Source organism: Dendropsophus ebraccatus, chromosome 5 (assembly GCF_027789765.1).
Source record: "Dendropsophus ebraccatus isolate aDenEbr1 chromosome 5, aDenEbr1.pat, whole genome shotgun sequence".
In the NCBI taxonomy this organism is placed as follows: Eukaryota; Metazoa; Chordata; class Amphibia; order Anura; family Hylidae; genus Dendropsophus; species Dendropsophus ebraccatus.
The window spans coordinates 8,817,201-9,105,558 of record NC_091458.1 but is presented as its reverse complement, the minus strand read 5'-3'; the positions used below and the strand labels follow the sequence as shown (position 1 = coordinate 9,105,558).

Here is a 288,358-nt window from a genome sequence, read left to right as displayed (position 1 = left end):
ATACAGAGCAGGAGAAGTGGTACTGTGCAGTGTACACATACAGAGCAGGAGAAGTGGTACTGTGCAGTGTACACATACAGAGCAGGAGAAGTGGTACTGTGCAGTGTACATACAGAGCAGGAGAAGTGGTACTGTGCAGTGCAGTGTACATATACAGAGCAAGAAAAGTGGTACTGTGCAATGTACATATACAGAGCAGGAGAAGTGGTACTGTGCAGTGTACATATACAGAGCAGGAGAAGTGGTACTGTGCAGTGTACATATACAGAGCAGGAGAAGTGGTACTGTGCAGTGTACATATACAGAGCAGGAGAAGTGGTACTGTGCAGTGTACATATACAGAGCAGGAGAAGTGGTACTGCGCAGTGCAGTGTACATATACAGAGCAGGAGAAGTTGTACTGTGCAGTGTACATATACAGAGCAGGAGAAGTGGTACTGTGCAGTGTACATATACAGAGCAGGAGAAGCGGTACTGTGTAGTGTACATATACAAAGCAGGAGAAGTGGTACTGTGCAGTGTACATACAGAGCAGGAGAAGTGGTACTGTGCAGTGTACACATACAGAGCAGGAGAAGTGGTACTGTGTAGTGTACATATACAGAGCAGGAGAAGTGGTACTGTGCAGTGTACATACAGAGCAGGAGAAGTGGTACTGTGCAGTGTACATATACAAAGCAGAAGAAGTGGTGCTGTGCAGTGTCCATATACAGAGCAGGAGAAGTGGTACTGTGCAGTGTACATATACAGAGCAGGAGAAGTGGTACTGTGCAGTGTACATATACAGAGCAGGAGAAGTGGTACTGTGCAGTGTACACATACAGAGCAGGAGAAGTTGTACTATGCAGTGTACATATACAGAGCAGGAGAAGTGGTACTGTGCAGTGTACATACAGAGCAGGAGAAGTGGTACTGTGCAGTGTACATACAGCGCAAGATGCCTGGTACTGTGCAATGTATATAAAAGCAGAAGTGGTACTGTGCAGTGTACATGCATTATCACAAGAACAGCTGTACTGTGCACTGCCCATACATAACAGGAGAAGTAATACTGTGTACTGCCCATACATAACAGGAGAAGTAATACTGTGTACTGCCCATACATAACAGGAGAAGTAATACTGTGTACTGCCCATACATAACAGGAGAAGTAATACTGTGTACTGCCCATACATAACAGGAGAAGTAATACTGTGTACTGCCCATACATAACAGGAGAAGTAATACTGTGCACTGCCCATACATAACAGGAGAAGTAATACTGTGCATACATATTTATAGGGGTTGCAGGGCCATTCCGTGGCCCCCCTTCTCTGCTTGTGCACGTCTTATGGGGATTGTGGTCGCTGACCGGCACAGTGATGTTTTTTGGTTAGGGACTCGTGTATCAGAAGACCTGCACGTGGTACATGAGGCAATATGGTTTGCCCAAATGATATACTAACTTCTGATGTTGGTTTTAAATGTAGCTGAATAAGCTGTCGTGTCGGCCATGGGTGCGATGTGCAGCCATTTCTGTCTTTTTGGCTTGTGCATATTTATAGGAGAGGTGCTGTGCACTGTCCAAAGATATTCACAAGAGCAGTAGTACTGTGCGCAGTCCATACATATGTTTTAAGATGAGTTATACTGTGTGCTGTCTGTACAACACAAGAGGAGTTGTACTGTGCATTGCCCATTCATACACTATAAGAGAAGTCGTACTGTGTGTAGTCCATACTTACACAGTAAGAACCTATGGTGAATATTACCTCCAGGACACACAACACTAGAAGTTGTACTGTGCCCTGCTGTGGTGGGTGTGAAGCTGTCCCGGTATCACCCCCCCAGGACTGGACCCCGATACTCTCCGGCCCCGGCTCCCCGCCACCCGTCCTGTGGTTGTACTGAGGTTACCCGCTTCCTGTTTCATTACAAATGACTGAGATATTAAAGAGCCGACACCTTAGAACAACAAGTCCCCCGATGGCCGAGGACTTAAAGGGACAGGAGCCTAATACAGTCCTTTCAGCCAACAGCTGGAACTACAACTCCCAGCAACACTGCAAAAAATACACACATAACAGGCCTAGGAGCCAGACGTGATGGGAGGGGAAATCTGCACATCGTTGAGACCAGGAGAGGGGAGGGGGTCATGGAGAGGTGAAACATGGCTGCTGCTCTGTCTGTCCTCCATGCTTTACACTGCAGCTCTACCTGTCAGACTGGCTGCTGCTCTGTCTCTCCTCCATGCTTTACACTGCAGCTCTACCTGTCAGACTGGCTGCTGCTGTCTCTCCTCCATGCTTTACACTGCAGCTCTACCTGTCAGACTGGCTGCTGCTCTGTCTCCTCCATGCTTTACACTGCAGCTCTACCTGTCAGACTGGCTGCTGCTCTGTCTGTCCTCCATGCTTTACACTGCAGCTCTACCTGTCAGACCGGCTGCTGCTCTGTCTGTCCTCCATGCTTTACACTGCAGCTCTACCTGTCAGACTGGCTGCTGCTGTCTCTCCTCCATGCTTTACACTGCAGCTCTACCTGTCAGACTGGCTGCTGCTCTGTCTCCTCCATGCTTTACACTGCAGCTCTACCTGTCAGACTGGCTGCTGCTCTGTCTCCTCCATGCTTTACACTGCAGCTCTACCTGTCAGAACGGCTGCTGCTCTGTCTCTCCTCCATGCTTTACACTGCAGCTCTACCTGTCAGACCGGTTGCTGCTCTGTCTCCTCCATGCTTTACACTGCAGCTCTACCTGTCAGACTGGCTGCTGCTGTCTCTCCTCCATGCTTTACACTGCAGCTCTACCTGTCAGATCGGCTGCTGCTCTGTCTCCTCCATGCTTTACACTGCAGCTCTACCTGTCCAGAGTGGCTGCTGAGTCACCTGATATCTGAGACAACCAACATGGCCGCCATCACACTTCTCACAGGGACAATCACATTATCTAGCATTAATACAGTAAGAAATCCGCCCTGAACTGTTCATTTGCCGCCTCTATCCTCCACCCTCTGGGGACTTTAACATCCGCCAGCGTCCAACAATTCAGCAGAGCGTCACCCACAATCATCCCACGTACAGGGCCTGTGTGATCGCCACGTTCACCCCTGACTAAACCCTCGGTATGACTGCGCCTTCCTGCGCCTTCCACAGAAAAACCACCGCTCCCAATGTTCATCATAAACTGGTGACAAAGTGTATGACCGGCGCAGGGGGCCAGAGCAGGAGAGGAGCCGTCCCTTTAAGAGAAAAGAGCAGAGAAAGAGGGAAAACCCAGTACACAGTGTATGTGGCGGCGGTGTCTGGGGTCTGCAGAGCATCGCTTCCCCGCAGCACATCACACAGCACATTCACCCAGCACTCAATGTCACAGCGTTCAGGAAATGTGATAAGAAGAAATGTGATGACAAACCAGGAAGAGGAATCCCCGGGCCAGCAGAGGGGGTATCACTTATACACAGCTTAGATACACTGGTGCAGCAGGCAGTATCACACATTGTATCACATGTGACAGGATTAGATACAGGTCAGCAGAAAGCATCACATGCCATAATATCAGTAGCTGATGATGAGTAATGGACACTATGTGTGATGATATAAGATACTGATGATGGGTCATGGACGCTATGTGTGATGATATAAGATACTGATGATGGGTCATGGACGCCATGTGTGATGATATAAGATACTGATGATGAGTAATGGACACCATGTGTGATGATATAAGATACCGATGATGGGTCAGGGACGCTATGTGTGATAATATAAGATACTGATGATGGGTCAGGGACGCTATGTGCGATGATGGGTCATGGAGGCCATGTGTGATGATGGGTCATGGACGCTATGTGCAATGATATAAGATACCGATGATGGGTCATGGAGGCCATGTGTGATGATATAAGATACCGATGATGGGTCATGGACGCTATGTGTGATAATATAAGATACTGATGATGGGTCATGGACGCTATGTGCAATGATATAAGATACTGATGATGAGTAATGGACACCATGTGTGATGATATAAGATACCGATGATGGGTCATGGACGCTATGTGTGATAATATAAGATACTGATGATGGGTCAGGGACGCTATGTGCGATGATGGGTCATGGACGCTATGTGCGATGATGGGTCATGGAGGCCATGTGTGATGATGGGTCATGGACGCTATGTGCAATGATGGGTCATGGAGGCCATGTGTGATGATGGGTCATGGACGCTATGTGCAATGATATAAGATACCGATGATGGGTCATGGAGGCCATGTGTGATGATATAAGATACCGAAGATGGGTCATGGAGGCCATGTGTGATGATATAAGATACCGAAGATGGGTCATGGAGGCCATGTGTCATGATATAAGATACCGATGATGGGTCAGGGACGCCATGTGCGATGATGGGTCAGGGACGCCATGTGTGATGATGGGTCAGGGACGCCACGTGTGATGATGGGTCAGGGACGCCACGTGTGATGATGGGTCAGGGACGCCACGTGTGATGATGGGTCAGGGACGCCACGTGTGATGATGGGTCAGGGACGCCACGTGTGATGATGGGTCAGGGACGCCATGTGTGATGATGGGTCAGGGACGCCATGTGTGATGATGGGTCAGGGACGCCATGTGTGATGAAGAAGTAACACATCAGGTTCTACACTGCACTGTAACTATTACACTTGTATACTATGCATAGTGATAGTAACCACCAAGTGTGTGTTGCCTCTGTGGGATGTATTCCCATGTTCCAGCATGTAGTTCCGGCAGCTTCTCCCCCTGGTTCCCCCACAGCTCAGCACATCCGTCACTATGCGGCTTCTGGCCAAACACGGAAGTTAAAAGCAGCGGCCACGGAGGGAGGAGATCACATGTGATAGAGGTGACAGGACCAGCAGGAAATCATCTACTGCACTGCTGCAAAATATAACAGGCTGATATCTTATTACAGTACAGCAGTGATATAAGAGAAGAGGCTGATACCTTATTACAGTACAGCAGTGATATAAGAGGAGAGGCTGATATAATATTACAGTACAGCAGTGATATAAGAGGAGAGGCTGATATCTTATTACAGTACAGCAGTGATATAAGAGGAGAAGCTGATATCTTATTACAGTACAGCAGTGATATAAGAGGAGAGGCTGATATCTTATTACAGTACAGCAGTGATATAAGAGGAGAAGCTGATATCTTATTACAGTACAGCCGTGATATAAGAGGAGAGGCCGATATCTCATTACAGTACAGCAGTGATATAAGAGGAGAGGCTGATATCTTATTACAGTACAGCAGTGATATAAGAGGAGAGGCTGATATCATCTTATTATAGTACAGCAGGGATATAAGAGGAGAGGCTGATATCTTATTACAGTACAGCAGTGATATAAGAGGAGGGGCTGATATCTTATTACAGTACAGTGATATAAGAAGAGGCTGATATCTTATTACAGTACAGCAGTGATATAAGAGGAGAGGCTGATACCTTATTACAGTACAGCAGTGATATAAGAGAGGCTGATATCTTATTACAGTACAGCAGTGATATAAGAGGAGGGGCTGATATCTTATTACAGTACAGTGATATAAGAAGAGGCTGATATCTTATTACAGTACAGCAGTGATATAAGAGGAGAGGCTGATATCTTATTACAGTACAGCAGTGATATAAGAGGAGAGGCCGATATCTTATTACAGTACAGCAGTGATATAAGAGAAGAGGCTGATATAATATTACAGTACAGCAGTGATATAAGAGGAGAGGCTGATATCATCTTATTACAGTACAGCAATGATATAAGAGGAGAGGCTGATACCTTATTACAGTACAGCAATGATATAAGAGGAGAGGCTGATATCTTATTACAGTACAGCAGTGATATAAGAGGAGAGGCTGATATCATCTTATTACAGTACAGCAGTGATATAAGAGGAGAGGCTGATATCTTATTACAGTACAGCAGTGATATAAGAGGAGAGGCTGATACCTTATTACAGTACAGCAGTGATATAAGAGGAGAGGCTGATATCTTATTACAGTACAGCAGTGATATAAGAGGAGAGGCCGATATCTTATTACAGTACAGCAGTGATATAAGAGGAGAGGCTGATATAATATTACAGTACAGCAGTAATATAAGAGGAGAGGCTGATATCTTATTACAGTACAGCAGTGATATAAGAGGAGAGGCTGATATCTTATTACAGTACAGCAGTGATATAAGGAGAGGCTGATATCTTATTACAGTACAGCAGGGATATAAGAGGCGAGGCTGATATCTTATTACAGTACAGCAGTGATATAAGAGAGGCTGATATCTTATTACAGTACAGCAGTGATATAAGAGGAGAGTACGATATAATCTTATTACAGTACAGCAGTGATATAAGAGGAGAGTCCGATATAATCTTATTACAGTACAGGAGTGTTATAGCCTGCAGCTACACAATAAGTGGAGGAGGACTGTAGGTGCCATTCCCCTGTGGGTCTCCTCTGCCCCATATTACAGCTCCCCCAGAGGTACCTGACATGGAGCGGCTGTCCGGCTGGCGGTGGCAGCTCCAGGTGTCTTGCTCGCCCATACACACCCGCTCGCTGTCACAATGGCCTTTCCCTTACACAAGGACTTCCTCATTGCTGAAGCAGCAGATCAGGAAGCACAAGAAGAAGAGGAGACTGTGTCTGTGCCAGAAAGTCCGACCCACGGTCACATGACCGACCATTATACATCATCCGTCCATCCTGAGCCTCCTGGTTCACGGACACAATGTCAGGATGGAGGAGCAATAAGTAGGAGGGCTGTGCAAATTCCTATAACATTCAGAGCCATCAGAAAGCTGGGTGACATCCCTGAGAGCAGAGACGGCCATTACTATTATCTATATCTCCAGTAATGGCGGAGGAGACGCTGATATCTGATCCCGGGAAAGCTGGGTGACATCCCTGAGAGCAGAGGCGGCCATTACTATTATCTATGTATCCAGTAATAGAGGAGGAGACGCTGATATCTGATCCCGGGAAAGCTGGGTGACATCCCTGAGAGCAAAGGCGGCCATTACTATTATCTATATTTCCAGTAATAGAGGAGGAGACGCTGATATCTGATCCCGGGAAAGCTGGGTGACATCCCTGAAAGCAGAGGCGGCCATTACTATTATCTATGTATCCAGTAATAGAGGAGGAGACGCTGATATCTGATCCCGGGAAAGCTGGGTGACATCCCTGAGAGCAGAGGCGGCCATTACTATTATCTATGTATCCAGTAATGGCGGAGGAGACGCTGATATCTGATCCCGGGAAAGCTGGGTGACATCCCTGAGAGCAGAGGCGGCCATTACTATTATCTATATCTCCAGTAATGGCGGAGGAGACGCTGATATCTGATCCCGGGAAAGCTGGGTGACATCCCTGAGAGCAGAGGCGGCCATTACTATTATCTATCTCCAGTAATAGAGGAGGAGACGCTGATATCTGATCCCGGGAAAGCTGGGTGACATCCCTGAGAGCAGAGGCGGCCATTACTATTATCTATATTTCCAGTAATAGAGGAGGAGACGCTGATATCTGATCCCGGGAAAGCTGGGTGACATCCCTGAGAGCAGAGGCGGCCATTACTATTATCTATCTCCAGTAATAGAGGAGGAGACGCTGATATCTGATCCCGGAAAAGCTGGGTGACATCCCTGAGAGCAGAGGCGGCCATTACTATTATCTATGTATCCAGTAATAGAGGAGGAGACGCTGATATCTGATCCCGGGAAAGCTGGGTGACATCCCTGAGAGCAGAGGCGGCCATTAATATTATCTATATTTCCAGTAATAGAGGAGGAGATGCTGATATCTGATCCCGGGAAAGCTGGGTGACATCCCTGAGATCAGAGGCGGCCATTACTATTATCTATCTCCAGTAATAGAGGAGGAGACGCTGATATCTGATCCCGGGAAAGCTGGGTGACATCCCTGAGAGCAGAGGCGGCCATTACTATTATCTATGTATCCAGTAATAGAGGAGGAGACGCTGATATCTGATCCCGGGAAAGCTGGGTGACATCCCTGAGAGCAAAGGCGGCCATTACTATTATCTATATTTCCAGTAATAGAGGAGGAGACGCTGATATCTGATCCCGGGAAAGCTGGGTGACATCCCTGAGAGCAGAGGCGGCCATTACTATTATCTATATCTCCAGTAATAGAGGAGACGCTGATATCTGATCCCGGGAAAGCTGGGTGACACACACTTATAGCAGATGGTGCCCTGTGTGCCCATGCTGATCACATGGATATATATAGCTCACAGATGGAAATGTAAGCCCTGCGGCTGCCCGGGCGGGTGACAGCAAGATGATGCCGGCAGAGGAGGAGGGGCAGGTGGTGACAGCAACAAAGGAGTGCCAGGTAATAACTACCGCCACAGGGGTGCCCTGCAGGAAGGTGCGGGCACAGGAGCAAGAACAGCACATGGCAGAGGACCAAGGCTTCCAGCAGGTTTCATCCCCACTCACCTCCAGAGCTGCACTCACTATTCTGCTGTAACATCATGTTTCATCCTCCAGAGCTGCTCTCACTATTCTGCTGTTACATCATGTCTCATCCTCCAGAGCTGCACTCACTATTCTGCTGTTACATCATGCCTCATCCTCCAGAGCTGCACTCACTATTCTGCAGTTAAATCATGTCTCATTCTCCAGAGCTGCACTCACTATTCTGCTCTTACATCATGTCTCATCCTCCAGAGCTGCACTCACTATTCTGCTGTTACATCATGTCTCATCCTCCAGAGCTGCACTCACTATTCTGCTGGTACATCATGTCTCATCCTCCAGAGCTGCACTCACTATTCTGCTGGTACATCATGTCTCATCCTCCAGAGCTGCACTCACTATTCTGCTGGTACATCATGTCTCATCCTCCAGAGCTGCACTCACTATTCTGCGGTTAAATCATGTCTCATCCTCCAGAGCTGCACTCACTATTCTGCTGTTAGATCATGTCTCATCCTCCAGAGCTGCACTCACTATTCTGCTGTTAGATCATGTCTCATCCCCCAGAGCTGCACTCACTGTTCTGCTGTTACCTTAGGTCTTATCCTCCAGAGCTGCACTCACTATTCTGCTGTTAGATCACGTCTTATCCTGCATTATTGGAGATGTATAGCAGTGTACCCCCCATGACGGCCTCAGGGCCCGTGCGGAGGAGACGTCAAGGCGGTGACTTTCTTAGAGAGATGGTTCCTGGAGCGGAGTTATTGAGTAAGGCGGCCATTGCCCAAGAGACTGTGTAATAGCGGAGTTCCCTTCCTAGGAGAGTCTGGTGCTGATTCTTATAGACGTGACAGATGACGGACAGCTGCCTGCCGCCATACAGGGAGTCCAGGCCTGGGCTGCAGAGCTGACACTCTAATATCCCTCCTCAGTGACCGCTCTATACTATATAGTCCAGGCCTGGGCCGCAGAGCTGACACTCTAATATCCCTCCTCAGTGACTGCTCTATACTATATAGTCCAGGCCTGGGTCGCAGAGCTGACACTCTAATATCCCTCCTCAGTGACTGCTCTATACTATATAGTCCAGGCCTGGGCTGCAGAGCTGACACTCTAATATCACTCCTCAGTGACTGCTCTATACTATATAGTCCCGGCCTGGGCCGCAGAGCTGACACTCTAATATCCCTCCTCAGTGACCGCTCTATACTATATAGTCCCGGCCTGGGCCGCAGAGCTGACACTCTAATATCCCTCCTCAGTGACCGCTCTATACTATATAGTCCAGGCCTGGGCCGCAGAGCTGACACTCTAATATCCCTCCTCAGTGACCGCTCTATACTATATAATCATGGCCTGGGCTGCAGAGCTGACACTCTAATATCCCTCCTCAGTGACCGCTCTATACTATATAGTCCCGGCCTGGGCTGCACAGCTGACACTCTAATATCCCTCCTCAGTGACTGCTCTATACTATATAGCCCTGCCCTGTGCCGCAGAGCTGACACTCTAATATCCCTCAGTGACCGCTCTATACTATATAGTCCCGGCCTGGGCTGCACAGCTGACACTCTAACATCCTTCCTCAGTGACTGCTCTATACTATATAGTCCCGGCCTGGGCCGCAGAGCTGACACTCTAATATCCCTCAGTGACCGCTCTATACTATATAGTCCCGGCCTGGGCTGCAGAGCTGACACTCTAATATCCCTCCTCAGTGACCGCTCTATACTATATAGTCCCGGCCTGGGCTGCAGAGCTGACACTCTAATATCCCTCCTCAGTGACCGCTCTATACTATATAGTCCCGGCCTGGGCTGCAGAGCTGACACTCTAATATCACTCCTCAGTGACTGATCTATACTATATAGTCCCGGCCTGGGCTGCAGAGCTGACACTCTAATATCCTTCCTCAGTGACTGCTCTATACTATATAGTCCCGGCCTGGGCTGCAGAGCTGACACTCTAATATCCCTCCTCAGTGACTGCTCTATACTATATAGTCCCGGCCTGGGCTGCAGAGCTGACACTCTAACATCCTTCCTCAGTGACTGCTCTATACTATATAGTCCCGGCCTGGGCCGCAGAGCTGACACTCTAATATCCCTCCTCAGTGACCGCTCTATACTATATAGTCCCGGCCTGGGCTGCAGAGCTGACACTCTAATATCACTCCTCAGTGACTGCTCTATACTATATAGTCCCGGCCTGCGCCGCAGAGCTGACACTCTAATATCCCTCCTCAGTGACCGCTCTATACTATATAGTCCAGGCCTGGGCCGCAGAGCTGACACTCTAATATCCCTCCTCAGTGACCGCTCTATACTATATAGTCCCGGCCTGGGCTGCAGAGCTGACACTCTAATATCACTCCTCAGTGACTGCTCTATACTATATAGTCCCGGCCTGCGCCGCAGAGCTGACACTCTAATATCCCTCCTCAGTGACCGCTCTATACTATATAGTCCCGGCCTGGGCTGCAGAGCTGACACTCTAATATCCCTCCTCAGTAACCGCTCTATACTATATAGTCCCGGCCTGGGCCGCAGAGCTGACACTCTAATATCCCTCCTCAGTGACTGCTCTATACTATATAGTCCCGGCCTGGGCTGCAGAGCTGACACTCTAATATCACTCCTCAGTGACTGCTCTATACTATATAGTCCCGGCCTGGGCCGCAGAGCTGACACTCTAATATCCCTCCTCAGTGACTGCTCTATACTATATAGTCCCGGCCTGGGCTGCAGAGCTGACACTCTAATATCACTCCTCAGTGACCGCTCTATACTATATAGTCCAGGCCTGGGCCGCAGAGCTGACACTCTAATATCCCTCCTCAGTGACCGCTCTATACTATATAGTCCCGGCCTGGGCCGCAGAGCTGACACTCTAATATCCCTCCTCAGTGACTGCTCTATACTATATAGTCCCGGCCTGGGCTGCAGAGCTGACACTCTAATATCCCTCCTCAGTGACTGCTCTATACTATATAGTCCCGGCCTGGGCCGCAGAGCTGACACTCTAATATCACTCCTCAGTGACTGATCTATACTATATAGTCCCGGCCTGGGCCGCAGAGCTGACACTCTAATATCCCTCCTCAGTGACTGCTCTATACTATATAGTCCGGCCTGGGTCGCAGAGCTGACACTCTAGCAGTCCGCCCCCGTGTCCCGCAGAGCTCGCACTCACCCGCTCTCCCTGTCGGTGTAGCGGCGCTGTTGTTGTTGTCGTGCTCTGCTTCCTCCTCCTCCTCCTCTCCGGGTGACTGGAATTAACCTTCTCAATGAATAGAAATAGAAAAAAGTCTCTTTTTCCGGGATGCGATTGGTCATCAGACTGCAGAGAGCGACACCTAATGGCGGCAATGTGACACTGCAGCCGGCGAGCCCGCACCCACTCAGTGCACCACACGGGGGCGCCCTGGGACCACACTCAGGCTGCTGGAGGGTCCTGTGCACAGTGCGGAGTGTATCACCAGAGTACAGCAGGAAAACTGCAGAATTGATCGAAAAGGGATGGATGGATGGATAGATAGATAGATAGATAGATAGATAGATAGATAGATAGATAGATAGATAGGAGATAGATAGATAGATAGATAGATAGGAGATAGATAGGAGATAGATAGATAGATAGATAGATAGATAGATAGATAGATAGATAGATAGATAGATAGATAGATAGATAGATAGATAGGAGATAGATAGATAGGAGATAGATAGATAGGAGATAGATAGATAGGAGATAGATAGGAGATAGATAGATAGATAGATAGGAGATAGATAGATAGATAGATAGATAGATAGGAGATAGATAGATAGATAGATAGATAGATAGATAGGAGATAGATAGATAGATAGATAGGAGATAGATAGATAGATAGATAGGAGATAGATAGATAGATAGATAGATAGATAGATAGATAGATAGGAGATAGATAGATAGATAGGAGATAGATAGATAGGAGATAGATAGATAGATAGATAGATAGGAGATAGATAGATAGATAGATAGATAGATAGATAGATAGATAGATAGATAGGAGATAGATAGATAGGAGATAGATAGATAGATAGATAGATAGATAGGAGATAGATAGATAGATAGGAGATAGATAGATAGATAGATAGATAGGAGATAGATAGATAGGAGATAGATAGGAGATAGATAGATAGATAGGAGATAGATAGATAGATAGATAGGAGATAGATAGGAGATAGATAGATAGATAGATAGATAGATAGGAGATAGATAGATAGGAGATAGATAGGAGATAGATAGATAGATAGGAGATAGATAGATAGATAGATAGGAGATAGATAGGAGATAGATAGATAGATAGATAGATAGATAGATAGGAGATAGATAGATAGATAGATAGATAGATAGATAGGAGATAGATAGATAGGAGATAGATAATAGGAGATAGATAGATAGATAGGAGATAGATAGGAGATAGATAGATAGATAATAGCAAAAAAGCCGCAGCACTCGTGGTAAAATAATATGCAGGTGGGTGCACACCGCGTACCCCGATCCAGGTGTACTCCAATATAAATTCAAATATGCGGCAGCACTCCAAAAGTCCAAGAAAAAAGTGAAAATTTACTGACACTCCATGCAAAAAATACAGCGACGTTTCTGACTGCACACCGCAGTCTTTTTTCAAGCTTAAGTGAACACACTACCAATACCGGTATAAATACGTGATACAATCAGGTGATCTGAGGTGAAAAATAATCAACAGGTGTGCTAGGATTGACACATTGATCCATATGTCAAAAGATTGTATACAGTGATCATAGGAACAAAATCATAGTGTATGTTATATTAGTTACATAAGGTACAGTGTATATGTGCATAAAATAAGTATATTACAAAATATCAGACATAGAAGAAATCAGGATTGCTCGCTCACCATAAACGAACAGCAGCCGTATATAACGCTGAAGCCTGTGGAGCGCACGCCTAGATGGAACGCAAACACTGTGCGTGTACGTATAGGCTGCGCATGCGCAATAAGCATTGTATTGCGCCCACCCCTATTGTGACAGACCAGTGCATTGGGAACGCCCACATAAAGAAACCATAACAATAAGTCCAAAAACAGGTAAGAACCAGGGGTTGTTGGTGTGCCAAACCACACTGGGGGAATACTATAGATATAAACGGATCCCCAGAGGCCTACGGTCCCAGCTTAGACCGTCACTGAACACGTCTCATGATGAATTTAAGCGCATGTTTGAACATGTTTCCAATTGTTATGGTCAAGACATCTTGTTGCTTAATATTAATAACCTCTTAAGGACATAGGACGTATGCGTACGTCATATGTCCTCACTTGCACTTCAAAGCGGGGCCGCGCGGCGGCCCCGCTTTGAAGTGCCGCGATCCCGGGTGCCGCGAGTAGCCCAGGACCGCTGCTATTAGCGGGCACGGTCTGATCGCCGTGCCCGCTAATTAGCTAATCGGAGACAGCTGTCAAAGTTGACAGCTGCCTCCGATTACCGGAGGCAACGTTTCCCTGGGGTCTAGTGGGGGAGATCGCTCCTCCGGGACCTTGTCCCGGAGGAGCGATCTCCGTTACTGATGCCGGCCGGGGACGCGTCCAAGATGGCGCCGTCCTCGGCTCGGCACTCGTTCGTTTTCGGCTGCAGCAGCCGAAAGCAAACGAGTGCCGATCTCATGGATCTCTGCAGCATATCTATGCTGCAGAGATCTCAATGAGAGATCCAAGTGTATATACTAGAAGTCCCCCAGGGGGAATAACCCTAACCCCAGGGGGAATAACCCTAACCCCAGGGGGGAATAACCCTAACCCCAGGGGGGAATAACCCTAACCCCAGGGGGGAATAACCCTAACCCCAGGGGGGAATAACCCTAACCCCAGGGGGGAATAACCCTAACCCCAGGGGGGCTTCTAGTATATGTGTAAAAAAAAAAAAAAAAAGTGTTGTTAATAGTAAAAAGCCCCCTCCCCTAATAAAAGTCTGAATCACCCCCCTTTTCCCAGGTTTTAAATAAAAGTAAACAAATAAATAAATAAATAAACATGTTTGCTATCGCCGCGTGCGTAATCGCCCGAACTATTAATTAATCACATTCCTGATCTCGCATGGTAAACGGCGTCAGCGCAAAAAAATCCCAAAGTGCAAAATTGCGCATTTTTGGTCGCATCAAATCCAGAAAAAATATAATATAAAGCGATCAAAAAGTCGTATATGCGCAATCAAGGTACCGATAGAAAGATCACATCATGGCGCAAAAAATGACACCTGACACATAGACCAAAGGATAAAAGCGCTATAAGCCTGGGAATGGAGCGATTTTAAGGAACGTATATTGGTTAACAACGGTTTGAATTTTTTACAGGCCATCCGATACAATATAAGTTATACATGTAATATATCGTTTTAATCGTAACGACTTGAGGAACATGCATAACAAGTCAGTTTTACCCCAGGGCGAATGGCGTAAAAACACATTTCCCCCAAATAAAAGAAATGCGTTTTTTTTTTCAATTTCACCACACTTTGAATTTTTTTCTGGTTTCGCAGTGTACTTTATGCAAAAATTCAGCCTGTCATTGCAAAGTACAATTAGTGATGCAAAATATAAGGGCTCATGTGGGTTTCTAGGTGGAAAAATGCAAGTGCTATGGCCTTTTAAACACAAGGAGGAAAAACCGAAAACGTAAAAACGAAAATGGGCCATGTCCTTAAAGGGTTAAATTCTTACAAAAAGACTTACTAATATTGACTAATAGACATACTGAATTGGAGAGGACACTGGAGGCTGGCCTAACACCGGATGAGTATGCAGCCTATCTGCAAAGACAAAATGAATATCTTAATAAATATCGTAAAGACATAGAAGAGACCAAAAAGAGGAAATGGTTTAGGGATGAAAAGGACTTTGTATCGGGGAACCTGTATGCATGGAATAAAGATGGACAGAACCAGAAACGTAAGGATCGTCTTCAAAGTACCACTACAACCGTTCCTAATACACGAGGAAGCCTTTTTTCGAGCAGCGCCCCCTGACGGACGGAGAAAAAAACCTACCAGAAGAGGGGGCTGTCGGAGGAGGCGATACACCAAAGGCATCTACAACCACCAAGGTATCCAGAACACGCACGCAGAACAAGGGCACTCAGAAACGGAAGGACGAATCGAAAGTGAATTAACTGATCCTACTACAGTGGTAAATATATCATCATGTTTATTATCGGACAATTAAGTGACTGTGTTAAGTAAGGGTCTTTCTTTTTGCCCCGAAGTTCAGGTTAACTGGTTTAATTTGGAGTTGGATCTCTTCCAATTCTTTAGACGGTTAAAATTAAGAGTATGGGGAGAAACAATAGCGGATAACCCAGTAATACCTTGTAAAGCTGAAATGTCATTAAATGTGTTTGATTTGTTCAATCAAAGTGATTTTACACCCACACAGACGGTACATGCTATTGAAACATATTCTCACCTGGTTAAGACCGACATCGCGCGACTACGTAGAAACACTCCAGAAGGTTTTCTGAGACATCCAAACCTTAGGAGAGAGGAGGTACAGGCTTTGACTGAGCTGGCCCATAATGACAAAATCACCATCAGACCAGCCGATAAAGGTGGGGCGATTGTCATTATGGACACAGTTATGTATGACAATGAAATTAGTAGACAACTGAGCGACACATCTGTCTATAAACCATTGACTCAAGATCCAACCCCACTAATTAAGGAACAACTTAAAACCGTGTTGGACGTAGCATACACCAATCACATTATTGACAAGAAATTGAGGACTTTTTTGTGGACTGAGCATCCTAAGATTCCGAGGTTGTACACTTTGCCGAAGATCCATAAAAATCTTCAATGCCCACCAGGCAGACCTATTGTGTCTGGCCGTGATTCTCTCATGAGCCGTCCTTCCATTTTTTTGGACAAAGTGTTACAACCTAGTGTACTTCAGATGCGGTCCTACATTAAGGACACCACGGACTTTATCAATAAGATCAACAGACTCGTGATACCGGAGGGAGCAATTTTGGCCTCTCTGGATATCACGAGTTTGTATACGTCCATTAAACATGAAAAAGGGATTGCAGCAGTTAGAGGGGTCTTGGTTAGATCTGAGTGGTCGGAACAGTGTCAACAGTTCATCTTGGATTTATTATGGTTGGTACTCACTTGCAATTTTTTTACTGTGAAAGGGAATTTTTTCCTTCAGTTAATGGGATCGGCGATGGGGTCCAATGTGGCCCCATCTTACGCTAATTTGTTTGTACAAGCATCGGAGGAGGTGTTCGTCTATGGATCACACCACTCCCGATACTTATTGGGGTGGTGGAGATTCATAGACGATGTCTTCCTCGTGTGGACAAGGTCTGAGAGTGAATTGCTGGAGTTTTTGCATTTTCTCAATCATGTGGATAGTGATATCACATTCTCTATGACACATTCACGAACATCGGTGTCATTTTTGGATACGCTAGTATACATACATGAAGGCAAACTACAGACAGACATTTTTTCTAAACCCACCGATCGCAACACGTTGCTGAGATATGAATCTAGTCATCCTCCGAGTATGAAGCGTAATTTGCCGAAGAGCCAATTCTTACGGGCAAAACGCATAGTCTCGGATGAAACTAGACTGGGCAAGGCATACAATACCATGATTAATAACTTCATTGAGCGGGGTTATCCACGATCTGTGGTCAATGACCACTGTAGGAGTGTGAATACACTTGACAGGAGTAGTCTTCTATCAGCTACAACAAAAACCGCACGTCCATCACGGATACCACTGGTCACTACATACAACACATGTAGTAGGGACATTGCACAAATAGTCCATAGACATTGGGCAGTTATTAAGGATACTTTTCCTGACATCCCGGAATTCCAGCTAAAAACTCTACTTTCATACAGGAGATCCAGAAATTTAAAGGACCAGCTGGTGAAAACCGATGGCCGTATGATTACACAGGTGGATAACCGAAAGACAGGTTCTTATCCCTGCTGGAGGTGTGTGAATTGCAAATACATGTTTAAGTGTGATAAATTCACACACCCCAGAACTGGCAAAACATTTGACATTCGCAAGTATTTCACTTGCGATTCTGATTGGGTGATATACCTATTGATTTGTCCATGTCAATTATTATATGTTGGGGAGACAACGTACGATGTGCGCACAAGAATCACCCAACACAGGTATACGATTAGAAAGGGAAAACTGGATCTTCCAGTACCCAAACACTTTGTGGAGGCTGGACATACGGAGCGGGATCTGAGGTTCTTGGTGCTTGATCAGATAGCACCATTACCCCAGGGAGGTGATAGGCTCTCGAAATTGAAACGGAAAGAGTTGGAATGGATCTTTAGATTGGATACGCTGAGACCCAGGGGCCTCAATGCTGACTATAAGATCCTTCCTAAATATTGCAATTGATCAAGATAATGGTACTAATTATGGAGAGGGCGGATGTGTGTTTATTTTGGACTCTCGTGATGTGTCTTTAGTCAAGCCATCTGTGTCATAGGAGGTGAACACGGAGATTTTGACTTTTTATATCTTTCTGTTTATCACAATATACTTACCTTGTGCATGTTTTTTCATTTCTTCAGATTTGACATCAAGCTACATGTGGAAGTCAAGGATGCACGCTCGCCTATGAAGGAGAACAGACAGCCGAATATATTACTACAATCACCCAGACAGACCGTATCTGGATATTATTCACAAGTCCGGGTGACCAGCTAAGGGGGTGTGCAATACGTGTCCAGATGAGTGGTCCCTACGGGTTTGTCTGATGCCCTACCTGAAGAACGACATCGGAGCTTTGCGCTGCTGTGGAATTCTATTTGGTGGTGGCGGAAGATAGTGGCGGGAGAGCGCTGACGGGTTCACTGTCCTGCTCTCTCACCCCCCGCAATTTTGGGGATAAGCCATGAATTAAGTCTGGATAACATGTGGTTTGGCACACCAACAACCCCTGGTTCTTACCTGTTTTTGGACTTATTGTTATGGTTTCTTTATGTGGGCGTTCCCAATGCACTGGTCTGTCACAATAGGGGTGGGCGCAATACAATGCTTATTGCGCATGCGCAGCCTACACGTACACGCACAGTGTTTGCGTTCCATCTAGGCGTGCGCTCCACAGGCTTCAGCGTTATACGGCTGCTGTTCGTTTATGGTGAGCGAGCAATCCTGATTTCTTCTATGTCTGATATTTTGTAATATACTTATTTTATGCACATATACACTGTACTTTATGTAACTAATATAACATACACTATGATTTTGTTCTTATGATCACTGTATACAATCTTTTGACATATGGATCAATGTGTCAATCCTAGCACACCTGTTGATTATTTTTCACGTCAGATCACCTGATTGTATCACGTATTTATACCTGCATTGGTAGTGTGTTCACTTAAGCTTGAAAAAAGACTGCGGTGTGCAGTCAGAAACGTCGCTGTATTTTTTGCATGGAGTGTCAATAAATTTTCACTTTTTTCTTGGACTTTTGGAGTGCTGCCGCATATTTGAATTTAGATAGATAGGATATAGATAGATAGATAGATAGATAGATAGATAGATAGGAGATAGATAGATAGATAGATAGGAGATAGATAGATAGATAGATAGATAGATAGATAGATAGATAGATAGATAGGAGATAGATAGGAGATAGATAGATAGATAGATAGATAGATAGATAGATAGATAGATAGGAGATAGATAGGAGATAGATAGATAGATAGATAGATAGATAGATAGATAGATAGATAGGAGATAGATAGATAGATAGGAGATAGATAGATAGATAGGAGATAGATAGGAGATAGATAGATAGATAGATAGATAGATAGATAGATAGATAGATAGATAGATAGATAGATAGATAGATAGGAGATAGATAGATAGATAGATAGATAGATAGGAGATAGATAGATAGGAGATAGATAGATAGATAGGAGATAGATAGATAGATAGATAGATAGATAGATAGATAGATAGATAGATAGATAGGAGATAGATAGATAGATAGATAGATAGATAGGAGATAGATAGATAGGAGATAGATAGATAGATAGATAGGAGATAGGAGATAGATAGATAGGAGATAGATAGATAGATAGGAGATAGATAGATAGATAGATAGATAGATAGATAGATAGGAGATAGGAGATAGATAGATAGGAGATAGATAGATAGATAGATAGATAGATAGATAGATAGATAGATAGATAGATAGGAGATAGGAGATAGATAGATAGGAGATAGATAGATAGATAGATAGATAGATAGATAGATAGATAGGAGATAGATAGATAGATAGATAGATAGATAGATAGATAGATAGATAGATAGATAGGAGATAGATAGGAGATAGATAGATAGATAGATAGATAGATAGATAGATAGATAGGAGATAGATAGATAGATAGATAGATAGGAGATAGATAGGAGATAGATAGATAGATAGATAGATAGGAGATAGATAGATAGATAGATAGAGCCACCTAGGGACCCTGGGGCCGGTCCCACCGCTCACCGCAGGCACGGGGAGAGGTAAGTGCGGACTTGTTACTTATAACCATCCCTGATGCCACCGTTAACCCCTTCAGCCCCACCTGTGCAGATACTGTATCACCCACATATCTGTAGTGGTAATAACGCCATTTACTGACAGCAAGCAGAAACCTAGTGACTGGGGAAAACCGCAACATGGAATCCATGAGAAAGTTGTGGCCATCGTTATTATTTGTATTTGTCTGAAATCTATGATGTATGTCAAAGTTTCTGTTCTTCCATCAGGGGGCGCTCCTGTCACATAAAACCAGAAGAAGCGATGATGAGTATAGAGCGGTGTGTGTAATACTGCCTGCACTATGTGTCACATAGCTAGAGATGTGGAGGCTGCAGAGTACATGTCCCCCGAACACACACAAGATTCATATCAATATAGCATTGTCAAATAATTCCGCCAGATACTACCTGCATATTGTTACTGACCAATATCTACTATACCAAGACCCATATTGTCGCCAGATATTGCCTGCATATTGTTACTGATCAACACCTATTATACCAAGACCCATATTACCAATAATAATACTGCTAGATATTACCTGCATATTGTTACTGACCAATATCTACTATACCAAGACTCATATTACCGCCAGATATTACCTGCATATTGTTACTGACCAATATCTACAATACCAAGATCAATATTACCGCCAGATATTGCCTGCATATTGTTACTAACCAATATCTACAATACCAAGACCAATATTACCGCCAGATATTACCTGCATATTGTTACTGATCAACATCTACTACAGCAAGACCAATATTACCAATAATAATACCGCCATACAGTGCTTAAATATAAAAACCACAGATTAAAGATTAATATAACTATGGATACCACTATATAATTCATGAACAACACCGCCACACTATGACCACCAACATTACCACCACATAAATAATACCGCCATACTGTTACTGTATATCAACCGCTATATACAGCCTGGTATTAACAATGATACCTCTATAACAGAGCCATGTAATCCCGCCACACTATAACCATACTATATAATGACTAAATAACTGTTACTAAATAACAACTAAAAAGGTGCCCCTGAAAACAATAGTGCCAGGTACTGCCCTAAAAAAAAAAAAAAAGTGCCGCCTTCTGGTGCCACAACGTAACAGCGCCATCTATTGTACAGTATTACACATCTTCTCAGTTTATTCCCCTCAGAAAATAATAAAACGTATACTCATCTCACCCCAATCCCACCATCAGAGATCTCTCCTGCACTGTGAAGGTGGCGCCATACAGTAACATCATCACATACTTGTGGTGTCCCACTAGGGGTGTTACTATTAGTCACACCCTTCATAAAAGTCTGTACTTTTTGTGGTCTTATTTCAGCCAAAGTATTACTAAAGATGACCACTAGATGTCGCTGTATTGTATGTTGAAGTGTGGAAGCTGCACAGCTGAAGTATCTCAAAGGTTTACAGTATTGAGTTTGTATACCAGAATCTGCGAACCAGTAGGATCTTTACTTTCTTCTATCCTATCACCTCTTCCCTTTCCCCTCTTCTGTTGCACTCATTTCCATCCAACCACAGCGCACCTTACACGTTGGATAAGAAGTTAGTCCCTTGGGTGAGGGAGGAGTCTTATTTGAGCCTCGGTGGAGAAAGGACGCAGCTCAGATAGCTCTCCACAGTGGTTCTACCTGGGCCCTGGCTCTCTGCCAGGTCCCCCAGTAAAGTCTAGTCTTAGTCAGTGCCCCGCATGGGTAGGACGCAGGACAGTGCCCTCTTACAAACTTCTTTCTTAAAGTGCCTATACCCTGCATGATGCAGTGCTAAACCATCCAGGAGAGGACTAGCCAACAAATCATCTCAACCCACGCCGAGGACTAGGGGCAGGGCCGTTTCTAGGTAATTTTAACTACAGGGCGAATCCTGCTAAAAGCACCCCCCCCCCCCAAAAAAAAAAAAAAAAAGAAACGTTCAGTGACTCACAGGTGATATCTTCTTTGATCTGAGGTGTCACTTTCCCTTTTCCTCTCCATCTGGCCCAGACCACCATGATGATTTCTTGCAGCAACAATTCATCTCTTGTGAACCTGCCAGACAAACATCTTAGGTTCCGCAGTTTTACAACTTCTTTTGTGTCTTGTGCAGTAAAATCAGTAGGTGAGTTGCCCCCTGTATGTAGAATCCCCTGCTGTGCCCCCATATAGTAATAATCCCCCTGTGCCCCCCCCCCATAGTATCAATCCTCCCTGTGCTCCCATCTTCTCTCTTCAGCAGGCGCAGTGATATGACGTCATTGTGCCTGCTCAGGGAGAAGATGTCTGCAGAGTGCTCGGCAGGGTCCGGGCGGTCCATGGGGGTGGGGGGGGGGATCTACGTTCGGGCTACAGTCTTGCCCTGTGATGGGGCACAGAGGCAGGGGGTCACAGAGCCAGGTGATGGGGTGAGCAGGCGGGCGGCCGGGGGTGGGCGCAGCTCAGTGGAGCCACCAGCGCCCCCTAGCTGTCGGCGCCCCGTGCGGTCGCCCGGCCCGCCCGCCTCTAGAAACGGCCCTGACTAGGGGTAACCACAGGGCAGGACAGAGCTAGGCCAAAGAGCTAGGAACTGATCCGGGTGGAGCAAAGTTACTGGAAAGTCTATGAACTCCATCTCGCAGCGCGAGTGTCAGCAGGAAACCCTCAGCATTCAGCTCATCCCAGGTAACAAGGTCTGGGGCCTGTGTCACCCATTAGTACGGTTCAGCCAAAGCTAGTGGGCATAAGGTGGTGTGAAGACTATAGGAAAGTCAATACACAGGCACAGGTTGTCTTCGTCTTCTTCTTCTACAAATATTCTGTATACTCCAACATCCCGGCAGAGCACATTACTACTTGGGTTGAGACTCTCACGGCACCCTCCTCTCTACTACGCTACATCAGTACAACCTTATCAACTCTACTACATCCTACTCAGCACTTATCACACAGATCTGGTGGTTCTATGTTCAAGTATTTATTGGAACTCTATCAAGTGTATATCCGAGCCCATCTGTATCACCTGCTGCACATTTGCTGATAGTAAAACAAGACAACGTTATCCACGGAGCCTGTGATCATTCACCACCACCTGCACAGCATATACACCGCAACCTTGGGACATCTCCCCTTTCTGTGGGGGGCGGGTCCTACTATCCGGGAGGGTCATTACACCGCTGTGACCTCCTGTGACTGCAACATCTGTGACTACACTATCCCAAGGGACCCGGCAGCAACCTGACAGGACACCGACCACAGGGGAGAAGGGTACAACCGGCCTTACACTATAAAAGCAGGCGTGCCATCACACCTGTGTGCCCACCAGGCACTGGCGTCACATGGCAAAACCCTAAGGCCCGGCTGTATCTCTGCCATTCACCACAGGAGTGGCGTCACACTTCCACCTAGCAAGTGACCGGCCGTCCCACCACTACAACACCATCTGGGGGTCACCATATACTGACATCCTGTCTATGTCAGGAACTGTCCAGAGCAGCAGCAAATCCCCATAGAAAACCTCCCCTGCTCTGGATACTTCCTGACATGGACAGAGGTGGCAGCAGTGAGCACTGTGTCAGACTGGAGAGAATACATCACTTCCTGCAGGACATACGGCAGCATACACATATACCTATGAGTGATCACATGGTAGTATATATACTATGAGAAGTATACAGTGCTGGATATATGAGAGGTTTACAGTGCTGGGTATATGAAAAGTATACAGTGCTGGGTATATGAAAAGTATACAGTGCCGGGTATATGAGTGTGTGGTCCCACCACTGGTGCTGTCTAAAGCACCTTAGTAAGTCATTCCCTTAGGTTCGCAAGAGTGGGAGATGTAGTACTGTGTTTTCCCCACTAGGTGTCACTACAGCTGAAGTTACCAAAGGGTTAATTGTGTTATGCCATATGTGTTATCAACATCTCAGGTGTTTGTTCTTTCTGACCTATCTCGTCTCTCTTCTGTCTCACACACACTCAGCCCCACCACTCACCAGAGGGTTTAGTTATGGCTCCCGTAGGAGGAGTTAGTTCCTGGTGGGAGGAAGCTGGGGAGTCAGTAGTTGAAGATCCAAGCAGACGGATGTGTGAGAGACTACTTCCTTACAAAGTTTTCCTACTAGACACTAAAGCTAGTATGCAGTGCTAAGGTCAAGTTAGAGAAGAGAAGCCATATAGAAATAAGCCTTGCCCACGCTAGGAACCTCTCTAAAAAGTGCAGAGCAGTCTTCTGAAGCAAGAGGAACTGACCCCAGTAGGACAAAGACACCATGCAAGGTCTACGTATCTTCTTATCTCTTCTACTTCCACCTGTTCCAGCAGAGCACATTCACTACTTTGGGCCTGGCTCCTCTAGCAACTCCTCTCCTCTTCTCCTTCTCTCTCTACAAAGCACCTTCTACTTCCACAAGCACTGGTTACCTCTGTGTCAGCACAAACATTGTGTGTCAAGATTTGCACTACTGTTATTGTGTGTACTGTTCTACCTGAATTTTACTCCCACTCCCACACCACCTCCTCTCCTCGTCCCCCCACTGTTGGTGTTCCCCAAGGCTCTGTACTCGGGCCTCTTCTCTTCTCCATCTACACCTCTGGCCTGGGACATATCATAGAATCCCATGGCTTCAGGTACCACCCCTACGCCGATGACACCCAGATCTACCTCTCTGGTCCGGATGTCACCTCTTTGCTATCCAGGATTCCAGAGTGTCTATCGGCCATATCCTCCTTCTTCTCCTCCCGCTTTCTAAAACTCAACATGGACAAAACAGAACTAATCATCTTTCCCCCATCTCACTCCACCCCGCCTTCTAATCTGTCAATCACTATCAATGGCTGTACTCTGTCCCCTGTCCCCCAAGTCCGCTGCCTTGGGGTCACCTTTGACTCTGCCCTGTCTTTTAAACCCCATATTCAGGCCCTGACCACCTCCTGCCGCCTTCACCCCAAAAACATTTCCAGAATCCGCTCTTTTCTCACCCCTGACTCCACCAAACTGCTGGTCCATGCTCTCATTATTTCCAGCTTGGACTACTGTAACATCCTCCTCTCTGGCCTCCATCCAACTCCCTTGCCCCCATCCAGTCTATCCTGCTGCCCGACTTATCCACCTTTCCCCTCGCTTTGCCTCTGCCTCTCCCCTCTGCCAATCCCTTCACTGGCTCCCCATGTCTCCTGTCTGTTACCCCTATGGATAAATAATAATAGTAATAATACTCCAGGAAAGAATTTCATCTTTTATTAAACGCACAGGACTCTGGTCTCCTCTGTCAGCTGCACCCACACTCACCACCGTTTTCCCCCTTTTCTATGAGTGGCGGTGCCAACTACCCAGGTTAGTCTGCTGCCACTCCAGGTTACCCTGACAAGTGCCCGGGGGACCCTAAACGCTCCCAGAGGTTACCGCTCATTGGGGGCAGCCGAAGACCACCAACATCTGGTCCCACAGGCTGACCAATCACATGAGAAGTATACAGTGCTGGGTATATGATGAGAAGTATATAGTGCCAAGTATATGAGAGGTATACAGTCCTGAGTATATGAGAGGTATACAGTGCCGGATATAGTCTACAGTCCTGAGTATATGAGAAGTATACAGTGCTGGGTATATGAGAGGTATACAGTGCTGAGTATATGAGAAGTATACAGTGCTGGGTATATGATAAGAAGTATACAGTGCAGAGTATATGAGAAGTATACAGTCCTGAGTATATGAGAAGTATACAGTCAGGGCTGTATTAACTGCCCTAGGCACTAAACCTGAAAATCCCATCTACACGCACCTATTGGCGATACCAGACCTGACCAATACCACCATACCCCCCACCCCCCTGGAAAAGACACCACATTTACTGGCAAGTCTTAAAGGGAGGAGGGAAACAAAACAAAAAAAAATAGTTTTTTCTGTCCCCCTGCTCCCTGGTGCTGCCCCACTGCAAGGTGCTGCCCTAGGCACCGGACCACGGGTGCCTAGTGGTAAATACGGTCCTGTATACAGTGCCAGGTATATGAGAAGTATATAGTGCTGGGTATATGAGAGGTATACAGTGCCAGGTATATGAGAAGTATACAGTGCTGGGTATATGAGAGGTATACAGTGCCAGGTATATGAGAGGTATACAGTGCTGGGTATATGAGAGGTATACAGTGCCAGGTATATGAGAAGTATACAGTGCCGGGTATATGAGAAGTATACAGTGCCGGGTATATGAGAAGTATACAGTGGCGGGTATATGAGAGGTATACAGTGCTGGGTATATGAGAGGTATACAGTGCCAAGTATATGAGAAGTATATAGTGCTGGGTATATAAGAGGTATACAGTGCCGGGTATATGAGAAGTATACAGTGCCGGGTATATGAGAAGTATACAGTGCCGGGTATATGAGAAGTATACAGTCCTGGATATATGAGAGGTATATAGTGCTGGGTATATGAGAAATATACAGTGCTGGGTATATGAGAAGTATACAGTGCTGGGTTTATGAGAGGTATACAGTGCTGGGTATATGATAAGTATACAGTCCTGAGTATATGAGAGGTATACAGTGTCGGGTATATTAGAGGTATACAGTGCTGGGTATATGAGAGGTATACAGTGCTGGGTATATGAGAGGTATACAGTCCTGAGTATATAAGAAGTATACAGTGGCAGGTATATTAGAGGTATACAGTGCAAGGTATATGAGAGGTATACAGTGCCGGATATAGTCTACAGTCCTGAGTATATGAGAAGTATATAGTGCTGGGTATATGAGAGGTATACAGTGCCGGGTATATGAGAGGTATACAGTGCTGGGTATATGAGAGGTATATAGTGCTGGGTATATGAGAGGTATACAGTGCCAAGTATATGAGAGGTATACAGTGCTGGGTATATAAGAGGTATATAGTGCCAAGTATATGAGAAGTATATAGTGCTGGGTATATGAAAGGTATACAGTGCTGGGTATATGAGAAGTATACAGTGCTGGGTATATGAGAAATATACAGTGCTGGGTATATGAGAGGTATACAGTGCCGGGTATATGAGAGGTATATAGTGCTGGGTATATGAGAAATATACAGTGCTGGGTATATGAGAAGTATACAGTGCCAGGTATATTAGAGGTATACAGTGCTGGATATATGAGAAGTATACAGTCCAAAGTATATGAGAGGTATACAGTGCTGGGTATATGAGAGGTATATAGTCCTGAGTATATGAGAGGTATACAGTGCTGGGTATATGAGAGGTATACAGTGCTGGGTATATGAGAAGTACACAGTGCTGGGTATATGAGAAGTATACAGTGCTGGGTATATGAGAGTTATACAGTGCCGGATATAGTCTACAGTCCTGAGTATATGAGAAGTATACAGTGCTGGGTATATGAGAGGTATACAGTGCTGGGTATATGAGAGGTATACAGTGCCGAGTATATGAAAAGTATACAGTCCTGAGTATATGAGAGGTATACAGTGCTGGGTATATGAGAGGTATACAGTCCTGAGTATATGAGAGGTATACAGTGCCAGGTATATGAGAAGTATACAGTGCCAGGTATATGAGAGGTATACAGTGCCAGATATATGAGAGGTATACAGTGCTGTGTAGTGGCAGGGGCACCGTCATGGCGGCACACATCTATACATTGTGGCCTCAGGAGACCATGCGGCATACATGACATGTGACAATGGTTCTATATCTCTTCTCTGTACTGAGATCTGATCACATGACGTTATAGGCCCAAAGCCTGAGGCTGCACCACTGAGACACTGATGACATCATCTCCTCCTCTGCCAGGTGTGGTGTTGTCATGGAGACGGTGGATGACACCTTACCACACACACCATTACTGTCCATGGGTTTATGTTTGGACATTAACCCTATAATAATGGTCCTGTTCTGGTGACAGTCTGAGCGTGGCGTCTGCCCCTTCAGTACAGCTGCTGTAGAAGCCATATGTTATGTAGGAAGCTGAGCTATAAGGAGCTGTTTGCAGGGTTATGGCCTTTCTATATTCCTCACCGACCTGTCAGTTTCTATCCAGGAGATGGCGCTCCTCCTCGCTGACAGGCATCGGCCCCTCTACCAGTTGTCATGGTAACCACTTGACAGCGTTCCAGATAATGGGAGACGTTCCTCTCCCCCAAGGTCAGTATTTGGCAGCTGAATGCGTAGTAACCCCTCGTGAGCCAGAGGAACGTCACAGAACCGCCATATCAGGTGACGTATGAGGTGGCGATGCCACCTGAGCAGACAAGTGATGTCATCAGTGTCATTATATGACATCACTACAGAGGGGTTGTCTGAGAATAGATCAACATGGCTGCTTTCTACCAGAAAGAGCACCAAACTTATTTACAGGTTATATTGGGTATTGCAGTTTAGCGTCTTTCACTACAATGGAGCCGAGCTGCGATACCACATAGACGCCATATTGTTCTAATCCTGAGAACCCCTTCAATTTAATGGCCCCCGTTATGTAGTCACCCAACACATGGTCCCTCCTGTCGATGCAGCTTTGGTGGTGTCTGGAAATAGCTGGCAGAATTGTGAATGCAGCTCTGGATGTGACTAGAATGTTAAGACTCCAGAGCTGCATTCACTCAATCTATTCCCAGACATCACTATAGTTTTGAGGTCTCACAGGTCTGGACCCCCAGGAACCCTGCACCACTGGCATCCATTTTTCCAGCAGAATAGTGAGCGCTGCTCTGGAGGCAAATAAGAAGAAAGAAACCATGACTGATAAATAAGAAATTCACCACGTAATTAAATAAGAATAAACTTTTAATATTTCTATGGTGAGCAGAAGTATCAGAGGGCACCGCTGCCACTGCCCCCGATGCTAGCCGCCTGCCTGTCACGTCTACGCGGAGCACGGTTATCCTGGCGACGCTGCCGCCACCTCTGCCGTAATCTCACAATCACAGAGAAGAAACAACGGGGACATAAAATTCTGATAAAACACAGTGGACGCTGCCCGCTTCTGGGGGCTTGTTACAGTGTATCAGGGTCACTGGCACTTATTATGGCGATGACCATGTGACCAGTCCGGCATCATCCTCATCATCCTCGTCTGCTCGCCCCAGTGAAGTAGTCACTGACACAAAGGAACGAGATACAAGAAGAACCCCCCGAACCTTTGCCTCTGTATAAAAATTAATTCTTCCCCTTTAAAACCTACTAACCCCCCTCCCTCCCCCACCTGGTCCTTCTCCATTGACTCTACATCTGTAAAGCGGGGGACATGAGGGATCCCCGTCATGGTATAAGAGTCTGGTGAGGGTCTGCAGGGTCAGTTGACGCTGTCCTCGTCGCTGACGTCCCCCCGGTCGTCCTTGGTCTCAGCAACAGAACTCTCGTCGATGTTTTCCAGGGAGTCGGCGTGCTGGACGGAGACCTCAGAGAGGCTGATGGTGGGGAGGCTGCTCTGCTCGGGGTACAGCCAGGGCTTATGCTGGGGGTTGTGCTTCTTCTTCCACTCCGGATACTTCACACAGGCCTTGTACATCTTCTTCATCGCCTAGAGACAGGTGAGAGCGGTGAGTAAGGGCCCTTTTACACAGAAAGATTATCTGACAGATTATCTGCCAAAGATTTGAAGCCAAAGCCAGGAACAGACTATAAACAGAGATCAGGTCATACAGGAAAGCCTGAGATGTCTCCTCTTTTCAATTCCAGTCCTGGCCTTGGCTTCAAATCTTTGGCAGATAATCTTTCTGTGTAAAAGGGCCCTAAAACCCCAATGAGGATAGCCCAATCAGCTGAGAGCAGGACTAGCTATGTACAATGTGTCAGTCTGGAGCTCACAGAGCATTGTCTACACTGGATACAGCTGAGAGCAGGACTAGCTATGTACAATGTATCAGTCTGGAGCTCACAGAGCATTGTCTACACTGGATACAGCTAAGAGCAGGACTAGCTATGTACAATGTATCAGTCTGGAGCTCACAGAGCATTGTCTACACTGGATACAGCTGAGAGCAGGACTAGCTATGTACAATGTATCAGTCTGGAGCTCACAGAGCATTGTCTACACTGGATACAGCTGAGAGCAGAACTAGCTATGTACAATGTGTCAGTCTGGAGCTCACAGAGCATTGTCTACACTGGATACAGCTAAGAGCAGGACTAGCTATGTACAATGTATCAGTCTGGAGCTCACAGAGCATTGTCTACACTGGATACAGCTGAGAACAGGACTAGCTATGTACAATGTGTCAGTCTGGAGCTCACAGAGCATTGTCTACACTGGATACAGCTAAGAGCAGGACTAGCTATGTACAATGTATCAGTCTGGAGCTCACAGAGCATTGTCTACACTGGATACAGCTGAGAGCAGGACTAGCTATGTACAATGTATCAGTCTGGAGCTCACAGAGCATTGTCTACACTGAATACAGCTGGGAGCAGGACTAGCTATGTACAATGTATCAGTCTGGAGCTCACAGAGCATTGTCTACACTGGATACAGCTGAGAGCAGGACTAGCTATGTACAATGTATCAGTCTGGAGCTCACAGAGCATTGTCTACACTGAATACAGCTGGGAGCAGGACTAGCTATGTACAATGTATCAGTCTGGAGCTCACAGAGCATTGTCTACACTGGATATAGCTGGGAGCAGGACTAGCTATGTACAATGTATCAGTCTGGAGCTCACAGAGCATTGTCTACACTGAATACAGCTGGGAGCAGGACTAGCTATGTACAATGTATCAGTCTGGAGCTCACAGAGCATTGTCTACACTGGATATAGCTGAGGGCAGGACTAGCCATGTACAATGTATCAGTCTGGAGATTACAGAGCATTGTCTACACTGAATACAGCTGAGCGCAGGACTAGCTATGTACAATGTATCAGTCCAGGCTGTAGAGCTCACAGAGCATTGATTATGAGAATCAGAACAACATATAATAAATAACTGTTGAAGGTTTCCACACTATTATACTATACTATTATATTATACTTTTATATTACACTGTTATGCTGTTATATTACACCATTATATTATACTATTAAATTATACTGTTATATTATACTATTATATTATACCATTATATTACGCTATTATATTACACTATTATACTACACCATTATATTATACTGTTATATTACACTATTATATTATACTATTATACTACACCATTATATTATACTGTTATATTACACTATTATACACTATTAGGCTATGTACACACTATGTAACAGCCGTGGTTATTATGAAAATATACGTAATATATTGCCCCCCATGGGATCCCGGCTGGAGTGTATACACATAGTATACACTCCATCCAGGATCTCTCAGGGCGCTGCGAGCAACTGACATGTCAGTTTTCTGCGGCCGCTATTCAGTGAATAGCGGCCGCAGAAAACCCTGTCAGTGCACACTACGGAGCGAGCGGCTGCGGCTGCACGCTCCATAGTGTGCTGTGGGGAGTTCAGATGTGGGCGCACGGATGGCGCCCGCATTAGAACTCTGCGGCTGCAAAGATCATTCGATCATCCGGCCAGTCTCATACGAGGTCTGAACATAGCCTTATACTAAACCATAATATTATACTGTTATATTACACTATTATATTATACTGTTATATTATACTGTTATATTACACCATTATACTATTATATAGTGATTTACAGTCACATCACTTTATGTTTCAGGGATTCCATAGACTCGGCCCTGTCTATCACTTACTTTTGGTGCCAGAAATTGTGAAGACTTGTTCACCACCCACTTAGGCAAGGAACCTAGAGGAGAGAGAAGAGAGGTGAGGGTACAGCCCTGGTCTCCGCATCCGGCAGACTACTACTCCCATCATCCCCTGCAGTAGGTCACAGGTAGGTCACTCACCTCTGGGGTCCACCTGGGCCAAGTAGACTAGGGTGCAGCTCTTGGGGCCCCCTCCCTGGATGAGGTAGCCCGTCTGTATGGACACCGCTCTCACCAGGTCTTTTTTAGGGGGATATTTCTGTAACAGAGAAAACAAAACCTTTAGCACTTGTATAAGCAGTATACAGCAGCAGGATCAGTATATGGGACTGCGGGTGATATAAAGATATAGCTATGTAGATGGTTATATGATGTAATATATAAGGAATAACTCATATACAGAGCCGTACAGACAGGGAGAGCTGCAGAGCCTTCTCCATGGTCCTGATATGGGACTGCAGGTGATATATAGATATAGCTATGTACATGGTTATATGATGTATACAGGTAACATTATATATAAGGAATAACTCATATACAGAGCCGTACAGACAGGGAGAGCTGCAGAGCCTTCTCCATGGTCCTGATATGGGACTGCGGGTGATATATAGATATAGCTATGTAGATGGTTATATGATGTATACAGGTAACACTATAAGGAATAACTCATATACAGAGCCGTACAGACAGGGAGAGCTGCAGAGCCTTCTCCATGGTCCTGATATGGGACTGCAGGTGATATATAGATATAGCTATGTACATGGTTATATGATGTATACAGGTAACATTATATATAAGGAATAACTCATATACAGAGCCGTACAGACAGAGAGACTGCAGAGACTTCTCCATGGTCCTGATATGGGACTGCAGGTGATATATAGATATAGCTATGTACATGGTTATATGATGTATACAGGTAACACTATAAGGAATAACTCATATAGAGAGCGGTACAGACAGGGATAGCTGCAGAGCCTTCTCCATGGTCCTGATATGGGACTGCAGGTGATATATAGATATAGCTATGTACATGGTTATATGATGTATACAGGTAACATTATATATAAGGAATAACTCATATACAGAGCGGTACAGACAGGGAGACTGCAGAGCCTTCTCCATGGTCCTGATATGTGAGGCTGACGGAGGAGCCGAGACCACTAAACATCCCCCCACACAGAGAGGAGCAGCCAAGTGTAATAACCTGACCTGGAGACCTGAACCTGTATACACAATGCATAGCCTGGGGCCTGCCGCACACAATCACATCCTCCCTGTATGGAGATCAGCAAAAAGGGGTCAGAGGAGGATGGAGGACGAGACTCTGGGGGAGCAGAAATTGTGTCACTGAGCCAATTAGTTATATAGATCCAGATCTCTGTGGAGAAACATGGCCGGTAAGATGGATCCAGATCTCTGGAGAAACATGGCCGGTAAGATGGATCCAGATCTCTGTGGGGAAACATGGCCGGTCAGATGGATCCCGATCTCTGTGGAGAAACATGGCCGGTCAGATAGATCCAGATCTCTGTGGAGAAACATGGCCGGTCAGATGGATCCCGATCTCTATAGAGATACATGGCCGGTCAGATAGATCCAGATCTCTGTGGAGAAACATGGCCGGTCAGATGGATCCGGATCTCTGTGGAGAAACATGGCCGGTCAGATAGATCCAGATCTCTGTGGAGAAACATGGCCGGTCAGATAGATCCAGGTCTCTATAGAGAAACATGGCCGGTCAGATGGATCCAGATCTCTATAGAGAAACATGGCCGGTCAGATGGATCCAGATCTCTATAGAGAAACATGGCCGGTCAGATAGATCCAAATCTCTATAGAGATACATGGCCGATCAGATGGCTCCAGATCTCTGTGGAGAAACATGGCCGGTCAGATAGATCCAAATCTCTATAGAGATACATGGCCAATCAGATGGATCCAGATCTCTGTGGAGAAACATGGCCGGTCAGATAGATCCAGATCTCTGTGGAGAAATATGGTCAGTCATATGGATATAGATCTCTGTGGAGAAACATGGCTGATCAGATGGATCCAGATCTCTGTGGAGAAACATGGCCGGTCAGATGGATCCGGATCTCTGTGGAGAAATATGGCCGGTCAGATGTATCCAGATCTCTGTGGAGAAACATGGCCGGTCAGATGGATCCAGATCTCTGTGGAGAAACATGGCCGGTCAGATAGATCCAGGTCTCTATAGAGAAACATGGCCGGTCAGATGGATCCAGATCTCTATAGAGAAACATGGCCGGTCAGATGGATCCAGATCTCTATAGAGAAACATGGCCGGTCAGATGGATCCAGATCTCTATAGAGAAACATGGCCGGTCAGATAGATCCAAATCTCTATAGAGATACATGGCCGATCAGATGGCTCCAGATCTCTGTGGAGAAACATGGCCGGTCAGATAGATCCAAATCTCTATAGAGATACATGGCCAATCAGATGGATCCAGATCTCTGTGGAGAAACATGGCCGGTCAGATAGATCCAGATCTCTGTGGAGAAACATGGCCGGTCAGATGGATTCAGATCTCTATAGAGATACATGGCCGGTCATATAGATCCAAATCTCTATAGAGATACATGGCCAATCAGATGGATCGAGATCTCTGTGGAGAAACATGGCTGGTCAGATGGATCCAGATCTCTGTGGAGAAACATGTCCGGTGAGATGGATCCAGATCTCTGTGGAGAAACATGGCTGGGCAGATGGATGCAGAACTATTTTTTACTTTCTCCCCAGCCTCACAGTCCCCAGATATTGATCTAATAGACATCTCTGGGATGAGGTAGGACGGGTTCCTCAGGACCACCATCTAATGTAAGGGAGATATTAGTGCAGATCTGAAGTCTAAAGGTCCAACCCGCTATAACATAGGGGGCTCTATAAAAGTCACAAGTCAGAGGAGATAGATACATAGTGCAATATAGTGACCACATAAAGAGTGCACAAATGTGGTCCCTCTCAGTGCATATAGGACATGGATGCATTGTGCCTCAAACAGGGCCCAGCGCCATAGTGCGACACTAAGAGCGATAACACAGAATAAAGAAGAATAGCGCCATCTCAAACCGCCTGTGGAATCACCCCGTCCTATCTACTACCTTATGCTGGTGAAGCTTCTTTAGATCACCGCTACCGCTCTACTGCTCCCGTGACACAGAGCACAGCGCAGCGCAGACCCGGCACCGGCTATTCTCAGCTTAAATATATCACTCACTGGATTTTTTGTGTCAAGCTGAGATTGAACGTGACCTAGATATATAAAGAACTATGAGCCGCACCGCCGCACAGGATAATAATATCAGATGGTGACAGCGCCAAAGACATCAGACGCACTAATACAGATGGTATCCTGTGCGGGCGGAATAAAGCTCATGTTATACCAGCTGTATATATATATATATACACACACGAGATACCCGGGTTATACCAGCTGTATATATATAATTATATACAGGAGATCCCCAGGTTATACCAGCTGTACATATATAACTATATACAGTATATACCCAGGTTATACCAGCTGTACATATATAATTATATACAGGAGATACCCAGGTTATACCAGCCGTACATATATAATTATATACAGGAGATACCCATATTATACCAGCTGTACATATATAATTATATACAGTATATACCCAGGTTATACCAGCTGTACATATATCATTATATACAGGAGATAGCTGTACATATATACATTATACCAGTATGGCTCATGTTCTAGCACATTATACCAGTATGGCTCATGTTCTAGCACATTATACCAGTATGGCTCATGTTCTAGCACATTATACAAGTATGGCTCATGTTCTAGCACATTATACCAGTATGGCTTATGTTCTAGCACATTATACCAGTATGGCTCATGTTCTAGCACATTATACCAGTATGGCTCATGTTCTAGCACATTATACCAGTATGGCTCATGTTCTAGCACATTATACCAGTATGGCTCATGTTCTAGCACATTATACCAGTATGGCTCATGTTCAAGCACATTATACCAGTATGGCTCATGTTCTAGCACTGTGTATATGGCAGCACACACACTCACCGCGTGCTTCACAGAGTAGTTCATGATGATGTAATCGTTCCCCATTGGCAGCCAGGAGCGCAGGGTGATGACATCACGATTCTTCAGCGGTTTCGGACACTTCCCTGAGGAGCAGAGGACGGACATAGGGGTCAGGTTTTAGCTCCAAACATGGAGGAGACTTTGCACTTATAAACCTACAGGCGTAATATCCAATATCCGCATTGACCGTCAGTTTCCCGATATCAAAGGTCTCGATGACGTTGCTGTCCCACTTCTTACGATATTCCACATCATGCAGAACGTCATAGAGGATCTCAGCCGAGATGTCTTTACACTCCATCCGACACTGCAGAGAGAAGAGAGAGGGGGTCACTATATAGAGAGGAGAGAGAGGGGGGGCAATATACAGACAGGAGAGAGAGGGGGTAACTATACAGAGAGGAGAGAGGGGTCACTATACAGAGAGGAGAGAGAGGGGGTCACTATACAGAGAGGAGAGAGAGGGGGGGCACTATATAGAGAGGAGAGAGAGGGGGGGCACTATACAGAGAGGAGAGAGAGGGGGTAACTATACAGAGAGGAGAGAGAGGGGGTCACTATACAGAGAGGAGAGAGAGAGGGGGTCACTATACAGAGAGGAGAGAGGGGTCACTATACAGAGAGGAGAGAGAGGGGGGTCACTATACAGAGAGGAGAGAGAGGGGGTCACTATATAGAGAGGAGAGAGAGGGGGTCACTATATAGAGAGGAGAGAGAGGGGGGGCAATATACAGACAGGAGAGAGAGGGGGTAACTATACAGAGAGGAGAGAGGGGTCACTATACAGAGAGGAGAGAGAGGGGGGTCACTATACAGAGAGGAGAGAGAGAGGGGGTCACTATACAGAGAGGAGAGAGAGGGGGTCACTATACAGAGAGGAGAGAGAGGGGGGTCACTATACAGAGAAGAGAGAGAGGGGGTCACTATACAGAGAGGAGAGAGGGGGTCACTATATAGAGAGGAGAGAGAGGGGGGGCAATATACAGACAGGAGAGAGAGGGGGTAACTATACAGAGAGGAGAGAGGGGTCACTATACAGAGAGGAGAGAGAGGGGGGTCACTATACAGAGAGGAGAGAGAGAGGGGGTCACTATACAGAGAGGAGAGAGAGGGGGGTCACTATACAGAGAGGAGAGAGAGGGGGTCACTATACAGAGAGGAGAGAGGGGGTCACTATACAGAGAGGAGAGAGAGGGGGGGTCACTATACAGAGAGGAGAGAGAGAGGGGGTCACTATACAGAGAGGAGAGAGAGAGGGGGTCACTATACAGAGAGGAGAGAGAGGGGGGTCACTATACAGAGAGGAGAGAGAGGGGGGTCACTATACAGAGAAGAGAGAGAGGGGGTCACTATACAGAGAAGAGAGAGAGGGGGTCACTATACAGAGAGGAGAGGGGGGTCACTATACAGAGAGGAGAGAGGGGGTCACTATACAGAGAGAAGAGAGAGGGGGGGTCACTATATAGAGAGGAGAGAGAGGGGGTCACTATACATAGAGTCCCAGTATACAGAGAGAGGAGTCACAGTATACAGAGGCACCCCAGAGACCAGATACTGGAGAGTGAAGGCACTACATATATACTCCCCACCTGTGTCTTCCCATGGGCTGAAGAGCTTACACTCTGATCCTCTATCACCCTCACACACTGTGGCAGATTACGGCCGCACCATAACCCAACTCTATAATGTCCTGCAGACGTCCCCAGAAGAGGGATTATACAGATCAGCTAATGGGATTATCACATGATACCGAGCGCTAATCCCAGATTACACCTCCCCGATGTACAGATCTGCTGATAGAGATGGGAATCCCCGCCCCAGGGGGGTCTATCCCGGCGCTCGTCACACTGTGCTCGGAGGATCATGTTAGGATTACCAGTGTTTAATGGCGGCAACATATTCTACAGCACTGTACAATGTGTGAGCCCCCTCCCCCAGGCACAGAGGCTTATACTGAGGTCACTGGTGAGTATACGGGTCATTGGCGGAGATGGAGGTCACTACTGAGCCTGACAGTGATCCCCCCTATTCCACCGGGAGAAACCCCCACATCCCACGGGAGACACCCCTACATCCCACCGGGAGACACCCCCACATCCCACCAGGAGACACCCCCACATCCCACCAGGAGACACCCCCACATCCCACCGGGAGAAACCCCCACATCCCACCGGGAGAAACCCCCACATCCCACCGGGACACACCCCCACATCCCACCGGGAGACACCCCCACATCCCACCGGGAGACACCCCCACATCCCACCGGGAGAAACCCCCACATCCCACCGGGACACACCCCCACATCCCACCGGGAGACACCCCCACATCCCACCAGGAGACACCCCCACATCCCACCGGGAGAAACCCCCACATCCCACCGGGAGAAACCCCCACATCCCACCGAGACACCCCCACATCCCACCGGGAGACACCCCCACATCCCACCGGGAGAAACCCCCACATCCCACCGGGAGAAACCCCCACATCCCACCGGGAGAAACCCCCACATCCCACCGGGACACCCCCCCACATCACACCGGGAGACACCCCCACATCCCACCGGGAGACACCCCCACATCCCACCGGGAGACACCCCCACATCCCACCGGGACACACCCCCACATCCCACCGGGAGACACCCCCACATCCCACCGGGAGACACCCCCACATCCCACCGGGACACACCCCCACATCACACCGGGAGACACCCCCACATCCCACCAGGAGACACCCCCACATCCCACCGGTAGACGGCACCACAGAAACAAAATATTTTAGCCAGATAAAGCCCCCCTCCTCTAGTCCACCCTCTAGTACCTTCTCTAGTCCACCCTCTAGTACCTTCTCTAGTCCACCCTCTAGTATCTTCTCTAGTCCACCCTCTAGTATCTTCTCTAGTCCACCCTCTAGTATCTCCTCTAGTATCTTCTCTAGTCCACCCTCTAGTATCTTCTCTAGTCCACCCTCTAGTATCTCCTCTAGTATCTTCTCTAGTCCACCCTCTAGTATCTTCTCTAGTCCACCCTCTAGTATCTTCTCTAGTCCACCCTCTAGTATTTCCTTTCTTTTTATCTTAGGATATATATGTGGTGTCCCACCACAGGTGTTGCTATTGGTTACACCCTTCGCAAAAGTCTGTACTCATATGTGTAAGTGGTAGTGTAGCAGTACCAAAGTTTTACCACTAGATGTTATAGCAAGTATGTGTGCCTAGATATTGCATGGCTGTAGAAGTTAAAGGGTTATTGTTTTTTTTGTGTGTCACATGGATCTGTACACCAATGAGAGTTCTTTCTTCTTCTTTCCTATCACCTCTCTCCTTACATCTTACACACGCACTCCTCACCCACTCACAGCACACCTTACATGCGCTGTAGAAAGGAAGTCACATGGGTGGAGGAAGTGTAGGATCTTTTCTATTTTGGATTCTGTAGAGGAAGGACGCAAGCTAGATTGCTCCCTACAGCAGCCTAGTTGAGCCCTGGCTCCTGCCAGATCCCCCAGTCAAGGGAGTTGTGGTCCAGACGTTGAGCAGAGCACATGCACACGCTAGACCCAGACCCAGTTTCCCTCGAGCAACACTACTAAACACAACACAGTCGCTACTAGAGAGGAAAAGTCAGGGATCATTTCAACCCATGCCGAGAACAAGGAACACAGTGCAGGACACTATCCATAAAAAGTAAAGGAACTGATCAGGATAGAGCAAAGTTGCTAGAAGCCTAAGCACTTTATCTTGCAGCGCGAGTGTAAGCAGGAAACCCTCAGCATACCACTCATCCCAGGTAACAAGGTCTGGGGCTTGTGTCACCCTCTAGGACGGGTCAACCGACACTGGTGGGCAATAGGTGGTACAAAGACCAAAGAGTCAAAACACAGGCACATGTATTCTCTCTACTTTCACGTATTCTACTTCTTTTACATTGGAAGTTCTGGTAGAGCACGGTACTACTTGGGTTGGGACTCTCTCGACATCCTCCTCTCTACTTTTCTGAACTTTCTACCTCTCAGCACGCAGCTCAGCCAGCACGGCTGTATCTTCTGTTCCACTCATAGTACAGATCTAGTCTATGAAGTATAAAGTACCCTATGAAGGCAAAGCTGTATTACCTGCTTCCTACATCAAGTAAACAGATTTTATTTATTGTAACGGGACTCTGTGGTTCTTCACTAAGCACCTGCACCTGAATACACCCCCTTGGGACATCTCCCCTTTCTGTGGGTGGCAGTGCCAATAGTCTGGGCGGGTCACAACTCCACTCTGGACCACCGTGATAATTGCCCAAGGGACCCCCAAACGGCCCGGCCGGACACTGTCCACAGGGGAGAGGGTATAGCCAGCCCATTAAAATAAAAGCAGGTGTGCCAGCATACCTGTGTGCCCATCCAGCACTGGCGTCACAACAAATTACCACCAGGCAGGGCTATACCTCAGCCAACCACCACATAACCTAACCATCTGGCAAGTGACTGTCCGCGCCTGTACACCAGAGGTCACTATATATATATATATATATATATATATATATATATATATATATATATATAATATATATCTCAATCAATCAGGCAGATTTACATTCTGTTAGTGTAGATTTACCAACCACATCTGCTGGAAGTTTGTTCCAAACATCTACCTACCAACCCTTCTCCTCAGTAATCCTAATTATCTGCTCTTATTCTGTATATATGGACACTGCACAGTACCACTTCTCCTGTCCTGTATATATGGACACTGCACAGTACTACTTCTCCTGTCCTGTATATATGGAGAGTGCACAGTACCACTCCTCCTGTCCTGTATATATGGACACTGCACAGTACCACTTCTCCTGTCCTGTATATATGGACACTGCACAGTACCACTTCTCCTGTCCTGTATATATGGCCGTTGCACAGTACTACTTCTCCTGTCCTGTATATATGGACACTGCACAGTACCACTTCTTCTGTCCTGTATATATGGACACTGAACAGTACCACTTCTCCTGTCCTGTATATATGGACAGTGCACAGTACTACTTCTCCTGTCTTGTATATATGGACAGTGCACAGTACTACTTCTCCTGTCTTGTATATATGGACACTGAACAGTACCACTTCTCCTGTCCTGTATATATGAACACTGCACAGTACCACTTCTCCTGTCCTGTATATATGGCCGGTGCACAGTACCACTTCTCCTGTCCTGTATATATGGACACTGCACAGTACTACTTCTCCTGTCCTGTATATATGGCCGGTGCACAGTACCACTTCTCCTGTCCTGTATATATGGACAGTGCACAGTACTACTTCTCCTGTCCTGTATATATGGCCGGTGCACAGTACCACTTCTCTTGTCCTGTATATATGGACACTGCACAGTACCACTTCTCTTGTCCTGTACTGTATATATGGCCGGTGCACAGTACTACTTCTCCTGTCCTGTATATATGGCCGGTGCACAGTACCACTTCTCCTGTCCTGTATATATGGACACTGCACAGTACTACTTCTCCTGTCCTGTATATATGGACAGTGCACAGTACCACTTCTCCGGTCCTGTATATATGGACAGTGCACAGTACCACTTCTCCTGTCCTGTATATATGGCCGGTGCACAGTACCACTTCTCCTGTCCTGTATATATGGCCGGTGCACAGTACCACTTCTCCTGTCCTGTATATATGGACACTGCACAGTACTACTTCTCCTGTCCTGTATATATGGACACTGCACAGTACTACTTCTCCTGTCCTGTATATATGGACACTGCACAGTACCACTTCTCCTGTCCTGTATATATGGCCGGTGCACAGTACCACTTCTCCTGTCCTGTATATATGGACACTGCACAGTACTACTTCTCCTGTCCTGTATATATGGCCGGTGCACAGTACCACTTCTCTTGTCCTGTATATATGGCCGGTGCACAGTACCACTTCTCTTGTCCTGTATATATGGCCGGTGCACAGTACCACTTCTCATGTCCTGTATATATGGACACTGCACAGTACTACTTCTCCTGTCCTGTATATATGGCCGGTGCACAGTACCACTTCTCTTGTCCTGTATATATGGCCGGTGCACAGTACCACTTTTCCTGTCCTGTATATATGAACACTGCACAGTACTACTTCTCCTGTCCTGTATATATGGACACTGCACAGTACTACTTCTCCTGTCCTGTATATATGGACACTGCACAGTACCACTTCTCTTGTCCTGTATATATGGACACTGCACAGTACCACTTCTCTTGTCCTGTATATATGGCCGGTGCACAGTACCACTTCTCTTGTCCTGTATATATGGCCGGTGCACAGTACCACTTCTCCTGTCCTGTATATATGAACACTGCACAGTACTACTTCTCCTGTCCTGTATATATGGACACTGCACAGTACTACTTCTCCTGTCCTGTATATATGGACACTGCACAGTACCACTTCTCTTGTCCTGTATATATGGACACTGCACAGTACCACTTCTCTTGTCCTGTATATATGACCGGTGCACAGTACTACTTCTCCTGTCCTGTATATATGGCCGGTGCACAGTACCACTTCTCCTGTCCTGTATATATGGCCGGTGCACAGTACTACTTCTTCTGTCCTGTATATATGGCCGGTGCACAGTACCACTTCTCTTGTCCTGTATATATGGCCGATGCACAGTACTACTTCTTCTGTCCTGTATATATGGACACTGCACAGTACTACTTCTCCTGTCCTGTATATATGAACACTGCACAGTTCTACTTCTCCTGTCCTGTATATATGGACACTGCACAGTACTACTTCTCCTGTCCTGTATATATGGACACTGCACAGTACCACTTCTCCTGTCCTGTATATATGGCCGGTGCACAGTACTACTTCTCCTGTCCTGTATATATGGACAGTGCACAGTACTACTTCTCCTACCCTGTATATATGGACACTGCACAGTACCACTTCTCCTGTCCTGTATATATGGACAGTGCACAGTACCACTTCTCCTGTCCTGTATATATGGACACTGCACAGTACCACTTCTCCTGTCCAGTATATATGGCCGGTGCACAGTACTACTTCTCCTGTCCTGTATATATGGACAGTGCACAGTACTACTTCTCCTACCCTGTATATATGGACACTGCACAGTACCACTTCTCCTGTCCTGTATATATGGACAGTGCACAGTACCACTTCTCCTGTCCTATATATATGGACACTGCACAGTACCACTTCTCCTGTCCTGTATATATGGCCGGTGCACAGTACTACTTCTCTTGTCCTGTATATATGGCCGGTGCACAGTACCACTTCTCTTGTCCTGTTTATACAGCTGGTGCACAGTACCACTTCTCTTGTCCTGTATATATGGCCGGTGCACAGTACCACTTCTCTTGTCCTGTATATATGGCCGGTGCACAGTACCACTTCTCTTGTCCTGTATATATGGCCGGTGCACAGTACTACTTCTCTTGTCCTGTATATATGGCCGGTGCACAGTACCACTTCTCTTGTCCTGTTTATACAGCTGGTGCACAGTACCACTTCTCTTGTCCTGTATATATGGCCGGTGCACAGTACCACTTCTCTTGTCCTGTATATATGGCCGGTGCACAGTACCACTTCTCTTGTCCTGTATATATGGCCGGTGCACAGTACCACTTCCCCTGTCCTGTATATATGGCCGGTGCACAGTACCACTTCTCCTGTCCTGTATATATGGACAGTGCACAGTACCACTTCTCCTGTCCTGTATATATGGCCAGTGCACAGTACCACTTCTCTTGTCCTGTATATATGGCCGGTGCACAGTACCACTTCTCCTGTCCTGTATATATGGCCGGTGCACAGTACCACTTCTCTTGTCCTGTATATATGGCCGGTGCACAGTACCACTTCTCCTGTCCTGTATATATGGCCGGTGCACAGTACCACTTCTCTTGTCCTGTATATATGGCCGGTGCACAGTACCACTTCTCCTGTCCTGTATATATGGACACTGCACAGTAACACTTCTCCTGTCCTGTATATATGGACACTGCACAGTACCACTTCTCTTGTCCTGTATATATGGCCGGTGCACAGTACCACTTCCCCTGTCCTCTCTTTAGCACCGGTCGCAGCCTATTGATCAGCATCGGTTACAGTCGCCACCATCACTAATGATAAATGACTGGTCCCAGTGGCTGTGTTGCCGTGGCGACGTCTCCTTGCGCTCGGTGTAGACAGTGGGTGCCAGGGGCCACATCCTAGTGCCCTAGAAATCTCCAGGACGCAGCTCCGGAATCTTAAGTGGGACGAGACAGGGAGACCAGGGTGAGGGAGGGTGAGGGAGCAACCACAGCTCTATAGACTGCCCCTTTAAATGGTGACTACAGCACCAGCCAGCCCAACATACAGGTATACAGCACCACTGGCAATGACGGTCAAAGGGGCGGAGCCACGACAACTTCCAAAGTTATTTTCACCTCTAATGGAAAAAAGTCAGTGAGGTCGTTCAGTATTGAGCCGGATGAAGAAAACGAGAAGAGAGCGATAATGTGATATAAGAGGAAGAGGAGGAGGGGGGGGGGGCAGCGTCCTATATCCTGCGCCCCACCGGGGATCAATACAACCAGCACAGGAACCTGCCTGCCCACCGCGAAGCTCATCCTAAACTGTGCGATACACTGCTCAGCGGCTGTATCTCATCCTAAACTGTGCGATACACTCTGCCCACCGCGAATCTCATCCTAGACTGTGCGATACACTCTGCCCACAGCGAATCTCAGCCTAAACTGTGTGATACACTGCTCAGCGGCTGTATCTCATCCTAAACTGTGCGATACACTCTGCCCACCGCGAATCTCAGCCTAAACTGTGCGATACACTCTGCCCACCGCGAATCTCAGCCTAAACTGTGCGATACACTCTGCCCACCGCGAATCTCAGCCTAAACTGTGCGATACACTCTGCCCACAGCGAATCTCAGCCTAAACTGTGCGATACACTCTGCCCACAGCGAATCTCAGCCTAAACTGTGCGATACACTCTGCCCACAGCGAATCTCAGCCTAAACTGTGCGATACACTGCTCAGCGGCTGTATCTCATCCTAAACTGTGTGATACACTCTGCTCAGCGTCTGTAGCTCATCCTAAACTGTGTGATACACTCTGCTCAGCGGCTGTAGCTCATCCTAAAGTGTGTGATACACTCTGCTCAGCGTCTGTAGCTCATCCTAAACTGTGTGATACACTCTGCTCAGCGGCTGTAGCTCATCCTAAAGTGTGTGATACACTCTGCTTAGCGGCTGTAGCTCATCCTAAACTGTGTGATACACTGCTCAGCAGCTGTATCTCATCCTAAAGTGTGTGATACACTCTGCTCAGCGGCTGTAGCTCATCCTAAACTGTGTGATACACTGCTCAGCAGCTGTATCTCATCCTAAACTGTGGGATACACTCTGCTCAGCGGCTGTAGCTCATCCTAAACTGTGTGATACACTCTGCTCAGCGGCTGTAGCTCATCCTAAACTGTGTGATACACTCTGCACAGCGGCTGTAGCTCATCCTAAAGTGTGTGATACACTCTGCTCAGCGGCTGTAGCTCATCCTAAACTGTGGGATACACTCTGCTTAGCGGCTGTAGCTCATCCTAAACTGTGTTATACACTCTGCTCAGCGGCTGTAGCTCATCCTAAACTGTGTTATACACTCTGCTCAGCGGCTGTATCTCATCCTAAACTGTGGGATACACTCTGCTTAGCGGCTGTAGCTCATCCTAAACTGTGTTATACACTCTGCTCAGCGGCTGTAGCTCATCCTAAAGTGTGTGATACACTCTGCTTAGCTGCCGTATATAATCATCATGTGTCACTGTCTACCTAGCCTCTGTATCTAATCCCTCCATGTGTAACACTGTCTGCTGAGTGTAACGCCCGGAGTAGTGGATCCACTGGGCCGGCACCAGCGATGGCACAAACCTCACCAGGGAGCGGAGTCTAAGGGGCCGCTGGTTTTCACCAGAGCCCGCCGCAAGGCGGGATGGACTTGCTGCGGCAGGCGACCCCCAGGTCGCTACCCCTGGCTTGGTTGCTGGTGTCGGCAGGCGAGGCGTGGCAGGAGATGGTACAGGCAATAGTCTGCAGATGAGAGAGCACGTGACTGGCTGGACACAGGAACAGGTGGAGTGACAGGGGAACAGGAACCAGGAACAGGGACAAGGGACCAGGTAACGGACAGGACTCAGGAACAGGGACTAGGGACCAGGTAACGGACAGGACACAGGAACAACAGGGAGCTGGGCCAAACGCTATGGGAAGCATGTAGAGGCTCCAACACAGGGGACAGGGCATGCTGGGATTTATAGGGGAGTGATTGGTGCAACTACCAATTAGGAGCGCACTGCCCCTTTAAATCTGAGACAGCCGGCGCGCGCGCGCCCTAGGAGGCGGGGACGCGCGCGCCGGCCGGCACAGCGAGAGACAGGAGCGTGGAGAGGTGAGGCGCCCCCCGGGGCCGAACGTGTAGCAGCGCCGGGTCCCTGCACCGGGACCCCGGCAGCTGCATGAGATGGGGGGAGGTCGCGGCGGCGGCCCGGAGCATGGGACGCCGCCGCGGCCGTGACAGTACCCCCCCCCTTTGGCCTCCCCCTCTTTCTAACCTGCAGGAACCCTTTGATGAGATCTTGGTCCAGGATGTTAGCCTCGGGTTCCCAGAACCTCTCCTCAGGACCAAATCCTTTCCAGTCCACCAGGAAGAACCTTCTCCCTCTGACAGTCTTCATGGCCAGAATGTCCTTAACAGCGTAGACGTCGTCAGAGACGGCTTGAGGAGCAGAGAACGAAGATCTATCGGAGAACCGGTTCAGGACCACTGGTTTTAAGAGGGAAACATGGAAGGAGTTCGGAATCCGCATAGTGGGGGGTAGGCGGAGTTTGTAGGTGACAGGGTTGATGCGTCTTAGCACCGAGAAAGGACCGAGGAATCGAGGGCCCAACTTGTAGCTGGGGATCTTGAGTCTGACATATTTGGCCGAGAGCCAGACTTTGTCACCTGGGAGAAAATTCGTGGCAGGTCTCCTCTTCTTATCAGCCTGGTCCTTCATGCGTTCAGAGGCTTTGAGTAAGGACTGTCGAGTTTGTTCCCAGATCGATTGCAGGTCAGATAACAACTCCTCCACGGCTGGGACTTCAGAGGATGGAGAGAGAGGCAGAGGAGGACGAGGATGATGCCCGTAGACCACATAGAAAGGGGACTTGCCTGTGGAAGTCGAGTCCAAGTGGTTATAAGAGAATTCTGCCCATGGGAGTAGATCGGACCAGTTGTCTTGGCGGCTTGAAACAAAATGGCGTAGGTAGTTGCCCAGAATCTGATTGACTCTCTCCACTTGCCCGTTGGTTTGAGGATGATAGGCCGATGAGAAGTCCAGCTTCACTTGGAGTTGCGAGCATAGGGCACGCCAAAATTTAGAGACAAATTGAGAGCCTCGGTCGGACACAATGTGAAGAGGAAGTCCATGCAGGCGAAAGATGTGTCGGAAGAACAACTGAGCCAGACGAGGAGCAGAGGGCAGACCAGGAAGGGCCACGAAGTGAGCCATTTTAGAAAAGCGGTCCGTCACCACCCAAATAACTGTATTGCCCGCAGATGGAGGTAGGTCAGTGATGAAATCCATCCCAATGTGGTGCCAGGGATGATCCGGGACTGGCAAGGGCAATAGTAGGCCGGCAGGTCTTAGACGGGGAGATTTATTCCTGGCACAGACTGCACAGGAAGCCACAAAATCCTTGACATCCTGGAGTAGATTGGGCCACCAGTAGTGACGGGAGATCAATTGCCCGGTCTTTTGGGCTCCTGGATGCCCGGCTACCAAAGAGGAATGCCCCCACTTCAAGATGCGTTTACGGAGTGCGGGGCGCACATAAGTCTTCCCGGGAGGCAGACTCTGCAGAGCAGAAGTGGCAACTGGTACTAGGCGGTCGGGAGGTATTATGTGACGAGGAGATTCCTCTTGCCCCATGACATCGGATGCTCGGGATAATGCATCGGCCTTTAGATTCTTCTCGGCTGGACGGAAGTGGATGGTATAGTTGAACCGAGAGAAGAAGAGGGACCACCGAGCCTGCCTGGGATTGAGGCGTTGAGCCGATTGGAGGTAGAGGAGGTTCTTGTGGTCCGTGTAGATGTTAACCGGGTGTTTAGCCCCCTCTAATAGATGACGCCACTCCTCCAGTGCCAACTTAATGGCCAGGAGTTCACGGTCCCCAATGGTATAGTTCCTCTCGGCAGGGGAGAAAGTCTTAGAGAAGAACCCACAGGTTCTGGTCTTGCCTGATGTGTCCCTTTGCGAGAGAACGGCTCCTGCGCCCACAGAAGAAGCATCGACCTCGAGAGAAAACGGCCTGGAGACATCCGGGCGGACTAGGGCAGGAGCGGAGGCAAAGGCAGACTTGAGGCTATTGAAGGCTTGTTCGGCCTCTGGAGGCCAACGTCTGGGGTCCGCCTTCTTTTTAGTGAGAGCCACAATGGGTGCGACCAGGGTAGAGAAGTGAGGGATGAATTGCCGGTAATAGTTGGCGAAGCCCAGGAAACGTTGGATAGCTTTAAGTCCCACCGGGCGTGGCCATTGAAGGACAGCTGCGAGCTTGGCTGGATCCATTTGTAGGCCCTGATCGGAGACGATATAGCCAAGAAATGGAAGACTGCGCTGATGGAAAACACACTTCTCAAGCTTGGCGTATAGATGATTGGCCCGTAGTCTTCGTAGAACCTGACGCACTTGTGCCACATGAGTCTGCTGGTCCGGGGAGAAGACCAAAATGTCGTCCAAATAAACAATGACGCAGACATAGAGGAGGTCTCGGAAGATATCGTTCACGAATTCCTGGAAGACCGCTGGGGCATTGCATAGGCCGAATGGCATGACCAGATATTCGTAGTGCCCATCCCTGGTGTTGAAAGCGGTCTTCCATTCGTCTCCCTTACGAATTCGGACCAAGTTATACGCTCCCCTGAGATCCAGCTTGGAGAAGATCTTTGCTCCACGAAGACGGTCGAATAGTTCCGGAATAAGCGGAAGAGGATAGCGGTTTTTAACGGTCACCTTATTTAAACCCCGATAGTCTATGCATGGGCGGAGGGAACCGTCCTTCTTCTGAACAAAGAAAAATCCGGCGCCAGCTGGAGACGTGGATTTGCGGATGAAGCCCTTTTGTAAGTTCTCCTGGATGTAGGAGGACATGGCCTCAGTCTCGGGCACAGAGAGAGGGTATACTCGACCACGTGGAGGAGAAGCCCCAGGAAGGAGGTCTATAGGGCAATCATAGGCCCGATGAGGTGGTAGTGAGTCCGCCTCCTTGGCCGAGAAAACATCGACAAAGTCTTGGTAGTCCTCCGGTAGCCCGGATAGAGGCTTGACACAAGCAGGTGACCTTGTAGAGCACTTGGGTTGAGGAGATCTCAGACACCGGTTATGACAGTCCTGACCCCAGCTGAGAACCTCCCCAGTTCTCCAGTCCAGCTTAGGGGTATGGATTTGCAGCCAAGGAAGCCCCAGCAGGAGGTTGGAAGAGGAATGGCGCAAGACATAGAAGGAGATCTTCTCCTGATGTAAGGCTCCCACCTGGAGGACTAGGGGTGCCGTCTGGCTGTACACCGCTTCGGTAAGAACCTCCCCCGTAACCGAAGAGATAGACCGGGGTTGGGCTAGCTGGATCACGGGTAGCCGCCATCTTTGGACCAACGAAGCAGAGATGAAACTGCCAGCAGAGCCAGAGTCGATGAGGGCAGTAGTCTGGAAAACTTGCCCAGAGGGTGTCTGGATGGAGACGGGCATAGTCAACCTTGGAGAGGTGGCATTCACACCTAGGGAGGCCTCTCCCACCGGACCTAGGTGCGGGCGTTTCCCGGACGCTGAGGGCGTTGGGGACATCTCTGCCGATAGTGATCCGCGCCACCGCAATAGAGGCAGAGATTCTGGTCCAGTCGACGGTTCCTCTCATCAGTCGTCAGGCGAACACGTTCCACCTGCATAGGAACCTCTGGAAGCGACTGGGACATAGGAGCAACAGGATTCTGGAACACCGGTGCCAGCCGAGGATGGCGACGGGGCAGACTCAGACGCCGTCCTTGCCGGACCTCCTCCTCTCTCTCGGAAAACCTGGTGTAGACTCTGGTAGCCAGTAGAATAAGATCGTTCAAGGAGGTAGGCAGATCCCGGGCAGCGAGCACATCCTTCACTTGGCTGGACAGGCCCTTTTTAAAGGTGGCAATCAGCGCGGCCTCATTCCAGTCTAGTTCCGCAGCCAGGGTGCGGAACTGGATGGCGTAGTCACCAACGGAGGAAGTCCCTTGGGATAAATTGAGGAGAGCAGTCTCAGCCGAAGATGCACGGGCAGGTTCCTCAAAGACAGAGCGGAACTCGTCCAGGAAGATTCGAAAATTGGCAGCAACCGGATCATTACGGTCCCATAGTGGCGTGGCCCAGGCCAGAGCTCTTCCCTCCAATAGGCTGATAATGAAAGCCACTTTAGAGCGCTCGGTGGCAAACTGACTGCTTAAAAGTTCGATGTACATAGTGCATTGGGTCAGGAACCCTCTGCACAACTTGGGGTCACCTCCATATTTACTTGGGAGAGCCAGTCGTAGTTTTGAAGAGGCTGCCGGAGGTGATGACTGCTGAGCTGTGGTATGCTGTTGAACGGCTGCAGTCAGTTGTTGAATCAGCTGTGACTGTTGCTGAATCTGTTGAGCTTGTAGGGCGACCACTCGGGCTACCTCGCGGATATCAGGCACCTCGCCGGGATCCATGGTTGGAGCCTACTGTAACGCCCGGAGTAGTGGATCCACTGGGCCGGCACCAGCGATGGCACAAACCTCACCAGGGAGCGGAGTCTAAGGGGCCGCTGGTTTTCACCAGAGCCCGCCGCAAGGCGGGATGGACTTGCTGCGGCAGGCGACCCCCAGGTCGCTACCCCTGGCTTGGTTGCTGGTGTCGGCAGGCGAGGCGTGGCAGGAGATGGTACAGGCAATAGTCTGCAGATGAGAGAGCACGTGACTGGCTGGACACAGGAACAGGTGGAGTGACAGGGGAACAGGAACCAGGAACAGGGACAAGGGACCAGGTAACGGACAGGACTCAGGAACAGGGACTAGGGACCAGGTAACGGACAGGACACAGGAACAACAGGGAGCTGGGCCAAACGCTATGGGAAGCATGTAGAGGCTCCAACACAGGGGACAGGGCATGCTGGGATTTATAGGGGAGTGATTGGTGCAACTACCAATTAGGAGCGCACTGCCCCTTTAAATCTGAGACAGCCGGCGCGCGCGCGCCCTAGGAGGCGGGGACGCGCGCGCCGGCCGGCACAGCGAGAGACAGGAGCGTGGAGAGGTGAGGCGCCCCCCGGGGCCGAACGTGTAGCAGCGCCGGGTCCCTGCACCGGGACCCCGGCAGCTGCATGAGATGGGGGGAGGTCGCGGCGGCGGCCCGGAGCATGGGACGCCGCCGCGGCCGTGACACTGAGCTGCTGTATCTAATCCTATAATGTGAGATACTGTCTGCCGAGCTGTATATAATTTTATAACAATGTCTGTTCAGCTGCTGTATCTAATCCTGTCATGTATGATAGAATCTGCTGAGCTATTGTATCTAATCCTAATACCATGGGATACCATCTGCTGAGCTCCTGTATCTAATCCTATGCTATCTAATACGCTTTGCCGAGTATCTAATCCTATACCATGCAATACCATCTGCTGAGCTGCTGTATCTAATCCTATGCCATGTGATACTCTTTGGTGAGTATCTAATCCTATCATGTTTGATACAGTCCATGCATCCACCTAGTCCCAGCGATGTATTCGGCTGGTGGGGCGCCCCTTATCTTGGAGAAGCCCGCTGCCCCCCTCAGCGTCACGCTCGCTCTGGGTCCGGCCATCACAGCGGGGCTCAGGACAGGGGCAGTAAACCTGGGGCACACAGTGACAGCAGCGCCTGTCAGTTCAGCAATGGACAGCTCCAAATTTTTTAGTACAGTCATCTTAACTCCCTTCATATCTGTTGCCCATAGCAACCAATTACAGCACAGCTATTATAGTGGAACAGAAAGTGAAAGCTGTGCTGTCATAGGTTGCTATGGGCAACAGGAAGTGTTAGTCAATTAGGAAGGTGTAAAACTTTACAATAACAAAGCTTTATTTAAATGATACATGACAGACCCTTTGTTATGAGGCAGGGGAGGGCTGGCGCTGCCCGGGGCCCCTCTATTGGCCCTAGTGACCACACTAATGGGCCTGGCGCATACACGTCCCACCAGACGTCGTACAGATTTCCCTCCCTCAAGTAAAAATTATACAAAATTTCCCCCTTTAAGGAGTTGGTCCCACCTGTAAGCGGTACCGGCACAGTGGTGGCCCCGATGCTGCGGCACGCAGACGCCATGTCATGCTCATCATGTCCCTGTGGATGGGATGTTGCTGGGCAGGGAAAGAAATGCTCTTAGTTGCTAGGCAACAGCGATGCTGAGGACATGGAGACCCTTAACCCTGTGAGTGCTGCAGAAGTGGCGATGGAGGCGCTAGGCGTCCCTGGATGTAATGGTCTTATTATGGGGGTCTCATTATGGACCCCCAGGGCTGTGCACCATCTATGGACCCCCAGGGCTGTGCACTATCTATTTAGGACACCAATTTGGGACGGCTGAGCAGCAGGGAGGCGCTAGCTTCAATGCTGAGGATTTAAAGGGGAAGTCAGGATGGTGGCAGCCACCTGTAACAGTGAACAGATCAGTTGACTTGAGGACACACTGATGCTATTAGGAGCGCTATACTTTCCTACAATCTCTCCAGAATAGGGGAAGATCCATCAGTAATACCAGCTCACAGGACCACCATGATGGACATTTATCATCATCCTCATCATCATCTTATAGAGGAGGACACATTGATGGTATCAGGTCACATGACCACCATGATGGACATCCATCATCATCCTCCAGGTCTTATAGAGGAGGACACACTGATGGTATAAGGTCAAATGACCACCATGATGGGCATCCATCATCATCCTCTTCTTCTTCTTCCAGGTCCTTTACGGAAGAACACATCGATGGTATCAGGAGTTCTATACTTCCTTACAATCAATCCAGAATTGAATGTTGGATGTCAATGAGGCGTCAAATGACCGCCATGACGTGCGCTTATCGTCATCATCTTCCAGGTCTTAGAGGGGAGGACACATTGATGGTTTCAGGTTACATGGCCGCCATGATGGACATCAATCATCCTTTAGGTCTTAGAGGGGAGGACACATTGATGGTATCAGGTCACATGAACTCCATGATGTTCATCCATAATCATCCTCCAGGTCTTATAGAGTAGGACACATTGATGGTATCAGGTCACATGACCACCATGACGGACATCCATCATCATCATCCTCCAGGTCTTATAGGGAAGGACACATGATGGTATCAGGTCACATGACCGCCATTAAGGACGTCCATCATCATCATGCTCCAGGTCTTATAGGGGAGGACACATCAATGTTATCAGGTCACAGGACCGCAATGATAGACATCCATCATCATCATCCAGGTCTTATAGAAGATGCTGTATGGTATAAGGTCAAATGACTACCATGATGGGCATCCATCATCATCATCGTCCTCTTCTTCTTCCAGGTCCTTTACGGGAGAACACATTGATGGTATCAGGAGTTCTATACTTCCTTACAATCAATCCAGAATTGAATGTTGGATGTCAATAAGGCATCAAATGACCGCCATGACGTGCGCTTATCGTCATCATCTTTCAGGTCTTAGAGGGGAGGACACATTGATGGTTTCAGGTCACATGGCCGCCATGATGGACATCAATCATCCTTTAGGTCTTAGATGGGAGGACACATTGATGGTATCAGGTCACATGACCTCCATGATGTTCATCCATCATCATCCTCCTCCAGGTCTTATAGGTGAGGACACATCGATGGTATTAGGTCACATGACCACCATGATGTGCGCCCGCTCACCATCCTGCTCACATCCTTCTACCTTGGGCAAACAGACAAGGCATGGAGATTTTACCCTGTCCCTACTTGTCCCTGCAAGCAGACCCTGGTCCCTGCACACTATACACTGCATACCGCACACCCTACACTGCATACTGCACACTGTACACTACATACTCCACACCCCACACTGCATACCGCACACTGTGCACCCCACACTGCCATACACACACCCCACACACCACACACTGTACACCCCACACTGCCATACACACACTGTACACTCCACACTACATACTACACACCGCACACCCCACACTGCCATACACACCCCACACTGCATACTACACACTGTACACTCCACACCCCACACTGCATACCGCACACTGTGCACCCCACACTGCCATACACACCCCACACTACATACTACACACCCCACACTGCATACTACACACTGTACACTCCACACTACACACCCCACACTGCATACCGCACACTGTGCACCCCACGCTGCCATACACACCACCCACACCGCATACCGCATTCTGTACACCCCACACTGCCATACACACACTGTACACTTCACACTACATATTACACACCGCACACCCCACACTGCATACTACACACCGCACACCGCCATACACACCCCACACTGCATACTACACACTGTACACTCCACACCCCACACTGCATACTACACACCGCACACCCCACACTGCATACCGCACACTGTACACCCCACACTGCCATACACACACTGTACACTCCACACTACATACTACACACCGCACACCCCACACTGCATACTACACACACCACACTGCCATGCACACACTGTACACTCCACACTACATACTACACACCGCATACTGTACACCCCACACTGCCATACACACACACACACACACTGTACACTTCACACCACACACCCCACACTGCATACCGCACACCCCACACTGCATACTGTACACTGCACATCCCACACTGTACACCCCACACTGTACACTGCACTACATACTACACACCCCACACAGCATACTGCACTACCACACTGCATACTGCACACCCAATACTGCATATCCAATACCCTACACTGCATACCGCACACCCCACATACCACCCTGCTCAACAGCTCAAGGTATCCACGTCCCTGAGCAGTGATTAGTCCGCTCTCTATAATGCATGCAGCACATTATAAAGGATGGGGGGGGGGGGGGGGGGGGGTCCTGCATAATTCATTACTCCCATCTGATGGTAGAGAAAATATGGCATCATACACCACCAGAGATTATACTGTATACTGTTATGGGGGATGTGTAGATGACACTGTGGTATGGGGGGATGTGTAGATGACACTGTGTTATGGGGGATGTGTAGATGACACTGTGGTATGGGGGGATGTGTAGATGTGTTATGGGGGGATGTGTAGATGACACTGTGTTATGGGGGGATGTGTAGATGACACTGTGTTATGGGGGGATGTGTAGATGTGTTATGGGGGGATGTGTAGATGACACTGTGGTATGGGGGGATGTGTAGATGACACTGTGTTATGGGGGGATGTGTAGATGTGTTATGGGGGGATGTGTAGATGTGTTATGGGGGGATGTGTAGATGACACTGTGTTATGGGGGATGTGTAGATGACACTGTGTTATGGGGGGGGGGTGTAGATGACACTGTTATGGGGGGGGTGTAGATGACACTGTGTTATGGGGGATGTGTAGATGTGTTATGGGGGATGTGTAGATGACACTGTGTTATGGGGGGATGTGTAGATGACACTGTTATGGGGGGATGTGTAGATGACACTGTGTTATGGGGGGATGCGTAGATGACACTGTGTTATGGGGGGATGTGTAGATGTGTTATGGGGGGATGTGTAGATGACACTGTGTTATGGGGGGATGTGTAGATGTGTTATGGGGGGATGTGTAGATGACACTGTTATGGGGGATGTGTGGATGACACTGTGTTATGGGGGGTGTAGATGACACTGTGTTATGGGGGGATGTGTAGATGTGTTATGGGGGGATGTGTAGATGACACTGTGTTATGGGGGATGTGTAGATGACACTGTGTTATGGGGGATGTGTAGATGACACTGTGTTATGGGGGATGTGTGGATGACACTGTGTTATGGGGGATGTGTAGATGTGTTATGGGGGATGTGTAGATGACACTGTTATGGGGGGATGTGTAGATGACACTGTTATGGGGGGATGTGTAGATGACACTGTGTTATGGGGGGATGTGTAGATGTGTTATGGGGGATGTGTAGATGACACTGTTATGGGGGGATGTGTAGATGACACTGTTATGGGGGGATGTGTAGATGACACTGTGTTATGGGGGGATGTGTAGATGTGTTATGGGGGGATGTGTAGATGTGTTATGGGGGGGATGTGTAGATGACAGTGTTATGGGGGGATGTGTAGATGACACTGTTATGGGGGGATGTGTAGATGACACTGTTATGGGGGATCTGTAGATGTGTTATGGGGGGATGTGTAGATGACACTGTTATGGGGGGATGTGTAGATGACACTGTTATGGGGGGGATGTGTAGATGACACTGTTATGGGGGGATGTGTAGATGACACTGTTATGGGGGGATGTGTAGATGTGTTATGGGGGGATGTGTAGATGACACTGTTATGGGGGGATGTGTAGATGTGTTATGGGGGGATGTGTAGATGACACTGTTATGGGGGGGATGTGTAGATGACACTGTTATGGGGGGATCTGTAGATGTGTTATGGGGGGGATGTGTAGATGTGTTATGGGGGGGGATGTGTAGATGACACTGTTATGGGGGGATGAGTAGATGTGTTATGGGGGGATGTGTAGATGACACTGTTATGGGGGGATGTGTAGATGTGTTATGGGGGGATGTGTAGATGACACTGTTATGGGGGGATGTGTAGATGACACTGTTATGGGGGGATGTGTAGATGTGTTATGGGGGGATGTGTAGATGTGTATGGGGGGATGTGTAGATGACACTGTTATGGGGGGATGTGTAGATGACACTGTGTTATGGGGGGATGAGTAAGCCCCAGCGGCAGCCATGTCACACTCGTGATCCATGTGGCGGTGTAGAATGTGCGCAGTCAGAGTGTCCTCAGGTATATAGGGAGCGGCTCTGGGGTCACTGGGACACGTCGCATTATAATGAACCGGTCGTTCCAGTCTGATGGCCCCGGAGTATAATCTCCTGATCTATGTATAGAAATCCTTCTAGGGAATTATGACGGGGCGGTGCGGTGGGGGCTGGGGGGGTCTACAGGTCATTTACCAGAACAGGGAGGAATACCACTGTATCTAAGCCAACAGATTGGCTATTATGTGTGATACTCTCTGCTGGGTGCTGTATCTCATCCTCTCATGTGTGATAGCTCCCGTAGAGTTGCTGTATCCACCTCTTTAGCAGTGATGATGCAGGGGAGCTGTCTATGATGGGCAGTAGTGCTGCTGGGCTTGCTGTTACTTGCAGTCCCCCCCCAGGCACTGTGGTACCCCCTCGGCTCTCCGCGTGGCTTCTCTATGAGGACAGATTATTATTTTCCAAACATTTCAAGAAAATCCTCCCACGCCGGTGTCTCCCGGTCCAAAAATACTCCGCAATCTGCTGCCACCGTATCCCCGGAGCAGCTGCTGCAGGTCTGAGGCGGGTACGAGGCTCCGCGCAACCATAGAAACCGCCAGGAGAGCGCCCTGCACCCCCCCCCCTTACAGGTGCACACGCCTTAAAGGGGACCCTACCCTGTATACACAACCTCCATGCTTCATCTGCTGTGAGAACTCCCATCGCCTGTAAGATGAGTAAACAGCAGCTCCCTCCGGGACGTGTGTGAACAGAGGCAGAGGGAACGATCCGCAGGATATCAAACATTTACACCCTCACATGTAAGAGCTTAACCGCACACCAGCTCTTCTGGGATCTCAGAGATCAGGATCAGTGATGTCACCTCAGAGATCAGGATCAGTGATGTCACCTCAGAGATCAGGATCAGTGATGTCACCTCAGAGATGGGGGATCAGTGATGTCACCTCAGAGATGGGGGATCAGTGATGTCACCTCAGAGATGGGGGATCAGTGATGTCACCTCAGAGATGGGGGATCAGTGATGTCACCTCAGAGATGGGGGATCAGTGATGTCACCTCAGAGATGGGAGGGGGGATCAGTGATGTCACCTCAGAGATGGGGGATTAGTGATGTCACCTCAGAGATGGGGGGGGGATCAGTGATGTCACCTCAGAGATGGGGGGGGGATCAGTGATGTCACCTCAGAGATGGGGGGGGGATCAGTGATGTCACCTCAGAGATCAGGATCAGTGATGTCACCTCAGAGAACGGGATCAGTGATGTCACCTCAGAGAACAGGATCAGCGATGTCACCTCAGAGATCAGGATCAGTGATGTCACCTCAGAGATGGGGGATCAGTGATGTCACCTCAGAGATGGGGAATCAGTGATTTCACCTCAGAGATGAGGAATCAGTGATTTCACCTCAGAGATGGGGGGGGGGATCAGTGATGTCACCTTTAGAGATCAGGGGATCAGTGATGTCACCTCAGAGATGGGGGGGGATCAGTGATGTCACCTCAGAGATGGGGGGGGATCAGTGATGTCACCTCAGAGAATGGGATCAGTGATGTCACCTCAGAGAACGGGATCAGTGATGTCACCTCAGAGATGGGGAATCAGTGATTTCACCTCAGAGATGGGGGGGGGGGATCAGTGATGTCACCTTTAGAGATCAGGGGATCAGTGATGTCACCTCAGATGGGGGATCAGTGATGTCACCTCAGAGATGGGGGGGATCAGTGATGTCACCTCAGAGAATGGGATCAGTGATGTCACCTCAGAGAACGGGATCAGTGATGTCACCTCAGAGAACGGGATCAGTGATGTCACCTCAGAGATGGGGGGGGGGGATCAGTGATGTCACCTCAGAGAACGGGATCAGTGATGTCACCTCAGAGAACGGGATCAGTGATGTCACCTCAGAGAACGGGATCAGTGATGCCCTTGAGAAACCATCAGTATGTCATCTATTGACTTGTATTGGAGCCTCAGTTGACTATATAGGTGCAGGTCCTAATTTTTTGGAGATCCTTATTTAGGGACAGAAAAGGATCTATTCATTTCAATATGGCCGTCCACACGTCCGCTTTTGGCCATTAATTTATTCCTCAAAAAATATAGAACCTGCAACTATACGGTTCATTTGGCATAATGGACGCTCCAGTAGAAGTCGATGGGGGACATTTACTAAGGAGTCTAATAAGTGCAACTATTCTCATGGGGATTGGTGTGTATTTTGCTCTTATATCTTGTGACTGATTCATTAAACTGTAGCATTGCCATAGTAAATGCATCTAAATGAAAGGCACAACTATGAAAAAAATTCCGCAGTTTTATTCACCTGGTTCTGACCAGACATAAACCTGCGCCTGTTTATACAACTTTTTGAAAAGTCGCAAATGATGAATTAGGCGCTAATCCCGGATTATGCAAACTTTTGGGTGAACACTTAAAACAGGCAGATTAAAAAAAAAAGTCGCATCTAAAAATATTCACCTGTCGAATACTGGTTCATAAATAGAAATTAGACCAAAAATGGGTAAAAAAATGCAATTATTTACCCAAAAAAATTAGGCGCAAAACCCTTGATAAATGTACCCCATTGTGTCCTTTTTAAATACTGCTGGTTTCTCATCCTGATTTCTAAGGGTACAAACACACACACCGTATACGCAGCAGATCTGCAGCAGATTTGATGGTGCAGATTTGATGCTGTGTTCAGTTATTTAGATCTAATCCGCTGCGTATTTGTTGCATATTTGCTGCGTATCGCAGCAGTAAATACGCTGCTTATACGGTGTGTGTGTTTATACCCTAAGGCTGGGTTCACACTACGTATATTTCAGGCTGTATTTGGTCCTCAAGTCAGGTCCTCATAGCAACCAAAACCAGGAGTGGATTGAAAACACAGAAAGGATCTGTTCACACAAAGTTGAAATTGAGTGGATGGCCGTCATATAACGGTAAATAACTGCCATTATTTCAATATAACAGCCGTTGTTTTAAAATAACAGCAAAAATTTGCCATTAAATGACGGCCATCCACTCAATTACAACATTATGTGAACAGATCCTTTCTGTGTTTTCAATCCACTCCTGGTTTTGGTTGCTATACAGCCTCACAAATACAGCCTCAAATATACTGTGTGTGAACCCAGCCTTATAAAGGTGACATCCCTGATTGCGATTTCTGAGGTGACATCCCTGATCGCGATTTCTGAGGAGACATCACAGATCCTGATTTATGAGGTCCCAGAAGAAAAACTAAAGTGTGGATGAGGCCTAAGACCAGTCTTTATACAAAGCTGTAGCAGTCCACCATCAATATATGGACCAGTCATTGGGCCAAGCTCTAGTGGACCACCACTTATATATGGACCAGTCATTGGGCCAAGCTCTAGTGGACCACCACTTACATATGCACCAGTCCTTAGACCAACCTCCAGTAGTCCACTTTCAATACACAGACCATTTTAGGCCAAGCTCAAGTAGAACACTATTAATACATAGTCCAAATCATAGGCCAAGCTCTAAAAGTTCATAATCAATACATAAAAGAATCCTTGGTTCAAGCTCTAGTAGTCCACTATCAATACACACCCCAGTCCTTAGGCCAAGCTCTAGGGGGTTCACCATCAATACATGAAATAGTCATTAGGTCAACCTCTAGTAAAGCAGAACTAATACATAGACCAGTCCTTAGCCTAATCTCTAGCAGACTACGCCAACACATGGTCCAGTTGTTACACCGAGCTCTAGGTGTTCATCATCAAACACATGAGCCAGCCCTTAGGCCAAGTTTTAGCATACCCCCATTAGTAATTAAGTCAAGCTTTAGTATACCACCACTTATACCAGCTCCAGTACTTAGGCCACACTTTAGTATACCTGCACTTATTCAAGGCTCATTACTTAGGCCATGCTTTATTATACCCCCATTATACAAGGTCCAGTGATTAGGCCAAGCTCTAGTATACCACCACTTATACAAGGTCCAGTACTTAGGCCAAGCTTTAGTATACCACCACTTATACCAGGTCCAGTACTTAGGCCAAGCTTTAGTATATTACCACTTATACAAGGTCCATTACTTAGACCAAACTTTAGTATACCACCACTTATACAAGGTCCAGTACTTAGACCAAGCTTTAGTAAACCACCACTTATACAAGGTCCAGTACTTAGGCCAAGCTTTAGTATACCACCACTTATACAAGGTCCAGTACTTAGGCCAAGCTTTAGTATACCACCACTTATACAAGGTCCAGTACTTAGGCCAAGCTCTAGGATTCCACCACTAATACATAGACTAGTCTTTAGGCCAAGGTCTATGTGTCTCGCCTTGGGGGTTCCTCCTTGGGTCCAGCCCTAAGAGGCCATCATCCACACCCGTGCACCAGACCTGCCTCAGGGTGGGGGATAGGTTATTGGAAGTTTCACTAGTCAGAAACTTTCCTTCTTGAGAAGTAACAGAACCGGTTTGTCTCACTGTTATCCGGCTTGGCCAAAGCAAACAGGAAGCGCACTCTCTCCAAACACGGCGAGCGGTGACTAAGAGCAGAGTCACTGGAAACACACATGGAAAGAAAGAGGAACAGGTGAAGCTGTGGAGGTGCACCTGCCGGCACCACCTTGTACCAGTCACATTGTGCTGCTGGCTGAGAGCACCTTGTGACTTTAGGTCCATGAGACGTGGTCCGGAGTGGCAGCGCTCACTTTATGGCCACATTTATTCCTCTCACAGTTAAGTGCATCCAGCCGGCACACGTAATGGCTTTATATAATAGAGAAATCAGCAGAGCTGAACGTATAATCACCCCAGACCTCCCAGTGACCCGGAGCTGAGAGCCGATCATACAGCTTTACAGCCGCCTACAGACACTGTGCACTCCAAGCTGTCCCTCTATAGACATCTCACAGAGAGGGGGGGCTCCATGGCTGAGATCTGCGTCTGTCATCCGCAGGATCAGCGGGAGGTGAGCTGGAGGATTCTGACAGTCATCGTACGTCACTTCCACATCATGGAGTATGGATGTCATCTCACACAGGATGAGCAGACACGACAGCATGGCAGGAGGATGATGGGGGGAGTAGTCACTGCACCTCCAGGGGTGTAGTGTATGCAGCATGACACAGACAGCACACACACACGAGTTACGGGACATGTGCCAAGAGCCACTGCCAGGTCATGAGCAACAGGGTATAATAATAGTGATGGGCACAGCTGGTGCCATTTTTCTGCCACATACACTCACCCACATATGAGTGAACTACACGTCACAGGTACACACATCATACTGATACATACACGTCACACTGATACATACATGTCATACAGATACATAAACATACATCATACTGATACATACACGTCATACTTATATATACACGTCACACAGATACATACACGTCACACAGATACATACACGTCACACAGATACATATAAGTCATACTGATACATACACGTCACACAGATACATACACGTCATACATATACATACATACACGTCATACAGATACATACACGTCATACAGATACATACACGTCACACAGATACATACACGTCATACATATACATACACGTCATACATATACATACATACACGTCATACAGATACATACACGTCACACAGATACATACACATCATACATATACATATAAGTCATACAGATACATACACGTCACACAGATACATACACGTCACACAGATACATACACGTCACACAGATACATACACGTCACACAGATACATACACGTCACACAGATACATACACGTCACACAGATACATACACGTCACACAGATACATACACGTCACACATATACATACACGTCACACATATACGTCATACATATACATACACGTCATACATATACATACACGTCATACATATACATACACGTCATACATATACATACACGTCATACATATACATACACGTCACACATATACATACACGTCACACATATACATACACGTCATACATATACATACACGTCACACATATACATACACGTCACACAGATACATACACGTCACACAGATACATACACGTCACACAGATACATACACGTCACACATATACATACACGTCATACATATACATACACGTCATACATATACATACACGTCATACATATACATACACGTCATACATATACATACACGTCACACAGATACATACACGTCACACATATACATACACGTCACACATATACATACACGTCATACATATACATACACGTCATACATATACATACACGTCACACAGATACATACACGTCACACAGATACATACACGTCATACATATACATATACGTCATACATATACATATACGTCATACTGATACATATACGTCATACTGATACATACACGTCATATATCAGCTATACACACCTGTCAGGGTGACATAGAGGATGGAGGAGCATTCCTGCCCTGTCTCCTCCCCCTCCCCCCGACTGTCACCCTGTAACACCGAACCCCATATGAGAGGTAACAGGGGTCGGCTGCTACAGTCCATGGTGGGAACAAGGGGCGACTATCCCCCACCCCAGACTCTCCTCATTACTATACAATGTAATAGTGACCTCAGCTGATATACACAATCCTGTACAGAGTGAGGACCGGCAACAATGGAACAATCTACAGGACCTGACCTATACAGTAATATAAGAGTCAGTGATACACTGTATCCAATCAGAGCGATACACAGCATCTACAGGAGGTGACCTATACAGTAATATAGCAGTCAGTGATACCCTGTACCCGATCAGAGTGATCCCCTGTACCCGATCAGAGTGATCCCCTGTAACCGATCAGAGTGATCCCCTGTAACCGATCAGAGTGATCCCCTGTACACGATCAGAGTGATCCCCTGTACCCGATCAGAGTGATCCCCTGTCCCTGATCACAGTGATCCCCTGTCCCTGATCATAGTGATCCCCTGTATCCCGGTATATGGCGGTGGTTCCTCACCTTGATCTTGTGCAGCGCCCTCTCCTCCTCCAGGATCTGCACCCACACGGTGATCCCCTGTCCCTGATCACAGTGATCCCCTGTCCCTGATCATAGTGATCCCCTGTATCCCGGTATATGGCGGTGGTTCCTCACCTTGATCTTGTGCAGAGCCCTCTCCTCCTCCAGGATCTGCACCCACACGGTGATCCCGGACTTGTTGTAGGTCAGAGTCCAGCCGGCCTCGGAGTGACACTCCGTCCTGAAGTTCTGGAAGTCGCGGTCATCTGGGATCTGGACGCAGTCCCTGGCCATGTCGGTGGCAGCAGGCGGTGGGCAGCGGGCGGCTGGCGGACCACTCACAGAGCACTCACAGGTCTGGGGCTGTGCTCAGGCTGCACATCCATATGGCGGCAGGGTGGGGGGTGGTCGGGGCCCGGCAGGTGCTCGGCACAGTCCCCCGGAGGATGGCGGGTGATGCTGAGAGATCCAGCGCAGCCTGGGAGACAGGGATATCAGCCTCTATGCCTATGTACACACAGCGTGCCCCCTCCCACACAGCACACACCCCCCAGCCACATCTGCCTGCCTCTGGGTCCTACTGCCGGCTCCTCTCCTCATCAGCTCACTGTACTGTGCACTGGGCAGCAGAGCTGACACTTCATCCGCTCCCTCCGCACAATAACTGCTATTATACCATCCATTTACCATTCAAGGTCTCTATTGCTGTCAGTGAACGGCTTATATGTCCTGGTCACCCGGCTGCAGAGCTTAAAGGGATTGTTCACCAAACAAAAAAAATTTCTTTCAAATCAACTGGTGCCAGAAAGTGTCAGAGATTTAGAATTTACTTCTAAAAAAAAAAAAATCTCTGGTGTTCCGGTACTTATCAGCTGCTGTATGCCCTGTAGGAAGTGGTGTATTCTCTCCATTCTGCTGCCACCTCGGTCCATGACAGAAACTGTCCAGAGCAGGAGAGGTTTTCTATGGGGATTTGCTGCTACTCTGGACAGTTCCTGACATGGACAGAGGTGGCAGCAGAGAGCACTGTGTCAGACTGGGAAGAACACACCACTTCCTGCATGACCTACAGCAGCTGCTAAGTACTGGAAGACTGGAGATTTTTTTTTTAATAGAAGTAAATTATAAATCTCTGACTCTTTCTGGTGCCAGTTGATTTGAATGATTTTTTTTTTTTTGTAAACTATCCCTTTAAGGGGGTCCTCTCCCTCCAGCAGGTTATTTCCTATCTATAGGTCCGTGGGGGTCTGACTGCTAATAATAAAACAGCCTGCGCCCCCCATTCATTCTCTAGGGGGTCCGAATATTACTGAGATGGAGGGAGAATACCCCTTTATCCAGGCCATCATGGGGGTTGTAGTCTGTATCCAGGGAGACAACAACTCCTTCATCATCAGCAGGGACCCCACTACATTTAAAGGGGTTATCCAGCGCTACAAAAACATGGCCACTTTTCCCCCTACTGTTGTCTCCAGGTCAGGTGTGGTTTGCAATTAAGCTCCATTTACTTCAATGGAACTGAGTTTCCAAACCCCACCCAAACTGGAGACAACAGTAGGGGGAAAGTGGCCATGTTTTTGTAGCGCTGGATAACCCCTTTAAAGGGACAGTACACCTTTATTCCCCCTGTGTGGAGGTCAGTAGTGAGAGGAGGCCCCGGCGGATCACGTCCTATTAGTGATGTAATACAGGGATTATCTGCTACGCTATGGTATGTGGGGCGACTGGTCGGACCACCCCACCCACTGCCATCACTGGCAGCGCCCAGGATAACCCCCATCATTTCTGATCTCCTATATCAAACACCTAAACAGGTAAGAATCCATATGGCAGCCAGTGAATCCAGCGGATCCAATGTCTGATGACCAAATAGGCAAAGGATCCACATTGTATAGACCCAGTGGTTATGTGACTGGTGCTTGGTCAGCTGAGTGGGCAGCGGGCCGGACCACCGTGACCACCTGACCGGCCAATGGGGGCATACTGGGCACCGAATCCCTTCACTGGGGTCACGGGACGCCCACTGGAGATGCCAGCTCAATGCCAGGGATCAAAGTGGGAATTGTAGAAAGGAAAGGGTTAATACAGCCTGCATCTGGATATGGAGAGGGACTAAAGAATCCAGACTGCCCTGCAGGGTCAGAGGTCGGTACAGGAGCACCCCCCCCCCCCTCCGGAGCGGTGACCTCAGCTGGCATCATATAATAGGATTAGTAGTGTCAGGTAACACCCAGGACGCACCTGTCTAATCCAGATTATCCAGAGAAGGATCACTCCCATCATCCTGATCACTGGGACAGCCAAGATCAGGGCTCTGAGGGGGGTCAGTGTCAGTCAGGGGTCTGGGAAAGCTGGGTGCATTTATGCAGGACCCCTACCCAGCATCCCCCTGTCCTCACTCATGAAGCAGGGAGCTCAGGATGAGCAGGGCTGCACAGTCTCACATTGTCATCTCCTGGAGGGAGGGAGGGGAGCGGCTATGGAAAATCCCTTGAAGGAAATTTCCTGAATCTTTATGTTCTGATCTCATCCAAAACAAGAAAAACCTGCGCACTAAATGTCACCGCAATCTGTCAGCAATCCGAGGGGAGGGGGGAGTGGGAGGACTACAGATCCCAGCATGCTTCACCCTGTGTTATCTGTGCCTTTACATAGGACTGCAGGTGACTACTACATTATCTGTACTCCGAGATATCACTGTGTTATCTGTGGTGTTACATAGGACTGCAGGTGACATCTACTACATTATCTGTGCTCTGAGATATCACTGTGTTATCTGTGCTGTTACATAGGACTGCAGGTGACATCTACTACATTATCTGTACTCAGAGATATCACTGTGTTATCTGTGGTGTTACATAGGACTGCAGGTGACATCTACTACATTATCTGTGTGTATGTGCGGTGTCCTCTGCTCCTGTCCCTGTATACACGCCGTCGCCGCCATCACCAGCTTTGTGTCTTCCAGGTCACTTCACCTGAAAAGATGAGAATGGAGAAGATTCCTGCATCAGAGGAGGAAACACTCAGGAAGCCGTCACTGCTGCCCGCATGGGATATACAGTATATAGTCACTGTGTGATGTCACAACCCTCATAGACAGCAAAGTAATGGATTAGCTGGAGGATAACACATGATGCAACAGCAGAATAGTGAGTGCAGCTCTGGAGGATGAGGCATGATGTAACAGCAGAATAGTGAGTGCAGCTCTGGAGGATGAGGCATGATGTAACAGCACAGGGGCGTAGCTAGGATTCATGGGGCCCCATAGCAAAAAACTGTATGGGGCCCCCCTTCCATATATATATATATATAATATATTCGGTGATGTGGCAAAAAAAAAATTCTCTTGCAGGGCTCCAGATGGCGACCAAAATGGTCTCCAATGCGACCGACATTTTGCAACTGGCCCCGGCGGCGGCGCGCTGTCTCTTTAAGATGCGCGGCTGATGCGCGGCTGCCGGGGGTGTCCCATCCTATCCCCGACAGCGCGGCGCATCAGTAAGCTGCCTGGGGCCCTGACTTCCGGCACAGGAAGCGCACGTCAGAGACGCTTCCTGTGTCAGAAGTCACAGCCCCGGCGTACAGGAGCTCACTGACGCGCCGCGCTGCCGGGGATAGGACGGGACACCCCCGGCAGCCGCGCATCAGCCGGGGACAGCGTCCGAAGAAGAAGAGGATCGCCGGGGGAGCGGGTTGTCAGGTGAGTTTGTGTGTTTGTTTTTTTTTAAATATTGCTTAGCATAGAGGAAAGGGGGGGGGCATCTATAATGGGGGGGAGAAGAGGGGCCATCTTCAAGGGGGGGAGAGGGGGCCATCTTCAAGGGGGGGAGAGGGGGCCATCTTCAAGGGAAGGGGGGGAGAAGAGGGGGCATCTATAATGGGGGGGGAAAGGGGGCATCTATAAGGGGAGGGGGTATCTATAAGGGGGGGAGAAGAGGGGGCATCTATAATGGGGGGGGGGGAGGGGGCATCTATAATGGGGGGGGGGAGAGGGGGCATCTATAATGGGGGGGGGGGAGAGGGGGCATCTATAATGGGGGGGGAGAAGAGGGGGCATCTATAATGGGGGGGGAGAGGGGGCATCTATAATGGGGGGGAGGAGGGGGCATCTATAATTCGGGGGAGGAGGGGGTATCTATAATAGGGGTAGAGGGGGTCATCTATAAGGGGAGGGGGCCATCTATAATGGGGGGGGAGAGGGCATCTATAATGGGGGGGGAGGAGGGGGCATCTATAATGGGGGGGGGGAGAGGGGGCATCTATAATGGGGGGGGGAGAGGGGGCATCTATAATGGGGGGGGAGGAGGGGGCATCTATAATGGGGGTAGAGGGGGTCATCTATAAGGGGAGGGGGCCATCTATAAGTGTAGGGCAAACTGGCTGCAGACACTGGGAGATAGATATATGCACAATTATTATTATCAGGGCCCCTCAGGTGTCTGTATTGTAGGGGGTCACTTGCATTAGTCACTAGGTGAGAGATATATCTATCTATATACACATCTTGTGGGGGGTCACTATGGCTGCAGTCATAAGTCTAGCTCAGTATGTATAGACTGTTGCAAGCTTTTAAAGGGAACCTGTCACCCCCGGTGACGGGGTGACAGGCTCCCAACCCCCCGTTAGAACCCCCTTTACTCACTTAATCCCGCCTGGTCCAGCTTCTGAAGATGGTCGGGTCACGGAGATCTCAGCCGCTGCAGCCCGACGCGCACACTGAGAGATGAGTCCAACGCTCATAGAGAATGACAGAGCGCTGGACTCTCCTGTCATTCTCTATGAGCGTTGGACTCATCTCTCAGCGCACGCCGGGCTGCAGCGGCTGAGATCTCCGGGACCCGACCATCTTCAGAAGCGGGACCCGGCGCGATGAGGTGAGTATAGGGGGTTCTAACGGGGGGTTGGGAGCCTGTCACCCCGGCACGGGGGTCGACAGGTTCCCTTTAAGTTCAAGTTCAGAAGAGTAAGCCTCATTAAAAGGCTAGCCAAGTGCAGCTGAAGTACTGAGTCAGACTGTATATGGTTGTCAGACTGGATATGGTTGTCAGACTGGATATGGTTGTCAAGTTGCAAGTTTCCATGTTGAACGTTTTCAAACTAAGAAAAGAGAGAATCTAAAGGAGGAGGAGGCTGCTGCGGCCTCTGCACACAGTAAAGGAGGAGGAGGCTGCCGTGGCCTCTGCACACAGTAAGTCCCATAACATTAATTTTACATGGTTTCAAATGTTGGCGACCAAATATTCTATTTGGCGCCTAAATTTTTCAGGTTAGGAGCCAATGGCTCCTAGGTAAATTTTTTAGTCTGGAGCCCTGTCTTGTGGCCAGAGGCAGAATCCTGCGTGCTGCCACAACAGTGACTGGCAGAGGAGAAAGCCAATGTCTGCTTGTTCTGTCCATCCACTGTATGTAACTATAGCAGCGTATTAGGAGCCTCATGGTTATATACATAGGTGCAGGAGCAGACTACCTTCTGCTTAACCCCTCATGTACTGCAGTGTGTAAGTGACCCAGTGTTCTCTTACATGCTGCAACACAAACAAAGGGTTAATACAGAAGACAATTATCTCTCTCCTGCTACTCCTGCACTGATAACCCCTGACCTCTGCAGAAGCTCAGAGGTCAGAGGTTATCAGAGAGCTAATTGTCTTGAGCTTATATTAACCATTTGTTTGTGTTGCAGCATGTAAGAGAACATTGGGTCACTTACACACTGCAGTACATAAGGGGTTAAGCAAAAGGACACAGGAGGCTCTTATCTTCCCTGGGCCCCCTCCCTCCAGGCCCCATAGCAACCGCCTTCCCTGCCTCTATGGTAGCTACGCCACTGTAACAGCAGAATAGTGAGTGCCGCTCTGGAGGATGAGACAGGATGTAACAGCAGAATAGTGAGTGCAGATCTGGAGGATGAGACATGATGTAACAGCAGAATAGTGAGTGCAGCTCTGGAGGATGAGACATGATGTAACAGCAGAATAGTGAGTGCAGCTCTGGAGGATGAGACATGATGTAACAGCAGAATAGTGAGTGCAGCTCTGGAGGATAAGACAGGATGTAACAGCAGAATAGTGAGTGCAGCTCTGGAGGATGAGACATGATGTAACAGCAGGATAGTGAGTGCAGCTCTGGAGGATAAGACAGGATGTAACAGCAGAATAGTGAGTGCAGCTCTGGAGGATGAGACATGATGTAACAGCAGGATAGTGAGTGCAGCTCTGGAGGATAAGACAGGATGTAACAGCAGAATAGTGAGTGCAGCTCTGGAGGATGAGACATGATGTAACAGCAGGATAGTGAGTGCAGCTCTGGAGGATGAGACATGATGTAACAGCAGAATAGTGAGTGCAGCTCTGGAGAATGAGACATGATGTAAGAGCAGAATAGTGAGTGCAGCTCTGGAGGATGAAACATGATGTAAGAGCAGAATAGTGAATAGAGCAGAAAAGTGATTACATATTTGTACTATGGGTCTGTATAGGTCACCAGGGTTACGTGTATACAGTCTGGTGTCTCCTGGGTCCTATTGGGTAGCAGGGTTACGTGTATACAGTCTGGTGTCTCCTGGGTCCTATAGGTCCCCAGGGTTAGGTGTATACAGTCTGATGTCTCCTGGGTCCTACTGGGTAGCAGGGTTAGGTGTATACAGTCTGGTGTTTCCTGGGTCCTATAGGTCACCAGGGTTAGGTGTATACAGTCTGATGTCTCCTGGGTGCTATAGGTCACCAGGGTTAGGTGTATACAGTCTGGTGTCTCCTGGGTCCTACAGATCAGTTATTACCAGGTGGATTATTAGGAATATGGGGACGTCATCTCTTGTTTGCTCAGGGAGGGGACGTCCGCTGCACAGCTGCTGTATATAGCGATCACTGATCCTCTATCACCCCCCCCCCCCCCCGCACCTCCCTGGGCCCATGAAGACGACCTGTCCTCTAGGAGCGCCCTGCCTCCACCATCTATATACTGTATATACCTATATATACATGATAATCCTATGGGGGGGGTCGCTCCCTCCTATCCCCCCCTTCTGTACTGTCCCTTTAATAAGCAGAGTTTGGAGGATTCTCTGTTCCGTACAGACGCGGCTCAGTACAGCGCCAGGAACCAGTGGTGACTATTAGTAGCCGGCGGGATCAGGGCGTTCGTGCTGAGATGCCGCTAATATCCTTCTATTCAGCTCAGTGGCATCTTATTCTTCCAGCTAAATCTACATGATAATGGTGCGCGGCGGGAGGAGAGCGGCGGAGGAGAGCGATGAGTCACGGCTCCAGCTGTGCCGTACAGACACAATCACCTGAGTCACTACGGAGAGGATGGGGAGAGACGGACCATGCCGGCACCCTGCGGAGGGAGAACCGTGACCACAGCGCCGCCATATACATCACCTGACGTGTCACACAATGATGTCACACTGCAGACAAGGGTACTAAACCACTGCACACCAGGGACAAGGGTACTAAACCACTGCACACCAGGGACAAGGGTACTAAACCACTGCACACCAGGAACTGAGATACTAAACCACTGCACACCAGGGACTGAGACACTAAACCACTGCACACCAGGGACAGCGACACTAAACCACTGCACACCAGGAACTGAGATACTAAACCACTGCACACCAGGGACAAGGGTACTAAACCACTGCACACCAGGAACTGAGATACTAAACCACTGCACACCAGGGACAAGGGTACTAAACCACTGCACACCAGGGACAGCGACACTAAACCACTGCACACCAGGGACAGCGACACTAAACCACTGCACACCAGGGACTGAGACACTAAACCACTGCACACCAGGGACTGAGACACTAAACCACTGCACACCAGGGACTGAGACACTAAACCACTGGGCATCAGGGATGGTGATGCTAATCCTCGGGGACGCTGTTTCTGCTTTGCCCTTCCCCGCTATGTTATAATGTCTTTTGCTCTTTTCGCTGGGTTCTATAATCTGGGTCACCATCTTTGTCCCTGATGGGGAAGATAAAGGATTTGATGTACCGCCTGCTCCGCGTCCTCGTTATAAATCTCATCATACTAATCTCTGTAATAGAACTTGCCGGCAGATGTTCAGCACCGAGGACCAGACCACCGGTACAGCTGCCACCAGCCTTAAAGGGCCAGAGAGTCCACGGCCGACAGGTAACATAGTAACAAAGGAAATAAGGTTGAAAGAAGACAAGAGTCCATCAGGTACAACCTAGGGAAACATGACTGTGTGGATCCAGAAGAAGGCAAAACCTCCCATGAGGAAGATAACAACTGCCCCACCACAGGGAGAACCACTACAAAGATCTCTGTACTGTCCGTTCATATCTTTGTACGTTGTGATCAGATCGCCCCTAAGACGTCTTTTTTCTAGTGTAAATAACCCCAAGCGTGATAACCTGTCCTGGTCCTGTAACCCCCCCCCCCCCCCCATTCCCTTACTGACCTTTGTCGCCCTCCTCTGCACCCGATCCAGTTCAGCTGTGTCCTTCTTATATACCGGTGCCCGATGCTGTATACAGTATATACCATGTGTGGTCTGACCAGTGATTTATAAAGAGGCAAAACTATGTTCTCTTCTTTAGCATCTCGAACTCTTTTGATGCCTCCCATTGTGGTGTCCCACCACTGGTGTTGCTTATTGTTACAACCTTCGCACAAGTCTGTACTCCAAGTAAATTGTGGTAATGAAGCAGTACCTAAGTTTTACCACAAGATGTCGCTGTTGTATGTAACTGTACTTATGTTTTGCACGGCTGCAGGTAACTAAAGGGTTATTGTTTATTGTGATCTGTGCACCAATGAGGACCTTCTCTTCTTCTCCACCTATCTCTAAGCTCCTTTCTTCTATGCTTTTCTTCTCCACCACTCACAGGGGATATTACACCACCTGTAGGAGGTTGTCACATGGGAAGAGGAAGCATACACCCACTTTAGTGAGTAGTCTTAGTTTGGTCGTTGAAGAGAAGACCCAAACAAGTTGGTCCCTGCTGTGGCTATGCCAGGTCCCCACTCCAGAACTAGTCAGTAGTCTTAGTCTGGGTGTTGAGCAGAGCAGACGCACATGGGAGACGCAGACACCGGTTTCTTGAAAGCAGCACTACTCCGGTGAGAGGATAAGTCAGAGAACACCTCAACACACCAAGTCTAAAGGTGCAGGACAGTATCTGTCCACCAGTACCCCCACTCCAGCCTATAAGTGACCTCCTCATAAGAGCCAATCAGATTAGTGTGACAGGACCGATCACCATGCTGGTGCTGCGTTATAAGGAGTGCCTGCCCCATCCACGGCCAACATCAGGGATTATACACTGGTGAGGAGGAGGAGGAGGAAGGTGCTGCCTCCATCAGCTCAATATTTACCTTTCAAACAAAAGAGGATCCACAAAGGGAAACATAGAATGCCGGACAATCAATCAAATATTATTGTAATCTTTATTTAAATAATTAATACTTAATAAAATTCATTAAAACAATGAAAAAAGATGAAACAGAACCATATAATAAAGAAATTGGTATTATATGGTTCTGTTTCATCTTTTTTCATTGTTTTAATGAATTTTATTAAGTATTAATTATTTAAATAAAGATTACAATAATATTTGATTGATTGTCCGGCATTCTATGTTTCCCTTTGTGGATCCTTTTACACCTTTATTATACCTGGTGGAGAGAAGGAACGGGAACTGCTCCATGTCTGCAAGATAAAGACGGACAACAGAGTAAGGAAAGGTACCACACACCACTATGGAGAATTACCATGTCTCATCCTCTAGAGCTGCACTCACTATTCTGCTGTTACATCATGTCTCATCCTCCAGAGCTGCACTCACTATTCTGCTGTTACATCATGTCTCATCCTCCAGAGCTGCACTCACTATTCTGCTGTTACATCATGTCTCATCCTCCAGAGCTGCACTCACTATTCTGCTGTTACATCATGTCTCATCCTCCAGAGCTGCACTCACTATTCTGCTGTTACACCATGTCTCATCCTCCAGAGCTGCACTCACTATTCTGCTGTTACATCATGTCTCATCCTCCAGAGCTGCACTCACTATTCTGCTGTTACATCATGTCTCATCCTCCAGAGCTGCACTCACTATTCTGCTGTTACATCATGTCTCATCCTCCAGAGCTGCACTCACTATTCTGCTGTTACATAATGTCTTATCCTCCAGAGCTGCACTCACTATTCTGCTGTTACATCATTTCTCATCCTCCAGAGCTGCACTCACTATTCTGCTGTTACATCATGTCTCATCCTCCAGAGCTGCACTCACTATTCTGCTGTTACATCATGTCTCATCCTCCAGAGCTGCACTCACTATTCTGCTGTTACATCATGTCTCATCCTCAAGAGCTGCACTCACTATTCTGCTGTTACATGTCTCATCCTCCAGCTGCACTCACTATTCTGCTGTTACACCATGTCTCATCCTCCAGAGCTGCACTCACTATTCTGCTGTTACACCATGTCTCATCCTCCAGAGCTGCACTCACTATTCTGCTGTTACATCATGTCTCATCCTCCAGAGCTGCACTCACTATTCTGCTGTTACATCATGTCTTATCCTCCAGAGCTGCACTCACTATTCTGCTGTTACATAATTTCTCATCCTTCAGAGCTGCACTCACTATTCTGCTGTTACATCATGTCTCATCCTCCAGAGCTGCACTCACTATTCTGCTGTTACATCATGTCTCATCCTCCAGAGCTGCACTCACTATTCTGCTGTTACATCATGTCTCATCCTCCAGAGCTGCACTTACTATTCTGCTGTTACACCATGTCTCATCCTCCAGAGCTGCACTCACTATTCTGCTGTTAAATCATGTCTCATCCTCCAGAGCTGCACTCACTATTCTGCTGTTACATCATGTCTCATCCTCCAGAGCTGCACTCACTATTCTGCTGTTACACCATGTCTCATCCTCCAGCTGCACTCACTATTCTGCTGTTACACCATGTCTCATCCTCCAGAGCTGCACTCACTATTCTGCTGTTACATCATGTCTCATCCTCCAGAGCTGCACTCACTATTCTGCTGTTACATCATGTCTCATCCCCCAGAGCTGCACTCACTATTCTGCTGTTACATCCTGTCTCATCCTCCAGAGCTGCACTCACTATTCTGCGGTTACATCATGTCTCATCCTCCAGAGCTGCACTCACTATTCTCCTGTTACATCATGTCTCATCCTCCAGAGCTGCACTCACTATTCTGCTGTTACATCATGTCTCATCCCCCAGAGCTGCACTCACTATTCTGCTGTTACATCATGTCTCATCCTCCAGAGCTGCACTCACTATTCTGCTGTTACATCATGTCTCATCCCCCAGAGCTGCACTCACTATTCTGCTGTTACATCCTGTCTCATCCTCCAGAGCTGCACTCACTATTCTGCGATTACATCATGTCTCATCCTCCAGAGCTGCACTCACTATTCTCCTGTTACATCACTGTAGTAGTACAATGCAGTGAACAGTTATCATTATCCTGTTTCTCTAGTCACCGCCAGAGCTGCACTGGAGACTCTGCAGATAATAATTTATACCACTCACCAGCGCCCCCACCTGGTCAGGTTACACATAATACTCTGCATGTCGCTGCATTGCATTGTGGGATAAGTTGTGTTTTCTTCTATAACTTTGGCAAACACCTTATCTATGCACCAGTAGGGGGCATCTCATTAATCATACACTGTCCCTTTAAGGATAACCCTCTGAAATGCCTTTACCCCCAGGGGCTGGGATACTCTTCCTATACAGCAATGTTCTCTACCACGTGAATCTTCCGCTGCTGCATGCTGGGAGTTGTAGTTGTGCATCAGCTGGACAGCCACAGGTTGTGTTGTGGAGAAATGCTACCGGTCTAGTCAAGGGAGCAGAAGACTGAGATAAGTGTGCAACAGAGTGGTGTGTGCCTGCCCTCTAGTGGCCATCAGTGGTACTGCATCTCAGTAACATCTCACTACACAGGTACAACACACTGGTGTTTCGCAAGTCAAGTACCCCCATATGATGAGATGCTCCGGCCGAGTACCCCCATGTGATGAGATGCTCCAGCCGAGTACCCCCATATGATGAGATGCTCCGGCCGAGTACCCCCATGTAATGAGATGCTCCAGCCGAGTACCCCCATATGATGAGATGCTCCAGCAGAGTACCCCCATGTAATGAGATGCTCCAGCTGAGTACCCCCATGTAATGAGATGCTCCAGCCGAGTACCCCCATGTAATGAGATGCTCCAGCTGAGTACCCCCATGTGATGAGATGCTCCAGCCGAGTACCCCCATGTGATGAGATGCTCCAGCCGAGTACCCCCATATGATGAGATGGTCCAGCAGAGTACCCCCATGTGATGAGATGCTCCAGCCGAGTACCCCCATGTGATGAGATGCTCCAGCCGAGTACCCCCATGTGATGAGATGCTCCAGCCGAGTACCCCCATATGATGAGATGCTCCGACCGAGTACCCCCATGTGATGAGATGCTCCAGCCGAGTACCCCCATGTGATGAGATGCTCCAGCCGAGTACCCCCATGTGATGAGATGCTCCAGCCGAGTACCCCCCCCTTCCCAATAATAAATCCCCCTTCCTTAGTAATAAAGCCCCCTTCCCAATAATACCAGCCCCTGGTGCCCACCCTGTAGCTAGATGCAATGCTTCCTGTAGCCAGATACGCCCCTGTGGTGTGTGCCCGGCCAGTCACTGTGTGACACCACTCCTGTGGTGGGTGGTCGGACTACAGCTCAGACAGATGTTAGTTTGTTGTGACGCCAGTGCCGGTTGGGCACACAGGTATGGGGGCACACCTGCTTTTAGTTTAGAGTGGCGAGCTATAACCTTGTCCCTATAGTCGGTGACCTGCCGGGCCCCGAGGGGGTTCCTTGGGCGCTTATCCCAGTGGTCCGGAGTGGAGTTGTGACCCACCCGGACAATCGGTACCACCACCCACAGAAAGGGGAGATGACCCAAGGAGGATGTGATGGCTGTGTAGGTGTTAGAGTAATGATCACTGAGTCCAGTAATGATCACTGAGTCCAGTTATCATAAATAAACTTGTATTTTCTGCAGGAAGACTCAGTACAATAGTAGACAATAGACTTTTGCCTTAATAACACACTTTGGACTTGACTGTCAAGTAGAGTTGGACTTCTGAGAAGTAGAGTAAGTTCAGAGAGGTGGAAAGAAGGATGTCACGAGAGTCCCAACCCAAGTAGTACTGTGCTCTGCCGGAACTTTTAGAAATAGAAGAAGTAGAATACTTGAGAATAGAGAGAATACTTGTGCCCGTGTTTTGACCTTTGTCTTTGCAACCCCCTTGTGCCCACCAGTGTGGGATGACCCGTCCTCCTAGGGTGACACAAGCTAAGATATGTGGTGAAGAGAAAAGAGCTCTCATTGGTGCACAAATCACAAAGAACAATAACCCCTTGAGGCTACAGCCGTGCTACGCTTGAGTACAAGATTTACATACTAGCGACATCTAGTGGCAAAACTTAGGTACAACTTCTTTACCACTTTGACTTTGAGTTTTGGAAGGAGTGTATAAGCTCGTAACACCCGTGGTGGGACACCACACCCCTTTAGACATAAAGGTTCCATTGTAGACAGCTATGCCCCCAGTAGGCAGCTATTACACATACAACCAAGTATGCCCACTGCAGCTAGATACAGTATGCCCTTTGTTGCCAGGTATGCAGACTGCAATTACATATGCCCCATTTCAGCTAGGTATGCCCTAGCAGCCACATATGTCCCCTGCAGCCAGATGTTCACCTAGCCGGGTATTTCCCCTAAAGCCAGATATGTCAGATCAGATATGCCACCTGTAGCTGGATATGCCCCTTTCTGCTAGGTATGGCCCCTGCAATTAGATATGTCTCTTGATATTCCCCCTGCTGCCGGGTATGCCCCTAGCCGGGTATGCACCTAGCCAGGTATGCCCCCTGCTGCCGGGTATGCACCTAGCCAGGTATGCCCTCTGCTGCCGGGTATGCACCTAGCCAGGTATGCCCCCTGCTGCCGGGTATGCACCTAGCCAGGTATGCCCTCTGCTGCCGGGTATGCACCTAGCCAGGTATGCCCTCTGCTGCCGGGTATGCACCTAGCCAGGTATGCCCTCTGCTGCCGGGTATGCACCTAGCCAGGTATGCCCCCTGCTGCCGGGTTTGCCCCTAGCCAGGTATGCCCCCTGCTGCCGGGTATGCCCCTAGTCAGGTATGCCCCCTGCTGCCGGGTATGCCCCTAGTCAGGTATGCCCCCTTTTGCAGCCAGATACTTCCCCCTGTAGCCAGATACACATTGCCTGGGCTGCTGGTTCAAAGGGGGTTCTCCTCGAGAGTGGGGAGGTTGTATTGCACAATGTTGGCTTAGCTAGGGGGTGGGAGGTTGCGGTGGCAGAGGTGGAGGGGGGTTGTGCGGCAGCAGCCAGTGTCCTCAGGGGATACCTACTAAGTTTTGCTGGGAGCAAAAAGGAACATGTGTGTTGCAGCCACAATAACCACCCCCACATCTCCACATGCCTATTGCAGCTCCCAGTGCCCCCGTGTAGTATTTGGGCCCCATCTGTGCCCTCATATAATAGATCATCCCCCTTTGTGCCCCCATATTGTAGTCAGGCCCCCTCTGTACCCCCAGAAAGTAGTCAGCCCCCTTTGTGCCCCCATATTGTATTCAGGCCCCCTCTGTACCCCCAGAAAGTAGTCGGCCCCCTCTTTGCCCCCATATAATAGTCAGGCCCCCTTCTGTGCTCCCATATAGTAGTCAGGCCCTCTCTGTGACCCCATATAGTAATCAGGCTCTCCTCTGTGACCCCATATAGTAATCAGGCTCTCCTCTGTGCAACCATATGGTAGTCAGGCCCCCTCTGTGCCCCCATATAGTAGTCAGGCCATCTTCTGTGCCCCCATATAGTAGTCAGGCCATCCTCTTTTCCTTCATATAGTAGTCAAGCCTTCTCTGTGCCCCCATATAGTAGTCAGGGCATCCTCTGTGTCCCCATATAGTAGTCAGGCCATCCTCTGTGCCCCCATATAGTAGTCAAGCCATCCTCTGGCCCCCATATAGTAGTCAGGCCCTCTCTGTGCCCCCATATAGTAGTCAGGCCATCCTCGGGGCCCCTATATAGTAGTCAGGCCCTCTCTGTGCCCCTATATAGTAGTCAGGCCGTCCTCTGTTCCCCCAAACAGTAGTCAGGCCTTGCTCTGTTCCCACATACACATCTTACATGTGTGAACCCCAAGTATAAATCACAGGTGCAATATTTACACAGTAAGTATAGCGTCACACCTACTGTATTGCAGCAGATTTCATGCTACAAGTTGCACAGCAAAATCCACTGCGATTCTCACAGCAAATTTTTATTCCCCTGCAAGAATGCGGCCTAAATGTGGCTAACAGTGCAGAGCATCGCAGTGTGAAATCCGCTGCAGTATAGTATGAAGCTACTCTAAACAGGATATGCTGACCCACAGCACGTCTGACATATACAGCAAACACATTACATGATCCGTACACAGCATAGAAACAAACTGCACATGAAGAATCACATCAAGAAACAGCATGTCCAGAATATAAACAGTGCCTTATAGTCCTTATAGTGCCTTACAGTCCTTATAGTGCCTTACAGTCCTTATAGTGCCTTATAGTCCCTTATAGTCCTTATAGTCATCAGCTGGTCCTTATAGTGCCTTACAGTCCTTATAGTGCCTTATAGTCCTTATAGTCATCAGCTGGTCCTTATAGTGCCTTACAGTCCTTATAGTCATCAGCTGGTCCTTATAGTGCCTTATAGTCCTTATAGTAATCAGCTGCTCTTAAACTACTAACTACAGCTGTGGCACTGGCAGCTACCATGCTAGGAGTTGTAGTTATCAGTTTGAGGAGGAACACATGTTGCTGACGCAGGACAGAGGGTCACAGGCTGCAGCTATCAGTCAATGACGATTTAGTTCTTAGAGGACACTGAGCGGTGACCTGTGTGCCGGGGTCGCTCTGCTAAACATCACTCACTGTAATATATAGACATCAAGGGAGGCTGCAGCACTACTGACACAGACAGCTCCCCCCAGTGTAATGTCTATTCTAATGGTAACATGTATTATATAGACATCAGGGGAGGCTACAGCACTACTGACACAGACAGCTCCCCCCAGTGTTATGTCTATTCTAATAGTAACCTGCAATAGGCATTATCAGGTTCTCACACTCTGTGGCTTTGACCACGCACTAATCTCACTTCCAGCCAGCAGTGTCTTATATAGCTGCCCTACAGCACCGCCATCTAGTGGCCACAACAGTCAACACAGGAGAACAAACTATACAGGAGATACAAATGCTGCAAAGTAACATCATCCTCTTCCCCAGGGACACAAGGGGGGTGGATTTACTTACCCTGTGTAATACCCGCACTGTGATCACTGACAGCCATGGTATCCGCTATAGAGCTGGCGCAGCGATGAGGTATTACAGTGTAGAAGAGATCACATCTTCACGTCCCCCTGGAGGAGTAAATTATAGGTAAAGAACCATTTTTAAAAAAATTAACAAATCAAATCAATAAATAAATCATATTAAAGATAGTCACCCCACAAACATCAGTAACACTACAAGATAATTCATATAACAGATAGATAACTTTAAAACTCAAAAGAAAGACAAACATCTAATTATTCCCCATTATCCGCTACCTCCAGATATAAACAAGGCTGAAGTTGGTTTCTTATTCGGCCAGTTTCTTATTCGGGGCTGAAGTTGGTTTCTTATTCGGCCAGTTTCTTATTCGGGGCTGAAGTTGGTTTCTTATTCGGGGCTGAAGTTGGTTTCTTATTCAGAGGATTTTTCTTTTTCCTGTTTTAGCTATTATTCTTACAGAAAATGTATAATATTCATACCCTACTGTAAGTGAGGGGCCCTGAGAGGACTGGTGATAAAAATGGCAAAAAAGACCCCGCGGTTGGCATAAAAATGGGCATGAAAGTAAAACCACAAAATTATTATTTAAAAATAAAATTGACTTTGGGCCACTGATCTCACACTGATAATACACAGAGAGGGATGCCCCGCATTACATCCAAGAGAGTCCAGCCTGGCCCAAAGTGGTTCTGGGTATAAAAACTGGCATCAAAGTGGGCACATAGCCATTTTTCATGATTTGAATAAGTAACAGCTATTTTCAAAGGGTTAAATGAGTTTGGGCCACTGATCTCACATTGATATTACACAGAGAGGGATGCCCCGCATCACATCCAAGAGAGTCCAGCCTGGCCCAAAGTGGTTCTGGGTATAAAAACTGGCATCAAAGTGGGCAGATTGGCATTTTTCCCAATTTGAATAAGTAACAGGTATTTTCAAAGGGTTAAATGAGTTTGGGCCACTGATCTCACACTGATAATACACAGAGAGGGATCCCCCGCATCACATCCAAGAGAGTCCAGCCTGGCCCAAAGTGGTTCTGGGTATAAAAACTGGCATCAAAGTGGGCAGATTGGCATTTTTTCCTAATTTGAATAAGTAACAGCTGTTTTCAAAGGGTTAAATGAGTTTGGGCCACTGATCTCACACTGATAATACACAGAGAGGGATGCCCCGCATCACATCCAAGAGAGTCCAGCCTGGCCCAAAGTGGTTCTGGGTATAAAAACTGGCATCAAAGTGGGCAGATTGGCATTTTTCCCAATTTGAATAAGTAACAGGTATTTTCAAAGGGTTAAATGAGTTTGGGCCACTGATCTCACACTGATAATACACAGAGAGGGATCCCCCGCATCACATCCAAGAGAGTCCAGCCTGGCCCAAAGTGGTTCTGGGTATAAAAACTGGCATCAAAGTGGGCAGATTGGCATTTTTTCCTAATTTGAATAAGTAACAGCTGTTTTCAAAGGGTTAAATGAGTTTGGGCCACTGATCTCACACTGATAATACACAGAGAGGGATGCCCCGCATCACATCCAAGAGAGTCCAGCCTGGCCCAAAGTGGTTCTGGGTATAAAAACTGGCATCAAAGTGGGCACATAGCCATTTTTCATGATTTGAATAAGTAACAGCTATTTTCAAAGGGTTAAATGAGTTTGGGCCACTGATCTCACACTGATAATACACAGAGAGGGATGCCCCGCATGACATCCAAGAGAGTCCAGCCTGGCCCAAAGTGGTTCTGGGTATTTTGTGAATAAATGTTTAGCGCCGCACTTCCCCTTTAACCCTTTAAGGACATGGCCCATTTTCGTTTTTACGTTTTCGGTTTTTCCTCCTTGTGTTTAAAAGGTCATAGCACTTGCATTTTTCCACCTAGAAACCCACATGACCCCTTATTTTTTGCGTCACTAATTGTACTTTGCAATTACAGGCTGAATTTTTGCATAAAGTACACTGCGAAACCAGAAAAAAATTCAAAGTGTGGTGAAATTGAAAAAAAAAACGCATTTCTTTTATTTGGGGGAAATGTGTTTTTACGCCATTCGCCCTGGGGTAAAACTGACTTGTTATATATGTTCCTCAAGTCGTTACGATTAAAACGATATATAACATGTATAACTTATATTGTATCTGATGGCCTGTAAAAAATTCAAACCGTTGTTAACCAATATACGTTCCTTAAAATCGCTCCATTCCCAGGCTTATAGCGCTTTTATCCTTTGGTCTATGGGGCTGTGCGAGGTGTCATTTTTTGCGCCATGATTTGATCTTTCTATCGGTACCTTGATTGCCCATATACATCTTTTTGATCGCTTTTTATTACATTTTTTCTGGATTTGATGCGACCAAAAATGCGCAATTTTGCACTTTGGGATTTTTTTGCGCTGACGCCGTTTACCGTACGAGATCAGGAATGTGATTAATTAATAGTTCAGGCGATTACGCACGCGGCGATAGCAAACATGTTTATTTATTTATTTATTTGTTTACTTTTATTTAAAACCTGGGAAAAGGGGGGTGATTCAGACTTTTATTAGGGGAGGGGGCTTTTTACTATTAACAACACTTTTTTTTTTTTTTTTACACATATACTAGAAGCCCCCCTGGGGTTAGGGTTATTCCCCCTGGGGTTAGGGTTATTCCCCCTGGGGTTAGGGTTATTCCCCCCCTGGGGGACTTCTAGTATATACACTGTGATCTCTCATTGAGATCTCTGCAGCATAGATATGCTGCAGAGATCCATGAGATCGGCACTCGTTTGCTTTCGGCTGCTGCAGCCGAAAACGAACGAGTGCCGAGCCGAGGACGGCGCCATCTTGGACGCGTCCCCGGCCGGCATCAGTAACGGAGATCGCTCCTCCGGGACAAGGTCCCGGAGGAGCGATCTCCCCCACTAGACACCAGGGAAACGTTGCCTCTGGTAATCGGAGGCAGCTGTCAACTTTGACAGCTGCCTCCGATTAGCTAATTAGCGGGCACGGCGATCAGACCGTGCCCGCTAATAGCGGCGGTCCCGGGCTACACGCGGCACCCGGGATCGCGGCACTTCAAAGCGGGGCCGCCGCGCGGCCCCGCTTTGAAGTGCAAGTGAGGACATAGGACGTACCGGTACGTCCTATGTCCTTAAGAGGTTAAGCAAACAGGGCTAAAGTACTCAGGAGGCATTTGTCAGCATAACAGGATCCCAGAATTCGCTGTCCCATCTCGTCTTATTAAACATTTCTCGGCTAACCCTGAATACATTTCTATAATAACAATACCTGCAGCAATGTTTTCTGCTGACAGGTCTGCTTTAGGCTATGTTAGGCCTCATTCATCATCCATAGTTCAGCCAGTGAATACGGACCTGTAATGGTGGACCGCACTATGAATGTGCAGTAACAGTGCTACGCAGTTTACGGAGCACTATGTAGAAGACAATGATTCGTGCCGCAAATGCAAGTCCGCACTATAATCTATCCTTTATTTTTTTGTAGCGCGGGACGTGGACCTGAACACTTGTATAGATGTGTGAACAGGGCCATTGAAATATATTTGTCCTATGTGTTGCCTGCAATGTCAGGGTCCCCTTGTAGCCATATAGGACCCCTTTGTAGCCAGTAAGACCGCCCTTGTAGCCAGCAGAACCTGATTACGGGAGTATTGATGTCCCTGTACCCAGTGGGATTAGCAGATGCATGCTGCAATACTAATGATCGCACTGCGCACGTGTAGGAAGGCCGTTCTGGGTACGAGAGATGGCTTTGCCCCCAAGTGCTGACGTCACCATACCCAAGGAGATGAAAGGAAGTAGGACATCATGTGACTGGACCAGCAATCTCCGAGTAAAGCCAACAAGGAATATATAAGTTCTTTAGTTAAGGGATAATTTTGGTTCTTTTTTTTTTTTCAATTTTTCCAGGAATACCCCTTTAGGCTATGTTTAAACAAAGTAAAAATAAGGGCAAATAATGACCATTATTAAAGGGGAACTGTCAGCCAGTTAGATTAATCTAAACTGCTGATAGCTCCTTATTGCACCAAAAACACCATGGATAAAGGTGTGTGTTACCTTAATCCTCATTACTGTTTCAGTAAAGTTTGGCATTTGCTCCAAAGTCTGGTAAGGACCCACAGGGCATCCCTCTCTGTGTATTATCAGTGTGATGCGGGGCATCCCTCTCTGTGTATTATCAGTGTGAGATCAGTGGCCCAAACTCATTTAACCCTTTGAAAATAGCTGTTACTTATTCAAATCATGAAAAATGCCCATCTGCCCACTTTGATGCCAGTTTTTATACCCAGAACCACTTTGGGCCAGGCTGGACTCTCTTGGATGTAATGCGGGGCATCCCTCTCTGTGTATTATCAGTGTGAGATCAGTGGCCCAAAGTCAATTTTATTTTTAAATAATAATTTTGTGGTTTTACTTTCATGCCCATTTTTATGCCAACCTTGGGGTCTTTTTTGCCATTTTTATCACCAGTCCCCTCAGGGCCCCTCACTTACGGTAGGGTATGAATATTATACATTTTCTTTAAGAATAATAGCTAAAACAGGAAAAAGAAAAATCCTCTGAATAAGAAACTGCCGAATAAGAAACCAACTTCAGCCTCGTCAGATATAATGAATGAAATAGGATCAGTCAGCTGTATGAACCCTTTAAGAGCGCCATTAAAAGTACAACGTCTCCCCCCCCCCCCCCCCCCCCCGTCACGTAGCGGCAGGTGAGCGTAGATATGTTACTTATTTGGATCCTATTCATGTGGAGAACTTAAGTCCGGCTTCTCGCTGCTTTTATTTCGGGCCGGCAGGGCGGAGGGTCCGTGGCACCGCATAATTACTGGGGAGCCTGTAACGTCCGCACTGGATGACATAGCGCGCAATGTGAGGGACTGCAATACCAAACTCCTACCACTGGAGGCCGCCAAAGACCGCGGAATTACCTCACGGCCTGACGCGGTATATGCGCAGTCTCCTATACTGACACAAGTGAAGAACGCGTACTCATTAGAATAAAATAATATATAAAGAAGCATAATATCCTTTATACTGAACTAATAATGCCATAAAAAGACCAATAAACAGGAAAAAGTCTGTCCCCTTCCTGTAAACCCTGTTAAGTATATGGCGGTAGTGAGGAGAGGTGGCGGAATGGCACGAAGGATAAGCAGATTAACCCTTTAAACATCATCCCAGTCAGAGGGACCGCAGCATTTAAAGTGTTAGATGGGGTGGGCGACCTGATCCCGATTACAGAATGCCCACCATGTCCTGACAGAGGTCCCAGGGCTCCCATTAGTGTCTTATCAGGCTGTACGGTCCTGTTCACACATCGATAATATACTGCGTCAGTACAGGAGCACAAAGATTTAAAGGGGAGAGGAATCTGACCTGCTGACAGCCCCCTATTGCGCAGGAGGCACCGAGGAGAAAGCTATGTCTCTTACCTTCATCCTCGGTGCAGTTCTGGGTTCAGTAAGACCGCTAGGAGCACTGCCCGGCCTCCATGGCGCCAATCTTCCCCGGCTTCCCCCCTTGTAATGATTATCAATGAAGCGGGCCAGATCATCGCTAGGGGAGGGGGCAGTACTCCTAACAGTCTTACCAGATCAAGGCGTGAACGACTAAGTTCACAGAAACAGCCATGAGGATGAAGGTAAGAGACATACCTTCATCCTCAGCGCCCTGTACGCAATAAGGAAGTATCATTAGACTCGTCTAACCTGCTGATTGTTTCCCTTTAACTCTTTCAGAGCTCAGGGCTAGTTTGGGGGTTTGGCCTCCTCTGGTGAGCTGCCATAGACTGCTAACTGGAAGCTATAGGCCCTATTCACACGTCCAGTAGTTTACGGATCCATATTTCCATATTCGAGTTAGTGCACATTGTCCGAGTGCGGACCCAGATTTTTTTTTACGGATCCTCTCATGGAAATCAATGGGATCCGCTATTTTTTACGGATTGCAACATATTTGTCATTCTTATTTCTGAAAAAAATACGGATGACTCATAGGACATAAGGTTGTGTTTCTAAGCAACCACAACCAGAAAGAAGGAAATGCAGAAGCGCATGTGCTGCAAACAGGAAGAGAATGAAGTGACTAACAGAACTGTCTCGCAGTGAGGGTAAGCACGCCCTGCGGGTTATCCGTCGCCATTCCGCAGTGTGCACGTACCCTAAGGGCTCCTGCACACTGAGCAATAGACAAGGAATTTCTGCTTGAAATTCCTCGTCTATTCTGTCACTTAACATGTCACTTAAAGCAGATCCGCGACGGAAAATTACGGGCAGAAATTCCACTGTGTGAAAAGCCAATTGAAAACAATTGCTTTGTTTGGGGGATTTTGCGCAGAATCCGTTCAAAAATCCCCCTCTTTTGCTCAGTGTGCATGAGCCCTAAAGCAAACCAGAAATGGCAAAGTAAAATGGCTGACAATCGATCATGTGACTTTTTTAGGGGTTGGGCATACTGGTGCTAGTCTTTTTTTAACCTACTAAACTTTATTAACCAGTTTTGTGCAGTCAGTAAAAAAAGAATTCAGGGTATATTCACACGTATCAGATGTGCAGCGGATTCCTCGCTGCGAATTGGAAGCGAGACCCGCTGCGGATCCCTGCCCAGTAAACTCTATGGGCAGAGAAACTCGCAGCTCATCCCGCTGCAAGTTTGTCAGCAGCCCGCCCGTTAACCCCCTGGCTGCCGGATACTGTATTTCACTTAGTCCCTGCTACGGCTCCCGGTGTCTTCACGTCCCACTCAGCCAATCAGTGCACTGCTGCGGGGAAGCGCACTAATTGGCCGAGCGGGACGTGCCGAGAGCCCCGAAGCAAGCCGGAGCGGGGACTAAGTGACATATAGTCTCTGGCAGCCGGGGGGTTAATGGGTTGGGCTGCGGACAAACTCGCAGCGTGATGAGCTGTGAGTTTGTCTGCCCATAGAATTTACTGGGCAGGGATCCGCAGCGGGTCTCGCTTGCAATTCGCAGCGGATCCGATACGTGTGAACGTACCCTTATGGAAATACGGATGCCCAATCTGTAATTTTTAGCGTATTGGGACTCTACGGACTTGAAAACTATACTGAACATGTGAATTAGGCCGCAGTGTGGACAAGATGCCATTGCTAGGACCCCACGTTGGGGGGCAGAGGAGTACAGTACTGTATAAACAAAAAAACAGAAGGTGCAACAGCAACCCACAGATGCAAGTGCTTACTGTATATACTCCTCCCAGCATACACACGGTAAACACCTGCTCTGTAGTTATTAAAATGTGAGGATCTTAGCAAACAAGCAGCGTGCAACCTACAGTGTGAACAGAGTCATAGATGTGCTGCCAATTTTCCCTTTTTTCTGTTGAATGTGGGGGTGTGGCTACCTCCTGTTATATGTGGGGGTGGGGCTACCTCCTGTTATATGTGGGGGTGTGGCTACCTCCTGTTATATGTGGGGGTGTGGCTACCTCCTGTTATATGTGGGGGTGGGGCTACCTCCTGTTATATGTGGGGGGTTGTGGCTACCTCCTGTTATATGTGGGGTGTGTGGCTACCTCCTGTTATATGTGGGGTGTGTGGCTACCTCCTGTTATATGTGGGGTGTGTGGCTACCTCCTATTATATGTGGGGGTGGGGCTACCTCCTGTTATATGTGGGGGTGGGGCTACCTCCTGTTATATGTGGGGGTGGGGCTACCTCCTGTTATATGTGGGGTGTGTGGCTATCTCCTGGTATATGTGGGGTGTGGCTACCTCCTGTTATATGTGGGGGTGTGGCTACCTCCTGTTATATGTGGGGGTGGGGCTACCTTCTGTTATATGTGGGGGTGGGGCTACCTCCTGTTATATGTGGGGGGTGTGGCTATCTCCTGGTATATGTGGGGTGTGGCTACCTCCTGTTATATGTGGGGGGTGTGGCTTGCACTCCCCCCATGTCCCAAGGGTGCTATAAAAGAGATCATTTGGCTCCTATCTGCCCAGTTGTAGCTTATTCAGCCCAGGAGAGGCCATTGTTAGTGTAAAAAAAAGTTAGAGTAGGGTCCGTGTCTCGAGTACGCCTTAAAGTGACTGTACCACCAGGCCCAGGCTGAAGCACTGGAGGCGGCCGACCCACCCTTAGTGGGAGGAAACCCCAGCCCCTCTATGATAGGGTTCCATTGATTCTAAATGAGTCACGTCATGGAGGGGCTGGGGTTTCTTCCCACTGGGGGTGGGTCAGCCGCCTCCAGTGCTTCAGCCTGGGCCTGGTGGTACAGTCACTTTAATGTGGTGACATGGTACACTCTGTCTGATCAAATACTTTGCTAAGATCCTCACTTTTTAATATCTACAGAGCAGTTGTTTACCGTGTGTACGCTGGGAGGAGTATATACGGTGAGCCCTTACACCTGTGGGTTGCTGTTGCACCTTCTGTTCTTTTGTCTGTACTTGAGCCACAAGCTGCGTGCAACCTGCAGTGTGAACATAGTCATAGATGTGCTGCCAATTTTCCCTTTTTTTCTACAGTACTGTATAAGATTACTGGAGTGCATATACCGTACAGTAGTAGTACAGTCAGTGCACCACCATCTCCCATCCTGTGCTGTATAAGACTGCTGGAGTGCATATACAGTACAGTAGTAGTACAGGCAGTGCACCTCCATCTCCCATACATTACAGTGATGGGGTGGGGGGACGCTATACAGTAAAGGATGGGTGAGGAGTTGGTGACTACTGTACTATAATTGCTGGTTGTGTTGAACATTTCTTGTGTATAATGTCCTGTACGGTATATATTGCTGCTCTGTAAGGGTAGGTTCACACGTGGATAAGTTCCGGCGGATTCTGTGGCTCGTACCCATTCACATTGGTGCGCATATCCTCCGGCTCCATAGACACCATTCTATGGTCGGGTCGTTTCCGCTGTCTGTCGAAAGAATTGACATGTCTATTGGCAGACAGCGGAATCAGCCCAACCATAGAATGGTGTCTATGAAGCCGGCGGGTATGAAACCTCTCCTGCTCTCCAGACTGGAAATAATACCACTTCCTGCTGGGCATACAGCAGCTGATAAGTACTGGAAGGCTTGAGATTTTTTAATAGATGTAAATTACAAATCTCTGGCACTTCATGGCAGCAGTTGGTTTGAAAGAAAAAATTTTTTGGTGCACTACCCCTTTAAATGCATAGCGATATGGATAAGCAGCTGTCCCAGACTGGTTGGAGGATGAGGAAGAGGAGGAGCTAAGGTGAGCTCGCTCCTTCCCCCCGCACGCCAGAGCCTCGTGGAGCATGTCTAATGGAAGTTTAGCCCGCAGGGAATAAGCTCCGGATTGAAGAGGGAAAGCCTGGAGCCCTTTGCTGCTGTGGCAATACTGCCGGAGGAGAGCGAGGTCAACGGGAAGTGACGCGGCTGCACAGAGAGCAGTGTACTGAGTCTCCTCAGGGTCCTAGAGGGAGTAGGGGTTCTGACATTACAGCTGCAGCTGGCTCAGCAGTGAGAGTGTCTGAGCCGGGGGCCTGAATAAGATCCTTGGGAGCCCCCATCCCCCCCTCCCTATGAATTCGGATGAAGTTCCTGGTTCAGGTGTCCTCTGAACAGTGAGAGCATGGAGGGTAACCTGATCTAGGAGGAGGTGAGGCAGAGTGCATGTGGACTGAAGGCAGAAAAACCAGCACAGGAGAGCCAAGTAGTGTAAGCTTAGGGCCCTATTCCACCGGACAATTATCGTTCAGATTATCGTTAAATCGTTCAAATCTAAACGATAAACGTGCGGTTGAAATGCAGTTAATGATTAGCGACCGAACGAGAAATCGTTGATCGCTTTATAAGACCTGGACCTATTTTTATCGTTGCTCGTTTGCAAAATGTTCGCATTGAATAAGACATCGTTCGGTCGTTCACAGTAGATACGAACGCAATAGTGAAGAAAAAAACGATCGCAAATACGATCGTAAGTAACGATTGTCGTTCCATGGAAATAAATGAACGTTTTCAGGTCTTTCGCAATAGCGGTCGTTTGAGATCGTTAATCGTTAACAATTATGCGAACGATAATCGTCCGGTGGAATACGGCCCTAAGCAACTTGTGTCTGAAAACTGTATTTTGCTCACTGGCATTGGGATTGTTGGTGTGCATAAATAGATCTCCACTGGGAATTCTGCCGGCTGGTGCACTGAATCATTTAATTTGATGCTATACAACAGCTGGTGAAGATACTTTTGCACCAGAGAATAAACTGTGAGGGTATTGCAGTATAAGCAATTGCCTTTGTGATAATCTGCCTGTGAGCCTGCCAGTGCATCGCCACAAAAACAATTGCATCCTGGTACTTGTCTGTGTAACGGCCAGTGCATCACCACAAAAACAATTGCATCCTGGTACTTGTCTGTGTAACGGCCAGTGCATCACCACAAAAACAATTGCATCCTGGTACTTGTCTGTGTAACGGCCAGTGCATCACCACAAAAACAATTGCATCCTGGTACTTGTCTGTGTAACGGCCAGTGCATCACCACAAAAACAATTGCATCCTGGTACTTGTCTGTGTAACGGCCAGTGCATCACCACAAAAACAATTGCATCCTGGTACTTGTCTGTGTAACGGCCAGTGCATCGCCACAAAAACAATTGCTTCCTGGTACTTGTCTGTGTAACGGCCAGTGCATCACCACAAAAACAATTGCTTCCTGGTACTTGTCTGTGTATCGGCCAGTGCATCGCCACAAAAACAATTGCTTCCTGGTACTTGTCTGTGTAACGGCCAGTGCATCGCCACAAAAACAATTGCATCCTGGTACTTGTCTGTGTAACGGCCAGTGCATCGCCACAAAAACAATTGCATCCTGGTACTTGTCTGTGTAACGGCCAGTGCATCGCCACAAAAACAATTGCTTCCTGGTACTTGTCTGTGTAACGGCCAGTGCATCGCTGCATAAATAATTGCTTCCTGGTACTTGTCTGTGTAACGGCCAGTGCATCGCCACAAAAACAATTGCTTCCTGGTACTTGTCTGTGTAACGGCCAGTGCATCGCTGCATAAATAATTGCTTCCTGGTACTTGTCTGTGTAACGGCCAGTGCATCGCCACAAAAACAATTGCATCCTGGTACTTGTCTGTGTAACGGCCAGTGCATCACCACAAAAACAATTGCATCCTGGTACTTGTCTGTGTAACGGCCAGTGCATCACTGCATAAACAATTGCTTCCTGGTACTTGTCTGTGTAACGGCCAGTGCATCGCCACAAAAACAATTGCATCCTGGTACTTGTCTGTGTAACGGCCAGTGCATCACTGCATAAATAACTGCTTCTAATATTTGCTTGAGACATGGCCAATGAATCAACGCACAAATAATTGCTTCCTGATATTTAACTGTGAGACTGCTGGTGCATCATTTCATAAATAACTGCTTCCTGATATCTGACGGCGAGAGTGCCAGTACATTATTGCATAAATAGCAGCTACCTGATATCTGTTTGTGAGACTGCCAGCGCATTACTGCATAAGTACAAGCTTCCTTATATTTGTTTGTGAGACTGCCAGCGCATCATCATATAAATAACTGCATTCTGACACCTGTCTGAGAGATTGCCAGCGCATTACCGCATTAATAACTGCATTCTGATGTTTGTGTGACCGCCAGTGCATCACTGTATAAATAACTGCTCCCTGATATCTGTCTGTGAGACCGCCAGTGCATCACTGTATAAATAACTGCTCCCTGATATCTGTCTGTGAGACCGCCAGTGCATCACTGTATAAATAACTGCATCCTGATATCTGTCTGAGAGATTGCCAGCGCATTACCGCATAAATAACTGCTCCCTGATATCTGTCTCTGAGATTGACTGCCAGTGCATTACGTGTTACCTAAGGTCGTAGAATGAGCCGTAAAGCAAGAAAGTCAGAGAGCCCGATTAAAGAAAATAAAGGTCCAGGAAAAATGGAAAAAAAATTTTCTCCCAGTCAAGTCACAGGTAAAGAACGAAATACGAGAGGGGCACAACAAGAAATAAGTGAAGGAACTGAGTCAGGGGTGACACTGGAAAAAATTCTCTCGGCAGTCACACAAAGTAATTAATCTCTAGAAGATTTAAACCAACAGGTGGGGAGTATGCACGCAGAGATATCACTGATTAGGGATGAATTGGGGAAAATAAGAGAGATGTACAGAAGCAGAAAGCAGAGTTGGACTGCTAGAAGATGATGGAAATAAAATAAAAAAGGATATGGAATTTTTACAAGTAAGCAATACCCAGATGAAGGAGAAACTGGTGGACATGGAGAACCGGTCAAGGAGGAAGAACTTAAGAATTACAGGATTTCCAGAAGGAGAGGAGAAAAACAATCCAACTTTGTTTATCCAGGAATGGTTGACGGCGCAGTTCCCGAACTGTCTATCAAAGATGTTTATGGTCGAGAGAGCCCATAGGATACCTGGAAAGAAAGTAATAGTGGGCAACTATCCAAGGCCCATAATTGCCCAAATCTCTCTCTTTAGAGATAAGGAAGCTATCATGACTAAGGGCCCTATTCCACGGGACGATTATCGTTCAGATTATCGTTAAATCGTTCGAATCTGAACGATAATCGTTCGGTTGAAATGCAGTTAACGATTAACGACCGAACGAGAAATCGTTGATCTTTTAATAAGACCTGGACCTATTTTTATCGTTGCTCGTTCGCAAATCGTTCGCATTGAATAAGACATCGTTCGGTCGTTCTCAATAGATACGAACGCAATAGCGAATAAATAGCGAAGAGAAACGATCACAATTACGATCATAAGTAACGATTATCGTTCCATGGAAATGAGTGAACGTTTTCAGGTCTTTCGCAATAGCGGTCGTTTGAGATCGTTAATCGTTAACGATTATCCAAACGATAATCGTCCCGTGGAATAGGGCCCTAAGGCTAGGGAAATGAAGTCGGTGCTATATAAGGAACACAGAGTGGCTATTTATCAGGACTATGCTGTTGAAACACAAAAAGTAAGAAAGACGTTTTACTGTAAAGAAGCGCCTGCGGACAAATGAAATCCAATATGCGTTGGTTTTTCCTGCAAAACTGCGGTTGATTTTTGGAGGAAAGGCCCATTTTTTCCAGGCCCCGGAGGATGTGGAAAGTTGGATGGACATAAAGGGCCTGAAATAGTGAAATACTGGACATGGACAATGTGTTTGTTTTTTTGATTAAGATATAGAGCGTGCGGGGGGGTAGATCTCAAAGTAGAGAGACCCACTGCCCACGTTTGTAGTGGGTGAGCGGGTTGAGGGCGGTGGGGTGGGGGGGGGGGCAGAGCTGTTTTTCTTTTTTCTTTTTTTTTCTCTTTATTTCTTCGTATACACTTCAGTTAGATTTAAGGGGGAGGATGACCACTAAAATAGTGGCATGGACAGGATAAAACATCAAGCTGTTTTTCCTGCAGTTATATGCCTTATAGAGACACATTTAACTAACACTACCCAATATTTGGCTGACAAAAGATGGAGCACGTATAGATATCACTCTTGTTTTTCCTCCTATGCAAGGGGGGGGGGGGCACGGTTCTAATACACAGAAGTATAAATTGGGAATTAATAGAAAAAAAAGTGGACACTGAGGGAAAGTATATAATATTGCACTGTAAAATAGACAAATTAGTATGTATATTAGTCTTTTTATACATTCCGCCACCCTTTTCAACTTCTGTTTTAAATATGATTTTTCAGTATGTATGCCAAAAGGGAGATCTTCCATTACTGATAGTTGGGGACCTGAACTGTGTGATGAATGAGGAGAGGGACAGGAAAAGAGTTAAGACGGTGGAGATTCCGCCAGTATCGCCTTTGGCAAGAATTTGTGGGGAGCTGGGAATATATGACATGGAGAGAAAAGAACCCCAATGCCTCGGTGTTCTCATGTCACAATAAAACAAAAGGGACTTTGTCGCGAATTGATTTGGCAATAGGTAATATAGATATGTTGCAGTTAGGGAAAAATGTAAAATATAGGACTAGAACATTGTCAGATCATTCATCAATTGTTGTGGAATTGCGGACCGGTCTAAATAGGAGTAAGGAATGGAAAATTAACCCAGTCTGGTTTGACCTCATTGGTAAGGAAAAGAAAGTAGGGGATCAGTTGAGGGAGATGATGGAGCATAATTGGGGATCAGCAAGAGATGGAGTTGTATGGGATGCAAGCAAAGCCTTTTTGAGAGGAATATTAAGTAAGGAGGTTATAAGGAAAAAAAAGAGCTAAGAAAGGAGGAGGAAGATAAAAGAATTCAGGTATCAGAGTCTGAACAGAGGTATATAAAAGACCCCGGGGAGGAAAATAAGGAGGAGTGGGAAAAGGCCCAGTTAGTATATAATGATTTCTTGCTTAGTAAGGCAAAAAACAAGATGCTTTTTAAGGGCAAAGAAAAATATTTAGGAGCAGGTAAGCCAAGTAACCAATCATTTACCCTAATTAAAAATCAGAGAGGTAAAGAACTTATATCTGCAATTCAAACGGAAAGGGGTAAGATGGTTAAGACGCAAGAGGAAATCATGGAGTGCTTTGTTCAGTACTATAAAGATCTGTATACCTCCGAGGAACTAAGAAATAGCTCGGAAGTGCGGGAACTGTTGGATTCCTTGCAATTCCCAACGGTACCTGGAGAACAGAAAGAGAGGTTGGGTGCCTCTGACTCTAAGAGAACTCCTCAAGAGGCTTTGCGGGAGATAAGAGGTAATTCAGCCCCCAGTCTGGACGGCCTCACTTATGAGACCTACCGTAGGTACAATGAACAACTACTTCCAGGACTCCATCGAGTCTTGTTGGAAGCTGGAAGGGAGGGTGTGCTACCAGAGTCGATGAGGGAGGCAAGAATTATTCTGGTTAAGAAGGAGGGGAAAGATGAAACAAGGGTAGGGGCATATAGGCCAATATCATTGTTAAATGTAGACATTAAGATCTATGCTACAGTATTGGCGAGGAGGCTTAGAACTGTAATAGAGGAGCTGATTCATCCAGACCAGAAGGGGTTTGTCCCTGGTAGATATATAAAACAGAACCTTTCTAGGTTGTACCACAATATGCAGGTGGTTTCTGGGGGGGATCCCACTCCATCCTGTCTTTGGACGCGGCAAAGGCATTTGACAGGGTGGAGTGGGATTTCCTTTGGGAGGTAATGAGTAGGTTTGGTTTGGGGGATTCATTTATTGACATGGTAAAACTGTTATACTCCCAGTCAAAAGCTAGGGTTACAGTAAATGATGAACTATCAGACTGTTTTGAGCTTAAAAGGGGGACCAGACAGGGATGCCCATTGTCGCCACTGTTATTTCTCCTTGCAATAGAACCACTTGCTATGACTATAAGAAAAGATAATAGGATAAGGGGGTTTGGGGTAAAGGGCATAGAGGATAAGATCAGTCTCTATGCTGATGACATGCTCCTATATTTGGAACATCCGGAAGCTTCCCTGAAATATGTTATGGAAGTAATAGAGAAATATGGGAGTAAGTCTGGAAAAGCAATAAATTGGGATAAATCGGATCTCCTTCCCTTGTCTGGTTCTATAATGAGTACGCAAGACTTTCAAGATTGGAAGGTTAGGGTTCTGGGACCGGGTGAAAATTTTAAATACCTGGGTATAAATGTTACAGGGAAAATACAGGAATTCAAGGACCTTAATGTTGAACCCATATTAAAAACTCTGCAGAATAAAATAAATATTTGGTGTGACCTCATTAGAAACAAGGCCGATAGAATAATGTTAGTTAAAGCTATAATTCTTCCTAAGCTCTTATATTTGTTTAATGCCTCCCCAATATGGATAGACCAAAATACCTTCAGGAAAGTGGAAAAAATGTTGAATAAATTAATCTGGGGTAGAAAAAGGGTGAGAATCAGGATTGAGAATTTTTGCCGCCCCTATGATAAAGGAGGATTTGCCCTTCCAGATATGAAACTTTATTTTTTGGCAGCACAGCTTAATAACGTTTGGGAAGAAGATAACGGGGAATGGTACAGGTATTTACTGGCCGAATCTGAAGGAATATATGAGAACATCTGGGAGCTTCTAGAATCAGGTCAATAAAGGGATAAAAAGTGGAGTTTGTTCCCGTTGGTACACTTACTGTTTCGGACCTGGGAAGAAGTAAAAAGTTTTGAAGATAAAAAGGGGATTGAGCTTCTCGCCAATTTGGTATAATACAAACTTAGATGAGTTTTATAAGTTAAAAATTTTAGCGGAGCATAGGAAAGTGGGTATAAATCAAATAAGTGATCTTTTTGTGAATGGAGAGATAAAAACCTGGCAAGAGCTGAAGGAAGAGAGAATGGTATCAGATAAAGGGTGGTTAGAATACTGTAGCCTGTATCATGCATATATTACGACTAAAAATAAAGAGATACTCATGGTACAGGATACCCCAGTTACAATAAAATTGGTATTTACAGAGGGAAAAAAAGGGGACTATCAAGATTATATGGAAGTCTGAGAGATGGAAAATAAGAAGGTATGCAGGTAAAGAGTCGGAAAAAATGGGAGGAAGAGTTGTGAAGTATATCGAATTATCAGTGGAAGTTAGTCTTAAAAAATATAAAAAAGGTGTCATTGAATAAATGTTAAATGATTTGTGATTTGTCATATGAATTTTTCTAAATAAAAGAAAAAAATTAATTAAAAAAAAAAAAAAAAAAAAAAAAAAAAAAAAGCAGCTGTCCCAGACTGATCAGGACACCCGCAGCAATAATTATTGTCAGTGTATCAGGCAGGACTTTTTATGGGATATCCTTGTAGTATGATTTGTTGGGGTACTCGAGGGAGTTAAAAACCACAGACTCATAGGAAAGGTTAATGATAGCAGATGGGTGGAGTGCCGACACCCGGTCCCCCAATGATCAGCTGTGAGAGCAGGTCAGATAGGTGGAAATTCATGTACTGGAAGCTGCCCCCAACTCCTTCCTGTTTACAGTCTGTATATGAGATGTGGGGGCGGGGAACAGCAACCAGGAATATATAGGAAAACTACATCCCATCCGTTCCTTACAGGGTTAAATTACTGATCTATAAGTGGAGTGATGTATAGCGGCGGCCGCGCCCTTCCTGTGCACTTTGGCCTTTTCTCTGGAGATCTTGTATTTCTGCACTCAGCAAGGCTTAGAGGTAGGAAACTATTCATGTGTCTTATAGAGGGGGGTCTTACACTGATAGGTGGGGGGCACAGACTTCCAGGGAGATACCATTGTAGGGTGGATTGACACGTACCATATCGCAGCAGATTTCATGCTGCTGTGTAATCCGATGCAATACTGATTCTGTATCAATCTCAGAATGAGTACAACCCGAAGAACACAGTCCAATCCGTGAAGCATGGGGGAAAACATCATACTTTGGGGGTCTTTTTTGCAAAAGGGACAGGAGGACATTTGTGGCCAACAACCTCCTTCCCTCAGTATGAGTAATGAAGATGGCAGGTGGCCGAGTCGTCCAGCTGACAGTGACATGAAACACACAGTCGGGACAACTAAGGAGGAGACACACAGTCGGGACAACTGAGGAGGAAACACACCGCAGGGACAACTAAAGAGGAAACTCAAAGCCGGGACAACTAAGGAGGAGACCCCCAGCCGGGACAACTAAGGAGGAGACCCCAGCTGGGACAACTAAGGAGGAGACCCACAGCTGGGACAACTAAGGAGGAGACCCACAGCTGGGACAACTAAGGAGGAGACACACAGCCGGGACAACTGAGGAGGAAACACACCGCAGGGACAACTAAAGAGGAAACTCAAAGCCGGGACAACTAAGGAGGAGACCCCCAGCCGGGACAACTAAGGAGGAGACCCCAGCTGGGACAACTAAGGAGGAGACCCACAGCTGGGACAACTAAGGAGGAGACCCACAGCTGGGACAACTGAGGAGACCCACAGCTGGGACAACTAAGGTGGAGACCCACAGCCGGGACAACTGAGGAGGAAACCCACAGCTGGGACAACTAAGGAGGAAACCCACAGCCGGGACAACTGAGGAGGAAACACACCGCAGGGACAACTAAAGAGGAAACTCAAAGCCAGGACAACTAAGGAGGAGACCCCCAGCCGGGACAACTAAGGAGGAGACCCCAGCTGGGACAACTAAGGAGGAGACCCACAGCTGGGACAACTAAGGAGGAGACCCACAGCTGGGACAACTAAGGTGGAGACCCACAGCCGGGACAACTGAGGAGGAAACCCACAGCTGGGACAACTAAGGAGTAAACACACAGCCAGGACAACTAAGGTGGAGACCCACAGACGGGACAACTAAGGAGGAAACCCACAGCCGGGACAACTAAGGAGGAAACCCACAGCCGGGACAACTAAGGAGGAAACCCACAGCCGGGACAACTAAGGAGGAAACCCACAGCCGGGACAAGTAAGGAGGAAACCCACAGCCGGGACAACTAAGGAGGAAACCCACAGCCGGGACAACTAAGGAGGAAACCCACAGCCGGGACAACTAAGGAGGAAACACAGGGACAACTAAGGAGGAAACACACAGCCGGGACAGCTAAGGAGGAAACACACAGCCAGGACAACTAAGGAGGAAACACACAGCCGGGGACAACTAAGGAGGAAACCTCCAGCCAGGACAACTAAGGAGGAAACCTCCAGCCAGGACAACTAAGGAGGAAACCTCCAGCCGGGACAACTAAGGAGGAAACTCACAGCCGGGACAACTGAGGAGGAAACACACCGCAGGGACAACTAAGGAGGAAACTCACAGCCGGGACAACTAAGGAGGAAACACACAGCCGGGACAACTGAGGAGGAAACACACCGCAGGGACAACTAAGGAGGAAACTCACAGCCGGGACAACTAAGGAGGAGACACACAGGTAGGACAACTAAGGAGGAAACTCACAGCCGGGACAACTGAGGAGGAAACACACAGCCGGGACAACTAAGGAGGAAACTCACAGCCGGGACAACTAAGGAGGAAACTCACAGCCGGGACAACTGAGGAGGAAACACCGCAGGGACAACTAAGGAGGAAACCTCCAGCAGGGACAACTAAGGAGGAAACCCACAGCCGGGACAACTAAGGAGGAAACCTCCAGCCGGGACAACTAAGGAGGAAACTCACAACTGAGGAGCGTAAGAAGCCTTTCATGGTCCTGTAAACGGCCTAGCCAGTCTCCATACCTGAACCCAATAGAAAATGTGTGTGTGTGTGTGTGTGTGTGTATATATACAGTGGGGAAAAAAAGTATTTAGTCAGTCACCAATAGTGCAAGTTCCACCACTTAAAAAGATGAGAGGCGTCTGTAATTGACACCATATGTAGACCTAACTATGGGAAACCAAATGAGAAAACAAATCCAGAAAATCACATTGTCTGATTTTGTAAGAATTTATTTGCAAATTATGGTGGAAAATAAGTATTTGGTCAGTAACAAAATTTCATCTCAATACTTTGTTCTATATCCTTTGTTGGCAATGACAGAGGTCAGACGTTTTCTGTAAGTTCTCACAAGGTTGGCACACACTGTTGTTGGTATGTTGGCCCATTCCTCCATGCAGATCTCCTCTAGAGCAGTGATGTTTTGGGGCTCTCGCTTGGCAACACGGACTTTCAACTCCCTCCAAAGACCCAGCCACGTTTCATCTTCAATGCCCTTGCTGATGGAAGGAGGTTTGCACTTAACATCTCCCGATACATGGCCCCATTCATTCTTTCATGTACCCGGATCAGTCGTCCTGGCCCCTTTGCAGAGAAACAGCCCTAAAGCATGATGTTTCCACCCCCATGCTTTACAGTAGCTATGGTGTTTGATGGGTGCAACTCAGTATTCTTTTTCCTCCAAACACGACAAGTTGTGTTTCTACCAAACAGTTCCACTTTGGTTTCATCAGACCATAGGACATTCTCCCAATACTCTTCTGGATCATCCAAATGCTCTCTAGCAAACTTCAGACGGGCCCGGACATGTACTGGCTTAAGCAGTGGGACACGTCTGGCACTGCAGGATCTGAGTCCCTGGTGGCATAGTGTCTTATTGATGGTAGGCTTTGTTACATTGGTCCCAGCTCTCTGCAGTTCATTCACTAGGTCCCCCCCGCCTGGTTCTGGGATTTTTGCTCACCGTTCTTGTGATCATTTTGACCCCACAGGGTGAGATTTTGCGTGGAGCCCCAGATCGAGGGAGATTATCAGTGGTCTTGTATGTCTTCCATTTTCTAATTATTGCTCCCACAGTTGATTTCTTCACTCCAAGCTGGTTGCCTATTGCAGATTCAGTCTTCCCAGCCTGGTGCAGGGCTACAATTTTGTTTCTGGTGTCCTTTGACAGCTCTTTGGTCTTCACCATAGTGGAGTTTGGAGTCTGACTGTTTGGGGGTGTGCACAGGTGTCTCTTTATACTAATAACAAGTTTAAACAGGTGCCATTACTACAGGTAATGAGTGGAGGAAAGAGGAGACTCTTAAAGAAGAAGTTACAGGTCATGTGTGAGTGGGTATATATGTGTGTATATATAGGAGCAGGCGACCAGGTCAATGAAAAAATAAAAAAAACGTTTGTCAAAATGTTAAAAAGACTTTTTTTTTGCTTTGCTTTTGAATTAAAATTTTTTGTTTTTTCCGCCCATCTTGCAGGAGAATTTCCCCGTTCCTGAGCTCAACAATGGGTACTATGCTGGACAGTGATAGTAAGGACCCCTCCTCTTACCTACAATCTTATTACTGTATTTGGAAAATGATGGTTCTCATGTGATTCCTGTTATGTAGCTGTTAGGACAAGGAGACACGTGGTAGCTTTCATATATCTGTCTAGCATTTCCAAGCTCCTGAAGTGCTGAGGGCCATAATGCCTTCTCGCTCCCCCTCCCATCCTTCACTTTACTGGAAGACAAGCCTTGCTTCCTAATCTTACATGCACAATTTAGGAAAGAGATTTGCTAATACAGATATAAAGATTATAAAGGAATAATAGCAATAATGATATATAGGAATGGGATTTGAAAGCAGAGCTCATCACAAGGGGATAACTGTTAACGGGGTACACCAAAAAATTAAATTGTCAACTGGAGTCAGAAGGTATATAGATTTGTAAATTACTTGTATTTAAAAATTTCCATTTCCAGTACTTCTCAGCTGCTGTATGTCCTGCATGAAGTGGTGTATTCTCTCCAGTCTGACACTGTGCTCTCTGCTGCCACCTCTGTCCATGTCAGGAACTGTCCAGAGCAGCAGCAAATCCCCATAGAAAACCTCTCCTGCTCTGGACAGTTCCTGACATGGACAGAGGTGGCAGCAGAGAGCACTGTCAGACTGGAAAGAATACCAAAAATCACTGCCAAAATAGATACTATTCTTTCCCCGACAGAAAAACTACCAAATGAAAAGGAAATTCTAAAATATACCTTTTAATAAATATCCGCTAAAAACTTACATATAAACTACTAACAATACAATGGTAACAAAACTGCTCTGCGATGGTAGCAGTAGACACAGGTATGCCAGGAAATGGTTGATACGCTAACGGGGATCCCTGATGTGTGTACCCCAAAAGCATGTATATGTGGGTTCCGGCGTCTATCGTGTCCTTGCGGTGATCTTTGACTGCGGACGATTATCTACTTCCTACTATCGGGTCTCCTGACGATTTAGGATTGAAATGCGTTGAGACCATCATCTGGGGAATTGATGAGTATAAAGAGCCATTGTTGGCCACCCTATTTTACCCAGATGTATTAGTGATGTTTTATCATTTTGTATATCAAGGACTTTTGGTTATGCCATTATGTTGGACGGTTAGGAATGATGTCTCCTAAGCTATGTTATTGCATCCTGAGAGATGTGGGTGTTTATCAATGAGATATAACGGATGTACCTAGCCTCAAGGGGTGACTGTGTGTGTGCAGAGCCTCCGGAGTTAATCCACACCACCAAATAGTTTATCGGCATTATCCATGTGCACCTGGACCGTACGACCTGGTAATGTGGCAGCTTGCCATGTCGCTGTAGTTCCAGTTAGGGTGTCTGCTTGAGCAATATCTAAGTGCTCGTGTGGTGTATGAACTGAGTGTGCCCCGACTCCTGATCTAATAGAGGGCATGACTTCATATGTTATTTTTTGGTATCCATACTAGTTGTGCTTTGCCTGGTTCTATTTGGTTAAAAACACACATACTCTTTTATTTAGGAGACAGGTTGATCCACAATATTTGGGGGTGTACAGAGGTTTATATCTGGCCGGTGACACATTACCCTAGATGTTCACATTTCTATACCTGTGTGTGTATGTGGGATCTTACCTTCTTCCCTGACCTCTACCACCAACACTTGGTGAGATCACACCCCTTCCCTTTCTCTGAGTAGGTATTGTCTTTATCACTAGCACATATCAGTTTAGACAGCCAGTATCTTAGTGAGACAGCCTAGCTCATTTATCGGTATAGGGATACGCAGGAGTATAGGTTAGGTTCCCGAGCGGGGCCGTCCTTATCAGGGCGCATACTCCGCATAGGATAGGGTATAGTGGGAGAAAGGAGTATAGGGTATACTAGGTCCTGCCCTCCATCCTTGACTGGAAAGAATACACCACTTCCTGCAGGACATAAAGCAGATGATAAGTACTGGAAAACTTCAGTTTAAAAAAGTGTAAGCAAAAATCAGTATGTATCAGTATTTTCAGTTGTTTTGAAAAACATTTTACTATTATAAACAATCAAGATTGCCTATAGTAGTCCATGCAGTGCTTTTACATTGTTTTGATCAGTTAGATCAGCCTTCTGCTTGTAGAGCCTGGCTAAAGCAGACTGTATAAGTCAGGCCAATATGGCTGGCACAGACAGCCGGACTCCTGCACTGACTGCCAGGACTGAACCTCGGATCCTTCCAGTTTAATCATGACTTCACAGATGGACCGGTGTCTCTTACCAGTCCAACCTCATTCTTGTGTCTTCTGTATTTATTAGGGGACGAGACCTGGATATTTTATCGGAAGCTTTTTCAGTATAAGGAGGAGAAGATGATGATGATACATGAATATTTCCAGGATGATCTGCTCTTCATTGTGGAGAACCTGAATCCTCTATCACTCCTAAGAGATCTCAGTGCCCGAAGTATCCCTGATGTAGAGGTGAGAGAATGTGACCTGCCAGGGTAAGAGCATTGATTCCCCCCCCCCCATTCACATAAATTAGGGCCGTGAGGGCGAACCTATGGCATGTAGAGCCCTCCCTGCTGAAAGGTACGCCATAGATCACTCACCTCTGCCCTGACACATGCACAATGCTGTCAGACGTCAGCTTTGGGAAAGGAGGTCGACTGGTGGCTTGGGGCTTCAAGTATATGTAACGGAGGTAAGTGCTGATGCCTAGCATCACCACTTACTTCCTGGGGCCATGTTATACACAGCGGTGCTTTATGTACTTTATATAGCACTGCGGAGAAGCCTGTACTTCCATCATAATGACAGGAGTCCCTGCTCCTGAGTGGCCCCCAGGCTATGGAGTGCGTTTGGGCTGAGCAGTAGGCATACATTGTATGCTTCCTACTCAGCCTGCTAAGAGGGAATTTGGTGGACTATGTTAATTACTGATCAATCATTCTTATTAATAAAATGGTCAAATTTATTGTTTTAGGACCCAAAGTCACAGGGGTACTGGGTAAATCCAGGTACCTGCAGACATGGAGAATCAAAAAATGGTGCTGTAGGCCCGAGGCTGTAGAAGACTGGCATTATTGGGCTGGGAGGGACCAAAATCAATGGCCCGTTCCATCCTGGTACTACTAGGCTGCTGCTGCTTGTTTGTTTTTTACCTGTCTGGTTATGAAACAAGGTGGGGAGGAGGAGGGGTCCTTCATTTTTTTAATTAAACAGTGGAATTATCTCTCTATTTAAGACTGCAAACTGTCTAATAAAAAAAAGTAGGACATAGTAGCAGCCTAGTAGTACCAGTGTGGAAAGAACCATTTATTTTAGCTCCTCCTGGCCTAATGATACCAGCCAGCTACTGCCTCAGGCCCAGAGCGCAATTTTTTTATGCTTTTGATTTGCTGGTACCTGGCTCTTCCCAGTGCCCCTGTGACGGTGGGTACTGAAGTAATAATTTGGGGATTAGTCATAGCCATTGTACTGGATAACCCTAAGCCCCAGCTTAATAAGAGACGGCGTCCTCAGACAGCTTCCACTACTGTAACCTGATGGATTTATGTGACAAAACTGTCACATAAATATCGGGATGGATTTGTATTTGGCTATGTGTGTGTGTGTGTGTATGTATATATATATATATATATATATATATATATATACACACACAGTATATGGGCAATGCTAACATCAGATGGCGAAAGAACCCTAAAGATATTGCACTATAGTAGCAAGGTAAACATCAAGTGACTAATGATGAAAGAAATAAATGAAGTACACCCTAAGGCCATCAAATGGTACAAAGAAAAAATATCAGATATAATTGTTAGTACCAATCAATAAATACGAAATATTGATCTAATATGCCCTATGTCCCCCGCACCTATTTACCCTACACGCCAAATATAGCTATATAACTATGTTTATCTGATGTGTTGATGTCCCTCCACTGATTCTGGTGTCTGTACTACTGTACTTTCAGCTTCCGACTGTTTTTAAATCTATATAATAAAAATCAAAGTCTGTCTGTCTGTCCTCTATAGACTTCCAAACACCTGAACCTTTTGACCCCAAATTTGGCACAAAGATACATTGGGTGCCCGGGAAGGTTTTAGCGAAGGTCCCGTCCCCGCCAGATGTACAGGAGGGGAGGGGGAGGGGAAAGAGAGGCGCCCCATAGAGATGAATGGGTAAATCTCCTCACTGCACACACAGGTGATATAATTAGCTGCAGCAGACACGGCAGTTGGAGCCTTAGCAACCAATAGGATTACTGCTTTCATTTTCACAGGGAGCAATGGTTGCTAGGGAAGCTGCCTCACAACATCCACAGTAATAACTGGTAGACCCCCTACTCCATCTATACAGTACATGTATACAGGGCCCCCTACTCCAACTATACAGTACATGTATACAGGACCCCCTACTCCATCCATACAGTACATGTATATACAGGGCCCCCTACTCCATCTATACAGTACATGTATATACAGGACCCCCTACTCCATCTATACAGTACATGTATATACAGGACCCCCTACTCCATCTATACAGGACATGTATATACAGGGCCCCCTACTCCATCTATACAGTACATGTATATACAGGACCCCCTACTCCATCTGTACATTACATGTATATACAGGAGCCCCTACTCCATCTATACAGTACATGTATATACAGGACCCCCTAATCCATCTATACAGTACATATATATACAGGACCCCCTACTCCATCTATACAGTACATGTATATACAGGACCCCCTACTCCATCTATACAGTACATGTATATACAGGACCCCCTACTCCATCTATACAGTACAAGTATATACAGGACCCCCTACTCCATCTATACAGTACATGTATATACAGGGCCCCCTACTCCATCTATACAGTACATGTATATACAGGACCCCCTACTCCATCTATACAGTACATGTATATACAGGACCCCCTACTCCATCTATACAGTACATGTATATACAGGGCCCCCTACTCCATCTATACATTACATGTATATACAGGACCCCCTACTCCATCTATACAGTACATGTATATACAGGACCCCCTACTCCATCTATACATTACATGTATATACAGGACCCCCTACTTCATCTATACAGTACATGTATACAGGACCCCCTACTCCATCTATACAGTACATGTATATACAGGACCTCCTACTCCATCTATACAGTACATGTATATACAGGACCCCCTACTCCATCTATACAGTACAAGTATACAGGACCCCCTACTCCATCTATACAGTACATGTATACAGGACCCCCTACTCCATCTATACAATACATGTATACAGGACCCCTACCCCATCTATACAGTACATGTATATACAGGGCACTACAGGTATACCAAACTGTGACTGGGTAACACTGCCACACCAGACCTGACCGATACCGCCATACTGTGACTGGGTAACACTGTCATACCAGACCTGACCAATACCACCATACTGTGACTGGATAACACTGCCATACAACACCTGACCAATACCGCCATACTGTGACTGGATAACACTGCCATACCAGACATGACCAATACCGACACACTGTGACTGAATAACACTGCCACACCAGACCTGACCAAAACCGCCATACTGTGACTGGAGAACACCGCCACACCAGACCTGACCAATACCGCCATACTGTGACTGTATAACACTGCCATACCAGACATGGCCAATACCGACACACTGTGACTGAATAACACTGCCATACCAGACCTGACCAATACCGCCATACTGTGACTGGATAACACTGCCATATCAGACCTGACCAATACCACCAAACTGTGACTGGGTAACACCGCTATACCAGACCTGACCAATACCACCATACTGTGACTGGATAACACTGTCATAACACACCTGACCAATACCACCATACTATGACTGGAAAAAACTGCTATACCAGACCTGACCAATACCGCCATACTGTGACTGGATAACACTGCCATACCAGACCTGACCAATACCGCCATGCTGTGACTGGATAACACCACTATACCAGACCTGACCAATACCACCATACTGTGACTGGAGAACACCACCACACCAGACCTGACCAATACCGCCATACTGTGACTGGATAACACTGCCATACCAGACCTGACCAATACCGCCATACTGTAACTGGATAACACCGCTATACAAGACCTGACCAAAGATTTTCTGGCAAGTCTGAACGGGAGGGTACTGCCCCTCTGCAAGGTGCTACCCTACGCACCAGACCATGGGTGCCTAATGGTAAATGCGACCCTGCAGGTATACAGGACACTACAGGTATACAGGACAGCAAAACTATACACTGCAGGTGCACGGGACCTCCACCAACTATATACTACAGGTATACAGGACCCCAAACTTTACACTACAGGTAAACAGGACCCCAAAACTATACACTACAGGTATACAGGAACTCCACTAACTATATACTACAGGTATATAGGACCCCAAACTATACACTACAGGTATACATGACCTCAAAACTATACACTACAGGTATACAGGACCTACACCAACTCTATACTACAGGTATACAGCACCTTCACCAACTCTTTACTACAGGTATACAGGACCCCAAAGCTATATACTACAGGTATACAGGAACTCCACCAACTATATACTACAGGTATATAGGACCCCAAACTATACACTACAGGTATACAGGACCTCCACCAACTCTATTCTACAGTTATACAGGACCCTTAAACTATGCACTACAGGTATACAGGACCCCCGAGCTATATACTACAGGTATACAGGACCTCCACCAATTATACACTACAGGTATCCAGGACCCTCAAACTATAAACTACAGGTATACAAGACCTCCACCAACTATACATTACAGGTATACAGGACCAACTATATACTACAGGTATACAGGACCCCCGAACTATACAGTACAGGTATACAGGACCTTCACCAACTGTACACTGCAGGTATACAGGACCTCCCTCAACTATACACTACAGGTATACAGCCCCCCCCAACTACACACTACAGGTATACAGGACCCCCCAACTATACACTATAGGTATACAGCCCCCCCAACTATGCACTACAGATATGCAAGACCCCTAAAAACTATACATTGTGGGTATACAGAACCCCTCCAACTATGCACTACAGGTATACACTAATTCCACTGATTAACTCAGATGAAACAATACCTTTAGCTTGGCCTCCTGGGCACCTTAGAACAAATCTAATTAACACACTGACACTTTATACCCGGGCAGCGCCGCTTACATTTTCTAGTATATATATATTTTTGAGTAAATAAATAAAATATTATATTAATCTATTTTTGTCCTGCGTGTTTTTTAGGATCCATCTCTTGGATCACTTTTGCGAGTTTGATTTATGGTTTATCGTTGTATAATGATCCATATGTTGTATTTTTCTTTTGTTCTAGAAATTCAAGAATCTAGAAAATGATAGAAAAACATTTTCCCGGACTTTATTACAGGATATATATCATAGAGGAAAAACGGCTATGATAGCCTTGTGGGTCAGTCTTTCTGTCTTACAGCGTTGTACTTACTCCCCTGTCCTGCACGCTGTACTGGAGGAACTCCGTCACAAAGGTAACATTGTGTATGAGACGTCATCATGAAATAGGAGTTTCCATAACTTGTAGAGAGCACAATAATAAAGATCTTCCCGCTGGATCAACTCATTTTCAGCTGCAGAGAAAACTTCCAACAAAACTAATACAGTGGTACCTTTAAGACTAACTTAGATTGAGAGCATTTTTGCAAGAAGAGATCACAGTTTTTCAAAATTGTAACTTGGTGTAAGAGCATTGCTTTGGTATAAGAGCTCTCTGTACTGGGTGGGAGGGGGAGTGGGGGAGGGGCATGGTCTGCATAGCGGGGTCTACAGCCCTGTACTCTGACCCAGGAAGTCTCCTTCACCTTCCAAATCATAGCAGATCCACTTCAGGCTGGGGCTTACAACAGGGGACAGGACTGTGGAGGTAATCTCTCCATAGCTGTAACCCCTCTCTCCCTGGTCAGAGAGCGCTGCTATACTGTGCCCACATCTGCCCTGCTTATTCCTTCCTGCAGTCTCTGTCAGCCCTTGTGTTTCCAATCCTCTCCACTCCTGCTATAATGTGCCTGCACTTACACTCAGCTATACACACTGCTGCTATAATGTGCCTGCACTTACACTCAGCTATACACACTGCTGCTATAATGTGCCTGCACTTACACTCAGCTATACACACTGCTGCTATAATGTGCCTGCACTTACACTCAGCTATACACACTGCTGCTATAATGTGCCTGCACTCACACTCCACTATACACACTGCTGCTATAATGTACCTGCACTCACTCCACTATACACACTGCTGGTATAATGTACCTGCACTCACTCAGCTATACACACTGCTGCAGGGCCGGACTGAGACTTAAAACCAGCCCTGGCAATCAAACCCCAGCAGCCCACACACCATATCATGGAGAGCCGTGTAAAATACGCGCTGGAGCAAATTCTGCTTCATTTAGCCGTGTCCCCACTACTCCCTTAAACATGTGAACCCCATCAACAGCACCTAAAAATAATGATATAACATAATCTGCTGTGGATTTGATGCAACATATTTATGTGTTTATTTCAACTGATGAAATCAGAAGCATCAAAATCGCATTGGATTAGGTATGAACGTGCCCTTAAAGGGAACCTGTGAGATCTATAGCAGGTGCACAGCTGTAGATCCCAGCGTACAGGTCAGGGACTGGACCTTTAGTCCATTGTAAACCTCTATAATCATTCTTTTCATTACCAGCTGAAGTGTCACAGAGGTGGAGCCACAGCAGCACCTTCTGCCCCCGCCCCTTCCTGCTCTGACTGATGGACGTATAGGGTGCTGAAACTTTAGTTGGAAATGAAAAGGACAATTATAAAAGCTTACACTGGACTAAAGATCCTGTCAGTGATATCTCCCTCACACCTGTCTGCTGAGATCTACAGCCCGAGACCTGGTACGGACCTCACAGATTCCCTTTAAAGGAGAAAAACATGGCCACCTTCTTCCAGAAACAGCGTCACACTCTTCTTCAGTTTGTGTGAGGTATTGCAGCTCAGTTCCATTGAAGTGAATGGAGCCAAGCTGTAATAACCATACACAGTCTGAGGACAGGGGTGGCGCTGTTTTTGGACAAAAGTTACTATATTTTTTAAATCCCTTTTATCCTGACTATGTCTGCACTCCATATAATGGCGGTATAAGTAGTAAGGTTTTAATTATTAAAATGTGTCTGCTACAAATATGTAATCAAAGCTACAAAATAAGCTGCTAGATAGCTATTTTCTACTGGATATCTATCTATCTATCCATCTCCTATCTATCTATCTATCTATCCATCTCCTATCTATCTATCTATCTATCTATCTATCTCCTATCCATCTCCTATCCATCTCCTATCTATCTCCTATCTATCTATCTCCTATCTATCTATCTCCTATCTATCTATCTATCTATCTATCTATCTATCTATCTATCTATCTATCTATCTCCTATCTATTATCTATCTCCTATCTATCTCCTATCTATCTCCTATCTATCTATCTCCTATCTATCTATCTATCTATCTATCTATCTATCTATCTATCTATCTATCTCCTATCTATCTATCTATCTATCTATCTATCTATCTATCTATCTATCTCCTATCTATCTATCTATCTATCTCCTATCTATCTATCTATCTCCTATCTATCTATCTATCTATCTATCTATCTCCTATCTATCTATCTATCTATCTATCTATCTATCTATCTATCTATCTCCTATCTATCTATCTATCTATCTATCTATCTATCTATCTATCTATCTGCTATCTATCTCCTATCTATCTCCTATCTATCTATCTATCTATCTATCTATCTATTTATCTCCTATCTATCTATCTATCTATCTATCTATCTATCTATCTATCTGCTATCTATCTCCTATCTATCTATCTATCTATCTATCTATCTATCTATCTATCTATCTATCTATCTATCTATCTATCTCTCTCCTATCTATCTCCTATCTATCTATCTATCTATCTCCTATCTATCTATCTATCTATCTAGTCAATAGAAGGATACTCCGCAGCACACAGGTAAAGTGCAAAAAATCGTTGTGTTTATTTACATCAGTGTAAAAACAGAACACGGCATAAAGTGAGACGCGTCTCACTTTATGCCGTGTTCTGTTTTTACACTGATGTAAATAAACACAACGATTTTTTGCACTTTACCTGTGTGCTGCGGAGTATCCTTCTATTGACTAGCTACTTACGTCCCTGGCTGGGACTATCCGCTGGCACCAAATATCCTGATTTTGTGGTGCTGCTCTTTATCATTTTTGGATATCTATCTATCTATCTATCTATCTCCTATCTATCTCCTATCTATCTATCTATCTCCTATCTATCTCCTATCTATCTATCTCCTATCTATCTATCTATCTCCTATCTATCTATCTATCTATCTATCTATCTCCTATCTATCTATCTATCTATCTATCTATCTATCTATCTATCTATCTGCTATCTATCTCCTATCTATCTATCTATCTATCTATCTATCTCCTATCTATCTATCTATCTATCTATCTATATCCTATCTATCTATCTATCTATCTTCTATCTATCTATCTATCTATCTATCTATCTATCTATCTCCTATCTATCTATCTATCTATCTATCTATCTATCTATCTATCTATCTATCTATCTCCTATCTATCTCCTATCTCCTATCTATCTATCTATCTATCTATCTCCTATCTATCTCCTATCTATCTATCTCCTATCTATCTCCTATCTATCTATCTATCTATCTATCTATCTATCTATCTATCTCCTATCTATCTCCTATCTCCTATCTATCTCCTATTATCTATCTATCTATCTATCTATCTATCTATCTCATATCTATCTATCTATCTATCTATCTATCTATCTATCTATCTATCTATCTATCTATCTATCTCCTATCTATCTAAGGTATAAGTAGGGCCCCAGGACAAAATGAAGGATATATAATGGTAACATAGGTAAGAATTTTCTGTGCATGATAATACAGTCATAGTTAATAACACCTGTAAGCAAATATTATTACCACACTATACACATTACTACCATACTGTTACTAAGCACACCCACCAATATTTCCTATACTACCAGTATATAAGTAACAAATAATATCACCACACCTTGAGCACGGCCATTACCACCACATAGTGACTAATACCGCTACACTGTGACTGAATACAATCCACTATATAAAACACTAATATTACCAATAATACGAGTAATACCATCACACCATGCCCACTGCCCTCAGCATACGGTGACTGGATAATACCACTATACCATCACACCATGCCCACTGCCCTCAGCATACGGTGACTGGATAATACCACTATACCATCACACCATGCCCACTACCCTCAGCATACAGTGACTGGATAATACCACTATACTGGCACCAAATAACAGCCACTATATAAAGACCAATATTCTCCCAGAACAGTGACAATAGAACACAGGTGTCACACTCCGGCCCTCCAGCTGTTACATCACTACAGATCCCATCATGACTGGACAGCTAAAGCATGGTGGGAATTGTAGTTTTGCAACACCTGGAGGGCCGGAGTGTGACACCCCTGATACCAAGGTAGATCCCAGCTGTGTAAAGGTTCTGCAGACCTTATAAGTGATTATAGTGCAATTACATCCTGTCACTCACAGTAGGCTTCTTCTCTGCATGAAGCGACGTCCACTTTACCTTTTCTTCTCCATCTGGCTCCGGCCATCATGAAGGCTTCTCTGGCCATGACTCCTCTCCACGGGATCTGTCAGACAGACATTTTAGGCTTCATGCTCCAGCAACATCCTCATCTATACATCCCTCCATATAGAATAGCCCCCCGCTGCATCACCCTCCATATAGAATAGTTTCCCATTGTACATCCCTCCATATAGAATAGCCCCCTGCATCCCCCTCCCATATAGAATAGCCCCCTGCATCCCCCCATATAGAATAGCCCCCTGCATCCCCCCATATAGAATAGCCCCCCTGCATCCCCCTCCTATATAGAATAGCCCCCCTGCATCCCCCTCCCATATAGAATAGCCTTCCCGTGCATCCCCCCCATATAGAATAGCCCCCCTGCATCCCCCTCCCATATAGAATAGCCTCCCCGTACATCCCCCCATATAAAATAGCCCCCCTGCATCCCCCTCCCATATAGAATAGCCCCCCTGCATCCCCCTCCCATATAGAATAGCCCCCCTGCATCCCCCTCCCATATAGAATAGCCCCCCTGCATCCCCCTCCCATATAGAATAGCCCCCCTGCATCCCCCCAATATAGAGTAGCCCCCCCTACATCCGCCTCCCATATAGAATAGCCCCCTGCATCCCACTCCAATATAGAATAGCCCCCCTGTATCCCCCTCCCATATAAATAGCCCCCCTGCACCCCCATATAGAATAGCCCCCCTGTATGCCCTTCCTGTGTGGCCACATGTGAAGGGGGTTAAAAAAAACAAAACATTCTCACCTCACCTCGCTCCCCAGCAGCTTCGTCCTCCTCGTCTTCGGGCCACGACGGCGGTGCCAGCAGCCCCTCTCTTATGTCTCCTCCAGGTCCTCAGCGGCGCGTCAGGGAAGTGACGTAACCGCTGGGGGCCTGGTGGAGGTGGCTGCAGACGTGCCTGCGCGCGGCACGTCTGCGGCTCTCAGCACTTCAGGGGGGATCAGGCAGGGCGGAGACGTGTGTTTTTTTTTTTTTTCGATTATGCGGCCCACGGACTGGTAATCTGGCCAGCCCAGCGGGCATTTGCCCGCCTTGCCAGATTACCAGTCCGGGCCTGCACTGCTGCTATAATGTGCCTGCACTCACACTCCACTATACACACTGCTGCTATAATGTGCCTGCACTTAGATTCCACTATACACTGCTGCTATAATGTGCCTGCACTCACACTCCACTATACACACTGCTGCTATAATGTGCCTGCACTTACACTCAGCTAAACACACTGCTGCTATAATGTGCCTGCACTTACACTCAGCTAAACACACTGCTGCTATAATGTGCCTGCACCTACACTCAGCTATACACACTGCTGCTATAATGTGCCTGCACTCACACTCCACTATACACACTGCTGCTATAATGTGCCTGCACTTACACTCAGCTATACACACTGCTGCCTTATACTCATCCATCCCCAATCTTGTCTTCATCTGCACTGCAGCCTCTATTAACCGTCCTCCATCACAGGTAAATAAAGATGGCTGTGAGTCTTGGTTCTCCAAACTGGTTTGTTTTGAGTTTTTAACCACAAACCCAGCTCTTATACAGTGAGCAGGCATGGGCCATACATGACCAGTAGAGGTAATTGGTGATGTATACCATGGGTCAGACGTTCTGCACCCACCACTTACTGTAGTTATAGTATATACTGAGGACATCATATTCAAGCTGCTCAAGACCTAAAACCTGCAGCACTAGGTACGTTCTATTGTAGGTACCAATAAAACTGGACACAGACAACTGAGACAATAAGTCATCAGCCATCAATCATCAGGGTAAGATGAGCTCGCAGGGGGCTGGGGCACGTATTCCAGCTTTGCCCTAGAATAAATCCTTGTCCCAGTCACTGTATATCTTCACATGCATATTATCTTTGTCCATTTAGCTCTAATATGTATACCTAGAGAATTACTCACATCTGCAATGTTTTTATCAGGTGACACTCTGGCAGAGCAAATCCTACTGGATCAACGTGGGCACAAACTTCCCCTAAATCTGAAAGGTAAATCTAAATTAGTCACATAACTGGGGCAAAAGTGATACAAAAATCTCACAGAGACGGACCTGCAACCTTCTTACATTGACGTCCAGGTTGTTCACTGAAGTTAACGTCTAAACAGGAGTGTTTTGAGGGGTGTAGAAAGGGTGGAAGAAATTCACCATGCATTTAGCCTACCCCTTCCCACATATGGACATGCCAGCACGACACGCGCCAGTTCCTGGCTGTCAATGTTGTTGCAACTGTCCGGACTGGAATTGCGTTCTAATCCCAGCAGTTAACCCTTTAGATGCTGTGGCCAGTGCAACTGTGGCATCTAGCAGGGGTAACAGTGGAGAAATGTTCTCCCTCAGTTCACCATTGGAGCTCTGAACGTTTCTGGTGGGCTTCTGACACCCTTAGGGCCCTATTCCACTGGACGATTATAGTTTGCATAATCGTTAACGATTAACTATCTCAAACGACCTCTATTGCGAAAGACCTGAAAACGTTCACTCGTTTCCATGGAACGATAATCGTTACTTATGATCATATTTGCGATCGTTTCTTCTTCGCTATTTATTCGCTATTGCGTTCGTATCTACTGTGAACGACCAAACGACGTCTTATATAATGCGAACGTTTTGCGAACGAGCAACGATAAATTTAGGTCCAGGTCTTATAAAGCGATCAACGATTTCTCGTTCGGTCGTTAATCGTTAACTGCATTTCAACCAAACGATTATCGTTTAGATTCGAACGATTTAACGATAATCTGAACGATAATCGTCCAGTGGAATAGGGCCCTTACACATGGCTACTATAGACATAATAATAACATACTATATAGCTAACAGGTAGGCAAAGCATTCGTCAGGTGCATGATGACATCAACTAATTGCAACTTTGAGAAATAAAGGGAACTTGTATAAATCTCAGGTAAAGTTGCAATTTGTTGATACCATCATGCACCTTATGAATGCTACGCCTACTTGTTACACTACATAGTGTGTTTTTAGTATGTCTATAGTAGCCATGAGTAAGGGTGTCAGTAGCACACCAGAAACACGTAGGACTGTGTACTGAGGTGCTCCAGTCCCTAGAGCCTCATTCTGCAATCCTGGCTGTCTAACGCTTTGATTGATGTAGTCTGTGATCATGGCGCCATCAACTAGGACACCCAGCTCCAACTTGCTTTTTATGCCACAAAGTTTATTGATGCATACAGTATTTGAAGTCTCATTTTGAGCTTTAAAAAGTCAGTTTTTTGGGTCTCAAACCTCGCTCTGACTTTCCATACACACCATGGATGAACAGACTGCATCCGTGTGTGCATGGAAGACATTGTTGTCGGTTAACCATGTAAGTGGAACGGACAGCATTGCATTGATTTCAGTGCAATATCGCCCAGGCTGAAAAGATTGGATGTAATTTTTATTGAAAACATTGTCCGTTCTTTTAGAAAATAATACATTGTGTGAACATACCCTAAGTGGGGACGCATGAAAAGTAACCGATTGCTAGAACAAGGGGCGAGAAGTGTCCAATTTGCGCATTCTTTCTTAGCTTTCTAACACATGACCAGGATTGAATCAATAATGATTGTCTATGGGACCATCCTGGTCTCAGTGACACAGTGGGGAGAAAAGAATAAAATAATGCAGCTGTTGGCATCTCTCCCTTTTTTTTCTGGATCACACCAGGGGCCCCTTTAATTATGATGAATTATTTACTACCTTAAAGCCAAATGACCAGTCCACCTCTGTTCATATGGCTTTGGTGTACTGAAGGGTAAAACATAATGGGTCAGAACAATGCTTTATAATGTGGAGCTTATGTCCTGTTCATATCTACTAGAAGAAACCCGTCTCTTCTGAATTGTTCCATATCTGCTGCCGTATCTTATTGTAGAAATTTACTGAGCAAAATGGAGCAGATTCCATCTGTGTATGAATAAAGTGCCGGACAATATATTCAGTTTCTTATATTTGACCTTTCTCTTCCTATTCTCTACAGATGTCCAGAGCCTTCACAAGGAACATTTATATGAAAAGACTGAGAAACTTACAGAGAACAAACCTTCAAGATGTAACCTGGAAGAGGAAAGCTTCCCATTATATACACGCTATGTGAACCTCATCGTTGTCTCCACTGATCAGTTTAAGAATCGTACTGACAATGAGCTCATAGAGATTGGGGTAAAACATGAGGAATTTTTTAAAGGAACCCAAAATGAATTACAGCGCATTTTCCCTAACAAGTTGTTTTGCTGGTCCCTCCGATCCAAATGTGTGCCCCATATAGTAATGGTGAGCGGAGTGGCGGGTGTAGGGAAGACCACGCTGATGCAGAAGTTTGTCTATGACTGGGTGAGGGGCGATCTCTATCAAAGATTCTCTTTTGTCTTCTTCTTCAAATTCCGTGAGCTGAACAGACTGGATGAGGTTAGTCTGGAGACCATGATCCTCCAACAATACCCGTATCTGGAGCTGCAGATTGAGAACATCTTACGAGATCCAGAGAAACTTCTCTTCATATTTGATGGATTAGATGAAAGCAATCATACAATGGATTTCACATCCGGTCACTTGTTCTCTAATCCTAGAGAGCGCGGACATTGGGGTCAGATTGTGGTTAGTTTGGTGAGAAAGTCTCTTCTTAATGGTTGTTCTGTTCTAATGACCAGTCGTCCCACCAGACTGGCATCAACTGATTGTGATGTTTTCCAGAGAATAGTAGAGATCATTGGGTTTTTTCCAGAAGAACGACAGACGTACTTTGGGAATTTCTTCTCCGACCCTGAACTGACAGAAAAGGCTTTTACTTATGTGAAGCAGAATTACGCATTGTACACGTTCTGTTACCTCCCATCCTACTGCTGGATCATCTGTACAGTGTTATCCAGGAGCTTCCAGACAACAAGTAGTGATCAGCCGGCAACATTATTACCCAAAACAGTCACCCAGCTCTTTGTTATATTTGTCGCCAACATCCTGACCAATCACAGCCTGGAGAAAAGTGATGCTCAGAAGGTCCTGCAGTCCATCGGATGGATGGCAGAATATGGGGTCATGAATCACAGGATTATATTTGATGATCGAGATCTGAGATCTTTCCATGTGGACAATAAGTCAAAGCTCTTATCAAGTTTTCTGATGGAATCGGAGGAACCTGTGACCTATTCCTTCTTACATCTCACTGTTCAGGAATTCTTCTCTGCCTTGGTGCATTATGCTGATTATTCTCCTGAGAAGTTACAGGAATCACTAAATACAGCCCAATCCTATCCTGATGGACGTGGTGAGATGTTCCTCCGTTTCCTGTGTGGTCTATCACACAAATCCACCAGGTCAGTACTAACTGGATACCTGGGCAAACAAACAACACGGGCTTCCAGAGATGTCATCACTTGGCTGAAGAACTTCATTCTAGAAGAACAGAATCTGGGGATATGTGACGAGAAGCGACATCTTCTCAGGACTTTCTATTATCTTTTTGAAACCCGGAATAGACCTCTAGTGCAGGAATTATTACAATCTTACACCTATGTTAACCTTTCTGGTGTTAACATGTCAGCCCTAGACTGCACAGTGTTATCATTCATCATGGAAACCTGCACAGATATAGTAGAACTAGATATATCTGGATGTTCATTAGACCCTGAAGGATTAGAGAGACTTGTACCAGCTTTACATAACCTGCAGGATCTGAGGTAATTTACTAGTTCTGTTTCATTGTTATGTACTAATATTTTCACAGTGAAAAACTTATTGTTAGTATGGGTTTTATAATAAAGTAGATGAGACTCGATTCCTATGGACCCCTACATAAAGAATGTATAGAAGGACCTTTAAATGAAACCATTGTTTCATCTTCTTTGCTTATATAATTGAGATTATAGTCTTGAATCGCATTAGGTAAGGGTTCATACAGTTTTTGAGCCATAGTCAGACATAGCTCCAACAGGAAAGAGAAGAACATGGTGAGTCCTCACTTAATATTTCTTATTCCTTTACTGTATTTTATATACTGAATACTGTTTGTATTGTGTAGTAAATGTGGAGATTCAGACAGATTCATAGAAGAAGGGAATGCATCATCGTCTACAATTGGCTCAGACTGAAAAGTCACAAACTTTTTTAACAAGCCACCATCTTGTGCAAAAATATGGTGACTTAACTTGTCGCCAAGCTAGTCCGACTTAGCATAAAATGGTCAGTTTTCTTAAGAGAAACCATGGGGCGGGGGTGTTACTAGTAATACATTAGGGCTAAGATTCTCCCAGTAGAACAAGGTCTGGGAGAAGACTTTGTGGTGATCATGGAGTTGACAGGAGATATCCTCTACCTTAAGCATAAAAATAAGGAGGTTCCAGGCTTTTTGACATAAAAGGTATACAGGATCGGGGGTGTTGACCAGGTGACAGATCACATATCGGTAGTGGGTCCAAAAAGTGGAGCAGGAAAAAAGCTCTTGAAAAGGGTATAGGATAGTCACTAGGATAGTGAAGGACTGTCAGCTGCATAATCTCCTTCCAGAAGGCAACAATCCTTCCGACACAGGAAGTGAAACCTGTGAAAAGATTCTAGAGGGATGCGGTACCATCGTGATAATAATTTGTATCCCGCTACTTGGAAACGGGTGGAGAGGAAAGTGAGAGAATGAAAGAGTATATGAGAAATGTGCATTTCAAAGGGCAGGTAGCTCTCCAAGGCAGCAAGGAATGGGAGGCGAGACTGGTCTGGAGGAAGGCAGGAGTGAGGCAGAGTAAAAGATTTGAAAATGGTGGAAGAGCGTGCACAGAGGGCTGGAGGGGGAGTGACAGGAGTAAGAGGTGGAGCTGTAGAAACTTCCAGAATCTCAGCGAGCATGGGAAAGGTCATGGAGGAAGGAGAGAGTAGGCCAGGAGTTAGAGTGAAGGAAGACATGGAGGTTGAGGAGATAGACATCAAATATTAACCTGCGTCATCTCAGGAGAAATAAGAGAATCAAAGGAGAAACATGACAGTTACCAGTCTGATTGATGAACCTGACTGACAAACAGGGCTGAGTAGGCAAAGAAGAGTCACTCGAGTGCGGCCACAGTGGACGTGACAGCAAATATAAACAAAGGAGACGTCACCATGATGTAGGGCATTCTCAAACAGAAAAGAGAGATCAGGGGCGTAACTAGGATTCATGGGGCCCCATAGCAAAAAAGTGTATGGGGCCCCCCAACATATTACCTGTACCGGCAATATGGAGCTGTCCCCCCGCCTTCGGCAGCTCTGAGACGCTGTGCCCTGGGGTGGGGGTGGGTGGGGTGAGTGGTAGCAGGCCGTTTGGAGTCCCTGCTGGTTGGGGCAGCTCTGAGACACCTGCGGGGGCGAGCTGCTTTAAGACAGTGTGTGTGTGTGTGGGGGGACAGGTTTAGGGGCTGCTCTGAGTCCCTGCAGGTCTGGGGGTGCTCTGAGTACAGGGGGGGGGTGACCTCCAGTATACTGACTACTATACAAGATGCTAGGGAAGCAGGATGACCCCATTATACAGGATGTTAGGGAGGCTGAGTGACCCCATTATACAGGATGCAGGGAAGCTGAGTGACCCCCATTATACAGGATGCAGGGAAGCTGAGTGACCCCCATTATACAGGATGCAAGGAAAGCTGAGTGACCCCATTATACAGGATGCCAGGAAGGCTAAGTGACCCCATTATACAGGATGCCAGGGAGGCTAAGTGACCCCATTATACAGGATGCCAGGAAAGCTGAGTGACCCCATTATACAGGATGCCAGGGAAGCTGAGTGACCCCATTATACAGGATGCCAGGAAAGCTGAGTGACCCCATTATACAGGATGCTGGGAAAGCTGAGTGACCCCATTATACAGGACGCCAGGGAAGCTGAGTGACCCCATTATACAGGATGCCAGGGAAGCTGAGTGACCCCATTATACAGGATGCTGGGAAAGCTGAGTGACCCCATTATACAGGACGCCAGGGAAGCTGAGTGACCCCATTATACAGGATGCCAGGGAAGCTGAGTGACCCCATTATACAGGATGCCAGGGAAGCTGAGTGACCCCATTATACAGGACGCAGGGAAGCTGAGTGACCCTATTATACAGGATGCTGGGAAAGCTGAGTGACCCCATTATACAGGATGCCAGGGAAGCTGAGTGACCCCATTATACAGAATGCTGGGAAAGCTGAGTGACCCCATTATACAGAATGCTGGGAAAGCTGAGTGACCCCATTATACAGGACGCCAGGGAAGCTGAGTGACCCCATTATACAGGACGCAGGGAAGCTGAGTGACCCCATTATACAGGATGCCAGGAAAGCTGAGTGACCCCATTATACAGGATAACAGGGAAGCTGGTGACCCCATTATACAAGATGCTGGGAAAGCTGTGTGACCCCATTATACAGGACGCAGGGAAGCTGAGTGACCCCATTATACAGGATGCCAGGAAAGCTGAGTGACCCCATTATACAGGACGCAGGGAAGCTGAGTGACCCCCATTATACAGGACGCAGGGAAGCTGAGTGACCCCATTATACAAGATGCCAGGGAGGCTAAGTGACCCCATTATACAGGATGCCAGGGAAGCTGAGTGACCCCATTATACAGGATGCCAGGGAAGCTGAGTGACCCCATTATACAGGATGCCAGGAAAGCTGAGTGACCCCAATTATACAGGACGCAGGGAAGCTGAGTGACCCCATTATACAAGATACCAGGAAAGCTGAATGACCCCATTATACAAGATGCCAGGGAGGCCAAGTGACCCCCATTATACAGGATGCCAGGGAAGCTGAGAGATCCCATTATACAGGATGCCAGGGAATCTGGGTGACCCCAATTATACAGGATGCCAGGGAAGCTGGTGACTTCCAGCTGGCAGTGATAGTTACCATCCTCCTGCTGTGTGTCTCCTCCTCAGGCCCTGTGCACTCTGCCATGAGCGAATATCCCACCCGCGGTGGGAGCTGGGGGCGGGGCTTGCCTGATGGGGCGGGGCTTAGCGGAACATCCCGGGACTGTTCCACTTGTGGAGAGGGGGACACTGGTGCAGGACGCTCTGACCCTGTGTCAGGGGGAGGTGCGGAGGTGTTTCAGAGGGGATTGCAGACACTCCCTTCTGCGTCTCTGGCAGGGTGCTTTACTATCAGTAGCGTAGCTACCTTGAAGACAGGGGAGACGGGCCAGACGGGCCCCCGGGCCCCCGCAGTGCCGGGCCCAATAGCAACTGCCTTCCCTGCCTTCATGGTAGCTACGCCACTGAGAGAGATAGGTGGTGTGGTGGGACAGAGAGTATGGTGTTATGTGAAAGGTATAGGGGGAGTGTCACGTGAGCATGAAACATGGTCAGATATGATAGAAAGTCTTCTCAAGAAATGTAACAGGGAAATGTAAGAAATAGAGGGAATTCTATCCCAGAACACTGATCCAATCATCAAGCTGTCCCAACAGAGTAGGCTAGAGGCGTGAAGAAGGGCCACAAAGGTTTTGGCTTGAAAGTCCAGCAGCCGGTAAAATGGAACAATCTCGAGTGAAAAAGGTGAAATAGTGAATCTTCGTCTCAGAGAGCTAAAGGTTGAGGGGCAATGATCTAAGGGCATCACTAAGGAGCAAGGGGATGCAAAGGAGAGTGAGAGCCTTCTTGGTGAGTGGTCGGGGTGATCTGGAAAGAATTGGTTGAGATCTTTCTGGTGGAGGGAGGACCACTGGAGTGGCATGCAGAACAAGGGCAATCCAGTCTAGGATGGGAGGCCCAACAGGTCAAAATCCTCGGGTAGGTCATATGGAGAGTGAATAGTGTAGGTGGATCCAGAGTGGCAGGTAATCAAATGAAATGGATGATACCAAAGATGAAAGGCACCCAGTTTGCAGATGGCATCCAGGAGAGGTAGGAAGCTCCGCATAGAAAGGGTATGGAGGGAAAAGTCAGGTAGTAGTAATTTTAGTGGCTTTGTAGCCCATAGGGCCTTGTGCCTGATGCATTGGAGGAGGGATTTTTCTTTTTTTGCAGATAAAAACACAACACAGTGTCACATAGCGGTCCATGTTGTGGTCCAGGGATCGGGGTCCTGTCTCACAATGGGTCTTGTCCAGTTCAATATGGGTGTCTTCAGGCTCTCCCAGGTAGTGTTTCAAGATGGGTATTATGACCCTCTTAAACCATTCACCAGCGATTGTCCGGTTTGAGAACTCAAATTTGACTGAACCCCATTGAATCAATAGGAACCTGAATCTTTGGGCCCAAAAATGGCTGTAAAATGACAGTAGGAAGCAGTATAGGGCTGCAAAAGGAAGCAAAACAACAAAGAAGGGACATGGCCATCGTGCTGCTGGTGGTGGTGGTGGTGGAGCTGCTGCTGCAGGGAGAAGACCTGATATATCTGTGCCTGCTATACACCCACATACCTCAGATGCAAGCAGGGCCGGCAGCTTCCTTTTGTAATCCCAATATCGCTCTACAAATGAGGCAGGACCAAGTTGAGACATTGGTAGATTTTATGGCACAGAGTGCCACCAGTTCCCTGGGTTTGTCTTCCACCACCACCTCACCCTCTTTCAAATCAGCTAAGCAGTCACTAGTGCTGTTTGATTTCTCCACTGGCATAGATTCTGTAGGCCATCCACCTGCCCCTGCCCCAGTTGAAGACATTAAGTGCACCAATGCCCAACAAGTTTTGTTGGAGGATAAGGACGTGAAAAGGCAAGCACACATGGACAGCAGAGCATCGCAGGACATCTATGATGATGAAACCCAAGTGCCAACTGCTGCAGCTTTCTGTAATGTGGAGACCAACAAGGAGGGCAGCGGTAAGGAGTGGGTGGAAGATGAGGGGGGATGATGAGGTCCTAGACCCCACATGGACTGAAGCCCATGAGGAAAAGTTGGTGTACACACAGCCTCAGCTACCCAGCAAAAAAAGGAGCAGGGTGCAAAAGCACAGTGGGGTGGCCCATAGCCAGTACAATGGCCACCAATGCCTAGGGACTGAGCACACCAAAGCCAGCTCAGAGGAGCTCCCTGGCATGTCATTTCTTCAGGTAAAGTGCTGATGACAAAACATGGATGGTTTGCATGTTATGACGCAAGACAGAATAGACACCACCTCCATGACCAGACACCTGAATGCTGAAGTGCATCAGACACAAATAAAACATAAACTTCTACTCCCTCTTCTGTTTCAGTTGTCTTGGCTTAAGCATTTTTTAAGCATTTTTAGGGCTGCGGCGGTTTCCCATGCTCCAGGCCACCACCACACCCTCTCTCCCTGCTGGCTGTCTTCTGCAGACACTGGAGCCCACGTTCAGGGACCCGGTGCTGCTGTTGCTTCGGCCCTGGGGACGCCTCACCGCTCCACAGTCCTGCGCTCTCTCTTCCCAGGCAGAGCATCACAGATTTAAAGGGACAATATGTCCCTAATTGGTTCATATGTTCCACACCTCCCTATAAATCCCAGCCTGTCCCTGATCCTAGTTTTGGAGGCTCTGCATACTTCCCATAGCGTATGGTCCCAGCTGACCGTGATTCCTGCTGCCTATGGTTCCAGCTGTGTGTCCTGCTGTCTCCCAGCCTGTCTGCCTACGTGTCTCCAGGGGTACCTCGCCTGTTGCCCTGCCACAGCCAGTCCATCCAAGGTTGCGGTAGGAACTGGTGAAGACCAGCGGCCCCTTACATTTTGCTCCCAGGTAGGGCTTATGCCATCGCTAGTTGTGGCACAGTGGATCCGCGACTCTACTCGTTACAAGCATTTTAAAATTTCTGGTGGAGACAGACAGTTAAAAAAAAACTGATGGCAGCGGCTGTCCCACAGTACATGATTCCCAGCTGCCACTACTGTTCTAGGTGGGCCACAGGTAGCCTGCACAACAGATTGTGGAAAAGGTCCACATAACCACCAATGTGTTTACCAGTAAGCAGGGCCCGTGACATTACATCTCCCCAACTGCGCACTGGGTTAATATAGTGGCTGCTGGGCTTGAGGTGGGAATCATTTTGGTGCATGTCTTACCACCGCCTGGGCTTGCTGAACATCCATTCTTGCCTCCTCCTCCGCTTCGTCCTCTGCCTCCTCTTCATGTGGCCAGTTAAGCACCTGCACCACCACAGCCAGGGGGAAACAACAGCAGACTGCTCTGAAACTCATCTGTCTGGACAAACCTTCTCATATGTGTCACGGCCGTGGCGGTGTCCCGTGCTCCGGGCCGCCGCCGCGACTCCCCACTGCCCCATGCAGCAGCCGGTGTCCGTAGGCAGGGACCCGGCGCTGCTGTCACTTCGGCCCCGGGGGGCGCCTTACCTCTCCACGCTCCTGTCCGTCGCTGTGCCGGCCGGCGCGCGCGTCCCCGCCTCCTAGGGCGCGCGCGCGCCGGCTGTCTCAGATTTAAAGGGGCAGTGCTCTCCTAATTGGTCCATGTGCACAATCACTCCCTATAAATTCCAGCCCTGCCCCACTACAGGTGTTGGAGCCTCTACATGCTTCCCATAGCGTTTGGCCCAGCTCCCTGTTGTTCCTGATTCCTGTCCGCTACCTGGTCCCTAGTCCTTGTTCCTGATTCCTGTCCACTACCTGGTCCCTAGTCCTTGTTCCTGGTTCCTGCTTCCCCGTTACTCTATTGCTCCTGTTTTCAGCCTGTCTCCTGCGGTCACGACTACAGACCTCTGCCACTACCATCTCCTGCCTACTGCTCCTGCCACGCCTCGCCTGCCATCACCAGCAACCAAGCCAGGGGTAGCGACCTAGGGGTCGCCTGCCGCAGCAAGTCCATCCCGCCTTGCGGCGGGCTCTGGTGAAAACCAGCGGCCCCTTAGACTCCGCTCCCTGGTGAGGTTAGTGCCATCTCTGGTGACGGTCCAGTGGATCCACTACTCCAGGCGTTACAGTAGGCTCCAACCATGGATCCCGGCGAGGTGCCTGATCTCCGTGACGTCGTCAGAGTGGTCGCGCAACAGGCTCAACAAATCCAGCAACAGTCGCAGCAAATCCAGCAATTGACTGCCGCCCTACAGCAGCATGCTACAGCCCAGCGCTCACCACCACCAGCAGCCACCTCGAGACTTCGACTGGTCCTCCCGACTAAATATGGAGGCGATCCCAAGTTGTGCAGGGGATTCCTGGCTCAGTGCACCATGCATATTGAACTTTTAAGTAGTCAGTTTCCCACCGAGCGCTCTAAAGTGGCTTTCATCATCAGCCTATTGGAGGGTAGAGCTCTGGCCTGGGCCACGCCGCTGTGGGACCGAGATGACCCTGTTGCTGCCAATCTCCGAACCTTCCTGGCCGAGTTTCGCTCCGTCTTTGAGGAACCTGCTACTTCAGCTGAGACAGCTCTCCTCAACCTCTCTCAAGGGAGCTCCTCTGTTGGTGACTATGCCATCCAGTTCCGCACCCTGGCAGCTGAATTGGACTGGAACGAGGCCGCCCTATTAGCCACCTTCAAGAAGGGCCTTTCCACTCGAGTGAAAGATGTGCTCGCTGCCCGAGACCTTCCTACCTCCTTGAACGAACTCATTCTACTGGCTACCAGAGTCGACACCAGGTTTTCCGAGAGAGAGGAGGAGGTCCGACAAGAACGGCGTCTGAGTCTGCCCCGTCGCCATCCTCGGTTGGCACCGGTATTCCAAAATCCCGTTGCTCCTATGCCCCAGTCATCTCCAGAAGTTCCTATGCAGGTGGATCGAGCTCGCTTGACGACTGAAGAAAGGGCCCGTCGACTAGAGCTGAATCTCTGCCTATACTGCGGTGGCGCTGATCACTTTCGGCAGAGATGTCCCCAACGTCCTCAGCGTCCGGGAAACGCTCGCACCTAGGTCCAGTGGGAGAGGTCTCCCTAGGTGTGAATGCCACCTCTCCAAGATTGACTATGCCAGTCTCCATCCAGACACCCTCAGGGCAAGTTCTCCAGACTACTGCCCTCATCGACTCTGGCGCTGCTGGCAGTTTCATTTCTGCTTCGTTGGTCCAAAGATGGCGGCTACCCGTGATACAGCTAGCCCAACCCCGGTCTATCTCTTCGATCACGGGCGAGATTCTTACCGAAGCTGTGCACTGCCAGACTGAACCCCTAGTCCTCCAGGTGGGCGCCTTACATCAGGAGAGGATCTCCTTCTACGTCTTGCGCCATTCCTCTTCCGCCATCTTGCTGGGTCTTCCTTGGCTGCAATTACATACCCCTAAGCTGGACTGGAGAACTGGGGAGGTTCTCAGCTGGGGCCAGGACTGTCCAAATAGGTGTCTGAGACCTCCTCAACCCAAGTGCTCTACGAGGTCACCTGCTAATGCCAAGCCTTTGTCTGGTCTACCGCACGAATACCAAGACTTTATTGATGTCTTCTCGGCCAAGGAGGCAGACTCTCTACCACCTCATCGGTCCTATGATTGCCCTATAGACCTTCTTCCTGGAACTTCTCCCCCACGTGGTCGAATATACCCTCTCTCTGTGCCCGAGACGGAAGCCATGTCCTCCTACATCCGGGAGAACTTACAGAAGGGCTTCATCCGTAAATCCACGTCTCCCGCTGGCGCTGGATTTTTCTTTGTGCAGAAGAAGGACGGTTCCCTCCGCCGATGTATAGACTACCGGGGCTTAAATAAGGTGACTGTCAAGAACCGCTATCCTCTTCCGCTAATCCCAGAACTATTCGACCGTCTCCGTGGAGCTAGGATCTTCTCAAAGTTGGATCTCAGGGGAGCGTATAACCTGATCCGTATTCGTGAAGGAGACGAATGGAAGACCGCTTTCAACACCAGAGATGGGCACTACGAATATCTGGTCATGCCATTCGGCCTATGCAACGCCCCAGCGGTCTTCCAGGAATTCGTGAATGATTTATTCCGCGATCTCCTCTATGTCTGCGTCATTGTCTATCTTGACGACATCCTGGTCTTCTCCCACGACCAGCAGACACACGTGTCCCATGTACGACAGGTTCTACGGAGACTACGGGCCAACCGTTTGTATGCCAAGCTGGAGAAGTGCGTTTTCCATCAGCGCAGCCTGCCGTTTCTTGGATACATTGTCTCCGACCAGGGCCTACAGATGCATCCTGCCAAGCTCTCAGCTGTTCTCCAGTGGCCTCGTCCTGAGGGACTTAGAGCTATCCAACGATTCCTTGGATTTGCCAACTACTATCGGCAATTCATCCCTCACTTCTCTACCCTGGTTGCACCCATAGTGGCTCTCACAAAGAAGAAGGCGGATCCTAGACGCTGGCCTCCCGAGGCCGAACATGCCTTCAATAGCCTAAAGTCTGCCTTTGCCTCCGCTCCTGCTCTAGTTCGCCCGGATATCTCCAAGCCGTTTTCTCTTGAAGTTGATGCTTCCTCTGTGGGCGCCGGAGCAGTCCTCTCGCAAAGGGACACATCAGGCAAGACCAGAACCTGCGGGTTCTTTTCTAAGACTTTTTCCCCTGCCGAGAGGAACTATACTATAGGAGATCGGGAACTCCTGGCTATTAAGCTGGCACTGGAGGAGTGGCGTCATCTCCTAGAGGGGGCTAAACATCCCGTTAACATCTACACGGACCACAAGAACCTCCTCTACCTCCAATCGGCTCAACGCCTCAATCCCCGGCAGGCCAGGTGGTCCCTCTTCTTCTCTCGGTTCAACTTCACCATTCATTTCCGTCCAGCCGAGAAGAATATCAAGGCCGATGCGTTATCCCGAGCATCCGATGTTATGGGGCAAGAGGAATCTCCTCGACACATAATACCTCCCGATCGCCTAGTACCAGTTGCCACTTCTACTCTGCAGCAGTTGCCTCCCGGTAAGACTTATGTGCGCCCCGCACTCCGTAAACGCATCTTGAAATGGGGTCATTCCTCTATGGTGGCCGGGCATCCGGGAGTTCTAAAGACCGGGCAACTGATCTCCCGCCACTACTGGTGGCCTAGCCTACTCCAGGATGTCAAAGACTTTGTGGCGTCCTGTACCATCTGTGCCAGAAACAAGTCCTCTCATCAAAGACCTGCCGGCCTACTTCAGCCCTTGCCAGTTCCAGACCGCCCCTGGTGTCATATAGGCATGGACTTTGTCACAGACTTACCTCCATCTGCGGGTAACACAGTCATCTGGGTTGTCACGGACCGCTTCTCCAAGATGTCCCACTTCGTGGCTCTTCCTGGATTACCATCAGCCCCTCGCCTGGCCCAGCTGTTCTTTCAGCATATCTTCCGCCTCCATGGTCTTCCTCTTCATATAGTCTCTGACAGAGGCTCACAATTTGTCTCCAGATTCTGGCGTGCTCTCTGCTCTCAACTCCAAGTGAAGCTGGACTTCTCTTCGGCCTATCATCCCCAGACCAATGGGCAAGTGGAGAGGGTCAATCAGGTCCTTGGCAATTATCTTCGACATTTCGTCTCCGCTCGCCAGGACAACTGGTCCAGTCTGCTTCCTTGGGCAGAGTTTTCCTACAATCATCTGGACTCGAGCTCCACAGGCAAGTCACCCTTCTATGTGGTCTATGGACGTCACCCTCGTCCTCCTCTGCCTCTCTCTCCATCCTCTGAGGTCCCAGCCGTGGAGGAGTTGTTATCTGACCTAAAGTCAATCTGGGAACATACTCGACAATCTCTGCTCAAGGCATCTGTCCGCATGAAGGACCAGGCGGATAAGAGAAGAAGACCCGCTATGAATTTTCTCCCTGGTGACAAAGTCTGGCTCTCGGCCAAATATGTCCGACTCAAGATTCCCAGCTACAAGTTGGGTCCTCGATTCCTCGGTCCTTTCTCGGTGCTAAAACGCCTCAACCCTGTCACCTACAAACTCCGCCTACCCACTACGATGCGGATTCCAAACGCCTTCCATGTCTCCCTCTTAAAGCCAGTGGTCCTCAACCGGTTCTCCGATAAGGCTTCGCTCTCTGCTCCACAAGCCGTCTCTGATGACGTTTACATTGTCAAAGACATTCTGGCTATGAAAACTGTCAGAGGGAGACGATCCTTCCTAGTGGACTGGAAAGGATTTGGTCCTGAGGAGAGGTCCTGGGAACCCGAGGCTAACATCCTGGACCAAGACCTCATCAAGAGGTTCCTACAGGCCAGAAAGAGGGGGAGGCCAAAGGGGGGGGTACTGTCACGGCCGCGGCGGCGTCCCGTGCTCCGGGACGCCGCCGCGACTCCCCACTGCCCCATGCAGCAGCCGGTGTCCGTAGGCAGGGACCCGGCGCTGCTGTCACTTCGGCCCCGGGGGCGCCTTACCTCTCCACGCTCCTGTCCGTCGCTGTGCCGGCCGGCGCGCGCGTCCCCGCCTCCTAGGGCGTGCGCGCGCCGGCTGTCTCAGATTTAAAGGGGCAGTGCTCTCCTAATTGGTCCATGTGCACAATCACTCCCTATAAATTCCAGCCCTGCCCCACTACAGGTGTTGGAGCCTCTACATGCTTCCCATAGCGTTTGGCCCAGCTCCCTGTTGTTCCTGATTCCTGTCCGCTACCTGGTCCCTAGTCCTTGTTCCTGATTCCTGTCCACTACCTGGTCCCTAGTCCTTGTTCCTGGTTCCTGCTTCCCCGTTACTCTATTGCTCCTGTCTTCAGCCTGTCTCCTGCGGTCACGACTACAGACCTCTGCCACTACCATCTCCTGCCTACTGCTCCTGCCACGCCTCGCCTGCCATCACCAGCAACCAAGCCAGGGGTAGCGACCTAGGGGTCGCCTGCCGCAGCAAGTCCATCCCGCCTTGCGGCGGGCTCTGGTGAAAACCAGCGGCCCCTTAGACTCCGCTCCCTGGTGAGGTTAGTGCCATCGCTGGTGACGGTCCAGTGGATCCACTACTCCAGGCGTTACAATATGTCACTTATGAAAATATTAAAAAAACACACCATTTGTAACAACCGTCTAATATTTGGCCTTCAGACAACCAAAAAATAATTCAACTATCTAGCGATTAAGTCCAATTTTCATTTTCTACTACTTCTATCTGCTCTTTATGGGGAACTGTATTTGGGGCTGTCCATCTAGTATTTACTTTCTTATTATCTTAGGATAGATATATGTTTATCCCAGGCAGGTTTACTTTCTGTTATTGTAGATTTACCAACCACATCTGCTGGAAGTTTTATGCTTATAGATATTTTCCAGAAGGAAAAACAACATGTCTCTAAGGAACAGCCAGAAGTTATAGCCATTCGAGATGTTAAGGAAGCAATTCTAATTTCCCCTTCTCAGATGATTAAGAAGAATCCAAAAGCCTGAAGCCAATATTAGGGAGTAATAGACTAGAATCTGACTTTTAACTTCCTTTGTATAATCCCATTAAGAGTTAGCTCTGATAGAGAGGGATTGTCTCCAAAGTGGTGAACACCTCAGAACACACAGTGGGACAGATTGTTAACCTTTTGACCTTGGTAGAATGGTCACCCGCTTTGCAAGTATTTTTTTTCATACCTCAGCCAATAAAGCACTGACACAAGCCTTACTAGAAGACCCTCTCCCGCCGGATATATATATATATATATATATATATATATATATATATATATATATATATTGCCTGCCATATTTGAATTAACAAGATTCACTTTGACCATAGACTGTGTCAGAGTGTTTGATTCTTTTATGCATAGTCAATATGACAGCACTCTTGGGGTGCATCTATTTTACAGTCCTTGTCTAACTTTGGGATTTACGCGCCACAGCAGTCAGTGCCTAACTCCGACAACAATCTGGGATTCAATGTGCACAGTAGTGAACTAAACACTATATAGCAGCAAGTATTGCCCGGAAAATGGCAATTGGTTAAGATTTTATGCCTAACTTTCCCTTCCTTGCAGCTGCACCCTCTCCCTTCGTTACTTTGTACTGCAGTGACCCGTGACCCTGCTGTTATACAGTGGGGTTACATGTCCTATCTGGCCAATAACAGCCATATCCTTACTGGGCATGGCTTTGATGGCTGTGGAAATGCCAATAGCATAAAAGCTTGTTGATTGGCTGCTCAGCAGCTTTATTTCTAATCTTAACGCTTAAGTCCATATTCGGGTTTGGGGAACATAAGATAGAGATTAGGATAGAGATTTAGACAGAGACCCAGACTTTACAGTCCTGGACTGCTTATCCCTAGACATAACCTAACACTCCTTGGATGTGTCACCTGAGTCTTTTTTCTTATTCTTACAGTTTGGGTACTAATAACCTACCAGACACTTCCTGCCCCCAGTTGGCCTCTGTAATAAGGAATAACCCCTCCCTGAAGAAACTTGGCCTCTCTGGTAACCGTCTGTCCGGTCCTCACTTCAGGGACTTGGTGGAGGCTCTGTCCAGTCCAGACAGCAGGATAGAGACGTTACGGTGAGTACTAACTAATCATTGAATTCCATTCTTCTGTGACTACCTGGTGTGTGACAGAAAAATATGAATTAAAATTCAAAGTTTGCATAAAAGAAATAAAAAAATGAAACATTAAAATTTCACCTCCACCTAGCTTTGATTCCTGGGTGAATTCTTTGAGGTGTGCAGTTGTTTAAATGATGTCGGTATAGTGAGAGACTGCACCACACACACAAACGCACCTGGAAACGGGACCTCAGGTAGGGATAGCTCATGGGATCTCGCCTGTGGGTATATGACTGCTGTGTGGGGGTGCATACACCAGAGCAAAAGAATACTGGAACAAAATAGGAGAAATACGGAGTAGCACTCACCCAGGAGTTATCAGAGTGTTGTAGTCTTTATTTCATCCACAGGGAGCGGGGAGGTAAGAGGTACAGGCGCAGACACCTTGCTGGGTCAGCCGTTTCGGGGGGACACCCCCTTTGTCGACCAGATGATTACGTCATGGGAAGGACTGTTAAATAAACATAACAGTGTGCACGTGACATAATGATTTGTGTAACATAAAAACAATCTCAGGTATCAGACAAATATGCTCAAGTCATTGCGTTCATTAAGGCCAATAGGGCCAGTAGCATTTAAATGTGATATCCACACGGACTCTCTTTTCAGTAGGTTCTGATGCCTATCTGAACCATCTACGGGAGCATTAACCTTTTCAAGCCCTAAGAATCTCAGAGGCTGTATCTCCTTTGTGACCTGTTCTAACATGTTCTATGAGTCTAGGGACTCCTTTGCCGGTTTTGACTGAGCATACATGTTCCTTGAATCGGGTCCAGAGGGCTCTTTTGGTTTTTCCTATATAGAAAAGGTGGCAACTACAGGTGATTGCATAGACTATATAGCAAGATTTACATGTGATAAAGTCTCTTATCAGGAAGTCAACTCCCCCTAAAGAAATAAAGGCAACATTTAACATGAACAAACAATAGTTACACTGCCCGCATTTCTCATTGCCTTGCGGTAAGGAAGAAGCTAGCCAGTTTTGGGGGCCGGTACCTTTACTAGTAGAAGCCCTAGTATTATTAAGATGGTCGCCCAGGCTTTTGTTCTTCCTATAGGAGACACAGGGTTTGCGGGTGGCTATTTCCCTTAAGTCAGGGTCTTCCTCTAACAAGTGCCAGTGTCGAGCAATAGAATTCTTGAGCACTGAGTTCATCACTGTATTTTGAAAAATGAAATTAAAACGTCTTTCTGTATTTCTGCCACGTTGGGAGGGTTTTAGCAGGTCATGCCTATTGTGGGAATTGGCTCTCCTTTTAGCTTCTTCTATGACCTCAGAGGGATATCCTCTTTCTAAAAACCTTTTTTCCATCTCCAGAGCTTGCTGGGAATATTTTTCCTCAGTATTATTAACCCTGCGTAGCCTGAGCATTTGGCCATACGGGATGGCTTTTTTTTGTATGCTCAGGGATCGGAGCTCTGGAAGTGGAGGAGGGAGTTACAGGCGGTGGGTTTTCTGAATACGAGAGAAATCCATCTCTGGCTTCAACAAAAACATCCAAATATTCGAGGGAGTGACCCCTGAATTTGGATGTAAAGAACATGTTGACCTTATTGTTCAGGTTCAGGTTCAGGTATTCCACAAATTGTGTGAATTGTTGTTCTGTCCCTTGCCATACTATGAAGACATCATCGACAAAGCAGTAGTATGCCTTGATGTGCGATATATAAGGATTCTCAGTGGTGTTCACTAAATCGTATTCCATTTTGGCGAGGAACAAATTGGCATACGTAGAGGAGACCGGTGTGCCCATGGCAGTGCCAATCTCCTGCCGATGCCAACTACCCCGCACTGAAAGACGTTGTTAGTCAGTATGAAGAGAAGGGCTTCTCTAATAAATGCACATTGTTCCTCAGAATTGCCTCCCTGTGAGGCGAACCAGGACACTACCTCTACACCCGCATCATGTGGGATGCGGGTGTAGAGGCTCTCAACATCAATAGATGCCAAGGAAAACTCGTCAAGCCAGGGGGTGTCATCTAGTACCTGAAGGAATTGACTAGAGTCCTTCGGGTATGACTGTATACCTTTTAGAATGGGATTCAGGAGCCAGTCTAGGTATTTTGAAAGGCTTTCAGTGACTGAATTAATGGCTGACAGGATGGGGCGCCCAGGTGGTGCCTCCAATGACTTGTGTACTTTTGGCAGAAAGTACCTCCTGGGCACTCTGGGGGCTGTGGGAATGAGTTTCTCGGCAGTCTTCCTGTCTAAGGTCCCTAGTACTGTGTATTTGTTGAGCAGACTCCGAAGTCTTTCTTTTATATCTGGTGTAGGATCTTTGTTAAGAACAATATATGTAGATGGTTCAGATAGGCATCAGAACCTACTGAAAAGAGAGTCCGTGTGGATCTCACGTTTAAATGCTACTGGCCCTATTGGCCTTAATGAACGCAATGACTTGAGCGTACTTGTCTGATACCTGAGATTGTTTTTATGTTACACATATCATTATGTCACGTGCACACTGTTATGTTTATTTAACACTCCTTCCCTTCCCATGACGTAATCATCTGGTCGACAAAGGGGGTGTCCCCCCGAAACGGCTGTCCCAGCAAGGCTTCTGCGCCTGAACTTCTTACCTCCCCGCTCCCTGTGGATGAAATAAAGACAATAGAATCTATCGATGTAAGTATGGTACATCAAACCATCTATTGGAACAACCACCTTCACAATAAATTAGAAAAAAACTTATAGGGAGAAGGATGCACTTAAAATATAACTTTTAATTAGTATACATCAATAAAATATTCACACAGTGTTGTGTATATACAAAATCATTAGAAAAAATATATATCCAGTCTTAAATGTCAGTGGTGATAAGCACAACGGTGTCAAAGTTATAGGTCTACCCTGAGTCTACCAGTAGACAATACACGTACCACAATTTTTATAAGCAGACAAAAAGACTATAGCACCTGAAATGACCAACTACCCGGATGCAACCCACTGCTAGGCCAATGTCGCTAATTGCACAGAATTGGGAAGCCAGGTAATTGTAACGTCAGTCAAAATCACCAGATATTGTACCAAGTAACCACGTCCAACGCCTTTCAAAGACCTATGTCAGTCTTCTCATCAGGGGCCAAACGGTCGCAAAAGTCTGGTACAGTAGAGTTAGAAACAATCAGAGTGAACATATGTAGATAGTAACTTAAAAAAACATATGGCACTAGGGATGGTGCTTCCAGTGGGGACCAGGGGCAGCTTTTATGCTCACTATCCCAAGAGACAGCAGAGACTTGCAGGTGATGTGTCCAGATACTTGCAGTGGCTGGTACTGGACATATACCCGCTATGTCAGTTCACTGTAGTGTGAGTCTAACCGACCGTGTCAAAGCTTACTTAATAGTCCTCCCCCACGGGGAAAGCATCCCTGCATCCTGCAGTGGCACATTCTGAACTGACAGCGGGTATATGTCCAGTACCAGCCACTGCAAGTATCTGGACACATCACCTGCAAGTCTCTGCTGTCTCTTGGGATAGTGAGCATAAAAGCTGCCCCTGGTCCCCACTGGAAGCACCATCCCTAGTGCCATATGTTTTTTGATGTTACTATCTACATATGTTCACTCTGATTGTTTCTAACTCTACTGCACCAGACTTTTGCGACCGTTTGGCCCCTGATGAGAAGACTGACATAGGTTTTTGAAACGCGTTGTACGTGGTTACTTGGTACAATATCTGGTGATTTTGACTGACGTTACAATTACCTGGCTTCCCAATTCTGTGCAATTAGTGACATTGGCCTAGCAGTGGGTTGCATCCGGGTAGTTGGTCATTTCAGGTGCTATAGTCTTTTTGTCTGCTTATAAAAATTGTGGTACGTGTATTGTCTACTGGTAGACTCAGGGTGGACCTATAACTTTGACACCGTTGTGCTTATCACCACTGACATTTAAGACTGGATATATATTTTTCTAATGATTTTGTATATACACGACACTGTGTGAATATTTTATTGATGTATACTAATTAAAAGTTATATTTTAAGTGCATCCTTCTCCCTATAAGTTTTTTTCTGATGAAATAAAGACTACAACACGCTGATAACTCCTGGGTGAGTGCTACTCCGTATTCCTCCTATTTTGTTTAAATGATGTACCGCGGATTTCTTGCATTTAGGGATCTCAAATTGATTTTAAAAATGTACTAGTCCCTTACTTAGAAGGTTAGCAGGAGATTTTAATGAAAATTTCCAACTTGTACAGTGTCTGAAAAAGTAAAAGAACGTTTACCAAATCATGGCGACACAAATAAGGGTATGCTCACAAGAAGTAAAATCGGTGGAATCCCGTCTGCCTCAGTGTCCCATAGTGTGTCTATGGGAGCTCTTGCGTGCCTCCACTCCTGCAGTTCTCCACTCAAAGAATTGACTTGTCAATTCTTTGTGCGGGTAGCGGAGGGGCGCGAGACCTCCCATAGACACACTATGGGACACTGAGGCAGACGGGATTCCACCGATTTTACTCAGTGTGAGCATACCCAACGACATATTTAAAAAATAAGGGATTATTAAACTGTCGTTATAACTTTAAAAATCTAAATCAACAGGATGTGTTATAAAGCAAGTTTGCAATTTACATTCATTAATTTTTTTTTTTTATCATGCTTCAAAACAAAGCTATTTTTACTGTATCCAGGTCCAGTCTCCTGAAGGCTGATATATAACAGCTATACTTACTGTATCCAGGTCCAGTCTCCTGAAGGCTGCTATATAACAGCTATACTTACTGTATCCAGGTCCAGTCTCCTGAAGGCTGCTCTATAACAGCTATACTTACTGTATCCAGGTCCAGTCTCCTGAAGGCTGCTCTATAACAGCTATACTTACTGTATCTAGGTCCAGTCTCCTGAAGGCAGCTATATAACAGCTATACTTACTGTATCCAGGTCCAGTCTCCTGAAGGCAGCTATATAACAGTTATACTTACTGTATCCAGGTCCAGTCTCCTGAAGGCAGCTATATAACAGTCTGACTTACTGTATCCAGGTCCAGTCTCCTGAAGGCAGCTATATAACAGTTATACTTGCTGTATCCAGGTCCAGTCTCCTGAAGGTTGCTATATAACAGCTATACTTACTGTATCCAGGTCCAGTCTCCTGAAGGCTGCTATATAACAGCTGTACTTACTGAGTATGCAAAAGAGGAGTCCGTGGAGCCTCATTGAAGAGTCTCAAAACACAGGACTAGCCAGATATCCCTCCGGGAAGGACCCAGCCAAGTGGCAGCTCCTATTAGGAAACCACCAAATCCACCATATTAAGTGGCCCTATAAGTCAGTGTAATGACAAGGGATAAACCAAGGCTAGGTAACCATCCACAGACAGCTGTTTCGGGGTGTTGCCCCTCATCAGTGTGGAGCAGGATTCTGGCTAGGTGGGAGCAATGCCTAGTAGAGCCATAAGAGAAACAGATTGCTGAACTCAGGGAGAACAGCCAAGTGACAACAAGCTGTACTTACTGTATCCAGGTCCAGTCTCCTGAAGGCAGCTATACAACAGTTATACTTACTGTATCCAGGTCCAGTCTCCTGAGAGCTGCTATATAACAGCTATACTTACTGTATCCAGGTCCAGTCTCCTGAAGGCTGCTATATAACAGCTATACTTACTGTATCCAGGTCCAGTCTCCTGAAGGCTGCTATATAATGGCTGTACTTACTATATCCAGACTGCTATATGATGGACGGATAGGTGCTGTGATCTACGGGTAAATTTTCTTTGGTTCCAATCCTCTTTTGGAAATGAAATATAGTTGTTTGTTTCTGTTACAGAATTAAGAACAATGCATTGTCTATAGAGGAGAAGGAAGAAATAAAAAAGATGAAAAGAGACAAACCAAATATGAAGATAACTTACTGAACAAGAAGCTGGAAGTGATGAGCAGATGACAGAACTATTGATGATCAATACTACTTAAGAGGTCCAGGATTAAAGGGCTTATCCAAGATTAAAAACACACAACTACTTTCTTACAAAAACAGCGCCAGCCCTGTCCTCAGGTTGTGTGTGGCATTACAGTTCAGCTCCATTCACTTTAATCGAAATGATCTGCTAAAACACACCCAAACTGATAACAGGAGAGGTGCTGTTTCTGGAAGGAAGCAGACACAATTTTCCTAACCCTGGAAAACCCCTGTAAGTGGGTTTCTTGCTGTATTATGGGTAACATGACGTCTTGTATTATAATAAAGGTGATGTCCTAGGTCATACAGGAATGCTCTATCCCGGCCAATGATATGTCCAGTAACTAAACCCTGTATAATGCTCCTATCCCCAGGACTATGGGGGGAAGCAGTGATCTCCGGAGGAGAGGGTCCTGTATAATGCTCCTATCCCCAGGACTATGGGCTGTAGCAGTGATCTCCAGAGCAGAGGGTCCTGTATAATGCTCCTATCCCCAGGACTATGGGGTGTAGCAGTGATCTCCGGAGCAGAGGGTCCTGTATAATGCTCCTATCCCCAGGACTATGGGGTGTAGCAGTGATCTCTGGAGCAGAGGGTCCTGTATAATGCTCCTATCCCCAGGACTATGGGGTGTAGCAGTGATCTCTGGAGCAGAGGGTCCTGTATAATGCTTCTATCCCCAGGACTATGGGGGGCAGCAGTGATCTCCGGAGCAGAGGGTCCTGTATAATGCTCCTATCCCCAGGACTATGGGGTGTAGCAGTGATCTCCGGAGCAGAGGGTCCTATATAATGTTCCTATCCCCAGGACTATGAGGTGTAGCAGTGATCTCCGGAGCAGAGGGTCCTGTATAATGCTCCTATCCCCAGGACTATGGGGTGTAGCAGTGATCTCCGGAGCAGAGGGTCCTGTATAATGCTCCTATCCCCAGGACTATGGGCAGTAGCAGTGATCTCCGGAGCAGAGGGTCCTGTATAATGCTCCTATCCCCAGGACTATGGGGTGTAGCAGTGATCTCTGGAGCAGGGGGTCCTGTATAATGCTCCTATCCCCAGGACTATGGGGGGTAGCAGTGATCTCCGGAGCAGAGGGTCCTGTATAATGCTCCTATCCCCAGGACTATGGGGTGTAGCAGTGATCTCCGGAGCACAGGGTCCTGTATAATGCTCCTATCCCCAGGACTATGAGGTGTAGCAGTGATCTCTGGAGCAGAGGGTCCTGTATAATGCTCCTATCCCCAGGACTATGGGGTGTAGCAGTGATCTCCGGAGCAGAGGGTCCTGTATAATGCTCCTATCCCCAGGACTATGGGGTGTAGCAGTGATCTCCGGAGCAGAGGGTCCTGTATAATGCTCCTATCCCCGGGACTATGGGGTGTAGTAGTGATCTCCGGAGCAGAGGGTCCTGTATAATGCTCCTATCCCCAGGACTGTGGGGTGTAGCAGTGATCTCCGGAGCAGGGGGTCCTGTATAATGCTCCTATCCCCAGGACTATGGGGTGTAGCAGTGATCTCCGGAGCAGAGGACCCTGTATAATGCTCCTATCCCCAGGACTATGGGGTGTAGCAGTGATCTCCGGAGCAGAGGGTCCTGTATATCCTTCCTATCCCCAGGACTATGGGGTGTAGCAGTGATCTCCGGAGCAGAGGGTCCTGTATATCCCTCCTATCCCCAGGACTATGGGGTGTAGCAGTGATCTCCGGAGCAGAGGGTCCTGTATAATGCTCCTATCCCCCGGACTATGGGATGCAGCAGTGATCTCCGGAGCAGAGTGTCCTGTATAATGCTCCTATCCCCAGGACTATGGGGTGTAGCAGTGATCTCCGGAGCAGAGGGTCCTGTATAATGCTCCTATCCCCAGGACTATGGGGTGTAGCAGTGATCTCCGGAGCAGAGGGTCCTGTATAATGCTCCTATCCCCAGGACTATGGGGTGTAGCAGTGATCTCCGGAGCAGAGGGTCCTGTATAATGCTCCTATCCCCAGGACTATGGGGTGTAGCAGTGATCTCAGGAGCAGAGGTTCCTGTATAATGCTCCTATCCCCAGGACTATGGGGTGTAGCAGTGATCTCCGGAGCAGAGGGTCCTGTATAATGCTCCTATCCCCAGGACTATGGGGTGTAGAGTGATCTCCGGAGCAGAGGTTCCTGTATAATGCTCCTATCCCCAGGACTATGGGGTGTAGCAGTGATCTCCGGAGCAGAGAGTCCTGTATAATGCTCCTATCCCCAGGACTATGGGGTGTAGCAGTGATCTCCGGAGCAGAGAGTCCTGTATATCCCTCCTATCCCCAGGACTATGGGGTGTAGCAGTGATCTCCGGAGCAGAAGGTCCTGTATAATGCTCCTATCCCCAGGACTATGAAGTGTAGCAGTGATCTCCGGAGCAGAGGACCCTGTATAATGCTCCTATCCCCAGGACTATGAAGTGTAGCAGTGATCTCCGGAGCAGAGGGTCCTGTATAATGCTCCTATCCCCAGGACTATGGGGTGTAGCAGTGATCTCCGGAGCAGAAGGTCCTGTATAATACTCCTATCCCCAGGACTATGGGGTGTAGCAGTGATCTCCGGAGCAGAGGGTCCTGTATAATGCTCCTATCCCCAGGACTATGGGCAGTAGCAGTGATCTCCGGAGCAGAGGGTCCTGTATAATGCTCCTATCTCCAGGACTATGGGGTGTAGCAGTGATCTCCGGAGCAGAGGGTCCTGTATAATGCTCCTATCCCCAGGACTATGGGGTGTAGCAGTGATCTCCGGAGCAGAGGGTCCTGTATAATGCTCCTATCCCCAGGACTATGGGGTGTAGCAGTGATCTCCGGAGCAGAGGGTCCTGTATAATACTCCTATCCCCAGGACTATGGGATGTAGCAGTGATCTCCGGAGCAGAGGGTCCTGTATAATGCTCCTATCCCCAGGACTATGGGGTGTAGCAGTGATCTCCGGAGCAGAGGGTCCTGTATAATGCTCCTATCCCCAGGACTATGGGGTGTAGCAGTGATCTCCGGAGCAGAGGGTCCTGTATAATGCTCCTATCCACAGGACTATGGGCTGTAGCAGTGATCTCCGGAGCAGAGGGTCCTGTATAATGCTCCTATCCCCAGGACTATGGGCTGTAGCAGTGATCTCCGGAGCAGAGGGTCCTGTATAATGCTCCTATCCCCAGGACTATGGGCTGTAGCAGTGATCTCCGGAGCAGAGGGTCCTGTATAATGCTCCTATCCCCAGGACTATGGAGTGTAGCAGTGATCTCCGGAGCAGAGGGTCCTGTATAATGCTCCTATCCCCAGGACTATGAGGTGTAGCAGTGATCTCCGGAGCAGAGAGCCCTGTATAATGCTCCTATCCCCAGGACTATGGGGTGTAGCAGTGATCTCCGGAGCAGAGGTTCCTGTATAATGCTCCTATCCCCAGGACTATGGGGTGTAGCAGTGATCTCCGGAGCAGAGGGTCCTGTATAATGCTCCTATCCCCAGGACTATGGGGTGTAGCAGTGACCTCCGGAGCAGAGAGTCCTGTATAATGCTCCTATCCCCAGGACTATGGCGTGTAGCAGTGATCTCCGGAGCAGAGGGTCCTGTATAATGCTCCTATCCCCAGGACTATGGGGTGTAGCAGTGATCTCCGGAGCAGAGGGTCCTGTATAATGCTCCTATCCCCAGGACTATGAGGTGTAGCAGTGATCTCCGGAGCAGAGGGTCCTGTATAATGCTATCCCCATGACTATGGGGTGTAGCAGTGATCTCCGGAGCAGAGGGTCCTGTATAATGCTCCTATCCCCAGGACTATGGGGGGCAGCAGTGATCTCCGGAGCAGAGGGTCCTGTATAATGCTCCTATCCCCAGGACTATGGGGTGTAGCAGTGATCTCCGGAGCAGAGGATCCTGTATAATGCTCCTATCCCCAGGACTATGGGGTAAAGCAGTGATCTCCGGAGCAGAGGGTCCTGTATAATGCTCCTATCCCCAGGACTATGGGGTAAAGCAGTGATCTCCAGAGCAGAGGGTCCTGTATAATGCTCCTATCCCCAGGACTATGGGGTGTAGCATTGATCTTTGGAGCAGAGGGTCCTGTATAATGCTCCTATCCCCAGGACTATGGGGTGTAGCAGTGATCTCCGGAGCAGAGGGTCCTGTATAATGCTCCTATCCCCAGGACTATGGGCTGTAGCAGTGATCTCCGGAGCAGGGGGTCCTGTATAATGCTCCTATCCCCAGGACTATGGGCTGTAGCAGTGATCTCCGGAGCAGAAGGTCCTGTATAATGCTCCTATCCCCAGGACTATGGGCTGTATGGGGTAATCCCTGGTAGGTAGTATCCTCTATATAGGCATCACGCTGTAGGTAATCTCTCGGTAGTTAGTCCCCCATTAGGTAGCATCCCATATATACACATGTTCTCTGGTAGTTATCCTTCCCAGTAGGCAGTATCCTCCATATATACAATAACTCCAGTAGTTATCCCCCTGTAGGTAATCCCACTGAGATCCAGGTCTTCTGGAAACAAGTAAAAAAAATGTCACCTGTACCCCTGCTGAAAAGAAGCCGAAAAGCTTCTCCTTGTTGTATCAGCCACTGCCAGGAAATCATTTTTACAGGAGAGGTTCTCCTCGGACAACCCCCCCCCCCCCCCCCCCCCCCCCCCATCCCTGTGGCTCTGCAGAAATTTACTTTTCTTTGTAGAAAGGACTGGGTGGAAGCAACATTGCATAAAGAATCCAAGTTTTAAAAACTTTTCTCTGCTCTGGGATTCCTTTAATCAATTTCTGCCTGCCCACTAGAACCCAACAGAAATTGCAGAATGTGTTCCTGCTTGGTATTTGGGACAGATGGTTTTCTCTAAGACCCCCCCCCCCATCCCCCCATGGGAGGTGATTGGTGCTGATTGACATTTAATGATAGTGTTTGAAAAATCCCTATATTGTAATCCGTATTCTTCCGTTTCTTCTTCTTCTTCCGTTTCTTTTTCTTCCAGCTATTCTTCTGCGTGTAATACAGCCCAAACCGCTTTGCGCACAGACTCTGTTCAAACTGCGTTTCGAAGCCCTCGGCGGTGCGTTGTGTGCTATCTATTTTTCGTGTCGATCGAATTTGAGGTTTTTAAGAAATTTACGTTTAAAGACCCCGAATTTCCCATAGAAAATAATGGCCCATTGGAAATAATGGCCACACTCTAACCGCTAACAGCCAATCACAGCACATATGCAAATAGCTGAAATATAGCAGCCAATAGGAACTCTAAGGTCTTGTCAGGCAATGTCTCACAACATCCACAGTCACATGTCCACTATTGGCCAATAGAAGATGTAATATATGGAAGGTCCTTAACAATTTTGTCTCCCCGACATGAGTAAGATTGTCATGGTAACCGAGCAATGATCTTTACCATTATAAGTAGCAGAGTTCAGTCAGTAAAATAGCAGAGCTGAGGCAGCCATGTAGCAGGGTGGGTACCCAAGCCGTTCTTAAAGGGACGGTACCCAAGCCGCTCTAAAAGGGATGGTACCTAAGCCGCTCTTAAAGGGCTGGGACCCAAGCCGCTCTTAAAGGGCCGGGACCCAAGCTGCTCTTAAAGGGTCGGAACCCAAGTCGCTCTTAAAGGGCCGGGACCCAAGCCGCTCTTAAAGGGACCCATGTCACTCCTAAAGGGACGGGACCCATGTCGCTCTTAAAGGGACCCAAGTCGCTCTTAAAGGGACCCATGTCACTCTTAAAGGGACCATGTCGCTCTTAAAGGCACCCAAGTCGCTCTTAAAGGGACTGGACCCAAGTCGCTCTTAAAGTGAACCAAGTCGCTCTTAAAGTGAACCAAGTCGCTCTTAAAGTGAACCAAGTCACTCTTAAGAGTAAAATGGGTCCCTTTAAGAGCGACATGGGTCCCTTTAAGAGCGATCTGGTCCCTTTAAGAGCGACTTGGGTCCCTTTAGTAGCGACCTGGGTCCCTTTAAGAGCGACCTGGGTCCCTTTAAGAGCGACCTGGGTCCCTTTAAGAGCGACCTGGGTCCCTTTAAGAGCGGCCTGGGTCCCTTTAAGAGCGAAATGGGTTCCTTTAAAAATGACTTGGGTCACTTTAAGAGCGACTTGGGTCACTTTAAGAGCGACTTGGGTCACTTTAAGAGCGATCTGGGTCCCTTTAAGAGCGACCTGGGTCCCTTTTAGAGCGACTTGTGTCCCTTTGAGAGCAATTTGGGGCCCTTTAACCCCTTAACGACAAAGGACGTATAGGTACGCCCTATTGCCGGTAAGGGCGTTCAGAGCGGGGCCGCGCGGCGCTCTGAACCGCGCCGGTCCCGGGTGCCGCGTGTAGCCCGGGACCGTAGGTATTAGCGGGCACGGTCCGATCGCCGTGCCCGCTAATACAGTAATCAGATGCAGCTGTCAAACATGACAGCTGCATCCGATTACCGGATCCAGCAGCTCCCTGGTGTCTAGTGGCGGAGATCGCTCCTCCGGGATGTTATATTAATTAATCACATTCCTGATCTCGTACGGTAAACGGCTTAAGCGCAAAAAAATAAATCCCAAAGTGCAAAATTGCGCATTTTTGGTCGCATCCAGAAAAATTGTAATAAAAAGCGATCAAAAAGTCGTATATGCGCAATCAAGGTACCAATAGAAAGAACACATCATGGCGCAAAGAATGACACCTGAAACAGCCCCATAGACCAAAGGATAAAAGCGCTATAAGCCTGGGAATGGAGCGATTTTAAGTGACGTATATTTGTTGACAATGGTTTGAATTTTTTACAGGCCATCAGATACAATATAAGTTATACATGTTATATATCGTTTTAATCGTAACGACTTGAGGAACATATATAACAAGTCAGTTTTACCCCAGGGCGAATGGCGTAAAAACACATTTCCCCCAAATAAACAAAATGGTTTTTTTTTTTCAATTTCACCACACTTTGAATTTTTTTCTGGTTTCGCAGTGTACTTTATGCAAAAATTCAGCCTGTCATTGCAAAGAACAATTAGTGATGCAAAAAATAAGGGGTCATGTGGGTTTCTAGGTGGAAAAATGCAAGTGCTATGACCTTTTATGCACAAGGAGGAAAAAACGAAAACGCAAAAATCGAAATTGGCTCTGTCCTTAAGGGGTTAAGAGCGAAATGGGTCCTTTTAAGAGCGACTTGGGTCCCTTTAAGAGCGACTTGGGTCCCTTTATCTCTTACAATGCCTGAGGACTGGACTCATTGTGTCTTTCTCATTGTGCTGTTTATGTTTTGTTATTATGAAAGGTGGAATTATACAATTATACTCTTGGTTGATGTACCTGTTCTTTGGCAGTGTTTGCCACGCTCCCCTGCTTACTCGTTCCATATCTACCCCATCCCTTCCCCATTCCCTTTTCCCCTTCCTCCTTCCCCCCACCCCCTTTATTTTGTTTTTGTGTTGAAAAACTAAATAAAAACATTAAAAAGTTGCAAACTACGATAAGGTACAATTTTATTTAAAATAGTATAATAACAAATCAGTTATAGAAAATAATATAATATTAGTGAAATAACAATTGGAATGATATGAAATAACATATTCATAAAATAGCATTGACTGTAGGAAGTAGTGTTACACTTATGCATCATTCTACATACAAAGGTTACATGGACGCTGTCACTAAAAATAACTCCTGACATTATCAGACATAATAGGAGGAATCCAACAGCATCAATGGTGGTGAAATATTATTACATGACCAAGTACAAAGACAACGTTTCAACCACTGGGGTCTGTATCAGGTGTCCATACATAATGTGACAGTGAGGGTATATGTGAAAAAGGCAAAGGGACAATGTTTTAATAAAGAACATGAATCTACATCCCCCGTGTATAGTCATGTGGTGTCGCAACACACATGCTGGGTTCACACTATGTATATTTCAGGCTGTATTTGGTCCTCATGTCAGGTCCTCATAGCAACCAAAACCAGGAGTGGATTAAAAACCCAGAAAGGATCTGTTCACACAATGTTGAAATTGAGTGGATGGCCGCCATTTAACAGTAAATAACGGCCATTATTTCAATATAACAGCCGTTGTTTTAAAATAACAGCAAATATTTGCCATTAAATGGCGGCCATCCACTCAATTTCAACATTGTGTGAACAGAGCCTTTCTGTGTTTTCAATCCACTCCTGGTTTTGGTTGCTATACAGCCTCAAATATACAGCCTCAAATATACGTAGTGTGAACCCAGCTATATACTGTATGCATATATACTGGACAGCATATCCAACTGTACAAACAGCCATGTGTCTACTGGAGTCATGACCTGAAGCAAGACCCGGGCGTGCGTGTATATACATCAGCATACATCAACTTGGGTGGTATGAATTGCTACATGCACAAATTGTCATATGACCCTTTGTCATATGCGCCATTATGTGTCCCTGTCACCACTGTTATATAGGGAAACCAAAAGAGCGCATCTATACTCCATTAGGACAGGTAAGGATGTCCCAGGATTGATCGAGCACGTCCGCACAGTACAAGCTGGCAATGGCTGGGTACTAAAATGTATAGGTTTAGAAAGAGTTAATGCCTCTGTACATGAAAGAAACTAAATGGGTCTCTAAACGCAATGCATTAGGTCCTCTGGGTATGAATGAACGTAATGATTTTATTGTATTCTTGTGACTTGCGATATGTTTTTAACTTTGTATATCACTGTATTCACCTACACTAGTTGAGAGCACCTCCCCAAAGGTCATGAACTTCTGGCCTGAAGAAGGGCACACACCTGAAACGATAAGTCCCAGTTTGAGTGTGGTGGTATAGCCTGGTTGTTGACGACCAGTCACTTGCCAGATGGTGATGTGTGACGCCACTGATGTAGTGGTTGGGCGGGATACAGCTCAGCCAGATGGTAGGTTGTCATGACGCCAGCGCTAGTGGGGCACACAGGTATGGAGGTAGACCTGCTTTTAGTTTAAGGGGGATGGCTATTTTTATTCCCCTGTGGTCAGTGACCTCCCGGGCTGTAAGGTGGTCCCTTGGGTACTTATCACAGTGGTCCGGAGGGGAGCTGTGACCCACCCGGACTATCGGTACCATCACCCACAGAAAGGTGAGATGACCCAGGGATAGAGGTAGTGACTGTGTAGGTGCCGGAACAATAATCACTGTCATCACTGTTGTCATAAAATCTTCTTTACTATGAGAACACTTTGTACAATAGCTGATCATAGGCTGTAGACGTGACAGAACAGAATCTGCGCTAAGAACCTTTGGGGTAGAAGAGCTGAGCTGACTTGATTGTGTGCTGAGAAGTAAAGGGAGCTGAGAACAGTAGAGAGGAGTTTGTGCTGCAAGTTCAGAGTAGTGGAGAGGAGTTTGTGCCAAGAGTCCAAACCCAGGGTAGAAATTTGCTCTGCTGGAACTTTAGAAGAAGAAGTAGAATACTGAAGAATACTTAAAAGTAGAAGTATACCTGTGTTTCAACCTTTGCTGTTGTGATACCACCTGTTGCCCTACAGTGTCGGATGACCCATCCTATTAGGGTGACATAAGCCCCAGACCTTGTTACCTGAGTTGAGCAAGGTGGCCAAGTTTCCCTGGTTACATCTGCCCTGCAAGATAGAATACGTAGGCTTGTAGCAACTTTGCTCGATCCGGATTAGTTCCTCTTGTTTCTGGATACTGTCCTGCCCTTTTAGAAATGTTCACAACGTGGGTTGGGGTGTTCTCTAACTTGTCTTCCACTGAGTGGCTTAGCACTGCATACTAGGAATAGGTGTAGCTTTTAAAGAAAAAGCCTCTGTGTTTCCCATGTGCGTCTACCACACACTAGACTAGACTACACTGGACTGACCGGAGGGGGGGCTTGGCAAAGCCAGGGCCCAGCTGGACTACAGCAGGGACCATCTTGTCTTGCGTCCTCTCGCCACCAAGACTTGGGTAAGACTCACTATATGTGGGCGTGCACTTCCTCTCCCCATGTGATAACTTCCTACAGGAGGTGTCATGTCCCCTGTGAGTGGTGGAGAAGAAAGTGTAAAGAGAAAAGGAGAATAGAGATAGGTGAAGAAGAGAAGAGGGCTCTCATTGGTGCACAGATTATAACAAACAATAACCTCTTGTTCACTACAGCTGTGCAATATACAAGTGCATATACAGATAATAGTGACATCTTGTGGTAAAACTTAGGTACTATTTCATTACCACGTTTACTTGAAGTACAGACTTTTGCGAGGGGTGTAAAAACTAATAACACCTGTGGTGGGACAGCACACAAGGATGTGCACCTACACCTGTGTGTAGGTGCACAGCAGCCACCGCTAATCAAATGCCGAAAGTACAGGTTCGGATCGACTCGAGCATGCTCCAGGTTCGCTCATCTCTAATAGATAGATAGATAGATAGATGTTAGATAGATAGACAGATAGAAGATAGATGTTAGTGCAGTGTCCCAGAACACAAGGACTACTACTCCTATTATGGCCATTTCTCTTGCTGTGTCCATGCCTGTTCTGGTAAGTGTTTGCACTGCAACTGCTGCTGGTTTTCCCCTAGTATTCTCTGGTAATGTGCATTCTCATGTGTATTCTCATGTATTCCTGTGTATTATTGCATTGTACAGTGGTATGCAAGGCTGTTGATCACATGACCGTGCCAGTGCCCTGTAACCATGGTTCCTCCAATGGCCGACTAGCTCTGGCCAGGAGCAACCATGTGACCTCCCACTTCCTCCTAACAAGTTAGTCTTCCCCCTGCTTCCAAGCAAGGAGGGTGTGTGTCGTCCCTCTCCTACCTCAGAGGAGTTGTGGATCGAGTGCTCTGCTGTATTCAAGTCTTCGGCTGTATCTGCCTGCTCAAGTGTCCGGAGTCTTCTCTCTCATCTGGGTGTCATTCCGTTATCTCTCCTCATCGCTGCAAGGATTCACAGCAAGTATTCTTCTCCAGTAAACTACCCAGCAACGCTATTTCTCTCATACTCCTACTCCCATCATCCGGCACGTATTCTCACAGCCTATGCAGCACCACTCCTGCTTTATTTGTCAAAGCCCGCTATATACCCGGTTGCATCCGGACAGAACTGTTGCTACTAGTTACCTCATCTATAATAAAACCGCTGTTACTGAACCCTGGCATTGGTGTCCACTAACTGGTGCCCTGACTAAGTGCAGCGAAGAATTGCATGCCCATCATCACCCGCAGATTCCACAGACTGGCCCTACAGCTGTGCTGCCCTCAGGCCTATACCGTGACAAGTATAACCCCTGCAGCTGCCCCGGTCATTGCCCGCTCATAACCCCAGCACTGCGGAAGTGGCCCCCAGGGGCCAGGGCATCGCATTAGATAGATAGGTACTGCCTATTCCGCTATTATTTGTAGGGAGAGTCTGATTAAAGGGGTTCTCCAGGATGAAAAAATACATAATTTTTTTCTTCCAAAACCAGCCCTAGAAATGAGTGAATGTACAGTGCTTCATTCCTGTCAGGATTCTGCTTATCGCGCTGAGGGCTTTGAAGTGTGCTCCGCTCCCTGCCGTTCCTCCCCAGGTGCTGGATCCAGTCCTGGGAAACTGTGAGAAGTCCCGATAGGAAAGAAGCGCTTCCCTATGTTCCTACTGTAGATTCGCTCATCTCTAACCAGCACCATACCTGCCAGATTGTATATGGTATTACAATTTGGCTCCATTCTCTTCAGTGGAAGTGGGCTGCAATACCGCACACAGTCTGAGGACAGGGTGGTGCTGTTTCTGGAAAAAAGCAGCTATGGTTTTCTAATCTTACATAACCCCTGAGGTTCCCTATTGGTAACATAACTGGTAACATAACTCTCAGATTAGCCCCTTCCCCTCTCTTCCCCAGGCTGAACCCCTACATACGCTCCTGCCTGTATATAACACTCATTGTGCTGAGATACCCTATTAGGCTATGTTCACACAACGTAAGGTTCATATTAATCACGGCCGTTGTTACCGATTTGAAACAACGGCCGTGATTAATATGAACCTTACGTTGTGCTGCCCTCTATGGAATCCTGGCTGGAGTGTATACACATAGACATTTATTAAGTCTGGCGTTTTTTGCGCCGAGTTCACCCAATGGAGCCGCACGCTCCATTGTGTGCATCGGGGAATTCGGATGCGGCCCACAGATGCGCCCGCATGCGAATTTAGGGGCAGTGAAGCTCAGCCGTCCGATACTAGAGTACAGGCCATTCCTTGACCCGGCCGGTGTCTTGCTACGTGGGAACATGGCCTTATATATAACACTCATAGATACCCTATTGGCAGCAAGGTTTGCGGTGTCGTGGTCACGTGGCTTCGCTCAGGCTGGAGGCCACTAGGAGTTCAGAAAATTTTAATTGTTCAACTTCTTTCTTCTTTCAAAGACATGAATGCAATGCAGCTATTCTGCTGTTTTATAATAATAATTTGATGTTTAGAGAGGTATAAGAGAATACATCGCAGCTTATGTCTAGCCGTTGTTTATGTATTATTATAGTGCTTGAAAAATCCCCATATCGTAATCCGTATTCTTCTTCTTCTTCCAGCCATTCTTCTGCGATTAAAACAGCCCAAAACAATTTGCACACAGACTTCGTTTAAACTGCGCTTTGAAGCCCTCGGTGGTGACAGATGTGCTATCTATTTTTGGTTTCAATCAGATTTGTCGTTTTTAAGAAATTTTACGTTTAACCCCTTAACCCCTTAAGGACCGGGCCTGAAATGGCCTTAAGGACCGGAGCAAATTTTATGAATTTGACCAGTGTCACTTTATTCATTAATAACTTCGGGATGCTTTTACCTATCCGGCTGATTCTGAGATTGTTTTCTCGTGACATATTGTAATTCACATTTCTTGTAAATTGGAGTCGATACTTATAACGAATCTTTATGAAAAAACCCAAAATAGTGTGAAAAATTGTGAAAAAATGCATTTTTCCAACTTTAAAACTTTTCTGCTTATACAGAAAATGGTTATACCACATAAATTATATATTAAATAGCATTAGCAATATGTCTGCTTTATGTTGGCGGCATTTATTAAACTATATTTCATTTTTTATAGACAATAGAAAGCTTAAAACATTAGCAGCAAATTTCCAAATTTTCAGTAAAATTTCAAAATCAGATATTTTTAGGGAACTGTTCAGGTTTAAAGTGTATTTGAGGGGACTGTGTGTTAGAAAGCCCCACGAAGCACCCCATTTCAGAAACTGCACCCCCTAAACTCTGCAAAAGCACATCCAGAAAGTTTTTTAACCCTTTAGGGGAGTCACAGAAATAAAAGCTAAGTGTGTAAGAAATTTGAAAATTTTAATTTTCTGTGCAGAGATTTTATTGTAATCCAATATTTTTCATAATTATAAGCTTATTACCAGAGAAATGCACCCCAATACTGACTGCCCCGTTTCTGCAGTTTATAGAAATACCCCATATGTGGCCCTATTGCGCTATTTGACGCAACCACAAGCCTCAGATATAAAGGAGCGCCTAGTGAATTTCAATGGCTCCGTTATTTTTGGTCATTTTTGACTGTACCACTTCAGGTTGGCAGAGGCTCTGGGGTGTCAAAACCTAAAAAACACCCCTAAAGGGACACCATTTAGAAAACTACACCCCTCAAGGAATGTAACAAGGGGTACGGTGAGCATTTGGACCCCACAGGTGCTTCACAGATTTTCCGAACAATATGGCTTGAAAAAAGACTAAAGTATTTTTTACACTAAAATGTTGTTCTAGCCTTCAATTTTTCATTTTCACAAAGGGATAAAAGGAAAAAAAAAACACAAAACATGTAGCGCAGTTTCTCCCGAGTACAGAAATACCCCACATGTGGACATAAAGTGCCAAGCGGGCGCAGGACGAGCCTCCAAAGGGAAGGAGCGCCAATTGGCTTTTGGAAGCTGGATTTGGATGGAATGGATTTCAAGGGCCACGTCGCATTTACGGAGCCCTCGTGCTGCCAAAACACTGGAAACCCCCCACAAGTGACCCCATTCTGGAAACTACACCCCTCAAGGAATCTAACAAGGGGTGCAGTGAGCATATGGACCCCACTGGTGACGGGCACAAATGTGGAAAAATGTGACGTGAAAGTTTTCATTTTTTCACTTTCATGGCACAAATGTGCCCGTCATCCAGGGGTCCATATCCTCATTGCACCCCTTGTTATAACGATTCCTTGAGGGGTGTAGTTTCCAGAATGGGGTCACTTGTGGGGGGTTTCCACTGTCTTGGCAGCACGAGGGCTCTGTAAATGCGACATGGCGTTCATCATCCATTCTAGCCAAATCCAACCTCTAAAATCCAAATGGCGCTCCTTCCCTTCAGAGGCTTGCCCTGCACCCACATGGCGCTTTATGTCCAGATGTGGGGTATTTTCGGACTCGGGGGAAATTGCTCTACACATTTTGTTGTTTTTTTTCTCTTTTAACCCCTTGTGAAAATGATAAATTCAAGGCTAGACCAACATTATAGTGTAAAAAATTTAATATTTCATTTTCACGCCACATTGTTCCACATTTGTGCCCGTCACCAGTGGGGTCCATATGCTCACTACACCCCTTGTTACATTCCTTGAGGGGTGTAGTTTCCATAATAGGGTCACTTGTGGGGGGGTTTAACTGTCTTGGCAACACAGGGGCCTTTTGAATGCAACATGGCCCCTCGAAATCCATTCCATCCAAATCCAGCCTTCAAAAACCAAATGGCGCACCTTCCCTTTGGAGGCTTACCCTGCACCCGCATGGCGCTTTATGTCCACATGTGGGGTATTTCCGTACTCAGGGGAAATTGCTCTACACATTGTGTTTTTTTTTATCTTTTAGCCCCTTGTGAAAATGAAAAAATCAAGACAAGATCAATGATTTAGAGTAAAAATTAAAAAAAAAATTACACTAAATGTTGGTCTAGCCTTGATTTTTTTCCATTTCCACAAGGGGTTAAAAAAAAAAAAATAAAAGCAAAACGTGTAGGGTAAATACCCCTACACGAAAATACCCCACATGTAGACATAATGTGCCATATGGGCACAGGGCAAGTCACCAAAAGGACAGAGCGCCATTTAGAGGCTGGAATGGAGGATGGAGGCCACGTCGCAATTACAAAGCTCCTGTGCTGCCAGGACAGTAGAAACCCCCCACAAGTGACCCCATTCTAGAAACTACACCCCATAAGGAATCTAACAAGGGGTGCAGTGAGCATATGGACCCCACTAGTGATGGGCACATGTGTAGAACATGTGCAGTGAAAATAAAAAATACCATTTTTTTCATTTTCACGTCCCAAATGTGGCCGTCACTTGGGGGCCATATACCCGCTGCCCCACTTGTTAGATTCCTTATGGGGTGTAGTTTCCAGAATGGGGTCACTTGTGGGGGGTTTCTACTGTCCTGGCCGCACAGAGGCTTTGTAATTGCATCATGGCATCCTCTAATGGGAATGGCGGCCATACCTACTTAGCTGGGGAAAAGGGACAATTCTAATTTATTTGGGGGTATTAGGCCAATTATTAGTTTATAAGGTTGAAAATGACAGGTGTCCATCAAATTCAACCTGTGTTGATCCAGAGGAAGGCAAAAACCCCTCGTGAGGCAGACGACAGTAGCCTCATCACAGGGAAAAAATTCCTTCCCGACTCCATAATGGCGATCAGAATAATCCCTGGATCAGGGTGACCCCTGAAATAGGAATAAGGGACAGAATTTAGATAATGTAGAACCCCAATGACGTGTGGTACGCCTTGGAGCGATCCAGTATGCAGAGGCCGGGGGGATCAGGACAGGCGTCACACTGGAAAATGGTGTCCTTCCTGATCCCCCTGTTACGCCACACTCTGCACTTCTTCTGGGGTCTCCTGTTTTCCAGTGTGGGGGACGTCACCTGGAAAATGTTGTCCTGGTGCGATACGGGGTCCTTCATATCCAGAAGCGCTGGGTCCGCTCCATGGTTGCTAAATATTAGGGCGCTATTACTGCTTCTGATATTTACGGATCGTGCCGCAAGCTACAGTAGCTCGGGCAGCGAGGGACCAGAAGAGGGGGGCGCTGGTATAAAAGTTATCCCCGTACAGGTGGTGGTAACCTTTATCCAGCAGTGGGAAGATCAGTTCCCGGACGATCTTCCCACTAACTCCGAGGATGCGGGGGGGGAGTGGGCATCTGGGGGCTGGATTTGGGTGTCCCTTCCTTCATACACTCTAAGGGTACGTGCACACTGCGGAATGGCGAAGGATAACCCTTTGTGCATTCCGCAGCTGGCACCCGCCGGCGGACTGATGCAGGCGCACGTCTCCGTCCGTGTCATAGACTCCATTCTATGCACGGGCGGATTCCGCTCTCCGTCCAACGTGTTGATGGAATGACGGATGATGGAATCCGCCCGTGCATAACATGGAGTCTATGACACGGGTGGAGACGCGCGCCTCCATCAGTCCGCCGGCGGGTGCCAGCTGCGGAATGCACAAAGGGTTATCCTTCGCCATTCCGCAGTGTGCAGGTACCCTGGATCTGTAAGTGTACCCTGAGGTACGCTCACAGAGTGTGTAGAATTTCACACCATACCGTCATCTCTTATTGGGACGGTACTGGCGGAAAAGACATGTCTGGGGGGCAGCGTACGCTACGCTACCCCCAGACACGTCACTGGATGATGAGGATGAATGGAGGAAAGAAGGACCCCCCATTCATCCTCACTGGCTGTTTCAGTGTCGGAGGCAATAATAACGTATGCTTCCGATACTGAAAACACGCCGGGGGCCACTTTTATATAGGGATTGGTATATGGGGTATGTAGTGGTGTAGTGTCAAACTTTATTCAATGTAGTGTAGTGTGGTGTAATGTAGTGTTTTTTTACGTGTTTTTTACAGTAAGTATAAAAAAAAAACCTACGCCAAAAATGGTGTTGCTGATAAATGCCGCACTTATGTGCGGCACTTATCAGCAGACCGTGGCAGTAGAATATAGAAAAAAAACACCCTACGCCAAAAAGGAGGAGTTGCTGATTAGCAGCGCACTTTCATGCGATGCTGATCAACACTCAGCGGCGATAGGGTGCGGAAAATAGAAAAAAAAAAAAATTGGGAAAAAATTTTTTTTTTTTACTACATTCTGAACATCCCTGTAGTGGCTGATACGTGTATTACACTTATCAGCCGCTAGGGGGCAGCAGAGCGAACGCTGGAGCCGGAAAAATACGAAAAAAGACGACGCTGGAGCCGAAAAAAGCCGATCGGGACTCACGGAAGAAGCCGAAGACCCGACAAGATGAAGAGGACGCCGGTAACCCGGAAGACGCCGATCAGGACCCTGGGACAGGTGAGTAATGTACAAATACCTGCTCTGGACCCCTCAGCTACCTAGCTGAGGGGTCCGGAGCAGGTATTTATTACTTGTGGGGACTTTGATCGCCGCGAACGGCCGGCCGGCTGGCCGGCCGTTCACGGCGATCGGGACGGTGGTACCGTGACCACCATTACTTTTTACAGTAATGGCGGTCGGTGCCGTCCTCGGACAGCACCGACCGCCATTTTTTTCCCGGTCATCGGGCCACCGATGGCCCGGAAAGGTTTCGATCGCCGCTATGGGCTTATCAGCCAATAGCAGCGATCGTCGGCATGGGGGGGGTTAAGAACCCTCCATGCCGACAGGGAGAGATGGCCTGCTATGTATTATAGCAGGCTATCTCCCCCGATCGGGACCCGGCCGGCCGCGGCGCCCTCTTAAAGGACCCGCGTACCGGTACGTCATGGGTCCTTAAGTGACAGTGATCCATGACGTACCGGTGCGACATGGGTCCTTAAGAGGTTAAAGACCGGACCAATTTTATTTTTGCTTTTTCGCTTTTTCCTCCTTGTGCTTAAAATCCATAGCACTTGCATTTTTTCACCTAGAAACCCACATGAGCCCTTATTTGTTGCACCACTAATTGTACTTTTGCACAGAGCTGCGGTGCCTCTGTGATTTGATGCATTGTGCTATCAAAAGAATTGTGCCTATGCATTGCACAACTTAGTAAGGTGAGTGTGCATCACATTACATTATATGATTTGTTCTTGGCTCTAGTGATACTGCACCAGAAGGCGCCCTCCATTTTGTTTCTTTAACCGCAACACAAAGCAAGAGCCGATACCTACATGACACAGCAGAGCTGAGTCTGTGTTGTAGAATTGATGATACCCACATGACACAGCAGAGCTGAGTTAGGGCTGTAGCAGAGCCGATACCCGCATGACACAGCAGAGCTGAGTCAGTGTTGTAGCAGAGCCGATACCCGCATGGCACAGCAGAGCTGAGTCGGTGCTGTAGCAGAACTGATACCCGCATGACACAGCAGAGCTCAGACGGTGTTGTAGCAGGGCGGATACCCGCATGACAAAGCAGAGCTGAGTTGGTTCTGTAGCAGAGCCAATACCCACATGACACAGCAGAGCAGAGTCGGTATTGTAGCATAGGAGCATAATACAGGACCCTCTGCTCTGGAGATCACTGCTACACCCCATAGTCCTGGGGATAGGAGCATTATACAGGGCCCTCTGCTCCGGAGATCACTGCTACACCCCATAGTCCTGGGGATAGGAGCATTATACAGGACCCTCTGCTCCAGAGATCACTGCTACAGCCCATAGTCCTGGGGATAGGAGCATTATACAGGAGCCTCTGCTCCGGAGATCACTGCTACACCCCATAGTCCTGGGGATAGGAGCATTATACAGGACCCTTTGCTCCGGAGATCACTGCTACACCCCATAGTCCTGGGGATAGGAGCATTATACAGGACCCTCTGCTCCGGAGATCACTGCTACACCCCATAGTCCTGGGGATAGGAGCATTATACAGGACCCTCTGCTCCGGAGATCACTGCTACACCCCATAGTCCTGGGGATAGGAGCATTATACAGGACCCTCTGCTCCGGAGATCACTGCTACACCCCATAGTCATGGGGATAGGAGCATTATACAGGACCCTCTGCTCCGGAGATCACTGCTACACCCCATAGTCCTGGGGATAGGAGCATTATACAGGACCCTCTGCTCCGGAGATCACTGCTACACCCCATAGTCCTGGGGATAGGAGCATTATAAAGGACCCTCTGCTCCGGAGATCACTGCTACACCCCATAGTCATGGGGATAGGAGCATTATACAGGACACCCTGCTCTGGAGATCACTGCTACACCCCATAGTCCTGGGGATAGGAGCATTATACAGAACCCTCTGCTCCGGAGATCACTGCTACAGCCCATAGTCCTGGGGATAAGAGCATTATACAGGACCCTCTGCTCCGGAGATCACTGCTACACCCCATAGTCCTGGGGATAGGAGCATTATACAGGACCCTCTGCTCCGGAGATCACTGCTACACCCCATAGTCCTGGGGATAGGAGCATTATACAGGACCCTCTGCTCCGGAGATCACTGCTACACCCCATAGTCCTGGGGATAGGAGCATTATACAGGACCCTCTGCTCCGGAGATCACTACTACACCCCATAGTCCCGGGGATAGGAGCATTATACAGGACCCTCTGCTCCAGAGATCACTGCTACAGCCCATAGTCCTGGGGATAGGAGCATTATACAGGACCCTCTGCTCCGGAGATCACTGCTACACCCCATAGTCCTGGGGATAGGAGCATTATACAGGACCCTCTGCTCCAGAGATCACTGCTACACCCCATAGTCCTGGGGATAGGAGCATTATACAGGACCCTCTGCTCCGGAGATCACTGCTACACCCCATAGTCCTGGGGATAGGAGCATTATACAGGACCCTCTGCTCCGGAGATCACTGCTACACCCCATAGTCCTGGGGATAGGAGCATTATACAGGACCCTCTGCTCCAGAGATCACTGCTACACCCCATAGTCCTGGGGATAGGAGCATTATACAGGACCCTCTGCTCCGGAGATCACTGCTACACCCCATAGTCCTGGGGATAGGAGCATTATACAGGACCCTCTGCTCCGGACATCACTGCTACTGCCCATAGTCCTGGGGATAGGAGCATTATACAGGACCCTCTGCTCCGGAGATCACTGCTACACCCCATAGTCCTGGGGATAGGAGCATTATACAGGACCCTCTGCTCCGGAGATCACTGCTACACTCCATAGTCCTGGGGATAGGAGCATTATACACAGGCCCGCTTCTGCCATGAGGCGGAATGAGCCATCCGCCTCAGGCGGCAGATTTTGCGGTCCGGCAGGGGGGCGGCATTATGTCCCCCCTGCTGTCATTTTTGTTAAGTATCACTTAACAAAAATGACAGCCTCCGCTCACCTGTCCCGTCGCCCGCGCTCTCCACATCCCGTCAGGTCCCGCGATGTCACCCGGCAGCTGTCACGGACCTCCAGGCTGTGGTGAGTGCCCAGGGTCGGTGGGGGACGCGCTCCGCGCAACCCGATCACCCCACTTACTCACCACAGCCTGGAGGTCCGTGACAGCTGCAGGGTAAAGTTGCGGGACCTGACGGGATGTGGAGACAGCGGAGAGCGCGGGCTGGCTGCGGCGTGGGACAGGTGAGCCGTTTGTATGCGGGGGAGGGGGGGGATTGCCAGCCATCACTCGGGGCGGCCGCCTGAGGTTTGCCTCAGGCGGCAGAAACCCCAGAATCGGCCCTGTATGCATGTATGTGTGAGAGTGAGTGTATGTGTGTGTATCCCTCCCAGTACTTGCTGGCAGTTGTAGTGTTGTCACAGGTTAGCTGTCAGCCTGTGACAACACTTCAACTCCCAGCATGTACTGACAGCTTGCCTGTGACAACACTACAACTCCCAGCATGTACTGACAGCTAGCCTGTGACAACACTACAACTCCCAGCATGTACTGACAGCTAGCCTGTGACAACACTACAACTCCCAGCATGTACTGACTCCCAGGATCCCAGTGCATGCTGGGATTTGTAGTGTTGCCACAGGTTTGTAGTGTTGCCACAGGTTGCCAGTACATGCTGGGAGTTGTAGTGATGTCATAGGCTGTCAGTGCATGCAAGGAGTTGTAGTGTTGTCACAGGTTAGCTGTCAGCCTGTGACAACACTGCAACTCCCTGCATGTACTGACACAACACTCATCCATACCGGTACTACTACACCCCTTATCTATACCTGAACTACTACACCCCTTATCTATACCTGAACTACTACACCCCTTATCCACTCTACCTCCACTACTACACCCCTTATCTATACCTGAACTACTACACCCCTTATCCACTCTACCTCCACTACTACACCCCTTATCTATACCTGAACTACTACACCCCTTATCTGTACCTGAACTATTACACCCCTTATCCACTATACCTCCACTACTACACCTCTCATCTATACCTGTACTACTACACCCCTTATCCACAATACCTCCACTACTAAACCCTACCTAAATGGAGGCACAAAGAAGATCTCCTATACTGTATGGGGGCACATATTTGGCAAACCAATTTATATGGGGTGCTTTGGGGGCTTGTCTACTACATGGGGGCACAGTGGGAAGCAATACAGTTGCTGTCTCAAACCTTCCCCGCTGCTGTGTGATCCCGTGTCTTGCTAAAAAACATTTTTATCCCAGGGAGGTGGGTCTGTGACGATGTCTGTGCACGCCCTGCTCTCTGGCCACTGCTGTATCTTCAAGCTGCCACGTCCTCCAGAATAAGTGACAGCTGGAGGAGTGGAGACGACCTGAAGATGCAGCAGCCATAGAGCAGGGCGTGCACAGACATTGTCACAGACCCACCTCCCTGACACTCTCAACCTGTGATAAAAATGTTTTTTAGCAAGGCACCGGATCCCACTGCAGTGGTGAAGGCATGTACAGTATGTGTTGCAGTAAAATGATAGAATCAGTCGTTTGTTTTTCAACATGCTTGAAAGACAAACGACGCAACGATCAGCCGACATGAACGATGTTGGCTGATCGTTGCCTACTATTCCACAGGACGATTATCAGCCGAATATGGCCCGACAATCGTTCCTTGGAATAGGGCCTTTAGGGAAACTGACCGCCGATTCTGATAACGCTGGGTTCGGGGGGGGGGGGGGGGGCGCAATTTGCCTTCTCTGCCTAGGGCACCAAAACTCCTTGTCCCGGGCCTGCTGCTTGCTGATGGGGTAGAGTGAGCCCCGAACCCCACTGGGATCTCAGTACCTGCAGCTATATAGGCAGAAGAAATAGCGCTTTTTATCCATCTAGCTATGACCTGGGCAGATGCAGCCTTCCCTTTATTCTTTCCCTGAAAGAGTAACAACAAATTATTAGAAAGTCTCCACTGGGGGCGTGGCCTGCAGCTCATGGAGTGAAGACGTGTCTTCCCTGAGCTTCCGGGCCGCCTTGCTTTATACGCCTGCCACACCCTGCTCCCCGCTATCTTATGGGGAACAGGAGACACCAGAAGCCACCCAAGACCCTCTCTACCTCTAGGGCACGCCATCCCATACAGCCGACACTCCTCAGGTACCTGGCCCTGGAGTCTTCTCCTGCTGCGCCACGCTCCAACATGGCGCTGGATCCTCCAGCCACTTCTTCCCGGGCGGGAGCGGATGCCTCCGCCTGCCAACAGACTCTGCACAATCCTGCCATCTCCACCGGCCATGGAGCACAGGGCGGCAGTTTGCAGGACAGCTAGGGTGAGTCCGCCATTTCCTTCTCCTCTGGCCCCATGTGCTCCAGGTATGAGGCGCAACACCCGCCATTAGAGCATAGGCCCTTCACCCGCAGGCAAGCATCTAGAGAAAGGGCTGCCATGCAGTCTATCCCAGTGCAGGACCAACCGGAAACCCTGTCTGTTGCCCCTGCATTGCCACATCTGCTTGCTACAGACTTTATTTTTTTAATCAAAGTAATTTTTATTAAGCATTTTTCAATAAGAAAAGAGACAACAACGGGGAAGGGCAACACACAGGTCCAATCCTCGTAAACACAAAGAGACAGTAAACAGCACATGAACCGTATTGGCTATATCCGGCTTGTTGTGTAAAGAGTCCAGCAAATAGGAAGAGTATAACTCAATAAAAAACATTATTAGGTTACAAACCCACTTGCCGGACCTGCAGCGAGTCTCCTTGCTGCGTTTTTGCAGGGAGACTCGCTGCAGATCCTGGCCCTATACGTTCAATAGCAGAGAAACTCGCAGCAGGGATGTACATCCCTGCTGCGATTTTGATTGCAGCCCGCCCCATTAACCCCCCGGCCGCCGGACATTATACATTACCGGGTCCCCGTTCCTGCTTGCTTCGGGGCTCCCGGTGTCTTCACAGCCCGCCCGGCCAATCAGTGCGCTGCGGCGGGGCAGCGCACTGATTGGCCGGGCGGAACGTGCCGGGAGCCGCTGAAGCAAGCAGGAGCCGGGATCAGGTAATGTATATCGCCCCCGGCCGCACGATTGCCCCCAGCCCCGCAGCCCCCGACCGCACCATCGCCCGCAGCCCCCGGCCGCACGATCGCCCCCAGCCCTGCAGCCCCCGACCTCACGATCGCCCCCAGCATCGCAGCCCCCGGCCGCACGATCGCCCCCAGCGGGCGATCGTGCAGCCGGGGGCTGCGGGGCTGGGGGCTGCGGGCGATCATGCGGCCGGGGGCTGCGGGCGATCATGCGGCCGGGGGCTGCGGAGCTGCGGGCGATCGTGCGGCCGGGGGCTGGGGGGCTGCAGGCGATCGTGCGGCCGGGGGCTGCGGGGCTGGGGGCGATCGTGCGGCCGGGGGCTGCGGGGCGATCGGGGCTGCAGGGGGCGGGCAGGATATACATTACCAGGTCCCCGCTCCTGCTTGCTTCAGCAGCTCCCGGCACGTTCCGCCTGGCCAATCAGTGCGCTGCCCCGCCGCAGCGCACTGATTGGCCGGGCGGGCCGTGAAGACACCGGGAGCCCCGAAGCAAGCAGGAACGGGGACCCGGTAATGTATAATGTCCGGCGGCCGGGGGGTTAATGGGGCGGGCTGCAGACAAAATCGCAGCAGGGATGTACATCCCTGCTGCGAGTTTCTCTGCTATTGAAAGTATAGGGCCAGGATCTGCAGCGAGTCTCGCTGCAAAAACGCAGCAAGGAGACTCGCTGCAGATCCGGCAAGTGGGTTTGTAACCTTAGGAAAAGAGTCTCTGTGTCTTCTGTGGCAACTATAAACCCAGACACCTAACGAAAAGGTCAGCCAGCCTCCAAGTCCACCACTCCTACATCCCGCGTATGTTTATGATTGAACCACCTCGGAGGGAGCGGTGCTGCCCCCTGTAAGTGACGAGGGTGCCAGGCCCGGGGTATCCAGCCAGCGAGCCCAAATCTTTTCAAATTTTTTTATTGCCTTCCGCTTCTCATAGGCATATTTATCATTAGCTATAAGCCATATTCGTCACCTTCAGCAGAAATGGGAGGTTTACGCAACCTCTGGGATCATTTGTTTTACAACATATTGTTTTAGCGAAATAATGTCCCACCAGTTTCAGTTCTTGGCTCCCAGCTTTTTCCAGGTTCCATATAACCTTTTTCATACTCAGTCCATCTTCATTATTATCTTTACCGGAAAAAAAGCACTGACGGCACCGATGGAAAAGGGAGGCCTTTTGGGATCTTGTGGTTAAATATACGAGCTCCATATGGGATAAGACCTCCTTTACATTTACTAAGCTATCGCAACGATTGTGCATTTGCTTTTCATTAGGTTACCAAGTGTTTGCATGTCATTACTTGCATATTACTAGTATGTGGTAACATGGTTTACTGTTCCGCCCACTTTTTGGGCGTTCCTATGTAGGGTGGCTGTTCTTTCCTTCTATAGAAGTATGACACATTGTATTGTCTAATTGCCATAACTAAGGGGCTGTGTCCCGAAACATGTTGGTGAGCGGTTTTATTCACGTTTGGAAGTTTTTAAGGATATGCAATAAAGCATCAGAATTTTACATTAGGAGCTTTGGACCCATTCTACATATTGATTTGTCACACCGGACGGCCAGGCTTTTCTCTCCATTGGCTCTGCAATAAGGGAAACCTTCATTCACTTCATTACTACAGCACATAGTTAGCTGACATATACTCTTCTCATTACCCATAATGCACCAAGATACCCTCCTAATATGGGAGCTCTGAAAAAGTATTGACCATCAATAGTCCTGTCATCTGCTCATCACACCCGACTTCTTCTTTGCTCAGTAATGTATGTGCAGATCTGGTTTGTGTCTTTTTATCTTTCTTATTTCTTCCTCTTCCTCCTTAGACAATCCATTGTTAACCATCCTAGTGGAGAAACAGAAGCGCCAGTGTTAGTGACTTTGTATTGTAAGGATCGTGTCCTGACCTCAGATCAGTCAGTGAATGGTCGGTCCTGAGGATGGGATCTGTAAAATCTCCAGACCTGATGACACTGGGGATTTATTTATAGAATACGACATGGAGAGAAAGGAGCAGCTTCACATCCCACCTATGGCTGACACTAATGCCGCTAGGCCTATTTAAAAACCAACGCCAGGATGTTGGTATGTAATCTGATCAAACCATATTGCCCCATGTACCACGTGCAGGTCCCCTGGTTCACACGGGTCCCTATGCTAACTCCACACTGTGTCGGTCAGCGACTGCCAACCCCGCGATGCGTGCACATGCAGGGAAGGGAGGCCATGGAATGGCTCTGCAACCCCAATGTCACAGGACCAAACCCAAAATGCCCCACCAAAACCCAGCCGGCACCACCGGCGGGGAAGGCTGCCCCCAAACAACACAAGTATGAATATGATATTGCACTCACCACTGCTGCAGACAGAATGGGAAAGACATAAGGTACTGACATGTGAGCACAGGTATATCCCGCCAATTTGGGTCATGTGGGTCCTATGAACGGGAGGGCCAGCTGCTCAGAAAAGAGAGAACTATAAAATACGACATGGAGAGAAAGGAGCTGCTTCACATGCCACCTATGGCTGACTGGTAACCAGGGGACCTGCACGTGGTACACGGGGCAACATGGTTTGATCAAATTATATACGAACATCCTGGCATTGGTTTTTAGATAGGCCTAGCGGCATTAGTATCAGCCATAGGTGTGATGTGCAGCCGCTCATTTCTCTCCATGTCGGATTTATTAATACAATGACCTGCTTTTCCTGGAGGTCACATGACCCTTCTATAGACACCCCTTATGTCTGGGATCAGAGGTGCTGCTCGTGTCTAAGATCAGTGATGCCGCTTGTATCTCAGGACTGCAAGGGTGCAAATGGAAAAGGGGGAGAAGATACCATTTTAAGATACTATTTTGCTTTGAGAGAGAGGAGTATCTACCTATATTTATTATGGGTGAGTGTAAGAGGGGGCTTATCTACTATCATGGAACTGCATGGGGTTCTTATCCACTACAGAGGACTACACAGAGGCATTATCTACTACAGGGGACAGCATTGGGGTTTATCTACTATAGGGGGCTGTATAGGGGACTGCACAGAGGGGGCATGCTACTGTAGAGAACGCACAGACATGAGCCATCTAGTATATTGGGGCAGCACAGTTGTGGGCCATCTACTATATGAGGAGGGGGGCATCTGCCATAGAGGATGCACAGAGAGGGCCATCTACTATAGGGGATGTACAGAGTGGGGCTATTTACTATATAGAGACTGCATAGATGGGTCAACCTACTATATGGGGACTGCAGAATGGAGGCTAGTACAATATTGGAGCTGTGCAGTGGGTCTATCTACCATTAAGGGTATGCATAGAGGGGCCTATTACTATAGAAATACTACCTAGAGGGACCTAATACTTTTTGAGGGCTATAAAAAGGGACCTTAATACTATGAGGAGGCATAAATGGGGGCTTATTCAAAATGGGGGCACAGAGGGACAAATACAGATGAGGTTTGTAAGGAGATAAGAATAGTGCAAGAGTGAGGAGCCTAAACTGGCAGATTCTGCAGATAAGAGGCCAGGCCGGATGAAGAAGAAAAGATAAAGTGAGCGACTCTCCTCAGAGAAGACGCCCCCTTTTGATTTAATCAGAGAAGATGTACCCCTTGAGTCACTGGATGTATCTGCATTATAGTCACTTATATTGTGTACAGAACCTGTGTACAGCTGGTATCTATCTCTATACAGTGTTGGCCAAAAGTATTGGCACCCCTGCAATTTTGTCAGATAATACTCAATTTCTTCCAGAGAGTAATTGCAATCACAAACGCTTTGGTATTAATCTCTTCATTTAATTTGTCTTCAATGGAAAACCGCAAAAAGCCAAATTAGATATAATTCCACACCAAACATAAAAAAGGGGGTGGGCAAAAGTATTGGCACCCTTAGAAAAATCATGTGATACTTACCTGCGGCACATAACAGGTGGTGGCAATAACTAAATCACACCTGCAGCCAGTTGTGGCTAACCTCCCTAGATGTGGACGGAAAAGAAAAATTGATGAGAGATTTCAATCAAAGATTGTGCGATGGTGGCAAAAGAACCTTGACTAACATCCTAACAAGTTCTAGCTGCCCTGCAGTCCGAGGGTACAATAGTGTCACCCCGTACTGGTGGAAGTAGGATGTGAATAAAAGAATCACGTTTTACTTAGAGGTGCTGTCTCCTGCTGAATTTTTGTGAACCCGTACTATCCATCGCCATCTGAATGAAAAGGGACTCTATGGTAGGATACCCAGGAAGACCCCACTTCTGACCCAGAGACATAAAAAAGCCAGGCTGGAGTTTGCCAAAACTTACCTGTGAAAGCCAAAAACTTTTTGGAAGAACGTTCTCTGGTCAGATGAGACAAAAATAGAGCTTTATGGGAAAAGGCCTCAACATAGAGTTTACAGGAAAAAAAGAGGCCTTCAAAGGAAAGAACACGTCAAATATGGCAAAGGTTCCCTGATGGTTTGGGGTTGCTTTGCTGCCTCTGGCACTGGACTTCTTGGCGGTGTGCATGGCATTATGAAGTCTGAAGACTACCAACACATTGTGCAGCATAATGTAGGGTCCAGTGTGAGAAAGCTGGGTCTCCCAGGGGACAATCACCCAAAACACACTTCAAAAAGCACTAGAAAATGGTTTGAGAAAAAGCACTGGAGACTACTAAAGTGGCCACAATGAGTCCAGCCCTGAATCCCATAGAACAGCTGTGGAGAGATCTCACAATGGCCGCTTTAAATCTCAGGGACCGCGAGCAATTTGCCAAAGAAGAATGGTCTAAAATTCCAGCCGAGCATTGTAAGGAACTCATTGTTGGTTACCGGAAGCGATTGTTCGCAGTTATTTTGTCTGAGGCTATGTTCACACTGCGTATATGTCCGGCCGCATATTTCCGCGGCCAGACATATACGCGTTAAACTCCGGCCGGGGATTTACGCTAATTGCGGCCGGCTACGTATGGAGCGTGAACTTACGCCTCAATGATATCTGCAGAGTCAGCTGACATATGTGTAATGTGTATGGAGGCATATAGTCACTAGTAGAAGGATACGCTACAATACACATCACTATACATTACTACAGGTATCAGCACATATACCACAGACCTGCTGCACTATCCTGGTGTGAACACGGTCGACAGGACACACACGTTCAGTGATAAAGTATAGGCTGTATGACGAGGGGACAGTGACCTTAGGACATAGAGAGGAGGAGTGATACCAGGAGAGGATAAATCCTCTGTGCTGCTGTGGATGTGATATGGATAGTGAGCAGTAAAGCAGAGCTGGGGGGATGCTGTGATATGAGAGGATAAATCCTCTGTGCTGCTGTGGATGTGATATGGATAGTGAGCAGTAAAGCAGAGCTGGGGGGATGCTGTGATATGAGGAGATGATAAATCCTCTGTGCTGCTGTGGATGTGACATGGATAGTGAGCAGTAAAGCAGAGCTGGGTGGGTGCTGTGATATGAGGAGATAAATCCTCTGTGCTGCTGTGGATGTGACATAGTGAGCAGTAAAGCAGAGCTGGGTGGATGCTGTGATATTAGGAGATGATAAATCCTCTGTGCTGCTGTGGATGTGACATAGTGAGCAGTAAAGCAGAGCTGGGTGGGTGCTGTGATATGCAGGGCCCCCTCTCTGCATTGTGGATGGACGCTGGGATGGGACACTCGGTGGGTCAGGCTGTTGGTGCGGAGTGGACTGTGTGACTATTACTGCAAATGCTGAGGTCTCCATATATGATGAGAGAGTCCGTACATGTATGTGCTCAGCGCGTACAGACATCACATGATCTGGGGGGGGTCTGGTCATTAGCAGGGCCGGCCTTAGGGGTGTGCGAGCAGTGCGGCTGCACAGGGCGCTGTGCGCCACCTGCTTCCCCGAGGCCATATATCGCGGGCACAGCAGCCTTGCTGAGTGTCAGCAAGGAGAAGCCTTCTCTCCCCCAGGCATGTGACTGCAGCCTGGCCCCCTCCCTCGCCCCCCACAACGTCTCCCGGCTCACAGATACCCCAGCCCCCGCCCCCTCTCCCTCCGGACGGAGACATCAGCAATGTGATCCTCCGCTCTACCTCCTCCACCTCCTCCTCATGGGCAGAGACATCGTCTACTACTACTACTGCTATGTGAGTATATGTATATATCTGTCTGTGTGTATGTATGTGTGTTAGTGGAGTGTGTGTTAGTGCTCTGTGTGGTGTGTGTGGAATACAACAACTCCCAGCATGCTCCTGTGTGGTGTGTGTGGAATACAACAACTCCCAGCATGCTCATATGTGGCTGTGTGTGGAATACAACAACTCCCAGCATGCTCATATGTGGCTGTGTGTGGAATATAACAACTCCCAGCATGCTCCTGTGTGGTGTGTGGGGAATACAACAACTCCCAGCATGCTCCTGTGTGGTGTGTGTGGAATACAACTACTCCCAGCATGCTCAAATCTGGCTTTGAGTGGAATACAACTCCCAGCATGCTCCTGTGTGGTGTGTGTGGAATACAACAACTCCCAGCATGCTCCTGTGTGGTGTGTATGTGTGTCTGTGTTTGCGGGATATATGTACTGTGTGTCTGTATGTGTCTGTGTAAGCAGTATATACACTGTGGGGGAGATTTATCAAACATGGTGTAAAGTGAGACTGGCTCAGTTGCCCCTAGCAACCAATCAGATTCCACCTTTCATTTACCAAAGAGTCTGTGAGGAATGAAAGGTGGAATCTGATTGGTTGCTAGGGGCAACTGAGCCAGTTTCACTTTACACCATGTTTGATGAATCTCCCCCGTGTGTCTGTATGTGTATGTGTGATTGTATCTGTTTGTGTAAGCAGTATATACAGTGTGTGTCTCCAAGACATAGGCTTGGGATGGGCTACAATCAGGGGGGGGGGGGGCACCAAAAGAATATTCTGCACAGGGCGCCATCTACCCTAAGGCCGGCCCTGGTCATTAGCGGAGGATTCCTGTATAATGTGTATTAGGAAGAATCTTTATCCCTCATCTCCCACAGCGATTTACATGGCAGAATACTGGGGTAACACATTGTAACAGAAGACAGCGAGGTACAGACAGGGGGGCAGAGGTTACTAGATACATGAGGGAGGATCCTGCCCATAGGAGCTTACACTCTATAGGGGATAGATACAGGGCTCAGCAGGGTGTATCACACATGATATGATTAGATACAGGGCTCAGCAGAGTGTGCAGTGTCCCAGAACACAAGGACTACTACTCCTATTATGGCCATTTCTCTTGCTGTGTCCATGCCTGTTCTGGTAAGTGTTTGCACTGCAACTGCTGCTGGTTTTCCCCTAGTATTCTCTGGTAATGTGCATTTTCATGTATGTTCTTATATATTCCTGTGTATTATTACATTGTACAGTGGTATGCAAGGCTGTTGATCACTAACCGTGCCAGTGCCCTGTAACCATGGTTCTCCAATGGCCGACTAGCTCTGGCCAGGAACAACCATGTGACCTCCCACTTCCTCCTAACAAGTTAGTTTTCCCCCTGCTTCCAAGCAAGGAGGGTGTGTGTCATCCCTCTCCTACCTCAGAGGAGTTGGGCTTCTTCTTTGCAGCTCCCACTTCACCACTAGAAATGTGGATCATGTGCTCTGCTGTGTTCAAGTCTTCGTCTGTATCTGCCTGCTCACGCTGTTACTGAACCCTGGCATTGGTGTCCACTAACTGGTGCCCTGACTAAGTGCAGCGAGGAATCGCATGCCTATCATCACCCGCAGATTCCACAGACCGGCCCTACAGCTGTGCCGCCCTCAGGCCTATACCGTGACAAGTATAACCCCTGCAGCTGTCCCGGTCATTGCCCGTTCATAACACCAGCACTACGGAAGTGGCCCCCAGGGGCCAGGGCATCGCATTTTTGGCGTTCCGAACAGGATCACGTACACCCCGCGGTGTTCATATTTGCTACCCCTCATCATCATAGACTCTGCTATTGCTGCGCTGCGGCCTGCTAAGGGGTCAAGTCAGCTGGTGACGCTGGTGACGCGTGCTCCGCTCAAGCTCCGCCCTGGCCCTGCAGTACCCAAGCCTCTGTTGCAGGAGGGAAGAAGATTGTGCCCGGACCGCTGGAAGTGTTGGTGCTGACTTCCGCCCTATCCCTCTCCGGTCCCGGACACCCTGCCTATCGGTGCCTGCTGTTCCCGCGAGCTCTCCTCGCCTCTGCTCCCTTCCAGGCACCTTACACCGGAACCCCTCATCATGTCCACCGGCCATCACAGTGACTCTGACGGGTCCGGCAGTCCGCCGATGGCCCGGGCGTCACCCGCGGCTCCCGTTGCTATGGCTACCGCAGCGGTTCCGTTCTTCATTGGGCCCAACAATCTCCCCAGCTATAAAAGGGAACCCCACACGTTGGCTGCTTTCAAGGAAAAAATTTCCCGCACCCTTGAACTTGTCTCACTCTCTCCCACTCAGCAGGTGCAGTTGCTGCTAGGACAACTTGAGGGTCCCGCTGAAGAGGAGGTGCGGTTCTGGCCAGCTACGGAGAAAGCTAATGTACAACAGATCCTGGCCCGGCTGAGTAAAGAATTTGAGGTACAGTCACCCACGGAGGTCCGCCTTAAGTTTTATGACCGACGACAAAGGCCAGGTGAGACCCTCAGAGACTATGCACTAGCACTCCAATCTGCCTACCGGGCCCTGAGACAGGTTGATACCATAGACCCCTCGGCTGTGGAGAGTATGATCACTGACCGCTTCATAGAGGGGGTGGACTCTAGACTCATCCAGAGCCAACTGTGTATGCTAGCTGCCCAAAACCCTACAATGCCTTTCCTGGACTTCAAGACCCTGGCTCTAAGGGTGGTTGGCATTGACAATTCCTGTGCCGGCTGTACTCCGGGTTCAGATTCCCCGGACCTGGTGGGACCTATACCCTCACCTCCAGTGCCCACTATGGTTTCGCCGGTTTCCGCTATACAAGCTGCCCAACAGTCTATCGCGGCTAGCTCACCAGCGATCCCTGCTCTCCTTACGCAAGTGGCTGACTCCCTCTGCCAAGCCCTAAGGGGGCTACAAGGGGCCTATCCAACACCTCCACCACCACAGGACCCCTGCCCTGAGTATTCAGTTCCTGATCGGCCTCCTCCACAGAGACTTAGATCCCACGGGCTACCCCTGGGTCCGAGGGCCAACACCCAGGAGGTCGAGATCCAGGCCCGCAGGAAGCACAGTGGTTCTCAAGGTTCCTCTCGCAATGCCCGCATGTGACTCTCTGGGTGGACGGAGTCCCCCTGGAGGCTCTGGTAGATACAGGTTCCCAGGTTACCACTATCCCGAGGCATGTGTTTGAAGAACATTGGGATCTGAGAACCCTAGGTCCAGTTGAGAAATACCGTCTGAAACTTATTGCTAGTAATGGTCGTCCTATTGTGCAACTAGGTTACTGGGAACCCACTGTCTGCATAGGGAAGCGAGAGCTAGCACGTCAGGGTATCATTGTTACTGAGGCTCAGGGAGATAGTGGGACCGTGGTATTAGGCATGAATATTATCCATCATGTATTGACTGAAGTGTTGGATGCCTTGAATGCCTCTGAGTATTGTGCTTCTCCTCAGTACAGGCAAGCCGTCCAGAAGACCATTAAAGTGCTCACCGCTCAGCGGAAGTTTGCCAATCCTCGAGGAGAAATCTGCCGTGTCCGCACTAGAGACGCTCGCCCGATCACCATCCCAGCTAACAGTGAGTTCCTTATCTGGTGCAGGGTTCGTCCGGGGCTCAACAATGCTGACTATGTGGCCCTTCTGGATGCTATCGAGATTGAGGGACAACCTCTTGTCAGAGCCGCTAGAAGCCTGGTGACCATCTCCAATGGTCAGGTCCCTGTCCGTCTAGTGAATCTTGGAGACTCCCCTGCTGATCTACCCAAGTTCACCACCGTGGCCATGCTATATCAACTCGATCCTGAGGACATTGTCTGTGAGGAAACTATTGCCTATCAGAGGTCCATCCGTGGCACTCAAAGAGATTCGAACAGGGACCCTGCCCCTTGGTGGGACGAACTCCATATTGGTGATGCCAATACTCTACTTGAATATCTCCACGGCATCCTCAAGGTGGCCAAAAGGTATCATGAGGCCTTCAGCAAACACTCCCTCGATTTTGGGAAGACCCATCTGATCCAGCATTGGATCAACACTGGGGACCACCTGCCTATTAAAGAAAAACATCGGCCTATTCCTCCCGCCAGCTATCAGCAGGTTAAACAACTACTCCGGGAGATGAAAGATTCCAACGTTATACAGGAAAGCCAGAGTCCGTGGGCCGCCCCTATTGTCCTCGTGAGAAAAAAAGACGGCAACATCCGGTTCTGCGTGGACTATAGAAAACTGAACGCAATCACGCACAAGGATGCCTATCCCTTGCCCCGGATCGAGGAGTCTATTGCCGCTTTGGGGTCGGCTGCCTACTTCTCCACCTTGGATCTCACGAGTGGGTACTGGCAAGTTCCCATGGCGCCCGAAGATCGGGAGAAAACGCCCTTTACTACCCCCATGGGACTCTTTGAATTCACCAGCATGCCCTTTGGCCTATGTAACGCTCCTGCTACCTTCCAGCGACTAATGGAAAGATGTCTCGGCCATCTCAACTTCCAGAGCGTCCTGCTGTATCTAGACAATGTGATTGTCTACTCTCGCACCTATGAGGATCATGTCCGATACCTGGCTGAGGTGTTTCAGGTCCTCATTGATCACGGCCTAAAGATCAAACCCTCCAAGTGCCACCTGCTCAAACCCCAAGTGAACTATCTGGGGCATGTAGTTAGCGCCGAGGGGATACGGCCAGATCCAGAAAAGATCGCGGCTGTGGAACTGTGGGATACCCCTAGGACCGTGAAGGAGGTGAGAAGTTTCCTCGGATTTGCCGGCTATTACCGCCGCTTCATTCCCCACTTTGCACAAGTGGCCGAGCCCCTCACTGAACTGCTCCGGGGGTGCCCTCGGGAAAGTTACAATAGGCGACTCCCCGTTGAGTGGACCGATCGACAAGAGACTGCCTTCCAAACCTTAAAACGTCTGTTGACCACGCCTCCTATCCTAGCCTACCCAGACTATAACCTTCCCTTCCGGCTCTACACCGATGCCAGTTTCCAGGGCCTAGGTGCCGTGTTGTCTCAAGTTCAAGATGGTTAAGAGAGAGTTGTGGCCTATGCCAGCCGGAGTCTGCGGGGTGCTGAGAAGAATGACAATAACTACAGCTCCTTCAAGTTGGAGTTACTTGCCCTAGTGTGGGCCGTCACTGAAAAGTTCAAGGACTACCTCGCTGCCACTCCTGTTACTATCTATACGGATAACAACCCGTTGGCGCATCTCAATACAGCTCGGCTGGGCGCCCTGGAACAGAGGTGGGCTTCTCGACTGGCCAACTTCCAGTTCGAAATTAAGTACCGCAGTGGCAAGGCTAACGTCAATGCAGACCTCCTGTCCCGACTACCCAAGGGCGAAGAGGCCCCAGAGGACAGCGATTGGGAAGATGTAGAAATGCCTCCCTTCTATCAAAGGTTCGCTACCCAGAGTGCTATTGATGCAGCTAGGCCTGAAACGCCTTCGCCTCCACCTAGGGCCCCCCAAGACTTGGCCAGGTGGCAGACCATCCAGGAAGAGTCCCGTGTCCTGGGAGAGATCTATGACTACCTCTCTACTGGTCGGGTCCCCATGCAGATAAAGAGGCCCTATCCTGATGTCGAACTAAGGCAACTCTGGAGGCAAAGAAAGAGGCTCTTCCTTCAGAAGGGACTGATCCTGCGGAACTCCCTCGACCATGTCTCTGGAGAGAGGTGCCACCAGATCCTAATTCCCCGGCGGGATGCTAAGATGGTGTTAGACGCCTACCATGACTAGTCCGGTCATTTCGGGGTCCACAAAACGGAGGCCACCATTCGACGGCGATTCTATTGGATCGGAATGAGAGCCGATATCGAAAACTGGTGTGCCGAGTGCCCTGCTTGTAATATCTCCAAGGCTGGAGGAAGAGAGCCAAGAGCCCCCTTAAATCCCATCAGCGCCCACAGGCCGAATCAGCTTGTCGCCCTAGACCACGTGAAGTTAGCTCCCACCAGATGTGGATACACTTATGCCCTAACGATGGTCGACCACTATTTCAAGTGGGTAGTCGTGGTGTCTGTCAGAGATCTAACCGCTAAAACTACAGCCCTCAACTTCTACCGGGAGTACGTGAAACATTACGGCTGTCCAGAGTCTCTGCTGACGGACCGGGGTCCGGCCTTCGAATCACAACTGTTCCAGGAGCTGTGTGCCTACCACGAGTGTAAGAAACTCCGTACTACAGCCTATCACCCCCAAGGGAATGGCCTGTGCGAAAAGATCAATCAAGTGTTTATCAACATGTTAAGGACGGCTTCAGTGGCCAAACGAGTGGAATGGCCTCATCTCTTGGACGAGCTGGTGGAAATCTACAATAAAACCACCCACTGCTCCACGGGCTACGCTCCGTTCTACTTGATGTTTGGGCGCCCAGGCCAACTCCCTCAGGACCGCGCACTCGGGATCCAAGCTCCTGACACTCTCAATCCCCTTCCCGAGACTGACTGGGTCCAAGAGCATCAAACGAGAATGCAGGATGCTCGGGAGATTGTGGACCAAAGGATGGGAGAAGCTCATCAGCGTCAGGAAGAGGCCTATAACCAGAGAGCGTCTGCTGCACCCCTACAAGTGGGAGACCAAGTCTGGCTGAAAAAGTATCACCGCTCTCACAAACTCGACAGCCTATGGGATCTTGAGACTTATGTTATCTCTGCGATTCCCTATCCAGAGACCGATGTCTACGAGATTAAAAAACCGGGACTAGCTCCACAGACTGTGCATAGGAACCGGATAAAACTGTGTGCCAAGGAAGATTTACAAGGCCTTGCAGCACCATGCCCGGCACCTGCACCAGCACCCCTTGCCACTCCGGCACCTCCAGCCAAACCTCTCTCTCTGGAAGAGATGTTCCAAACGGAACCGTTTCTCATACCCATCGGCTATGCGGGTATCCCTGTCCACGTCCCCGCTGTTCCTCCTCCTCCAATTCTACCTCCAGCGGCTCCACCTCTGCTGCACCTACCAGAGAAGATCGTCAACCTGCACCAGAGACACTCACTGTTGAAGAGGCCCTTCCGCTGAGACGGTCTGAGCGTTCAACCCGAGGAGTTCCACCTGTACGATACAGAGAACAGAGCCCTTAAACAGTTTTTGTTGTCTAACTGTTTTGTTCCAGTTCCTGCAACGTTTAAGGTTCGTGCCTGTTCCTCCTGACCAAGTTTCCTGTACTAACCAGCCATGAGCTGATGGACACTTACAATAACAAAAAGTTCTCTAGTGCCTGTCCCAGAGCCTTTTACATGGACGATGTTCTAATTGCCTAAAAGAGACTCTACCTGAAAAAGAAACCTAATCCATTCCTTCCTAATGCACTTTCCTGTGATTGTGTGTTCCACACAGGGTATTATTGCACTTATTTCATTATTGCACTTTTTTCTACTATTGCATTTCAGTGTTATCAGAGTCATTTGTATTTCCTCCTCTGAGTAAGCAAAAGGTTACAGAGTGCCTCAGAGTAGAGCGCCTCTTTTGTAAAACAGTATATCTTTCCAGTGTCTGAGTCAAATAGCTCCTCCTCTGAGTAAGAGAAGATAGTATATATATATATATATATATATATATATATATATATATATATATATACCTCAGAGAAAGTCCAGTTTATGTAGGAGTGTATTTTCTCATCCAGTCTCATTATTGTGTATTATTATCATATCTATAGCTGGAAAGATTTAGTTGAGCCATTTCGTACTCAGATTTTCCTCAGATTTTCATTCAGATTTCTCTCAGGTTTCATTCAGATTTATGTGAGCCAGTTCTCCTCAAGACCTCGCAGTATTTGTTGTCTTTTGTGTTTCCCTTCCTTTTGTTTCCAGTATTTGTTCGCCTCTGTCTTGTCCCAACACAGTAGTTATCACACATAGTCATACCTAACATTCACACTGGTTCATACATATTGCACCTTGGATACCCTTTCGTGTGTTTGGCCTATTGGATAATTGTGTTGTATGATTGACCGGTATGTAAGGGGCCCCCATGTATGTTTGCTTTTATTATTTTGTTCTTTTCTCTTCCAGGTATCCAAGACACTATTCAGACACGCCAAGGTAGTACACAGGTCTTCACGTTCTCCTCCAGTAGGGTAACACATTTAACAGAAAACCTACTGTCTAACTGGCTGGAATATGGAGGGTCACCCGCCAGCAGTTAAGTTGTCCTGGCTTACAACATCAGATGGTTCACGCACTAGCTACCTGGTCGCCAGAGTACGTTAGGCACCCCTAGGTGAAGTCCTGCCACTAGGGTTTCTCATTCTCTCTCTCTTCTCACCTGTGCCTTGGGCGTGGGAAACACACACCTCATCACACTCACTATCATAATTCATTCCTGTTGTTTGATTGTCCAGTCTATTCATGTCTGCTGCCTTCTAGATTCGCCGAGGTCGGCTCAAACTTGCTAGGGAGGTATGCAGTGTCCCAGAACAGAAGGACTACTACTCCTATTATGGCCATTTCTATTGCTGTGTCCATGCCTGTTCTGGTAAGTGTTTGCACTGCAACTGCTGCTGGTTTTCCCCTAGTATTCTCTGGTAATGTGCATTCTCATGTATGCTCTTGTGTATTCCTGTGTATTATTACATTGTACAGTGGTATGCAAGGCTGTTGATCACGTGACCGTGCCAGTGCCCTGTAACCATGGTTCCTCCAATGGCCGACTAGCTCTGGCCAGGAGCAACCATGTGACCTCCCACTTCCTCCTAACAAGTTAGTTTTCCCCCTGCTTCCAAGCAAGGAGGGTGTGTGTCGTCCCTCTCCTGCCTCAGAGGAGTTGGGCTTCTTCTTTGCAGCTCCCACTTCACCACTAGAAGTGTGGATCAGGTGCTCTGCTGTGTTCAAGTCTTCGTCTGTATCTGCCTGCTCAAGTGTCCGGAGTCTTCTCTCTCATCTGGGTGTCATTCCGTTATCTCTCCTCATCGCTACAAGGATTCACAGCAAGTATTATTCTCAAGCTAATCCACCCAGCAACGCTATTTCTCTCATACTCCTACTCCTATCATCCGGCACGTATTCTCACAGCCTATGCAGCACCACTCCTGCTTTATTTGTCAAAGCCTGCTATATACCCGGTTGCATCCGGACAGAACTGTTGCTACTAGTTACCTCATCTATAATAAAACCGCTGTTATTGAACCCTGGCATTGGTGTCCACTAACTGGTGCCCTGACTAAGTGCAGCGAGGAATCGCATGCCCATCATCACCCGCAGATTCCACAGACCGGCCCTACAGCTGTGCCGCCCTCAGGCCTATACCGTGACAAGTATAACCCCTGCAGCTGTCCCGGTCATTGCCCACTCATAACACCAGCACTGCGGAAGTGGCCCCCAGGGGCCAGGGCATCGCAAGTGTATCACACATGATAGGATTAGATACACGGCTCAGTATCACACGTAACAGAATTAGATGCATGGCTCAGCAGACAGTATCACACATGACAGTATTAGATACATGACTCAGTAGACAGTAGTGATGAGTGAGTACTAAAATGCTCGGGTGTTCGTTACTCGAAACGAATATCTCCCGATACTCGAGTGCTCGTTTAGAGTAACGAACCCCATTGAAGTCAATGGGAGACTCGAGCATTTTTGCAGAGGACTCAGGTTTGGTAGGGGGAAGGTCGTGTGAAAACCTGTCAACCTCAGAAATTGATGGAAACACAACGGAAATGGACAGGAAACAGCAGGGGCAGCATGTATGCATGTCTCTGAGGCTGCCTAATGGCACCATTATGCCTAATTCTGTGCAACAGCCTGGTTAAAACAGAGGTAGGCATATGGACCACCCAAAAACTTAGCCTGACACAGCATGGCAGTGAGAACACAGGGAACCATTAAAACAGAGGTAGCTTATGAACCACCCAAAAACTCTGACAAAAAGCCTGACACAGCATGGCAGTGAGGACAGAGTGAACAAGGTAGAAGCGGTAGCCAGACAGCCTCCCAAAATTATACCAGACCTAGCATGGCAGTGAGCACACAGAGAACCATTACAAGTGAGTGAGAAATAAAGTGAGCCTCCTCAAAATTAGGCCAGACAGAGCTTGGCAGCGAGCTTACCCACGGCAGTGCTGCTGCGTCTAAAACTAAAATAGCCAGATTATGGCTAGATTTAGCCTCACACCCTCATGCAGTTATGCGTGAGTGGCATCTCTTTGTAGGAAGGGACGAAGAACAACAATACAGTCTTCTTAAAGAGGACCTGTCACCCCCGGTGCCGGGGTGACAGGCTCCCGACCCCCCGCTAGAGCACCCTATACTCACCTGATCCCGCTTCTGGAGATATGAGCGCCCGAAGCCCGGCGCACGCGCTCCTGAGAGGAGTCCAACACCCATAGAGAATGACAGGCGAGTCCGATGCTCCGTCATTCTCTATGAGTGTTGGACTCATCTGAGGAGCGTGAGTGCCGGGCTTCGGGCGCTCATATCTCAGTCACCCGACCATCTCCAGAAGCGGGACCCGGCGGGATCAGGTGAGTATAGGGTGCTCTAACAGGGGGTCGGGATCCTGTCACCCTGGCACGGGGGGTGACAGGTTCCCTTTAAGAGGCCCTGAGCTAAAAAATGAAAGGACGGCAGAGAGCAGTCGCAAGTTGACATCCACAGATTATATGGTACGAAATGGACAACACAAGGATGCTAAATTAGGATCCACCGTTATCACTGTCTGTTCCTTTGAACAGTGGAGTGTATCTTCGAGATACAATAGATGACCAGACAGCCCTGCAAAATTGCACTTGAATTGAAGTCGATTTGATTTTAAATTTTAAATTGAAGGTTAGAAAATAAAAAAACATAAAGTGGCCATTACCGGCCTTTAGATGAGGCAGGCATGGAACCTCACAAAAATTAGGCCTGACACAGTAGAGTAAGAGTAAAAAAAAAAATAAAACAGTTGGCTGGTTGGCGGGGGCGCGATCGGCGGGCCCCTCGGCAACCAGTCCCACTCCTCCGCAGACGTAGTGTGACATCAGAGCATGGCAGTGAGGACACAGAGAACCATTAAAAGTGAGGTAGCAAGTGAGCCTCCCAAAAATTAGGCCTGACACAGCATGGCTGCAAGGACACAGAGTTTCATTAAAGCAGAGTTAGCATTTGAACCAACCCAAAATTTAGCCTGACATAGCATGGCGATGAGAACACATGGAACCATTCAAACACTGGTAGCATATGGACCACCCAAAAACTTAGCCTGACACCACAGACCCAGACCAAGATGGACAATACAATTATGGCTAGATTTAGCCTCACACCCACATGCAGTTGTGCGTCAGAGGCATATCTTTGGAGGTAGGGACGAAGAATAACAATACAGTCTTCTTAAGAGGCCCCGGAATTTGATTTGAAAGAATGAATACACTTTCAATCCTTTAAAGAGTCTCTAAGAGAGGGCAGGTGTCTATTAAAAAGACCTGGTCAATCCTGCCTTCGAAAAGGCTACAACATCCAAGGAAGGTAGATTGGTACTGTTGAAAGGCCCGGTCAATCCCGCCTTCAAAAAGGCTACTACAACATCCAAGGAAGGATAGAAGATACTGGTGAAAGGTCTGGTCAATCCTGCCTTCAAAACAGCTACAACATCGAAAAAAGGTAGAAGGTACGGGTGGAAGGATGGCAGAGGACACCCCTAAGATAATATGACATCCACAGATAATATGATTCGAAATGGACAAGACAAGGAAGGTAAATTGAATTTGACTATGAATTTGACTCTAGCAGTTGGGGTAACATTCCCTGCATCATGTGACTCCCCACTTCTCCCCCCACCATTGTTTTGAGTTTGAATTTGGCTGTAGCAGTTGAGGTTAGTTTAACTGGTTGACTTGCGGAAATGCGCACAGATGCGGTGCACCTTGGTGAGCAAGTCAGGCACATTGGGGTAAGTTTTAAGGAACCGCAGCAACACTAGGTTGAAGACGTGGGCCAGGCATGGTACATGTGTAAGGCTGCCGAGTTGCAGAGCCGCCACCAGGTTCCGCCCCTTGTCACATGCAACCAAGCTCACTGCTAATTACACACAAACCCGGGATGCCAGTTAGGCCCAGCAGTAGCCAACAAGGAGGCAAGGGCAGGCACACCAGTAGTCAACATGGATGCCAGTTAAGGCCCAGCAACATGGAGGCAAGGGCAGGCACACCAGTAGTCAACATGGATGCCAGTTAAGGCCCAGCAACAAGGAGGCAAGGGCAGGCACACCAGTAGTCAACATGGATGCCAGTTAAGGCCCAGCAACAAGGAGGCAAGGGCAGGCACACCAGTAGTCAACATGGATGCCAGTTAAGGTCCAGCAACAAGGAGGCAAGAGCAGCCACACCAGTAGTCAACATGGATGCCAGTAAAGGCCCAGCAGTAGTCAACATGGATGCCAGTAAAGGCCCAGTAGTAGTCAACATGGATGCCAGTAAAGGCCCAGCAATAGTCAACATGGATGCCAGTCAAGGCCCAGCAGTAGTCAACATGGATGGCAGTTAAGGCCCAGCAACATGGAGACAAGGTCAGGCACAGCAGTAGTCAACATGGATGCCAGTTAGGCCCAGCAGTAGTCAACATGGATACCAGTTAAGGCCCAGCAGTAGCCAACATGGAGGCAAGGGCAGGCACAGCAGTAGTCAGCAGTATTCAACATGGATTCCAGTTAAGGCCCAGCAGTAGCCAACATGGAGGCAAGGGACAGTTGCTGCAGGGACAGTTGAACGCTGCGCTTGGACACCTTGCTGGAGGGTTTGGAGGTGAAGGGGTGCGTGTAGGGCGGGAGGCCCTCTTGCCTGGGGCCTGGGCAGGGGGACTGACAGAGCCAGCACGTGACACAGGGGAAGGAGCTGGTGTGCGACTTGCAGTCACTAAACGGCCTTGATTCCACTGAGTGGGGTGTTTAGCACTCATATGCCTTGCGCATGCTGGTAGTGGTTAGGCTGGTAGTGGTGGCTCCCCTGCTGATCCTGGCGTGGCACACTACAGTCCGTCGGTCATCCGCAGTTTCTTTAAAAAAAACTCCAGACTTGGGAACATCTAGGCCTGGCCACGGGAGTTTGACTCCGTGAAACAGTTGCTGATCTACTCGCTCTGCCCCTGCCTCTCCCTCTGCCCACCCCTCTTCCTCTTCCAACCGGTCCTGCGGGTGAACTTGCCTCCCCCTCAGAAGCACGGTCTTCACTAACCTTATCCACCCAGCTCGGGTCAGTCACCTCGTCCTCATCCACCAGCTCCTCACTCTCCTCTTCACTTTGAGTTACATCCATGACAACAACCTCACTGTCTGACAACCGGGTCTCATCGTCATCAGACACCTCTTCCAACCCCGCTTGCAAGTCCCCACTCTCATCACCCACTGACTGCGTGAGCTGCATAATTTGGGCATCAGGACCGATCGACTGCTCCAGTTGCTGTGACTCAGCGAAGGGTCCAGAAAACAGTTCCTGGGAGCATGGTGGTGGTGGATCTGAATCCCTTCTTTCCCTGGAGGGGCCAGGTTGTGGAGAAGGAGGCTGAGCTAATGGAGCAAGGGTTCCACTCCCTTGGGTAGTGTGGGTGGACTGCGTGGAAGACTGGGTGGTGGATAAGTTACTGGACACATTATCCGCTATCCACGTGATCACCTGTTCACACTGCTGCGGTTTCAATAACGGTCTGCCTTGAGACCCCGTAAGTTGGGCAAAGAAGCTAGGGAGTGGACGTCTGCGGTGTGCCACTGCTGCCTTCTCAACAGGTGCTGCTGTGTAACCCTGCCCTGAACCACGGCCTCCGGCAACCACATCACTTTGAACCCCACGCCCTCGACGCCTACCCCTGGGGTTCACCATTTTATGGACACTGCACAGTATGGAACTTAGATAGGCCTTGCGTATGAAATACAGAAATCTGGGAAAATACTTGTAGTACCCACTGGTTTGGTGGGGCTGTACGGTACAATCTGGTATTGGCCGGAACTATACACACACCCTCTGACACCCTCTTACAAGGAGCAGTGAAGTTCTATGCAGGATGTACTACAAATCCTAGAAATACAGTGTAGTGCCCACGAGTTTAGGGGGGGCTGTACAGTACAATCTGGTATTGGCCGGAACTATACACACACGCTCTGACACCCCCTTACAATGAGCAGTGAAGTTCTATGCAGGATGCACTACAAATCCCAGCTATACAATGTAGTACAGCAGGACCACCAGCCCCAAAATAAAAAAAGAGTACACTGAGCACTTCTTAGGGGTCTGTATGCAACACCTAATGTCTCCTTTCTGCCAGCAGCCGATCACCACAGTGTGCTGGTTAAATCGCGGTAGCAGCACTGCAACTCCCAGCCAGCAGTCTGTAGTAATAGTATTAAAAAATGCTTTGAAGCCCTAAAAAGGTCTGTTTGTTTGTATTGCTAGTATATACCCTGCCTACTGGAACGCTATATCCTACACTGACACTCTCCCTGACCAGCAGCAGCTCTGTCCCTGATCTCTCACAGCATGCGTCTGAAGCCAGCACTGCCGGCGCCGAGTTTTAAATGGCAGGGTCATCTGATCTGGCCAACCAATCGCTGCTATCGACATGTATGGGTCCCACGTGATCGCAGGATGTACCAAAGAGTCTCCTGCATGTTTATTGGCTGCGAAATAGCACCCAAACTTACAGGAAACGGATGATGAGATTTTCTCGGGTATCGCGAGATGCTCGTCTGAGTAACGAAAACCATTGAGTACCCTAATACTCGATCGAGTACCAAGTTCGGACCAGCATGCTCGCTCATCACTAGTAGACAGTATCACACATGACAGGATTAGACACATGACTCAGTAGACAGTATCACACATGATAGGATTAGATACATGGCTCAGTAGACAGTATCACACATTAGTTTTAGATACATGGCTCATCACTAGTAGACAGTATCACACATGACAGGATTAGACACATGACTCAGTAGACAGTATCACACATGATAGGATTAGATACATGGCTCAGTAGACAGTATCACACATTAGTTTTAGATACATGGTTCAGCAGACAGTATCACACATGATAGGCTTAGATACATGACTCAGTAGACAGTATCACACATGATAGGATTAGATACATGGCTCAGTCCTGTACACAGCTCTTATACTCACCGTAATTCCTCTATCCTGCAGTCTGGACTGGACAGAGCTGCCGCCAAGTCACTGAAGTGCGGACCGGACAGATCGTTATGAGACAGGACAAGTCTCTTCAGGGAGGGGTTATTCCTTATTACAGAGGCCAACTGGGGGCAGGAAGTGTCTGGTAGATCACTATTATCCAGTCTGTAATAATGAGAAGATGAGATGTGGGTGACGCGCCCACAGAGCGTTAGTATCACACATGACAGGATTAGATACACTGCCGAGAAGACTGTATCCCACATGTTAGGATTAGATACATGGTTCAGTAGACAGTATCACACATGATAGGACTAGTGTTAGCCGTGTACCAGGGTTGGCTCCCCAGGATACAGCGAAGTCACGAACGAGAAAAGCAACTTTAACACTAGTTTAACCAAAAATACACTTTACTGAAAAATGCAATTGTGTATACCAAAAGGTTATAACATCCTAGATCACCCCTGTGCTATACAGTGTGGCCCAGAAATATGTTGTATAAATACACACACGATAACTTTACCTACTAGCGAGCTCAGATAGGCCGGCCGCCATATACCTACTAATTCCCTAAATAAACAGAAACAATTAAGTTTGGGTGCATCTCATGGGTGTAGTGTAGCACAGCAGCTTACAATCTTATAAACTATTTACAATATTACCAAACCACAAATAACAGTATAAGAATGAGAAATGGCCGAGTATGCAGTGAGCTGGTATCATAGGCCAAGGATTTGTATCAATGTCCCACAGCTGTAATGTTCCTTACACAATTTGACCCAATCAGAGACAGCAGTTGCCATACTCCAAATGCATGAAGGACACTAGATCACTGCACTCGGCGGGGCTCAGTCTCAGAAACAAAGTTCCACAGTAGCGGCCTAACAAAAGGATAGGGAAACAGCACTCACCGGATCTTTGTGCTTTTTTAATTTTTCATGGCAGGTAAGCAAGGACACCAGCACCCACAAGACAAGGTTGCAGCTGTTTCATACCCTCATGTGTGCTTCTTCAGATCCTGCTTACATACACCTGAACAATAGTTCAATGTGTTCATTCAAGCTATTACTTCCTTATAGTATTTGTGGCTAAAATCACACAGGCATCTCTTTTATTATTGTCAGCATATTTTTTTTACACTGATCACGCTCTAGACCCAAGAAGGAAAGAACACTATTCTTATCAGCGACATGACTTATTAATCTAGGACATGGGTCTCCAAACTGCGGCCCTCCAATCATGCCTGGGCAGCCAAATCCAAAGCTTTAGCTGTCCGTGCATAATGGGAATTGAGGTTTTGCAACAGCTGGTGGGCCGCAGTTTGGAGACCCATGATCTAGGAACTCCTTTACCTGTTTTAAGAGACCTAATGTGCTCACAGAATCTTCTGTTCATGGCTCTAATAGTCTTCCCTATATAGTACGCCCCAGATTTGCAAAAGATTGCGTATACAACATATTTGGTTCTACAACATATCACGCCCTTAATAACACATTGTACACCAGCAATAGTGATGGATTTACAAGGCTTGTCTTCCACGGCAGTTTTGGGGTCCGAGAAGAAGGATACTTTATATGGATGGCGTCAGGTCTCTCCGTCTGCATCTGCTATAGCCAGCTGTCTCATCAAAATGGCTGCTCCAGACTTCCCTCAGGTCACATGTTCCAAATGTCAGGTCGTCTCCCTTGACAAAAGCACATCCTTAACCCTTTGAGGACCAGGCCCAAAATGACCCAGTGGACCACACAAATTTAGATTTTTGTGTTTTTGTTTATTCCTCCTCCCCTTCTAAGAGCTCTAGCACTTTCAGTTTTCTATCTACAGGCCATGTAAGAGCTTGTTGTTTTTTACAGGAGTAGTTGTACTTTGTAATGGCGTCTTTCATTCTACCATAACATATATGATGGAATCCAAATATATTATTTATGAAGATATAAATTGGTGAAATCGTAAAAAAGAATGCAATATGGTAACGTTTGGGGGGTTCCTGTGTCTACGTAATGCACTATATGGTAACAGCGACATGATACCGTTGTTCTATAGGTCAGTCCGAACACAACCATATGCAGGTTACACAGATTCTCTAATGTTATATATATTTTTTTAATTAAATCCTTTTTTTTGGCAATTAATTATTAATAAAATGGGCCTATTGCGACTCTTATTACGGGTTTATTTTTTCACCTACGGGCTGTATGGGGTGTCATTTTTTCTGACCATGATCTCTAGTTTTTATAATTTTTTTTTTATTTGATCGCTTTTTATAACATTTTTTTTTATATATAATGTAATCCTGGCACTTTTTCCCCCTCTTTTCGTGTACGCCGTTCTCGATGACGCTTGTTATATTTTAATAGATTGGACAATTACGCACGCTACGGTATATTATATGTTTATTTATTTTTATATGTTTTATATATATAATGGGAAAGGGGGTGATTTAAACTTTTTTTGAGGGAGGGGCTTTGGGGTAGTGTAATAATGATTTTAACTTTTTTTTTTTAACACATTTTAAGTCCCCCAGGGGGACTTTTACAATCATTACTTTGATTTAATATACTGATCATTGCCATGCCATAGGAATGGCATAGAATTGATCAGTGTTATCGGCGCTCTGCTCATTGAGCCTGCCTGTGCAGGCTCAGTGAGATCGCCGATCGGACCGCATGGAGGCAGGTGAGAGACCTCCGGTGGTCCATTACAACACTGTGGGGGTCTCGATTGGTAAGTGACATGGGACTCTGCCTGTCACTTACACTTAAACACAGCGTTTGCGATTGCGGCATTTAAGGGCTTAAAGGGGAAGTCCGGCCAAAATTAATTTTTGATATGTTATTACTTATGGAAAGTTATACAAATTTCTAATGTCCATTAATTATGGGAAATGCACATATAGGGCTATATTCCTTAATTTAGTCTATCAGGAAGTGTTAGAATTCTCTCAGATACAGTGACGTCATGACGAAAGGTGTAATTCCTATGGAGTGTCCAGCAGGGGGCAGTCTATATGTAGAAGTCTATGGGGCTTTATTGTTTCTATGGATTCCTATGTAAAGTAATGTAATGTAGTGTACAGTGTGCTTTATTGAATGAATACATCTATGGAATACTTTGGGGAGCAGGTGTCCATGCTCCCCAAAGTATTGCATAAATGTATTCAATCAGTACATTAGGATATCACAGTAAGCCTGCCGATCCGCCGCATTCCCGCCGCCTGCCGATCCAAACTATATACACTGAACTACTGCTCCCATCATCTGCTCATAGTATGAGCAGGTGATGGGAGTAGTAGCTGGGTTATGGCTATCACTTGCCTGCCGCCGGGCGCAGGGGGGAGCCGCTGATCACACAGGAGCGCTCCCCCCTCCTCCTGCTTCCGAGATCTGGGGAACCTCCCCCCTATCCCAGGGCTGACTCCCCGCCTGGCCGCCGCTCTCCCCCAAACATACCGGCTCCTGATGCATTCTGGTGTCCGCACTGACCGTCCTCTCCCATACGTGCTGGCCAGGAAGCACTGACCGTCCTCTACCATACGTGCTGGCCAGGAAGCCGGACTTCTCCTTTAATGACATGCTGTAGCGCGATCGCTGCAGCCTGTCATTAATGGTGAGGGCCAGGCTGCTCACTGCAGCCGGCCCCCAGCTGCTATGAAGCGCGCTCCGCTCCAGAGTGTGCTTCATAGGAAAGAACGTATCGGTACGCCCAGGGTCATCTGGGCACAGACTTCCAGGGTGTACTGGTACGTCCTTGGTCGTGTAGGTGTTAAAGTTACACTGTCACCCCCTTTTTGGATGAGGACTTCTCTACACAGCTGTAAAGCCTAAATTCTGCAGTTTTCATACCTTACTTTATAATAGATTTCTTGCTGCTTGGTCCTGGGCGGGGAGCATGAACAAAAAGAATGAAGAAAAAGAGTGAACATAAACAAATAAAATGAACATTATTTCCTATGGGGAAACATGTAAAATATGGTTTTAATTGATTTTATTATTAAGATAGACCCGAAATGAACAGCATTTTTCTGTAGTGCTCAGGGGACTGAGCGTATATACCATAAATACCCATGTGTTATACCTTACCTGTGCAGGGTACACCTGGAATAAATGGGATATAGGCAGTGAAATGAGGGCATATCCCATAGAAAAAGAGGTGTAGTTCTTTCCCTGTATAAGATAGACCCGGAATGAACAGCAGGTGTACCTTGCACAGGTAGGGTATCACACATCGGTATTTATGGTCTATACACTCAGTCCCCTGAGCACTACAGAAAAATGCTGATAATTCCGGGTCTATCTCAATAATAAAACCAATTAAAACCATATTTTGCATGTTTCCCCACAGGAAATAATGTTCATTCTTTTTCTTCATTCTTTTTGTTCATGCTTTTTAGTATGTCCCCATATATCTGTCTATTACTGACTGTTATATACACAGCTCTGCTACCTGGGAAAGCTGGGTGCTTGTATGTGTGACTCAGACTGAAGGGCAGAAGTGTATATGTTATTCCTGCACAGGCTTAATGTCATCTCATAACAACATGTGTGTGAGGGGGAGGTATACAGAGATATACAGAGATAGCAGGAGAGACAGAGAAGGGGGAGATATACAGAGATAGCAGGAGAGAGAGAGAAGGGGGAGATATACAGAGATAGCAGGAGAGACAGAGAAGGTGGAGATATACAGAGATAGCAGGAGAGAGAGAGAAGGGGGAGAGATACAGAGATAGCAGGAGAGAGAGAGAAGGGGGAGAGATACAGAGATAGCAGGAGAGAGAGAGAAGGGGGGGATATACAGAGATAGCAGGAGAGACAGAGAAGGGGGGAGATATACAGAGATAGGAGGAGAGACAGAGAATGGGAGATATACAGAGATAGCAGGAGAGACAGAGAAGGGGGGAGATATACAGAGATAGCAGGAGAGACAGAGAATGGGAGATATACAGAGATAGCAGGAGAGACAGAGAAGGGGGAGATATACAGAGATAGCAGGAGAGAGAGAGAGAAGGGGGAGAGATACAGAGATAGCAGGAGAGACAGAGAAGGGGGAGATATACAGAGATAGCAGGAGAGACAGAGAAGGGGGGAGATATACAGAGATAGCAGGAGAGAGAGAGAGAAGGGGGGGATATACAGAGATAGCAGGAGAGACAGAGAAGGGGGGAGATATACAGAGATAGCAGGAGAGACAGAGAATGGGAGATATACAGAGATAGCAGGAGAGACAGAGAAGGGGGAGATATACAGAGATAGCAGGAGAGACAGAGAAGGGGGAAATATACAGAGATAGCAGGAGAGACAGAGAAGGGGGGAGATATACAGAGATAGCAGGAGAGACAGAGAAGGGGGAGATATACAGAGACAGCAGGAGAGACAGAGAAGGGGGAGGTATACAGAGATAGCAGGAGAGACAGAGAAGGGGGGAGATATACAGAGATAGCAGGAGAGACAGAGAAGGGGGAGGTATACAGAGATAGCAGGAGAGACAGAGAAGGGGGAGATATACAGAGATAGCAGGAGAGAGAGAGAAGGGGGAGAGATACAGAGATAGCAGGAGAGACAGAGAAGGGAGATATATTAATCCTATTCCCTCTCACTGTTCCTCCTCTTCCCTCTCAGCCTTTGAGCCAGTGACAGAGGAGGAAGTCTCCAGACTCCTCTCCTCCTCTCGCCCCACCACCTGCCCTAGTGACCCTATTCCCTCACACCTTGTCCAGTCTCTCTCCTGTTGTCACTACTTACCTTACTAAAATCTTCAACCTCTCCCTCTCCTCTGGCATCTTCCCCTCCTCATTCAAACACTCCGTCATCACTCCATTACTGAATAAACCCTCCCTAGACTCCTCCTGTGCTGCCAACTATCCACCTGTCTCTAATTTCCCTTTTATCTCAAAACTCTTGGAACGTCTGGTCTATTCCCGCCTAACCCGTTACCTCTCTGACAACTCTCTACTTGACCCCTTCAGTCCGGTTTCCGTCCTCACCACTCTACAGAAACTGCCCTGACTAACGTCTGTAATGATCTCCTCTCCGCCAAATCTAAAGGTGATCATTCTCTTCTCATTCTCCTGGATCTATCTGTAGTATGTGACACTGTAGCCCCCCAGCTCCTCCTCTCCATGCTCCGCTCTATCTGTATGTGACACTGTAGACCACCAGCTCCTCCTCTCCATGCTCCACTCTATCTGTAGTATGTGACACTGTAGACCCCCAGCTCCTCCTCTCCATGCTCCGCTCTATCTGTAGTATGTGACACTGTAGCCCACCAGCTCCTCCTCTCCATGCTCCGCTCTATCTGTATGTGACACTGTAGCCCCCCAGCTCCTCCTCTCCACGCTCCGCTCTATCTGTATGTGACACTGTAGACCCCCAGCTCCTCCTCTCCACGCTCCGCTCTATCTGTATGTGACACTGTAGCCCCCCAGCTCCTCCTCTCCACGCTCCGCTCTATCTGTATGTGACACTGTAGCCCCCCAGCTCCTCCTCTCCATGCTCCGCTCTATCTGTATGTGACACTGTAGCCCCCCAGCTCCTCCTCTCCATGCTCCGCTCTATCGGCCTCAAGGACTCTGCTCTTTCCTGGTTTCCTCCTATCTCTCTGACCGCTCCTTTAGCGTATCACTGTCTGGCTCCACCTCATCTTCTCTCCCCCTTACAGTCGGGGTTCCTCAGGGATCAGTCCTCTCTCTCCTTTTCTCACTTTACACAAATCATCAGCAAGTTCGGTTTTCAGTACCATCTCTATGCTGATGATACCCAGCTGTATACCTCCTCCCGTGATATCACCCTGCTATATACCATCTCTATGCTGATGATACCCAGCTGTATACCTCCTCCCGTGATATCATCCCCGCTATATACCATCTCTATGCTGATGATACCCAGCTATATACCTCCTCCCATGATATCATCCCCGCTATATACCATCTCTATGCTGATGATACCCAGCTGTATACCTCCTCCCGTGATATCACCCCCACTATATACCATCTCTATGCTGATGATACCCAGCTCTATACCTCCTCCCGTGATATCACCCTGCTATATACCATCTCTATGCTGATGATACCCAGCTCTATAACTCCTCCCGTGATATCTCCCCCGCTATATACCATCTCTATGCTGATGATACCCAGCTGTATACCTCCTCCCGTGATATCTCCCCCGCTATATACCATCTCTATGCTGATGATACCCAGCTATATACCTCCTCCCGTGATATCTCCCCCGCTCTTCTACAGAACACCAGTGACTGTCTGTCTGCCGTCTCTAACGCTATGTCCTCCCTATTCCTAAAACTAAACCTTGCTAAGACTGAGCTTCTTGTCTTCCCTCCCTCTGCTAACCACCCCCCACCTGACATCTCCATCTCTGTCTGTGGTGCGACCATGACCCCCACACAACAAGCCCGCTGCCTTGGGGTTATGTGTGACTCGGATCTCTCCTTCATTCCTCATATCAAATCTCTTTCACGTTCCTGTAATCTGCATCTAAAAAACATCTCTAAAATCCGTCCCTTCCTTACTGTTGAATCTGCTAAAACTCTCATTGTTGCTCTGATCCATTCCCGCCTAGATTACTGCAATTCCCTACTAATCGGCCTTCCTTCCTCTAAACTCTCCTCTCTCCAGTCCATTCTCAATACAGCGGCCAGACTCATCTCCATGTCCAGCCGCTACACCGATGCCCCCCCCTGTGCCACTCACTATACCAATGCCTCCCCCCTGTGCCAGTCACTATACCAATGCCTCCCCCCTGTGCCAGTCACTATACCAATGCCTCCCCCCTGTGCCAGTCACTATACCAATGCCTCCCCCCTGTGCCAGCCACTATACCAATGCCTCCCCCCTGTGCCAGTCACTATACCAATGCCTCCCCCCTGTGCCAGTCACTATACCGATGCCTCCCCCCTTGTGCCAGTCACTATACCAATGCCTCCCCCCTGTGCCAGTCACTATACCAATGCCTCCCCCCTGTGCCAGTCACTATACCAATGCCTCCCCCCTGTGCCAGTCACTATACAGATGCCCCCCCCTGTGCCAGTCACTATACCAATGCCTCCCCCCTGTGCCAGTCACTACATTACTATATACAGAGATAGCAGGAGAGACAGAGAAGGGGGGGGGGTATACAGAGATAGCAGGAGAGACAGAGAAGGGGGAGATATACAGAGATAGGAGAGACAGAGAAGGGGGGAGATATACAGAGATAGCAGGAGAGACAGAGAAGGGGGGGTATACAGAGATAGCAGGAGAGACAGAGAAGGGGGAGATATACAGAGATAGCAGGAGAGACAGAGAAGGGGGGGTATACAGAGATAGCAGGAGAGACAGAGAAGGGGGGGTATACAGAGATAGCAGGAGATGGAGACAGAGAAGGGTGAAGTGTGAGAGAAGAGGGAAAGAGACAGAGTGAGGTGTTAGTGCACACTGTACATCACTCTGCTTTCCTAGGTGCAGACACATCTTCAACTCATCCTAATTCCTGTGAGTGACTGTAGTTCTGACTACTTTCTAAGCTTGGTTTATCAGCGCCTAGGAAAGTTGGGTGGTTGTTATTAAGAGGTTTATTATTATTATTGTTATTATTATTATTATTATCTCTCATGGACATGTTTTTGTAGAGTTGGATAACCCCTTTAAGCTCTCAGCACAGGTCATGTCACTAAAGATTAAAGTATATTATTAATTCAATATCCTTTTGTATATCACGGCATTAAAAGCCTTTCTGAAGTAAAGAAGAGTTTATTTATTTTAACTGGTTATTTGCTAAGCACCTACACAGCCATCACATCCTCCTTGGCTCATCTCCCCTTTCTGTGGGTGGCGGTACCGATAGTCCGGGTGGGTCATAACTCCACTCCGGACCACCATGATAAGCGCCCAAGGGACCCCTTGTAGCCATCTAAAATAAAAGCAGGTGTGCCCCCATACCTGTGTGCCCAACCTGAACTGGCATCACAACAACCTAACATCTGGCTAAGCTGTATCCCGACCAACCACCACAGAAGTGGTTCACACGTTACCATCTTGCAAGTGACCAGTTGAGCGTACACCACAGTAGCTACACGGTTCAGCAGACAATATCACATGTGACTGGATTAGATACACTGCTCAGCAGACAGTATGACACATGATAGGATTAGATACACGGCTCAGTAGACAGTATCACACATGATAGGATTAGATACAGGGCTCAGCAGACAGTATCACACATTACAGGAATAGATACATGGCTCAGCAGACAGTATCACACATGATAGGATTAGATACACGGCTCAGTAGACAGTATCACACATGATAGGATTAGATACATGGCTCAGTAGACAGTATCACACATGATAGGATTAGATACACAGCTCAGTCCTGTACACATCTCTTATACTCACCCTAGTTCCTCTATCCTGCAGGCTGGACTGGACAGAGCTTCCGCCAAGTCACTGAAGTGCGGACCAGACAGAGGGTTACTAGCAAGGTGAAGTCTCTTCAGGTATTGGTTATTCCTTATTACAGAGGCCAACTGGGGGCAGGAAGTGTCTAGCTTATTAGCAGCCAATCTGTAATAATGAAAAGATGATATGTGGGTGATGCGTCCACAGAGGGTTAGTATCACACATGGCGGGATTAGATACATAGCCCAGCAGACAGTATGACACATGATAGGATTAGATACACTGCTTAGCAGAACAGATTACATACATGATTTTGCAGACAATATCACACATGACAAGATTAGATACATGGCTCAGCAGACAGTATCACACATGACAGAATTAGATACACAGTTCAGCAGGAAGTATCACACATGATAAGATTAGGTACAAGGTTCAGCAGACAGTATCACACATGATAGGATTAAATACAAGGCTCAACAAACAGTATCACACATGATAACTTCAGAAACAGAGTTCAGCAAACTGTATCAAACATGATAGGATTAGATAGACAGCCCATAAAACATTATCATACATGATAGGATTAGATACGTGGTTCAGTGTGCAGTGTCCCAGAGTGGGGTCCACTGTCTTTTCTAAACAGATGTAGGTCGGTATCCTGTATATGTGTCTACACTGCAATAGGTAACTGTAGTATGCAACTCCCACCACTTGGTGTCACTGTTCTGCAGTACACTGCTCAGGTTCTGCTGAAAGAGAAGTAATGTATGGGTTAACTGTGAATGATTGATTCTATGTTGTGGCCTATCACAAGGCTTATCTATAACTTATCCACGATCCAATCCCTGTCGAGGGTACCTGACATAACACCCTCCCCTCTCACACAGCCTATTAGAGGCTCCAGATCTAGCCACAGGGTGGTTTTTCCCCAATCCTAGAGCCCCCTGGGGATGTAAGGGAAGAAGTAGTTTCAGTCTCAATTAAGGCCCTATTACACTGAACAATTATCGTTTAAAAATTCGATATAACAATCGAAAATGAGCAATTATCTTTCCGTTTAATAACACCCAACGATCAAACAACAAAGGAAAATTCGCTCATTTTTGTTTTTCAACATGTTGAAAAAGTATCATTGGTAGTTCGCCGATTATTCACATATCTGTTCATGTAATAAGTCATTCACCGATAAAACATGTTGTGTGGGTTTTCCTGAGAAACGATTAGCGACCGTTAACAGTAACCTGTGAGTAATAACCTCAGAATGGGTCACTACAAAATCGCTAGTTTTCACTAACAATCGATCGTTATAGCGAATCTTTAAACTATAATCGCTACATGCAGGGCCGGCCTTAGGGTAAATGGCGCCCTGTGCAAAACTTTTTTCGGCGTCCTCCCCCCCCCCCCAAGGTAACATAAAGCTCCTTCAGTATCCCTCCCCTCCAGATGACATCCAACACCCATCACCCGACTTCCCCCATACACACAACTACCCGACCCCCTAACCATTCATGTAACTACTACTTCCCCCTCAAGCCATACAAACAACTACCCTCCCAGCCATACACACAACTACCCTCCCAGCCATACACACAACTACCCTCCCAGCCATACACACAACTACCACCCCAGCCATACAACTACCCTCCCAGCCATACACACAACTATCGCCTCAGCCATACAAACAATTACCCCCCTCAGCCATACAACTACCCTCCCAGCCATACACACAACTACCGCCCCAGCCATACAAACAATTACCCCCCTCAGCCATACAACTATCCTCCCAGCCATACACACAACTACTGTCCCAGCCATACAATTACCCCCCTCAGCCGTACAACTACCCTCCCAGCCATACAGACAACTATCGCCCCAGCCATACAAACAATTACCCCCCTCAGCCATACAACTACCCTTCCAGCCATACACACAACTATCGCCCCAGCCATACAAACAATTACCCCCCCTCAGCCATACAACTACCCTCCCAGCCATACACACAACTACTGCCCCAGCCATACAAACAATTACCCCCCTCAGCCATACAACTACCCTCCCAGCCATACACACAACTACCGCCCCAGCCATACAATTATCCCCCTCAGCCATACAACTACCCTCCCAGCCATACACACAACTACCCCCCTCAGCCATACAACTACCCTCCCAGCCATACACACAACTACCGCCCCAGCCATACAAACAATTACCCCCCTCAGCCATACAACTACCCTCCCAGCCATGCACACAACTATCGCCCCAGCCATACAAACAATTACCCCCCTCAGCCATACAACTACCCTCCCAGCCATACACACAACTATCGCCCCAGCCATACAAACAATTACCCCCCCTCAGCCATACAACTACCCTCCCAGCCATACACACAACTACTGCCCCAGCCATATAAACAATTACCCCCCTCAGCCATACAACTACCCTCCCAGCCATACACACAACTACCGCCCCAGCCATACAATTATCCCCCACAGCCATACAACTACCCTCCCAGCGATACACACAACTATCGCCCCAGCCATACAAACAATTACCCCCCTCAGCCATACAACTACCCTCCCAGCCATACAAATACCCTCCCAGCCATACACAAAACTACCGCCCCAGCCATACAACTACCCTCCCAGCCATACACACAACTACCGCCAGAGCCATACACACAACTACCCCCCTCAGCCATACAACTACCCTCCCAGCCATACACACAACTACCCCCCTCAGCCATACAACTACCCTCCCAGCCATACACACAACTACCGCCCCAGCCATACAAACAATTACCCCCCTCAGCCATACAACTACCCTCCCAGCCATACAACTACCCTCCCAGCCATACACACAACTACCGCCCCAGCCATACAACTACCCTCCCAGCCATACACACAACTACCGCCCCCAGCCATACAACTACCCTCCCAGCCATACACACAACTACCACCCCAGCCATACCATTACCCCCCTCAGTCATACACACAACTACCGCCCCAGCCATACAATTACCCCCCTCAGTCATACACACAACTACAACAACCTTTAGTTTTAACATAATAAAATAAAATAAAAGTTTACATTTTTTAAATAATTGTGGTTAAAATTGCCCTATTCTATTTCAGCTATCAGGGTATGCTGGGGGTTGTAGTCCTGTAATAGTTCAGCTTTTAGGCTATGCTGAGGGTTGTGGTCTTGTAATATTTCAGCTATTAGGCTATGCTGGGGGTTGTGGTCCTGTTATATTTCTGCTATCAGGGTATGCTGGGGGTTATAGTCCACTGGCAGCTACAGGCTGGGAACGCTATGAGATACAATAAAATCTACTGTAACAGTCTGTACTTGAGATTATCATTACTACCCAGAGAGTCTGATACAATGGCTGCAGCCGTCACCATCACCAGGGACTGTGCCCAGAGTCTATTGTAAGCACTAGCACAGCTCTGCTAAACCAGGTACCATGATCACTGATACAGCTCTGCTATACCGAGTCCAATGATCACTTAGACAGCTCTGTACTTAGTATAGCAGAGCTGTCTAAGTGATCACTGGACTCGGTATAGCAGAGCTGTCTAAGTGATCATTGGACTCGGTATAGCAGAGCTGTCTAAGTGATCACTGGACTCGGTATAGCAGAGCTGTCTAAGTGATCACTGGACTCGGTATAGCAGAGCTCTCTTAGACAGCTCTAATGCACCAAATATCATCACTAACACAGCCCTGTTACTCCAGCTACCTGGAAGGCACCTGACTGGATATGGAGGGTGCATACTGACTGCACATGCACTCTTCTCTATTTCCTCCTAAAACCTGATCGTCAGCAGCTGCCAGGAAAGGGTTAACAGTTCCTGTGAGGCTGTAACTCCTCCCCACACCCCTCTCAGACACAGCTCCTGTATGTTTCCTATGAGCTCTGTGGCCAATAGGCCGGATTCCCTCCTTGCTCTAGCCCCTCCCTCTGCCTTTAGGAACCTGAACTTCCTCTTCCTGCCCTCAGTCTCCACAGGACGGACCTGCAGCCGGTGTGTGTGGAGAATCCATGGCCGCTTGTGCTGATGTGAAGCTGCTGGTAACACTATAGGTGTGTGTGACCAGGCAGAGGGTGAGGGCTGGTGAGGACACTTCCTGTCTGAGCTCCGCCCCCCTCTGGTGAGGACACTTGCTGTCTGAGCTCCGCCCCCTCTGGTAATCCCTCAGTAGTTCCCTGGTTGGAGTTTGGATGTCTGCTCCGTGTATCTGCCCCTTACAGCAGCTGGGCCCCATGCTGGCACTTAGTTTCCAGTGCACCTCATAGTAAGTAATTCCATGTTGCCCAGAGATGCACAGTGCCTGCTATTCTCTCCCTGTCCCATGTGCCCTCCTCCCCATCCCCCTCCCTCTTATTTGCCTCAGAGACATTTTATGCCCACTTACAGCTGCTGCTCATGAGGCTGCACCTCACTTATTAGCTGTTCTAACCCCTTCATCACCATACAGCCCCCCCCCCCCATCACCATACAGCCCCCCCCATCACCATACAGCCTCCCCCCAATCACCATACAGCCCACTGGTGAGGTGGTAGTGCTCTCTAGTGAGGGCTCCTCCTCTATAGACTATACTGGTCCCCCTCAGTATCCTGAGGTGAATGGACCATATTGTGATGCTGTTACTGTCCCATATTTGCAGGCACAGGTCCAACTTTTTATGTTCCTCCCAGGGTTCGTGGCACTGTTGTTGCCGCGTTTCAGCCTGGTATCATTCTACGCTACTCCTGACTCCATTCTAGGGATTCCGGGATTGCTTGAGCGTTCCAGATCCGAGGAGTCTGGTCACATAGTGCGCACTGACTGGAGGGGGCGGGGCCCCTCTTCTCCAGGGTGGCGGCCTGGTCCAGACAAACACGCCAAGCCCTCATCCTGTGGCTCCAGCGGTGAATTCGCTTTCCCAGGGTGGCGGCCTGGTCCAGACAAACACGCCAAGCCCTCATCCTGTGGCTCCAGCGGTGAATTCGCTTTCCCAGGGTGGCGGCCTGGTCCAGACAAACACGCCAAGCCCTCATCCTGTGGCTCCAGCGGTGAATTTGCTTTTCCAGGGCGGCCTGGTCCAGACAAGCACACTAAGACATGATCCAGTTGCTCTAGCAGTGATTTCAGTAATGATGGATCCTCCAGAGCCTTGTCTGACGCTTTCCGCTCCGCCTGTAGTTTGTGAGTAAATGTCGCTCAGTGGGGTAAGGGGGGGGGGGTTGACTCCAAAGTTTTAGCTGCCCTGAAAATGTTTGTGGGTAAATTGTCCTCCCCATCTGGTGCCATTTACTTTCAGAGCAGCTGTCCTTCCCTAAAAGATGGTGCCCCCCTCATTAGATGAGGAGGTAAAATAATAATTTTATTCCAGCCAATATATGGACACTTGGTCCTTGGTATCGGTGGATCAATATGTGATTGAAAGGGAATGACCCCCACAGACAGAGTATGCCAAGTCAGCTACCTTGGATTGAGAAGACACCTGGCTCCAGACGTGCTTCACCCGGGTTGGGCTATGGGTCATAGGTCGCTATTCTGAGTCTGAGGACACTTCTATATGTAGGGAAATTAGATGCAGGTACAGTAGGATTTTAATCAGCGAATAGCTAGTTAGATCATGATAATAGATGACAATGATAGATGACAGTCTGCGGGTATCTCAGCTTAGGCCGGTGTATTAGCACAACTACCTGACTGTCACAATACAGCTCAGTAATGTACATGTCAGACTGTTAGGAGACACTTACATCTGCCTATTACAGTGTGCCATCTAGTGGTCATGATTTTAATTACACCTGTGCACATATATACTTTCTGTTTTATACAGACTAATAAGGTTAGTTTTACATGGAATCAAAGTGAGTTGCAATTAAAATAAGATTATTTCATTTAAGTATTTTCACATTTTATCAACAAAAAATGGAAACAAGCTGACATCCAGTGCCATCACTAGCAGCATCGTCCCCATACACTTCACAGAAATCCAAGGCTGGTTGCTGCTTGCCTGTGGCCTGGGTGGTCTCAAATTGTTCTGTATAGTGCATAGGTGTTCTTTATAGATATTCTATATAATGTATAGGTTTTGAGAACTGGTTATATATATATATATATATATATATATATATATATATATATATATATAAATATATTGGGACAGTATTTATGATGCATATAATCACACAGCATGACAGGACTCCCATAGACACTTTGCTCTGGCTTTGGCTTATGCTTGCACACCAATCATCGCCTCTTTATCGGCCCCACCAGTGGCTCTGGTAACACATCTCTTTGCGTCCCGTGGCGGTGCGTCACCCAGGTCAAGTTTGCAGGTATGTGCAGATAAAAGCACAAGGGCTCCACCTGCAGAGGCCCGTACATCACCATGCGTTCTCCCAGACCTCCTATCCATCTAGATTATAAACCCCAGGTAACGAGCAGTAGGACGCCAGTGAGCGTAACAGCGATGGCTCCTTGATTCTACCAGCACCTCTATAAGTAAGCAGCTGGTATTTTGTGTTTTGGTTTTCAATTCAGTTTTATATAGAGTCTGCTGTCTGGTTGCTGCCTTGTCTGTACACCTCCTGCTGCGCTTAATATTCTATTATATTGAGCCCCACCACAACCACTCATTGCATTGTTCATATTCTTGCACTAGTTTGTATTCCAGCTCCTCCCTGGAGTGGATGGTTTTTATGAAGCCGCCTTTCCTTCTGCAGAATTGCGGAGGTTGCTGAATCTCCTTGATGGTTTGTTGGGTATGAGGAGGGAACCTTAAGCTGCTTAAGCCCCCTTCTGTTGGGTTATGCCTAAGGGATTTTCGCTTGCTACTTCTCTCTTACTACCGAGGATCCAAGTGGCCTGAACACTGTATACATCTCAGTAGGCCATTAAAGGCTGACCATGGGCTTTGAGGAACAGGCTTGAAACTTAACGTGGTAACATCTCTGCCACTATATTAGTAGGATGTTGAGTGTCTCTCCTTCCAAAAAGAGTATAATTATTTGATCATAAAACTAAATAATAATAAAAAAAAAAAAATTCACCCCATAAATATTTGTCATAAAAGGCACCATTACACAGTACACTTGTTCCTGAAATGCAACAATAAATATTGGCACGGTCATTCAGGCCATTTTGGGCTGTCATGAAGGGGTTAATCATAAAACTAAGAATAAATAAACACACATCTTTCCCATCAGCCCAGTTGGTTTGTGGATGGACATTATGAGTGTGGTCTCATGCATTAATAGCTTGGCTTTCCTTCCTGTCTGTAGACATCTATCTTACCAGTCCTTCACTGCTTAGAATATTATATTTATTTCAGGGTTCACCATGTTCCTGATATTGATGACATTTGTGCAGTGATATGTCTCAGTTTTGTTTGCAGGTTGTTTGTAAGCTTCTCTCTGGGTCTAGTATGATGGGCAGGCCATGCCCACCTAGTGGACCTCAATTGATGTCACTTGATTCCTCACCGGTCATCCTGGCCATGTGGCAGCATTACGGTAAGGTGTGGGAAAGTGGTTCTCTTTGATGGACTGTTGGGAAATTGCTGCTGATCCTGCCGCACTGCTGAAGTTTACAATTGATCATTCATTGCGCTTAAGGTAGTCTGGTTTCTTGGGATCTTGCTCAGAATTGTATTTATGCTTAATGTTGGATAGAGAAGATGTCACTTAGTCTTCCCTATATACCAGGCTCTTAAGGGGTGAAGAAGGGAGCACATGCCCATGGAGTGCCATCGCCTTTCAATTATCTTGGCTACTTATTCAGCTTTGCCCTTCGGCTTGCAAGTCCTCATACGAGGCCAAGTTGTTTGAGCGGTTTTAGTAGACTTTGATATTTGTGAGGTCCTTTTCGCTGACATCGCTTTCACAGACATCGGTGTCTGTGTCTTTATTCCTGGCAGCTATGCTTATTAATTATGGTTTTTGGTTGCTTTGGGTCTATGTGCAGTCTGGAAGGCACCTGACTGGATATGGAGGGTGCATACTGACTGCACATGCACTCTCCTCTATTTCCTCCTAAAACCTGATCGTCAGCAGCTGCCAGGAAAGGGTTAACAGTTCCTGTGAGGCTGTAACTCCTCCCCACACCCCTCTCAGACACAGCTCCTGTATGTTTCCTATGAGCTCTGTGGCCAATAGGCCGGATTCCCTCCTTGCTCTAACCCCTCCCTCTGCCTTTAGGAACCTGAACTTCCTCTTCCTGCCCTCAGTCTCCACAGGACTGACCTGCAGCCGGTTTGCCCACCCGCCCTCCCTTTTGATCTTGGTTTGTCATGGTGTTTTGTTTCTTTTTGTGCTTTCTTTTTGTTATTATACTGAAGTCACAGCTGGCGGAAATTACCTGCTAAGCAGGCGTGTTGGGTTAGTAAGGCGGACTTGCACGGCAGGAGTCTGTCGTCCGGCATACCCCTTTACACCCCTCGGTCTAAGAGTTCGGCACTACGTGCCCGGTTATTGGTTTGGTTTGAGAAATAATTAAAAGCTGTGGCCGATCACCACCCAGCAAAAGTTAAATCGTCTTTATTCCTGGCAGCTATGCTTATTAATTATGGTTTTTGGTTGCTTTGGGTCTATGTGCAGTCCTGAACACCCCCACAGCTCTGCTATAACAGCTACTGTCCACACCAGTTACCTTGATTACAGACCCCATTTAGCTGCATTCTGTGATCACTAACAGGGTCCTGCAGCTGATTTTTTTTTCTTTTTAGGCTCCTCTGAGGTCAGAGGTTAGAGATTATCTCTGCACTGATAACCTCGTTGATGGGACGTAGAACAGAGAAAACCAAGTAACTCCTGTGCTGCAGCTGCCAGGAAGAGACGGGGACGCCACACAGGATCCCACACACTATAACCTGACACTTGGATAACAAGTCACTTATCTACTGTACTATTCACACTACTGTACAAGAACTGCATAAGTCATACCGATTACCAAGTTCTTCAGTAATTGCTTTAATTGTTTAAGAACTGGAGGCGTCTTCTATCCTACACAACACACACTGCTATACTCTGCACTATAGTAACTACAACTCCTAGTATTGTGGTGGTGCCAAGCCAGTGCATCCAGGGGTGGCCATAGCTGGTCCTGGTTACCATGACAAGTGCCTGTATGGTGCTACACATAAATCAGTAAACAGTATCCAACATGATAGAATTAGATACATGGCTCAGTCCTGTACAGTCATGGCCAAAAGTTTTGAGAATGACACAAATCTTATATTTTCCCATGATCCCCTGCCCTCTGGTTTTTCTGTGTGTTTGTCAGATGTTTTTATCACATACAGAAATATAATTGCAATCATATTATGAGTAACAGAAGCTTATACTGACAGTCAGATGAGTTACTGCAGCAAGTCTATAGTATTTGCAGTGTTTCGCCTTCTTCAGGACCTCTGCAATTCTCCCCGGCTGCTCTCATCACCTTCTGGACCAAATCCTGACTGATAGTGTGGTAACCCAGAGCAACTAATTTCTGCCCACAGTAAGGTAGAATGAGGTGTCCCTAGGTTTGACTCTGTGGTGTGGTGTATTTTACTGCAGAAGCCTCTGTAGAGCCCTCCATTTTGTATGTTAGCTATCTCAGCTCAGCTACATCCATGTTCTAACATGTGCTTGTGTATTTATTGTCTGTATACCAAGAGTTAACAAGAGATCTGTGAGGTAAGCCTTGTATCCTTGGTACCAAGACAGAACCCCTCTGATTGGGCCAGGAGATAACTTTTGCCCCAACTCCGCCAGTGTAGTGTGTAGTGTGCTTGGCTTTGCCAGGTGAAGTGACCACAGTTCTCAGTCCACCTTCAGGTCTGGGAATAAGAGAAGCTAAGCAGCATCTTTACTCCCAGAACTACTAGATCCCTTTCGTAGAGGAGCCTGTATCACTGGGACCAGTGTAAGAGTAAGTGATCTACTGGATAGAATCCCCAAATGCCAGAGGACTTCTCTGAACTTACCAGTATACCAAAGTGTCCTATTCCAGTTCAAGCTACTGAGATATCTTCTCTAATTTCTGCAATTCAGAAAACTTCAGTCATTAGGTCCACCCTGCTCCAGAGACCTTCTGCACAGGCCCGAGTGTATGTGAGACCCTCAGCTCTGCCTAACCTATTCCTCAGTGTATGTGAGACCCTCAGCTCTGCCTAACCTATTCCTCAGTGTATGTGAGACCCTCAGCTCTGCCTAACCTATTCCTCAGTGTATGTGAGACCCTCAGCTCTGCCTAACCTATTCCTCAGTAAGCTGGTGATAAAGATAGAAGAACTGAGAGGATCAGAGTTATTAGCTGCCTCAGAACCCCATTTCATCACTAAACTGAAAGCTACCACAGATCTCACCATTACCTCCTGGTGTTGGATCCTCCTGACTGCATATTGTCACCTTATGCGACTGTATGAACTGTACCAAATTTTACCTCAAGTAAAGTGCCTTATTGCTTCCATCCTACAAGTGTGTGGACATTGCTTACTTTAAGGTACATATTATTTTGCATCTCCTGTGAGTGTGCTGAGAGGCCGGGCCACCATAACACCCTCGGACCCCACCGTGACAAGTAGGTTCCAGTTGGGCCCCAGTTGCACCAAAACACCCAGCAACCCCTCACAGTTACACCGGGATACCGCAATAGCAGTGCATTCTTGCACAATCAATGCTTGCATTTTGTCAGAATTTGTTGGTTTTTGTTTGTCCACCCGTCTCTTGATGATTGACCACAAGTTCTCAATGGGATTAAGATCTGGGGAGTTTCCAGGCCATGGACCCAAAATCTCTGTTTTGTTCCCTGAGCCATTTAGTTATCACCTTTGCTTTATGGCAAGGTGCTCCATCATGCTGGAAAAGGCATTGTTGACCGCCAAACTGCTCTTGGACGGTTGGGAGAAGTTGGTTTTGGAGAACATTCTGGTACCATTCTTTATTCACGGCTGTGTTTTTAGGCAAGACTGTGAGAGAGCCGATTCCCTTGGCTGAGAAACAACCTCACACATGAATGGTTTCAGGATGCTTTACAGATGGCATGAGACAAGACTGGTGGTAGCGCTCACCTCGTCTTCTCCGAATAAGCTGTTTTCCAGATGTCCCAAACAATCGAAAAGGGGATTTATCAGGGAAAATGACTTTACCCCAGTCCTCAGCAGTCCACTCCCTGCACCTTTCCCCCAGTCATCAGCAGTCCACTCCCTGGACCTTTCCCCCAGTCCTCAGCAGTCCACTCCCTGTACCTTTTGCAGAATATCAGTCTGTCCCTGATGTTTTTCTGGAGAGAAGTGGCTTCTTTGCTGCCTTCCTTGAGACCAGGCCTTGCTCCAAGAGTCTCCGCCTCACAGTGCACAGTGCAGATGCCCTCACACCTGCCTGCTGCCATTCCTGAGCAAGCTCTGCACTGCTGGTAGCCCCATCCCGCAGCTGAAACACTTTTAAGAGACAGTCCTGGCACTGGCTGGTCTTTCTTGGGCGCCCTGGAGCCTTTTTGGCAACAATGGAACCTCTCTCCTTGAAGTTCTTGATGATGCGATAGATTGTTGACTGAGGTGCAATCTTTCTAGCTGCAATACTCTTCCCTGTGAGGCCATTTTTGTGCAGTGCAATGATGACTGCACAAGTTTCTTTAGAGATAACCATGGTTAACAGAAGAGAAACAATGATGCCAAGCACCAGCCTCCTTTTAAAGTGTCTTTGCAAGTAATTGCTGTTAAGCTGATCACTCTTTATAACATTCTGGAGGATATGCAAATTGCCGTTTTAAAAACTGAAGCAGTAGACTTTGTAAAAATTAATATTTTTATCATTCTCAAAACTTTTGGCCATGACTGTACACATCTCTTATACTCACCCTAATTCCTCTATCCTGCAGTCTGGACTGGACAGAGCTTCTGCCAAGTCACTGAAGTGAGGACCGGACAGACGGTTATAAGACAGGACAAGTATCTTCAGGGAGGGGTTATTCCTTATTACAGACGCCAACTGGGGGCAGGAAGTGTTTAGTAGATCATTAGCCTTCAACCTGTAATAATAAGAAGATGAGATGTGGGTGATGCGTCTACAGAGCTTTAGTATCACACATGATAGAATTAGATACACTGCCAAGAAGACAGTATCACGCATTAAAGGATTAGATACATGACTCAACAGACAGTATAACACATTATAGGATTAGATCAGTAGCGGATTATAATAGGTACTTTTCGGGCGGTAACCCGGGGCCCTGAGCTCCTGGGATGCCCTTGGCCACCCAAAAAGACTTATACTTTCCGTGGTATAATGTCTCCTGGCTACATTTCTGCCATGATTTGCAAAAAAAAATCACTGCTTTTTTACCGCAGTTTTGCACAAGTCAAGGCACCATAATATTATCTATCCTGTACTATGAACACCACGCTAGTGCCGCCATAGCTACAGTGAGGTAGGGGGGGGGGGCAGGCTTGGTGAACAGCGTGGGGCCTGTGGTAAAGTTAATCCGCCCCTGGATTAGATACATAGCTCAGCAGACAATATCACACATTATAGGATCAGATATATCACACCAATTAGAAAGAGAGCATATGCACAAAAAGGTAGCACATTAAAGACCAAAAAATATAAAAAAGTACAGAAGCTTTAAAATTAGGGGGACAAGCCCTAGATACCACTCTACATTTAACACATTTTAAAAGTCAAACACTGGTCCTGCCAAGCGTTCCAGCTAGGACCTATCACCAGCCCGACCGTAGACCGCTACCACATGTAACCAATACATGACCTGTACATAATGCAATGTATAGGCAAAATGCTGCACTAATAAAGAAAGAAGTATTAGAGCAAAGCATATAAAAGCTTCACCATGTGTGGTCCAATATGGAACAAAAACCTTCCTCAGGAATGTCAGAATTAGATACATGGCTCGGTAGACAGTATCACAAATTACTGGATTAGATACACTGCTTATCAGACAGGATTAGATACATGATTCAGCAGAAAGTATCACATGATACGATTAGATACATGGCTCAGTCCTGTACACATCTCTTATACTCACAGTAATTCCTCTATCCTGCTGTCTGGACTGGACAGAGCTTCCACCAAGTCACTGAAGTGAGGACCGGACAGACGGTTATGAGACAGGTCAAGACTCTTCAGGTATTGGTTATTCCTTATTACAGAGGCCAACTGGGGGCAGGAAGTGTCTGGTAGATTATTATTATCCAACCTGTAATAATAATAAGATGAGATGTGGGTCATGTGTTCACAGAGGGTTAGTATAACACATGACAGGATTAGATACAATGCCAAGAAGACACATGGTAAGATTAGATACATAGCTCAACAGACATTATCTTGGTGCCACTGTCGTTATAGCTTTCAAAATCTAGAGTAAATCAACAGTAGATGTGATATAAAGCAAGTTTGCAATTTGCATTCATTATTTTTTTCTGTTGTTATCATGCTGTAAAATAAAGTTGAACTTACCAGAAATCCAGGCCCAGTCTCCAGAAGGCAGCTATATAACAGCAATACGTCTGTATCCAGATCCAGTCTCCTATATAACAGCTATACTTACTGTATCCAGGTCCAGTCTCCTGAGGGCAGCTATATAACAGCTATACTTACTGTATCCAGGTCCAGTCTCCTGAAGGCTGTTATATAACAGCTATATTTACTGTATCCAGGTCCAGTCTCCTGAAGGCTGTTATATAACAGCTATATTTACTGTATCAAGATTCAGCCTCCTGAAGGCTCCTATATAACAGCTATACTTTCTGTATCCAGGTCTGGTCTCCTTAAGGCAGCTATATAATGGCTATACTTACTGTATCCAGGTCCAGTCTCCTGAAGGCAGCAATATAACAGCTATACTTACTGTATCCAGGTCCAGTCTCCTGAAGGCTGCTATATAACAGCTATACTTACTGTATCCAGGTCCAGTCTCCTGAAGGCTGCTGTATAACAGCTATACTTACTGTATCCAGGTCCAGTCTCCTGAAGGCAGCAATATAACAGCTATACTTACTGTATCCAGGTCCAGTCTCCTGAAGGCTGCTGTATAACAGCTATACTTACTGTATCCAGGTCCAGTCTCCTGAAGGCAGCTATATAACAGCTATACTTACTGTATCCAGGTCCAGTCTCCTGAAGGCAGCAATATAACAGCTATACTTACTGTATCCAGGTCCAGTCTCCTGAAGGCTGCTGTATAACAGCTATACTTACTGTATCCAGGTCCAGTCTCCTGAAGGCAGCTATATAACAGTTATACTTACTGTATCCAGGTCCAGTCTCCTGAATGCTCCTATATAACAGCTATACTTACTGTATCCAGGTCCAGTCTCCTGAAGGCTGCTGTATAACAGCTATACTTACTGTATCCAGGTCCAGTCTCCTGAAGGCAGCTATATAACAGTTATACTTACTGTATCCAGGTCCAGTTTCCTGAATGCTCCTATATAACAGCTATACTTGATGTTTTCCGGTCCAGTCTCCTGAAGGCAGATTCTCTGACTTGTGTTGGTTGAAAAAAAACAGACTAAACACAGGAATTCCGGCCAGTACAAAAAGTCACGGCCTGTCAATCACATGACTGCCCTCTCTCTGTGAGCGCTCAGATGGCCTGGGATACACAGGACTTCCTGTATTCTGACTATTTCCTGTTTTTTGAGAAAAAAAAGTCAGAAAACAGGAAGTGCTGTGTTCTCCATGATAAAAAAAAAGAATGTAAATTGCAAATTTGCTTTATATCACATCGACGGTTGATTTAGATTTAGAAAGTTATAACGACAGTAACACTTTAAGGTTCAGCGGAAGTAAAAGATGATTTAGTGATCGTATCCTATTGCAGCTTGTTCTGTAAGCTATCTGAGATCCAATCCCTATCGAGGGTACCTCACACAACACCCTCCTCTCACACCCATCAGAGGCCTCAGATTCCATCACAAGGTGTGTTTCCCCTAATCCTAGAGCTCCCTGGGGATGTAAGAGACAGTGTAAGTTTAATTTTAGGCAGTGTCGGAGTTTGAAGTCAGTGAGTCAGAGAGTAGTAGAGAAAGGTTTCAGTGAGTGAGTTTTCTAGTACAAAACAGTTCCAAAGCTAGCCATGCCTGGCTAGAAAACTATAGTAGAGTGAAAGAGATAGGGGATCTCCTTATCCACACAGAGGGGCTATCGGAGGAGAAAAGGGAGGATTTTCGGGAAACGATAAATCAAGGGGGGGCGGAGCCGGATGCCGAGCTAGTAAGACATGGGCTGAGGAGCTCCGTAAGTGACAGCCACATAAGCGGTGCTAAACCCACCTGGAGTGCACAACCATTACTGCCCCAAAGAGAGACGCTGTGGCACAGCTACAGGCAGACGCTACAGGCACCGCCTCATGTCCTCTCCTATCCTCGTCTCCACTACCTCCTTGGCCGGCCAAGCAGGGTAAACCGCGGTCTGTCCCCCATCCCTCCGACTCACAGACGCCATTACCAGCCTGGTTCCTGGGAGATCATGGGGACGGGCCCCATATGACTAGGCATGCTGCATCTGCACCTGGCCAGACACCAGCTTGGTGGTCTTCCTCAGACATGGATGACCCTGACACTGCCCTGCCTCCCCCCTGCGTGTGTATCTACAGAACATCCCCAAGAAGGACGATTTTAAGTCTCTTATTCATTAGGTAAAAGCGACCTGTAAGGGGGAAATAGCGGCACTGAGATTGGATCTCCAAAACATTGGGCAGAGGGTGGACACTTTAGTAGAAGACCATGATTAGACCAGAGCTTACATAGCACATCTGCAGGCGACAGTACAGGCACAGCGTGAAGCTCTACATGATTGCCAGAAACACTTAAAGGACTTGGACAATAGGGGGAGATGCCATAATATCAGGGGCCTCCCAGAGCCCCCCCAGGGGGAGGATTTGCAAATTGAACTTGCTGCCCTATTCAACCAGATTCTTGAGGTTCCTCCTGACTATGTGGTGAAAATGGACAGGGCGCACAGGGCTCTTAGACGTAAGGATGCTAATGGTCAGGCCAGAGATGTGATTTGCAGCATAACTGACTTTTCGCTTAAGGAATCTATAATGCAAGCTGCAAGGAACCAGAGAACCATTAGCTTTGCAGGCGATCAAGTTCAACTTTTGCCAGATCTCTCTTGGGTTACTTTGCAACAACGTAGTCTGCTCTGCCCCCTTCTGCGTGTCCTACAGGAGGCGCACATTCCATATGGGTGGGGTTTCCCCTTCAGCCTGAATGTACGTTACAATGGGGTGTCTGCGATCCTACGCCATGCAGCTGACTTACCTCGGTTCTGTGATTCCCTTGAGATCCCGGATCTCCCCAACTCGGAACTTCTCCCTGTCAGACCACCCCTGCCCCAAAGGTGGGAAAGAATGGGCGCTCGTCGAAAGCAGAACACCCAGCCGACTTCTCCGCCCGGGAGTAGACACCCTCGCAGGCAACCACAGCAGTGAACTGCCAGTATTTAGCTGCCCTATAGCGTTGCCATAGGCCTATTGCTGGCCATATTCGCCCTGTTTCTTTTCTAGGCTCCAGGTTTAATGTTTGCTACTGTAATGTTATCCTAATTGATGCACCCCATATGTTTTTGCTATGTGTATTTCTAATTGTTGGCTGTCCCTACAGTAGCTAGTTGGTTAGTTTACTTGCATTTACACGCACTCCTTCTGAGGCGTCTTTTCTGATTCCCCCTCTCCTGACAAGGATTATGTCGCTCCCATTGACTTAGTATTGATTTCCTTCAATAACCCTGTTAGGGACTGTCTCCTTACAGTTGACAGTCATATCCATCTGGATTGAGTTTGTTTTGATGGTTCTAATGTTTTGTTTTCTTTTTTTGTTGTTTTTGTTGGTCTTCCCCTCTTCCCTCCCCCCTTTCCTCTCCAGTGGTGCTCTTATAGGTCTCACAGGTGGATCCACGGCAGACCTCAATGTTTCCTGGCACTGGCTGCATATCTCTCTGATCCTACTTCCAACCCCACAGGTGACTATTATATCTCTTCCCTCATCTGGCTATCATTGTGCGTCTAGTGCAGTGCTTCCCAACCCTTTCCACCAGGTGACGTCTTCTTTGATCTGATGCATCACTTTCCCTTTTCCTCTTCATCTGGCCCAGACCACCATTATGATTTCTTCCAGCTACGTTTCATCTCCTCAGAACCTGCAAGACAAACATCTCAGGCTCGGCACATTTCTAGCAACTTTCTTTCCTTTCTCCCTCCTATAGGCTCCCATAGTAACTGCGCTGCTCACTTTAATGTTCCGCCCGCTAACTGTGCGGAACATCAAAGTGATCTGTGCATCCAGAGAAGCTGCGCGGCTGCAGCTTCTAGGGATGCTTAAAGAGACAGTGCACATTTCCCACCGGGATCCCGCGGCACCCCGGTTGGGAAACGCTGGTCTAGTGTCTTTTAAAGTAAAAGGGTTAAACTCCAACTTTAAGAGACGTTTGCTCCTCAGAGAGTTGAAATACCTTCATGCAGACATTGCTTTTATACAGGAGACGCACCATGATAGCTTCTGCTCCTTTAAATTTGCCCACTTTCAATACCTGACAGAGCATACGGCCATCCTTGACAAGAAAAGGGCAGGGGGTAGCGATCCTGGTCTCCAAACTAGGCGTCCTGTCAATCACTTATCCTTACAGGTCATCTTCAGGGTTCTCCAATACTTTTACGTATCTCTAATCCCAATACTGGACAGATAACCTTTCTCACTAAACTATTTGCTAAAATCTCCCGTCTCCTAGCGGATATGGTGTCCCCAATCCTGCTTATCGAAGGAGACTTTAATATTCCTCTCTCCCCGGTGACTGATCATTCCTCCCTCAGGCCTGGCCCGACACCCCAATCCCTACTATTGCTGCCCCAAAAATTCCGTCAGCTGATCCAGCGGTATGACCTTTTTGACCTCTGGAGAGTGCAACCCCCTACTGAGCGGCAGTATACCTACCCCGATGAAACACATACACGTATTGACTACCTTCTGGGAAACATTCTGGGCCTACGACTCACTACCAGTGCGGACATTACAGGCATAACGTGGTCGGACCACTCACCTGTTACAGTAGATCTTAAAGCTTCCACCTCTCCTCGCCGAGTCTGTCATTGGAGGCTCAATGAGTTGCTGGTGAAGAACCCTGTCCAGAGAGATTCCCTAAGACATTATATATGCGATTATTTTACTACAAATTCAGGTAGTATCTCCTCTCATGCTATGTTATGGGAGGCGAACAAGGCGGTTCTCAGGGGGCATTGTATTGCGGTGTCCACTAAGATGAAAAAAGATTCAATGCTCAGGCCTTAGACTTAGCTGCCCATGTTCTCTCTCTAGCTAAAAATGGTTGCTGCTCCTTCCACCTCCATCTTTAAACAGTTAGTGGAAACACGTACTCGCGTAAAAAACCTAACGGTCCTCAAAGTGGGGAAATTCTTCACCTACACGAGACACAAATACTATGAAAAGGCAAATCGGACATATTCTCTCTTAGCCTCACCGCTACGAGTGGCCTGCGAGGGGAGGAGACCTAACATACGACCCTGATCAAATTGCGGCGGCATTAGCTGATTACTACACTTCCTTATACTCCCTACCCTCCCATCTCCCTGAGGCACGCGATCAATGCTTGCAGGCTTACCTCTCTGCTTGCCACTTGCCAATTATTAGTGACGAGAACTTGGCTGCCTTAAACGCCCCCGTGGCCATGGAAGAACTCACTGAGACAATTAAAGAGTTGCCTAGCGGAAAGTCTCCTGGACCTGATAGTCAACCATACTCTTAATATAAAACATTTCAAGAGGTGCTTCCTCCACACCTTCTGGTTCTGTATAACTCTTTCCTCCAGGGCTCCCCTATACCTACTAGAATGCTAGATTCTTAAATCATAGTAGTCCCCAAACCCAATAAAGATCCGACAGACTGTAGTAGCTATAGACCCATATCTTTTTTAAGTTCCGACCTAAAGATTTTCACCAAATTGCTTGCTAACAGATTGTGGGCTTTCTTTCTGGGTCTTATTGACAAGGACCAAGTCGGTTTTGTATTGAATCGTCAGGCTGGAGATAATACGAGACGTTCAATAGACCTCATTGAGGTGCTCAATCAGACTAAGTGATCTGGCCTTCTCCTCAGGTTAGACGCTGAGAAAGCCTTTAATCCAGCTATACAGGGGGTCCTGGTGAGAGATAAAGAATTCAAAATGTCCCTATTTGCAGATGACATCCTGATGACGCTGCGTAACCCATTCACTTCTCTCCCCAACCTACATCGCACCTTAGAGGAGTATGGTAGACTATCTGGCTATAAAATTAATACAACCAAAACGGAGGCGCTCCCGATCAACCTGCCCCGCCCACAGATTGACAGGTTGAAAACAACCTTCCCTTATAAATGGTCGGACACAACTCTTCACTACTTGGGGACAAACATCACAGCTAAGTTCTCGTCTCTATTCAAGGCAAACTTTCCCCCCTACTTAGAGAGGTTTTTGGTCTTTTTGCTAAATGGTCATCTCACCTGTTGTCTCTCTTGAGTAGGATAGCGTCCGCCAAAATGTCAGTTCTACCTTAACTCCTCTACCTGTTTGAAACTTTACCTGTCCCTATCTCTAAAGCCTTTCTTAAGGCTTCCAATCGGCTATGATGAGGTTCATTTGGGGGGGGGGAGACGCCAAGGTCATGATCGCCAAGATATCTCGTGGAGGTCTGGGCATCCCTGACTTGCGTAGGTATTCTCTAGCAGTGCATCTGCGTAGGATCCCCTCCTTTACGACCCTGTGTGCATTCACAAAGTGGATGGCTATTAAAAAACTGTGGTTGGCGCCTCACCATCCAAGTGCACCTATCTGGCCATGCCTGCATACTATCTTGGATAGTTCTTTGTTGGGTCCAATGCGGCTTACACGAACGGTCTGGACGGAAGCAAAGCAGTTAACTCCACTTCAATCTGCCCCTTCCTATATCATCCACTGATTCCGGGTAGCCTGAATGCCGATAGTATAGCTCCATGGTTAGCTGCGGGGCTGTTCCAGTATGCGGACATTGTAGACCCGCTTAAACGCCCTTTCTGAAACTTAGAGACAAGTTTCTCCTCCCCACACAGACCTTTTCTTTTTACGAGACTCTCTGTAGAGCGGTTGAGGATCTTTGTGGGGCGGCACCCTTCCCCAAGCCTTTTGCCTTTGAATATCTATGAAAAGTGACAAGGAACACTCGGGGTCTCATATCGGTGATTTATGACTACTTGTTTCAGTTTGTTTTCAGAGTCTACATACCCAATTCCAGATTGGTCCACACACACATACAGCTCACACAACAAGTACTGGTACCCCTATAAAGACGCATGTTCACTATCATGTGTGCAATTAGACTGTAGGGCTCTTGCATAAGCACCGTGCCAACAAGGGGAAATTAGTAGATAAAGTGTAAACATATTGGAAAGAAACTCATACACGGGTCTTAAATTGGGCCCGTCCCCAATTGCTCCACCAGATAAACTGCAAAGCAGACAGTATGTCACATGATAGTGCCATGGTCCGGGTGCTTAGGTTGTATACAGCTGGTGGGCGATTGGCGTTTTCTCTGGGGCATTTGTCACGGTGGGCAGATGTGGCGTTACCCACCCCTGGGCACTGGCACTTAAAAAGGTAGCACAATGAGTGGGTGCAGGTGCAGCGGAAAAATTAACACAAAGTGCAGAACCTAACCAGATGGTGACTTTTACTGAGGAACTTCAGCGAAATACAAGTCATGGTAACAAACAGCCAACTAGGTGCAGGAATAGGTGATAGTAGTGCTGGGGGTAGGCACTTGAAGAAAGTGCTAATAGAAGGAAAAGTGTAGCTTAACTGAGGAAAGGTACAGGGGGCCATTTTGTACTATGCCGGGATAGCGTAGAGAGTGATTTAGTGTACTTAAAGAGTCACTGTCGTTTTTTTTTTGTTTTTTTTTTGCAGAAATCAATAGTCCAGGCGATTTTAAGAAACTTTGTAATTGGGTTTATTAGCCAAATCTGCCATTATCTGCATGTAAAAAGCCTTTTCCCAGGCCCCCCCCCTCCTTCCTCTTTTCCATCCACTCCAAAAAATCTGAAAATTGTGACTTGTTGCATGAGTCGTACCCTGTCTGTTCCTATAGAGAGGGGAGGGGGGAGGAGGAAGGAGGGAGTTAGCCGGCAGCAGAAAGCAGATAACAGAGGATTACAGGCACGGAGCTGGGTGACAGCTGTAATCCGAGGTCAGGGAGGTCAGTGGTGACCGTCCCAGGAGATAACTGGTGAGGTATTTGTAGATTAACTCTTTGTTGTCCTGTTTTGGTCTTTTCTTTAGCTCTCTCCATAGGAGAACAATGAAGACAGGGGGGAGAGCTTCAAACTGCTTTTTCATGATAAAAATGCATTTTTCGGCTAATAAACCCAATTACAAAGTTTCTTAAAATCGCCTGGACTATTGATTTCTGAAAAAAAAAATTTTCACGACAGTGACACTTTAAGAGAATCCTTGTACTGACAGTTAGAAGCAAAGTAGAAAGAGAGAAGACCGCCTTTTGCCAAACCAGCTTAGCGACTGCCAGGATTGGTATTATGAAACCCAAGCCTATACAACTGGATGAAGCTAGCTGCTCGAGGCTTCCCAAGGTAGTCAAGCGTAGATTAGTAGGATACATCAGCTTAGGCTCTTTGTCCTACTGGGGATCAGTCTCTTGACTTTATAGACTGTCCTGAATGTTTAAGAAGGACCACAGGTGTAGACCCAGGAGACAGTAACCCCACCTCTGGGTTTAGCACTGCATCTTTATCTGCAAGTCTCTTATAGAACAAATCTGTGTCTCTGGTTCCTGACAAGGGCATTGGACCTGGACTAGACCTGGGTATATCCTGCAGAAGAAACCTTCTAGCTTGCTTGTTCTCTTTACCCTACACCAGACTACACCAAACTACTCACTAAGCGCTCCCACCAGGAACTATTTTACTTAGGGGTGACTGAGTCTAAGGGCCCTATTCCACAGTAACGATAATCGGCCGGATCGGCCCCATTTGGACCGATTCGGACGATTATCGTTCGGTGAAATAGAGAGAACGATCAGCCGATGATCGTGTCATCGGCTGATGGTTCATTTAGGGCCAGACCTAAAATCATCGTTCCCCCCATCGCGCATCGCTACGGTTGAATAGCGGTGCACGGCGGGCGACCGACGATTTGAGGAGGAGAAGCAGCAGCAATACATTACCTGTCCGGGCTTCTTCTCCTCCGCTCTGTCTTCGTCCCCGGGTCCCGCGCTGTCAAACTTCAGAATGGCCGGTCAGCTGACGGAGCGCTCAGCCAATCACAGGCCGGGACCGCCGCGGCCTGTGATTGGCTGAGCGCTCCGTCAGCTGATCGGCCATTCTGAAGTTAGAGAGCGCGGGACCCGGGGACGAAGACGGAGCGCAGGAGAAGAAGCCCGGACAGGTAATGTATGCTGCTGCAAGGGCTGCAAGGACATCGGTAACGATGTACTTGCGGCCCTCGCTTAACGATCATCGGGCCGTGGAATAGGCCCAGTAAACGAGCGGCGATCTAGCAGATCGCCGCTCGTTTACATCGTTGATCGGGCCCTCCTCGGCCCGTGGAATAGGGCTCTAACCTCCCACTAGTGGGGAAAGTGCAAGAGAAAAGAGATGGAAGGAGTGTAGTTGGTGATTTTGTGTGTGAGGTACCTGCACCTGTGATTGGTTAAACATTGAACATAGAAATCACATTAGTTACCCCTTCATCCTTCAGCTAAGCCCTGACAAACAGGGGAGAGTAAGACCAAGTGGTGATGGTGCAAAAGGCACCCATCATCCCTGAGTGTGACACCTGACAGAGTTACCTTTAACCTGGTGGCATAAGACTTGTATACACCCGTACCGGGACACTACAATAGGATTAGATACTTGGCTCAACAGACAGTGTCACACATGAGAGAATTGCAAACTGAGTTCAGCAGACTGTATCAAACATAATGGATTACATGATAGGATAACAAACACTGCCAAGAAGACAGTATCACACATGACAGGATTAGATACACAGTTCAGCAATCAGTATCACAGATGATACGATTAGATATATATCTCAGCAGAAAATGTCACACTTGATAGGATTAGATACATGGCTTAGTCTCCAACCCGACTGTCTTGCTTCTGATTCTCATGCGAGAATTTGAGATTTTCACCTCTCAAACTTTCTCAAAATCAAAAGCTCTTAACATCTCTCTGGCTCAGTGTACGTTCTCTGCTCTCGGGTCCTCATTCAGGTTTCGGTGGGTGCCAGGCTCCGTTAAATATCTGGGCATTCGGCTCCCCGCCAGTTGAAAAAAGACCTGTTGAGGCTGAACTTTCCGTCCTTGCTGGCCCCACCTCAATGTTGCTGACAAAACTGGGACAATGGTACTTTCAATTGGTTTGGGCATTGCACAATATTCAAGTTTTCCCTTCTGCCTAAACTGCTCTACACCTTTCCTAAATCCTTCTTCAAGTCCCTGTCTTCTGTTCAGACTAAATTCATCTGGGGCTCCAAACCTGCGTGCCATAAGAAAGCTCTGCTTTGTAGGCCCAAATTGGAGTGTGGTGTGAAACTCCTGAACCTGCAGGCATATCACTTGGCCTAACTGCTGACTAGGGTAGTAGAATGGATGCACCATGGCCCATTTAAGCAATGGGTGAACATTAAGCAGTTTTTCTCCAACATCCCCCTGAGTTATATAACTTTGGTACCCATACAACTGCTCATGGGTCTTCGGTCCCACCCCACAATAGGTGCCACAATACGGGCTTCTGAGGATCTGGGTGTCCATGCCTGGTTTCTTCCCTTCCCTTGGGCCATGGTGCGTCCAGCCTTCTACCCTGGTCAGCAGTGAGGCCAAGTGATATCCCTGCAGGTTCAGGAGTTCCACACCACCCTCCATGACTCTTATTTTGGGCTGCTCTGGCTTCTCACCTTTTCAAACATGTTTGAAGGCTGGGAAATTTTGGGCCTTGCAATTCACTGGCACCTCCACTTGGAAGCCTGTTTCCAAATTGGAGTCTATGGTACATCCTGTCCCTTTGTTTGTGTGAAGAATAATTCAGCTGAACCACTTTCTATAATCACTTCTGATTCCAACCCATTTCCTGTCCTAAAAAAACTTACTATGAGTGTCTCTGTGCTGGTGAGGGCCAACAACACCACTCTCTGTCATTGGTATACTCTGACCTGATGTCCTGACCCATCCTTCCTACCTGCTCAAGTTGGAGGAGGACTTAAGCCTGGCCTTGACCCCGAATCAGCGGGCAATATTATGGAACTAGCCAAAAGAGCTTTACATTTTCAAGAGGCCAGATACAGTATAAGATTTTATCTCGCTGGTACCGGGTCCCAATCAAACTTTGGCCTCAGATGGACCCAATCTGTTGGCGATGAGGTGCTTCAGAAGGCACCTTCATGCATATCTTCTGGTGACATGTAAGGTCACAGGACTCACGATACTTCTGACTCCGGCTCTGTTCCTCCTCCATTACAGAGAGATTACCATTAATGAATACAGATGCTTGTTGTTACACTTTCTTGTCATGGTAGCAAGAGCCTGTATCTCTCACTCCAGGAAGCGGACTGAACCTCCGCCTGTTTCCCTGTGGATTACCAAGGTAAATAAACCTATGAGGATTGAGGACCTGACCTCCTCCCTTCATAACTTCACCTACCTGGCTTGGTTGGAATTCCGAGAGACATGTCTATACTGGGGTACACCCCATGAGCATTCCTTGTTACAATTTAAGGCTATGTTCACACTACGTATGTTTACAGCTGTAGTGCGAACCACGAATATTCCGCGTAGTTTTGAGGTTAATGCGTACGCTGGAAAGTATATGATATACAGCTGCACAGTGCACACTACGTATGAGCTTACGGCCGGATCGTATACGGCGCCGTAAAAAATGAACAAGACCATTGTTTGAGGACGGAAATGTTGAAACTCACGGCCGTGGATTTCCATGCGGTCCCGTACGAAGTACTTATTTCAGCCAAATTGAACTTTGATTTTTCAATCCAAAAGGTTCTGTGTGGTTTACGGGGCTGGGCGAAGATTTCCAAGTAAATGGCCTGCCTCAGATTGTTTCGAAACAAGCTAGGGAAGCATAACTGTACTATGGGCATATGTTCGCGGTTTGCACGCATCAGGCCGCATGTCTATTTTTCCCACGCCTGTAGTTTCAGCCGCACATGTACAGCGGCGTACGAAATGCGGCCGGACTCGTACGCAGTGTGAACATAGCCTAAAGGTTCACCAAAAAGTTTTTCTTTTACATCAACTGGAGCCAGAAAGTGCCATAGATTTGTAAATTACTTCTATTAAAAAAATCTCAAATCTCAGTGTGACAGCTGATCTCCCCCTGTCACTAGGATTCTCCGCTCCGGGTAGTTTAACCCGTTAAATGCCACTGTCAAATCATGACAGCAGCATGCAACGGATTCCGGTGGCCGCTGGTATACTCGTGATTGAAGGTCCCGCTGTACCGTCTGGTCCCCCCATGGTCTTCCTGGTAATCCCGGGATTACCATGTCAGATCAGCCTGACATATACAATACATTGCACTACACTACCGATCACTGTTTAGTATTACACTAGTGTACAGTAATGTACACTAGTTGAAAAGTTAAAAAAAAGTGCACCAAGACACAAAACCACCCCCCATAATAATAAAAATGCATTACATTCCCTATATAAAATAAACCATTAAATAAAAACATCTCAAAAACACTAATCCTATACATGTTTGGTATCCCCACGTCCGTAATGACCCAATCTATAAAACTATATCGTTAATTATATTGTACGACACACGCTGTAAGGCTATGTTCACACTACGTAAGAGACCGGCCGTTCCGTGACCCCGGCCGGGTCACGAAATGGCTGGTCTCTGGCCAAATCATCTCAGCCAGTACTTAAGTACCGGCCGGATGACCTTTCGGCCACGGAGCTCTGATGCGGGCGCATCAGCGCGTGCCCGCATCAGAGCTTCCCATAGCCCAAAGTGAATTCCGGCTGCAGAAATCTGACCTGTCAGTTATTTGCGGGGCCGCACAGATCCCGGCCGGAGCGTATACGATGTGTGTACGCTCCGGCCGGGATCCCATTGAAGATAAGCTATGTTCCACAGCGCAAAACTACGGCCGTAGTTCTGCAGCGAGAACTACGGTCGTAGTTTTACGTAGTGTGAACATAGCCTAAAAAAGAAAATAACAAAACAGCACCAGAATTGTTGTATTTTATCAATCAGCTTTAGAAAACTCGTCATGGGGGGCGTGGCGAACCGCAGATGGAGGCAGCAGCCTGAGTGAGGAGCTCCGGGCTACACAGCTACATAAGCGGCCATTAACCCGCTCTGCGACAGCTATTTGGCTCTCACATATGGAGCAGAGGTACCGGGGGACCCCGAGAACAACCTCCACCCACGCCAGACCTGTTACCCGCCTGCACTCGTCCACCCCGTACCTCACCCACGGCGCGGGCGCATCTGAGCCCCGGCGGCCTGACACGTGGCGGACGTCCCTGAAGCTCCCCTGCAGCCCACAGCGTGACCCGGCCTGCTCCTGGAACCGGATCTCTCCTGGCTCGTCGCAGAGTCCATCGGAGGTGAGGAGGGGAGACCCGATCAGCCCGGCAGACGAGACAGAGGGTGAGCACCCACGTGGAGCGCGGCCATCTTGCGCGCACGTCGGCAGGATACAGCCTGCAGCTGGGCCTCTTCCTTCCTCCCCTGCTACCCCCTGCAGTAATCAGGGAACGTTAAGCACAGGCCTGGGTCCCGCAGGAGACGGCAGCCACCGCTATACCTCTGCATCCCCCATACAGCAGACCTTGCAGTGTGCCGACCCCATCACCTTAAAGGGGCAGCAGCGAATATCGCAATATATGATGGCCACCACACAGAAAACGCAGCGGGGGGATAAAAATAAGAAAGGAGGTCAGACCCAAACCACTAAGAATAATGCTGGCCCATCCCGCTCTGATGCCTCGTCTAGATCAGATTGGCGTACAGCGGACTCGGACTCTGAAACTTCTATTATGGGCAATATGTCCCAGCAGGGGGTCCAGGACTTATTGTCTCAGCTCCCTACTAAACAGGACTTTAAGTCCCTGATTACTGAGGTGAAAGAGACTTTTATAGAGCGGAACTTGCAGAGGTGAGAAAGGACCTACATCATATTTCTCAACGTGTAGACTCTCTGGAAGATGACCATGATTCTACCAGGGATTATATTGGCAAATTGAGATCCACTGTTTGCACCCAGGCCCATACCCTGGATGATATGCAACGCCACATTGAAGACCTAGACAATAGAGGGAGGTGCAATAATATACGAAAAAGAGGCCTACCCGAAGCGACACATGATGACGATCTCGTCAGTACACTAGAAGGTCTCTTTAATTCTATTCTAGGTGACCCACCCACCAACAAGATTAAGTTCGATAGGGCGCACAGAGCTCTCAGGCCCAAACCGACATCAGGTGCGCCCAGGGATGTTATCTGCTGCCTGCATGACCACACGGTTAAAGAGGCCATCATGACTAAAGCTCGCTCTCTACGTGATCTAGATTTCGATGGTGCATCCCTTCAACTCTTTCCTGACTTATCCTGGATAACTCTACAGAAACGCCGCTTCTTGCGCCCTTTGCTCGCAATGTTGAGGGATTATGACGCCTCATACAGATGGAACTTTCCCTTTGCACTTTCTGCTCGCCGGAATGGACGCTCTGCTGTCCTGCGAAATCTGTCAGACCTCCCCAAGTTCTGCGACACCCTGGACATCCCAATTCCTAAAATAACAGAATGGACTATTGCCCCCCCTCCTCCATCACCGCCGCCGGTGTGGCAAACCCAGCGGCAAAAAAGAAGGCGCCCACGATCCGCTGAATATAACTCCCCCCCCCCCCCCCCCGTGCTAGACATGGATCCCCCTCATGAGTAGAGACATGACTGTGGGCCTCGTGTCCTCCTTGCCTCTCAACATTTTGGCCCCTTCTGGGCTACTGTAACATGGCCTACTTTTTCGACAATTGATACTTCCATAGCTGTGTTGCTCGGTTCCTTATATGTTCTGTGCTTGGTCTGCTGTTGACCCGGTTGGTGCTTCCGACTTCCCCCCAATAGGGGCATCATACTTCAACCTTTGGGTTGTTTATTTTTGTGTGTGATAGTTTACTGGCTAATCTGTTTGCCCCTTTCTCCTGATCTGATGCGTCAGGACGGTGAGCCATGTGCTCCTACAACTGTCTGTCTTTGGTGTTTTTGTCTTGTTTGTCTGTGTTTTCCCTCCCCTCCCTTCCTCTCCCCTTTTTTCCCCTATCTCTAGGGGTCCTTTGGCTGTTATACTGTGTCCATATATGGGTGAGGATGGTCCGTCCCTGTCCACGAGCTGTCTGATCTGGGTGAGTTGTTATTTTGCTGGTCCGCGTCCTATACTCCCTCCCAATGGCTAGGATAGTGACTCTAAACGTAAAGGGCCTTAACTCCAATATCAAACGTCGTTTGGCCCTAAGGGAATTGCGCAATTTAAAGGCCGATGTGGCTTTCTTACAGGAAACACATTTTGATGACACCGCGACTTTCTCATTTGCCCAACATTCTTATCCCATAGCTATCGCTGCCTCCAGGGGCTCTAAAACTGCTGGTGTAGCCATTCTTTTCTCTTGCTCCTTCCCCTTTCAGGTTTCTTCTTCATTCTCAGAACCAGGCGGGAGGTATGTTATAGTGGAGGGCACACTACACAGTAAATCTCTAATTTTTTGTAATGTCTATGCCCCAAATAGGACCCAGATTCCCTTCCTCCGTAGGGTTTTTAACAGGTTGGCAAAATACCCCCTGGCCCCCAGGGTCATAGGAGGGGACTTTAATTTAACCTTTTCAGACCTGCTAGACAGGCACTCAGTAGATAACAGAGCTGTCCCCGCAGATCAAACCAGACTTTCCACTGAATTCCGCAAACTTATCCGAAAGCATAACCTATATGACCTCTGGAGGCTGGACCACCCTACGGAGAGGGAATATACATTTTACTCCCACCCACATCGCTTACATTCTAGGATTGACTATTTCTTTGGCAATATTCCCACTGTCAGACTCTTGCTAAGGGCATATATAGACCCTATCTCTTGGTCGGATCACAGGCCGGTGGTGATGTGTTTGAAAAGCTTAATGACCCCAATACGCCAATGTCATTGGCGCTTAAATGAAACCCTACTGAAGTACCCGCTTTCCCATGATTCGATCAAGGCCAGTATTACCTCATATTTCCTGGAAAATGGGGGCTCTGTGGACTCTGAAGCCATCCTGTGGGAAGCTCATAAAGCAGTGGTCAGAGGGCAATGTATCGCTCTGAGCTCCCGTCATAAACGAGACTCCCAGATGGCCTTTCTGGCTGCCAAGCGAAAAATTCAGACTTTGGAGCAATCCCTAGCCGACTGTTCGTCTCTGGTGAAGCTGCGGCGACTGGTGGCTGCGAGATCACGGTTGAAAGAGCTATCATTAATGAAAGTCAAGAAGCTGCTTCTCTATTCCAGGCAGCGCTTTTATGAAAAGGGTAATAAGGCCCATACTCTTCTGGCTCGCAAGCTGAATGATCAAACAGCCTCCTAGTCCCCCCAGGTCCTCAGGGATTCTACGGGCGTTTTGCGATATTATCCTGCTGATATCTCCTCACTATTCCTCCAATTCTACTCTAAGTTGTATTCGCTACCATCCACCCTTCCCTCCGATCCTGAGGCCCGTTCCTGCCGGATTAACGAATTTTTATCAGAGTGTCAGCTCCCCTCTTTACCAATCAATGCTATAGATGAGTTAAACGCACCCATTAGCATGGAGGAGCTGTCAGAAACACTTAAATCTCTTCCATCGGGCCGGGCACCAGGACCGGATGGTTTTACTTATCTTTATTATAAAACCTTCTCTGCGGACCTGTCCCCCAGATTGCTATCACTTTTTAATTATTTTCTCCAAGGGGAAGCTATACCTTCCTCCTTGTCCCATTCATTTGTAACCCTTATCCCTAAGCCCGGTAAGGACCACACGGATTGTTCCAATTATAGGCCAATCTCCCTTCTGAACCCTGATTTTAAAATTTTCACCAAAATATTGGCCACTAGACTCGGTTATTGGCTACCCTCCCTCGTGAATGCGGATCAGGTGGGGTTTGTGCCCGGCAGACAGGGTGGAGACAATACCAGACGGGCTATTGATATTATCGATGCAGTCAACCAGCAGTCAGAGAGGGCAGTGCTTCTTAGTCTAGATGCAGAAAAGCCCTTTGATCGCCTTGGCTGGCCGTGTATGTTTGAGACCCTAAAACGCTTTGGTCTTAGGGGACCCTTTCTGACTGCAATTGAGGCATTGTATTCAAACCCTACTGCGGCTATTAAATTCCCCCATATGTTGTCTGGGACCTTTTCAATCTTGAACGGCACCCGCCAGGGATGCCCGTTGTTGCCCCTACTATTTGTTCTGTGCATCGAGCCCCTGGCGGCGGCGGTTCGCAATTGCCCCTATATACGTGGAGTGTCGGTGAGAGGCAAAGAATTCAAAATCGTGCTCGTTGCCGATGATATCCTCCTCACCCTGTCTGACCCCGCCACGACCCTCCCTGTCTTGCGCCATCTTCTCACTAGATTTGGAGTCCTATCAGGCTATAAAGTCAACACCACTAAATCAGAGGCCATGCCCTTGAATCTCCCCGATCACCTGGTCGCCCATCTGCGCTCGGTATTTAAATTTAAATGGACAACATCTTCCCTTAAATATTTAGGTATCCGACTGACACCCTCCTACTCTGCTCTGTACTCAGCTTACTTCCCCACCCTATTTAGGGACATTAGAACCCTCCTCTCTAAGTGGACCTCTCACTTTATATCTCTCCTGGGTAGGGTTGCCTCGGTGAAAATGACCATATTACCCAAATTGCTTTACTATTTTGAACCCCTTCCTGTGAGAGTACCTCTCTCAGAGCTCAGGGCCCTCCAGAGGGATATTTTTAAATTTATTTGGGCATCAAAACGACACCGCATACCTAAGTCGGTGATGATGAGTAGTAAGACTCAAGGCGGGCTGGCGGTTCCAAACATACTTCATTATTACTGGGCGACTCACCTACGACAGATTCTTGCCTGGTCGAAGTACTTGGCTTACAAAAAGTGGGTGGAAATTGAGAAGATTTGGCTTGCCCCATTTCACCCTAACTCTTTTTTGTGGCACCCATCCCCCCCTTCCTCCGCACATCTCAGCCTACTGGGGCCCATTCGCTTTACCCTGCATATCTGGTCTTCCTGCTATTCTAAATTTGGGCTCATATCTAAAGCCTCCCCTCTACACTCCTTTCTTCTTTTCCCTAACTTTCCACCAGGTTTACAGTCCCAACCTGTTAAGCTGTGGGGTTCGAAAAAGCTTTTCCAATTCGCTGACATTGTGGACCCACTTACTCGCACTCTCCTTCCATTTGACAGACTTGTGGACGGGGCGGATTTACCGTCTTCAGAGGGGTTCACTTATTTGCAGATACGACACTTTATGATGTCTCGCCTGGGAACCCTCACGGTGGCCAAACCCTCGGCTTATGAGCAACTGGTGAGGTGTAATACCTCCACTGCTGGATTAATTTCAGATATTTATAGTATTCTCAATTCCCCTGTGGGGGATTCCCAGGTTATTCACGCATATATGTCCCGTTGGGAAACGTGGTTGGGTAGGCAGCTTCCACGAGAATGCTGGAGTGTAATCTGGGAAAGGGCAGCAAAGTCTTCTATATGTACCACATATAAAGAATCGCACTATAAATTGATGATGTTCTGGTATCATACACCAGAACTGCTCAATAGGTTGAATGCTTCTATCTCCCCGATGTGCTGGAGGTGCCTCAGTGCAATTGGGTCACTTTTCCATATCTTCTGGGAATGTCCTCTTATTGAGCAGTTCTGGAGGGAGGTCTGCAGTATGGCCACTACAATCTTCCACATAGAGATTCACAAAGACCCTGCTGTGTGTTTGCTTAATCTCTTCCCCAAAACTTTACGGAAGAAACAGTCCAAATTATTACTAACTATTTTGACTGCTGCTAAATCTCTGGTTGCGAGGGGATGGAAACAGGTCTCGCCCCCCTCTATGAACTGTCTTATTGCCAGAATGCAGGAACTGCGATCCCTGGAAAAACTGACTGCCTCTTTAAATAATAAGATAGAAATGTTTGACTCAGTTTGGGCCCCATGGGACTCTCACTTTCCCTCTCTTACGATTGCCGATGGACAACCCTAATAGTCTACTTCACCCCTTACCCCTTCCCTTATATGTATCCCCTGTCTTGTGTTTTATCATTGTGTATGGTTGATGTACTTTATTTTGGGGCGGATTACCATGTTGGACCCGCCCGTTGTTGGCTACTACTGATGTAAGATCTTCCAGCCATGTTTCGGCCCTGGTATTTCTATAACTTTGCAGAAACTACATATCTTCCAATTGTTACAGTTTATTGTTACAACTGTTCTGTACATGCACTACCTTTCTGGGCTGAGGTGAAAGCCTTACCGTGTGTGCTTTTGTGTTTTACGATATAATGTCAAAATCTTTAATAAAAATTACAGTTATAAAAAAAAAAAAAAAAAAGAAAACTCGTCATGAGATGAAAAAGTCATATATATATATATATATATATATATATATATATATATATATATATATATATATATATAACCAGGTGAATGAGCCCAAAAGGAAAGAATGCTATGGAGCTTGCAATGTGGTGACAGGTTTTGTGGGTTTTTGTCAGGAAGATAGTTTCTATTGTGCCAAAGTGGTAATAGTTATAAAAACCTATATTTGGTATCGCCTTAACCTTAGTGGCCAAGAGAATAAATTTATTAAGTTATTTTTACTGTACACTGAATAGTGTGAGTTTAACCCCTTAGTGACCGCCGATACGGCTTTGGGCTCTATTCTGCTGCCATCAGCTTTTCATGGTGATGGCACAGAATAGTGCAGCCGCGCCGGTGAGGCCAGTAGCCCCCTCCTCTCAGCTACCAAAGGGTAGCTGAGGGGTTGGGGCAGAGTGTGGGTGCCGCCCCGGCCGGAACAGTATAACGGCGGCTGCTGGTAATGGGCATTCCTGGCACCACTGCACGCTTTCATGAATACATGAAAGATGAATACATGTCCCCTCACCCCCCCCCCCCCGGCCTTGTCACTAACACTCCTCGGGCGCCCATCTGCTCCAAGATGGCCGCCGTCATCAGTGTAAACAGACTCTGTTCTAATCACAAACCAGCATACCCAGACAACCCACCTCCCCCCACCCCCACAGTGCCATGGTGGTGGTAGGGGTCTAACTTTTGGGAGATGCCTTCTTTTCAGGGGGATGCCTTATTTTAAGGGAAACAAGTGTATAGAAAAAGGAGCTGCTGCACCTCACACCTATGGCTGACACTAATGCCACTCAGCTACATTTAAAAACCAGCCAGGATGTTGGTATATAATTTAATTAAACCATATTGCCCCATGTACCATGTGCCGGTCTCCTGGTTCACATGGGTCCCTACGCTAACTCCACACTGTGTCGGTCAGGGACCGCTAACCCTGCAAAGCATGCTCAAACAGGGAAGGGAGGCCATGGAATGGCCCTGCAACCCCAATGTCATATGACCAAACCCAAAGTGCCCCCCCAAAAAAACTGTTGTCACCACCGTCGGAGAAAGCTGCTGCCAAACACCACAAGTGTGAATATGCTCTTGTACTCACCATTACTGCTGCAGATATAATGGGAAAGATAGGAGGTACTGGTGGCAGCTTTCTCCGCCGGTGGTGCCAACTGGGTTCTGGGGGGGCACTTTGGGTTTGGTCCTATGACATTGGGGTTGCAGGGCCATTCCATGGCCTCCCTTTCCTTTGCGGGGTTAGCGGTCGCTGACCGACACAGTGTGGAGTTAGTGTAGGGACCCATGTGAACCAGGAGACCGACACGTGGTACATGGGGCAATATGGTTTGATCAAATTATGTACCAACATCCTGGCGGTGGTTTTTAAATGTAGCCGAGTGGCATTAGTGTCAGCCATAGGTGTGATGTGCATCAGCTCCTTTCTCTCCATGTGGTATATATATATATATATATATATATATATAATCTTCAGTCTACTCCTCAGCCCTCCACCTGTTACACTCAGTGTGAACGGGCCCTAACAGGCATAAAGTATAAGAACAATAAATGTATCGGATATTTGTCAGAACATTAATATCACAGAAATATAACATAGAATTAGTCATTTACCTCAGATCCTGCAGGTTATGTAAAGCTGGTGCAAGTCTCTCTAATCCTTCAGGGTCTAATGAACATCTAGATAGATTGAGTTCTTCTATATTTCTGTAGGTTTCCATGATGAATGATAACACTGTGCAGTCTAGGGCTGACATGGTAACTCTAGAAAGGTCTAATCTTCTGTATGATTGTAATGTTTTCTGCACTAGAGGTTTATTCCGGGATTCATACAGATAGTAGAATGTCCTAAGGAGATGTCGCTTCTTGTCACTTTCCCCCAGCCTCTGTTCTTCTAGAATGAAGTTCTTCAGCCAAGTGATGACATCTCTGGAGGCCTGAGCTGCTTGTGTGTCCAGGTATCCAGTTAGCATTGACCTGGTGGAGGCGTCTGATAGACCACACAGGAAACGGAGGAACATCTCACCACGTCCATCACGATAGGATTTGGCTCTATTTAGTGATTTCTGTAACTTCTCAGGAGAATAATCAGCATAATGCACCAAGGCAGAGAAGAATTCCTGAACAGTGAGATGTAAGAAGGAATAGGTCACAGGTTCCCCCGATTCCATCAGAAAACTTGATAAGAGCTTTGACTTATTGTCCACATGGAAAGAACCCAGATCTCGATCATCAAATATAATCATGTGATTCATGACTCCATGTTCTGCCATCCATCCGATGGACTGCAGGACCTTCTGAGCGTCACTTTTCTCCAGGCTGTGATTGGTCAGGATGTTGGCGACAAATATGGCAAAGAGCTGGGTGACTGTTTTGGGTAATAATGATGGCGGCTGATCACTACTTGTTGTCTGGAAGCTCCTGGATAACACTGTACAGATGATCCAGCAGTAGGACGGGAGGTAACAGAACGTGTACAATGTGTCATTCTGCTTCACATAAGTAAAAGCCTTTTTTGCCAGTTCAGGGTCAGAGAAGAAATTTTCAAAATACGTCCGTCGTTCTTCTGGAAAAAACCCGGTGATCTCTACTATTCGCAGGAAAACCTTACAATCAATTGATGCCAGTCTGGTGGGACGACTGGTCATCAGAATAGAACAACCATTAAGAAGGGACTTTCTCGCCAAACTAACCACAATCTGACCACAATGTACGCGCTCTCTAGGATTAGAGCACAAGTGACCGGATGTGAAATTCATTGTATGATTGCTTTCATCTAATCCATCAAATATGAAGAGAAGTTTCTCTGGATCTTGTAAGATGTTCTCAATCTGCGGCTCCAGATATGGGTATTGTTGGAGGATCATGGTCTCCAGACTAACCTCATCCAGTCTGTTCAGCTCCCGGAATTTGAAGAAGAAGACAAAAGAGAATCTTTGATAGAGATCGCCCCTCACCCAGTCATAGACAAACTTCTGCATCAGCGTGGTCTTCCCTACACCCGGCACTCCGCTAACCATTTCTATATGTGGCACAAGTCTGGATTGGTGACACCAGCGGAACATTTTGTTTGGGGAAACGCGCTGTAATTTATTTTGAGCTTCCTTTAAATATTTCTCATGTTTTACCCCGGTCTCTATGAGCTCATTCTCAGAGCGTTCCCTAAACTGATCAATGGAGACAATGACGAGGTTCACATAACGTGTATATAATGGGAAGTTTTCCTCTTCCAGGTTACATCTTGGAGGTTTGTTCTCTGTAAGTTTCTCAGTCTTTTCATATAAATGTTTCTTATGACTGTTCTGGACATCTGTAGAGAATAGGAAGAGAAAGTTCAAATATAAGATGGTGAAACATTACAGAATATATTGTCCTGCACTTTATTCATAGAAACACAGATGGAATCTGCTCCATGACTTAGGGATAGCTTAACTGCGCTTGCCCCTACACCACCCCCTCCCCATTAAAGAGACGACACATTGATGTGGTGCAAAGGCCACAGCGGACCAATTTTATTAACAAATATATAACAACAAGGTATGTAAACCTTTTTTTTTATGCAGTATAAATAACCTTAACCAACATGGTCAGCAATATTACACATAAATTCCTGAGCTAGTTAAACCCAGTGGAAAAAGAATGGGAAGGACCCTGTTCTTTTCCACCTTCCCATAATCGACAAGGACTTCAACTTACCCTTGGTTGCGGGCACCTAACCCAAGGACACCACATGTTGAAGTCATAACACTCCCCTGTGACATTGGCCACAGGATATATCCAAGAGCCAGGTACCGCCCCAGCCTTCCAAATACTGTTCTCCAATTTTAAAACTAACCGTAACCTTATAAACAATTCTACAGGGTCTCCTCCAATTCCCCTACCCAAGGCGACTAAGCGTGATACCTTACGCGTGGTCGTCCCTCCACAACCTAAGGGCCCGCTCCACCCCATCCTTAAGCCTCAAGGTCCACAGATCCCAACCCAAAGTGTTCAAGTGAACGCCATCGGACCTCAAAAACGCATCAGTAGGAACCTCTAAGTCGGGATAGCACACCACCAAACCGCCGTTCCTGGCCACAAAACGACCCACCGTCTTTTATTTTAGCGGGGGCCCTGTTCAACCCCCTCAGTGACCTCCCGTGATTCCATGTTTTCCTGGCCACAATGTCCGACCATACAATGATTATGCCAGGATATGCGCACGCCCAGGTCATTGCCCCCGGCATGCACGACGAGGACATCAGGTGCCCTATCCATGTTTACATAAAAGTGAACCAAGGGCAACAACCTTGACTACAACAAACCCCTCTGCCCCAACCACTTGATCTGGGCTTCCCCTCTGGAAAACCCGAGCTGACGCTCTGCCGGCTGCACATCCGCTCTCAAGCCTCCCCAATGGACATACGAGTGGCCCACGATCCATATCAGACATGGGGCGGCATCTGAAAAAAACAAACAAAGACACAACATCACACTACAAGCTCCCCAAAAAACCTACCCAACCCCAAAGAAAACAATTACAACTGAGGCCTCACATAACTCCGGAACCGCTCCGACTCCCAACGCCCTATTTTCCGGATGCCATCAGGCCCCAAACCCCAACGAGCAGCCTCTGTAGCTGCCCCAATCCGGAACAAGTGAGAACTATACTCAGATGCACGCTCCCCCACTGTCGACAAAGACTTGCGAAAGACCTGAATGAATTGGAATCTAGACAAAAACTGCCCATCCAATCTACACTCCAACAACCCTTCACGGACACTCACATCAGACGTCTGCTCGGAGAAACCAATTCAGAAATCCTTAAAGCCCCAAAAAAGGGAAGAGAAAAAGTCAGGAGGAACAAACTAAGCTCATATAAAGACACACAAATTCCCCTCAACCCATCACCCAACTTTAACAACAAATGAAAATACACCGGCCTATGGGTATCCCTACGCCGAACCCCCCTCCTATATCCCTTCAAGACCTGCATAACCAAAAAGGACTTAGTAAAATCGTGAATCCCCCGCAACTTAAACAAAAAAAACAAAGCAGAAATGCGCTGAGCCATACCAGAAGGGGACACCCCCAAACCAAAAGACCTACCCACATAGTACAGGACATACTCATCCCAACCACCCTGCTCTCCTTCCTGCGGCAACTCACTAAACACTGTTTCCCACTCACGCCACCACCGAGCATAAGCCGACCATGTACCTTGCGACACTGACCGCTGCACAAGACCCAGTGCCACCTCTACACCCACAGCCACAGCTTCTCTGGACACAGAACCCCCGACCTCCTCTGCTTATGGAGCCAGCTCCCTGAACCGATGCCACTAAAAAAGAGAGAGTCAGCCAAAGCATTACGAACACCCGGGACACACACAGCCATAAAATGAGCATTCACCTCTAAACCCCGCAGAACCAGTTTTCTCAACAACCACACTACTGGCGGGGACCTCGCTGTCTGCCCATTTATGGCCTGAACCACCCCCAGATTATCACAGAAAAACCGCACCCGCTTATTGTCCAGAAGCTCACCCCAAATCACCGTTGCCACAACGATAGGAAACAGCTCCAGTAAAGCCAAAATCCCCACTAACCCCGACTCATGCCACACAGGAGGCCACGCCTCCGCACATCACCGCCTTTGCAGAAACGCCCCAAAACCATGACCCCCCCGAGGCATCCGTAAAGAGCTCCAGATCAACATTAGACACAACACTGTCCATAACCATCGACCGGCCATTGTAATTAACTAAAAATTCCCCCCAAACCTTCAAATCTTCCCGCAATTCAGTTGAAATCCACATAATGATGAGGCGACCGCGCTTCAGCCGTGGAAGCAGCCAACCATCTGCAAAAAACCCGGCCCATCGGAATGATTCGACAGACAAAGTTCAAACACCCTATCAATGACTGCAACTCGCGCAACCGAAGCTTCCTACACCGGATAGCTGATCCCACAGCTATCCGCAGTTCCTCCAACTTGTCCTCGGGCAGCTGACATTCGATTCTGTCCGTATTAATCACAATTCCCAAAAACTTAACCACAGTAGCCGACCCCTCAGTCTTCTCCGGGGCCAGAGGCACCAAAATTGACAACAAATCCGTTCTATCGTCCGCAGCAAAGCAGCACACACCCGCGCCCCCCCTGGGCCCAAAAACAAGAAATCATCCAAGTAATGCAACCGCCCACTCCAGAAAGGAACTAAACAATTCAGAATAAGAACAAGAAATTGCGCATCCCATTGGCAAGCACTTATCCACAAAATAGTGCCCCTGCCACTTACATCCGAACAACTGTAAACTCTCTGGGTGTTTTGGCAACAAGCGAAAGGCAGCCTCAATGTCCGTCTTCGCCAACAAATAACCCCTCCCATATTTCCTAACCCACTCCACAGCCACATGAAAAGATGTATAGGAAACCGCGCACAAGTCCGGTGCAATCCCGTCATTAACAGGACCGCCCGCCGGAAATGACAAGTGGTGGATAAGTCTTAATTTACCCTGTTCCCTCTTTGGGACCAACCCCAACGGGGATATGCGCAAACCAGAAACAGGGGAGGACACAAACGGGCCAGCCATCTCTAACCCCCTAACCCCACCTCCTTCATCAACTTCTCTGTAACCAGCTCCGGAGGACCCAAGGCCGAGGAGAGGTTGTGCACATCCCCGGCGTGGGGCCAAGTGAACAAGGAATTTTAAAGCCTGCAGTGAAACCGTCCCGCAGTGCTCTGGCAGCGGCCCTATTTGGATAACGGTCGAGAAATGCCCCCATCCTTTCCACACTCACCGGAGTCCCCCCTCTTCTGTTCAGCCTCTCCCCCTTTTCCCCTCTTAAAACATCGGACAAGACCATGCTTGAATGGACAATCCGCACCAAACTTGCATGAGCCTTCGTTAAATTGCCAGCAGCACCCTTTACCAAATCCAGCTGAACGCCCTGCCGCTGACCCTGTACCGCCGGCTGACTCCCTTCGGCGCAAATTGTTCATTGTAGCGCAACCAGGCATTCCCCCCATAAACCCGGTACGCCTCGCCAATGGAGTCTAAATAACAAAATGCGGAGCAGTTCTCCGGCGCACTCCCAGCAACCACCCAACCACTGGCTGCACCCCAGGCCCCGTCCACACTGTCGCAGGCGCAACGCCCCCACCCCCCATGTTGGTGAAGAAGGTGGCAGACTCACCCAGCCTCGCTGAATAGGAACAACCATCGGCCGTTTTTCCACTGCGTCCAGGCACCGACACTGCAGACCGGATCCCCTCAGCTGACAAGCCCAGGTCCTACCAGAGCACACCCGCTGGCAATGTAGATGACGGGGCCCCTGCGCCGCCGTCCTCCGAATCCCCTGTAGCAGCGCTGGAGGCGGGACTCAAGCCCTCACCCCCGTACACGGGATCCTGGCGCCGCCGGGCGCGGCTCCTCCTCTCAGGCCGCCGAACCTCCCGTCCACTGGAGGCCACAGCGTCACCCCCACCTCCCTGTCGGCATGCTCCACCCACTCCACCACTCTTACCAGGCGCCGGCAAAGGGGGTGGGGAAGGCGAGCTCCACTCTCACCGCCTCTGCCCACGCCGAGCTCTCCTGCTGCCTGGCACATCAGCAAGCAGGGAGGCCGCATCTTCCTTCCCAAGATGGCGCTGACCAGGGGCGGGTGAACAGGAAGGACGGACCCCCGGGGCCTCCGCTCCCACCTGCACATGGCGATTCCTACCAGACCTCCGGGCCGCAGGGCGGGGATCGACCTGGGCGACGGGGGCCGGAGGGTCCCTGACGGGGCTGCGCCGGGACCACCTCCTCTTCCACCGGAGCCACAGGGGGAGGGGGAACCCCCTGCAGTAGCTGCTGCTGCTGAAGCCAGCCTGGCCCGTGGACCAAAGCTGCTTCCCGAACTTGCTGCAATATCGCCTCCAAGTCAGCCATGAGGTAAGGCACGCTTAGCACAGACCAAACTTCTCTCCGTGCTGCTCCGCTTGGTCTGACTCCCCTAGGGCCGCCCACACCATAGCAACCTCCCCACCTCCGGTTACCCTTCTCAACCAATCACCGAAAGCCTCACTCCTCCCCTAACACGCACACTACACGTGCTTGCCATCTCCCCTAGTCATGGGCTCCCTGCGCTATGTTGCACATCGCACATCTCAGTAAATCTCTACAATAAGATACGGCAGCAGATATGGAACAGTTCTAAGGAGACGGGTTTCTTCTAGAAGATATGAACAGGACACAATCATCTGATCCATATTATAAAGCATCTCGCTGACATTCACCAATAGGAATGAGATTTCAACGTTTTTTTAATTTATTAGTATCTTTAGGCAGGGCAGTTTCTAGGTCATTTTGGCAACAGGGCGAATCTTGATAAAAAGGGCCTTTTATCAAAATTTGGGTTACTAGGAAGATACCGTTCTACTCAATACAAAAACATAATGGTGATGTCTTCTTTCATCTGAGGTGTCAATTTCCTTTTCCTTTCCATCTGGCCCAGACCTCCATGATGATTTCTTCCAGCAATAATTAATCTCTTCAGAACCTGCCAGACAAACATCTTAGGTTCCGCACTTCCAGCAACTTCCTTCCCCTTTTCAAACCCCTAGGGTCCCAAACTCTAGTAATTCTGCTGTTTGGTGCTCTAAAATGAATGGGTATTTAGATTGCCCCCCTGTTTGTAGGATCCCTGGCTGTGCCCCCAAATAGGAATAATATTCCCTGCTGTGCACCCATAGTAATAATGTCCCCCGGGCCCTCATATAGTAATGATACCCCCTGTGCTGTGCCCCATAGTAATGGTAATAATGTCCACTGTGCTCTGTCCCCATGGTAATAATGTCCCCAATGCTATGTCCCCATAGTAATAATGCCCACTGTGCTGTGTTCCCATAGTTATAATGCTCCCCTGTGCTGTGACTCCATATCAATAATTTCCCCCTGCACTGCTCCAAACCAACTCACCAAATCTTGGCTTGGAGAGCTTTTTGGCTCTCTGCTGGAGAGATCAGAGAGGTTGATGTGCGAGGTGAGATCTGGTGCTCGGGGCGACACTGAGTTGACCGCTCCCATCTTCCCAGTTACGTCTGAAGCCACCCTACTTCTTCCCCCGGACCTGTCCCACACAGTAGCCAATCACCCCCAATAGTGCCTCATATAATAGCCAGTCCCCCCTATAGTGCCTCATATAGTAGCCAATCCACCCCATATAGTGCCTCATATAGTAGCCAATCCCCCCATATAGTGCCTCATATAGTAGCCAATCGCAGCATAGTGCCTCATATAGTAGCCAGTCCCCCCATAGTGCCTTATACAGTAACCAATCCCCTTATTGCTCCCCATATAGTAGCCAATCCCTGCTCAAAAGTACCCCATATGGTAGCCAATCATCCCAATGGTGCCTCATATATTCGCCAGTCCCCCCCAATAGTGCCTCTTATAGTAGCCAGTCTCCCCATAGTGCCCCATATAGTATCTCCCCCCCCCCCCCTTCACCATAGTGCCCCATAGTGCACCAGAAAAAGGCGCCCCATCCGGTGGCCCGGCCCGCCCAGTCCTAGAAACTGCTATCTATTCAGTGCTCACACACATATACATTATTTAACATTTATTTCTTTATTCTGTTGATCTATATTTTCTAATTATTTTTGATTAATTTCTCTGGGGTTGAGTCATCTGGGATGTAGTGTGGGCCTGGAGTACTTGCTGCCACCAGTGGAACTGACATGATGCCCTGGTTGTTTCTTACATTGATCTGTTAATAACAAGATTTTACTACAACTCTGAGAATGCTCTAAACTATGAAGCTTTCAGTGTATGCTGGAAGTTGTAGTCTCTGAGAGGCTAGCCATTTAATAAATGATGGTTGTGTAGAGATTCCGAATGGCTGCAGTCTGTGGGTCACAACCATCAGCCCTGAAGGTCCATCAGTAAATCCTTCTACAGCGCCAGCGGTTATCAGAAGATTGTCTGTTCATTGCACCACAACTCCCAGCATATCCGGAGGACTGCAGACAGTAAATGCTGGGAGTTGTATCGTTCCTAGGTGCATTGTATACTGGATGCTTTGTGGAAGATCAGAATAAATAGTTCTGTGTGTTTGGAAATGACCCTAAAACAGCAATTACAGGGGATATAACAAAGAAAAAAACAACGCATATTTATATGTACAGTATACATAACATTAACAAATTATCATCACACCGTCACTTTGTTAATGACCAAATCCAGTAAACCAAGACCAATAATACCAGTATATAAAATACCACAAATATCACCACAATATGACAACTACAATTATCATAACATAGGGACTAATATCACCATGTCAGTACTAAATAAAATCCACTATACAAAGATCAGTGTTTCCTCCGATACACAGGTACACAGGCTCTGCACCATATAAGTCACTACAGGGCAGTTACAACTAGTGACTCACATGGGGCATCTTCTCACTTTTGCTCACTTTTCTCCATATGAGTCAGACCATCATAAAGATATATGGCAATTACTGAAGATGAGCGCATAAGGAGGCACATAAGGGCTGGGAGATCAGTGAGCAACTGAATCATATGATAGGGGATAGCACATCATGAGGCATATAGGGGGGTGATGTTAGATGCTGTATATAAAGGTAGTGACCATCTGGGAAGTGACCATTTCCAGCTTGAAAGCTTAGTAAGCAGAGCATCACAGTTGCAGTGTGCAATACTCCTGACAACTACTACTGACTACTACTCATCCCATTCTCATCAGCAGTCACCAGTGCAACAGATTCAGCAGCAAGGGACAGAATTGGAAAGGGAGGTAGAGAGGATTCTGTGCAGCTGGAACTGTTGTAAGTGACTAACTATATGAGAAGGCAGGCAGCTGATTGTCAATCACAGTACAGTGCATCCCATTCAGCAGCAAGGGTGTAAAACTTGTTGCAGCTACTATACTGCACTTTAGACTAGCAGGCAGTCAGCAGAGCGTAATCTAATTGGGGGACGCCAATGCTTCGCTGATTTATGTAGAGGTGTACTGCCTATACATAAATCCTGTGCAAACAGAGGGAAAAATGATAAATTGAGCGGACCCAGAGTCCGCGCCCCCCTGTTCCGCCCCTCCACACCTGGCGACACGGGCAGAAAATGTCCTGATGCTAATATTTATTTACAAAATGGCCGTTTGCGAATAAATTTATTCGCATTTGGCCATTTTCTGCCAAAAATAGACCTTTTTTGGTTAATAAATCCCCCCCCATGTCTTATCAGCAGTGCAATCAATTCAATTTAAAAATCAAAAATATTTTCCATAAAATGTAAATTCTATATACTATTACCACAGTATATGCCCCTAACACTCATCAGTTACGATTCTTGCGGAGGACATTTTCACAAATCTTCTCCAAGAATCATGAGAAAGTTTTAATATTGGGAGACTACAATTGTACATTATGGCAGCAATGGATACAACATCATTAAATAAAAATCCAGGTCCTCTTCCACTTAGTGCAAAGTTTCAATTTGCTCGATGCATTGAGGGTACATCATCCGACAGATAGGGGAGTCATATTTTATTCAAACCCATATAAACCTTAAACATATAGATTTAAAGGAGAAGTACGGCGAGAATTTTCATTCAAGTATTGTATTCCTCCCCCCCCCAAAAAAAAAGTTATACAAATCCCCAATATACACTTATTACGGGAAATGCTTATAAAGGGCTTTTTTCCCTGCACTTACTACTGCATCAAGGCTTCACTTCCTGGATAATATGGTGATGTGTCTTCCTGGATAACATGGTGATGTCACTTCATGGATAACATGGTAATGTCAGGAAGAGACATCACCATGTTATCCAGGAAGTGACATCACCATGTTATCCAGGAAGTGACATCACCATATTATCCAGGAAGGGACATCCCCATTTTATCCAGGAAGGGACATCACCATGTTACCCAGGAAGTGAAGCCTTGATGCAGTAGTAAGTCCAGGGAAAAAAGCTTTTTATGTGCATTTCCCATAATAAGTGTATATTGCTGATTTGTATAACTTTTGGGGGACAATACAATACAGCATTCTCAGTTGACAGGCAAGTACACTTATTGGTGATGATACCCCTGCAGCACTACCCCAAAACCCCTCCCCCAATAAGAGTTAAAATCACCCCCCTTTCCCATTATATAAATAAAACATATAAAAATAAATAAACATATAATATACTATAGTGTGCGTAATTGTCTGATCTCTTACTCACTGCTGTGGTTTGCTGACAAGTGGTTGATAATAAGTGGAGTTGAAATAAGGAGTTACAAGTTCTGGTAAGTGCTAAATCTCTTTCTTTTTCACAGTTTTTTTGCACTGAGGATGATGGCTAGTGAGATGGAAGGTTTCATTCAGTGCGCAGTCTGCCGCATGTACGCACAACTGGAGCAGGAGTTCCAGGGTGAGTACCGCTGTGACAGATGTGAGCATGTTGCCCATCTAGAAGCTCGAGTTAGAGATCTGGAAAAGCATATTGCAACACTGAGGGAACTTGGCCACCTTGAGAGGGAACTTCGGCTCACTGAGCAGGAAGTTAGTGGGTTAGAGATGGAGGGTGGTGATATAGATCAGGAGGCCCAAGTAAGTAGCTGGGTTAATGTAGTTAGAGGGACCAGTAAGGGATCCAAGAAAAGGAAGGCCACTTCTCCTACTATATGCCCAAGCAAAATTGCCAAGTTAGGTGATGATGCAAGGGCATCCGTGTCAGAAATGGCAGCTCTAGTGGAACCTGTTCTCCCTAACAGCCGGGGGAACAGTCCAACTAGTAATGGGAGGGATGGTATTGTAGGTAGGCCTAGACAGTTAGTGGTTGTAGGGGATTCTATAATCAGGAAGACGGATAGAACAATTTGTCGCCAAGACCGCCTCAACCGAATGGTTTGCTGTCTCCCTGGTGCCAGGGTTCGGCATGTGGTGGAAAGGGTGGACAAATTACTTGGGGGGGCTGGGGATGACCCAGCTGTCGTGGTCCATGTGGGAACCAACAACAGGATACAAGGTAGGTGGAGGTCTATTAAAAATAATTTTAGAGAACTAGGTGCTAAGTTGAAGGGAAGGACCTCCAAGGTTGTATTCTCTGGAATACTGCCTGTGCCATGCGCATCGCAGGAAAGACAGCGGGAGCTTATGGAGTTAAATGCATGGCTCAAGTCATGGTGTAGAGGAGAAGGGTTTGGGTTTTTAGAGCACTGGGCTGAATTTTCATTGGGGTACAAACTGTTTTCCGCAGATAATTTGCACCTTAATGGAAGGGGGTCCGCTGTGCTGGGGGAGAGAATCCTAGAAGGGGTGGAGGGGGTTTTAAACTAGGGATGTGGAGGGAGGACAATGTAGTGTGTAATATAGTGGCGGATAGGTTAGAGAGGGGACAGAACATTGAGGTGGGAGGAGAAGGGTCCTGTGGGGGGAGGATAAGACCAGTGGATAGGGAGAAGGGTCCTGTGGGGGAGGATAAGAGCAGTGGATAGGGAGATCCATATGTTGCGGATGAACAGTGGGGATGATTGTAGCCACAGCACAGTAATAAATCCTATTTCTTATAATGAAGCGGTTAAACTCGATGGTAATATAAAGTGTATGGTTACTAATGCCAGAAGTCTAGCCAGCAAGATGGGGGAGCTGGAGGCCTTGGTTCTGGAGGAGTCCATTGATGTGGTTGGTGTGACTGAGACATGGCTGGACTCCTCACATGACTGGGCTGTCAATATTCAGGGATTTACGTTGTTCAGGAGGGATCGGGTGGGCAGAAGGGGAGGAGGAGTATGTCTGTATGTCAGAAATGATATTAAAGTGAGTGTAAAATATGCAATAGTGGGAGATGACTGTGATGATGTGGAAGCATTGTGGGTAGAACTACAGAAGGAGGTAAAGAGTGAAAAAATTATTCTTGGTGTAATCTATAGACCCCCCAACATTACTGAGGAGGTAGATGGCCAGTTGAATAGACAAATAGAGCGGGCTGCCCGGGAGGGGACAGTAGTGATAATGGGGGACCTCAACTACCCAGATATAGATTGGGGTCACGGTTCAGCTAAAACCACAAAGGGGAGGGAATTTCTTAACCTCCTGCAGGATAATTTTCTGGGCCAGTTTGTGGAGGAGCCAACTAGAAGTGATGCCTTGTTGGATCTGGTTATTTCTAACAATGCTGAGCTGGTTGGGGATGTCACTGTCCATGAACACCTGGGTAATAGTGACCACAATATAGTGACTTTTAGCTTAAAGTGTAGAAAACAAAAACATGTTGGGAGGGCAAATTTAATTTTAAAAGTGCCAATTTTCCTGGGTTAAGGGCAGAACTTCAGGGCATAGACTGGGAGCGGCTGCTGTCACATACTGATACAGCTAATAAATGGGAAATCTTCAAATCCACATTAAATAACTGTACTGCCAAATATATTCCTATGGGTAACAAATATAAACGGTTAAAATCAAATACCACATGGCGACAACCGAGGTTAGAAGGGCGATAAATGAGAAAAAAGGGGCATTCAAAAAATACAAATCAGAGGGGTCAGCTTTAGCCTTTAAACATTACAAAGAAGTCAACAAAACCTGTAAAAATGTAATAAAAGCAGCAAAAATTCACAATGAAAGGCAGGTAGCTATAGAAAGCAAAAGAAACCCCAAAAATTCTTCAAATATATTAATGCAAAAAATCCAAGGACAGAGCATGTAGGACCCCTAAATAATGGCGACGGGGAATTAATAACTGGGGATCAGGAGAAAGCCGAGTTACTTAATGGGTTCTTCAGTTCTGTATATACAAAAGAGGATGGGACTGTGGTGGGTGGGGCCAGTACTGAGGTGGGTGGGGCCAGTGCTGCGAACACATGTAATGTACTGAACTGGTTTACTATAGATATGATCCAAGATAAATTAAATAAACTCAATGTAACCAAAGCTCCAGGGCCTGATGGATTACACCCCAGAGTTCTTAGGGAACTCAGTTCTGTAATTTCTCTATCCTTGTATGAAATATTCATTGATTCTTTGCTTACTGGTATTGTGCCGAGGGACTGGCGTAAGGCAAATGTAATGCCAATCTTCAAAAAGGGCTCTTGAACTTCCCCAGGTAACTACAGACCTGTAAGCTTAACGTCCATTGTGGGGAAACTATTTGAGGGGCTTATAAGGGACTACATCCAGGAATATGTAGTGGCTAATAGTATTATAAGTGATAACCAGCATGGTTTTACTAAGGACAGAAGCTGTCAAACCAACCTAATATGTTTCTATGAAGAGGTAAGTAGAAGCCTGGACGGCGGTGCGGCTGTGGATATCGTGTACCTGGATTTTGCTAAAGCGTTTGACACAGTTCCTCATGGACGTCTGATGGGTAAGTTAAAGTCTATCGGTTTGGAAAATTTAATGTGTAACTGGATTGAAAACTGACTTAATAATCGTACCCAGAGAGTGGTGGTCAATGATTCCTACTCCGAATGGTCCCCGGTAATAAGTGGTGTACCCCAAGGGTCAGTACTGGGCCCTCTTCTGTTTAACTTGTTTATTAATGATATTGAGAATGGAATTAACAGCAATGTTTCTATCTTTGCAGATGACACCAAGCTTTGTAGTACAGTACAGTCTATGGAGGATGTGCAGATATTACAGGATGACTTAGACACACTGAGTGTTTGGGCGTCCACTTGGCAAATCCAGTTTTGGAACCCAATTCATAGAAAGGACGTTCTAGAGCTGGAGGGGGTACAAAGACGGGCGACTAAACTAATAAGGGGAATGGAGCATCTTAGTTATGAGGAGAATTACATTTGTTTAGTCTGGAGAAGAGATGTTTAAGGGGAGATATGATTAATTTATTTAAATATGTAAATGGCCCCTACAAGAAATATGGGGAAAAGATGTTCCATGTAAAAACAAGAGGGCACTGCCTCCGCCCGGAGAGACAAGAGGGCACTGCCTCCACCTGGAGATACAAGAGGGCACTGCCTCCGCCTGGAGAGACAAGGGGGCGCTGCCTCCGCCTGGAGAGACAAGGGGGCGCTGCCTCGGCCTGGAGAGACAAGGGGGCGCTGCCTCGGCCTGGAGAGACAAGGGGGCGCTGCCTCGGCCTGGAGAGACAAGGGGGCGCTGCCTCCGCCTGGGGAGACAAGGGGGCACTGCCTTTGCCTGGAGAGACAAGGGGGCGCTGCCTCCGCCTGGAGAGACAAGGGAGGACTGCCTCCGCCTGGAGATACAAGGGGGCGCTGCCTCCGCCTGGAGAGACAAGGGGGCGCTGCCTCGGCCTGGAGAGACAAGGGGGCGCTGCCTCCGCCTGGGGAGACAAGGGGGCACTGCCTTTGCCTGGAGAGACATGGGGCGCTGCCTCCGCCTGGAGAGACAAGGGGGCACTGCCTCCGCCCGGAGAGACAAGGGGGCGCTGCCTCCGCCTGGAGAGACAAGGGGGCGCTGCCTCCGCCTGGAGAGACAAGGGGGCACTGCCTCCGCCCGGAGAGACAAGGGGGCGCTGCCTCCGCCTGGAGAGACAAGGGGGCGCTGCCTCCACCTGGAGAGACAAGGGGGCGCTGCCTCGGCCTGGAGAGACAAGGGGGCGCTGCCTCCGCCTGGAGAGACAAGGGGGCGCTGCCTCCACCTGGAGAGACAAGGGGGCGCTGCCTCCGCCTGGAGAGACAAGGGGGCGCTGCCTCCGCCTGGAGAGACAAGGGAGGACTGCCTCCGCCTGGAGAGACAAGGGGGCGCTGCCTCCGCCTGGAGAGACAAGGGGGCGCTGCCTCGGCCTGGAGAGACAAGGGGGCGCTGTCTCCGCCTGGGGAGACAAGGGGGCACTGCCTTTGCGTGGAGAGACATGGGGAGCTGCCTCCGCCTGGAGAGACAAGGGGGCACAGCCTCCACCCGGAGAGACAAGGGGGCACTGCCTCCGCCCGGAGAGACAAGGGGTCACTGCCTCCGCCTGGAGAGACATGGGGCACTGCCTCTGCCTGGAGAAAAAAAGGTTCAATCTCCGGTGGCGACAAGCCTTCTTTACAATGAGAACTGTGAATCTGTGGAACAGTCTAACACAGGATCTGGTCACAACAACAACAGTAGAGGGCTTCAAAACAGGCGAGACAAGTTCTTAGACCAAAATAATATAAATGCATATGTATAGAACCTATCACCCCTCCCCCTTCCCTGTATGTATAGAACCTATCACCCCTCCCCCTTCCCTGTATCCATCCCCTCCTTGGTTGAACTTGATGGACATGTGTCTTTTTTCAACCGTATTAACTATGTAATACTATGTAAATACTATGTAATAATCGTCATCACGAACGGCGTAAACAAAAAGAGTGTAAAAAGCGCTAGGATTACAGATTTCTTTGTTACATTATATATAAAAAAAATGTATTAAAAAGTGATCAAAACGTCCAAGTACACAACTATGGTATTAATAAAAACTAGAGATCATGGCGCAAAAAATGACACCCCATACAGCCTTGTAGGTAAAAAACTAAAACTTTTATAAGCAGGGTTGTGGAGTCAGAGTCGTGGAGTTGGAATTGGAAAAAATGTCAGATTTTTTTTAGAACAATTTAATTGAGTTTTGATATGAATTTTATAAGTTTTGCTCATCAATATATATTATGAGCAACATTCTAATAGGACACTGGCCCTATTACATAAGGGTACGGCATGCCGCTGTCACTAATGGAGCGGTATTTATACTGGGCTGTGCTCCGTTGTGACTCCCAGCCCCCGCACACAGGCCGCAGCCTCCTCACTACGGGACAATCTCCAAAGCCATCGGCTGCGGCATACGGAGCAGCTCGGATGCTGCTGACTGCTGACACTTCACAGCGGCATCTACATAGTTACACCGGCTATTTAACTGTGTAGATGCCGCTGTGTCAGCAGCATCCGAGCCGCTCCGTGCGCCTCAGCTGATGGCTTTGGAGATTGTCTTGTAGTGAGGAGGCTGCGGCCTGTGTGTGGGGGCCGGGAGTCACAGCGGAGCGGGGAGGGAGGGGGGAGTGACGCCGGGACCGGGCAGCATGGAGCAGGAGGTGAAGGTTCTGCTCCACTACAACTATTACTATCCCCAATGTACTATACTAGTGCTGGGTCAGCACTAGTATAGTATGTTGGGGATAGTAGTTGTATAGCTATGTGTCAACCATACAACTACTATCCCCAATATACTATACTAATGTTATGTGTCAGCCATACTACTACTACCCCCAATATACTATACTTGTTTTATGTGTCAGCCATACTACTACCCCCAACCTACTATACTGTGCATCTGCCATACTACTACTACCCCCATCATACTATACTGTGCATTTGCCATACTACTACTACCCCCAACCTACTATACTGTGCATCTGCCATACTACTACTACCCCCAACCTACTATACTGTGCATCTGCCATACTACTACTACCCCCAACCTACTATACTGTGCATCTGCCATACTACTACTACTACCCCCATCATACTATACTGTGCATTTGCCATACTACTACCCCCAACATACTATACTGTGCATTTGCCATACTACTACCCCCAACATACTATACTGTGCATTTGCCATACTACTACCCCCAACCTACTATACTGTGCATCTGCCATACTACTACCCCAACCTACTATACTGTGCATCTGCCATACTACTACTACCCCCAACCTACTATACTGTGCATCTGCCATACTACTACTACCCCCAACCTACTATACTGTGCATCTGCCATACTACTACTACCCCCAACCTACTATACTGTGCATCTGCCATACTACTACTACCCCCAACCTACTATACTGTGCATCTGCCATACTACTACTACCCCCAACCTACTATACTGTGCATCTGCCATACTACTACTACCCCCAACCTACTATACTGTGCATCTGCCATACTACTGCTACCCCCAACCTACTATACTGTGAGTCAGCCATACAACTATTATCCCCAACATACTATACTGTGTGTCAGCCATACAACTACTACCCCCAACATACTATACTGTGTGTTAGCCATACAACTACTACCCCCAACATACTATACTGTGTGTCAGCCATACAACTACTACCCCCAACATACTATACTGTGTGTCAGCCATACAACTACTACCCCCAACATACTATACTGTGTGTCAGCCATACAACTACTACCCCCAACATACTATACTGTGTGTCAGCCATACAACTACTACCCCCAACATACTATACTGTGTGTCAGCCATACAACTACTACCCCCAACATACTATACTGTGTGTCAGCCATACTACCTTCCCAATCTTGCACAGTATACAGTGTTTACACCAAAAAAGTCATATATGCAAACACGGTACCAATCAAAGCTGCAAATCACTGCGTACTAAAAAAAGACTCTCGGACAGCCCTACAGGCTAAAAGTTATGGGAATCAGAAAACAGCATTATATTGAATCAAGTTTTGAAATGGTATTGAGTATCGAAATAAAAAAGTTGGTATTGGTATCGAACTCAAAATTCTGGTATCGTGACATCCCTACTCTCTATCACTATGTGTGACCCCCCTCTATATCACTATGTGTGACCCCTCTCTATATCACTATGTGTGACCCCTCTATATCACTATGTGTGACCCCTCTATATCACTATGTGTGACCCCTCTCTATCACTATGTGTGACCCCTCTCTATATCACTATATGTGACCCCTCTCTATCACTATGTGTGACCTCTCTCTATATCACTATGTGTGACCCCCCCTGTATATCACTATGTGTGACCCCCTCTCTATATCACTATGTGTGACCTCTCTATATCACTATGTGTGACCCCTCTCTATATCACTATGTGTGACCTCTCTATATCACTATGTGTGACCCCTCTCTATATCACTGTGTGTGACCCCTCTATATCACTATGTGTGACCCCCCTCTATATCACTATGTGTGACCTCTCTATATCACTATGTATGACCCCTCTCTATATCACTATGTGTGACCCCTCTCTATATCACTATGTATGACCCCTCTCTATATCACTATGTGTGACCCCTCTCTATATCACTATGTGCGACCCCTCTATATCACTATGTGTGACCCCTCTATATCACTATATGTGACCCCTCTCTATCACTATGTGTGACCCCTCTCTATCACTATGTGTGACCCCTCTCTATCACTATGTGTGACCCCTCTCTATCACTATGTGTGACCCCTCTATATCACTATATGTGACCCCTCTCTATCACTATGTGTGACCCCTCTCTATCACTATGTGTGACCCCTCTCTATCACTATGTGTGACCCCTCTCTATATCACTATATATGACCCCTCTCTATATCACTATATGTGACCCCTCTCTATCACTATGTGTGACCCCTCTCTATCACTATGTGTGACCCCTCTCTATATCACTATATGTGACCCCCCTCTATATCACTATGTGTGACCCCCCTCTATATCACTATGTGTGACCCCTCTATATCACTATGTGTGACCCCTCTATATCACTATGTGTGACCTCTCTATATCGCTTTGTGTGACCCCTCTCTATATCGCTTTGTGTGACCCCTCTCTATATCGCTTTGTGTGACCCCTCTCTATATCGCTTTGTGTGACCCCCTGTATATCACTATGTGTGACCTTTATATTACAGGGATCTGGCAGTGTTAGCAGTGTTTCTGTGTGTATGGTGAATATTAGTTAGAAACATAGAAGATGTCAGCAGGAAAAGACCACCTGCTCCTTCTAGTCTGGTTGTGAGTAGTTCAGGACATGGAGGCTGGAGACTGGCTGCATCCACTGCACACACAGGAGAAGCTGCTTTATATACAGTATATATTCCCTCAGAAGTCGCCCCAGGATCATGTAGGACATTAGGGAGAAGCTGCTGAGCCAGTGTGATAGATAACTCCCCTGGTATATGACCGGCCATTTATGAAGGAGCAGGAGTCAGAGTCGGTCCTGATAAAATTCAGGAGTCGGAGTCGAGGCTGCGGCTTACCGACTCCACAGCCCTGGTTACAAGTGTCACAATAGGCCCATTTTATTAATAATTAATTGAAAAAAATAGGATTAAAAAAAAAATTAATAATAATAATAATAAAAATATATATATATATATATATATATATATATATAAACATTAGAGAATCTGTGTAACCTGCATGTGGTTGTGTTCGGACTGACCTATAGAATAATGGTATCATGTCGCTTTTACCATATAGTGCATTACGTAGACACAGGAACCCCCCAAACGTTACCATGTCACATTCTTTTTTACGATTTCACCAATTTATATCTTCATAAATAATATTTTTGGGATTCTATCATATATGTTATGGTAGAATGAAAGACGCCATTACTAAGTACAACTACCCCTGTAAAAAACAACAAGCCCTCACATGGCCCTTTAGATGGAAAAATGAAAGTGCCAGAGTTCTAAAAAGGGGAGGAGGGGAAAACACAAAACACAAAAATGAAAATTTGCGTGGTCCACTGGGTCATTTTGGGCTTGGTCCTCAAAGGGTTAAAAAAATTCACCTAGTATTCACCATAGTATAAGCAGCAAATACGCAGCAGATTTGTTGGTGCAGATTTGATGCTGTGTTCAGTTATTTAGATCTAATCTGCTGCGTATTTGCTGCGTGTTTGCTGCGTATTTGCTGCGTATCGCAGCAGTAAATACGCTGCTTATACGGTGTGTGGTGTGGGGAATAGCTCTGGTCGATCTTAGGTAGCAGTGCAGTAAGCAGGGACACAGACAGGATAATGTCCAATTTAAGTGTTTTTATTTCACACTTAGCTTCAAAACACAAAGCAAACCTTAACAAAGGCTTAAACACAAATAAACCCTGCTCGGCTGAGCACTTACTAATACATAACCGCTCCCTGACTATACGTGGGACCAGCTATCCAGCCCACGGGTATAAATAACAAAATATGGTGTGGCCCATGCAATACCTTCCGTATTCCATCAGACAGCTCTCCAGGTATGGCCACACTCAGCACTGCAGTGAGCTTCTTTTTAAGGCCCTGATGACCCCCAGCTGTGGGCTATGGAAGCCCAGGACCGAAGCCCGGGTGGAGTGAGCGTCCCACTGCCAACCTCACTCACTCCAGAAAAAGCAGGTCCCAGTACGTATTTTTACAATCTGTCTATGTTAGCTATGGCCAACACAGACAACCAGGCTATCAATCCTGCTTTACCTGTGTCTGGGTTAACCCCTTGGTTACCAGAGACACACCCAGGGCTTACCAGACACAGTTTAACCACTTCAGTGGCAGATATCTGTGCTCCCAAACCATGCCTCTCTTACATTCCCTCCCCCTCAGTTTAGACCCACTGGGGCAAACTCCTGACATCAAACAATGGGTCCGGGACAAGGCATCCGCGTTGCCTTGCAGTCTCCCGGCTCGATGCTCCACTGAAAAACTAAAATTTTGCAGAGACAAGAACCACCTTGTGACTCTGGCATTTCTCTCTTTTGACCTACTCATCCAAGTGAGCGGTGAGTGGTCAGTTATCAGACGGAACCGTCGCCCCAACAAGTAATATCTTAGTGCCTCTAAGGCCCACTTTATCGCCAGACATTCCCTTTCTACGATGCTGTAATTTTTCTCGGCTGGTGTGAGTTTTCTGCTCAGGTAGGTAACGGGATGCTCCTCTCCGTTCACCTCCTGTGACAGAACAGCTCCCAGCCCTACCTCTGACGCATCCGTCTGCACAATAAATTCTCTCTTGAAGCTTGGCGTAATGAGGACGGGGGATCCACACAACGCCAGCTTCAAGGCCTGAAAAGCGCTTTCTGCTTCTGCATTCCACCGCACCATGACTGACCCTTTTCCTTTCAAAAGGTCGGTCAGGGGAGCAGACACTGTGGCGAAGTTGGGTATAAACCGCCTGTAATACCCAACAATGCCCAAGAATGCCCTGACCTGTTTGGTGCTCACAGGTTGAGGCCACCCCTGGATAGCATCGACCTTGTTGACCTGGGGCTTAATTACACCTCGTCCAATCACATACCCCAAGTAGCGTGTCTCCTCCATCCCAACAGCACACTTCTTGGGGTTTGCAGTGAGGCCAGCTGCCCTTAGAGAGTCCACTACGGCTTGTACTTTGGCCAAGTGACTCTCCCAGCCATAGCTGAAGATGATAATATCATCCAGATATGCTGATGCGTATCTCCTGTGAGGCTTCAGCACTATGTCCATTAGGCGTTGGAACGTCGCGGGGGCCCCGTGAAGTCCGAACGGTAACACGACATAGTGAAAAAGACCCTCAGGGGTGATGAAGGCTGTCTTTTCTTTAGCGCTCTCCGTCAGGGGTACTTGCCAGTATCCCTTGGTGAGATCGAGCGTAGTGAAATACCGAGCGCTTCCCAGTCTTTCAATAAGCTCGTCTACACGCGGCATGGGATAGGCGTCAAATTTTGAAACTTCGTTTAACTTTCTAAAATCGTTACAAAAACGAAGAGTCCCATCTGGTTTGGGAATCAGAACAATGGGACTGGCCCATTCACTTTTGGACTCTTCTATGACGCCTAACTGTAGCATGTTCCGTACCTCCTCTGCAATGGCCTGCCGACGTGCCTCAGGGACTCGGTATGGTCTTAGACGGATTTTTACCCCTGGCTCTGTGACAATGTCATGCTTGATTACAGACGTGTGCCCAGGTAATTCCGAAAACACGTCTGTATTCCTGGCTACAAATTCCCTAGCCTCTTGGCGTTGTCCTTTTGTGAGGGTTTCAGAAATTGTCACATCTGCACCGGCCACTGCAGGCTTAACTGTAGCCTTAGGGGGTAGTACAGAAGGGAGATTAGCTGGAGACCTTTCTGTAAGCAGACTCTCCCTGTCCTTCCAAGCTTTCAGCAAATTGACATGGTACACCTGCTCAGGCTTCCTCCTACCAGGCTGACGTACCCTATAGTTAACTTCCCCCACCTTCTCGATTATCTCATAGGGTCCCTGCCACTTGGCAAAAAATTTGCTTTCCACTGTGGGAATTAGAACCAAAACCCGGTCGCCCGGGTTAAAGGTCCTTACTGTGGCGGACCTGTTGTAGACCCGGCTTTGAGCCCTTTGAGCAGCCTCCATGTGCTCCTTAACAATGGGCATAATGGCCGCCATTCTGTCCTGCATACCAGCAATGTGGTCTATAATACTTTTGTGGGGGGTGGGTTCCTGCTCCCAAGTCTCCTTTGCAATATCCAACAGGCCTCTGGGATGTCTACCATAGATCAACTCAAAGGGAGAAAACCCAGTAGAGGCCTGTGGTACCTCCCGAATGGCAAACATTAAATAGGGTAACATTACATCCCAGTCCCTCCCATCCTTGTCCACCACCTTTTTCAGCATGCTCTTCAAGGTTTTATTAAACCTTTCTACTAGTCCGTCTGTCTGAGGATGGTATACAGACGTGCGTAGCTGTTTTATGTTGAAGAGTTTACACAGTTCCTTGGTGACTTTGGACATGAAAGGGGTACCCTGATCCGTAAGGATTTCCTTGGGTAGTCCCACTCGGCAAAACATGGCAAATAGCTCCTTGGCTATCAGCTTTGCCGATGTGTGCCGCAGTGGGATGGCCTCAGGATAACGGGTAGCATAGTCCATTACTACCAGTATATGCTGGTGCCCCCGAGCAGACCTAACCAATGGACCCACCAAGTCCATGGCGATCCTTTCAAATGGGACCTCGATGATGGGTAGAGGTACCAGCGGATTTCGAAAATGTCCCATGGGTGCATGCAATTGACATTCGGGGCACGACTCACAGTAACGTTTAACCTCACCGTATACCCCTGGCCAATAAAATCGCTGCAAGATGCGATCCAACGTTTTTGTGGTCCCTAGGTGTCCACCAAGCACATGTTTATGAGCCAACATCAGAACCGTTTGGCGATAAGGCTGTGGTACCAGCAATTGCTCACAGGTCTCACCCCGCAACTTATCAACTCGGTATAGTAGGTCTTGGTCAACCATAAAGTGGGGAAATATTTGATCAGCATTGGCGTGCTGTGGCACCCCATTCACTACCACAACATTTTCCCTTGCCCGGACCAGTGTGGGGTCCTGGAGCTGGGCGGTGCCAAAGTTGTCACGGGATACCTCCAAATCCGACAACTGTGGCCCCGTCACTGACTCCTCAGTCTCACCTGCCATTACCTCTAGGGGAAATACAGAATTAACATTACTTTCTTCACAGGTCACCCCTACGGCAGGTACCCCAGAGTCTGGGTCATTGGGCTCAGGGTCTAGGTCTTGTCCTTTCTGTTTGGGGGGTACTCTAGGCGGTGGGCTCCCCGACCTTTGATTTCTCCGCCACAGAGTCCAGAACAAGGGGAAGTCCCGTCCCAAAATAAGGTCATGGGGCAAGTTCATGACAACCCCTACCTCATGTTGTCTCTCTCCACAGGAGGTCTGGATGGCAACAGCCACGGTGGGATAGACTTTTACATCTCCATGAATACACAGGACCCCTACTGTGTGGCCCGTTACAGACCCAGGGTCGATATGGGATCCGTTAATTAGTGTCACCCGACTTCCAGAGTCCAGCAGGGCCAGGACCTGGCGCCCTGCTACCGTCACCTGGCATAGGTGGCACTCATCGACAGAGCCTGGAATGGCAGCCGTATAAACCGGGGCTGCATAAAGGGACACCCTCCGTGCAGAACTGCAGTCCATAGGCTCAGTTACGTGGGGGCAATTGGCTGCAATATGGCCAGGCTCCTGGCAGGACCAACAGATGGGAGCCTCCCCCCTCCTCCTCCCCTGGGGCATCTCCCGGACATAGGGATTTGATCTTGCCCGGGAACTAGCAGATACCATGGGCCTTCGGGGCTTGGGGTTAGCCGGGGACTGAGAGGCCTTCTTCGTCAGAGCTTGGGTAGCCCAGTACCTCTCCACCATCCCCACCAGAGCATTTGCATCGGTTGGGTCCCCATGCCCCACCCACTGCTGTATCTCCCCCGGCAAGGCCCTCAGAAAGCGGTCCAAGACAACCTTCTCCACCATCTGGGCCGGGGTTGATGTCTCCGGCTGAAGCCACTTGCGGACCAGGTAGATGAGGTGGTGCATCTGGGTCCTGGGTGGTAACGCCTCTTGGTACCTCCAGCTATGGACTCTTTGAGCCCGAAGGTGTAGATCAACTCCTAAGCGGGCTAAGATCTCTGCTTTCACCGTGGCATAATCCCGGGCTTCCTGCTCGCTTAGGTCAAAGTATGCCTGCTGTGGCTCTGCAATAAGGAAGGGTGCCAACACTTCAGCCCAGTATTGCTGTGGCAGCCTTTCGCGGGTAGCCAATCTTTCGAAGCCCATCAGGAATGCCTCTACGTCATCCTCGGACGTCATCTTTGTCATGGCTTTCCGGACTTCCCTCCTGGCGTCATGCTCCGGCATCGCTGGACCCAGCTTTTGTTGTGCAGCCGCTAGTGCTGTCATCTGCTGTGCTAGCAGTCTGTTAGTTTCTTGCTGCTGTAAGTTGGACTGAACCAGCTGCTTAATCAGCTCCTCCATGGTTGTGGCTTTTTGCTTCAGCGCTGTTGAAAGCCAGGACATGCAACAAGTGTATGCTTCACTGCACCATGCCCGCTCCGAGCCACCATATGTGGGGAATAGCTCTGGTCGATCTTAGGTAGCAGTGCAGTAAGCAGGGACACAGACAGGATAATGTCCAATTTAAGTGTTTTTATTTCACACTTAGCTTCAAAACACAAAGCAAACCTTAACAAAGGCTTAAACACAAATAAACCCTGCTCGGCTGAGCACTTACTAATACATAACCGCTCCCTGACTATACGTGGGACCAGCTATCCAGCCCACGGGTATAAATAACAAAATATGGTGTGGCCCATGCAATACCTTCCGTATTCCATCAGACAGCTCTCCAGGTATGGCCACACTCAGCACTGCAGTCAGCTTCTTTTTAAGGCCCTGATGACCCCCAGCTGTGGGCTATGGAAGCCCAGGACCGAAGCCCGGGTGGAGTGAGCGTCCCACTGCCAACCTCACTCACTCCAGAAAAAGCAGGTCCCAGTACGTATTTTTACAATCTGTCTATGTTAGCTATGGCCAACACAGACAACCAGGCTATCAATCCTGCTTTACCTGTGTCTGGGTTAACCCCTTGGTTACCAGAGACACACCCAGGGCTTACCAGACACAGTTTAACCACTTCAGTGGCAGATATCTGTGCTCCCAAACCATGCCTCTCTTACAAGTGCTACAAAAATATGGGCACTCTCCAGAGACAGCACCACTCTTGTCTCCAGTTTGGGTGGTAGTTTCATTGAAGTGAATGGAGCTTAATTGCAAACACCACCTGAACTGGAGACAAGTGTTGTGTTTTCTACCGCTGGATAACCCCTTTAACCCCTTAAGGACCGGGCCTAAAATGGCCTTAAGGACCGAGGCAAATTTTATGAATTTGACCTGTGTCAATTTATTCATTAATAACTTCGGGATGCTTTTACCTATCTGGCTGATTCTAAAACTGTTTTCTCGTGACATATTGTACTTCACGTTTCTGGTAAAATGGAGTCGATACTTATAACAAATCTTTATGAAAAATCCAAAATAACGTGAAAAATTTTGAAAAATTGTATTTTTCCAACTTTGAAACTTTTCTGCTTATACAGTTAATGGTTATGCCACATAAATTATATATTAACTAGCATTAGCAACATGTCTACTTTATGTTGGCGGCATTTATTAAACTATATTTCATTTTTTTTTAGACAATAGAAAGTTTAAAACATTAGCAGCAAATTTCCAAATTTTCTGTAAAATTTCAAAATCAGATATTTTTAGGGACCTGTTCAGGTTCATTCAAAGTGTATTTGAGGGGACTGTATGTTAGAAAGCCCCACAAAGCACCCCATTTCAGAAACTGCACCCCCCAAACTCTGCAAAAGCACATCCAGAAAGTTTTTAACCCTTTAGTGGAGTCACAGAATAAAAGCTAAGTATGTAAGAAATTTGAAAATTTTAATTTTCTGTGCAGAGATTTTCTTGTAATCCAATATCTTTCATAATTGTAAACCTATTACCAGAGAAATGCACCCCAATATTGATTGCCCCGTTTCTGCAGTTTAAAGAAATACCCCATATGTGGCCCTATTGCGCTATTTGACACAACCACAAGCCTCAGATACAAAGGAGCGCCTAGGTGAATTTCAATGGCTCCGTTATATTTGGTCAATTTTCTGACTGTACCACTTCAGGTTGGCAGAGGCTCTGGGGTGCCAAAACCTAAAAAACACCCCTAAAGGGACACCATTTAAAAAAACTACACCCCTCAAGGAATGTAACAAGGGGTGTGGTGAGCATTTGGACCCCACAGGTGCTTCACAGATTTTCAGAACAATATGGCGTGAAAACATTTTTTTTTATTTTTTACACTAAAACGTTGTTCTAGCCTTCAATTTTTCATTTTCACAAAGGGATAAAAGGAATAACAACCCAAAAAACATGTAGCGCAGTTTCTCCCGAGTACAGAAATACCCCCCATGTGGACATAAAGTGCCAAGCGGGCCAGCACGAGCCTCCAAAGGCAAGGAGCGCCAATTGGCTTTTGGAAGCTGGATTTCACTGGAATGGATTTCAAGGGTCATGTCGCATTTACAAATCGATCGTGCTGCCAAAACACTGGAAACCCCCCACAAGTGACCACATTCTGGAAACTACACCCCTCAAGGAATCTAACAAGGGATGCAGTGAGCATATGAACCCCACTGGTGACGGGCACAAATGTGGAACCATGTGACGTGAAAATTTTCATTTTTTCACTTTCATGTCACAAATGTGCCCGTCATCAAGGGGTCCATATCCTCATTGCACCCCTTGTTAGATTCCGTGAGGGGTGTAGTTTCCAGAATGGGGTCACTTGTGGGGGATTTCCACTGTTTTGGCAGCACAAGGGCTCTGTAAATGCGACATGACATTCATCATCCATTCTGGCCAAATCCAGCCTCAAAATCCAAATGGCGCTCCTTCCCTTCGGAGACTTGCCCTGCGCCCACATGGTGCTTTATGTCCACATGTGGGGTATTTACGGACTCGGGGGAAATTACTCTACACATTTTGTGTGTTTTTTTCTCTTTTAACCCCTTGTGAAAATGAAAAATTTAAGGCTAGACCAACATTATAGTGTAAAAAATTTAATATTTCATTTTCACGCCACAGTTCCACATTTGTGGCCACCACCAGTGTGGTCCATATGCTCACTACACCCCTTGTTACATTCCCTGAGGGGTGTAGTTTCCATAATTGGGTCACTTGTGGGGGGTTTCAACTGTCTTGGCAACACAGGGGCCTTTTACATGCAACAAGGCCCTCGAAATACATTCCAGCCTCCAAAAGCCAAATGGCGCTCCTTCCCTTTGGAGGCTTACCCTGCACCCGTATGGCACTTTATGTCCACATGTGGGGTATTTCTGAACTCAGGGGAAATTTCTCTACACATTTTGTGTTTTTTTTATCTTTTAACCTCTTGTGAAAATGAAAAAATCAAGACAAGATCAATCATTTAGTGTAAAAATGAAAAAGAAATTTACATTAAATGTTGGTCTAGCCTTGATTTTTTTCCATTTTCTACAAGGGGTTAAAAAAGAAAATGAACGCAAAACGTGTTAGGTAATTTCCCCTGAGTAGGAAAACTACCCCACAGTGGTGACATAATGTGCCATAGGGCACAGGGCAAGCACCAAAGGGACAGAGCGCCATTTAGAGGTTGGAATGGAGGATGGAGGCCATGTCGCAATACAAAGCTCCTGTGCTGCCAGGACAGTAGAAACCCCACAAAAGACCCCATTCTGGAAATTACACCCATAAGGAATCTAACGAGGGGTGCAGTGAGCATATGGACCCCACTGGTGACAGCACTTATGTAGAAACTGTGCCGTAAAAATAAAAAATACCATTTTTTTCATTTTCACGTCACAAATGTGGCCGTCACCAGGGGTATATCCCCGCTGCCCCCCTTTTAGATCCTTTATGGGGTGTAGTTTCCAGAATGGGGCACTTGTGGGGGGTTTCTACGCCCTGGCCGCACAGAGGCTTTGTAATTGCATCATGGCATCCTCTAATGGAATGGCGGCCATACTTATTTAGGGGGAAGGGGGAAAGGGCCATTCTAATTTATTTGGGGGTATTAGGCCAATTATAGTTTATAAGGTTGAAAATGACAGGTGTCCAAAATTCAACCTGTGTGAATCAGAGGAAGGCAAAAAACCCTTGTGAGGCAGACGACAGTAGCCTCATCACAGGGGAAAAATTCCTCCCGACTCCATAATGGCGATCAGAATAATCCTGGATCAACGTGACCCTGAAATAGGAATAAGGGACAGAATTTATATTAATGTAGAACCCCAATGACGTGTGGTACGCCTTGGAGCGATCCAGTATGCAGAGGACGGGGTGATCAGGACAGGTGTCACACTGGAAAATGGGCCTCCTGATCCCCCTGTTACGCCACCTCTGCACTTCTTCTGGGGTCTCCTGTTTTCCAGTGTGGGGGAGGTCACCTGGAAAATGTTGCCTGGTGCGATACGGGGTCCTTCATATCCAGAAGCGCTGGGTTCCGCTCCATGGCTGCTAAATATAGGGCTCTATTACTGTCTGATATTTTCGGATCGTGCCGCAAGCTACAGTAGCTCGGGCAGCGAGACAGGAAGAAGAGGGGGTGCTGGTATAAAAGTTATCCCGTACAGGTGGTGACCTTTATCCAGCAGTGGAAGATCAGTTCCCGGACGATCTTCCCACTAACTCCGAGGATGGGGGGGAGGGGCATCGGGGGGCTCGTGATACACTCTAAGGGTACGTGCACACTGCGGAATGGCGAGGATAACCCCTTCGGCATTCCGAGCTGGCACCCACCGGCGGACATGATGCGGGCGGCGTCTCCGTCCGTGTCAGACTCCATTCTATGCACGGGCGGATTCCGCTCTCCGTCCAACACGTATTCATTCTTTGGACGGACGATGGAATCCGCCCGTGCATAGAATGGAGTCTATGACACGGGTGGAGACGCGCGCCCGCATCAGTCCGCCGGCGGGTGCCAGCTGCGGAATGCACAAAGGTTATCCTTCGCCATTCCGCAGTGTGCACTACCCAAATCTGTAAGTGTACCCTGAGGTACTCTCACAGAGTTTGTAGAATTTTACGCCATACGTGATCTCTTATTGGGACGGTACTGGCGAAAAAGTGGGTTTATACCCTAAGGCTATGTTCACACTACGTATATGTCCGGCCGCATATTGTACGTGGCCGGACATATACGTGTGAAACTCCGGCGGGGTATTTACGTAAGTTGCGGCCAGCTACGTACGGTCCGCGAACTTACGCCCATAGTCTACTTACGCTTCCCGAGCGCCGTACGTAGCGATCTGACAGCAGTCTTTTACTTGGAAATCTTCGCCTAGCCCGGGACACCCCACAGAACCTTTTGGATTGGCAAATCAAAGTGCAAAAATGAAGAAATCACCACTACGTACGGGACCGCATGTTAGGCTACGGGCGTAAGTTACAGCATTTCCGTCCTGAAACAATGGTCTGGTTCATTTTTTACGGCGCCGCATACGATCCGGGCGCAAGTTCTCACGTAGTGTGAACTGTGCAGCCTTGGGCTATGTTCACACTACGTAAGTCTCCGGACATAGCGCGTTCCGTGAATAAGCGGCCGGAGACTTACGTAGTTTGCGTACAATGGGAAGTATAGGAAGTACGGCTGCACAGTTCACACTACGTACGAACTTACGCCAGGATTGCGGTCCCGTACGTAGTGGTGATTTCTTCTTTTTTGCAGCTTTTTGTGCCGATCCAAAAGGTTCTGTGGGGTGTCCGGGGCTACCGCTGTCAGATCGCTTCATAGGGGGCTCAGGAAGCGTAAGTAGACTATGGGCGTACGTTCGCAATGCATACGCATCCGGCCGCACATCGAATATTCGCACGCCCGTAGTTTCAGCCGCACATGTACGGCGCCGTAAGAAATGCTTACGGATTCGTACGCAGTGTGAACATAGCCTCAAGATGTAAACAGTATGCATCATAATATTCATGATATACCTACGATAGAAATTGGGTGCTGCAACGCCAGAGCTGTTCCAGCTGTTTTGTCACTGTGCTAATAAAAATGCATAAAAAAAAAATCATCATCAATCTTTCGCCTATATCGGCCTTCCAGTTGCAGCAAGGCATTAGCTGAGACTATAACTGATCGGTGGGGGCAGGGCCGTTTTAATACATTGGTGGGCCCAGTGCACAGCCCTCAAGAGTGGGCCCCCCCCTTCCCTTTCTGCACATTGTATAATGTACTGAATTTGCCCCCACACTGTATCAAGAGCCCCAATATATACAGTAGTTACCTTATAACACTATTTCCACCATACAGTGATTACATATTACATAAAAACTGCACTGAACAAAACAGAAAGATATCACCAATGATACCATTACATAATACCGCCACACCATGACCCCTAACACTACAACCCTATAACAGAGTGCAGTTACATCCAGTGACTCACCGGGGGCGTCTTCTCTGATCAGAGTCTGTCACCTTTTCTTTTTCTCTCCATCCAGCCTGGGCCACCTTGAAGTCTTCTCCTGGCTGTGAATCTTCTCTCCAGAATCTGCCAGACAAATATTTTAGGCTCCAACACATACAGTAGTTAGGTCCCTTGTACCCCTATACAGTAGTTACACCCCTCTGTACCCCTACATAGTTACACCCCTCTGTGCCTCCATAGTTTTAAGGTGTCCCTGTAGTATATAGACCCTCATGTGCTCCTCCAGTTATATACAGCCCTCCTGTGCGCTCCCCCATTAGTATATAGCCCCACTGTGCACTCTCCCCAGTAGTATATAGCCCCCCCTGTGCTCTCCCACAATAGTATATAGCCCCCCTGTGCTCTCCCACAATAGTATATAGCCCCCCTGTGCTCTCCCCCAATAGTATATAGCCCCCCTGTGCTCTCCAATAGTATATAGACCCCTATGCTCTCCCACAATAGTATATAGCCCCCCTGTGCTCTCCACCAATAGTATATAGCCCCCCTGTGCTCTCCAATAGTATATAGACCCCTATGCTCTCCCACAATAGTATATAGCCCCCCTGTGCTCTCCCCCAATAGTATATAGCCCCCCTGTGCTCCCCCCAAATAGTATATAGCCCCCTGTGCTCTCCCCAATAGTATATAGCCCCCCTGTGCTCTCCATAATATATAGCCCCCCTGTGCTCTCCCCCATAGTATATAGACCCCTGTGCTCCTCAATAGTATATAGCTCCCTGTGCTCCCCAATAGTATATAGCTCCCCTGTGCTCCCCAATAGTATATAGCCCCCTGTGCTCCCCAATAGTATATAGTTCCCCTGTGCTCCCCCATAGTATATAGCCCCTGTGCTCCCCCATAGTATATAGCACCCTGTGCTCCCCGATAGTATATAGCCCCCTGTGCTCCCCAGTAGTATATAGCCCCCTGTACTCCCCAGTAGTATATAGCTCCCCTGTGCTCCCCAGTAGTATATAGCTCCCCTGTGCTCCCCAGTAGTATATAGCTCCCCTGTGCTCCCCCATAGTATATAGCCCCCTGTGCCCCCCATAGTATATAGAACCCTGTGCCCCCCCATAGTATATAGCTCCCCTGTGCTCCCCCATAGTATATAGCTCCCCTGTGCTCCCCCATAGTATATAGCTCCCCTGTGCTCCCCCATAGTATATAGCCCCCTGTGCTCCCCCATAGTATATAGCCCCCTGTCCTTCCCCATAGTATATAGCCCCCTGTGCCCCCCATAGTATATAGAACCCTGTGCCCCCCCATAGTATATAGCTCCCCTGTGCTCCCCCATAGTATATAGCTCCCCCTCCCATATAACATTGAAAAAAACAAACACTTTTACTCACCTAGGTCCACGCGTTCCTCTTCTCTTCCCTCTTGTGGCCGCACTTCCTGCGGTCACAAGAGGCTGCACTCCCCTCACCCTCGCGCCGACGCTCCAGTGACGTCGGGCGCTAGAGGGAGAGTGCGGCCTCTTGTGACCGCAGGAAGTGCGGCCACAAGAGTGACAATGGCTCTCTCTCTGTCAGTGAGTGACACTGAGTGACAAGTGCCAATGAGTGACAAGAGTGACAAGTGCCAATGGCTCTCTCTCTGTCAGTGTCGCTGCTGCTGCAGCGCTGAAGCACCGCAGCAGCAGTGGGCGGGGGCAGCGGCGAACGCCGGCGGGGCCCTGCAGGGGGCGCCATGGAGGGGTAAGTAGATTACCCATCCATGGCGCTCCCCCCTGACAGGCTGGTGGCCGCAGCCCTGTGCGACCGCATTGGTCGCACATAGCAACGGCCGGCCTGCTCGGGGGGGCCCCTTTAACCAGTGGGCCCGGTGCACGTGCACCATGTGCCCTCTGGTTAAAGCGGCCCTGGGTGGGGGTCCAACTTCTGAAACCCCACCCATCACATTACCGGGGTTCTGAATGCCCCTACATGAGTGAAGCAGTTGTAGACGTTGTGTAAGCGCACTGCTGCTCCACTCATACCCTGTAAATCTGACAAAGATAGCGGCATACAGCGATCGGCCACCATGAGAAGTCACAGTGTGTAACAAACTGTGGAGAATATATACATAGTTTGGCTAAGGTAACCCAGTGGGTCTGCACACATTGGGGCATTACACTGTGATGATAATACGGCTATATATTATGTGCACTTACCCATCAGCTCGGGGGTAAGTTGGTGCCCATCTTTATCCAGTATGATTTGTTCCACCAGAGAGTCACCTAATAAGAAATGAGAGATGTCAATGATTCTCTAAAGACGTTATCAGATAGCCGCACCAAACCGCCGGTACTGTTCTGTTCCCAGGGTCTGCCTGTCTCCTGGGCCGGTATTTGGGCTGAAAACAACTTTTATTTGCTCCACAAGAGCATACTGACACCCGGCCTTACCGCTGGAGAGAGCCAAGCACATCACTCGTCTCTTTCCGTCTGCTTTCTAGTCACGTGTCGGCTCACAGATCTATTCAAAAAAAGGAGTTGGGGCACTGATACAGAGAAGCCCTGGGGGGCCCAGAGGTCTGACCCCCCCCCCCACATTATAATCACCGTAGCAAATAGACCACCGTAGGTCAGTTAAAACTTAACCTTTAATTATAAATCATGGATGATTAAAAAGTATGCGCTTATGACAATACACACCTGTGAACACTAATAAAAAATGAACAAAAAATATGATAGAGATATAGGGCAGGTATAACCCAAATATGGATGGGTGGGTTATACGGTAGGGGAGAGACAAAGGAGATGTGTACCCTGCTCTACGAGCACAATAGTCTTGCCCTGCCTTTTGGGGGACCCACCTCCTTAATAGGGTGGCCCCAACCACGGTGTCGATCCCTACTCTCACTAAAGTGCCCAGGAAAAAATAATAAACAGACAGACAATCTTAACTAATGTGAATCACACATCTACTATATACATATATATACACCAATGGATGATTAATGTATCCATCAACAAAAGATGCATAAGATACCTACAACGTATCTCTTTGTTCCTTGTTCCAACGCGTTTCCCCTGGAAAATTATTGTGGATATCTACCAGGTTTATCAGGGAACTAATGACATTGTCATACTTGTCCCCTATCCTGTGCCCCCGCATACAGTGCCACACACACTGCCCCTACATACGGTGCCAAACACATTGCCCCCATATACAGTGCCAGACACACAGCCATCACATTCCATGCCAGAAACATTGCCCCCATATACAGTGCCAGACACACTGCCCCCCACATTCCATGCCAGACACACTGCCCCCCACATACAGTGCCAGACACACTGCCCCCCACATTCCATGCCAGACACACTGCCCCCCACATACATTGCCAGACACACTGCCCCCCACATACATTGCCAGACACACTGCCCCCCACATACATTGCCAGACACACTGCCCCCCACATACATTGCCAGACACACTGCCCCCCATATACAGTACCAGACACACTGCCCCCATATACAGTGCCAGACACACTGCCCCCCACATACAGTGCCAGACACACTGCCCCCCACATACAGTGCCAGACACACTGCCCCCCACATACAGTGCCAGACACACTGCCCCCCACATACAGTGCCAGACACACTGCCCCCACATACAGTGCCAGACACACTGCCCCCCACATACAGTGCCAGACACACTGCCCCCACATACAGTGCCAGACACACTGCCCCCCACATACAGTGCCAGACACACTGCCCTCCACATACAGTGCTAGACACATCGCCTGCTGATTTAGTTATAATGACAGGTATGCTTTAAGATACACAAATATAATACAGTGATCCCTCAACTTACAATGGCCTCAAGATACAATATTTTCAACATACAATGGTCCTTTCTGGACCATCGTGACTTGAGACAAGACTCAACATACAATGCTACAGACAGTCGGGATCTGTGGCACATGTAAATAACTAGATGATCAACCAATGAAACTGTCCATTTTACTGGTAAAACCCCAATATTAGTGAAGTGCCTGCACTGGTTGGCTCTCTAATAGTGATTCTCCTAGTATAGTGTGATACTACATGTCCTGTGCTGCTCTGTATCTGGGCCAGTTTTCCATAGAATTTTGGTCTCAACATACAATGGTCGTCCTGGAACCAATTAATATTGTATGTTGAGGGAACACTGTACATATGTAGGTAAGTGGGTTTTTTTGGGTTATCCAATGCTGCATTTATCTTAGCCTGAGGCGCTGATACAGATACTGAGGGTGCGGAGCATAAAAAGCAGAAGAAAACGTTTTCATATAAATGGGAATCAGCTCCAGATCCAGAGGGGAGATCTTATTATTGTGTTCTAGGTAAGTAATGACAACCCCTATTCCATGCTGACGTCTCTTCAACAATGTTACCTGTATGACGGAGTTCCTCCAGTACAGCGAGCAGGTCAGGGGAGCCATGATTCTTCTGTAAGACGTATAGACTGACCCACAATGCTATCACAGCTTCTCTACCTCTCTGGAAAATATCCTGTAGTAATGTCCGGGCCAATGTTCTTCTATCATCTTCTAGACTCTGGTACTTCTAGAACACAAGAAAGATCCAACATAAGGAACGTTATACAAAGATAAACCATAACAAAGGGTTATCACCCGCAGTTACCGCCTGTCGATCTGGTGCAGTATGTGACAACTCATGGACAAAGTGCAGACAGGTATACTAGTAACTGCACATTCACCTTGTGCAGACACTAGGCACAACACTATGATGAGTTTATATACCAAGATGGATCAGCGACTAAGTTTAACAATATGGACGGAGAAACACTGGCCTGGATCACGCCAGATAGCACGGAACTCCCTTCAAATCTACGTATCGTACTGCACAGCGCAGGTAACTGGGAAGACTAGGACACCTAGCTACACCCAGATAACCATGGCTGGGGCTCGTACTACCCTACTGGGACGGGTTCTACACTACTAGGTGGGTAACACGAGCCCCAGGCCGTTATCTGGGTTAAGCAGACTCCCGAGCCTTCCCAGTTGTCCTGCACTGCGCAGTGGATTACGTAGACTTTCCTTAGTACCTTTGTTCCAATGGGGTCAGTTCCTATGACACTGAAGGTAACTACCCTGCTCTTTTTAGAGAGGTTCACGGCATGGACAAGGTGTTCCCTGTTTGGCTTCTCTCCCCTTGTGAAAGGCCTAGCACTGCATATCGGGATCTAGTGCGCATAAAAAGAAACTGTAGTTTGCTTAGCTGTGTCCCTGTCAGAGGACCTGGCCAAAGCTAAGTCCTGGCTTAGCTTCTCCAGAGACTTGTTTGTTTGCTTCCTCCCACATTGAATACCACACTAGAACTCAACTACTCCTCCCACAAGGAAGTCCTCCCTACAGGGGCTAACTAAACCCTCCTGTGATTGGTGGTGTGTGTGTATGTGTAGAGAGAGAGAGAAAGAGTGGAGGATAGGTCAGAAAAAGAGAGAAAAGCACCTGCACCTTTGACAGGACCAGACATAACATGTGACATAAAACACTTAACCCCTTTTCTTCCTTCAGCTGTGCACAGGAAAATGCAAAACAAGAGTCCGTGGAGTCTCGGTTGCAAGTGTCAAAACACTGGATAGCCAGATATCTCTAGCCTGTTGCCACGGGGTGCCTCCATGATGGGGAGAGCACCACACCACCCTGATAAATAGCCCCTTAAGTCCCACTCGGTTGCGAGTATAAGAACATAAATAGGGAAATACCAGGGTGGCCCCTTTTTGTCAATGTCTAACTCTAGGTATGAGTATTGCGATCATGACAAGGGCTTGCCAAGGCAGGCTTCCATCCACAGACAGCTGTTTCGGGCTATTTGCCCCTCGTCAGTGTGGAGTAGGATTCTGGCTAGTTGGGGCAATGAAAAATCAACCAACAAAACACAGTAATCACTAAACTCAGTGATTAAGTGATTACTGTGTTTTAGCCAGAATCCTACTCCACACTGACGAGGGGCAAATAGCCCGAAACGGCTGTCTGTGGATGGAAGCCTGCCTTGGCAAGCCCTTGTCATGATCGCAATACTCATACCTTGAGTTAGACATTGACAAAAAGGGGCCACCCTGGTGTTTCCCTATTTATGTTCTAATACTTGTAACCGAGTGAGACTTAAGGGGCTATTTATCAGGGTGGTGTGGTGCTCTCCCCATCATGGAGGCACCCCGTGGCAACAGGCTATCTGGCTATCCCGTGTTTTGAGACTCCACGGACTCTTGTTTTGCATATTTAAATTTTTGGGGGCATCAGTGGAGACTCTTGATTGAGTACTTTGGAGTTTTTTTTCACGATTACTGTATTTTGTTGTGTGCACAGGAGAAGCTACATACAAAACAGTAGTGACACCTAGTGGGGAAAACACAGAATACAGTTACAGCTTCTCCCACTCTGTAAACCTGAGTGAAAACTTTACACAGGTGCATAAGGACAACACCCTGTGCTGAGACACTAGACTTCTACATCTGCCCCCTTGGGTCGCTGTGCTCATGCACCACAATAACACATGATAACACAGAGGGCTCCTGTATATAACACGGGGGGCTCCTGTATATAACACATGATAACACGGGGGCTCCTGTATATAACACATGATAACACGGGGGGCTCCTGTATATAACACATGATAACACGGAGGGCTCCTGTATATAAAACATGATAACACGGGGGGGGCTCCTGTATATAACACCGGCAGGTCATGGCCTCTCACCTTTACATTAGGAATATTCCGGGCATTGAGCTCTGTGAGAAGTGGGTGAGGGTCCAGGTTCTCCACAATGAGCTGCAGATCATCCTGGAAATATTCATACGTCATCCTCAGGACATGATCTTCATACTGACAAATCTCCTGGTGAAACTCCCGGGTGTCATCATCTAGGAAACAATAGGAGACACAAGAATGACGTCTTCTGGGACCTGCAGAACACTGACAGCATCTTATGTATAATCTTCCTGTCCTGGATCATTCTAGAAGGTTCCACTGATCAGACATCCAGTGTCCCCGATCACTGACCAGCACAATGACCATGGATTTACAGGACCAAATTTAATAATGTGTCTCTGCCTAATTCTTGCTGAAGATGTGGTGCAGAAAAGCTTTCTCCACGTATATTATGCAAAAAAGGGATCCCATAGATTTCTATTGGTAATCGGTACCACAATCACAGTCCGCACTAGGACATGTCCTTTTTCTTACGGAACAGATTACAGATCATAATTAAAACGAACTGTGCGCATAACCCAATATAAATCAATTTGCTCTACATTGAACCGTGATTATGGATCCGCAATTAAGGCCAACCATACAGGACATGTAAATAAGGCCTTAATCTCCCTCAATCTGCCTTAGGCCTGGTTCACACGCTGTATAAGTGCTGTTTACACAGCCGAGTCACAGAAGGGCCGCTGTCTGTGAAGTTCATCCCGGGTCGGTAATGATGAACTTAAATTTTTTTTAATTGGAATGTGGATGCATTCCAGGGTATATAAATTACATTCAGGTATATATAAATTACATTCATGTGTACATATATTACATTCGGGTGTGCCCGCATTAAAATTACCCATAGCAGACAATGTAAAGTGTGGCCGGAGCTGCACTTTACATTGTCTGCACCGTCAGTTTTGTGTGCCCACTATTCAATGAAAAGAAGCTGCTCAAAACTGACATGTCAGTTTTTTTGGGGGGGGGGTAAATAAGATGTTTATTGCACACTGAAAACAGGCACTCCTGTATAACAAACAAAACTATATAGCAATACAAAAAATTACAATAATCTGTGTCGTCATCGCTATATAACCATAACCCTCATTGGGCTAAGGAGCATGGCGTCTTTGATCATAAAATACAAACTTCTCGCATAGAGATAACTATAAATGCAAGGCGCACATATCAAATAGCAAAACATCAGGAGTCTGATAACCCAAAACTGGAAAAGAGGATAGAGAAAACTCCCTAAAAAGTAGGAGAATAAAAAAAGAAAAGAGGAGAAGCAGATGAAGAGGAGGAGAAGGAGGGGGAAAGATATGGGAGGGGGGAGGGAGGGAAAGAAACATGGGGAAAGGGAGAAGGACTAGGGAAGGGTGTGGGAACCCCTACTCTACCATTGAGCAACATGAGAGGTTATCTCCAATGATTAGAGATCCACAAAGATAAGTCTCCAGTATTCTCAAATGAACCCCAGCAGAACCAAACTCTCGTAAAGTTACCTTTCTCTTTTTCCGAGTGAGCAGTGAGCTCCTCCATTCGTCTGAGAAAAGAGAGGGAATCCAAGAAGTCTCCTGAGGATGGAGGGGTTCTATCCTTCCACTTCCTTGGGATCGCTTGTCATGCTGCATGCATAAAATGGCGTAAAAGCCCTTTACGAAAGGACTTGTCAGAGCCACTAGACAAAGATAGCAGTGCTAATCCTAAGGTGGGTTGTGTCGTAGTGGAGCATACTTTATCATACAGAGCGAACTCCGCTCTCCAAAAACTCCTCATGACCAGGCAGGTCCACCAAATATGTTTCAAGCTACCTGGGCTCGCACCACATCTCCAGCAAGAGGGATCAACTGAGGGGAAAAGCCTATGGAGTCTCTCCGGATAATAATACCAGTGTGTTAATATTTTGAAATTTTACTCTTGTGCATAGCTGGAAAGGGAAGACTTATGTACACGGAGAAAGACAGTTCTCCAGTCCTCCTCAGAGACATGTCAGTTTTTTGTATACACGCTGGCCGGGATTCCATAGCAATTAAAGCGATTGGCAAATCCATTAACCCATAGCTGCACCAGGACGTTGCTGAATGTCCTGGTGCTGCTATGGGAGTTTAGAGGGGGGTCGCACGGCGACCCCGCTCTGAACCGCCACGATCCCGGGTGTTATATGCAGCCCGGGACCGCAGCTATTAGCCGTGTCCCAGAATGGGGTCTGCATGTGTCCCGGGCCGGGGTCTGCACCGTAATGGTGCTGATCCCGACTCGGCACTCTATTGCTTTCGGTTTCAGCAGCCAAAAGCAATAGAGCCCAGATCTCATTGATCTTTGCTGTATAACTATACTGCTAAGATCTCAATAAGAGATCAGTGTAGTAATACTAGAAGTCCCCCAGGGGGGCTTCTAGTATACGTGTAAAAAAAAAAAAAAAAAATGATTTTTTATTAATAATCCCCTCCACTAATAAAAGTTTAAATCACCCCTCTTTCCCCATTTTATAAATAAAAATAAATAAATAAACATGTTTGGTATCGTTGTGTGCATAATGGCCTGAACTATTAAATTATCACAATCGCGATCTCACACGATAAACGGTGTAAGCGTAAAAAAATTCCAAAGTGCAAAATTGCGCATTTTTGGTCACATCAAATCTGGAAAAATTGTAATAAAAAGCGATCAAAAAGTCGCATATGTGCAATCAAGGTACTGATAGAAATATCACATCATGGCGCAAAAAATGACACCTCACACAGCCCCATAGACCAAAGGATAAAAGCGCTATAAGCCTGGGAATGGAGCAATTTTAAGGAACATATATTTTTGAAAAAGGTTTTTATTTTTTTTTAAAAGCCACCAAATAAAAAGAAAAATTATACATGTTACATATCGTTGCGATCGTAACAACTTGAGGAACATGAATAACAAGTCAGTTTTACCCTAGGGAGAATGGCGTAATAACAAAACCCCCCCAAATAAAAAAAAAAATTGTTTTCACCACACATATAATTTTTTTTTTAGTTCAAACATTTTATTGAGTTTTCACATAATATAACATTGGTACTGAAGAAAAGTATCACTAGCCATATAAATTCACGAATATACATATCTAATAAAACAAGGCCGACAACAATAACTAAATCTTACTCCACTTATACATAGAATGAAGATAGTAGATATATGGTGCTATTTATCACAAGAATATAGTGTACAAATACAAAGCAAAGCCTACAAGAATGGATCTAGGGTGCCGGCAGCCGACATCTTCTAGTACCAGGTGGTTGAGGTAAAGTGAGACATGATAGGACGTCTTTCTGCCTGCGAGAAGCACTGGATTAGGAATAGTTTCCATTTCTTAAAGATGGAAGCTGTAAAGGTCTCCTTATTGCGTACAGTGTCCAGCATCTCCCAGTGTATATAATTTATCTATACATATATATATATATATATATATATATATATATATATATAATTTTTTTCTGGGGTCATAAGGGTCATCTTTGTCTCTAGGTGAAAAAATGCATGCGCTATGGCCTTATAAACACAAGGAGGTGTCCCCTAAGGGTTAAATAATGGCCGTGGTTGCAAAACTGCAACTACGGCCGTTGTTTAATGAATTTATATGTTGTGTGAACTTAGCCTCATTCTGTTACTTCCAGGTTAGGCATGCCCGCAGAGTACAATTCGGGGGAGAGCTCATTGATCTAGATCAGACATGTTAAACTCTGGCCCGTGGCCCCATTATTTTTGGCCGCCTAGGAAATTGATTAATTCCCTAGAGCTGGCCTGCCGATAGGACATCACAAATGATTATAATATAGGCGGTCTTCTGGACTGCCCATATTATACTCTGATGCGATGTGCGCCGGGAACCTGTCACCCCTGAACGGCACCCGAAAGCCACCCTACCCCTGCATAAGGCCCCCATGCATACCCCATCCTGCCAATGCCGCTGCGGAGATACGGCCGCCTGCTCATCTGACATCCGTATGTTTGCGGCGGCACCGACAGGATGGGGTAAGCATGGGGGCCTGGGGTAAGGTGGCTTCCGGGTGCCGTTCAGGGGTGACAGGTTCCCTTAACTTTTAGGCCACTGCGGCCACTCCCAGCATGGTCTCTGGTGCCCGGTGTGCACAACAGCCAGACGCTGCCAGAGACAGTAAGGATCCTTGCGCGGTACTGCAGTGGTTTATCTCCTGCACGGAGCTTTGGCTCACGTGCCGGAGGGGAGGAGACGGCTCTGCCTGCAGCCTTAAAGTTAAAGGGGTAGTGCGGCGGTAAAGAATTATTCACAGAATAACACACATTACAAAGTTATACAACTTTGTAATGTATGTTATGTCTGTGAATGGCCCCCTTCCCCGTGTCCCACCACCCCCACCTGTGTACCCGGAAGTCACGTGCCGACCACCGTCTCCGATCTTCAGCCAGTGACGTCTTCTTCAGGCGGCCGGCGGACTGTCCCGAATGCCGGCCGCCCTCTGCAGCGTCATCCGATGCTCAGCCGCGATTGGCTGAGCCTAACTGTGCTCAGCCAATCGCGGCTGAGCGGCTGATGACGCGGCCGTCATGGGGAGAGAGGAGCGGCTGCACATCACACCTATGGCTGATACTAATGCTGCTAAGCCATATCCATACTTGTGTTGTTTGGGGGCAGCCTTCCCCGTTGGTGGTGCTGGCTGGGACTTTTGGGGGGGCATTTTGGATTTGGTCCTGTGACATGGGGGTTGCTGGGCCATTCCATGGCCTCCCTTCCCTGCATGTGCACGCTTTGCGGGGGTGGCGGTCACTGACCGACACGGTACACGGGGCGATATGGCTTGATCAATTTATATTCCAACATCCTGAAGTTGTTTTTTTAAAATAGGCTTAGCAGCATTAGTATCAGCCATAGGTGTGATGTGCAGCCGCTCCTCTCTCTCCATGTCGGATTTTGCATTTCTCTCTACTTTCTGGGCAGCTGGCACTCCCCTTTAAAAGACCCATGTGACCTAAGTCAGCAGAGCATATACCTTTGCTCACATGACAGTACCTCCATGTTTTTCCCATTCTGCCTGCAGCAGTTTTGGTGAGTGTTATACCATATCCATACTTGTGTTGTTTGGGGGCAGCCTTCCCCGCCGGTGGTGCTAGCTGGGACTTTTGGGGGGGCATTTTGGGTTTGGTCCTGTGACATGGGGGTTGCAGGGCCATTCCATGGCCTCCCTTCCCTGCATGTGCACGCTTTGCGGGGGTGGCGGTCGTTGACCGACAAGGTGTGGAGTTAGCGTAGGGACCCGTGTGAACCAGGAGACCTGCACGTTGGTACACAGGGCGATATGGCTTGATCAATTCATATTCCAACATCCTGAAGTTTTTTTTTTTAAATAGGCTTAGCAGCAATAGTATCAGCCATAGGTGTGATGTGCAGCCGCTCCTCTCTCTCCATGTCAGATTCTACAATATAAGACACTATTGTGGGGGGCTGGCTACTATATGGGACACTATTGTGGAGGCTTGCTACTATATGGGACACTATTGTGAAGGCTTGCTACTATATGGGAAACAGATTGCTGAACTCAGGGAGAACAGCCAAATGACAACACTGCCGGCTGCTAGTGAAAGCGCTCAATGCAGTGAAGTCCTAGGTGCATTGCCCCCTGGGAAACATGAATATGCAAAACAGGAGCCCGTGGAGCCTCATTGAAGAGTCTCAAAACACAGGACTAGCCAGATATCCCTCCGGGAAGGAACCAGCCAAGGGGCAGCTCCTGTTAGGAAACCACCAAAACCACCATATTAAGTGGCCCTTTAAGTCAATGTAATGACAAGGGATAAACCAAGGCTAGGTAACCATCCACATACAGCTGTTTCGGGGTGTTGCCCCTCATCAGCCGGCAGTGTTGTCATTTGGCTAGTCTCCCTGAGTTCAGCAATCTGTTTCTCTTATTGCTCTACTAGGCATTGCTCCCACCTAGCCAGAATCCTGCTCCACACTGATGAGGGGCAACACCCCGAAACAGCTGTATGTGGATGGTTACCTAGCCTTGGTTTATCCCTTGTCATTACATTGACTTATAGGGCCACTTAATATGGTGGTTTTGGTGGTTTCCTAACAGGAGCTGCCCCTTGGCTGGTTCCTTCCCGGAGGGATATCTGGCTAGTCCTGTGTTTTGAGACTCTTCAATGAGGCTCCACGGGCTCCTGTTTTGCATATTCATGCTACTATATGGGACACTATTGGGAGGGCTGGCAAATATATGGCGCACTATTGTGGGGGCTGGCTACTATATGGGGCACTATTGTGGGGTGATGGCTACTATATGGGGCACTATTGTGGGGTGATGGCTACTATATGGGGCACTATTGTGGGGTGATGGCTACTATATGGGACACTATTGTGGGGTGATGGCTACTATGTGTGGCACTATATGGAAAACTATCGAGGGGGGCTGACTTCTATATGCAGCACCATTGTGGGGGCTACTATGTGGGACACTATTGTGGGGATTTACCATATCATTTATTGTAGTGCAAAGTGCTTGGTGACAGGTGACAGGAACGCTGCACCCCCTCTGAAAGTTCCAGATATGCTGCTTTTGTGCTTCAATGAATATCATGGTTGGCCCGTAACTTTGCCCAAGTTTTTAATTTTGGCCCACTGTCTATTTGAGTTTGACACCCCTGATCTAGGGATGGTCCGAACCTGCCGAGGTTTGGGTTTGTACTAACCCGGACTCTGGGCAATGATTTATGCTGTCTTAAACCTCCGTGGAGAGAGTGGATAAAGCGGGAGGACCGCCTGGAAAACTGGGATACGCCCTGTAGCTGTATCCCGGTTTTCCAGGCGGTCCTCCCGCTGTATCCACCCTCTCTACAGAGGTTTAAGACAGCGGGAATCATTGCCGAGAGTCCGGGTTCGTACGAACCCGAACCTCGGCAGGTTCGGACCATCTAGATTGTTGTCCCATTGAATAATAGGGTAGGGATCCCTTGAAAAAGCCTGAGTCATCTCTGTATTCGGCCATAGGATCCATGCAAGATTGCCTGACTGACCGATCATTTACCTAATGGCAGGATGATATCCCTTCTGTTGAGGATCACCAGCACCTTAGAGAACTAGCATGTTAATGGAAAAAGTCAGTGATCTGTGCTAGGGATCAACTAAACCAAGTTAAATAGGGTATATCTAAAGCCCCTATTCCACAGGGCAATCAGCAGGGGCAAGCAAGCACCGACCTGTCAGGTCAGCGCACAGTTGCTCCTCATTCCCACTTGCTGCCAGTGCTATTACATGTGACAGTGAGTGGGTAACGGGGGGGGGGGGGCAAGGGTGTGGTGTGTGTTGTCTGCCCTGGTGATCGCTAGATCGTCCGGCAGCCCATAGAAGAGAGCAGCGGTCTGCTACCGCCGCTACTGTTACACGGAACGATGGCAGTGGATCACTGATATCTAGATGGTTAGTCTTTCAACACATTTAAAGACTTTGAAAGACAACGATTGGCTGACACTGTGTCGGCTGATCGTTGCCTTTTATTACACAATTCATTATTGCCTTAACACCAGTTTGATTGGTTTTGATGGGCAAGCTGTCTCCGAATGATTGTACTAGATGTGGAGGGGGAAGGGTGTATGGATGCATTGGTTGTGCCCGTTTCTTCAGCACTTCTGGTGTAAGGTACAGCACCTGCTAAATACTGGGTTGAATCTCCCAGGAGGGTTCTATCACATTTTGGAACCTCTGTAGTGTGTGTGTGGGGAGGTGGGGTAACTGTATATGATAGGGTGGGCTGTCATATAGGTGAGGGAGCTGAGCAGCAATATATTTAGAAAGGTAGCAATTAGAGATGAGCGAACCTGGAGCATGCTGGAGTCCATCCGAACCCGAACTTTCGGCATTTGATTAGCGGTGGCTGCTGAAGTTGGATAAAACCCTAAGGCTATGTGGAAAACGTGGATATAGTAATTGGCTGTATCCATGTTTTCCAGACAACCTTAGAGCTTTATCCAAGTTCAGCAGCCCCCGCTAATCAAATGCCGAACGTTCGGGATCGGATGGACCTGAATCCAAACCCGTTTCGCTCATCTCTAGTAGCAATATGTGTGTGTGTGTGTGTGTGGGGGGGGATTGGTTGGGGTGGTTTAGCAGCACTTGTGTGGAGGACCCTGGGCAACACAACAGTATATGTTAGGAGGGCTGCAAGCAGCATATGTAAAAGAGACTCTGAGCAGAAATACAGGTGTGTGTGTGTGTGTGTGTGTGTGAGGGGGGGGCTGCTTGGAAGCCCTAGCAAAGATTGGTAGATTGTTCATGGGGCCCTTTGCTTCAATCAGCCATCAGCCGCACAGATCCCATAACACGAGGAGCTGTGCAGCCAACAGCAGAAAACAAATGTGCTGGTTTATAGGTAACATGACCGCCATCACTGTACTGTTCTTCTCTCCCATGGATCTGATCACTTCCTGGTTTCCTCCATGGATTGTGGCCATGCTGTTACCATGCAGCAGTGCACACACTTTCCCACAATCCCCCTTACTTGCACAATGGAGCCTGACTGCCAATACTTCCTGGACAGACCAGGAGATTACATGTCCCACCATCTCAGTGGACGCCATAAGATGGTTGTAACCAAGGACAACAAGGCAAACAAAGCAGGAACATGGGGGATTGGTAGGTATATAATTATTTCTTATGAGGATAAATGTGTGAAATGTACAGATGTTGTGGGATCATTCACCCAATACAGAAATAAGATTGTTATAAGAGGAGGAGGAGGAGGAGGGGGGGGGTCCTTACCATCGCTGGAGGATATAGTACTCATTCCTGATCCGGGAAGATCTCCTGTGATATAAAAAATATATATATTACATATGGAAGAACTAATAAGCGATTAAAAAAAAAAACTCTTTCCTACATTCTAACATATTTAGTTTTTTTCCAGAAGTTTTAGCCGCCTTTCTGGGATATTTATAATATTGTTATAATAATATTAACCCCTTATAAGGTCACCTCCAAAACACCCGCTAAACTTAGGTTATCAGTCGATTAAACATCAGTAAAGTATACAACGCTGATTCTTTATCCTACTCACAGATGACTTTAGTTTAGGATTTTGAGAAAGGTGGGTTGGAGTCCCTTTAAGGAAAACGCACTTTTGCTTTTTGCTCTATTACCATCCTCATAACGCTTTTATGCTCTGGTCTATGGGGATGTGTGAGGTGTGATGTTTTGCGCAATGATCTGTACTTTCTACTGGTATCTTGCTTGAGTATATGCAACTTTTTGATCACTTTTTATTACAATTTGTCGGGATTTCATGTGACCAAAAATTGTCAATTTTGCACTTTGACAGGTTTTTGCGCTTACGTCGTTTACCGTGTGAGATCAGTAATGTGATCATTTAATAATTCAAGCGATTCGGCACGCAGCGATACTAAAATGTTTATTTCTTTATAAAATGGTAAAAGGGGAACTTTTATTAGGGGAGAGTTTGGTGTCCCATCACGGATGTTCCTAGTTTGGGCACCTGTCATAAAAGCCCTGTACTGTAAAGCAAAGTGGTAATGAAGGTGCATTCTCTTACCACAAGATGTCACTGTATATGTCTATGTATGTTGCACAGCTGTAGTAAACTAAGGGTTATTACTGTATTGTGCCACTCTGTGCACAAATGAGAGGTGCTGTTCTTTTTCTACCTATCTCTACCCTCTTTTCTTCTATACACTCTCTTCTCTGCCACTCACAGGAGCTGTTACATACAACCTGAAGGAAGTAGTCACATGGGGAAAGGAAGCGTAGGTCCACAGTTTTCCTCTGATTCTCAGTGGAGCAAGATACACAAATCAGGCATCCCTGCTGAACTTAGCCTGGAGCCTGGCTCTGCCAGGTTCCCTGTCCAGGGCAGACCAGCTGTAGTGTTGGGACACACTTATGGAGAACACAGAGACTCTCTTTCTTAAAGAGACACTTATACTCAAGATGCAGTGCTAAACACTAAAGGGAGGACAAGTCAGAGAAGACCTCAACCCACGCCATGAACGTCTCTATACAGTGCAGGACAGTATCCTAGATTAAGGAACTGATCCGGATAGGCAAAGCAGCCATAGTCAAGGCCTACATACTCCATCTCTTAGTGCAGGTGACACTGTGACACGCTCAGACACTTTGTTTTACTCAGGTAAGCAGGACTGGGGCTTGTGTCACCCATGTAGGACGGCTAATTCGACACTACGGGGCAGAAGGTGGTTTATAACGACAAAGGTCGAAACACAGGCACAAGTATTTTTCTTTCAAGTATTTCTTCTACAAGTATCCCCTCCACTAAAGGCCCGGCAGAGCACACTTCTACATTGGTTTGGGGCACTCTCCCGATAAACTCCTCTCTACTCTTCTGAACTCTCTAAGCTACCCAACCAAGCTAGCACTGTTCTACCTCAGCACTTCAGCAACTCTCTGTACAGATCCAGTGAAAGCAAGTCTGTACCAGTCATGTATTCTACTATTCACCTGTATCATCAGAAACTTGTCAGTAAAGATCAGTTTATTTATTCTACTGGAACTTAGTACTATTTGCACCAGCACCCGCATACACAGGCTTCACTGTCCTTGGGTCATCTCCCCTTTCTGTGGGTGGCGGTACCGACAGTCCAGGTGGATCACATCTCCACTCCAGACCACCGTGATAAGAGCCCAAGGGACCCCTTAAAACCCGGGAGGTCACCGACCATTGGGGAACAATATAGCCAGCCACACACTAAAAGCAGATATACCACAACTGTGTGCTGAGTTAGCACTGGCGTCACAACAGAACTATATCCGGCTGAGCTATATTTCACCGACCAACCACCATAGAAGTGGCGTCACCAGGAACAATTCTACAGGTGACCGATCGAGCTACTACAGAGGGGAATTTTTTTTTTTTTACAATAACTAGAAGGATTTCTATATACACAGCACTTATCTCTCATAAATGTCAATGCAGTATATCTATATATACAGCACTGATCAATGAGTGCTGCTGGAGCCCAGAGCAATGCATTGCTGAGCCGGGATCAGCTTCACGCGTGATCGCATTGCTGGAGGGGAGGGGGAATCCAACCCACTATGCAGTGTCCCAGAACAGGCTGTCTGTTCCTCACATTAAGTTTACTTTTATTACTATAGCCATGCCTGTCCTGGAAACTAAATGCACTGCAACTGTTACTGTGTAGTCCCTATTGCTCTCAGGTTCATGTGTATATCCTGTGTGCATAACTATGTGCAGTGGTATGCAAAGGCTGGTGATCACGTGACCGTGCCCCGTAACCATGGTTCCTCCAATGGCCGTCTAGCTTTGGCCAGGGGTACCATGTGACTTCCCCTTGGTGCGCAGTTCCGGCCCCGGCTCCCAAGCAAGGTCGTCGTGTGTGTGTGTCCCTCTTCACCTTCAGAAGAGTGGACTCTGTGCTCTGCTGTAGCAGTTCCTGGCTGTCCGCCTGCTCAAGTGTCTGGAGTATCCTCTCATCTGGGTGTCGTTCCTGTTATTCATCTCCTCATCAACTCAAGATATTCACCGCAAGTACTCTAATCCACCCAGCCTCTCTATTTCTCTATCACTACTACTCCCATCATCCGGCACGTTTCACCTCAGCCTATGCAGCACCACCTTTGCTCTGTCTATATAAGTCTGCTATATACCCGGTTGCATCCGGAAGAGACTGTTGCTACCAGTTACAATAAACTTGTAACCACCGCTGTTACTGAACCCTGGCATTGGTGTCCCTTATCTGGTGCCCCGACTAGGTACAGTGAAGAATCGCATGCCCAGTGTCCCGCATAGTACCGCAGACCGGTCCCCAGCTGTGCCACCCTCGTATCATTACCGTGACAACTCTATACCCTGCAGCTGCCCCGATTCCTGCCCGCTAGTAACACCTGCACTGCGGAGTGGCCCCCACGGGTCAGGGCATCGCAACTAGACACCAGGGATGTGCTCTTCAGGTTTGACAGCTGCATTTTAATGCTTAATTTGCCAGTGCGTCGAGTGGTCTGCGTCTGTTAATAGAGGTGCTCCCCGGCTGCTGATAGCGGCGCCGTTCAAAGCAGGGTCCCTGAACGACCACTCTTTGAACCCCCATTGATCTAGGCCCTGTTTTGATTAAGTCATTAAAGATGGAAGTGATCGCTTCCTTACTTACGTCTCTCAAACATGGCCTAAAAAAGAAGTAACTTGGTATAGAAGTAAGAGTTGGGAGTCGCTCAGACGGTAAGTCTCAGTTCAGTGCATGTCAGCCAATGTTTTTCTAATTTGTGCATCAGTTGACCTATGAGCATTTTGTATGCACACGCAGTTTAAATAGTTGAGATTGTAACCAAGATGTCAGGCTCCAATGGTAAGAGAGCTCATGCTCTATCTGTGGAGCCAAGAACTGGTCTGTACTATGGAGCCAGTCATGTATGGAACAATCATGTGAGATTGTATCCTCTAACATTCGGGACGTTTACTCCTCCATCACACCGGGACAAGGTTATTTCTGTAATGATATCCTAGGTCTCTTTCTGTTCCAGGCAAACCTACTGAACGCAGAATTCAGCATCTGGACATCTTGTTGCTTTATAAGAAGTGATATACACCATCAGCACCACAAGCAATGACAGCGCACAGTATGTGTGAGGTGGAATGAACCACGGCAGATGAGGAGAAGAGAGCTAAAAGCCAACAGGGGAGGAGAGAGGGGAGATTGGAAGCAAAGCGCAGGAGAGAAGAGCAATGAAGTAATACAGTGTAGCCAGAGGGATGCCGGAGAGTTAATTTAAAAATGGGTTCACCGCTCAACCCTGTATATGCTTGATAGTTCATAAATATACATACCTGTCCTGGTTGTGTCTCCAAATAGGAAAGGAGGTGCACTTAGGTCCCAGGAGCTTGCTGGGTGTAAGGCAACAAATCCAATTCAGAAAAACTTATCCAAGGCACTCAATCACGTTAAATGACGTTCCTTTATTCATTACTCACAAGTACAAAAATAGTCCACTTAAAAAGTAGCTTGTACAGCAACACGTTTTGACGTGACTGCATTAAAAACTACTCTTATACACATCACACAAATAACGTAGAGAAAGCTCTTCCTTCCTTCCCCCTTCCCCCAACGGTGTCCAGGGAAGGCATTGCGCATGTCCCAATTAGACTAAGCATAAACAACCTGAAATAATGACACTGTGGGGAATAGGGCAAGTGAGCCCTCTGGTGGACACGTTCAATAATATAGCAGCAATAATAAATACATCGTCCTCAATAAATAGTACATCAGGTCAGTTCTATAGTTTAGGCCCTGTGTCCATTTTAAGTATCCAAAATAAATACTTTTTGTGACCAGTTCCCTCCCCTCTGATCTTTCATTACTTTTTTCTAGGGCAAAAAAAGAGAAATACCACAGATCACCATCATGGGTCTGGATAAAAGTTTGGCTGCTCCCAATACGTTTTCTCCCTTACATCCAATGTCATAAATGTGCTCGGCTATCCTTGTCCTGAGTCTCCTAGTTGTATCTCAGGGAATTGTATACTATATGCTGTAGTAAAAACAATCTTATTAACAGATTCATTACCATTGTTTTTACTAGGAGAAAAGACTAATAAATTGCGATCCCTTTGTCTTGTTATATATTTGGCTCTACTCAGCATCCATTGGGCATAATTTCTTTCCCAAGGTCTCTCATCTATCCCCTCTCTCTCTTTTTCATAGTCTTCCCGTCTCGAGCACGCCCTCTTAGTTCTTAGATATTCTCCTTTCGGGATAGCCGATATAGTGTGTTTGGGATGGCAACTTTCCGCATCCAGAATGTTATTACAGGTGATCGGCTTTCTATATAGAGAGGTAACTAGCGTGCTGTCAATTGTATCACCTTTTAGAGTCCGGTCCAGGAAATCAATCGTCTTGACCAGATCAGTGCTAGTAAACCTTATGTTACAACCATTGCTATTAGTGTACTGAATTTTAAAAAAAATGTAAAAAACAATTTGCCGATCTTATGTCAGGATGACAAACTAAATAAAATATTAGAGACAGGATGTGACTATTGCTGCTATATTATTGAACGTGTCCACCAGAGGGCTCACTTGCCCTGTTCCCCACGGTGTCATTATTTCAGGTTGTGTATGCTTAGTCTAATTGGGAGATGCGCATTGTTTTACCTGGACGCTGCTAGGGGAAGGAAGAGCTTTCTCTTTGTTATTTGTGTGATGTATATAAGAGTGTTTTTTAATGCATTCAGTGTATAAGGTGTGAAAAAGACAGTCACATCGAAACGCGTTGCTATACACGCTACTTTTAAGTGGACTTTTTTGTACTTGTGAGTAATGAATAAGGGTACAAACACACACAGCGTATACGCAGCAGATTTGATACTGTGTTCAGTTATTTAGATCTAATCTGCTGCGTATTGCAGCAGTCAATACGCAGCATATATGCCGTGTGTGTTTGTACCCTAAAGGAACGTCATTTTACAGAATTGGATGCCGAAGAGACCGGGTCACCACGGGGGGGGGGGGGGGGGGTTCAACACAGGTCCCAGCAACGATATTGACCTCATAGTCCTGTCTAGTCAATAGGGGGAGACAATGTAAGGTCCTACAGTGCCAGGATCGGTCTGGTCGCTATGTTAAAGAGTCACTGTCGTATTTTTTTTTTTTTTTCAGAAATCAATAGTCCAGGCGATTTTAAGAAACTTTGTAATTGGGTTTATTAGCCAAATCTGCCATTATCTGCATTTAAAAAGCCTTTTCCCAGGTCCCCCCCTCCTTCCTCTTTTCCATCCACTGCAAAAAATCAGAAAATTGTGACTTGTTGCAGGAGTCGTACTCTGTCTGCTCTATAGAGAGGGGAGGGGGGAGGAGGAAGGAGGGAGTTAGCCGGCAGCAGAAAACAGATAACAGAGGATTACAGGCACAACAGCTGTAATCAGAGGTCAGGGAGGTCAGTGCTGATGGTCAGAGGAGATACAGGGTGAGGGATTTGTAGATTAACTCTTTGTTGTCCTGTTTTGGTCTTTTATTTAGCTCTCTCCATAGGAGAACAATGAAGACAGGGGGAGAGCTTCAAACTGCTTTTTCATGATAAAAATGCATTTTTCGGCTAGTAAACCCAATGACAAAGTTTCTTAAAATCGCCTGGACTATTGATTTCTGCAAAAAAAAAAATTCACGACAGTGACACTTTAAGGCTGCAGGCATGAAGGGGAGCCATAGTAATGCAGGGTTCCTGGTTACCGCTCAGTGGGCAACTAAGGTGCCACTTATAAGGTAAGAGACTACAAGGGTGCCCAAACACACATTAAAGAACAGGCTACACCACCCCTGCACTCATGACAGTGACCCTGGTTATGGTGGCAATCACAACTTGGGATGAGTGGCCAACATCCCCCGGGTCACTGGACAGGGCCACAGGGTTGAGGCCCCACCAGTGCCCTAGAGTACACACTGTCATTTGGTGCAGAGGGTGAGGATGGTGTGCCCCCACACCTCAATGCCCTGAGAGTATCACATAACCCTCTAGTTGATGCAGATAATAGAAAAGTATTGAATGCATGGCACATAGAACCGATGAACGGCACTGTAAAAAAAAAGTAAATGGGGAAAATGTCAGAAATAAGGCGACATGAGCAGAGGTGTGCATCAGCAACACAGGCTGGTGCAGGAATCAGATAGTGGTGGAGATAATTCAGGTGGTGGCATGACCGCAGTTTCTGATCTGGAGGAAGACGAAGGTAGGTTAGTATGAGGTAGAGGGAACAGGTATAGGGAGATAATAGGTGCTACAAGAGAGTCAGTCAATAAATAAAAGACCAAAAAATCAACATGTTGTCAAGGGGTGGTCTAATGGGGTATGTCAGCCTCTGTAGCCGGGGCTACCTGGGGACAGAGGGGTCCACATAGAACATCTTGGTTAGTCAGGGGTTCTAATAAAAACCAGAGCAATGCACCTAGGATTTCTCTGTATTGAGCGATTTAACCAGCAGTCTGCAGTGTTATCTTTGGTTGGTCTCCCTGCAATCAGTCATCTGTTTCTCTTATAGGCTATGTTCACACAACGTATCTTTCCGGCCGTAGTGCGAACCGCGAATATACGCACATAGATTTGAGGTTGATGCGTTCGCTTGAAAGTATACGATATACAGCCGCACAATGCACACTATGTATGAACTTACGACCGGATCGTATACGGCGCCGTGAAAAATTAACAAGACCATTGTTTGAGGACTGAAATGTTGAAACTCACGGCCGTGGATTTCCATGCGGTCCCGTACGGAGTAGTTATTTCAGCCAAATTGAACTTGATTCTTCGATCCAAAAGGTTCTGTGAGTTTTATTGGGCTGGGCGAAGATTTCCAAGTAAATGACCTGCTTCAGATCGCTTCGAAACAAACTAGGGAAGCAGAACTGTACTACGGGCGTATGTTCGCGGTTCGTACGCATCCGGCCGCATGTCTATTTTTCCCACGCCCATTGTTTCAGCCGCACATGTGCGGCAGCGTACGAACGGCGGCCGGAATCGTACACAGTGTGAACATAGCCATAGTGTGTGTGTGTGTATATATATATATATATATATATATATATATATATATATATATATGTAAAGTAGATTGTCGGCACTCCGGATAACGTGAAAAAACAGTGTAAATTTATTCAAAGTTGTCACAGCATTACAGGAAGGCAACGTTTCTGTGGCCTCTCGCCACCATTTTCAAGCCAAATAAAGTGAACATACCACACTCTTAAATACAGGTGCTTAATCAAAAGGCAAACAGTTCATTGGACAAGAGATACAAAATCTTATTGGTCAATCCCATGTGCTAATTACAAAGTATTCCACACATGTGGTTGGGTATACTGCAGGTATAAACAAATAAATAGTGAATAGTGTTTTACAAGGTGAAATATACACAACAGTGATTAAAGTCCATACTAAGTCTCTCCAACGTCCCGTAGGACGCAATAGTATGCTTGAAAGATAAATAAACAAAGTAATTGCAAGGTTTCCGGGACACTTAGGAACGTAGCTTATCTCTCCTTTACTTACTTTACAGATTTTGTAGACGAGACACGATGGGAACAAGAAACTGGCTCGCATAATTTTGAGCATGGAGGAAGCTTTTTATTTTTGCTGGGAGCTGTGCTTAAGTACGTGTTCACATTAGAAGCAGTTTTTTTCCATGAAGGCTGCAAGTTATTTGACCACGAATTTGCTGAATGCCATGCCAGCTAATGTGGTGCTGACTGCAATGCCGGCTAACAATTAGATCCCTGTTCACACATAAGGTTTTCCTACAGCGACCTGTCGGGTCCTGATTACTGAGTGGAGCGTCCATGAAGGCTGCTAGACACCTGGAATGAAAACACACAGAGCGGTATCTTTGATCTTACGTTAGTCTTGCTGACTGCTGTGTCAGCTAATGTGATGCCGGCGTATCCATACTGCTTATCAGCTGTCACCCTGATGTTTATTTACTCACGCTCCCAGCTCATTTGAATGGAGGAGGAGATCCCGAGTGACGTCACCAGTCTCCTTAGTAACATGACGCTCCCCCAGCTCTAGCAGCCAGCTACGTTCCTAAGTGTCCCGGAAACCTTGCAATTACTTTGTTTATTTATCTTTCAAGCATACTATTGCGTCCTACGGGACGTTGGAGAGACTTAGTATGGACTTTAATCACTGTTGTGTATATTTCACCTTGTAAAACACTATTCACTATCTATTTGTTTATACCTGCAGTATACCCAACCACATGTGTGGAATACTTTGTAATTAGCACATGGGATTGACCAATAAGATTTTGTATCACTTGTCCAATGAACTGTTTGCCTTTTGATTAAGCACCTGTATTTAAGAGTGTGGTATGTTCACTTTATTTGGCTTGAAAATGGTGGCGAGAGGCCACAGAAACGTTGCCTTCCTGTAATGCTGTGACAACTTTGAATAAATTTACACTGTTTTTTCACGTTATCCGGAGTGCCGACAATCTACTTTACATATCTACAAGTGGGCTCGAGGTTGGAGTTCCTTGCCTGGCACCCTTATTCTCCTGAGTGCTGCTGAATTTACTTAAAGATATATGTATATATATATATATATATATATATATATATATATATATATATATAATGTCTCTATGACACGTCAAAAGTTTCTACAAAGGATAGGTACACTTTAAGAGCCCTATTACACCGGACGAAATCGTTATATTCGAATTTAAACTATAATCGTTCTGTGTAATTACAGGCAATGATCAAAACATCATTCTTGTCATTAATCATTGATTTAGATCTGAACCTAAAATCATTGTTAATCATTCGCAAAGCGTTCGCTGTAATTCCGCGTTTTTTCACTAATCGTTCAGTGTAATTGCACATTGTTCATTGTTTTGCTGGGAACAGACAAAGTAAACTATCATAGTAACGATCATAACTAACGACTATCGTTCCGTGTAATATGGTGAACGATTTCAGATTAACGATAATCTCATTTGCGATCGTTTAGCGTTAAATATCGCTTTGTGTCACAGAACGGCCGCTTGGTACTGCAGTACCGGCCAGATGAACATCACTACTTTGGAATTGGAATGCGGGCACATGCGGTTGTACACACGGGTGTGCCCACGTTCCAATTAACCCCTTAACGACATCGGGCGTATATTTATGCCCTATTGCCGTTAAGGACGTTCTGAACCGCGGCGGTCCCGGGTGCCGCTTGTAGCCCGGGACCGCAGGTATTAGCGGGCACAGTCCGATCGCCGTGCCCGCTAATACCGTAATCAGATGCAGCTGTCAAACATGACAGCTGCATCCGATTACCGGATTCAGCTTATCCCTGGTGTCTAGTGGCGGAGATCGCTCCCCCGGGACGTTATCCCGGAGGAGCGATCTCCTTGTCTGAAGCCGGCCGGGGACCGCTCCAAGATGGCGCCGTGCCCGGCTCGGCACTCGTTCACTTCCGGCTGCAGCAGCCGGAAGTAAACGAGTGCCTATCTCATGGATCTCTGCAGCATATCTATGCTGCAGAGATCTCTATGAGAGATCAGAGCACTTATACTAGAAGTCCCCCAGGGGGAATAACCCTAACCACAGGGGGAATAACCCTAACCCCAGGGGGAATAACCCTAACCCCAGGGGGGCTTCTAGTATAAGTGTAAAAGTTAAAAAAAAGTGTTGTTGTCAATAAAAAGCCCCCTCCCCTAATAAAAGTCTGAATCACCCCCCTTTTCCCAGGTTATAAATAAAAGTAAATAAATAAACAAACATGTTTGCTATCACCGCGTGCGTAATCGCCCGAACTATTAATTAATCACATTCCTGATCTCGCACGGTAAATGGCGTCAGCGCAAAAAATCCCAAAGTGCAAAATTGCGCATTTTTGGTCGTATCACATCCAGAAAAATTGTAATAAAAAGCGATCAAAAAGTCGTATATGCGCAATCAAGGTACCGATAGAAAGTAAACATCATGGCGCAAAAAATGACACCTCACACAGCCCCATAGACTAAAGGATAAAAGCGCTATAAGCCTGGGAATGGAGCGATTTTAAGTGACATATATTTGTTGACAATGGTTTGAATTTTTTACAGGCCATCAGATACAATATAAGTTATACATGTTACATATTGTTGTAATCGTAACGACTTGAGGAACATATATAACAAGTCAGTTTTACCCCAGGGTGAATGGCGTAAAAACACATTTCCCCCAAATAAACAAAATGCGTTTTTTTTTTTTCAATTTCACCACACATTTATTTTTTTTCTGGTTTTGCAGTGTACCTTATGCAAAAATTCAGCCTGTCATTGCAAAGTACAATTAGTGACGCAAAAAATAAGGGCTCATGTGGGTTTCTAGGTGGAAAAATGCAAGTGCTATGGCCTTTTAAGCACAAGGAGGAAAAAATTAAAACGCAAAAATCGAAATTGGCTCTGTCTTTAAGGGGTTAACTATTGCAGGCAATGTAAAATACGGCTGGAGCCGTGCTTTACATTGTCTGCACAGTTAATTTTGTGCGGCCGCTATTCAAATTCGTGCGGCAGCATGGAATCCCGGGATTCCATTGAAAACAATGTAATGTTATATTTCAATAAATAGCAGCCAGTGTTGCAAACTGCAACAACGATTGTTATTTGTTTAAAAATACATTGTGTAAATGTGGGCTAAAGATATTGATCAAAATTTATCAAAATCATAAAGTACAACGTGTTGCCAAAAAATGGAAATACTCTGATAAGTTAAAGCTCCTGTTACTTGTGTGCACAGTATATGGTTTAGATTTATGACCCCCTGTATACATATATATAGCCGCAGCTTGTCAAGTGTCTTACCTTGCAGGTCTTCAGAATGCAGAAACACGGGACCTCTGGTGCAGGTTAAGTGTTAAGAAGGGCGGGATATAAAGGGTTATTTCCTTAACAACTAACACAGGTAACTTGTTGGACTCGTTAAGTGAAATATTTTTTTTCAAATATAATCACCTAAACTTACCTCCTGGGGTGTGTCTGTGTGTGTGCAAATATATTATATACAGGGCCGGACTGAGGCTGAAAAGCAGCCCTGGCCCACAAACCCCACCAGCTCGCGTATATATCTCCCCACACACCCACTGCCCCAACTATATTGAGCAGAAGAATTTTTAGCTCACGCCATTTTCTTATACATGTAAAGCCCAGAATTATCACAGAAGAATTAAAGTGTACACTACCAATATAATCGATAATACTGCCATACTCTGACTATACAGCCATCAGATACCAGGTGTACACAGATGCTGCAGAGTATAGAAGAGTATACAGCAGTGATCAGACACAGTCACAGGCAGAATACAGAACAACGCTCCTGTCATTGTGCTGTTCCCCTATCAGACTCCTAAATACATTATGCCAGACCACTGATTTAATGGCATCCACAGACCCCGAAATAAATTCATAACCTGGACCCTCAAATAAATGTATGCCCCAGACCCAAAACTCATACCCCAAAATGTAACTTCAGATCCCCGGCCATATCAACTTATACCCCAAACACCAAAAGAAATACAGATCCCAGGCTGCCTCTCCCCACACAATAACCACAAAGCTCAATCCCCTCAACCTCCATTCTGTATAGTGCGCTAACTCCATACTCCGCCATTCTCTATAGTGTGCTCTTCCTCCAGGTAACACAGAGGGGGCACAACCATAGTGACACTGCCAGGGGCTGCACTGTGTAATTGTGTGCGATGTGCTGCATCACCAGCTCACACACACAGTGGTCCTCGCTGTTTGGCCTCTTTCTCGAACACCTAATGATATTATTCCTGGGTCACACAGCTTAGTACAACTATATAATGTGAGCAGCAGGACTGTCCTCAGAAGATATAATATTAGCTGTCAGCAGGGGCAGACACAGACAGTAGAGGACCCCTGTGCAAAGAATGTACCCCGGCCCCCCATAACCTAAATGTACCCCGACTCTCCACTCCCATATAAGTGATTACACTCCAGTTACATCCAGGGACTCACAGGTGACAACTTCTCTAAGTCACTCACTCTCTTTTTTTCTTTTCCATCAGGCCCGGTCATCATGAAGACATCTCCTGACCACAACTCGTCTCCACAGAATCTGCCAAACATTTTAGGCTCCTGGCTTCAGCACCATCCTCTCCTCAATACAAACCTCTCTTCTGTATTGTCCCATGCTATAATAGTGCCCACATTGTGACCCATATAATAGGCCCTCTCTGTGCCCCTTATTAGTATACATACAATAGCCCCCTTTGTGACCTCTTAAAGTATATATAACCCCTCTGTGCCCATATAGTTTTTAAATGCCCCCTCTTTTTCCCATATAGTGTTTATATGCCCCCTCTGCACTCCATATAGTGTTCATATGCCCCCTATGCCCGTTTTTAAATGCCCCCTCTGTGGCCTTTTATAGTTGTTTAAAATCCTCTTATGCATAAACCATTGTGTTAATTGAGAGTCTCCTGATGATCTCAGAATGATATCTGGGTGAAACGCGTTGAGACACAGAAATAAACTTAAACAGGATGTACCACCAGGTACATCCTGTTTAATGTGAACCCACAGATCGAACGGCGCCGTCAGGGGGAAGCCAGTGCCGCGGCCCGGTTCCCGTGTACGGCCAGCCGGCCGATGCTCAAGCACTGGAGGCGGGCCGCCCCCAGTGGGAGGGAATCCCCTCCCCTGTATGACGCGGCTCCATTCATTCTAAGGGAGCCGCGTCATAGAGGGGGGGGGATTCCCTCCCACTGGGGGCGGCCTGGCCCGCCTCCAGTGCTTGAGCACCGGACGGTTCCGGTGCATAGGACGGTGCCGTACACGGGAACTGGGCCAGGATGTACCTGGTGGTAAATCCTGTTTAAAGGGAACCATTCACCCCGTGGCCCCAGGCAGAAACTGACATACAGTGACATAAAGGTCAATATACTTACCACATCGCTCCCGGTCCCGGATCCCGTTGTTGACACGGAGAAATCAACGATTCTTCTTCTTACGCCCATTATGGTAATGATCGCCGCCGGGCCCGAAGTCCAGCCTTCTCCCCGCCTCCGACACTTGATTGACGCCGGGTCTTCTTCCTCCTCGTCTTCTTTCTTCTCGTCGGATCCCGCGCAGGCGCCGTGACAGTCGTTTTCGGTGCATGCGCAGTTCACAATTGAAGCCGCTCCATAGCTTCACTGTTTACCGCGCAGGCGCAGGAGAGGTGACGGGACCATTGCAACGGCGCCTGCGCGGGAATTCGTCAGAAGACGTCAATCAAGTTCCAGGAGGCGTGGATGGGCGGCGACGAGAAGAGGACCTCATGAATAAGTTGGACTCGTCCGTCATTTCCTATGGACGTTGGACTCATCTCGGCTCATTACCATAATGGGCGCGAGAAGAAGATTTGGCGATTTCTCCGTGTCAACAACGGGATCCGGGACGGGACCAGGAGCGATGTGGTAAGTATATTGACCTTTATGTCACTGTATGTCAGTTTCTGCCTGGGGCCACGGGGTAAATGGTTCCCTTTAAGATAAAGATTATCTAAGTAATCCTACTCCTTACATATATATCAGTGCTAACCAGCACAGTTGGAGTAGGAAAAGTGGAGGCTCAACACTCCAGTATTTGTTGTGAGGTGCCCTTTTGTGTTTTGTTCGTAGTTTTTTCATATAATACTTTTAACATAATTTAATAAAAGTTACATTTTGTATGTGGTTCCGGGATTATATATTTTTACTTCACATATTTTTGACCAGTACTATCTGCACATCATACCGTATGACGCAGCTGTGATTTTTGTGACCTCCATCATACTGACTACAAGCTGCTGGGAAAGCTGGGTGACCTCTATCATTATGACAACAAGCTTCTGGGAAAGCTGGGTGACCTCTTATCATACTGACTACAAGATACTGGGAAAGCTGGGTGACCTCTATCATACTGACTAAAAGATGCTGAGAAAGCTGTGTGACCTCCATTAAAGTGTGTACAAGATTCTGGGAAAGCTGGGTGACCTCCATTATACTGTGTACAAGATGCTGGGAAAGCTGGGTGACCTCCATTATACTGTATACAAGATACTGGGAAAGCTGGGTGACCTCCATTATGCTGTGTACAAGATGCTGGGAAAGCTGGGTGACCTCCATTAAACTGTGTACAAGATGCTGGGAAAGCTGGGTGACCTCCATTATACTGTGTACAAGATGCTGTGAAAGCTGGGTGACCTCCATTAAACTGTGTACAAGATGCTGGGAAAGCTGGGTGACCTCCATTATACTGTGTACAAGATGCTGGGAAAGCTGGGTGATCTCCATTATACTGTGTACAAGATGCTGGGAAAGCTGGGTGACCTCCATTATACTGTGTACAAAATGCTGGGTGACCTCTATCATACTGTATACAAGATACTGGGAAAGCTGGGTGACCTCCATTATGCTGTGTACAAGATGCTGTGAAAGCTGGTTGACCGCCATTAAACTGTGTACAAGATGCTGGGAAAGCTGGGTGACCTCCATTATACTGTGTACAAGATGCTGGGAAAGTTGGGTGACCTCCATTATACTGTGTACAAGATGCTGGGAAAGCTGGGTGACCTCCATTATACTGTGTACAAGATGCTGGGAAAGCTGGGTGACCTCCATTATACTGTGTACAAAATGCTGGGTGACCTCTATCATACTGACTACAAGATGCTGGGTGACCCCCTCCACTCCCCACCGCTTGGAGTTTACCATTGCCGAGTCTCTCTTCTCCTTCAGTGTGGCCGGCAGCAGTTATCTGACAGGAGGGGGCCGGTCCGTCTTCGGCCTCTTCTCCTGTCAGGCGGTTGGCGGCCCAGGTGCTGTATCTGGCCTCGGGTTTCGCGCCGGGGGGTTGTGTCAGCGCGGTAACTCTGAGGCCGCACTGACACGTACACGGCCTCTCTGTAGCTCCGTTTCATTGGTGGAGCAGCAGAGCACAGGCAGCTCCCCTCCTCCACCAATGAAACGGGCAGCTACACAGAGGTACACGTGTCAGAGCGGCCTCCGAGTTAGCGCACTGACACAACCCCGGCGCGAAACCCGAGGCCAGACGCAGCACCCTCTCCGGAGTAGGGGGCCCCTGTTCTGGAGTCCTGGGCAGCACAGCACCCTCCTGCCT

At 47.4% G+C, this 288,358-nt stretch overlaps 4 protein-coding genes across 7 annotated transcripts in view; 1 reads left to right on the top strand and 3 right to left on the bottom strand.

Moving 5' to 3' along the window:
• ARAP1 (ArfGAP with RhoGAP domain, ankyrin repeat and PH domain 1) overlaps positions 1 to 11,742 on the bottom strand; it is a 99,087-nt gene extending 87,345 nt beyond the window's left edge. Inside the window, exon 1 of one of the 2 annotated variants that reach the window (XM_069969435.1) lies at positions 11,656 to 11,742. The gene's annotated coding sequence lies outside the window, so the exon portion shown is untranslated. Of the gene's footprint in view, positions 1 to 6,506; positions 6,612 to 11,655 lie in introns of those variants that run through there. The other variant, XM_069969436.1, reaches the window with a different exon arrangement.
• A 17,072-nt stretch (positions 11,743 to 28,814) lies between these two features.
• Positions 28,815 to 64,417, bottom strand: STARD10 (StAR related lipid transfer domain containing 10). Of its 2 annotated transcripts, none has more exons than XM_069969461.1 (6): positions 64,048 to 64,417; positions 36,027 to 36,174; positions 35,847 to 35,950; positions 31,900 to 32,017; positions 31,744 to 31,796; positions 28,815 to 29,568 (listed from the first exon to the last, which is right to left on the bottom strand). In XM_069969461.1, the coding sequence occupies exons 1-6, from the start codon at positions 64,204 to 64,206 to the stop codon at positions 29,341 to 29,343; spliced, it is 810 nt and encodes a 269-aa protein (XP_069825562.1). In that variant the 5' UTR covers positions 64,207 to 64,417; the 3' UTR covers positions 28,815 to 29,340. The 2 variants fall into 2 exon arrangements, with proteins under 2 accessions (XP_069825562.1, XP_069825563.1); XM_069969462.1 differs by lacking the exon at positions 64,048 to 64,417 and adding an exon at positions 52,214 to 52,309.
• Positions 64,418 to 89,547: 25,130 nt separating this feature from the next.
• LOC138792252 (NACHT, LRR and PYD domains-containing protein 3-like) lies at positions 89,548 to 138,275 on the top strand. Its single transcript, XM_069969458.1, has 8 exons — positions 89,548 to 89,923; positions 100,905 to 100,957; positions 103,229 to 103,392; positions 108,349 to 108,520; positions 114,696 to 114,761; positions 116,754 to 118,449; positions 131,849 to 132,019; positions 137,840 to 138,275. Exons 2-8 carry the CDS (start codon positions 100,933 to 100,935, stop codon positions 137,925 to 137,927), a joined length of 2,382 nt encoding a protein of 793 aa, XP_069825559.1. The 5' UTR covers positions 89,548 to 89,923; positions 100,905 to 100,932; the 3' UTR covers positions 137,928 to 138,275.
• Positions 138,276 to 161,974: 23,699 nt separating this feature from the next.
• On the bottom strand, positions 161,975 to 285,535 carry LOC138792251 (NACHT, LRR and PYD domains-containing protein 3-like). 2 transcript variants are annotated; one of them, XM_069969457.1, is made up of 12 exons: positions 284,217 to 284,402; positions 284,057 to 284,091; positions 272,511 to 272,555; positions 263,750 to 263,913; positions 261,418 to 261,589; positions 259,211 to 259,276; positions 226,185 to 227,880; positions 204,924 to 205,094; positions 203,742 to 203,912; positions 191,896 to 192,063; positions 182,506 to 182,676; positions 161,975 to 163,142 (listed from the first exon to the last, which is right to left on the bottom strand). In XM_069969457.1, the coding sequence occupies exons 3-12, from the start codon at positions 272,533 to 272,535 to the stop codon at positions 163,055 to 163,057; spliced, it is 2,892 nt and encodes a 963-aa protein (XP_069825558.1). In that variant the 5' UTR covers positions 272,536 to 272,555; positions 284,057 to 284,091; positions 284,217 to 284,402; the 3' UTR covers positions 161,975 to 163,054. The 2 variants fall into 2 exon arrangements, with proteins under 2 accessions (XP_069825558.1, XP_069825557.1); XM_069969456.1 differs by lacking the exon at positions 182,506 to 182,676 and having other exon boundaries at positions 284,057 to 285,535.
• Positions 285,536 to 288,358: the final 2,823 nt, after the last annotated feature.

What these genes read in the sequence shown, in the direction of transcription:
- STARD10 (XM_069969461.1), bottom strand. Translation starts at nt 64,206, where the DNA reads ATGGCCAGGGACTGCGTCCAGATCCCAGATGACCGCGACTTCCAGAAC. An exon ending in ACTACTCTGTGAAGCACGCG is followed by an intron (nt 32,018 to 35,846) that starts GTGAGTGTGTGT and finishes TCTCTGTTACAG; the next exon opens with AAATATCCCCCTAAAAAAGA. An exon ending in GGCCCAGGTGGACCCCAGAG is followed by an intron (nt 31,797 to 31,899) that starts GTGAGTGACCTA and finishes TCTCTCCTCTAG; the next exon opens with GTTCCTTGCCTAAGTGGGTG.
- LOC138792252 (XM_069969458.1), top strand. Translation starts at nt 100,933, where the DNA reads ATGGGTACTATGCTGGACAGTGATA. An exon ending in GGAGGAACTCCGTCACAAAG is followed by an intron (nt 108,521 to 114,695) that starts GTAACATTGTGT and finishes TGTTTTTATCAG; the next exon opens with GTGACACTCTGGCAGAGCAA. An exon ending in ACTTCCCCTAAATCTGAAAG is followed by an intron (nt 114,762 to 116,753) that starts GTAAATCTAAAT and finishes TATTCTCTACAG; the next exon opens with ATGTCCAGAGCCTTCACAAG.
- LOC138792251 (XM_069969457.1), bottom strand. Translation starts at nt 272,535, where the DNA reads ATGAGTACTATATCCTCCAGCGATG. An exon ending in ACTTACCCCCGAGCTGATGG is followed by an intron (nt 227,881 to 259,210) that starts GTAAGTGCACAT and finishes TATTCTCTACAG; the next exon opens with ATGTCCAGAACAGTCATAAG. An exon ending in CATAACCTGCAGGATCTGAG is followed by an intron (nt 205,095 to 226,184) that starts GTAAATGACTAA and finishes TTATTATTACAG; the next exon opens with GTTGGATAATAATAATCTAC.